This window comes from Phyllobates terribilis, unplaced genomic scaffold (assembly GCF_046119375.1).
Source record: "Phyllobates terribilis strain yellow unplaced genomic scaffold, ASM4611937v1 Scaffold_1__5_contigs__length_1240528914, whole genome shotgun sequence".
Classification (NCBI taxonomy): Eukaryota; Metazoa; Chordata; class Amphibia; order Anura; family Dendrobatidae; genus Phyllobates; species Phyllobates terribilis.
In genome coordinates, this window is record NW_027362761.1 from 1,191,877,759 (window position 1) to 1,192,166,116 (window position 288,358).

The 288,358-nt window shown below is 47.8% G+C and overlaps 2 protein-coding genes across 7 annotated transcripts; both read right to left on the reverse strand.

Annotated features, from left to right (window-relative positions):
* Nucleotides 1-17,606: 17,606 nt before the first annotated feature.
* Nucleotides 17,607-232,705, reverse strand: LZTS3 (leucine zipper tumor suppressor family member 3). 6 transcript variants are annotated; one of them, XM_073649259.1, is made up of 5 exons: nt 48,736-48,861; nt 41,192-41,437; nt 33,082-33,423; nt 23,488-24,318; nt 17,607-20,114 (listed from the first exon to the last, which is right to left on the reverse strand). In XM_073649259.1, the coding sequence occupies exons 3-5, from the start codon at nt 33,382-33,384 to the stop codon at nt 19,410-19,412; spliced, it is 1,839 nt and encodes a 612-aa protein (XP_073505360.1). In that variant the 5' UTR covers nt 33,385-33,423; nt 41,192-41,437; nt 48,736-48,861; the 3' UTR covers nt 17,607-19,409. The 6 variants fall into 6 exon arrangements, with proteins under 6 accessions (XP_073505360.1, XP_073505366.1, XP_073505356.1 ...); XM_073649265.1 differs by lacking the exons at nt 41,192-41,437; nt 48,736-48,861 and adding an exon at nt 232,209-232,325; XM_073649255.1 differs by lacking the exons at nt 41,192-41,437; nt 48,736-48,861 and adding an exon at nt 169,876-170,138.
* Nucleotides 232,706-271,614: 38,909 nt separating this feature from the next.
* On the reverse strand, nt 271,615-287,488 carry LOC141164121 (uncharacterized). The gene is made up of 3 exons (XM_073649272.1): nt 287,186-287,488; nt 273,213-273,392; nt 271,615-272,703 (listed from the first exon to the last, which is right to left on the reverse strand). Exons 1-3 carry the CDS (start codon nt 287,406-287,408, stop codon nt 272,420-272,422), a joined length of 687 nt encoding a protein of 228 aa, XP_073505373.1. The 5' UTR covers nt 287,409-287,488; the 3' UTR covers nt 271,615-272,419.
* Between the last annotated feature and the right edge of the window lie 870 nt (nt 287,489-288,358).

The window sequence follows — 288,358 nt, forward strand, 5'->3', positions numbered from 1 at the left end:
CTGATCACTACACTTTTTCTATTTCACCCTTTGTTATTGCACTTGATACCTCTGTGCTGAAATACTGATCTATTGTCCTTAGTACATCAGTAAATTGTTAGCTCTTCAGGTGAGGACCCTCGGAGCGTTCTGAGTCCGTACACACTCTATGTGTATTGGTTAAAGGGACAGATGGGGTTTTTGGACCGTAATTTGGGCAAATACAGGAGCAAGGAAGACAAGGATATCGTGGTGAAGGTTGCTTGTATTTCCATTTAATATAACAATAAAGCAAAACAAGTTTCCCAAAAAGACTGAACTTTATTCTCAAATCCCGTCTTCACCTCCAGTCGCACACCTCGCTGTGAATCCTTATAGAAACCTCCGCCCCCTGTTAGTATCTCTAACATAATGTATATACAGAAATAGTTTCTATTTATATCAAAGTACACTTGTTTTATATAGAACGTAGCAGCATATCAAATATGGATCAAATCCTGTTCAACTCAACATCCAGGTCACTTAATTAAAATTGCCAGGAAATCTTCTTTCAAAGTTCTGCATTACTTAAAGTGCACCTGCTGTCTGCAAAAAAAGAAGAAATGGAGGGGAACATTTGGGGGAAATGATCCAAAATGATAAAGGATACATTTCCTATTACCAGTAGTCACCACTAGAGGGAGCTTACAAGTAATGTATGCAGTAAGCTTCTGAAGCTCCCTCTAGTGGTCACTCCAGGCTGTTATAATTTTATCATTTACCTCTAAGGATATGTAGGGGATTTGGAGCTCCAACAGCTATAGAGATAAATTAAAAAAAATAATCATGGCAGATTTTTGTATAGAAATTAGCTTTTTTTTTTTTTTTTTTTTTTTTAGAGGGATTTTGGACCAGTCCCCAATTTGTCCCCCACCAACACATGGAGACAACAGGTGCCCCATGGTGAAAAAGAACCAGCAATACATAAAATATACACGTGAAGGGTGTCCCGTAACGCACAGTATTGTGTTCAAAGTGGAACATTCAACAGTAAATTGGGTGATATCATAACACATCTCTTCACCAGTAAATCACTGACAACAGTTCGTACGGCATAAAACTACGAAATAAAATAACAGAAAATAGGTTTTTTTTTTGTCCACATATATTTTCTCTCATAGACACCCTGCGTTCTTACCGCAGTTTTTTTTTTTTTTCTTTTGTTCTTTATATAAAATTATATATATACAATTATTTGCCTATTTATATATCTCTCTTAGATCTGTGCATGCACACACAGGCGGCTAGTCACATGCACACGCGTGCACATTTACACGCACTCACGCAACGACGCACGCATACGCTTTATTGCAGACTCCCTCGTTGCTCTGTACCATGTGCAGGACACAGTCATGGGGGGCAGAGGTGGACAATAAAGTGGCATTGAGTAGGGTTAGGGCAGGATTGATGGGGTCATTGGATATCTCTAAGATGTGGTCATGTAAGAATGCATCTATTCTTTCATCACTGCCATCTAGCAAATATAATGGAGTCTTTAGGTACGCTTAGTTATTTAGATTTTTGATACCTTTGAGCTATTATGGTACCCAGGGTGGGCAGTCTGATGTTGGCCAGTAATTAGGAACCACCATCTGGACTGTAGAGGTCCTCAACATGTTGGAAGCAAACATAATTGAGAGCGCTAAAGTCTAATACTTCCTCAAGTAATGGAATGCTCCTGGGCTCCTGGGTGGAGTTAGTAAGAGATCTGCTCAGGGGTGGGGAAAGGAAAGGGTGTGGCTAGGGGGCTGAGCGGGCTTCAGCAGGGGATATTGGGTGGATTCACCAAGAGATCTACTTGGTAGTGAGGAAAAGAAAACCTGAGGGACTGACAGGGCTTTAGAACATAGTCTTGAATTGATTGACCAAAAGATCTACTCGGAGGAGGGGAATGGAAAGACAAGGGTGTGGTTAGGGGTCTGGCAGGGTTTTAGCATGGGATACTGGGTGGTGAGGAAAAGAAAGGCAAACGTGTGGCTAAAGGGCTGGCAGGGGTTTAGCTCTATGTATTGGGTTGACTGACCAAGAGATCTATTCAGGAGTGGGGAAAAGAAAGGCAAGGGTGTGGCTAGGAGGATGGCATGGCTTTAGCACGGGATATTCGTTAGATTGGCCAAGAGATCTACTTGGTTATGAGGAAAAGAAAGGCTAAGAGGCTGACAGGGCTTTAGCTCTGTGTATTGGGTTAACTGACCAAGAGATCTACTTGAGGGTGGAGAAAAGAAAGGCAAGGGTGTAGCTAGAGGCTGACAGGACTTCAGCACAGAGTCTTGAGTTGACTGACCAAGATATCTACTCGGGGGTAGGAAAAGGAAAGGCAAGGGTGTGGTTAGGAGGCTGGCATGGCTTTAACACGGGACATTGGGTAGATTGGCCAAGAGATCTACTTGGTGGTGAGGAAAAGAAAGGCATAAGGGGCTGGCAGGGCTTTAAGCCCTGGAAGACTGACCAAGGATGGGGAAAAGAAAGGCAAGGGTGTGGCTGGATGGGTTTTAGCATGGAATATTGGGTAGAGTGACAAAAGAGATTTACTTAGTGATGAGGAAAAGAAAGGCTAAAGGGCCAACTCAGTCTTGAGTTGACTGACCAAGATATTTACTTGGGGTAGGAAAAGGAAAGGCAAGGATGTGGCTAGGTGGCTGGCACGGCTCTAGCACTGGGTACTCTGTAGATTGACCAATATAACTGCTCAGGGAAGGGTTGAAAGGCAAGAGAGTGTCTAGGGTGCCGTCAGAGATTTAGCACAGCATATTGGGTGGACTGGCCAGAAGGTCCACTCAGGGGTGGGGAGAAGAAAGGCAAGGGTGTATATAAGAAGCTGGCAGGACTTTAGCAGAGGATATTTCATGGACTGGCCAAGAGATCTTTTTGCTGGTGAGGAAAAGAAGCGTAAGCTTGTGGCTAAGGGGCTTCACTGAGTATTGGGTTGATTGATCAAGAGATCTACTCGGAGGTGGACAAAAAAAAGGTTAGGTTGTCCTAAGGGAGTCGGCCAGGCTTTAACACTGTATAGCTTGACCAAGAGAACTGCCCAGGGTAGGGTGGTGTGTGAAGGGCAAGGGTGATGGTAGGGTGCCTAGCATATTGGGTGGATTGGCCAGGAGATCTACTCAGGGGTGGGGAGAAGAAAGGCGAGTGTGTGATTAGAGAGCTATCAGGGCTTTGGTAATGGATATTGGGTGGATTGGCTAAGAGATCTGCTCAGAGTGGAGAACATAAAGGCCAGGGGGCTGGGCAGGGCTCCAGGGTGGCTTGGCCAATTTTGAGCTGGCGGTGGTCCGCGAGAAGCCTCCACAAGCATCAGTGTAAACAAGTGAAGGTAAAGGAAATAAAGGGGCGCAAAATACTTAATGAGTAAAAAGATTACATTTAAGCTTAATAATACTGGCTTAATAAAACGAGAAACCAACTCAGCAAGCATTAATACATTTATGGCAGTGCGGCTGCTGATCATCACCAAATAAAGCCCTGCTCACATGAGGTCACATGAATGTTGGTGGGTTCCGTCTAAACAGCGCCCCTTGTGGTTGTCCATCTAACTACTATTACTCCCACTCTTCTGTCTTTTTCTTGTTCCTGCATTCACCTCCTCCCCCCATTTATGTCCTCATTTCATATTCCCATGCTCCCTTTTGCCTGAGACTTAAACAAGTCTATAGATCACATAGAGGCAGTCTCCTGTATAGCAGAAGAACCTTGCTGTTAGCAATCCAGTAGATTTAGGTCCTTCTACCTAAATGGAGGTCAGGGGTTCTCTAAGCAATCCGGAGTACCGGACCCCCACAAAATGAGGAGCAAGAAAAGAAATAAAGGTGGATTTTTATAAATGTATCACCATGAGAATGCAGCTGCTGTGGAGGGGCTTGGCTCGGATGTAAGCACCCTTGGTGGAGACTTCTCTAAGTGTTTGGCCTCTGAGGCCAAATTTGAAAACAATTACAATTTATATTTTTTTTGTAACAAAATATATTGAAAACTTCAGTATTGGCAACTTTTTAAGCCCTAAAATAGAGAACAAAATTACAATAATGAGACGTGTAATGGGTAGACACTAGTGCGAAAAACAGGAAACAAGTGGTGGCGGCTGAGAAATGACCCTCGAAGAAACCTGGGGTCAGACATAGAGGTTGGCTTCTAATTCTGGAAACAGCGCCACTATTGTGCACAGGCTGGATCTGGTATTGCAGCTCAACTCAAGCTTCGGTCAAGACGTAAGTCAATCCCGCCATACCTGATACGGCCTATGGACAAGAGTGGCGCTGTTTTTTTTCAACCTTACATTACCCCTTTAAGCTTGGTATTTTCTTTAGCCGAGACATAAAGCTGGTCACATATGGGGATTGGATTATTTTATACTGAAAATTGAAATGTATTAGACTAGGACCTACGATGAAATTCCGGATATTTTACCAGGAAGACACTATTTCATTTCATGACCCCCAACCCAATGCTTAGAGGACCTGACGCTACTTTGGGTTTGTCACCTTGTAAGTGACCAAATTCTATTTCTCCAATATCGAGATCTGACCAATGTCTTTTCTGTAGCAAGAAAAAGAAACCCGCGGCGCAGCTCCCCCTTCATCGCTTCATCGCTGCAAGTTGTTTTTTGCTTCCACTAAATCAATACAAGATGAGTTAGACCTTGATGGACTTAAAGGAGAACTCCAATCAAAAATGAAAAATCAGCCAACGCAGAGGCCCCGATTAATCAAGCGGGGTTCAAAAGTTTTCTACTGTAAATTTTTTTTTATTGTGGTCGCGCAAGGCAGACGAAAAAATGCGCCAAATTCATTAAGAGGAGCAAGTTTCCTACAGAATATGGAGCATCTTACCCCCCCCGCACTCTTCATCAACACTGGTGTATAGAACCCCCGTCTTGATGAATCGGGGCCATAGTGCGTCTAGGAGTTTATCATCAGAACTCACTGTACACTGTAGCACCCCTTTCCCTACCAATATTAGTTGGAAGTCATGTGACATCTAAGCTCCGCCCACAATAGATTTAGAACACGACAATTAGACATGACAATATGGTTCTTACCAGCTACATCATGTGTATCAGGCTCCACCCCTGCTTTATTGCCACACCTCTCCTGACGTTGGGTTACGCCCCTGCTTATGCCATTTTCTTTCCATGCTTAGTCTTTAGTTGGAAAGTGCATATAATCGTGATATATAAGCTCCACCCACAATAATAATGATTTACATATTAAAGTGATCCCCCTGACCACATTTAAATGATTGACCCCCCCAGCCCATAATTGATTGATCCCCCTTGTCCTATTTAATAGATTCCCCTTGTCCACTTTTACTCATCCCCAGTCCCTATCTATTTGCCTTATCCCCCACCATATTTAATTAACCCCTGTCCATAATTAATTGATTGATTCCCCAGACCACAATTAATTATTTCCCCAGTCCATATTTATTGATATTATTGATACTTATTGATCCCCAGTCCTTAGTTAATTGACCCACCGTCCATACCTATTTATTTGCTTTACCCCCCATCCTATTTAATTAAACCCCCTGTCCATAATTAATTGATTGAATCCCTAGTCCACAATTAATTATTTCCCCAGTCCATACTTATTGATCCCAGTCCATAGCTAATTGACACAACGTCCACACTTAATTAATCCACCTGACCCACTCAGCTGATCCCCCGTCCATACTTAATTGATACTTAATTGATCCCCCGTCCATACTTAACTGATCCCGCGCCGATATCTAATCGATACACTTGCACATCCCTAATTGATCCCCGTCCATACACCTATATATAAATAATTGTGTTTTGTACTTGTACATATATACTGACTGTATCCCCATATTTAGAATGACGTCCATGTTGGCCGGAGCCGTGCAGTGTACATCTTGCGCAATGTATGCATTCCCTGAGCTACCGCTCAGGGATCCATACTGCTGCGAGAGATGTGAGCATATCGTGCACTTGGAAGCCCAAATCCTGGATCTAAGTGCTCAGATAGCGGTACTGAGGAGCATCGACAACATGGAACGGAGTTTGCTGCTCACCGAGCAGACACTCAATGGGTCAACACTGGGAGTGGAGCTTAGTGGGGAAGCGCAGGCTGAACAGGCAGGGAGCTGGGTAACGGTTAGAAGGGATAGAGGGAAGAAGTATAGGAAGGCTGGTTCAGAACCGGCATTATTGGAGCACGACAGATCCTCTGACCGCCGGGGGAGTGTATGCTCCAGTAATGAGGGGGAGGGGGGAAGTGTAGGGCAGGCTAGACAGGTCCTGGTAGTGGGTGACTCTATTATTAGGGGGACAGACAGGGCAATCTGTCACAAAGACCGGGATCGCCGAACGGTGTGCTGCCTCCCTGGCGCTCGAGTCCGGCACATCGCGGATCGGGTTGACAGGTTACTGGGTGGGGCTGGCGAAGACCCAGCGGTCATGGTCCACATTGGCACCAATGACAAAGTGAGTGGTAGATGGAGGGTCCTTAAAAATGATTTCAGGGATCTAGGTAGGAAGCTTAGGGCAAGGACCTCCAAGGTAGTTTTCTCAGAAATACTACCAATCCCGCGAGCCACACAGGAGCGCCAACGGGAGGTTAGGGAGGTGAATAAGTGGCTAAAGAGTTGGTGCAAGGCAGAAGGGTTTGGGTTCATGGAGAACTGGGCCGACTTCGCTGTCGGCTACAGGCTCTACCGTAGGGACGGGCTGCACCTCAATGGGGAGGGTGCAGCGGTGCTGGGGAAGAAGATGGCTAATAGGTTGGAGGAGTTTTTAAACTAGAGACGGGGGGGGGGAAACCAAGGAAATAGGTGGGATGTGAGGCAAGCAAGGGGGAAGGGGAGAAGTGAATATAATGAGGGTGGAGAGGGGGGTGGGGATAGTACAGTTAGATCGTTAGAGAAGAATAGGATGCTAAATAACCCCAAAGTTTTATCTTGCATGCTGACCAACGCAAGAAGCCTGACCAATAAGGCGGATGAGCTGCGGGCGCTTATATCGGAGGAGAGGTATGACATCGTAGGTATAACAGAGACTTGGCTAGACGATAGCTACGACTGGGCGGTAAATTTAACAGATTATAGTTTATTTAGAAGGGACCGGAAACAGGGGAAGGGCGGAGGAGTCTGCTTATATGTAAAGTCACGTCTAAAGCCCAGACTAAGGGAAGATATAGGAGAGGGAGAAGAGGGGGTCGAGTCCATGTGGGTAGAGATAGAGGGGGCAAAAAATAATAATAAAATATTACTGGGGGTCTGCTATAAGCCACCCAATATAACAGAGGAGAATGAGAAACTGCTATTAGGACAAATAGACAAAGTAGCAAAACATAATGAGGTGATTGTAATGGGGGATTTCAACTACCCGGATATTGACTGGGAAACAGAAACCTGTAGATCTCAGAAAGGAAAAAGGTTCTTGACAAATATCAAGGATAATTATCTCTCCCAACTAGTGCAGGAACCAACGAGAGGGAAGGCCGTGTTGGACTTAATATTGACTAATAGGCCTGATAGAATAACTGAGGTACAGATAGGGGGGCACCTAGGTAATAGCGATCATAATATTATCGACTTCAAAATGCCCTTCAGTAGGGTTATCAATAAGGGAACAACTAAAACATTAAACTTTAGGAGGGCGAAGTTTGATCAGCTGATAGAAAACCTTCAACTTATTGACTGGGACAAAGTACTTAATCAATGGAATACGAATAGTAAATGGGAAACCTTCAAAAGAATTCTGAATACTCAGTGCGAGAGGTATATACCGTATGGGAATAAAAGGGCCAGAAATAAGAGGAAACCAATATGGTTGAATAAGAACGTAAAAGGGGCGTTAAATAGCAAAAAAGAGGCATTCAAGAGATTAAAACAGGAAAACAGCAAGGAGGCACTAATGTGTTACAAGGAAAAAACGAGAACCTGCAAAAAACAAATAAAAATAGCGAAGGAGGAAACAGAGAGACGTATTGCTAGGGAAAGTAGATCAAATCCCAAACTGTTCTTTACGTATATAAATAGTAAAAGGATTAAATCGAATAATATTGGACCGATAAAAAGTGATGAAGGCAAAATCATAGAGAAAGATGAGGATAAAGCTAATCTATTAAATAAATTTTTTTCGTCAACTTTCACAAAGGAAAAAGAACTAACAGGAGAAATGAGAAGTGACAAACTTAATCCTCCACTAAGTATGACAAATCTAACCCAAGCTGGGGTACAGAAACGCCTCAGTAACATTAAAATAAACAAATCACCAGGACCTGATGGCATACACCCACGGGTACTAAGGGAACTAAGTAATGTGATAGACAGACCCTTATATCTTATATTTAAGGACTCTGTTGAGACTGGGTCTGTACCACTTGATTGGCGACAGACGAATGTAGTGCCAATATTCAAAAAGGGAGCGAAAAGTGACGCCGGAAACTATCGGCCGGTGAGTCTGACGTCCGTTGTGGGCAAAATTTTTGAAGGCTTCATTAATGAGGCAATTACGGAGCATCTTGATGCTAATAATCTATTAACCCCGAACCAACATGGATTCATGAGGAATCGCTCCTGCCAAACAAACCTGATTGACTTCTACGAGGAGGTTAGCTCTCGAGTAGATCAGGGGGAACCAGTGGATGTCGTGTATCTCGACTTCTCAAAAGCGTTCGATAGCGTGCCACATAATAGGTTGGTATACAAAATGAGAATGATGGGGCTGGGGGAAAATGTCTGCAAGTGGGTAGCTAACTGGCTAAAGGATAGAAGGCAGAGGGTGGTTATAAATGGAATATTCTCAGATTGGGTAAGCGTCACTAGTGGGGTACCACAGGGGTCTGTACTAGGCCCAATGTTATTTAATATCTTTATTAACGACATAGTCAACGGGATAAATAGTAAAATATCAATATTTGCAGATGACACAAAGTTATGTAAAACAATTAATACAAAAGAGGACAGTGCAGATCTACAGAGGGATTTGGATAAGCTGGGTAGGTGGAGCATTAAATGGCAAATGAGGTTTAACGAGGAGAAATGTAAGGTCATACATATGGGAAGGAAAAATGGAAGTCACCAGTACTCACTGAATGGGAAACCATTGGGGAATTCAGAGATGGAGAAGGACTTGGGCATCTTGATTGATAGCAAACTAAATTGGAGTGCCCAAAGTCAGGCCGCTGCTGTAAGGGCAAACAGGGTAATGGGATGTATCAGAAGAGGTATAGCTGCAAAGGAGGAGAACATTGTTCTTCCACTGTACAAAGCACTGGTCAGACCACACTTGGAATACTGTGCTCAGTTATGGGCCCCAATATATAGAAAGGATATAAATGAGCTTGAAAAGGTACAAAGGAGGGCAACAAAATTAATAAAGGGAATGGAGGGACTGCAATACCCAGAGAGGTTGGTAAAACTAGGACTATTCAGCCTGGAAAAGAGAAGGTTGAGGGGGGACATAATAAATGTGTACAAATATGTTAGGGGACAGTATAGAGACCTTGCCCGGGATTTGTTCAAAAGTAGGGATATTACAGTAACAAGAGGGCACTCACTAAGACTGGAAGAGAAAAGGTTTCAGCACCAGCATAGGAAGGGGTTCTTTACGGTAAGAGCAGTGAGAATATGGAATTCACTGAGTGAGGAGACGGTAATGTCGGATTCACTAAACCAGTTCAAGCGGGGACTGGATGCTTTTCTAGATACCAGGCAGATTTCTGCATATACTTAAAAATAGAATAAAATAGTAGGTTGATACAGGGATTTATTCTGACTGCTGGTTTCAGAGTCGGGAGGGAATTTTTCCTCAGGTGAAGATTGGCCAAATCATTTGGGGTTTTTGCCCTCCTCTGGATCAACTTTAGCAATTACAGAACTAACAGGTCGAACTTGATGGACGCAAGTCTTTATTCGGCTTTACAAACTATGTAACTATGTAACCATACATCATGCATCAGACTCCACCCCTGCTTTATTGCCACACCCCCTAATGTTCTTGGGTTACGCCCCTGCTTATGTCATTCTCTTTTCTATACTTAGCCTTTAGTTGGTAAGTGCATATAATCATGTGACATCTAAGCTCCACCCACAACAGTAAATATTTAGATCATGTGTCAGACTCCACCCCTGCTGTATTGCCAGTCCCTCGCCCCACTATTGGGTTATACCCCTGCTGTACTGCCAGTCCCTCGCCCCACTATTGGGTTATACCCCTGCTGTACTGCCAGTCCCTCGCCCCACTATTGGGCTACACCCCTGCTGTACTGCCAGTCCCTCGCCCCACTATTGGGCTACACCCCTGCTGTACTGCCAGTCCATCGCCCCACTATTGGGTTACACCCCTGCTGTACTGCCAGTCCCTCGCCCCACTATTGGGCTACACCCCTGCTGTACTGCCAGTCCCTCGCCCCACTATTGGGCTACACCCCTGCTGTATTGCCAGTCCCTCGCCCCACTATTGGGTTACACCCCTGCTGTATTGCCAGTCCCTCGCCCCACTATTGGGTTACACCCCAGCTGTATTGCCAGTCCCTCGCCCCACTATTGGGTTACACCCCTGCTGTACTGCCAGTCCCTCGCCCCACTATTGGGTTACACCCCTGCTTAAGTTATTCTACGTTTCCATCCATGGACATCGATTCAGGTTGGCACAGAGAGACTTATGAGCCCATGAAGAATACACTGTGCCAACGCTGAGACCTGGAGGCCTTAAAGACAATGCTTGCCCTTGGGCTGAGAAGAAAATATGTCATGGACTTTTAAAGAACCCACCCCAGATTCTGAAGCCCCTATCCCTCATCCCAAAGTCTCTCTCTCTCAATTCATTTTTATGCCCTTCTTAATGTATATTTGGTCTTGTCAATAAAGCTATTTTAAAATTGAAAGTGCACATAATCATGTGACATCTAAGCTCCACCCCCCCCCGGAGTGATGATTCAGTAGATTATGTTTAGAAATCATGAGAATTAACTAAATGAAACAAAGTATTGAAGCAAGTGTCTTCTACCATTTTGAAGGTCAACCCTTACTGAATACATCAAGTGGGTCACTAGCGAAGAGTGGAGTTCCCCTTTAAGTCGTAGTGGTTGTCTGTTACGCCGAGGCCATGCAGGTGACCAGCTTTTGGATGCCTCATTGCTAAGTTATAAGACACAATATGGTTACGTAGCACATCTTCCCTGACCGTCCACCTGAAGAACTTGCTCCAAGCTTCGCCGGTTGTCCACTCTCCACCACTCAGACCACAAGGACACTCTTGATGCTGGATTAGTAAACAAGCACACTCACGATTCATTGCAGCATTTTGATGGAGTAAAATCTAGCGCGCTAAAATCTACCCACTGTGAACTGTGCATTATTACCAAGGTAACACTTGCTAGCCATGAGTCTGTAATGCCGCAGCTCGGCGGGAGGCTTTGAGAAGCTCTCGGCTCATCTGATATCCTGTAGTTTACTGTACGAGTGGTGCTGCCAGCAAATCCCCGAAGAAGAGGGAAGAGGCAATTTATTCCTGAAGTTGTACAGCAGTTTTCTTTGGTTTGATCCCTGGGATTGTGTCTCAGCATGTAGCAGGACTCTACGGTGGTGAGAAAGTCTCTCCGGTCAGTATGTTGTCTCGAAAGTTATACTGAGGGATACATGGGGTGGACATCTTTCACTAAACCCAAATATACCGTGTGGCTAGGAGTATTCACTTTGGGCTACGACTTTGTTGGGAAAAGTGACAACCCAATGTGGCCTAAAACAGAACCCATAGTAGTTGTCACTCACTTTGTTCCTTGAATGGTGACCTGGGGGTAAACTCTAGGCAAATAAGAGTATTTGAGTATTTTACCCTCCCAAAAATTTTGGATGCAAAGAGTAACCGTCATTTTATTTATTAATTTTTTTATTAATTAATTGTACACGTGAAAATAAAAAATGTTGTAATATATCTTATCTGAGAAATCCGATTCTTTCTCCTCCTGGACTGATCATTCATTCTCAAAATTCTCAATTCGTGGGTAAAATCTGTCTTCAGTGATTAGACTTTCCCATTACTGAGATAGGAGATGAAAGTTGGTGCTCGTAAAGTTCTATGGAGGAGGGGGGAGCTAGAGGCCGACACAGACATTCTGTGGAGGAGGGAGGAGCTAGAGGAACACAGACATTCTGTGGAGGAGGGAGGAGCTAGAGGAACGCACAGACATTCTGTGGAGGAGGGAGGAGCTAGAGGAACACACAGACATTCTGTGGAGGAGGGAGGAGCTAGAGGAACACACAGACATTCTGTGGAGGAGGGAGGAGCTTGAGGAACACACAGACATTCCGTGGAGGAGGGAGGAGCTAGAGGAACACAGACATTCTGTGGAGGAGGGAGGAGTTAGAGGAACACAGACATTCTGTGGAGGAGGGAGGAGCTAGAGGAACACAGACATTCTGTGGAGGAGGGAGGAGCTAGAGGAACACAGACATTCTGTGGAGGAGGGAGGAGCTAGAGGAACACAGACATTCTGTGGAGGAGGGACGAGCTAGAGGAACACAGACATTCTGTGGAGGAGGGAGCAGCTAGAGGAACACAGACATTCTGTGGAGGAGGGAGGAGCTAGAGGAACACACAGACATTCTGTGGAGGAGGGAGGAGCCAGAGAAACACACAGACATTCTGTGGAGGAGGGAGCAGCTAGAGGAACACAGACAGTCTGTGGAGGAGGGAGGAGCTAGTGGAACACACAGACATTCTGTGGAGGAGGGAGGAGCTAGAGGAACACACAGACATTCTGTGGAGGAGGGAGGAGCTAGTGGAACACACAGACATTCTGTGGAGGAGGGAGGAGCTTGAGGAACACACAGACATTCCGTGGAGGAGGGAGGAGCTAGAGGAACACAGACATTCTGTGGAGGAGGGAGGAGTTAGAGGAACACAGACATTCTGTGGAGGGAGGAGCTAGAGGAACACACAGACATTCTGTGGAGGAGGGAGGAGCTAGAAGAACACAGACATTCTGTGGAGGAGGGACGAGCTAGAGGAACACACAGACATTCTGTGGAGGAGGGAGCAGCTAGAGGAACACACAGACATTCTGTGGAGGAGGGAGGAGCTAGAGGAACACACAGACATTCTGTGGAGGAGGGAGGAGCTAGAGGAACACAGACATTCTGTGGAGGGAGGAGCTAGAGGAACACAGACATTCCGTGGAGGAGGGAGGAGCTAGAGGAACACACAGACATTCCGTGGAGGAGGGAGGAGCTAGTGGAACACACAGACATTCTGTGGAGGAGGGAGGAGCTAGAGGAACACACAGACATTCTGTGGAGGGAGGAGCTAGAGGAACACACAGACATTCTGTGGAGGAGGGAGGAGCTAGAGGAACACACAGACATTCTGTGGAGGAGGGAGGAGCTAGTGGAACACACAGACATTCTGTGGAGGAGGGAGGAGCTAGAGGAACACAGACATTCCGTGGAGGAGGGAGGAGCTAGTGGAACACACAGACATTCTGTGGAGGAGGGAGGAGCTAGAGGAACACACAGACATTCTGTGGAGGAGGGAGGAGCTAGAGGAACACACAGACATTCTGTGGAGGAGGGAGGAGCTAGAGGAACACACAGACATTCTGTGGAGGAGGGAGAAGCTAGAGGAACACAGACAGTCTGTGGAGGAGGGAGGAGCTAGAGGAACACACAGACATTCTGTGGAGGAGGGAGGAGCTAGAGGAACACACAGATATTCTGTGGAGGAGGGAGAAGCTAGAGGAACACAGACAGTCTGTGGAGGAGGGAGGAGCTAGAGGAACACACAGACATTCTGTGGAGGAGGGAGGAGCTAGAGAAACACAGACATTCTGTGGAGGAGGGAGGAGCTAGAGGAACACACAGACATTCTGTGGAGGAGGGAGGAGCTAGAGGAACACAGACATTCTGTGGAGGAGGGAGGAGCTAGAGGAACACAGACATTCTGTGGAGGAGGGAGGAGCTAGAGGAACACAGACATTCTGTGGAGGAGGGAGGAGCTAGAGGAACACACAGACATTCTGTGGAGGAGGGAGGAGCTAGAGAAACACAGACATTCTGTGGAGGAGGGAGGAGCTAGAGGAACACAGACATTCTGTGGAGGAGGGAGGAGCTAGAGGAACACACAGACATTCTGTGGAGGAGGGAGGAGCTAGAGGAACACACATTCTGTGGAGGAGGGAGGAGCTAGAGGAACACAGACATTCTGTGGAGGAGGGAGGAGCTAGTGGAACACACAGACATTCTGTGGAGGAGGGAGGAGCTAGAGGAACACACAGACATTCTGTGGAGGGAGGAGCTAGAGGAACACACAGACATTCTGTGGAGGAGGGAGGAGCTAGAGAAACACACAGACATTCTGTGGAGGGAGGAGCTAGAGGAACACACAGACATTCTGTGGAGGAGGGAGGAGCTAGAGAAACACACAGACATTCTGTGGAGGAGGGAGGAGCTAGAGGAACACACAGACATTCTGTGGAGGAGGGAGGAGCTAGAGGAACACACAGACATTCTGTGGAGGGAGGAGCTAGAGGAACACACAGACATTCTGTGGAGGAGGGAGGAGCTAGAGGAACACAGACATTCTGTGGAGGAGGGAGGAGCTAGAGGAACACACAGACATTCTGTGGAGGAGGGAGGAGCTAGAGGAACACACAGACATTCTGTGGAGGAGGGAGGAGCTAGAGAAACACACAGACATTCTGTGGAGGAGGGAGAAGCTAGAGGAACACACAGACATTCTGTGGAGGGAGGAGCTAGAGGAACACAGACATTCTGTGGAGGAGGGAGGAGCTAGAGGAACACACAGACATTCTGTGGAGGGAGGAGCTAGAGGAACACAGACATTCTGTGGAGGAGGGAGGAGCTAGAGGAACACACAGACATTCTGTGGAGGGAGGAGCTAGAAGAACACACAGACATTCTGTGGAGGAGGGAGGAGCTAGAGGAACACACAGACATTCTGTGGAGGAGGGAGGAGCTAGAGGAACACAGACATTCTGTGGAGGAGGGAGGAGCTAGAGGAACACAGACATTCTGTGGAGGGAGGAGCTAAAGGAACACACAGACATTCTGTGGAGGAGGGAGGAGCTAGAGGAACACACAGACATTCTGTGTAGGAGGGATGAGCTAGAGGAACACAGACATTCTGTGGAGGGGGGAAGAGCTAGAGGAACACAGACATTCCGTGGAGGAGGGAGGAGCTAGAGGAACACACAGACATTCTGTGGAGGAGGGAGGAGCCAGAGAAACACACAGACATTCTGTGGAGGGAGGAGCTAGAGGAACACACAGACATTCTGTGGAGGAGGGAGGAGCTAGAGGAACACACAGACATTCTGTGGAGGAGGGAGGAGCTAGAGGAACACACAGACATTCTGTGGAGGAGGGAGGAGCTAGAGGAACACACAGACATTCTGTGGAGGAGGGAGGAGCTAGAGGAACACACAGACATTCTGTGGAGGGAGGAGCTAGAGGAACACACAGACATTCTGTGGAGGAGGGAGGAGCTAGAGGAACACAGACATTCTGTGGAGGAGGGAGGAGCTAGTGGAACACACAGACATTCTGTGGAGGAGGGAGGAGCTAGAGGAACACACAGACATTCTGTGGAGGGAGGAGCTAGAGGAACACACAGACATTCTGTGGAGGAGGGAGGAGCTAGAGAAACACACAGACATTCTGTGGAGGAGGGAGGAGCTAGAGAAACACACAGACATTCTGTGGAGGAGGGAGGAGCTAGAGGAACACAGACATTCTGTGGAGGAGGGAGGAGCTAGAGGAACACACAGACATTCTGTGGAGGAGGGAGGAGCTAGAGGAACACACAGACATTCTGTGGAGGGAGGAGCTAGAGGAACACACAGACATTCTGTGGAGGAGGGAGGAGCTAGAGGAACACAGACATTCTGTGGAGGAGGGAGGAGCTAGAGGAACACACAGACATTCTGTGGAGGAGGGAGGAGCTAGAGGAACACACAGACATTCTGTGGAGGAGGGAGGAGCTAGAGAAACACACAGACATTCTGTGGAGGAGGGAGAAGCTAGAGGAACACACAGACATTCTGTGGAGGGAGGAGCTAGAGGAACACAGACATTTTGTGGAGGAAGGAGGAGCTAGAGGAACACACAGACATTCTGTGGAGGGAGGAGCTAGAAGAACACACAGACATTCTGTGGAGGAGGGAGGAGCTAGAGGAACACACAGACATTCTGTGGAGGAGGGAGGAGCTAGAGGAACACAGACATTCTGTGGAGGAGGGAGGAGCTAGAGGAACACAGACATTCTGTGGAGGAGGGAGGAGCTAGAGGAACACACAGACATTCTGTGGAGGAGGGAGGAGCTAGAGGAACACACAGACATTCTGTGTAGGAGGGATGAGCTAGAGGAACACAGACATTCTGTGGAGGGGGGAAGAGCTAGAGGAACACAGACATTCCGTGGAGGAGGGAGGAGCTAGAGGAACACACAGACATTCTGTGGAGGAGGGAGGAGCCAGAGAAACACACAGACATTCTGTGGAGGGAGGAGCTAGAGGAACACACAGACATTCTGTGGAGGAGGGAGGAGCTAGAGGAACACACAGACATTCTGTGGAGGAGGGAGGAGCTAGAGGAACACACAGACATTCTGTGGAGGAGGGAGGAGCTAGTGGAACACACAGACATTCTGTGGAGGAGGGAGGAGCTAGAGGAACACACAGATATTCTGTGGAGGAGGGAGGAGCTAGAGGAACACACAGACATTCTGTGGAGGAGGGAGGAGCTAGAGGAACACAGACATTCTGTGGAGGAGGGAGGAGCTAGAGGAACACACAGACATTCTGTGTAGGAGGGAGGAGCTAGAGGAACACACAGACATTCTGTGGAGGAGGGAGGAGCTAGAGGAACACAGACATTCTGTGGAGGGAGGAGCTAGAGGAACACAGACATTCTGTGGAGGAGGGAGGAGCTAGAGGAACACACAGACATTCTGTGGAGGAGGGAGGAGCCAGAGAAACACAGACATTCTGTGGAGGAAGGAGGAGCCAGAGAAACACACAGACATTCTGTGTAGGAGGGATGAGCTAGAGGAACACAGACATTCTGTGGAGGAGGGAAGAGCCAGAGAAACACAGACATTCTGTGGAGGAAGGAGGAGCCAGAGAAACACAAAGACATTCTGTGTAGGAGGGATGAGCTAGAGGAACACACAGACATTCTGTGGAGGAGGGAGGAGCTAGCGGAACACACAGACATTCTATGGAGGAGGGATGAGCTTGCGGATTACACAGACATTATGTGGAAGAGGGAGGAGCTAGCGGAACACAGACATTCTGTGGAGGGAGGAGCTAGAGGCCGACAGACATTCTGCGGAGGATGGATGAGCTTGCGGAATACACAGACATTCTGTGGAAGAGCTAGAGGAACACACAGACATTCTGTGGAGGGAGGAGCTAGAGGAACACACATTCTGTGGAGGAGGGAGGAGCTAGAGGAACACACAGACATTCTGTGGAGGGAGGAGCTAGAGGAACACACAGACATTCTGTGGAGGGAGGAGCTAGAGGAACACACATTCTGTGGAGGAGGGAGGAGCTAGAGGAACACAGACATTCTGTGGAGGAGGGAGGAGCTAGCGGAACACAGACATTCTGTGGAGGAGGGAGGAGCTAGAGGAACACACAGAAATTCTGTGGAGGAGGGAGGAGCTAAAGGAACACAGACATTCTGTGGAGGAGGGAGGAGCTAGAGGCCGACGCAGACATTCTGTGGAAGAGGGAGGAGCTAGAGGAACACAGACATTCTGCTGTAGGTTCTGTACAGTTCTCCACAGATCTTTACTGTCACTGTAATTTCAGCAGAACTTGCAGCAGAATGTCTGTGTCTGCCTCTAGCTCCTCCCTCCTCCATAGCCTTTTAAAAGCACCAACTGTCATCTCCTATCTCAGTAATGGAAAAATCTGACTTCACTGCATACAGATTTCATCCCTGAATTGAGAGTGAAAGATCAATCCTGGCTTAGATTTCTCTGATAAGATCTATTACAAAGTTTCTTATTTCCATGTGTACTATTCATTTATGAAATTAAAATTAAAATGACGATTACTCTTTAAAGTGGACTGGATGACATAATAAACTTTTAAATAGTCTTTAAGGTGGTTAGCAGTGGAAGGGGACGCCCTCTTTGGACCTTCTCTACCTGTAAAAGGGTCCCAAGACGATAAACTGGTCATAGATTGTTGCTATACCTATCGATCAGCTGTAATCTGTGGAGAAACCTGGCAGCAAGAGTTCAATTTTGCTGCAGCGCCACCACAAGAGAAAGGAAGGAGTACACGATGCCCATCCAAATCAGTAGGTTCAGGTCCTCCAGGCAGTCTGGTAGCCAAGAAATAATGATTCAGAACAGAGGATCTTCCCCCCTTCTAATTTTCCAAACTGGACAATAATATATATATACACTTTTTTCATTCCAAACAGCCATAGAAAAAATCTGAGAAGAATGTCTCATTTTCCCTGGAGGACCAGGCTTGTCCATGCACTACACAGACAGATCATTCATTTCAATGGGCACTGTGCAATGTTTTATTTCACCTGTGGTGGCGCTGACACAAATCAATCGGTGGATTGACGCTGATCACAGTGGGACTCAGTGTATGTCTTCCGGTTACATGGGACTGCACAAAGCAAGAATGCGATCGCTGGGTTACACATGGCTTTTCTGAACTTGGGTCTTGGGAGAAGTTGAGGACTTTCAATGACATAGGGCCAAATAAAGGAAAAAACTTTTTTTTTACAAAACCTCTCACCCTCGTAGTGACAACACACGGACGGGTACACGATCTCACAACCTGTCAGTGTAAGCTATCAGTAGTGCAGAATATCTAATATATTGTAATGTAATATTATAGGGAAAAAAAAAAAAAACTTATCGAAGAACATTTACTAAAGTCCCTCGACAGGTTTTGGGGATAATTCACAGTAAACAGTGCCTAGAAGTGTATGAGAGATTGCTAGATTTCACTGCACAGCAGAACTTCCGTTACTAGCCAATATGGCTAAATGAACTCATTATCCAAGTCACTTTGACCTTTTCTTTCCGTGAGTCCTAAAGGATTAAGGACTGGTAACAGTCACAACACTGCCCTTCCCCTTCGACTGCGCGGCGGTGCATTATAACAATATAATACACCTCTCGGAACCGGCAAGTCTGAGGGAGGTGAAGGCGTAAGGGAAAATAAAACAGACATGTAGTATCATTGGCGGCATAATAAACCGTACACCATAAATGTTTCATTACAGCAAGCACTTGAGACACCTTTTTCGAGTCCTTCAGGGCAGTTGTCGATGGAGTCAATGGTCCCCCTAGACTCTGCTCGGTCTTTTCCTGATATCATGGGCTGGAGTAGGTAGCACATGCACAGTGTACACTCAGTCAACCGTCCTCATATTTCGGTGGACTCTATCCTCTCCAGTCTTGACGGTGTCCAAGGCTTCTTGTCTTCTGCTGGCGGTGTGGTGGCCTTGGTGGTGATCTCGTTGATCTTTATCTCCAGCTGTTGGTTTTTTTGATACATCTCTACGTAGTTGAGCTGAAGTTGCTTCTGATATTTTATGACTTTTTCCTTCTCTTCTTGCCACGTGCGCCTCTCATCCTCGAAGTCCACCACCTGCTGGTCCCGCTGTTGCCTCTCCAAAGCCAACTCAAATTGGAGGTTCTCGATGTCCTTCTTGAGCGTGCCCACGCTGTCCTCGTTCTGGCGTTTCATCTTGGCCTCGTCACTCTCGCACGCCAGAGTGTCCCTCAGTTTCTCGGTCAGGTCCATGGTGTATGGGTTCTGACCCAGATCGGACAAGGTCTCCTTCAAACCCGCTATCTCCTGTTCGCACTGGCTGAGCTTCTCCTTCATTTGTTGAGCCTCGCTTTGCTTTCTCTGCATTTCGCTCTCGCAGATCTCCAGACTGACGGTTTTGGAGCTATAGGAATCTTTAATGGAGGCGATCTGCTCCTCTTTCTCACGTAGTAAAGCCTTGACTTCTTTTAACTGTGATCTAAGGCCGACTATTTCATTGAGTTTCTGGGTAATATCCGCCTGGGCATCTTTCAATTGTTGCTTCAAAAGTGATATCTCCCCAGCTTTTTGACAAACCTGCCAAGGAAAGCTCACATGGTTAATTGGTCACTTCAACAAACTTTGCATACGTCAATTGTACAAGCAAATCTAGGAAACTTTAATATATATCTTATCAGCGAAATAGGATGCTTTCTCCACTAATGAGGAAACTTCTAATCCCTCCCTGCCTGCTGAACTCACCACCTACTCTGAAAAACAAGATAGACCACCAGCTCACTGAAAGATCAGATTACAGCTACCTACTGAATTCGAAAAATAGGGGAGAAGCAGGGTGAAAAAAAATCATGCTGCAACTTTTTAGTAATTGTTTATCTCACCCTGGTGCTGGACTCACAGCTACACTGCTCATACTGCTGAATAATGTCCCCCATGCTGCTTCTTCTGAACAGGTGCTACATAAAGAAAGGAGAGCAGGAATCCCTCAAGTCTGTGTGTGATGTGTAAAGGAGACATGATAGCAGCTAATCTCCACCCACTAGCTCAGAGACAATTGAAAAACAGAGACAGAGGGGGAAACTGCATTCTGAAAAGTCACCTGAAACAACAGGTATGTTTTATTACATTTCTGAGATAAAACACCATCAAAAAAATCCAACTGTGTGAATATTCATCAGCGATGTCATATACAGCTCACATACCTACTACCTGTCAATTACAACCTTTTTGTCACATAAATGGTTGCAGACTATAACTGCAAAATCCTGTTGTTGTGAACAATTAAGCAAGTTGAAGATGAAATGATCTCTAAGGCTATGTGTCCACGATGCAGAAATGCTGCAGATTTTTTCCGCTTCTCCCTGGCAGGAAAAACACATGCGGATTTTACATGCGTTTTTCCTGCCAGGTAGAAGCGTTTGTCAAGCGTTTTTGCATGCGGGTTATCAAGCGCTTTTCCAAGCGATTTTAGCATCACTTGGAAAGTGCTTGACAACTTGGTCACACTATATAAATCCATGCAACCGGCATGGATTTATATAGTGTGACCAAGTAATAGTTAAAAAAAAAAGAATAAGAATGGTAAAAAATAACAAAATAAAGATTATACTTACCTTCTGATGGCCCCCGGTCTCCTTCTCCGATGAGTCTGGTCTCCCCGGTGTCTCGCGGTTGTGTAAAAGGTCCTGCCATGACGTCACTTAGTCATGTGACAGGTCACGCGACCGCTGACGTCGGCGGTCGCGTGACCTGTCACATGACTAAATTACGTCATGGAAGGTCTTTTCACACCACCGCGAGCTGCCCAACACACCGGAGGCATCGCTGAGGAGACCGGGGGCCATTGGAAGGTAAGTATAATCTTTATTTTTTATTTTAAATTCTTTTTTTAACAGGTTCTATGGGACCCGGGTCTGGATGAGAGTCTCCTCTTCTCCAGACCCGGGTACCATCCGCACATTGAATCACTTAATATCCACATGTGCACATGTAGTCATGCGGATATCAAGCATTTCAATGCAAGTTAATGGCGGCGATTACGCTGAGTGTCCTCAAAATTAATCGACATGCTGCGTATTTTACGCAATGATAATCCGCAGCGGATATTTCCGCAGCATGTTCACAGCACATGCGGATTATCAATGCGGACCACGGGGCACATATTACCAAGCGTTTTTTAAGGGTTTTCGCTGCGGAAATTCCGTGGCAAAAAAGCTTGAAAAACGCATAGTGGGCACGCAGCCTAAAAGGCCTAAAGTTTAAGATGACACATTTCCTTTGTATGTTAGGCAGTATACATATATGTACAGCATATATATTGTCATTTTTTACATTTTAAAAATTACAAAAAGGAAAATGGTCACATGCAAAAGTTTGGACACCCTTAAAGATTTGTGTGCTCAGATACCTTTGACCAAGGTTTCAGACCATTTATTAGCCTCTTGGGGTTATGGCTTGTTCACTATCATCGTTAGGAAAGGCCAGGTGATGCAAATTTCCCAGCTTTATAAAAACTCAGCCTCCTCTAACCTTGTGCCAAAAAACATCCGCCATGGGTTCTTCTAAGCAGCAGCCTGGCACTCTGAAAATGGTGGAGGCCCACAAAGCAGAAGAAGGCTGTAAGAAGATAGCAAAGCGTTTTCAAGTTTCCTTTTCATCAGTTTGAAATGTAATTAAGAAATGGCAGTTACCAGGAACAGTGGAGGTCAAGATAAGGTCTGGAAGACCAAGCAAATTTTCAGTGAGAGCTACTCGTAGGATTGTTAGAGAGGCAAATCAAGACCCCAGCTTGACTGCAAAAGACCTTCAGAAAGATTTAGCAGACTCTAGAGTTGTGGTACATGCACAAATATGGCCTTCATGGAAGAGTCATCAGAAGAAAACCTCTCCTGTGTCCTCACCATAAAATTCAGAGTCAGAAGTATGCAAAAGAACATCTAAATAAGCCTGATGCATTTTGGAAACAAGTCCTGTGGATCAATAAGGGTAAAATAGAACTCTTTGTCCACAATGATCAAAGGTATGTGTGAAGAAAAAAGGGAAAAGAATTTCAGGAAAAGAACATCTTTCCAACCATTAAGCATGGGGATGGATCAATCATGCTTTGCAGCCAATGGCACGGGGAACATTTCACGGGTAGAGGGAAGAATGCATTCAATGAAATTTCAACAAATTCTTGATGCAAACATAACACCATCTGTAAAAAAGCTGAAGATGAAAAGAGGATTCTACAAATGGATAATGATCCTAAAGACACGTCAAAATCTACAATAGACGACCTCAAAAGGCGCAAGCTGAAGGTTTTACAATGGCCCTCACAGTCCCCTGATCTGAACATCATTGAAAATGACCTCAAAATAGCAAAGCATGCAAGACGACCCAGGAATCTCACAGAACTGGAAGAATTTTCCAAAGAAGAATAGATGAAAATCCTTCAAACAAGGACTGAAAGACTCTTGTCTGGCTACAAAAAGTATTTACAAGCTGTGATACTTTCAAAAGTGTGTACTGACCATGCAGGGTGCCCAAACTTTTGCATCAGCCCATTTTCCTTTTGGTAATTTTTAAAATGTAAAAAATTACAACATATATTTTTTGCCTAAAATCTAAAGGAAATGAGTCATTTCACTTAAAGCCTTTTGGAGATCACTTCATCTTCAACTTGCTTAACTGTTCACAATAACAGTAATTTTGACCAGGGGTGCCCAGACTTTTATATGCCACTGTAGTTAGTTACTAGGAAGCTGATGAGTTAAAAGTAATCAATCTGCTGACAAGATCATAAGACGACGCTGGGAATTCTTCCTGGGAGAGGGGAGGAGAGAGCTGCTTTATTCAGACTGTGGGCAAAGAAGATCATATGGTCACAGTAAAGCGGATTCCTCTTCTTGTGTCTATACCCAAAGTATAAGAAGGCATGAAGCCTTCTGCTGATATCATCATAGCACCTTACCTCCCACTTGGTTTCCTCAATCTTCGGGAGGAACTCGGACTGCTCTTTCTTGAAGACCATACACTTCTTCTCCAGTTCCTCCCTCTCCTGCAGCAACTGTCCAACGTCATCCTGAAACTTCTTCTTTTCTTGCTGCAACTTGAATATCTGAAGCTGTAACGCCTGTTGGGCGCGCTGGGCTTTCTTGGACACTTGCTGAAGCTTGTTGGCATAATTCTGTCTCAGGTCTTCCATTTCCCGTTCCCAGATCTTCTGCTTCTCTTCAAAGACTTGAAAAATAGCAGCTTCGCTCTTGTCCAGGCTTCTCTTCATCTGGATCACCTCTTGCTCTTTTTCCCAAAGACGATCCTCTAGGTCTTGGATGATGTCGTCGCTCGAGGGTGAATGGAAAGGCAAGGCCTCGTTGAGATGGTTCAGTCTGCTAAAAGAAGAGGTGCTTTTGCTGGAAGATCGGCCACTATCTGAGGTAGAAATTCCATTGTATCCCACTATATTCTTTTCTACGTAGGTAGTCCCAATGCGATTTATATGGCTCGTTGACGCGCTCATCAGGCCAACATGCTGGCTGTAACCAGTCCCATACGTTGGTAGGCTGGTCAGTGAATTTCGACCAGAATCAGATAGACCTCCCACCTGGCTGGAAGACCTATTGTGGCTGGTCTTTTCCAAGCTGCTTTTCAGGGCAGCCGTGCTGTTGCTGTTCCCATGACCAGAGCCCTTTCGGTTCTCAGTGACGCCATTGTTCAAAGGTGGACATAAGTTTTGCATGGAATGGAAATTCTTGGGAACCACCGGCTTAAAGGCAGAAGGTCTCACCAAAGTCTCATTGCTCTGCAAAAACAGAAAGCAGCAAACATTTACCTTAACGTTTATTAATAGGTATCAAAATATTCTCCAAACTTACCTAAAATTACTAGGACCCACTAATAAGTGTCTTCATTATTTACCTAAGTACAGTGGGGCTGATCTGCACAAGAAGACCATCAGCGCAGAGCCTGGATACTGCAACGATCATATGCTGATGGCCTATAGTATATTACTGATCCTGTACTGATCCCGAGTTACATCCTGCATTATACTCCAGAGCTGCACTCACAATTCTGCTGGTGCAGTCACTGTGTACATACATTACATTACTGATCCTGAGTTACATCCTGTATTATACTCCAGAGCTGCACTCACTATTCTGCTGGTGCAGTCACTGTGTACATACATTACATTACTGATCCTGTACTGATCCTGAGTTACATCCTGTATTATAATCCAGAGCTGCACTCACTATTCTGCTGGTGCAGTCACTGTGTACATACATTACATTACTGATCCTGTACTGATCCTGAGTTACATCCTGTATTATACTCCAGAGCTGCACTCACTATTCTGCTGGTGCACTCACTGTGTACATACATTACATTACTGATCCTGTACTGATCCTGAGTTACATCCTGTATTATACTCCAGAGCTGCACTCACTATTCTGCTGATGGAGTCACTGTGTACATACATTACATTACTGATCCTGTACTGATCCTGAGTTACATCCTGTATTATACTCCAGAGCTGCACTCACTATTCTGCTGGTGCAGTCACTGTGTACATACATTACATTACTGATCCTGTATTGATCCTGAGTTACATCCTGTATTATACTCCAGAGCTGCACTCACTATTCTTCTGGTGCAGTCAATGTGTACATACATTATATTACTGATCCTGAGTTACATCCTGCATTATACTCCAGAGCTGCACTCACTATTCTGCTGGTGCAGTCACTGTGTACATACATTACATTACTGATCCTGAGTTACATCCTGTATTATACTCCAGAGCTGCACTCACTATTCTACTGGTGCAGTCACTGTGCACATACATTACATTACTGATCCTGTACTGATCCTGAGTTACATCCTGTATTATACTCCAGAGCTTCACTCACTATTCTGCTGGTGCAGTCACTGTGTACATACATTACATTACTGATCCTGTACTGACCCTGAGTTACATCCTGTATTATACCCCAGAGCTGCACTCACTATTCTGCTGGTGCAGTCACTGTGTACATACATTACATTACTGATCCTGTACTGACCCTGAGTTACATCCTGTATTATACTCCAGAGCTGCACTCACTATTCTGCTGGTGCACTCATTGTGTACATACATTACATTACTGATCCTGTACTGATCCTGAGTTACATCCTATATTATACTCCAGAGCTGCACTCACTATTCTGCTGGTGCAGTCACTGTGTACATACATTACATTACTGATCCTGTACTGATCCTGAGTTACATCCTGTATTATACTCCAGAGCTGCACTCACTATTCTGCTGGTGCAGTCACTGTGTACATACATTACATTACTGATCCTGAGTTGCATCCTGTATTATACCTCAGAGCTGCACTCACTATTCTGCTGGTGCAGTCACTGTGTACATACATTACATTACTGATCCTGTACTGATCCTGTGTTACATCCTGTATTATACTCCAGAGCTGCACTCACTATTCTGCAGGTGCAGTCACTGTGTACATACATTACATTACTGATCCTGTACTGATCCTGAGTTACATCCTGTATTATACTCCAGAGCTGCACTCACTATTCTGCTGGTGCACTCACTGTGTACATACATTACATTACTGACCCTGTACTGATCCTGAGTTACATCCTGTATTATACTCCAGAGCTGCACTCACTATTCTGCTGGTGCAGTCACTGTGTACATACATTACATTACTGATCCTGAGTTACATCCTGTATTATACTCCAGAGCTGCACTCACTATTGTGCTGGAGCAGTCACTGTGTACATACATTACATTACTGATCCTGAGATACATCCTGTACTATACCCCAGAGCTGCACTCACTATTCTGCTGGTGCAGTCACTGTGTACATACATTACATTACTGATCCTGTACTGATCCTGAGTTACCTCCTGTATTATACTCCAGAGCTGCACTCACTATTCTGCTGGTGCAGTCACTGTGTACATACATTACATTACTGATCCTGTACTGATCCTGAGTTACCTCCTGTATTATACTCCAGAGCTGCACTCACTATTCTGCTGGTGCAGTCACTGTGTACATACATTACATTACTGATCCTGTACTGATCCTGAGTTACCTCCTGTATTATACTCCAGAGCTGCACTCACTATTCTGCTGGTGCACTCACTGTGTACATACATTACATTACTGATCCTGTACTGATCCTGAGTTACATCCTGTATTATACTCCAGAGCTGCACTCACTATTCTGCTGATGGAGTCACTGTGTACATACATTACATTACTGATCCTGTACTGATCCTGAGTTACATCCTGTATTATACTCCAGAGCTGCACTCACTATTCTGCTGGTGCAGTCACTGTGTACATACATTACATTACTGATCCTGTATTGATCCTGAGTTACATCCTGTATTATACTCCAGAGCTGCACTCACTATTCTTCTGGTGCAGTCAATGTGTACATACATTATATTACTGATCCTGAGTTACATCCTGCATTATACTCCAGAGCTGCACTCACTATTCTGCTGGTGCAGTCACTGTGTACATACATTACATTACTGATCCTGAGTTACATCCTGTATTATACTCCAGAGCTGCACTCACTATTCTACTGGTGCAGTCACTGTGCACATACATTACATTACTGATCCTGTACTGATCCTGAGTTACATCCTGTATTATACTCCAGAGCTTCACTCACTATTCTGCTGGTGCAGTCACTGTGTACATACATTACATTACTAATCCTGTACTGATCCTGAGTTACATCCTGTATTATACCCCAGAGCTGCACTCACTATTCTGCTGGTGCAGTCACTGTGTACATACATTACATTACTGATCCTGTACTGACCCTGAGTTACATCCTGTATTATACTCCAGAGCTGCACTCACTATTCTGCTGGTGCACTCATTGTGTACATACATTACATTACTGATCCTGTACTGATCCTGAGTTACATCCTATATTATACTCCAGAGCTGCACTCACTATTCTGCTGGTGCAGTCACTGTGTACATACATTACATTACTGATCCTGAGTTACATCCTGTATTATACTCCAGAGCTGCACTCACTATTCTACTGGTGCAGTCACTGTGCACATACATTACATTACTGATCCTGTACTGATCCTGAGTTACATCCTGTATTATACTCCAGAGCTTCACTCACTATTCTGCTGGTGCAGTCACTGTGTACATACATTACATTACTAATCCTGTACTGATCCTGAGTTACATCCTGTATTATACCCCAGAGCTGCACTCACTATTCTGCTGGTGCAGTCACTGTGTACATACATTACATTACTGATCCTCTACTGACCCTGAGTTACATCTTGTATTATACTCCAGAGCTGCACTCACTATTCTGCTGGTGCACTCATTGTGTACATACATTACATTACTGATCCTGTACTGATCCTGAGTTACATCCTATATTATACTCCAGAGCTGCACTCACTATTCTGCTGGTGCAGTCACTGTGTACATACATTACATTACTGATCCTGTACTGATCCTGAGTTACATCCTGTATTATACTCCAGAGCTGCACTCACTATTCTGCTGGTGCAGTCACTGTGTACATACATTACATTACTGATCCTGAGTTGCATCCTGTATTATACCTCAGAGCTGCACTCACTATTCTGCTGGTGCAGTCACTGTGTACATATATTACATTACTGATCCTGTACTGATCCTGAGTTACATCCTGTATTGTACTCCAGAGCTGCACTCACTATTCTGTTGGTGCAGTCACTGTGTACATACATTACATTACTGATCCTGTACTGATCCTGTGTTACATCCTGTATTATACTCCAGAGCTGCACTCACTATTCTGCAGGTGCAGTCACTGTGTACATACATTACATTACTGATCCTGTACTGATCCTGAGTTACATCCTGTATTATACTCCAGAGCTGCACTCACTATTCTGCTGGTGCAGTCACTGTGTACATACATTACATTACTGATCCTGAGTTACATCCTGTATTATACTCCAGAGCTGCACTCACTATTGTGCTGGAGCAGTCACTGTGTACATACATTACATTACTGATCCTGAGATACATCCTGTACTATACCCCAGAGCAGCACTCACTATTCTGCTGGTGCAGTCACTGTGTACATACATTACATTACTGATCCTGTACTGATCCTGAGTTACCTCCTGTATTATACTCTAGAGCTGCACTCACTATTCTGCTGGTGCAGTCACTGTGTACATACATTACATTACTGATCCTGTACTGATCCTGAGTTACCTCCTGTATTATACTCCAGAGCTGCACTCACTATTCTGCTGGTGCAGTCACTGTGTACAAACATTACATTACTGATCCTGTACTGATCCTGAGTTACCTCTTGTATTATACTCCAGAGCTGCACTCACTATTCTGCTGGTGCACTCACTGTGTACATACATTACATTACTGATCCTGTACTGATCCTGAGTTACATCCTGTATTATACTCCAGAGCTGCACTCACTATTCTGCTGATGGAGTCACTGTGTACATACATTACATTACTGATCCTGTACTGATCCTGAGTTACATCCTGTATTATACTCCAGAGCTGCACTCACTATTCTGCTGATGGAGTCACTGTGTACATACATTACATTACTGATCCTGTACTGATCCTGAGTTACATCCTGTATTATACTCCAGAGCTGCACTCACTATTCTGCTGGTGCAGTCACTGTGTACATACATTACATTACTGATCCTGTATTGATCCTGAGTTACATCCTGTATTATACTCCAGAGCTGCACTTACTATTCTTCTGGTGCAGTCAATGTGTACATACATTATATTACTGATCCTGAGTTACATCCTGCATTTTACTCCAGAGCTGCACTCACTATTCTGCTGGTGCAGTCACTGTGTACATACATTACATTACTGATCCTGAGTTACATCCTGTATTATACTCCAGAGCTGCACTCACTATTCTACTGGTGCAGTCACTGTGCACATACATTACATTACTGATCCTGTACTGATCCTGAGTTACATCCTGTTTTATACTCCAGAGCTTCACTCACTATTCTGCTGGTGCAGTCACTGTGTACATACATTACATTACTAATCCTGTACTGATCCTGAGTTACATCCTGTATTATACCCCAGAGCTGCACTCACTATTCTGCTGGTGCAGTCACTGTGTACATACATTACATTACTGATCCTGTACTGACCCTGAGTTACATCCTGTATTATACTCCAGAGCTGCACTCACTATTCTGCTGGTGCAGTCACTGTGTACATACATTACATTACTGATCCTGTACTGATCCTGAGTTACATCCTGTATTATACTCCAGAGCTGCACTCACTATTCTGCTGGTGCAGTCACTGTGTACATACATTACATTACTGATCCTGAGTTGCATCCTGTATTATACCTCAGAGCTGCACTCACTATTCTGCTGGTGCAGTCACTGTGTACATACATTACATTACTGATCCTGTACTGATCCTGAGTTACATCCTGTATTGTACTCCAGAGCTGCACTCACTATTCTGCTGGTGCAGTCACTGTGTACATACATTACATTACTGATCCTGTACTGATCCTGTGTTACATCCTGTATTATACTCCAGAGCTGCACTCACTATTCTGCAGGTGCAGTCACTGTGTACATACATTACATTACTGATCCTGTACTGATCCTGAGTTACATCCTGTATTATACTCCAGAGCTGCACTCACTATTCTGCTGGTGCACTCACTGTGTACATACATTACATTACTGACCCTGTACTGATCCTGAGTTACATCCTGTATTATACTCCAGAGCTGCACTCACTATTCTGCTGGTGCAGTCACTGTGTACATACATTACATTACTGATCCTGAGTTACATCCTGTATTATACTCCAGAGCTGCACTCACTATTGTGCTGGAGCAGTCACTGTGTACATACATTACATTACTGATCCTGAGATACATCCTGTACTATACCCCAGAGCTGCACTCACTATTCTGCTGGTGCAGTCACTGTGTACATACATTACATTACTGATCCTGTACTGATCCTGAGTTACCTCCTGTATTATACTCCAGAGCTGCACTCACTATTCTGCTGGTGCAGTCACTGTGTACATACATTACATTACTGATCCTGTACTGATCCTGAGTTACCTCCTGTATTATACTCCAGAGCTGCACTCACTATTCTGCTGGTGCAGTCACTGTGTACATACATTACATTACTGATCCTGAGTTACATCCTGTATTATACTCCAGAGCTGCACTCACTATTCTACTGGTGTAGTCACTGTGTACAGACATTACATTACTGATCCTGTACTGATCCTGAGTTACATCCTGTATTATACTCCAGAGCTTCACTCACTATTCTGCTGGTGCAGTCATTGTGTACATACATTACATTACTGATCCTGTACTGATCCTGGGTTACATCCTGTATTATACTCCAGGGCTGCACTCACTATTCTGCTGGTGCAGTCACTGTGTACATACATTACATTACTGATCCTGAGTTGCATCCTGTATTATACCTCAGAGCTGCACTCACTATTCTGCTGGTGCAGTCACTGTGTACATATATTACATTACTGATCCTGTACTGATCCTGAGTTACATCCTGTATTGTACTCCAGAGCTGCACTCACTATTCTGCTGGTGCAGTCACTGTGTATATACATTACATTACTGATCCTGTACTGATCCTGTGTTACATCCTGTATTATACTCCAGAGCTGCACTCACTATTCTGCAGGTGCAGTCACTGTGTACATACATTACATTACTGATCCTGAGTTACATCCTGTATTATACTCCAGAGCTGCACTCACTATTCTGCTGGTGCAGTCACTGTGTACATACATTACATTACTGATCCTGAGATACATCCTGTACTATACCCCAGAGCTGCACTCACTATTCTGCTGGTGCAGTCACTGTGTACATACATTACATTACTGATCCTGTACTGATCCTGAGTTACATCCTGTATTATACTCCAGAGCTGCACTCACTATTCTGCTGGTGCAGTCACTGTGAACATACATTACATTACTGATCCTGTACTGATCCTGAGTTACATCCTGTATTATACTCCAGAGCTGCACTCACTATTCTGCTGGTGCAGTCACTGTGTACATACATTACATTACTGATCCTGTACTGATCCTGAGTTACATCCTGTATTATACTCCAGAGCTGCACTCACTATTCTGCTGGTAAAGTCACTGTGAACATACATTACATTACTGATCCTGTACTAATCCTGAGTTACATCCTGTATTATACTCCAGAGCTGCACTCACTATTCTGCTGGTACAGTCACTGTGTACATACATTACATTACTGATCCTGAGTTACATTCTGTATTATACTCCAGAGCTGCACTCACTATTCTGCTGGTGCAGTCACTGTGTACATACATTACATTACTGATCCTGAGTTACATCCTGTATTATACTCCAGAGCTGCACTCACTATTCTGCAGGTGCAGTCACTGTGTACATACATAAAAATTTCTGACCCTGTACTGATCCTGAGTTACATCCTGTATTATACTCCAGAGCTGCACTCACTATTGTGCTGGAGCAGTCACTGTGAACATACATTACATTACTGATCCTGTACTGATCCTGAGTTACATCCTGTATTATACTCCAGAGCTGCACTCACTATTCTGCAGGTGCAGTCACTGTGTACATACATTACATTACTGATCCTGTACTAATCCTGAGTTACATCCTGTATTATACTCCAGAGCTCCACTCACTATTCTGCTGGTACAGTCACTGTGTACATACATTACATTACTGATCCTGAGTTACATTCTGTATTATACTCCAGAGCTGCACTCACTATTCTGCTGTTGCAGTCACTGTGTACATACATTACATTACTGATCCTGAGTTACATCCTGTATTATACTCCAGAGCTGTACTCACTATTCTGCTGGTGCAGTGACTGTGTACATACATTACATTACTGATCCTGAGTTACCTCCTGTATTATACTCCAGAGCTGCACTCACTATTCTGCTGTTGCAGTCACTGTGTACATACATTACATTACTGATCCTGAGTTACATCCTGTATTATACTCCAGAGCTGCACTCACTATTCTGCTGTTGCAGTCACTGTGTACATACATTACATTACTGATCCTGAGTTACCTCCTGTATTATACTCCAGAGCTGCACTCACTATTCTGCAGGTGCAGTCACTGTGTACATCATAAAAATTTCTGACCCTGTACTGATCCTGAGTTACATCCTGTATTATACTCCAGAGCTGCACTCACTATTCTGCTGGTGGAGTCACTCTGTACATATATTACATTACTGATCGTGTACTGATCCTGAGTTACATCCTGTATTATCCTCCGGAGCTGCACTCACTATTTTAATCAGATGCAGCGCCGCTCTCCTCTGCTGGCTGTATCTGGCATTGCAGCATTCAAGTGAATGAGTGTGAGCTGTAATACCAGACACAGCCCTTTGTCTAGAGTGGCGCTGTACCTCACGTCAGGAGCACTTCCCCCATTTCTCCGCCATCATATGATGTTTTCACCTTTTCGCTCTTGCGTTGCTCATTGATGTACATGGAGTTCTTCTCCGTCTTGTAGCTCTTCTCTTCCCCCGAGTACCGGTTCGAGTACCCGTTTCTGAAGCTGTCGTTCTGCTTGAGGCTGTTCTGAGTCCTGGTGCCCACGCTCTTCATTGCAAACTCTTGATCATTGGCAACCCCGCTGCCCACACTGCCCATAGTGCCCTGAGAGGGGGAGTCAGAAGACCGGCTGGCGAACGAGTGGAAGGACTCCTGGCTCGGGTAGGTTGTGTCGCTCAGGACGGTTCTTGACTCTAGTTTTGCCATGGCGGCAGCGAGGAGGATGTGTGATGACACTTAACGGCACTGCAAGAGAAAGCACAGCACAGGGTTACCCAAACTGCAGGAATCATCATCCCTATCACTGCGGGTTTGGAGAAATACGTGAGGGAGGTCAGGTCATCTCAGACCAGCACCCTTCTGGGTACAGAGCTCCGCCATTGAAGGATAACGGCCTTTTTAATTTTTTTTTAATCCATAAATGAATAAAACAAATAAAAATAAGCAAATTTGTAATATCTATTATTAAAGAAATTGCTTTTTCATACTCCTGGTCTGACCGTTCATTCTCAAAATTCTCAATTCATTGAATACAGATTTTTCCATCACTGAGATAAGAGATGACAGTTGGTGCCCATAAAGTTCTATGGAGAACTGTAACTGTCATCTGAGGAGAATTTGCAGCAGAATGTCTCTGTCCGCCTTTAAATCCTCCCCTCCATAGCACTTTATGAGCACCAACTGTCATCTCCTATCTCACTAATGGGAAAATCTTTATTCCCTAAATACAGATCTGTTATTTATCTAAAAGAAAAAAGTTGAAGCAGCACTGGCCAAATAACTATGTGGGTGCCAAGCCTCCCAGCTACACAAAGACCTAGTAATAAAAATAAATGGAGGAAGCATTCCAAAACGGTAAAGTGAAAAATGTGGTTAAAGGGTAAATGCGCTTTCAAGTAACATTTAAGCTATCCTGTGTGTGTGCATGAGTATAAGCCAAGCCAGCGTAAGGAGACTTATTGGCCATGCAGTGCTACTCTGGCAAATATTCTCTTCAGAGAGGAGAAGAACTAGATCTGCAGTGCCACTTATTGCCTTGTCACTCTCCACAAGGAGAAACTTTACCCCTTAGAGCTCCTGTCAGAGACCTCTCACCCAGCAAAATCAGATCCCTGCTTTGCAGTGATGAAGGCAAACACCCCAAAACACCGCTCTGCAAATTGAGTGTCTGATTTAACTTTTTATCTTAAGTCATGTGACAAGGCTTGTCAAAGGGGCGATATTGACTTTTAGGATTGCCACTTCCAATAGGTGGCGCTAGAGTTCAAGTCCTCTTACTCACTGAAGAGGCTATTTGCATATTTAAATTAAGGAGCATTGCATGGCCTATAAGTCTCATTACACTGGCTTGGCACTTTCCACAAGGACAAACTTTTCCCCTTAGACACTATGTACATTGTCAACTTTTACACTTGACCTTTTTGGAGAGCTACCACCATTTATTTCCATGCCTCATTTCCTTTCTTCCTTCCATCCCTTCCTTACCCCTCTCTCCCTTCTTCCCTTCCATCACCTCTCCCTTTCTTCTTTTCTTCCTACCTCCCTCCCTCCCTTTCTTCCCTCCCTTCCTTTATGATATCTACTTTTTTCTTATCCATCTCTCTATTGATTTATCTCCTAGGTTTTGAGACTGCACTAGTCGATGAAATGAAGGGTCTTCTCTAGACCCGGACCCCCACCAATCATCACTAGTAAGCATTCACACAAGAGAAGCACTAGGTCGCAGGTACAATTTGGCAGTGGCACTTGACCTTTTTGGAGTGCTGCCACCATTTATTTCCTTCCCTCCCTTCCCCCTCTCTCCTTTCCTTCCTTCCCTCCCTTTCTACCTTGTTCCCTCCCTCCTTTCTCTGCCTTCCTTCCCTTCTCTTTCCCTTTCTCCCTTCCTTCTCTCCATCCCCCTCTCTCCTTTTCTTCCCCTCTCCATTCCTTCCCCCTCTTTCTTCCTTGTTCCCTCCCTTCCCTCTCTCCTTTCATTCCTTTCCCCCCTTCCCTCCATCCTCCCCCTCCCTTTCTTCCTTCCTTCATCCCTCCCTTTCTTCCTTCCTCCCCTTCACCTGCCCTCTCTCCCTCCTTTCCCCCTCCTCTCCCTTCCTTTATTCCCTCCCTTTCTTCCTTCCTCTCTTCCCTTCCATCCTTTATCCCTCCTTTTCTTCCTTCTTCTCTCCCTTCCTTCACCCCTTCTTTTCTTCCTTCCTTTCATTCCTTCATCCCTCCTTTTCTTCGTTCCTCTCTCCCTTCCTTCCTTCATCCCTCCTTTTCTTCCTTCCTCTCTACCTTCCTTCCTTCATCCCTCCTTCCTCTCCCTTCCTTCCTTCATCCTTTCTTTTCTTCCTTCCTCTTCCTTCCTTCATCCCTCCTTTTCTTCCTTTCTCTCTCCCTTCCTTCCTTCATCCCTCCTTTTCTTCCTTCCTTCATCCCTCCCTTTCTTCCTTCCTCCCCTTCACCTGCCCTCTCTCCCTCCTTTCCCCTCCTCTCCCTTCCTTTATTCCCTCCCTTTCTTGATCCTCTCTCTCTTCCTTTCTTCCCTTCCTTCCTTCCTCCTTTTCTTCCTTCTCTCCCTTCCTTCCTTCATCCCTCCTTTTGTTCCTTCCTTCCTTCATCCCTCCTTTTCTTCCTTCATCCCTCCTTTTCTTCCTTCCTCTCTCCCTTCCTTCATCCCTCCTTTTCTTCCTTCCTCCCTTCATCCCTCCTTTTCCTTCTTCCTCTCTCCCTTCCTTCCTTCATCCCTCCTTTTCTTCCTTCCTTTCTTCCCTTCCTTCCTTCATCCCTCCTTTTCTTCCTTCCTCTCTCCCTTCCTTCATCCCTCCTTTTCTTCCTTCCTTTCTTCATCCCTCCTTTTCTTCCTTCCTCTTCCTTCATCCCTCCTTTTCTTCCTTCCTTCATCCCTCCTTTTCTTCCTTCCTCACTCCCTCCCTTCCTTGATCCCTCCTTTTCTTCCTTCCTCTCTCCCTTCCTTTCTTCATCCCTCCTTTTCTTCCTTCCTTCATCCCTCCTTTTCTTCCTTCCTTCATCCCTCCTTTTCTTCCTTCCTCTCTCCCTTCCTTCCTTCATCCCTCCTTTTCTTCCTTCCTCTCTCCCTTCCTTTCTCCATCCCTCCTTTTCTTCCTTCCTCTCTCCCTTCCTTCATCCCTCCTTTTCTTCCTTCCTCTTCCTTCCTTCATCCCTCCTTTTCTTCCTTCCTTCATCCCTCCTTTTCTTCCTTCCTCTCTCCCTTCCTTCCTTGATCCCTCCTTTTCTTCCTTCCTCTTTCCCTTCCTTTCTTCATCCCTCCTTTTCTTCCTTCCTTCATCCCTCCTTTTCTTCCTTCCTTCATCCCTCCTTTTCTTCCTTTCTCTCTCCCTTCCTTCCTTGATCCCTCATTTTCTTCCTTCCTCTCTCCCTTCCTTTCTTCATCCCTCCTTTTCTTCCTTCCTCTTCCTTCCTTCATCCCTCCTTTTCTTCCTTCCTTCATCCCTCCTTTTCTTCCTTTCTCTCTCCCTTCCTTCCTTGATCCCTCCTTTTCTTCCTTCCTCTCTCCCTTCCTTTCTTCATCCCTCCTTTTCTTCCTTCCTCTTCCTTCCTTCATCCCTCCTTTTCTTCCTTCCTTCATCCCTCCTTTTCTTCCTTTCTCTCTCCCTTCCTTCCTTGATCCCTCCTTTTCTTCCTTCCTCTCTCCCTTCCTTTCTTCATCCCTCCTTTTCTTCCTTCCTCTTCCTTCCTTCATCCCTCCTTTTCTTCCTTCCTTCATCCCTCCTTTTCTTCCTTCCTCTCTCCCTTCCTTCCTTGATCCCTCCTTTTCTTCCTTCCTCTCTCCCTTCCTTTCTTCATCCCTCCTTTTCTTCCTTCCTTCATCCCTCCTTTTCTTCCTTCCTTCATCCCTCCTTTTCTTCCTTTCTCTCTCCCTTCCTTCCTTGACCCCTCCTTTTCTTCCTTCCTCTCTCCCTTCCTTTCTTCATCCCTCCTTTTCTTCCTTCCTCTCTCCCTTCCTTTCTTCATGCCTCCTTTTCTTCCTTCCTCTTCCTTCCTTCATCCCTCCTTTTCTTCCTTCCTCTCTCCCTTCCTTCCTTGACCCCTCCTTTTCTTCCTTCCTCTCTCCCTTCCTTCCTTGACCCCTCCTTTTCTTCCTTCCTCTCTCCCTTCCTTTCTTCATCCCTCCTTTTCTTCCTTCCTCTCTCCCTTCCTTTCTTCATCCCTCCTTTTCTTCCTTCCTCTTCCTTCCTTCATCCCTCCTTTTCTTCCTTTCTCTCTCCCTTCCTTCCTTGATCCCTCCTTTTCTTCCTTCCTCTCTCCCTTCCTTTCTTCATCCCTCCTTTTCTTCCTTCCTCTCTCCCTTCCTTTCTTCATCCCTCCTTTTCTTCCTTCCTCTTCCTTCCTTCATCCCTCCTTTTCTTCCTTTCTCTCTCCCTTCCTTCCTTGATCCCTCCTTTTCTTCCTTCCTCTCTCCCTTCCTTTCTTCATCCCTCCTTTTTTTCCTTCCTCTTCCTTCCTTCATCCCTCCTTTTCTTCCTTCCTCTTCCTTCCTTCATCCCCCCTTTTCTTCCTTCCTCTCTCCCTTCCTTCCTTGATCCCTCCTTTTCTTCCTTCCTCTCTCCCTTCCTTTCTTCATCCCTCCTTTTTTTCCTTCCTCTTCCTTCCTTCATCCCTCCTTTTCTTCCTTCCTCTTCCTTCCTTCATCCCTCCTTTTCTTCCTTTCTCTCTCCCTTCCTTCCTTGATCCCTCCTTTTCTTCCTTCCTCTCTCCCTTCCTTTCTTCATCCCTCCTTTTCTTCCTTCCTCTTCCTTCCTTCATCCCTCCTTTTCTTCCTTCCTCTTCCTTCCTTCATCCCTCCTTTTCTTCCTTCCTCTCTCCCTTCCTTCCTTGACCCCTCCTTTTCTTCCTTCCTCTCTCCCTTCCTTTCTTCATCCCTCCTTTTCTTCCTTCCTCTCTCCCTTCCTTTCTTCATCCCTCCTTTTCTTCCTTCCTCTTCCTTCCTTCATCCCTCCTTTTCTTCCTTTCTCTCTCCCTTCCTTCCTTGATCCCTCCTTTTCTTCCTTCCTCTCTCCCTTCCTTTCTTCATCCCTCCTTTTCTTCCTTCCTCTTCCTTCCTTCATCCCTCCTTTTCTTCCTTCCTCTTCCTTCCTTCATCCCTCCTTTTCTTCCTTCCTCTCTCCCTTCCTTCCTTGATCCCTCCTTTTCTTCCTTCCTCTCTCCCTTCCTTTCTTCATCCCTCCTTTTCTTCCCTCCCTCCCTTCCTCTATGATATCTACAGATTTTTTATCCATCTTTCTACTGATTTATCTCCTAGGTTTTGTGACTGCACCAATTTATGAAACAAAGGGTCTTCCCCGGACCCGGACCCCCACCAATAATCACTAGTGAGCATTCACTGTACTATGTAAATAACACGTACAAGTCTACTTTCCCTGTAGGACCCTCACACAAGAGCAGCCCTAGGACGCAGGTAAAGTTTGGCACTGGAGATGGACCATTATTTGGACACCTTGCTGTGTACGGTCAGGTCCATACTACGGTGATGGCCCGGCGCTCGCCTCCGTCAGATCAGACATTCATCATGTGGATCACGTCCTCCATCTCGTTAGCATCTCGTTGCCAGCCTATGAAGTTTGCGTCCCCCCCGAGTTTCTGGCCTCGGCTGTGAACTTTTGGCTCCCCTCCCTCTCCACATCCCTACGATGCTCCGGTCTCTGCGCTGTCAGAATCAATTTCTCAGTCGAGAGATTTCCCGTTAAGTGTTTTCAGCAATTGCGGCAGATGAAAGCGAGTTGAAGGAAAGGTTACGTGTAATGGTGGCTCCTGGAGAGGGAGCGCAGAGCCGCCTCTACGTGACACGTTTCCTGTGAACTTAAAGCGCGCGCAGTAACTTGATTACCAAAAACCAAATCTCTGCCAAAATGATTGCCATCCTGCGAGATCAGGCGGGTGCGAGACTCATCCGGAGCTCACGTCATTATGGCTTTTTATTTCAGATTTCGTAAAGAATATTGAATCCCTTCAGTTCTCTACAAAGAGGAGCTGAACATCTCCGGGGGACAGGACAGAAAATTACAGTGTGGAACAAACAACAGCACCAAAATCCACTTCACTAGTGAAAAGTTTACTGTTACCAAACCCTCCAACATGGGAATAGTTGGCCGGACTCTCCAGACCCTCAAACAATACCCGGGTAGTCAGAAATGAACAGCAGAGCATGGATGGTCCGAGTCCACTAAGCCATTGCCTCTTGTTAAAATTTTTACAATTTGGCATTTTTTTCCCCATATAACAATCTGGATTAATATTTTTGAATTAGAAATTCTGCAATTTTCACTCTGGCCACTGGGGCTTTTTTTTAGACGCTAACTTCCTGTTGTTTCAGGAAATACACATGAACATTAGCAGCATTCAATAGAATCTGACCCTATGGTTTGTACTGAAGCATCTAATGAGCGTGTGCAAAGGTCATTGTGAAGGAAGAGGAGGAGGTGAGCTGTGACTTCACCTTTTGTGAATGGTGGATCCTGTGTTATTCTGTATATAGAGGAGTTATCAGTCATTGTACAGGAGGAGGAGGTGAGCTGGGACATGGCCTATTGTGAATGGTGGATACTGTGTAATCTACTGCATATAGAGGAGTTATCAGTCATTGTACAGGAGGAGGAGGAGGTGAGCTGTGACATCACCTATTGTGAATGGTGGATCCTGAGTTTTCTGCTGTATATAGAGGTGTTATCAGTCATTGTACAGGAGGAGGAGGTGAGTTGTCACATCACCTATTGTGAATGGTGGATCCTGTGTTATCTACTATATATAGCGGTGTTATCAGTCATTGCACAGGAGGAGGAGGAGGTGAGCTGTGACATCACCTATTGTGAATGGTGGATCCTGTGTTATCAGCTGTGTATACAATAGAGGAGTTACCTATCATTATAATCCTATCTATGACGATAAGGAGTCTGCTGAAAACTCTTCCTGAAAAGACAGGCGGTAGGAGTCTAAAAATGCCCCAGTGGCCGGTGTAAAAATGGCAAGATTAGTAATTTTTTTTTTTTTTCATATCATCGTGAAGAAAACATTGCTAACTTTTTTTTTTAAAAAATATACATGTAACAAAAAAACCTGATAAGTCATTTTCTGAAGCTAGCTTCCATTTAAAGGATAGGTGAACAAAAAAAATTGTAAAAGTATATCAAAATGTTGTATATGGCACTATAAATTTGCCACATTAGGCATTTTCTTTTCTGGTGCCATCTCATCCTAGAAAAAATTAAACTTGTTAACCCCTTATTAATGGACTGCGGGAGATGAAAAACATTAAAAAAAAAACGATACTCACCTCTACGACCTGTACCGCTTCTCCGTGCTCAGCGCTGCGTCTTCTGGCATCAACATCCAGCTACAAGGTTCATATTTCATCTGAGCAGAAAAAAACTCTGTCGAGGAGGTGAGTACTGATTTATTTTTCCACCTCCCTGAGCCTCTTAATAAGGGGTTATCCATATTTAGCACAAATATCACCTGTCCACTAGGTAAGTGATAACTGTTAGATTCTAGGACCCCCCCGATGACCACCAAAGTGACGATCAATCCGAGGAGTGATGAATAATATGTTGTGGTTGCCTATTTTTGTCAGTGAAGCATCAGGACACTGCCGGCTGCTCCTCGTGGGCCTGGTCTTGATGCCAGTAAAGAACCAGAACTTTTGTCCTTCATTCTCTATTGATCACAACAAGAAGGAGATGAGTGGCGCAGCAGGTCACCCATGCGCCATTCAGCTCCGTTTAAAGTCTATGGCACCGTTGAAGATAGCCTGTTCCATTCCAACTCCGCCTAGTCTTGGTCCTGCAGTTCGGGGGCAGGGCGTTCCCATTCTGGTGAAGAGTTTCGGCCCCTGCGGAACTCTATTGTATTGAAAGTCGTCAGATGCCACCTCTTTATTAATGGAGGCTCCAAACAAGCTCTCCCGATGATGATGACAGGATAGCCCCGGACACTTTTACAATTTTTTTTTTTCCAGAATGTGCAAACAACCCATCACATTCTGGAATCTATCTACCTTGATGAGAAATGAAAGATGAAATCACTGTTGGCGAATGTCCTGACTTCACCTCACATCCTGAACTGAGGGTATTGATTTGTTCCTCTCCGCAATAGACAGTCATCGATTTACAGCCTTCAGGAGGCTCAGGAGGGGCAGGACGCAGATATACAGAGGGATATATTCTACATCCGTAGCCACAGGGCACTGGCGTCAGCGCATTCTCCACTCATCCCCGATACGCCACATTCTCAGTGCCATCACCTGGAAACCAAGGAAAGGCGAGAGAAAATACACCTGGAACTTTACAAACTTTATCTTGGTTGTACTTATCTTAAGGGTAGATCATCTTATACTCCAGTCACATCCAAAGGTACAACAAACCGCTCAGCTGAACTTCTGTAAAACACTCTGCACCGGTGAAGAGAATTGCCTGCGCCGATGCAGAGAATTGCCAGCGTCGGTGTGGAGAATTGCCAGCGTCGGTGTGGAGAATTGCCTGTGCCGGTGAAGATAATTGCCTGTGCCGGTGAAGAGAATTTCCTGCACTGGTGAAGAGAATTGCCTGCGCTGGTGTGGCAAATTGACTGCGCTGGTGAAGAGAATTGCCTGTGCCGGTGAAGAGAATTTCCTGCACTGGTGAAGAGAATTGCCTGCACCAGTGTGGCAAATTGACTGCGCTGGTGAAGAGAATTGCCTGCGCCGGTGTGGAGAATTGACTGCGCTGGTGAAGAGAATTGCCTGCGCCGGTGAAGAGAATTGCCTGCGCTGGTGAAGAGAATTGCCAGCGCCGGTGAAGAGAATTGCCTGCGCCGGTGAAAAGAATTGACTGCGCCGGAGAAGAGAATTGCCTACGCCGGAGAAGAGAATTGCCTGTGCCGGAGAAGAGAATTGCCTGCATCGGTGTGGAGAATTGCCTGCGCCGGTTTGGAGAATTGACTGCGCCGGTGAAGAGAATTGCCTGCAACTGTGTGGAGAATTGCCTGCGCCAGTGTGGAGAACTGCCTGCGCCAGTGTGGAGAATTGCCTGTGCTGGTGAAGAGAATTGCCTGTGCCAGAGAAGAGAATTGCCTGCGCCGGTGTGGAGAATTGCCTGCGCCGGTGTGGAGAATTGACTGCGCCGGTGAAGAGAATTGACTGTGCCGGTGAAGAGAATTGCCTGTGCCGGTGAAGAGAGTCGCCTGCGCCGGTGAAGAGAATTGCCTGCGCCGGTGTGGAGAATTGCCTGCACCGGTGTGGAGAATTGCCTGCGCCGGTGAAGAGAATTGACTGCGCTGGTGAAGAGAATTGTCGTGTGGCGGTGAAGAGAATTGCCTGCGCCGGTGAAGAGAATTGCCTGCGCCGGTGTGGAGAATTGACTGTGCCGGTGAAGAGAATTGCCTGCGCCGGTGTGGAGAATTGACTGCGCCGGTGCGGAGTGTCTGTACACATAGTCACTGAACAATAGGGAGGCTGGGTGAGAAGAGAACTTGAAATAAACAATTCTGAATGCAGCTTTGAATGTGAATGGAGTATTAGACATATAATATAACTTAACTCCTTAAAGACTGGACAATTTTTTTTTTCCTCTTCCCATTTCAAGCAGCCCAAATTTTTTTTTCCACTGACGTTTATGTAGGAAACTTGTTTTATTCCAGAGAAATTATACAATTTTTGGCGCTGTTTTGGCGTTTAAATTAAAAAGATGGTCCACTACTCGGACAACATCTTCTAAATCCCATTGTTTCCCCCAGTAAAATAACATTTATATTCACCTCCGGTGCCGGCGCTATTCCATCGATGTCCGCACTTGCTCTCCTGGACAGCACTGATTGGCAGCAGGGATCACTTGACACAAAAATGTCACACGATCCTCGGGAGAGCCAGTGCCGACATAGTGGGAACAGGAGTGACGCACCGGAGGTGAGTATAAATGTTATTATTTTACTGGGGGAGGAAACATAACGATTGAGAGGGGATTGTTCAAATAGTGGACAACCTGTTTAATTATCATTTTAATTTTTTGTGTTGCAAATCTAGAAAAAAAACGTATGCACACACACACACACATATATATATATTTTTACTGCTCACATTTCACAATAAGTAAGAAATCTTCAGGTTATTACGATAATATGGATGCCTAATATGTATATTTTTTTCTGTATCTTCTTAATCTTTTTTTTTTAAAGGTTTTTTTTTCTTTATTCTTTAGAGGGGTGCTTTTAACATTTTCATTTTTTTTCCCTAATGTTAAATATATATATATATTGTGTATGTATATATATATATATATATATATATATATATATATATATATATATATATATATATATTTATATAAATTTATATATAAAAATATCTATATAAATCTATATATATGAAAATATATATATATATATATAATTTGTCCCCCAAGTGACCATAAAAGATTTTTGGGGAACTTAATTTTTTTTTTTTTTGGACATTTTTGCACATCTTTTCCACTATAACTATTCCATGCATAGGATTAAAGCTTAGGACCAGGAAACTGTCACTTTATTGCTCTTGATCTTTATCAGGTCAAAAGCATTTTCTCGTTTCTCTGCAAATAAAACTTGTTTTTAAAAAAAGTTGTTCTAGACTTTTAAAAGTTTCATAATAGCGGCAAATGTGCTAAAAGAAAAAAAAATAATAATTCACCTTTTAAACCCCCCTAATGCTCCAGCCAAACCTCTCGGGTGGTCTCCACTGGTCTGTGATTTATGAAGGGGTTACTGTTTGCAGGTGATGGTCTCATTAGTTTGGAGAAGTGGAGAGCCAGGGCAGGTGTGTCCAGCAGATGTTCCCCAGCAGGTGGGTAGTGTCAGGCGCAATGGGTTAATACATATTTTGCCCCAAAAGGACTTTCTGGAGGAAATGCATATAAGTTGGGGAATTGGGGGTTCACTCCTAATAGTGTGCAGGAGGGGCAGTTCACTTTGGTCAGCCTGGCATATCAGGGGTTTTCCAGACTGTATTTTGTAGCGTGTAATCGGTAAATTCTTCATGTTGGTATGGAGTCACCTGAGCTTTGAACTTCAGGTTTCGTTGCTGTAGTTTCTGTTGTTCCAGCAGTGAAGAGGTAAACCTCAGCACCCGGGAATTCTTTCATGTGTGTTTGTCTGTGATGAGGATTGGCATGCGGTTAATAATTAGCCGCCTTGTACCATAGAGTTCACATGGAGATCAGACAATATTTCTACAGGTAAAAGTAACGCTGCAAAGAACATGAGGATTCACATGAAAGGCAAAAAGCTGCCAAAATCTGCACGACTCCGTCACCCTGGTCACTGCTGGTGCAGAGCGGCACGTGTGAATGCACAATAAAAGTTCAGCTCGGATGCATCTACTTACTAAACCTGAAAAATGGGCAAAATAAGCTCCAATACCAGCTAATAACAGAAGTACTGTACATACTTAAGGCTCAGACCATAACTTCACACATACAAGGTTCACGTTTTTGTCCCTTTAAGGTTGTGTTGGAGGCAATTTATTGAAAGGAAGAAGCATAACAAGTTCTGGTGGGGCCCTAAAAGCAATATTTTTTGCATCCCCACTGGCTACTGTGGAATATTTACAAACAGACATAGATTAATGTGTGCACACAAATATTTATTCTGTGATACATATTTATTAGACATGTACACAACATACACTGCTCAAAAAAATAATGGGAGCACTGAAATCCCCCCTCCTAGATCTGAATGAATGAAATCTTCTCATTGAATACTTTGTTCTGTACAAAGTTGAACGTGCTGACAACAAAATCACACAAAAATCATCAATGGAAATCACATTTATTAACCAATGGAGGCCTGGATTTGGAGTCACCCCCAAAATTAAAGTGGAAAAACACACTACAGGCTGATCCAACTTTGATGTAATGTCCTTAAAACAAGTCACAATGAGGCCCAGTATTGTGTGTGACCTCCACGTGCCTGTATGACCTCCCTACAACGCCTGGGCATGCTCCTGATGAGGCTGAGTATTGTGTGTGGCCTCCACGTGCCTGTATGACCTCCCTACAACGCCTGGGCATGCTCCTGATGAGGCTGAGTATTGTGTGTGGCCTCCACGTGCCTGTATGACCTCCCTACAACACCTGGGCATGCTCCTGATGAGGCTCAGTATTGTGTGTGGCCTCCATGTGCCTGTATGACCTCCCTACAACGCCTGGGCATGCTCCTGATGAGGCTCAGTATTGTGTGTGGCCTCCACGTGCGTGTATGACCTCCCTACAACGCCTGGGCATGCTCCTGATGAGGCTGAGTATTGTGTGTGGCCTCCACGTGCCTGTATGACCTCCCTACAACGCCTGGGCATGCTCCTGATGAGTCTGAGTATTGTGTGTGGCCTCCACGTGCCTGTATGACCTCCCTACAACGCCTGGGCATGCTCCTGATGAGGCTGAGTATTGTGTGTGGCCTCCATGTGCCTGTATGACCTCCCTACAACGCCTGGGCATGCTCCTGATGAGGCTGAGTATTGTGTGTGGCCTCCACGTGCCTGTATGACCTCCCTACAACGCCTGGGCATGCTCCTGATGAGGTTGCGGATGGTCTCCTGTGGGATCTCCTCCCAGACCTGGACTAAAGCATCCGCCAACTCCTGGACAGTCTGTGGTGCAACGTGACGTTGGTGGATGGAGCGAGACATGATGTCCCAGATGTGCTCAATCAGATTCAGGTCTGGGGAACGGGCGGGCCAGTCCATAGCTTCAATGCCTTCATCTTGCAGGAACTGCTGACACACTCCAGCCACATGAGGTCTGGAATTGTCCTGCATTAGGAGGAACCCAGGGCCAACCGCACCAGCATATGGTCTCACAAGGGGTCTGAGGATCTCATCTCGGTACCTAATGGCAGTCAGGCTACCTCTGGCGAGCACATGGAGGGCTGTGCGGCCCTCCAAAGAAATGCCACCCCACACCATACTGACGCACTGCCAAACCGGTCATGCTGAACGATGTTGCAGGTAGCAGATCGCTCTCCACGGCGTCTCCAGACTCTGTCACGTCTGTCACATGTGCTCAGTGTGAACCTGCTTTCATCTGTGAAGAGCACAGGGCGCCAGTGGTGACTTTGCCAATTCTGATGTTCTGTGGCAAATGCCAAGCGTCCTGTACGGTGTTGGGCTGTGAGCACAACCCCCATCTGTGGACGTCGGGCCCTCATGCCACCCTCATGGAGTCGGTTTCTAACCGTTTGTGCAGACACATGCACATTTGTGGCCTGCTGGAGGTCATTTTGCAGGGCTCTGGCAGTGCTCCTCCTGTTCCTCCTTGCACAAAGGAGGAGGTAGCGGTCCTGCTGCTGGGTTGTTGCCCTCCTACGGCCCCCTCCACGTCTCCTGGTGTACTGGCCTGTCTCCTGGTAGTGCCTCCAGCCTCTGGACACTACGCTGACAGACACAGCAAACCTTCTTGCCACAGCTCGCATTGATGTGCCATCCTGGATGAGCTGCACTACCTGAGCAACTTCTGTGGGTTGTAGAGTCCGTCTCATGCTACCACGAGGGTGAAAGCACAACCAACATTGAAAAGTGACCAAAACATCAGTCAGAAAGCATTGGTACTGAGATGTGGTCTGTGGTCCCCACCTGCAGAACCACTCCTTTATTGAGGGTGTCTTGATAATTGCCAATAATTTCCATCTATTGTCTATTCCATTTGCACAACAGCATGTGAAATTGTCAGTCTGTGTTGCTTCCTAAGTGGACAGTTTGATTTCACAGCAGTGTGATTTACTTGGAGTTATATTCTGTTGTTTAAGTGGTCCCTTTATTTTTTTGAGCAGTGTATATACAAAACTGTGTCAATTTTTAAGCGGAAGAAAATGTTGCAACGAAAGAAGCTTTGAAAACAATAGAAGGGTTAATAGTTTATTTTTAGCAAAATTAAAGAGAAAGGTAAATCCCATCAATATTTGTAGTGACCATCATTTATCTTCAAAACAACATCACTTCTTCTAGGTACATGTACACACAGTTTTTGAAGGAACTCGGCAGGGAGGATGTTCCAAACATTGAGGAGAACGAACCACAGATCTTCTGTGGATGTTACTCGGCAAATCCTTCTGTCTCTTCACGTGATCCCAGACATACTGGATGATGGGAGGTCAGGGCTCTGTGGGGCCGGATCATCACTTCCAGGACTCCTTGTTCTTCTTTATCCAGGAAATAGTTCAGACGTCTCCCTGATGGTCCTGCATGATGGATAAGTATCTGCCTACAGTTCTCTGCATTGAGCACGTCAAGAAATGGGCAACATTGAGGCTCGTAGACGCAGCGTTCAGGCGAAGAAAATTAGTGCAGCAGATGAAAGACACGTTGTGCTTGCTTCCCTTCAAAATCAGAAGATGTTCAGCAGTGCCATCAACTCAGAACTAACCGTGGGACCAGCTACATCCATCAACTGTTCAGAGAAGTCTGGCCAGACGTGAGCTTCATGAAAGAATTTCAGTCAAAAGCCCAGATCTTCCACATGGAAACAAGGCCAAGCAACTCTACTACACATGAAAACTTGGAGGCAGAAAAATGGCAGCATGTGTTCTGGACTGAGGAGTCACAATGTGAAATATCTGACTGAAACAGAAGCAATTTGTTCACTGAGGGTCTGCAAGAATAGTGAAGCGCGTTGAAGGGTCCTGCAAGTTTGGGGTAGAATTTCAGAAATAGAGTTGGGGATTTGGTCAGGCTTAATGGTGTCCTCAATGCTGAGAAATACAGGCAGATACTTATCCATAATGTAATACCATCAGGGAGGCCTCTGATTGGCTCCAAATTTATTTTGTAGCCAGACGACAGCCCCAAACATCCAGCCAATGTCAATAATTGTGTGAAGTCCTGGAAGTGATGATCCGACCCCACAGAGCCCTGATCTCACATCATCCAGTCTGTTCGGGATCACATCAAGGATCTGCATAAGCTTCATACACAGAAGATCTGGGGTCAGTTCTCCAAGATGTTTGGAACAACTTCCCCGCTGAGCTTCTACAAAATTGTGCAAGTGACCGAGCATTTTGTTAATTGCTAAAAATAAACTATTGACACTTCTACTTTTCAGAGTATTCATACTGATAGGAATTTTTCCACACTTATAGGGTATATAATTTTGTTACATAGTTACATTGCTACATAGTTTGAAAAAAATACCTAGGTCCATCTAGTGCAACCTTCCTATAACTTATATTATTGTTTTATGGTATATATTGCTCATTTTGTTTTTTTGTAGGATTTATTATTTTTTCTGCACTTGCCTAAAACCTTTGTACGGTACTGTATGTATATAGTATACACACATACACAACACATTGATATAGACGCACTTATGAGTATAGATTACACATATACACATACACATATAGATGACACACAGTACACATATAGACGACATACACAGACACACATACACATATAGATGACACACAGTACACATATAGATGATGTATACATAGTACACACATACACATATAGATACACACATACACATATATAATGAATAAAGTCCCAGTAAAATAATCTTCTATCTGGGGATAATGAAACAGGGGCTGCTCAGCCCTTACCTGCTGTACACATCTGCAGCTGCAGATCATTCCTCCCCCGCTATGTGTGCAGTCAGTCCTGTCTACTATTAGATCCCAACCTTCGCCCCTATGACAGATACTCCTGTGTACTCTGTGGCAGGTAACGTGGTATCAGCAGCAGGTGACACCCTACAACCTCCAGCCACATGTGACAACAATGGCCGTAATTCTCAGGGATCTGCCGATACCTCTACAAAATGATATACCGTAAATGTTCATACAAAGCTTAATAATGCTCCTATAAGGTGGTCATATAGGAGTATACATATAGTAATGTCATCCACTGCTCGAATATTACTGTGTATTCAAAATACTGATAAACACCTGCTAAATAATAGCATCTTACACCACCATACAAAGCAAAAATGATGCTATCATATGGTATCCAAATTATGATGGTACATAATGACCACAAATACAATATAATTGCCTAATAATACAACCATACAAAACAGAAATTCTACTGCAATATGAATCCGAATAATTATACAATAGAATGACCACATATTACTGCTATACAGTGCCCAAATAATAGTAAAATATAAAGGCCTGATAATCCAAAATAGTAATAATGCTACCATATGTGTTTTCTAAATGATTATTCTAAATAAATATTATAGTCCTACAGTGACAAAATCACAGTACTATATAATTGTCTAATAATACCACTGTATAAAAAATACATACTACTATCATATAGATACAAATAAATATGCTATAGCATGAGCACATAGAAAAATACAGATATGCAGTGACTAAGTAATAATACCATATAGTTGTCTAATAGTACTACCATACAAAACAGAAATAATAATACCATATGGTGTCCAAATTATTATGCTATAGAATGACCAAATATTATAGTCATACAATGCTTACATAACAGTACCAAAAAATTGTCTAATAATAATAATAATACCATATAAAACAGAAATATAACTACAATATGGATAAAAAAAAAAAGCTATAGAATGACCACATATTAAAGCTACACAGTGCCCAAATAATATCACCATATAATGGCTTAATAATACTGCCATCCAAAATAGAAGTGATGCTATTATATGCTTTCTAAAATTATTCTACCATAATGAAAACATATTATAGTCATACAGTGCTCAAATAATAGGAACATGTAATAATCTAATAATACCACCATATAAAACAGAAATACTACTGCAATATTGATACAAATAATGATGCTACATAATAACCACATATTGTAGTCATTTGGTGGCCAAATAGTAGTACCATATAATAGCATAATAATACTGCTATACAAAACAGAAATAATGCTACCGTACGGTGTCCAAATTATTTTGCTAAATTATGACATTTTATAGTCATACAGTGCCCAAATAATACTGCCTGATAATACCGCCATACAAAACAAAACTAATACTACCATATGCATCCTAATGATTGTGCTTTAGAATGATGACAGCCATACAGTGCCCAAATAATAGCACCATATGGAGGTCTAATAACACGGCCATACAGTACACAATAACACATAACATGAAAGTTCTGATTTTTGGGGGAACGAAGGTTGACCACAAGGCTAAGAAGAACCCACTGCAGATTTCTATGTGGTCTAGCATTATTAGGTGGTCTACGATTTTGTAGAGATGTAATAATAATAATCACAGCTGAGATTTTGCTACAGTTGGATACAGTGTAGCTATGTCTTGATGAGTTCCGCGATCTGATACATGTTACCTGCGCTGATACATTATTGCAAACTGTCAGGGTAGGAGAGAGATTTGTGCCTGCACCAGCCCCTTTACCTGTCAGTGAATGGCTCCCCTCTACCTCTGCAGCCTGTGGAGGGCTGTGCATCAGGACTGTGCTCAGGTTCTGGACTGTGGCGCCTTGTAAAGTGCAATCACTGGACCTGCACACATCCACATACCAAAAATTCCTGGTGTCTCTCCAGGGTCACGTGCCTGGCACAGCTCAGAGGAGTAGTGCCAGATAAGAGGGAGCTAACTGGGAATCATCAGTGTGCTGGGTGTACTGGAATAGGGGGGGGGGGGCGTGATGAAGCTCTTGGGAAACTTCATACAACTCACTTCTTAAAGGGGCGCCTTACTAATGCAAAACTCCCAGTCCTAGGTGAGAAACCAGTATGCCCCAGTATAGCCAAACCATCGCGGTCAACCAGGTTCTCTTGACTTGTGAATGATTTCTTCTTGCTAGGGAGGCAAGAACAGAGGAATTGAGGGGTTAAGCTGAAATGTGGGGCGAAAATAGCTGACGACGCGCCATGCGTGATGCAAAAGTCATCCTCTGCTGGATGTCAATTAGTAGATGTCAATTAGTAGAGCAAGTATAGACCATATGGGCTGGACTTCTTCCATCCCTGGGCTTATAGTCTACTTCAAATGGCCATCAAAATAACAAATCCTTTACCATGCCCATATATATATATAAACCACACCCCTATATATCAACCTCATTCCTTTTTAAGGAATACCTTTAAGAAAAGTGTCTCATGGGTAACCTAACTGGCGAAGGATTCTGGCCCCCAGACTCAGATGGTTTCAGACCCTACAAGGTTTCAGACCCCAGATTTAGACCCCAAAGTCCAAAGTGTTTCAGACCTCAGACTTAAACCTCAAAGTGTTTTGGAGCACATATCACAAAGGGTTTCAGGTCTAAAACTCAAAATTCCAATCAAAATCAGAATTGATGCTTCACCTCGGACTACATCTCTACAGTATTATAGTGTATTAGACACAAGACTCAGACCCTAAAAAGTTTCAGACTCTGAACTCGGATCCCAAAAACTCAGACTTCAAAATGTTTCAGAATCCCAGACTTAGACCCCAAAGTTTTTAGACCCCAAATTCAGACCAAAGCTCAGCCACTAAACTGTTTCGCACCCAAATCACCAAAGTGTTTCAGACAACTGACATACACCCTAAACTAAGTTTTAGTCCCAAGGGTTCGGACCCCAGATTAAGACTATAGACTCAAATCTCAAAGTGTTTCATACCCCAAATGTAGACTCAAGACCCACACCAAAGCCTAGCCTTTCAGACCTAAAACTCAAATCCCAAAGTTTTAAATGCCAAAACCAAATGTGTTTCACACTGGACTACAGCTCTATAATGTGTCCAAACCCAGATTCAGAACCCAAAGAGTTTCAAACTCCAAAATTAGGTCCTAAAAAGTTTGAGACCTCAAAATCAGATCGGAAAAATGTTTTAGACCAAAGATTCAAAGAGTCCAAAGTGCTTCAGACCCTAAAAAAGTTTTAAACCATAGACTCAGACTCTAAGATTTCACTTGAACCCTAGATTTAGACCCACGACTAAGACCAAAGTATCACAGATCTAAGACTCAAACCCCAAGGTTTTATATAATAATATCAGACCTAAAGGTGTTTCACAGATTTCTATGACTCTACATACCCAATGACTTCCACACCCCCGGCTCAGGTCCCAAAAAAATGTTTGAGACCCTAGAACGAGACCTTAAAGGTGTTTTAGACCAGAGACTCAGCTCCTAAAGGGCTTCAGACAAAAAAGGTTTTTAGACCCCAAAATCTTTCACACTTTAGACACTGGATTGTTTCAGACCCGCAACCCTAAAATTTCATTCTAGAGATTCAGATCCCATTTTGATCCAGACTCCAAAGTGACATACTTTGGAAGCAGATCCCAAAGGCTCTTCCAGGAGTCCATGTGGTCTCCTCACTTTGGATGGACATCCGGGAGATTCCAGGACAGCTGGTAAGCTTAACCATAGTATCTGCATGGGTTACCATAGACCTAGTCTATCAGGGCCATTTTTCCAATAATTCCATTCTACGGGGTACATTTTTGGGAAAACGGAATGACAACACTCCATGTGGTTCCCATGGTTACACCTTGTTGTTATGCAAACGGAATGTTCTAAGAATTGAATGAAAACAGAGATCCGGCCTATAAATCTTGGGCTGTCAGATCCTGCACCTGCTCCATGGCTGGACGAGTAATATCTGATGGATTTAGGGAGGACACGTTCCATCAGCAGAATTTGTGATGCGGAGAAGGGGGGTTTCGAAAATATGGAAGGATATTTTATGACTCACAGCAGATATATGGCTTCTCTGAAAATAGCATTAACCCCTTTTGTGACCAGAGTAATGCTCAATGGAGCGCTGAACACAGAGGACAGATAGGAGGAAAGCGACACACAAGTGCGGGATCAGACTCCGTAAAGGTTTATTTGTAGTCTGTAACTATAAAAAGATATTTTCCTTTTTTTATTTAAAGTCATTTTTTGTATGTATGATCTCCTGTATATGCAGTATGTCCGCCTGTAAATGCAGTATGTCCTCCTGTATATCCAGTATGTCCTCCTGTATATGCAGTATTATCTCCTGTATATGCAGCATGTCCTCCTGTATATGCAGTATGTCCTCCTGTATATTCAGTATGTCCTCCTGTATATGCAGTATGATATCCTGTATATGCAGTATGTCCTCCTGTATATGCAGTATGTTCTTCTGTATATGCAGTATGATATCCTGTATATACAGTATGTCCCTCCTGTATATGCAGTATGTCCGCCTGTATATGCAGTATGTCCTCCTGTATATGCAGTATGATATCCTGTATATGCAGTATGTCCTCCTGTATATGCAGTATGTCCGCCTGTATATGCAGTATGTCCTCCTGTATATGCAGTATGATATCCTGTATATACAGTATGTCCTCCTGTATATGCAGTATGTCCGCCTGTATATGCAGTATGTCCTCCTGTATATGCAGTATGATATCCTGTATATGCAGTATGTCCTCCTGTAAATGCAGTATGTCCGCCTGTATATGCAGTATGTCCTCCTGTATATGTAGTATGTCCGCCTGTATATGCAGTATGTCCTCCTGTATATGCAGTATGATCTCCTGTATATGCAGTATGTCCTCCTGTATATGCAGTATGTCCGCCTGTATATGCAGTATGATCTCCTGTATATGCGGTATGTCCTCCTGTATATGTGGTATGTCCTCCTGTATATGCAGTATGATCTCCTGTATATGCGGTATGTCCTCCTGTATATGTGGTATGTCCTCCTGTATATGCAATATGTGCAATATGTCCTCCTGTATATGCAGCATGATCTCTTGTATATGCAGTATGATCTCCTGTATATGCGGTATGTCCTCCTGTATATGCAGTATGATATCCTGTATATTCAGTATGTCCTCTTGTATATGCAGTATGTCCTCCTGTATATGCAATATGTCCTCCTGTATATGCGGTATGTCCTCCTGTATATGCAGTATGATCTCCTGTATATGCAGCATGTCCTCCTGTATATTCAGTATGTCCTCCTGTATATGCAGTATGATCTCCTGTATATGCAGTATGTCCTCCTGTATATGCAGTATGTCCTCCTGTATATGCAGCATGTCCTCCTGTATATTCAGTATGTTCTCCTGTATATTCAGTATGTTCTCCTGTATATGCAGCATGATCTCCTGTATATGCAGCATGTCCTCCTGTATATTCAGTATGTCCTTCAGTATATTCAGTATGTCCTCCTGTATATTCAGTATGTTCTCCTGTATATGCAGTATGTCCTCCTGTATATTCAGTATGTCCTCCTGTATATTCAGTATGTTCTGTATATGCAGTATGATCTCCTGTATATTCAGTATGTCCTCCTGTATATGCAGTATGTCTTCCTGTATATGCAATATGTGCAATATGTCCTCCTGCATATGCAGTATGATCTCCTGTATATGCAGTATGTTCTCCTGTATATGCGGTATGTCCTCCTGTATATGCAGTATGTCCTCCTGTATATGCAGTATGTCCTCCTGTATATGCAGTATGATCTCTTGTATATGCAGTATGTCCTCCTGTATATTCAGCATGTCCTCCTGTATATTCAGTATGTTCTCCTGTATATGCAGTATGTCCTCCTGTATATTCAGTATGTCCTCCTGTATATTCAGTATGTTCTGTATATGCAGTATGATCTCCTGTATATGCGGTATGTCCTTCTGTATATGCAGTATGTCCTCCTGTATATGCAGTATGTCCTCCTGTATATGCAGCATGATCTCTTGTATATACAGTATGTCCTCCTGTATATTCAGTATGTCCTCCTGTATATGCAGCATGATCTTCTGTATATGCGGTATGTCCTCCTGTATATGCAGTATGATATCCTGTATATTCAGTATGTCCTCCTGTATATGCAGTATGTCCTCCTGTATATGCAATATGTCCTCCTGTATATGCGGTATGTCCTCCTATATATGCGGTATGATCTCCTGTATATGCAGCATGTCCTCCTGTATATGCAGTATGATCTCCTGTATATGCAGTATGTCCTCCTGTATATTCAGTATGTCCTCCTGTATATGCAGTATGATCTCCTGTATATGCAGTATGTCCTCCTGTATATGCAGTATGATCTCCTGTATATGCAGTATGTCCTCCTGTATATGCAGTATGTCCTCCTGTATATGCAATATGTGCAATATGTCCTCCTGTATATGCAGTATGATCTCATGTATATTAAGTATGTTCTCCTGTATATGCGGTATGTCCTCCTGTATATGCATATGTCCTCCTGTATATACAGTATGATCTCCTGTATATGCAGTATGTCCTCCTGTATATGCAGTATGTCCTCCTGTATATGCAGCATGATCTCTTGTATATGCAGTATGATCTCCTGTATATGCGGTATGTCCTCCTGTATATGCAGTATGATATCCTGTATATTCAGTATGTCCTCCTGTATATGCAGTATGTCCTCCTGTATATGCAATATGTCCTCCTGTATATGCGGTATGTCCTCCTGTATATGCGGTATGATATCCTGTATATGCAGTATGATCTCCTGTACATGCAGTATGTCCTCCTGTATATGCAGTATTATCTCCTGTATATGCAGCATGTCCTCCTGTATATGCAGTATGATCTCCTGTATATGCAGTATGTCCTCCTGTATATTCAGTATGATCTCCTGTATATGCAGTATGTCCTCCTGTATATGCGGTATGATCTCCTGTATATGCAGTATGATCTCCTGTATATGCAGTATGTCCTCCTGTATATGCAGTATGATCTCCTGTATATGCAGTATGTCCTCCTGTATATTCAGTATGTTCTCCTGTATATGCAGTATGATCTCCTGTATATGCAGCATGTCCTCCTGTATATTCAGTATGTCCTTCTGTATATTCAGTATGTCCTCCTGTATATTCAGTATGTTCTCCTGTATATTCAGTATGTCCTCCTGTATATTCAGTATGTTCTCCTGTATATGCAGTATGATCTCCTGTATATGCAGTATGTCCTCCTGTATATTCAGTATGTCCTCCTGTATATGCAGTATGTCCTCCTGTATATGCAGTATGATCACCTGTATATGCGGTATGTCCTCCTGTATATGCAGTATGTCCTCCTGTATATGCAGCATGATCTCTTGTATATGCGGTATGTCCTCCTGTATATGCTGTATGATATCCTGTATATTCAGTATGTCCTCCTGTATATGCAGTATGTCCTCCTGTATATTCAGTATGTCCTCCTGTATATGCAGTATGATCACCTGTATATGTGGTATGTCCTCCTGTATATGCTGTATGATATCCTGTATATTCAGTATGTCCTCCTGTATATGCAGTATGTCCTCCTGTATATGCAGTATGTCCTCCTGTATATGCAGTATGATCTCCTGTATATGCGGTATGTCCTCCTGTATATGCAGTATGTCCTCCTGTATATGCAATATGTCCTCCTGTTTATGCGGTATGTCCTCCTGTATATGCGGTATGATCTCCTGTATATGCAGTATGTCCTCCTGTATATGCAGTATGATCTCCTGTATATGCAGTATGATCTCCTGTATATGCAGTGTGTCCTCCTGTATATTCAGTATGTCCTCCTGTATATGCAGTATGTCCTCCTGTTTATGCGGTATGTCCTCCTGTATATGCGGTATGATCTCCTTTATATGCAGTATGTCCTCCTGTATATGCAGTATGATCTCCTGTATATGCAGTATGTCCTCCTGTATATTCAGTATGTCCTCCTGTATATTCAGTATGTTCTCCTGTATATGCAGTATGTCCTCCTGTATATGCAGTATGTCCTCCTGTATATCCGGTATGTGTCTCCTGTATATGCGGTATGTCCTCCTGTATATGCAGTATGTCCTCCTGTATATGCAATATGTCCTCCTGTTTATGCGGTATGTCCTCCTGTATATGCGGTATGATCTCCTGTATATGCAGTATGTCCTCCTGTATATGCAGTATGATCTCCTGTATATGCAGTATGTCCTCCTGTATATTCAGTATGTTCTCCTGTATATGCAGTATGTCCTCCTGTATATGCAGTATGATCTCCTGTATATGCAGTATGATCTCCTGTATATGCAGTATGTCCTCCTGTATATTCAGTATGTCCTCCTGTATATTCAGTATGTCCTCCTGTACATGCAGTATGTTCTCCTGTATATTCAGTATGTCCTCCTGTATATGCAGTATGATCTCCTGTATATGCAGTATGTCCTCCTGTATATTCAGTATGTCCTCCTGTATATGCAGTATGTCCTCCTGTACATGCGGTATGTTCTCCTGTATATTCAGTATGTCCTCCTCTGCAGCGTTCAGGAGCCTTTGATTTCAGAGATGTTTACCAGTTCTGCTTGAAGAAGTGACATTTTTTGGGCAGGATCTTCTTCCCATCAGTTGCTGTGCGGGTGGCTTGATGAGGATAACATGGCATCCGCCCAGGAACTGAACGCCCTACTTTTCCTGCACGTTTTTTCCTTTTTCAGTTCTACCAAAGCTGCTCGTTGTTTTTTTCCATTTTCTCATCCTTCAATAACTTTATATTACACATTAAAAAAAAGTTATATAATTATTGTGAATACTTTGATTGCGTGCCATGATTGATTTAACCTCTAGGGGCAGTATTTCACAACTGTATGGAAAATGATAGTGTCCACTCAAATCAGGGGAAAAAAACTTTAGCTCTCATTTATTGACACAGTGAATATGGCTTTTAATTCTTTATGATTGAATAATAACCCATATAACAGTTGTTTTTAATTTACTTGATAGCATAATATCATGTTTTCTATTCTTGCTACATGTCTGGGAGTCAGTATGGAGCACTATGTGAGGTCCATAATACTGTATGGAGGACTATGTGAGGTCCATTATACTGTATGGAGGACTATGTGAGGTCCATAATACTGTATGAAGCACTATGTGAGGTCCATAATACTGTATGGAGGACTATGTGAGGTCCATAATACTGTATGGAGGACTATGTGGGGCCCATTGTTCTGTATGGAGGACTATGTGGGGCCCATTATTTTGTATGGAGGACTATGTGGGGGCCATTATTCTGTATGGAGGACTATGTGGGGGCCATTATTCTGTATGGAGGACTGTGTGGGGCCCATTATTCTGTATGGAGCACTATGTGAGGTCCATAATACTGTATGGAGGACTATGTGAGGTCCATAATACTGTATGGAAGACTATGTGAGGTCCATAATACTGTATGGAGGACTATGTGAGGACCATAATACTGTATGGAGGACTATGTGGTGCCCATAATACTGTATGGAGGACTATGTGGTACCTATAATACTGTATGGAGGACTATATGAGGCCCATAATACTGTATGAAGGACTATGTGAGGCCCACAATATTGTAAGGAGGACTATGTGAGGCCCATAATATTGTAAGGAAGACTATGTGGTGCCCATAATACTGTATGGAGGACTATGTAGTGCCCATAATACTGTATGGAGGACTATGTAGTGCCCATAATACTTCATGGAGGACTATGTGGTGCTCATAATACTGTATGGAGGACTATGTGGTGCCCATAATATTGTATGGAGGACTATGTGATGCCCATTATACTGTATGGAGGACCATGTGATGCCGATAATACTGTATGGAGGACTATGTGGTGCCCATAATATTGTATGGAGGACTATGTGATGCCCATTATACTGTATGGAGCACTATGTGATGCCCATAGTACTGTATGGAGGACTATGTGGTGCCCAAAAAACTTAAAGGGGCCACTGAGACTCTTTCGCCCGGGGCCCACGAAAACCTGAGACATCGGGAGACATCGGCAAACTGGTTGACCTCTCGATCTCCTTTGGGGTCTTAAAATGGTATTCCTGAATTAGTTACCCACTTTCCAGTCTTCCCTCTGCCCTCCCTCGTGCTATGCAGGGGAACTGCAGCACCGTATTGTACAGATGTCCATTATATGCAGCTGACAGAGGCATTTAACAGGCTTCAACATAGCGGCCATCACTTCTGACAAGGCAGCGATCACGGTGTGCCGATCAGCGACCATGGCAGGCCTTCTGACGGCCTCTATATCTGCCACGTGAGGTCTTGAATGAAGCCCAGCCGTATGCTGGGCTTCATAGGAGATCGTCAATTTCACATTACACTGCCATACTGTGGTATAGAAGTGTATTACAAAGGTGATTACTGTATGGTTCACATCTCTTAATGAGACCATTTAAAAATGGGAAAAAAATATTTTTTTTTTAGGAAATATGAAAACAACAGCACAAAAATAGAAAAGTTTAAATCACTCCCTTTTTCCTAACCCCCCCCCCCCGCAAAATGTAAAAAATAAAAAAATATATAACAAATTTGATATTTCTGCCTTGTGTTAATTGTCTGAATTAATGAGATCTAAGAATATTTATCCCATACGGTGAACGCTGAAATAGAACAAAAAAAAAAATGGAAACGATAAAATTGGTTTGTTCCACAGTAAAAAATCCCTCAAAGGAAGCAAGAAAAAGAAATCAAAACGTCATCCGTATACACCAAAAGGGTATCAATAAAATCGCCAGCTCGGCGCTCAAAAAACAAGCTCTCACGTATCGCCATCGACGGAAAATAAGAACCTTGCGGGTTGCAGAAAATGGCGCCAAAAAACAAATTTATTGTTTACAAAGTTCAGAATTTTTTTTTAACCACTAAAATGTATATTTAAAAAAAAAAAAAAAAAAGTTTAATGTCGACAAAATCGTACTGATCAGTATTATCATGTTACTTGGTCATTTTTGCCATGCGATGAACGCCGTGAATACAAAACAAATATAAAATAATGGCGGAGTGGAGGGTTTTTTAACATTTCATATCACTTGGATTATTTCCCGTGTATTATATGGTAAAATGAATGGCGTCATTCCAAACTTCAGCGCAAAAATTACAAAACCCTCATGGGGTTATGTCAAATGGAAAAATGAAAATAAAAAATTAAAATTGGCCATGGCAGGAAGGGGTTAAAACAAATTTGTGACCCTCCGTCTAGAGGAAGTAAAATAAGACACAGTCCACATGATGTCAATTAAATCGAGGCCGATGCTCATAAGAATAAACCCATCTAATAAAGATGTCAAAATGGCCGCCTCCATCTGCACCCGTGAAGGTCCCCATGGCAACAGCTCCTTACCGAGGAAACTTGTGGAAAGATGAAGATATGAGAAGATAATGTGAAGTGATCTGTACAGGGCCGTGGGGGGCGCTGTGTCCGCACATTGCACACATTACATGAAGGGGGAACAAACCGTGACGTGGCCATGATGACACCTGCACAATAACACCCACCATATCTACGTCCTCACTGCAACCCCCATTATGTAATGCACATGTGTAGTGTCATGTTGAACCAGTCTATCTAATCCTATGTGTGATACTGTATCTAAGCCTGTGTGTGATAAAGCGTGAATCTCCCAAGATTAGTGATGGGCGAGTATGTTCGGTTAACCCTTTCGGCGAGTATGCTCGGGCGAGTACCGAGTATCTTCAGCGCGCTCGGGTGTTATTTTTGAATCATTCCGTGTGCATGATTTGCGACTGTTTGACAGCTTTAATACATGTGAGAAATGCGAAAGAAACAGGCATTCCTCACTTGTATTAAAGCTGTCAAACAGTCGCAAATCATGCACATGGGAGCGATTCAACCATATCACCGAGTACGCTGAAGATACTCGGTACATGCCTGAACATACTCGCCGAAAGGGTTGACCAAATATACTCGCCCAGAAAAGACCATTTATCATGCTCTGAGGTCTCTCCAGACCCCCAAACAGCAGTGGCGTAACGACCACGGTTGCCACCACGACCGAGCCCGTGAAGGTGAGGGGCCCGCTGACGCAAGCCCCTCGGACACACATCCAGCTGAAGTGTATTGCAGAGCATGAAATCGCCGGATCTGTGCACAGCAATACACACTGCTGGCCAGTCAAGTAGCTGACGTCGGCGTGCACATGACTGGCAGTGACCTCATGCGCTCCCGTCACTTGTACGCTGAAGTCAGCTGCTGGCTTCAGAAGAGGACGCCGCGGAGGAGCGGAGGGACGGTGAGGAGGAGCATTTATTGTTTGTTTGTTTTTTTATATGCATTGAACAACAGCGGCGCCGGCAGAATGGGGGACATATATCAGGAAGGGTAACATATACCAGGAAGGGTAACATATACCAGGATAGGGGACATATACCAGGATGGGGGACATATACCAGGATAGGAAACATATACCAGGATGGGGGACATATACCAGGATGGGGGACATATACCAGGATGGGGAATATATACGGAGGGTGGAGGACATATACCAGGATAGGAAACATATACTAGGATAGGAAACTTATACCAGGATTGGGGACACATACCAGGATAGGAGACATATACCAGGATTGGGGACACATACCAGGATAGGAGACATATACTAGGATAGGGAACATATACCAGGATAGGAGACATATACTAGGATAGGGAACATATACCAGGATAGGAGACATATACTAGGATAGGGAACATATACCAGGATAGGTAACATATACCAGGATGGGGAGCATATACCAGGATGGGGAGCATATACCAGGATGGGGAGCATATACCAGGATGGGGAACATATTTCAGGATAGGGGACATATACCAGGATGGGGAACATATACCAGGATAGGGAACATATACCGGAATGGAGGACCTATACCAGGATAGGGGACATATACCAGGGTAGGTAACATATACCAGGATGGTGACACATACCAGGATAGAGGACATATACCAGGATAGGAAACATATACCAGGATGGGGAACATATACCAGGATGGGGGACATATACAAGGATGGGGGACATATACAAGGATGGGGGACATATACCAGGATGGGGAACATATATCAGGATAGGGGACATATACCAGGATGGGGAACATATACCAGGATAGGGGACATATACCAGGATAGGAAACATATACCAGGATGGGAAACATATACCAGGATGGGGAACATATATCAGGATAGGGGCATTTACAAGGATGGGGAATATATACCAGGATGGGGGACATATACCAGGATGGGGAACATATACCAGGATGGGGAACATATACCAGGATGGGGAACATATATCAGGATAGGAAACATATACCAGAATGGAGGACATATACCAGGATGGGGGACACATACCAGGATGGGAGACATATACCAGGCTTGGAAACATATACCAGGATAGGGCACATATACCAGGATAGGAAACATATACCAGGGTAGGGAACATATACCAGGATGGGGACACATACCAGGATAGGGGACATATACCAGGATAGGAAACATAAACCAGGATGGGGAACATATACCAGGATGGGGGACATATACCAGGATGGGGAACATATACCAGAATGGAGGACATATACCAGGATGGGGGACACATACCAGGATGGGAGACATATACCAGGATAGGGAACATATACCAGGATGGGGACACATACCAGGATGGGAGACATATACCAGGGTATGAAACATATACCAGGATGGGGACACATACCAGGATAGGGGACATATACCAGGATAGGAAACATATAGCAGGATGGGGAACATATACCAGGATGGGGGACATATACCAGGATGGGGGACATATACCAGAATGGAGGACATATACCAGGATGGGGGACACATACCAGGATGGGGGACACATACCAGGATAGGGAACATATACCAGGATGGGGACACATACCAGGATGGGAGACATATACCAGGGTATGAAACATATACCAGGATGGGGACACATACCAGGATAGGGGACATATACCAGGATAGGAAACATATAGCAGGATGGGGACATTTACCAGGATAGGAAACATATACCAGAATGGAGGACATATACCAGGATAGGGGACATATACTAGGATAGGGAACATATACCAGGATGGGGACACATACCAGGATGGGAGACATATACCAGGATAGGGAACATATACCAGGATGGGGACACATACCAGGATGGGAGACATATACCAGGATAGGAAACATATACCAGGATGGGGAACATATACCAGGATGAGGAACATATACCAGGATGGGGAACATATATCAGGATAGGGGACATTTACAAGGATGGGGAACATATACCAGGATGGGGAACATATACCAGGATGGGGAACATATACCAGGATGGGAGACATATACCAGGCTTGGGAACATATACCAGGATAGGGGACATATACCAGGATAGGAAACATATACCAGGATGGGGAACATATACCAGGATGGGGGACATATACCAGGATGGGGAACATATACCAGGATGGGGAACATATATCAGGATAGGGGACATTTACAAGGATGGGGAACATATATCAGGATAGGGGACATTTACAAGGATGGGGAACATATACCAGGATGGGGAACATATACCAGGATGGGGGACACATACCAGGATGGGAGACATATACCAGGCTTGGGAACATATACCAGGATAGGGGACATATACCAGGATAGGAAACATATACCAGGATGGGGAACATATACCAGGATGGGGGACATATACCAGGATGGGGAACATATACCAGGATGGGGAACATATATCAGGATAGGGGACATTTACAAGGATGGGGAACATTTACAAGGATGGGGAACATATACCAGGATGGGGGACACATACCAGGATGGGGGACACATACCAGGATAGGAAACTTATACCAGGATGGGGACACATACCAGGATGGGAGACATATACCAGGGTAGGGAACATATACCAGGATGGGGACACATACCAGGATAGGGGACATATACCAGGATAGGAAACATAAACCAGGATGGGGAACATATACCAGGATAGGAAACATATACCGGGATGGGGAACATATACCAGGATGGGGGACATATACCAGGATGGGGGACATATACTAGGATGGGAAACATATACCAGGATAGGAAACATATACCAGGATGGGGGACACATACCAGGATAGGAAACATATACTAGGATGGGGGACATATACCAGGATAGGAAACATATACCAGGATGGGGGACATGTATCAGGATAGGAAACATATAACAGGATGGGGGACACAAACCAGGATGGGAACATATACCAGGATGGGGAACATATACCAGGATAGGGGACATATACCAGGATGGGGCACATATACCAGGATGAAGGACATACACCAGGATAGGGAACATATACCAGGATGGGGGACACATAGAAGGATGGAAGACATATACCAGGATAGGGAACATATACCAGAATGGGGGACATATACCAGGATGGGGAACATATACCAGGATGGGGAACATATACCAGGATGGGGGACATATACCAGGATGGGGAACATATTCCAGGATGGGGGACATATACCAGGATAGGAAAAAATACCAGGAAGGGGGACACATACCAGGATGGGAGACATATACCAGGATAGGGAACATATACCAGGATGGGGGACATATACCAGGATAGGGAACATATTCCAGGATGGGGGATATATACCAGGATGAGGGACATATATACCAGGAAGGGGACCATGATGGGGGGGCATATGTACCTGGAAGGGGCCCAGGATGAGGGACATTACTGCATAATGGGGGAGAAGGAGCAATTCGTCCTTATAGGTATGAGAACACTACATCTGACCAACTTGGGTCCAAATTTTGCACCGGGGCCCATCTGTCATGCAAGGTGTAGGAAAGTGCAACACGAAGGGAAGGGGGAAAAGGGGGCCCAGACTTTAGGGAATGGGGGGTAGTGGAGACCTCCTAGGCTGACCTTATAGCACCCTGTCTCCCCTAACGTCCCTATATTGGTTCCGCATCAATCGCCGAACAGGAACCTTGTCCTGTCTTTCCCTGGCGTTTGGCCATGGCTAGGGAAGGGAGGGGATGAGCACTAGTCGATCCCCACTGACAACTAAAGACAACAAGCGGGAACAAACAAAGGAAGATGGCTTAGCTTTAGTCGACTTCAGAGAGATGAACACATGTCCTCATAGCTCCAGAGTGGAAGAAGTACTGCTCTTGTTAAAGCCTTCACAAGGGGTCATGTGAATATCGCCGGCACCTCCCTCTAGCAAACAGCAGGTATTTATACACCCAGGCCAAGGTGTTAATTAGCAAGAGGAAGGTAGCCGCTGGGTCCTACAGAGTAATGCCAAATGAAGAGATCTCCTGCAACCAACTGCAGGGCGACTGTCTGTCACTTCTGACACACCCATGACACCATCATCCTCTAGTTACGCCACTGCCCCCAAAGTTTTCATTTTTCGGTCGATGGAACTGAGTGACGGCTTATTTTTTGCGGGGTGAGACAACATTTTTATTGATACCATTTTGGGACAGATATGAAATATTGATCGCTTGTTAAAGCATTTTTTGTGGTATTGTAGCAACCCAAAAAATTTAATTTTGGCATTCTTGAATTTTTCCCGTTTACGGTGTTTACTGACCGGATTAATTGCTTTTATTTTTTGATAGATCGGATTTTTCTGAACACAATTAAACCAGGTCCAAGTACCAGCGCTCCAGTGATGTGTACTCAAGTCCCTGCCGCTGCCCTGATGAGCGACCACTGGTAATAACTGTGATCTGAGGGTAGCCGTGATGTCATTGCAGCTGCTGCAGATCACAGTAATAACCGGTCAGTGCTCATCAGCTCCGGCCATTTGTGCTGAAGCGGGGACTTTATCAAGCGGTGAGTACACATTGTTGGATGAAATCCCCACTACATCGCTTTTCCCCGGACCTGGCGAGCGAACACTGGTTATGACTGTGATCATGGCCGCCGTCAGGGCATTACTGCCGTTACTGGTGTATGGGGCCCGGTGAGCAGAGGTACAGAAGGGGGGCCCGGACAGTCAAGGCCCCCTTCCTGTGCTTCTACTCAGCGGGCCCCAGGGTGCAATAATGTGCTATGCGCCGGGGCACCACCTATGGCGGAGCACACCTCGGCGCTGGGAGCTTTCCCAGAGCTCAACGGCCGTCAAAGTACCTGAACGGCTGCGCAGCTTCAGCTCCCTCCGCCTCTTCCGGACTTCTGGTCAGGTGATGGCGCGTAGATCATGTATGAGCGCCACTGGCCCTTTACAGGACACCAGAAGTGGAGCTGAGCCTGCATGGAATCGTAAGTTTGAAAAACTTTTTTTTCTTCATAAAATGAATTGAATGAGTGAGGGGGGGCTGCAAATGATGAAGTGAGGGGGGGAGGGGACTGCAAATGATGAAGTGAGAGGGGAATTGCAAATGATGGAGTGAGAAGAGGGTACAGGGGACTGCAAATTATGAAGTGATGGGGAGGGGGACTGCAAATCATGAAGTGAGAGGGGGACTGCAAATCATGAAGTGAGAGGGGGAGGGGGACTGCAAATCATGAAGTGAGAGGGGGAGGGGGACTGCAAATCATGAAGTGAGAGGGGGACTGCAAATCATGAAGTGAGAGGGGGAGGGGGACTGAAAATCATGAAGTGAGAGGGGGAGGGGGACTGCAAATCATGAAGTGAGAAGGAGGGGATTGCAAATCATGAAGTGAGGGGGGATGGGGGACTGCAAATGATGAAGTGCGGGTGGGGGACAATAATTGACTTGAAGGTGGGGGGTGGGGAGAGCAAATGATGACTTGGGACTGGGGGAGAGCAAATAATGATGAATTTTGAGGGTAGGGGGATTAAATGATGATGTATTGAGGCTGGGGGATGGGAGACAGTAAATGATGATGAATCGGGGGTGGGGCAGCAAATAATGATAAATTGAGGGTGGGGGAGAGTAAGTTATGTATTGAATGTGGGGGAGAGCAGTTGATAATGAATAGAGGGTGGAGGTGGCAGAGACATGTCATAATTAATTGGGGTGGAGGGGGGCATGTAAATCTAATGAATCGGGGGAACGGGGGGTACAGAGTGGGGGGTGTTGAGGATGATGGCATGTGACTGGTAATGAATTGGGGGAAAGCGTACAGGTGCTAGTTTATATATTTATTGGGTGGGGAAAGTGGTTATTTATAGATAGTGGGGGCACAGTGGTGGATTACAATTTATATTTGGAATGATGAGTTGCATAATAACTAATTATATATTAATGGTGCATGCACGTCCGTATTCAGCTGTGTAGAAGAAGGGGAAAAAGTGGGGAATGTGCCCTAGATAACTGTGTGTGTGTTTATTGTATGCAGAGACGAGTCCTGGCTGGAAGAAGTGATGGCGGTCTGTCCTGGTGAAGAAAAGTGAAGATGAATATCTTCAACTAGAGACGTCACTGGTGATCACTGTATTACCTCTACACTGGCACTATATACAGAGCTCCTGTGTATAATGTCACTGGTGATCACTGTATTACCTCTACACTGGCACTATATACAGAGCTCCTGTGTATAATGTCACTGGTGATCACTGTATTACCTCTACACTGGCACTATATACAGAGCTCCTGTGTATAATGTCACTGGTGATCACTGTATTACCTGTACATTGACACTATATACAGAGCTCCTGTGCATAATGTCACTGGTGATCACTGTATTACCTGTACACTGACACTATATACAGAGCTCCTATGTATAATGTCACTGGTGATCACTGTATTACCCGTACACTGACACTATATACAGAGCTCCTATGTATAATGTCACTGATGATCCCTGTATTATCTGTACACTGACACTATATACAGAGCTCCTGTGCATAATGTCACTGGTGATCACTGTATTACCTGTACACTGACACTATATACAGGGCTCCTGTGTATAATGTCACTGGTGATCACTGTATTACCTGTACATTGACACTATATACAGAGCTCCTGTGTATAATGTCACTTGTGATCTTTGTATTACCTGCACACTGACATATGTGCGTGGACCCCCGACGACGTTGCTTCTTCCAAGGAACCTTTTTGCTGCGATTCCATGGTGGAAACGCACTAAAAAACGCATCTACGTTTTTTTGTTGCAGATTTTCCGCATCTAATGTAAGCCTATGGGGAAAAACTCAGTGTACCCGCAAGAGAAAATGACATGCTGAGGATTTGAAAATCGCACAGCAGGTCAATTTACGCAGTGTAAAAAAAGAAGCACAGAGGGCAGGAGATTTCTATAAACCCCATCCACTTTGCTAGAACTGTTTTTGACACAGCAAAAAAAATGCAGCTTCAGAAACTAACCAAAAGTGCATTGTGGGAACATAGCCTAATCCTATCATGTGTGATACAGTCAGCTGAGCAGTTTATCTAATACTATCATGTGTGATACAGTCAGCTGAGCAGTTTATCTAATACTATCATGTGTGATACTGACTGCTGAACTGACTGTGCAATTACTGTGATCTCAGCGTTGCAGCCGCAATGATATGACTGCTCCGCTCAGATCTCTGTAATGTGAGCAGCACAATTCTAACAGAATCGGCACTGCCAGAGGTCCTCAGTGATGCTGTGTCCTCACTTATCCTTTTGCAAATGCCCAGGAGTGGACGGGAGGAGTGATATCAGACACATGTGAGCAGATCTCACCCACTTTTACTGCATCCATAATGAGAAATAGAAGTACACTAGGTTTTCATGGCAAATTTCAGCAGCTGCCCCCCCAGAGTATAAAAGTTGTATAGTACTAATTCAGTGTATCTAAACCCATCACACAAGATTATACTGTCTGCTCGGTTAATGTATCTAAGCCCATCACATTACCTAATATATGTATCTAACATGTATCTGAATCCATTATGTGGGGCATAATCATATCATAGAATTCATCTGTGGAATTAAACATTAACGGGGATACTATAATCAGAAACTATTTTTTTTTCAGTTGCAGTTTTCATAATGACCAGTAGATGGCAGCATAACATGTTAAACACCAAAAAGACAACATTCTTTACAGTCTGCTGCAAAGTATATCTAAAATATCATCAAATCACCACAATTAGTTGCAGATTTAGAGAAAAAAACAACAACTTCTATTGGTAAATGGAAGAACCACATAAAAATGTGGGATTAATTCACCAGATACAGCGACGACAAATGATAATGTGACTGAGGCATGTGAGGGCGCTATGGTAGATGTAATCGCCGCAGCGGATTTCGGTGTGTGCTCGCTGTGACGTGTGGCCTATATTTGCTGCGGATGATTAGCATTTAGTTCGGGAGTTTCCATGTGAAGAATATGCTCGGCGGGATTGCAGACGCGAGGCCTAATGATAAGAGACAGGATGTTGTGCGAGCGGCAGGATTTGTACCAACGAGGCTGCATCTCAGCCCTGGGGATCATTAATCTACACAATCAGATTGGATGCAGCAGAAGACGCTCATTGTAGAAGGAAGAAATCTCCACCAAGAAATTCTGAAAAGGAGGCGGGGGAGGGGAATATTTCTAGAAAACCAGCAGACGCTAACACAACCCCTGATTGAGCAACTGCCCTACATACTGGGGATAAGCTCTGCCGCTCTACAATGGTCGAGACCTCGCGCTCGCGCGCTTAGTCCTGGATTGGGCCACAAGGACTCATTGTTGATGACCCCAGTGAAGTGAATGGAGCGAGCTGCAATACCACACACAGCCTATGGTCAAGGGTGGCACTGTTTCTGGAAAGGAAAACAGCTGTGTTTTTCTAATCCTGGACAACCCCTTTAAGCAGGGTCTTCTTATGAATTAAATAAATCCAATCAGAAAGATGTGTGTAACACTCTGAGGTCTCCTAGGACGGTATCAAACACTTTTCAAGCTCTTTAACGCAAGTAAAGTCTTAGTATGACAAAGTGACCACAACATATATAGTTATGGATAAAGGCTGGTAGCCGTTCTTCATTCTCTAATGTTTTACAATTATAGGCCGGTAAGCTTAACCTCTACTGTGGGTAAAATCCTGGAGGGTTTCCTAAGAGATGCTATACTAGAGTATCTGAAGAAGAATAACCTCATGACCCAATATCAACATGGGTTTACGAGGGACCGTTCCTGTCAAACTAATCTGATCAGTTTTTATGAGGAGGCAAGTTCTGGACTGGACCAAGGAAATGCAGTGGATGTTGTGTATATGGACTTTTCAAAAGCTTTTGATACGATTCCACACAAAAGGTTGATACATAAAATGAGAACAATGGGGATAGGGGAAAATATATGTATGTGGGTTAAGAATTGGCTCAGTGATAGGAAACAAAGGGTGGTCATTAATGGAAAACACTCAGACTGGGTGTCAGTTAACAGTGGGGTACCACAGGGGTCAGTATTGGGCCCTCTTCTTTTTAACATATTTATTAATGACCTTGTAGGCGGCATACAGAGTATTATTTCAATATTTGCAGATGACACTAAACTCTGCAGGGTAATCAATACAGAGGAGGACAATTTTATATTATAGGAGGATCTATGTAAACTAGAAGCTTGGGCTGATAAATGGCAAATGAGCTTTAATGGGGATAAATGTAAGGTAATGCACTTGGGCAGAGGAAATAAAATGTATAATTACAGTCATGGCCAAAAGTTTTGAGAATGACACCAAAATGATATTTTCACATGATCTGCTGGCCTCTGGTTTTTATTAGTGTTTGTCTGATGTTTATATCACATACAGAAATATAATTGCAATCATATTATGAGTACCAATAGGTTATATCAGGGCTCGACAAACCCAGGCGCCTGGTCGCCAGTGGCGCCTAGAAAATGTTGTCTGGCGCCTAGAAAATGTTGCCTGGTGCTTGAGGAGTTGAGAAGAAAAAAAAATACTCTCAATCCAATCCCACCTCCTGCACGGAGTCATCCAATCGGAGGAAGCAGGGACAGTATCGCTCAGGCCGCCTTCTCCACTTTGCTCCACCCCCCTTATGCTCCGGGACTGGACAGGGAGAGTTGGGTTACGGGGGAAGGATCGCTGTGGCCGGGGGCCCGTTCTCATCTCCCGCTACCTGTGTAAGTACATACAAAGGCCGTGCTCCCCGGGGAGACGCCGTGTGTGAGGGGGTCTATATGTACAGTTTGTCAACTGTGGACCAATGGTACTTCAGCTCTAAAATCACAAGGCATGTTCATGGCCACAAAAAGCAAAGTGAAAAACACTAGAATGTTGCCTAAAATCTAAAATATCAAAATATAATATTTATTATCTTTAAAAGTAAAATGTTGTTTATAACGTTTGTAATGTTTTTTTTGTTAAATTAAAAACCAAGTTTGCTTAAAAAAAATTCTGGCTCCTAAATTTTTTGGCTGGCTCCTAGATTCTGAACAACTTTGTCGACCCCTGGGTTATATTGACAGTTAGAATGAGTTAATGCAGCAAGTCAATATTTGCAGTGTTGCCCCTTCTTCTTCAAGACCTCTGTAATTCTCCCTGGCTGCTCTCAATCAACTTTTGGACCAAATCCTGACTGATAGCAGTCCATTCTTGCATAATCAATGCTTGCATTTTGCCAGAATTTGTTGGTTTTTGTTTGTCCACCCGTCTCTTGATGATTGACCACAAGTTCTCAATGGGATTAAGATCTGGGGAGTTTCCAGGCCATGGACCCAAAATCTCTATGTTTTGTTCCATGAGCCATTTAGTTATCACCTTTGCTTTATGGCAAGGTGCTCCATCATGCTGGAAAAGGCATTGTTGGGCGCCAAACTGCTCTTGGACGGTTGGGAGAAGTTGCTCTTGGAGGATATTCTGGTACCTTTCTTTATTCATGGCTGTGTTTTTAGGCAAGACTGTGAGTGAGCCGATTCCCTTGGCTGAGAAGCAACCCCACACATGAATGGTTTCAGGATGCTTTACAGTTGGCATGAGACAAGACTGGTGGTAGCGCTCACCTCTTCTTCTCCGAATAAGCTGTTTTCCAGATGTCCCAAACAATCGAACAGGGGATTCATCAGAGAAAATGACTTTGCCCCAGTCCTCAGCAGTCCACTCCCTGTACCTTTTGCAGAATATCAGTCGGTCCCTGATGTTTTTTCTGGAGAGAAGTGGCTTCTTTGCTGCCCTCCTTGAAACCAGCCCTTGCTCAAAGAGTCTCCGCCTCACAGTGCGTGCAGAAGCACTCACACCAGCCTGCTGCCATTCCTGAGCAAGCTCGGCACTGCTGGTAGTCCAATCCCGCAGCTGAAACAGTTTTAAGATACGGTCCTGGCGCTTGCTGGTCTTTCTTGGGCGCCCTGGAGCCTTTTTGACAACAATGGAAGCTCTCTCCTTGAAGTTCTTGATGATGCGATAGATTGTTGACTGAGGTGCAATCTTTGTAGCTGCGATACTCTTCCCTGTTAGGCCATTTTTGTGTAGTGCAATGATGGCTGCACGTGTTTCTTTAGAGATAACCATGGTTAACTGAAGAGAAACAATGATACCAAGAACCAGCCTCCTTTTAAAGTGTCCAGTGATGTCATTCTTACTTAATCATGACTGATTGATCGCCAGCCCTGTCCTCATCAACACCCACACCTGTGTTAATGGATCAATCACTAAAACGATGTTAGCTGCTCCTTTTAAGGCAGGACTGCAATGATGTTGAAATGTGTTTTGGGGGTTAAAGTTCATATTCTGGGCAAATATTGACTTTGCAAGTACAGTAATTGCTGTTAAGCTGATCACTCTTTGACATTCAGGAGTATATGTAAATTGCCATTACAAAAAATGAAGCAGTAAACTTTGGAAAAATTACTATTTGTCTCATTCTCAATACTTTTGGCCATGACTGTATATGCTTAATTGTAAAACAGTGGGCAAAACTGTCATTGAAAAAGACCTGGGTGTATTGGTGGATGACAAGCTCACGTTTGGTGGCCAGTGTCAGGCTGCTGCTGCAAAGGTAAATAAAATAATGGGATGCATTAAAAGAGGCATAGATGCTCATGAGGAGAAGATAATTTTACCTCTATACAATTCACTAGTGCGACCACACTTAGGCTGGGTGCCCACGTAGCGTTTTTCAAGCGTTTATGCTGCGGAATTTCCGCAGCGGAAAGGTTTGTAAAACGCTAGGTAATCTGCACCCCATGGTCCCCAAGGGGATTCCGCATGTTCTATGCACATGCTGCGGATGTTTCCGCAGCGTTTATGCTGCGTACAAAATTCCGCAGCATGTCATTTAATTTTGCGGAAGCGCCGCGGAACTCCCGCCATTGACTTGCATTGAAACGCATAGAAACCGCGACTGTACATTTGTACAAGCGGCTTCTATGCGTCTCTATGTGCGGATGGTACCCAGTTCTGGAGGAGAGGAGACTCTCATCCAGACCTGGGTACCATTGTACCTGTAAAAAAAGAATAAAATAACAAATAAAGTTTATACTCACCTGTCCGGCGGCTTCTCTCTGAATGCCGGCATCGCTTGAGGACCTGCGGTGACGTCACAGTCATGTGACCGCAGGCCCTTCACCGCTCTGTCTCGCGATATGCTGGCAGCCGGGAACCAGACAGGAACGAGCGCTGCAGCCACGCCGGGGCCTCGGGGGTGAGTATAGCTTTATTTGTTTTAATTTTTACGGTTCACACTGTATAAATCCATGCTGTTTGCATGGATTTATATAGTGTGACCTAGTTGTCAAGCACTTTCCAAGTGATGCTGTCGCCTGGAAAGCGCTTGTCAATCTGCATGCGGAAACGCATGTGAACCCGCATGTGGATCTGCATGTATTCCGCATGTATTCTGCAGGAAAAACGCATGCACAATCTGCATGCGTTTTTTCTGCCAGGGAGATGCAGAAATGCTGCAGAAATTGTCTGCTTCATTTCTGCATCGTGGGCACATAGCCTTAGAATACGGTGTACATTTCTGGTCTCCGGTGTATAAGACATAGCTGAACTAGACCGGGTGCAGAGAAGAGCGACCAAGGTTATTAGAGGACTGGGGGGTCTGCAATACCAAGACAGGTTATTACACTTGGGGTTATTTACTGTGGAAAAAAGAAGGCTTAGGGGTGATCTTATTACTATGTACAAGTATATGAGGGGACAGTACAAAGACCTTTCTACTGATCTTTTTACTCTGAGGCCTGAGACAGGGACAAGGGGGCATCTTCTACGTCTGGAGGAAAGAAGGTTTAATCATAATCACAGACGAGGATTCTTTACTGTAAGAGCAGTGAGACTATGGAGCTCTCTGCCGCATGATGGTGTAATGAGGGATTCACTACTAACATTTAAGAAGGGCATGGATGCCTTTCTTGAAAAGTATAATATTACAGGTTATAAATACTAGATTCCTTGATAGGGCGTTGATCCAGGGAACTAGTCTGATTGTCGTATGGAGTCGGGAAGGAATTTTTTCCCCAATGTGGAGCTTAGTGTATGCCACATGGGGTTTTTGCCTTCCTCTGGATCAACATGTTAGGCTATGGGCTGAACTAGATGGATTTAATCTTCCTTCAACCTTAAAAACTATGTTACAATGTTACTATTTTATTCAGTGTTTCATGGCTTTTGCTCCCTATCTCCATTTCTAAGCTCTGACGTCCTCTCACTAACCAGATTAATAATAATAATAATTTTTATTTATATAGCACCAACATATTATGCAGCGCTTTACAATTCAGAGGTTCATATACAACAGTCATAAGTAACATAGCTAAAGATTCTCCCCAAAGTGGCTGCTGCATTCCCTGCATCGGCTTTAATACAGGACATGATAGCCCCTCCTGATTGGCTGCTCTATACCATGTGATGTGATAGCAGGGAGGGATAATGGAGAAGCCAGCAGCCGTGTCCAAGGCCATGTGAGCTTTCTGTGACTGATGCAATCTTTTTTGCAATGTATAAATGTATAAAATGTTACATTAATTGGTTTCGCTCATCTCTAGTAATTTTTTAAAATCTTTTGATAATTTTTGTTGCATTTTTTATATCATTATCTATGTTAAAAAATAAATAAATAATCTTGCAATTTTCACACATTATGCCTGTTATTACACTCCAACTTCCTGTTTGGCACTTGGAAATTAGCAGCAATGGATTGACTGTGAAAGGAGGGGGTGAGCTGTGACATCACCTATTGTGAATGGTGGATCCTGTGTTATCTACTGTATATAGAGGTGTTATCAGTCATTGTACAGGAGGAGGGGGTGAGCTGTGACATCACCTATTGTGAATGGTGGATCCTGTTTTATCTACTGTATAGAGGTGTTATCAGTCATTGTACAGGAGGAGGTGAGCTGTGACATCACCTATTGTGAATGGTGGATCCTGTGTTATCTACTGTATATAGAGGTGTTATCAGTCATTGTACAGGAAGAGGAAGAGGTGAGCTGTGACATCACCTATTGTGAATGGTGGATCCTGTGTTATCTACTGTATATAGAGGTGTTATCAGTCATCGTACAGGAGGAGGAGGTGAGCTGTGACATATCCTATTGTGAATGGGGGATCCTATGTTATCTACTGTATATAGAGTTGTTATCAGTCATTGTACAAGAGGAGGAGGGGGTGTGCTGTGACATCACCTATTGTGAATGGTGGATCCTGTGTTATCTACTGTATATAGAGGTGTTATCAGTCATTGCACAGGAGGAGGAGGTGAGCTGTGACATGACCTATTGTGAATGGTGGATCCTGTGTTATCTACTGTATATAGAGGTGTTATCAGTCATTGTACAGGAGGATGAGGGGGGTGAGCTGTGACATCACCTATTGTGAATAGTGGATCCAGTGTTATCTACTGTATATAGAGGTGTTATCAGTCATTGTACAGGAGGAGGAGGTGAGCTGTGACATCACCTATTGTGAATGGTGGATCCTGTGTTATATACTGTATATAGAGGTGTTATCAGTCATTGTACAGGAGGAGGAGGTGAGCTGTGACATCACTTGTGTTATCTGCTGTTTATAGGAATGTCCGCTCCTTACCCGTCCCATATGATAACACCGCTCCTGTCACATGCAGCCCTGACCTCACTTACATCATTACATGAGAGTACAAGTCACTGCCCTCAACAAGAACAGCACAATTCTCTCCTAAAATACTCTGTGCTGCTGGGGTCTCAGCATCTTGTACTGTACGTGTGCCTCCTCCCTATTCCCATTCCTCTCTGATAGTAACCTGGTTGCATCCACTCCCATTAGTAGTCAATGCCTTTCACATGATCAACAGACTCTTCTCCTAAAATGCTCTGTGCTGCTGAGTGTCTGTATCACCGCAGCTCTGTGACCTTCCCTGTCCCTGTTCACCTCCTCATATGTTGTTCACTAACATCATTAAATGAGTGGACAGGTCACTGCCTCCCACAAGATCAACTCACTCTTCTCCCGCTGCCGACCTATTTCCCACAATCTAGTAAGATTGCCGGATAGAAGAAGCTCCTCTACCCTATAGATTATGTCAGATTTTGTATATTTCTCATACAGTGAAAGTGTCAAGGAAACAGCAGCGAGTTACCAGAATTATACAGAGGGATGCAAGTGTCTCGTCTCTGTCATCATGTGGGTTACTATGACAACCGCAGAGCGAGCGGCCGGGCATGGATAGCAGAATATAATTCAGCGTGTACAGTCAGCCGTCTCCTGGAGGGGGGACGCCTCCGCTGACCCTCAAAGCAGACAGAACCTCTCCCCTTTCTTCATTATGGTAGCGCTCCAACTACACCCATATGGCCCAGTCACCATTTGCAGGGTTTTTATGTCACTTTTCTTTGTTTGCCTTGTTATATAAGTTTTTCATTTTCTGTCCCAAACTCTTCACAATGGCACACAATAAATTTTGCGCAAAATCAAAACATTTTTTTTATCATTTTCTGTAATCATTTTAAGTACAAAATACGATAAAAAGTTGCATATTTTGCACAAAAACAAATTCAGGTGCACATAATAAAATCACTCCGGGGATGGAGGGGACTGGAGTACACGAGCACAGGAGTAAGACGCAATTGATGAATCAGCCGAAATGTACTAGAAACCCCTCCAAACTGGGCACAAAATACGGAACATAAAAACAGATAAATACATGTAAATGTCATAACAGGCACAAGGTAAATGAAGAAATAGGCGCAAATGAAAAACAGGTGAAAAATAGATAAAAAATAAAGGCGCATAATCTCCAATCCTGCGAGTGCCTGGGAGTTTATATCACATCCATATTGTCAGCACAGTGCCAGGCGGGTGCTGTACAGAGCACTGATAACACTATGTAACTATAGAGGGAGCCGTGGAGCAACCACACCGGAGCCTGGTGACCTGAGAAGACTCAAAAGTATATGGATAAGTTCATGTCTAAAATCCGGCCCTGTCACCCCCAGTGTATAACATCCAGCCCCCGGTGTATAACATCTGGCCCCCTCACCCCCAGTGTATAACATCCGGCCCCTTCCCCCCCTGGTGTATAACATCTGGCCCTGTCACCCCCAGTGTATAACATCCGGCCCCCTCACCCCCAGTGTATAACATCCAGCCCCCTCACCCCCAGTGTATAACATCCGGCCCCCTCATCCCCAGTGTATAACATCCGGCCCCCTCACCCCCAGTGTATAACATCTGGCCCCCTCAACCCCAGTGTATAACATCCGGCCCCCTCATCCCCAGTGTATAACATCCAGCCCCCGGTGTATAACATCTGGCCCCCTCACCCCCAGTGTATAACATCCGGCCCCTTCCCCCCCTGGTGTATAACATCTGGCCCCCTCACCCCCAGTGTATAACATCCAGCCCCCTCACCCCCAGTGTATAACATCTGGCCCCCTCACCCCCAGTGTATAACATCCAGCCCCCTCACCCCCAGTGTATAACATCTGGCCCCCTCAACCCCAGTGTATAACATCCGGCCCCCTCACCCCCAGTGTATAACATCCGGCCCCCTCACCCCCAGTGTATAACATCTGGCCCCCTCAACCCCAGTGTATAACATCCGGCCCCCTCACCCCCAGTGTATAACATCCGGCCCCCTCATCCCCAGTGTATAACATCCAGCCCCCTCGCCCCCGGTGTATAACATCTGGCCCCCTCACCCCCAGTGTATAACATCCGGCCCCTTCCCCCCCTGGTGTATAACATCTGGCCCCCTCACCCCCAGTGTATAACATCTGGCCCCCTCACCCCCAGTGTATAACATCTGGCCCCCTCAACCCCAGTGTATAACATCCGGCCCCCTCACCCCCAGTGTATAACATCCGGCCCCCTCATCCCCAGTGTATAACATCCAGCCCCCGGTGTATAACATCTGGCCCCCTCACCCCCAGTGTATAACATCCGGCCCCTTCCCCCCCTGGTGTATAACATCTGGCCCTGTCACCCCCAGTGTATAACATCCAGCCCCCTCACCCCCAGTGTATAACATCTGGCCCCCTCAACCCCAGTGTATAACATCCGGCTCCCTCACCCCCAGTGTATAACATCCGGCCCCCTCATCCTCAGTGTATAACATCTGGCCCCCTCAACCCCAGTGTATAACATCCGGCCCCCTCGCCCCCAGTGTATAACATCCGGCCCCCTCGCCCCCAGTGTATAACATCTGACCCCCTCGCCCCCAGTGTATAACATCTGGCCCCCTCAACCCCAGTGTATAACATCCAGCCCCCTCGCCCCCAGTGTATAACATCCGACCCCCTCGCCCCCAGTGTATAACATCTGGCCCCCTCGCCCCCCGGTGTATAACATCCGGGCCCCTCACGCCCAGTGTATAACATCCAGGCCCCTTACGCCCAGTGTATAACATCTGGCCCCTCGCCCCCAGTGTATAACATCTGGGCCCCTCGCCCCCAGTGTATAACATCTGGGCCCCTCGCCCCCAGTGTATAACATCTGGGCCCCTAGCCCCCAGTGTATAACATCTGGCCCCCAGTGTATAACATCTGGCCCCCAGTGTATAACATCCGGCCCCCGGTGTATAACATCCAGCCCCTCGCCCCCAGTGTATAACATCCGGGCCCCTAGCCCCCAGTGTATAACATCCAGCCCCCTCGCGCCCAGTGTATAACATAAGGCCCCTCCCGCCCAGTGTATAACATCCGGCCCCCTCAACCCCAGTGTATAACATCCGGCCCCTCGCCCCCGGTGTATAACATTCAGCCCCTCGTGCCCAGTGTATAACATAAGGCCCCTCGTGCCCAGTGTATAACATCCGGCCCCCTCAACCCCAGTGTATAACATAAGGCCCCTCCCCCCAGTGTATAACATTCAGCCCCTCCCCCCAGTGTATAACATAAGGCCCCTCCCCCCAGTGTATAACATCCGGCCCCCTCAACCCCAGTGTATAACATAACGCCCCTCCCCCCAGTGTATAACATTCAGCCCCTCCCCCCAGTGTATAACATAAGGCCCCTCCCCCCAGTGTATAACATCCGGCGCCCTCAACCCCAGTGTATAACATAAGGCCCCTCCCCCCAGTGTATAACATCTGGCCCCCTCAACCCCAGTGTATAACATAAGGCCCCTCCCCCCAGTGTATAACATCTGGCCCCCTCAACCCCAGTGTATAACATAAGGCCCCTCCCCCCAGTGTATAACATCCAGCCCCCTCACCCCCGGTGTATAACATCTGGCCCCCTCACCCCCAGTGTATAACATCTGGCCCCCTCACCCACAGTGTATAACATCCGGCCCCTTCACCCCCAGTGTATAACATCCGGCCCCCTCACCCCCAGTGTATAACATCCGGCCCCCTCGCCCCCAGTGTATAACATCCGGCCCCCTCACCCCCAGTGTATAACATCCGGCCCCCTCGCCCCCAGTGTAAAACATCTGGCCCCCTCACCCCCAGTGTATAACATCCGGCCCCCTCACTCCCAGTGTATAACATCCGGCCCCCTCACCCACAGTGTATAACATCTGGCCCCCTCACCCACAGTGTATAACATCTGGCCCCCTCACCCACAGTGTATAACATCCGGCCCCCTCACCCCCAGTGTATAACATCCGGCCCCTTCACCCCCAGTGTATAACATCTGGCCCCCTCACCCCCAGTGTATAACATCCGGCCCCCTCGCCCCCAGTGTATAACATCTGACCCCCTCGCCCCCAGTGTATAACATCTGGCCCCCTCACCCACAGTGTATAACATCCGGCCCCCTCACCCACAGTGTATAACATCCGGCCCCCTCACCCCCAGTGTATAACATCTGGCCCCTCGCGCCCAGTGTATAACATCCGGCCCCCTCAACCCCAGTGTATAACATAAGGCCCCTCCCCCCAGTATATAACATAAGGCCCCTCCCCCCAGTGTATAACATAAGGCCCCTCCCCCCAGTGTATAACATCTGGCCCCTCGCGCCCAGTGTATAACATCCGGCCCCCTCACCCCCGGTGTATAACATAAGGCCCCTCCCCCCAGTGTATAACATCCGGCCCCCTCAACCCCAGTGTATAACATAAGGCCCCTCCCCCCAGTGTATAACATCCGGCCCCCTCACCCCCAGTGTATAACATCCAGGCCCCTTACGCCCAGTGTATAACATCAGGCCCCCTCGCCCCCAGTGTATAACATCTGGCCCCTCGCCCCCGGTGTATAACATCCGGCCCCCTCGCCCCCAGTGTATAACATCTGGGCCCCTCGCCCCTGGTATATAACATCCGGGCCCCTCGCCCCTGGTATATAACATCCGGGCCCCTCGCCCCCAGCGTATAACATCTGGGCCCCTAGCCCCCAGTGTATAACATCTGGCCCCCAGTGCATAACATCTCGCCCCCAGTGTATAACATCCGGCCCCTAGCCCCCAGTGTATAACATCTGGCCCCCAGCGTATAACATCTCGCCCCCAGTGTATAACATCCAGCCCCCTCGCGCCCAGTGTATAACATAAGGCCCCTCGTGCCCAGTGTATAACATCCGGCCCCCTCAACCCCAGTGTATAACATAAGGCCCCTCCCCCCAGTGTATAACATTCAGCCCCTCCCCCCAGTGTATAACATAAGGCCCCTCCCCCCAGTGTATAACATCCGGCCCCCTCAACCCCAGTGTATAACATAAGGCCCCTCCCCCCAGTGTATAACATTCAGCCCCTCCCCCCAGTGTATAACATAAGGCCCCTCCCCGCAGTGTATAACATCCGGCCCCCTCATCCCAGTGTATAACATCTGGCCCCCTCACCCCCAGTCTATAACATCCGGCCCCCTCGCCCCCAGTGTATAACATCCGGCCCCCTCGCCCCCAGTGTATAAAATCTGGGCCCCTCACCCCAGTGTATAATATCCGGCCCCCGGTGTATAACTTCCGGCCCCCTCGCCCTGGGTGTATAACATCCAGGGCCCTCTCCCCCGGTGTATAACATCCGGGCCCCTTGCCCCCAGCGTATAACATCCGGCCCCCTTGCCCCCAGTGTATAACATCCGGACCCCTTGCCCCCAGTGTATAACATCTCGCGCCCAGTGTATAACATCCGGCCCCTGTGTATAACATCCGGCCCCCTCACCCCCGATGTATAACATCCGACCCCCTCGCCCCCAGTGTATAACATCCGGCCCCTCACTCCCCGATGTATAACATCCGGCCACCTCATCCCAGTGTATAACATCTGGCCCCTCGCCCACCGGTGTATAACATCCGGCCCCCTCACCCCCAGTGTATAACATCTAGGCCCCTTACGCCCAGTGTATAACATCTGGCCCCTCCCCCCAGTGTATAACATCTGGCCCCTCGCCCCCGGTGTATAACATCCGGCCCCCTCGCCCCCAGTGTATAACATCTGGGCCCCTCGCCCCTGGTATATAACATCCGGGCCCCTCGCCCCCAGTGTATAACATCTGGGCCCCTAGCCCCCAGTGTATAACATCTGGCCCCCAGTGTATAACATCTGGCCCCCAGTGTATAACATCTGGCCCCCAGTGTATAACATCTCGCCCCCAGTGTATAACATAAGGCCCCTCCCGCCCAGTGTATAACTTCCGGCCCCCTCAACCCCAGTGTATAACATCCGGCCCCTCGCCCCCGGTGTATAACATTCAGCCCCTCCCCCCAGTGTATAACATCTGGCCCCCTCAACCCCAGTGTACAACATAAGGCCCCTTGTGCCCAGTGTATAACATCCGGCCCCCTCAACCCCAGTGTATAACATCCGGCCCCCTCAACCCCAGTGTATAACATAAGGCCCCTCCCTCCAGTGTATAACATCTGGCCCCTCAACCCCAGTGTATAACATAAGGCCCCTTGTGCCCAGTGTATAACATCCGGCCCCCTCAACCCCAGTGTATAACATCCGGCCCCCTCAACCCCAGTGTATAACATAAGGCCCCTCCCCCCAGTGTATAACATCTGGCCCCCTCAACCCCAGTGTATAACATAAGGCCCCTCCCCCCAGTGTATAACATCCGGCCCCCTCAACCCCAGTGTATAACATAAGGCCCCTCCCCCCAGTGTATAACATCTGGCCCCTCGCGCCCAGTGTATAACATCCGGCCCCTCATCCCCAGTGTATAACATCCGGCCCCCTCGTCCCCAGTGTATAACATCCGGCCCCCCTCAACCCCAGTGTATAACATAAGGCCCCTCCCCCCAGTGTATAACATCTGGCCCCTCGCGCCCAGTGTATAACATCCGGCCCCCTCAACCCCAGTGTATAACATTCAGCCCCTCCCCCCAGTGTATAACATCTGGCCCCTCAACCCCAGTGTATAACATCTGGCCCCCTCAACCCCAGTGTATAACATCCAGCCCTCTCACGCCCAGTGTATAACATTCAGCCCCTCCCTCCAATGTATAACATCCGGCCCCCTCGCCCCCAGTGTATAACATCCGACCCCCTCGCCCCCAGTGTATAACATCTGGCCCCCTCATCTCAGTGTATAACATCCGGGCCCCTCGCCCTGGGTGTATAACATCCGGGCCCCTTGCCCCCGGTGTATAACATCCGGCCCCCTCGCCCCCAGTGTATAACATTCGGGCCCCTCGACTCTGGTATATAACATTCGGGCCCCTAGCCCCCAGTGTATAACATCTGGCCCCCAGTGTATAACATCCGGCCCCCCGGTGTATAACATCCAGTCCCCTCGCCCCCAGTGTATAACATCCAGCCCCTCCCTCCGTTGTATAACATCTGGCCCCCTCAACCCCAGTGTATAACATAAGGCCCCTCGCGCCCAGTGTGTAACATCCGGCCCCCTCAACCCCAGTGTATAACATCCAGCCCCCTCGCCCCCGGTGTATAACATCCAGCCCCCTAGCCCCCGGTGTATAACATCCAGCCCCCTAGCCCCCGGTGTATAACATCCGGCCCCTCCCTCCAGTGTATAACATCCAGCCCCCTCGCCCCCGTTGTATAACATCCGGCCCCTCGCCCCCGTTGTATAACATCCGGCCCCTCCCTCCAGTGTATAACATCCGGCCCCTCACCCCCCAGTGTATAACATCCGGCTCTCACCCCTCCGGTGTATAACATCCGGCCCCCTCACCCCCGGTGTATAACATCTGGCCCCCTCACCCCCGGTGTATAACATCCGGCGCCTCACCCCCGGTGTATAACATCTGGCCCCTCACCCCCGGTGTATAACATCCGGCCCCTCCCTCCAGTGTATAACATCCTGCCCCCTCACCCCCGGTGTATAACATCCGGCCCCCTCACCCCCGGTGTATAACATCCGGCCCCCTCACCCCCGGTGTATAACATCTGGCCCCCTCACCCCCGGTGTATAACATCCGGCCCCTCACCCCCGGTGTATAACATCCGGCCCCTCGCCCCCGGTGTATAACATCCGGCCCCCTCACCCCCGGTGTATAACATCTGGCGCCCTCGCCCCCTGTGTATAACATCCGGCCCCCTCACCCAAGGTGTATAACATCCGGCCCCCTCACCCCCGGTGTATAACATCCGGCCCCTCGCGCCCAGTGTATAACATCCGGCCCCCTCACCCCCAGTGTATAACATCTGGCCCCCAGTGTATAACATCCGGCCCCCTCAACCCCAGTGTATAACATAAGGCCCCTCCCCCCAGTGTATAACATCCGGCCCCCTCACCCCCAGTGTATAACATCCAGGCCCCTTACGCCCAGAGTATAACATCTGGCCCCCTCGCCCCCAGTGTATAACATCTGGCCCCTCGCCCCCGGTGTATAACATCCGGCCTCCTCGCCCCCAGTGTATAACATCTGGGCCCCTCGCCCCTGGTATATAACATCCGGGCCCCTCGCCCCTGGTATATAACATCCGGGCCCCTCGCCCCCAGCGTATAACATCTGGGCCCCTAGCCCCCAGTGTATAACATCTGGCCCCCAGTGCATAACATCTCGCCCCCAGTGTATAACATCCGGCCCCTAGCCCCCAGTGTATAACATCTGGCCCCCAGCGTATAACATCTCGCCCCCAGTGTATAACATCCAGCCCCCTCGCGCCCAGTGTATAACATAAGGCCCCTCGTGCCCAGTGTATAACATCCGGCCCCCTCAACCCCAGTGTATAACATAAGGCCCCTCCCCCCAGTGTATAACATTCAGCCCCTCCCCCCAGTGTATAACATAAGGCCCCTCCCCCCAGTGTATAACATCCGGCCCCCTCAACCCCAGTGTATAACATAAGGCCCCTCCCCCCAGTGTATAACATTCAGCCCCTCCCCCCAGTGTATAACATAAGGCCCCTCCCCGCAGTGTATAACATCCGGCCCCCTCATCCCAGTGTATAACATCTGGCCCCCTCACCCCCAGTGTATAACATCCGGCCCCCTCGCCCCCAGTGTATAACATCCGGCCCCCTCGCCCCCAGTGTATAAAATCTGGGCCCCTCACCCCAGTGTATAATATCCGGCCCCCGGTGTATAACTTCCGGCCCCCTCGCCCTGGGTGTATAACATCCAGGGCCCTCTCCCCCGGTGTATAACATCCGGGCCCCTTGCCCCCAGCGTATAACATCCGGCCCCCTTGCCCCCAGTGTATAACATCCGGACCCCTTGCCCCCAGTGTATAACATCTCGCGCCCAGTGTATAACATCCGGCCCCTGTGTATAACATCCGGCCCCCTCACCCCCGATGTATAACATCCGACCCCCTCGCCCCCAGTGTATAACATCCGGCCCCTCACTCCCCGATGTATAACATCCGGCCACCTCATCCCAGTGTATAACATCTGGCCCCTCGCCCACCGGTGTATAACATCCGGCCCCCTCACCCCCAGTGTATAACATCTAGGCCCCTTACGCCCAGTGTATAACATCTGGCCCCTCCCCCCAGTGTATAACATCTGGCCCCTCGCCCCCGGTGTATAACATCCGGCCCCCTCGCCCCCAGTGTATAACATCTGGGCCCCTCGCCCCTGGTATATAACATCCGGGCCCCTCGCCCCCAGTGTATAACATCTGGCCCCCAGTGTATAACATCTGGCCCCCAGTGTATAACATCTCGCCCCCAGTGTATAACATCTCGCCCCCAGTGTATAACATAAGGCCCCTCCCGCCCAGTGTATAACTTCCGGCCCCCTCAACCCCAGTGTATAACATCCGGCCCCTCGCCCCCGGTGTATAACATTCAGCCCCTCCCCCCAGTGTATAACATCTGGCCCCCTCAACCCCAGTGTATAACATAAGGCCCCTTGTGCCCAGTGTATAACATCCGGCCCCCTCAACCCCAGTGTATAACATCCGGCCCCCTCAACCCCAGTGTATAACATCCGGCCCCCTCAACCCCAGTGTATAACATAAGGCCCCTCCCCCCAGTGTATAACATCTGGCCCCTCAACCCCAGTGTATAACATAAGGCCCCTTGTGCCCAGTGTATAACATCCGGCCCCCTCAACCCCAGTGTATAACATCCGGCCCCCTCAACCCCAGTGTATAACATAAGGCCCCTCCCCCCAGTGTATAACATCTGGCCCCCTCAACCCCAGTGTATAACATAAGGCCCCTCCCCCCAGTGTATAACATCCGGCCCCCTCAACCCCAGTGTATAACATAAGGCCCCTCCCCCCAGTGTATAACATCTGGCCCCTCGCGCCCAGTGTATAACATCCGGCCCCTCATCCCCAGTGTATAACATCCGGCCCCCTCGCCCCCAGTGTATAACATCCGGCCCCCCTCAACCCCAGTGTATAACATAAGGCCCCTCCCCCCAGTGTATAACATCTGGCCCCTCGCGCCCAGTGTATAACATCCGGCCCCCTCAACCCCAGTGTATAACATTCAGCCCCTCCCCCCAGTGTATAACATCTGGCCCCTCAACCCCAGTGTATAACATCTGGCCCCCTCAACCCCAGTGTATAACATTCAGCCCCTCCCTCCAATGTATAACATCCGGCCCCCTCGCCCCCAGTGTATAACATCTGGCCCCCTCATCTCAGTGTATAACATCCGGGCCCCTCGCCCTGGGTGTATAACATCCGGGCCCCTTGCCCCCGGTGTATAACATCCGGCCCCCTCGCCCCCAGTGTATAACATTCGGGCCCCTCGACTCTGGTATATAACATTCGGGCCCCTAGCCCCCAGTGTATAACATCTGGCCCCCAGTGTATAACATCCGGCCCCCCGGTGTATAACATCCAGTCCCCTCGCCCCCAGTGTATAACATCCAGCCCCTCCCTCCGTTGTATAACATCTGGCCCCCTCAACCCCAGTGTATAACATAAGGCCCCTCGCGCCCAGTGTGTAACATCCGGCCCCCTCAACCCCAGTGTATAACATCCAGCCCCCTCGCCCCCGGTGTATAACATCCAGCCCCCTAGCCCCCGGTGTATAACATCCAGCCCCCTAGCCCCCGGTGTATAACATCCGGCCCCTCCCTCCAGTGTATAACATCCAGCCCCCTCGCCCCCGTTGTATAACATCCGGCCCCTCGCCCCCGTTGTATAACATCCGGCCCCTCCCTCCAGTGTATAACATCCGGCCCCTCACCCCCCAGTGTATAACATCCGGCTCTCACCCCTCCGGTGTATAACATCCGGCCCCCTCACTCCCGGTGTATAACATCTGGCCCCCTCACCCCCGGTGTATAACATCCGGCGCCTCACCCCCGGTGTATAACATCTGGCCCCTCACCCCCGGTGTATAACATCCGGCCCCTCCCTCCAGTGTATAACATCCTGCCCCCTCACCCCCGGTGTATAACATCCGGCCCCCTCACCCCCGGTGTATAACATCCGGCCCCCTCACCCCCGGTGTATAACATCTGGCCCCCTCACCCCCGGTGTATAACATCCGGCCCCTCACCCCCGGTGTATAACATCCGGCCCCTCGCCCCCGGTGTATAACATCCGGCCCCCTCACCCCCGGTGTATAACATCTGGCGCCCTCGCCCCCTGTGTATAACATCCGGCCCCCTCACCCAAGGTGTATAACATCCGGCCCCCTCACCCAAGGTGTATAACATCCGGCCCCCTCACCCCCGGTGTATAACATCCGGCCCCTCGCGCCCAGTGTATAACATCCGGCCCCCTCACCCCCAGTGTATAACATCTGGCCCCCAGTGTATAACATCCGGCCCCCTCAACCCCAGTGTATAACATGCAGCCCCTCGCGCCCAGTGTAAAACATCCGGCTCTCACCCCTCCGGTGTATAACATCCGGCCCCCTCACCCCCGGTGTATAACATCTGGCGCCCTCACCCCCAGTCTATAACATCCGGCCCCCTCACCCCCGGTGTATAACATCCGGCCCCCTCGCCCCCGGTGTATAACATCCGACCCCCTCACGCCCAGTGTATAACATTCAGCCCCTCCCTCCAATGTATAACATCCGGCCCCCTCGCCCCCAGTGTATAACATCCGACCCCCTCGCCCCCAGTGTATAACATCCGGCCCCCTCGCCCCCAGTGTATAACATCCGACCCCCTCGCCCCCAGTGTATAACATCTGGCCCCCTCATCTCAGTGTATAACATCCGGGCCCCTCGCCCTGGGTGTATAACATCCGGGCCCCTTGCCCCCGGTGTATAACATCCGGCCCCCTCGCCCCCAGTGTATAACATTCGGGCCCCTCGACTCTGGTATATAACATCCGGGCCCCTAGCCCCCAGTGTATAACATCTGGCCCCCAGTGTATTACATCCGGCCCCCGGTGTATAACATCCAGTCCCCTCGCCCCCGGTGTATAACATCCGGCCCCTCCCTCCAGTGTATAACATCCGGCCCCTCACCCCCCAGTGTATAACATCCGGCTCTCACCCCTCCGGTGTATAACATCCGGCCCCCTCACTCCCGGTGTATAACATCTGGCCCCCTCACCCCCGGTGTATAACATCCGGCGCCTCACCCCCGGTGTATAACATCTGGCCCCTCACCCCCGGTGTATAACATCCGGCCCCTCCCTCCAGTGTATAACATCCTGCCCCCTCACCCCCGGTGTATAACATCCGGCCCCCTCACCCCCGGTGTATAACATCCGGCCCCCTCACCCCCGGTGTATAACATCTGGCCCCCTCACCCCCGGTGTATAACATCCGGCCCCTCACCCCCGGTGTATAACATCCGGCCCCTCGCCCCCGGTGTATAACATCCGGCCCCCTCACCCCCGGTGTATAACATCTGGCGCCCTCGCCCCCTGTGTATAACATCCGGCCCCCTCACCCAAGGTGTATAACATCCGGCCCCCTCACCCAAGGTGTATAACATCCGGCCCCCTCACCCCCGGTGTATAACATCCGGCCCCTCGCGCCCAGTGTATAACATCCGGCCCCCTCACCCCCAGTGTATAACATCTGGCCCCCAGTGTATAACATCCGGCCCCCTCAACCCCAGTGTATAACATGCAGCCCCTCGCGCCCAGTGTAAAACATCCGGCTCTCACCCCTCCGGTGTATAACATCCGGCCCCCTCACCCCCGGTGTATAACATCTGGCGCCCTCACCCCCAGTCTATAACATCCGGCCCCCTCACCCCCGGTGTATAACATCCGGCCCCCTCGCCCCCGGTGTATAACATCCGACCCCCTCACGCCCAGTGTATAACATTCAGCCCCTCCCTCCAATGTATAACATCCGGCCCCCTCGCCCCCAGTGTATAACATCCGACCCCCTCGCCCCCAGTGTATAACATCCGGCCCCCTCGCCCCCAGTGTATAACATCCGACCCCCTCGCCCCCAGTGTATAACATCTGGCCCCCTCATCTCAGTGTATAACATCCGGGCCCCTCGCCCTGGGTGTATAACATCCGGGCCCCTTGCCCCCGGTGTATAACATCCGGCCCCCTCGCCCCCAGTGTATAACATTCGGGCCCCTCGACTCTGGTATATAACATCCGGGCCCCTAGCCCCCAGTGTATAACATCTGGCCCCCAGTGTATTACATCCGGCCCCCGGTGTATAACATCCAGTCCCCTCGCCCCCGGTGTATAACATCCAGCCCCTCCCTCCGGTGTATAACATCTGGCCCCCTCACCCCCGGTGTATAACATCTGGCCCCTCGCGCCCAGTGTGTAACATCTGGCCCCCAGTGTATAACATCCGGCCCCCGGTGTATAACATCCAGCCCCTCCCTCCGGTGTATAACATCCAGCCCCTCCCTCCGGTGTATAACATCCAGCCCCTCCCTCCGGTGTATAACATCTGGCCCCCTCAACCCCAGTGTATAACATAAGGCCCCTCGCACCCAGTGTGTAACATCCGGCCCCCTCAACCCCAGTGTATAACATCCAGCCCCCTCGCCCCCGGTGTATAACATCCGGCCCCCGGTGTATAACATCCAGCCCCCTAGCCCCCGGTGTATAACATCCAGCCCCCTAGCCCCCGGTGTATAACATCCGGCCCCTCCCTCCAGTGTATAACATCCAGCCCCCTCGCCCTCGTTGTATAACATCCGGCCCCTCGCCCCCAGTGTATAACATCCAGCCCCCTCGCCCTCGTTGTATAACATCCGGCCCCTCACCCCTCCGGTGTATAACATCCGGCCCCCTCACCCCCGGTGTATAACATCCGGCCCCTCACCCCCGGTGTATAACATCCGACCCCTCGCCCCCGGTGTATAACATCCGGCCCCCTCACCCCCGGTGTATAACATCCGGCCCCCTCACCCCCGGTGTATAACATCCGGCCCCTCGCCCCCGGTGTATAACATCCGGCCCCTCGCCCCCGGTGTATAACATCTGGCGCCCTCGCCCCCTGTGTATAACATCCGGCCCCCTCACCCCCAGTGTATAACATCTGGCCCCCAGTGTATAACATCCGGCCCCCTCAACCCCAGTGTATAACATGCAGCCCCTCGCGCCCAGTGTAAAACATCCGGCTCTCACCCCTCCGGTGTATAACATCCGGCCCCCTCACCCCCGGTGTATAACATCTGGCGCCCTCACCCCCAGTGTATAACATCCGGCCCCCTCACCCCCGGTGTATAACATCCGGCCCCTCGCGCCCAGTGTATAACATCCGGCCCCCTCACCCCCAGTGTATAACATCTGGCCCCCAGTGTATAACATCCGGCCCCCTCAACCCCAGTGTATAACATGCAGCCCCTCGCGTCCAGTGTAAAACATCCGGCTCTCACCCCTCCGGTGTATAACATCCGGCCCCCTCACCCCCGGTGTAAAACATCCGGCTCTCACCCCTCCGGTGTATAACATCCGGCCCCCTCACCCCCGGTGTATAACATCCGGCCCCTCGCCCCCGGTGTATAACATCCGGCTCTCACCCCTCCGGTGTATAACATCCGGCCCCCTCACCCCCAGTGTATAACATCCGGCCCCCTCACCCAAGGTGTATAACATCCGGCCCCCTCACCCCCGGTGTATAACATCCGGCCCCTCGCGCCCAGTGTATAACATCCGGCCCCCTCACCCCCAGTGTATAACATCCGGCCCCCTCAACCCCAGTGTATAACATGCAGCCCCTCGCGCCCAGTGTAAAACATCCGGCTCTCACCCCTCCGGTGTATAACATCCGGCCCCTCACCCCCAGTGTATAACATCCGGCCCCCTCACCCCCGGTGTATAACATCTGGCCCCCTCACCCCCGGTGTATAACATCCGGCCCCCTCACCCCCGGTGTATAACATCCGGCCCCCTCACCCCCGGTGTATAACATCTGGCGCCCTCACCCCCAGTGTATAACATCCGGCCCCCTCACCCCCAGTGTATAACATCCGGCCCCCTCACCCACGGTGTATAACATCTGGCGCCCTCACCCCCAGTGTATAACATCCGGTCCCCTCACCCCCGGTGTATAACATCCGGCCCCCTCACCCCCGGTGTATAACATCCGGCCCCTCACCCCCAGTGTATAACATCTGGCCCCCTCAACCCCAGTGTATAACATCCGGCCCCTCACCCCCAGTGTATAACATCCGGCCCCCTCACCCCCGGTGTATAACATCTGGCGCCCTCACCCCCGGTGTATAACATCTGGCCCCTCGCCCCCGGTGTATAACATCCGGCCCCCTAGCCCCCGGTGTATAACATCCGGCCCCTCACCTCTCCGATGCATAACATCTGGCCCCCTCGCCCCCAATGTACAACATTTGGCCCCCTCACTCCCTGGTGTATAACCTCCAGCGCCCCCTCTCCCCCGCCATGCCGTCTCCCATTACTACCATGCTATGTGACACAACAGCCGGTGGTGCGGAGCTGACTGATACCAGCGCGGTCCGGTAATAGGGGATACCAGGGTAACAAGTCCGTCCATGACATTTCTACCTCCTGAATCTTCCCCTTCACCTGTGAGTGATATTATTGAGAAGTGGAAGTAACCGCAGAATCTCAGCCATGAAGTGGAGACCCCGTAACGGTACAGAGCGGGGGGCCGAGTGCTGAGAAGCAGAGGGCAGAAAAGTCACCGCCGCTCTGCTCACCCCATAACTGCAGAGTCCAGACCTCCTCTGGTATCAGCACAAACACTGCGCCCCCGCTGGGAGCAGCTGCATGCAGCCGTACATCACCAAGCACAATGCCGAGCGTCGGATGGAGTGGTGTGAAGCCGCCACCACTGGACGCTGGAGGAGACGTGTTCTGTGCAGTGACGGATCACACTCCTCTGATGGAGGAGTCTGGGTTTGGGGATTCCAGGAGGACATTACCCCCTGACTGCATTGTGCCCCCTGTATATTTTGCTGTAGAGCGCCCCATCAGAGGCACCCACAGAATTTCAGCGCCATCCCACAACAGTACCCCCATAGCGGCAGTGCGCCCCCTCATCACCAGGCTATGGAGGCACACACAGGCTGGCCTTATGTCAGCCCCGTCCTAATTAAGGTTTGTCTTGGAGGAATAAGCTATATAAAGCGGCGTTTTATCCGCCGTCCTGATCCGTGCGGTGGGATCTGCTGCTATGGTTACAGACTTCCCCGCGCGGCTCGGCAGCGTGCACACTACAATTAATCTCGGAGACTTGGGGAAGCTTTACCCCTCATTTGCAATGTGTAATGATGGCAGAGCTCACTGACACATGTGTCAGGAACGATCAGTGTCTGGCCGGAGGATGGCACCTGCAGGACACAGCACCGCGAGGACGGCACACACAGGCGTAGCAGAGCCCAAAGTGTCATGTAGCGCTCACATGCATCATTAGAAGCTCAGCTCTGCTACATCTGCATGTATTGCATAAAAAAAGTCCCTCGACTTCATCCTAAGTATTTTCCTCCGATGGGAACGAATTTATTTTTACTTAAATGCATGTATTTTTGGCTAAAAATCATGCTTACTATTAGGTTACATTACAAATTTTGCAATGTTTATTGCTGGTTGCAGAATGAGTTAACTGAGAATCTGTCAGTGAATTGATATCTCTTATTTCCCTTCTTCTGAACTTCCCTCAGATGATTTATGACCAGCCCAACTTTCAAGTGGTCTTAAATCAGCAGAAGAATCAAGACAGAAGTAATAAACTCACACACTAGAATCAGCTCGCTGACAGATCCTCAGATAAAGGGGTTGTCCACCTTTCAGGACTTTTTTGTTTTAACTTAAATGCATATATTCTGGGCTAAAAATCATTTTTGCAACTGGATGTCATTAAACATTTTGCACTGTTTGCCTTCTACAGCCTCTATTGCTGGCTACTGAGAGAGTTAACTGAGAATCTGTCAGTGAGATAGTAACTTTTTTTCGTCTTTCTCTGAGCTCTTCAGTTGATTTATGACCACAGACCACATCAAAGTTGAATGTTCTTGGAAAGAAAGAGCCTGGAAAAATCAAAGAGTGCAAACATTTTAACAAAACCCAATTAAAAAATATATATTTTAGCTCCAAATTTATGCAATTAAGGAAAAGAAAACTGGTTTGTCCTCAAATGTGGATTTCAGGTAGAATTAAATGTTGTTCTAGTCTTAAAAGGGGGCTTTTTTATATACCCCCCCCCCCCTAAAACTGGACTCTCCCTAGGGGTATTGAGCCTTAAATGTTCCTAAACTACAAACTCAAATTATGAGGGGGCTCCTGAATAGGACACAATGGAGACGGAGAACAGTGGGGTCTATGAGATTTTACAGCCATGGCGGAGAACAATGTGGTCTATGAGATTTTACAGCCATGGCGGAGAACAGTGGGGTCTATGAGATTATAAATCCATGGCAGAGAACAGTGGGGTCTATGAGATTTTAAGGCCATGGCGGAGAACAGTGGGGTCTATGAGATTTTAAGGCCATGTCGGAGAACAGTGGGGTCTATGAGATTATAAGGCCATGGCGGAGAACAGTGGGGTCTATGAGATTTTAAGGCCATGACGGAGAACAGTGGGGTCTATGAGATTATAAGGCCATGGCGGAGAACAGTGGTGTCTATGAGATTTTAAGGCCATGGCGGAGAACAGTGGGGTCTATGAGATTATAAGGCCATGGTGGAAAGCAGTGGGGTCTATGAGATTATAAGGCCATGGCGGAGAACAGTGGGGTCTATGAGATTATAAAGCCATGGCGGAGAACAGTGGGGTCTATGAGATTATAAGGCCATGGTGGAAAGCAGTGGGGTCTATGAGATTATAAGGCCATGGCGGAGAACAGTGGGGTCTATGAGATTATAAGGCCATGGTGGAAAGCAGTGGGGTCTATGAGATTATAAGGCCATGGCGGAGAACAGTGGGGTCTATGAGATGTTAAGGCCATGGCGGAGAACAGTGGGGTCTATGAGATTTTAAGGCCATGGCGGAGAACAGTGGGGTCTATGAGATTATAAGGCCATGGCGGAGAACAGTGGTGTCTATGAGATTATAAGGCCATGGTGGAAAGCAGTGGGGTCTATGAGATTATAAGGCCATGGCGGAGAACAGTGGGGTCTATGAGATTATAAGGCCATGGCGGAGAACAGTGGGGTCTATGAGATTATAAGGCCATGGTGGAAAGCAGTGGGGTCTATGAGATTTTAAGGCCATGGCGGAGAACAGTGGGGTCTATGAGATTTTAAGACCATGGCGGAGAACAGTGGGGTCTATGAGATTATAAGGCCATGGCGGAGAACAGTGGGGTCTATGAGATTTTAAGGCCATGGCGGAGAACAGTGGGGTCTATGAGATTTTAAGGCCATGGCGGAGAACAGTGGGGTCTATGAGATTATAAGGACATGGCGGAGAACAGTGGGACTTATGAGATTTTAAGGCCATGGCAGAGAGCAGTGGGGTCTATGAGATTTTAAGGCCATGGCGGAGAACAGTGGGACTTATGAGATTTTAAGGCCATGGCAGAGAACAGTGGGGTCTATGAGATTTTAAGGCCATGGCGGAGAACAGTGGGGTCTATGAGATTATAAGGCCATGGCGGAGAACAGTGGGGTCTATGAGATTTTAAGGCCATGGCGGAGAACAGTGGGGTCTATGAGATTATAAGGCCATGGCGGAGAACAGTGGGGTCTATGACATTATAAGGCCATGACGGAGAACAATGGGGTCTATGAGATGTTAAGGCCATGGAGGAGAACAGTGGTGTCTATGAGATTATAAGGCCATGGTGGAAAGCAGTGGGGTCTATGAGATTATAAGGCCATGGCAGAGAACAGTGGTGTCTATGAGATTATAAGGCCATGGTGGAAAGCAGTGGGGTCTATGAGATTATAAGGCCATGGCGGAGAACAATGGGGTCTATGAGATGTTAAGGCCATGGTGGAAAGCAGTGGGGTCTATGAGATTTTAAGGCCATGGCGGAGAACAGTGGGGTCTATGAGATTTTAAGGCCATGGCAGAGAACAGTGGGGTCTTTGATATTATAAGGCCATGGCGGAGAACAGTGGGACCTATGAGATTTTAAGGCCATGGTGCAGAACAGTGGGACTTATGAGATTTTAAGGCCATGGCGGAGATCAGTGGGACCTATGAAATTTTAAGGCCATGGCGGAGAACAGTGGTGTGAAGACACGGGGTCTTCCGTGGGCATAATACCACTCACACAACACAGGGTGAGGGTAAAACAGTGTGGAAATACTTTATTAAACTACCAAACGGACAATAAACACATAGAACAGTCCCAGCAAATACCCAAGATGGTACAACATTACACAGTCTCACCCTTCTGCTGGTCCGCCTGGGATAGAACAGCTGTGACTTTGGGACTTCTAGGGCCAACTATCTCAACCAGTGGCCCCCCGCTTCTGGGGTGCCCCCACAGAGAGGAGGTAGCGGCAAGCTTAGGAAGCCGACAGTCCATCGAGGTACAAGGACAGGAGACCCGAGGTTCCAACCCTGGCCTCTCCAAGAGTTTCCATGGGTTTCAGGTGACTGAAGGGTCGCGCCCGGCAACCCCAAACAACATATTTATGGTGCCAGGTGACTTCATCGCCCCAACCTGGTCTCCCCAAATATATCTATGGGCTCTCTGATGGTCTGAGAGAGTCTGATCTTTTATTCTCCTTGTAAAGTCTGCCTGCTACAGAGGCACATGTCCTTTTTAAGTACACATCCACAGGTCAAGGGTTCGGGGTGATATTATTCCACAGGGCTCAGGTCTCATTGTTTGTGCATTTAATCTATTTAAATTGTTGGTATAGCAGGGGGCTCTTGTAAATAAACTAGCTAGCTTAGTATAATATGCAATTAGCATAGTAACAAACATCATCGTTCACAGACCAATAGAAGACAACATTCAGGGTTATACAAATACTGGTCTGTCCTTCTTGACCATCCACAGAAATACACATACATTTACAAGTCAGCACAAACACAATAGTGTATTTCTCTTGGATTAGCAAGTCTAATTGTCTGCCTGACTAAGATTATAAACTGTGTCATCACAAATGGGTTCTATGAGATTTTAAGGCCATAACGAAGAACAGTGGGGTCTTTGAGATTTGAAGGCCATAACGAAGAACAGTGGGGTCTTTGAGATTTGAAGGCCATGGCAGAGAACAGTGGGGTCTTTGAGATTTGAAGGCCATGATGAAGAACGGTGGGGTCTTTCAGATTTGAAGGCCATGACGAAGAATAGCGGGTTCTATGAGATTTTAAGGCCATGGTGCAGAACAGTGGGGTCTATGATATTTGAAGGCCATGGCGGAGAACAGTGGGGTCTATGAGATTTTAAGGCCATGCCGGAGAACAATGGGACCTATGAGATTTTAAGGCCATGGCGGAGAACAATGGGGTGTAGGAGATTTTAAGGCCATGGCAGAGAACAGTGGGGTCTAAGAGATTCTAAGTCCATGGCGGAGAACAACGGGGTGTATGAGATTTTAAGGCCATGGTGTAGACCAATGGGGTCTATGAGATTCTAAGGCCATGGTGGAGAACAGTGGGGTCTATGAGATTCTAAGTCCATGGCGGAGAACAATGGGGTGCATGAGATTTTAAGGCCATGGTGGAGACCAATGGGGTCTATGAGATTCTAAGGCCATGGTGGAGAACAGTGGGGTCTATGAGATTCTAAGGCCATGGTGGAGAACAATGGGGTCTATGAGATTTTAAGGCCATGGAGGAGAACTATGGGGTCTATGAGATTTTAAGGACATGGCAGAGAACAGTGAGGTTTATGAGATTTTAAGGCCATGGCAGAGAACAGTGGGTCTATGAGATTTTAAGGCCATGGCAGAGAACAGTGGGGTCTATGAGATTTTAAGGCCATGGTGGAGAACAGTGGGGTCTATGAGATTCTAAGTCCATGGCGGAGAACAATGGGCTCTATGAAATTCTAAGGCCATGGCGGAGAACAATGGGGTCTATGAGATTTTAAGGCCATAGAGGAGAACTATGGGGTCTATGAGATTTTAAGGACATAGCAGAGAACTGTGGGGTCTATGAGATTTTAAGGCCATGGGAGAGAACAGTGGGGTCTATGAGATTATAAGGCCATGGTGGAGAACAGTGGGGTCTATGAGATTCTAAGTCCATGGCGGAGAACAGTGGGTCTATGAGATTATAAGGCCATGACGGAGAACAATGGGTTCTATGAGATTTTAAGGACATGGAGGAGAACAGTGGGTCTATGAGATTATAAGGCCATGACGGAGAACAATGGGTCTATGAGATTATAAGGCCATGACGGAGAACAATGGGTTCTATGAGATTTTAAGGACATGGAGGAGAACAGTGGGTCTATGAGATTATAAGGCCATGGCGGAGAACAGTGGGGTCTATGAGATTCTAAGTCCATGGCGGAGAACAGTGGGTCTATGAGATTATAAGGCCATGGCAGAGAATAGTGGGGTCTATGAGATTATAAGGCCATGGCGGAGAACAATGGGTTCTATGAGATTTTAAGGACATGGCAGAGAACAGTGGGGTCTATGAGATTCTAAGTCCATGGCAGAGAACAGTGGGGTCTATGAGATTTTAAGGCCATGGCGGAGAACAGTGGGGTCTATGAGATTTTAAGGCCATGGCAGAGAACAGTGGGGTCTAAAAGATTTTAAGGCCATGGTGGAAAACAGTGGGGTCTATGAGATTCTATGTCCATGGCGGAGAACAATGGGCTCTATGAAATTCTAAGGCCATAGCAGAGAACAGTGGGGTCTATGAGATTTTAAGGCCATGGTGGAGAACAGTGGGGTCTATGAGATTTTAAGGCCATGGCGGAGAACAATGGGCTCTATGAAATTCTAAGGCCATGGCGGAGAACAATGGGCTCTATGAGATTTTAATTCCATGGCGGAGAACAATGGGCTCTATGAGATTTTAATTCCATGGCGGAGAACAATGGGCTCTATGAGATTTTAAGGCCATGGCGGAGAACAATGGGCTCTATGACATTTTAATTCCATGGCGGAGAACAATGGGCTCTATGAGATTTTAAGGCCATGGCGGAGAACAATGGGCTCTATGACATTTTAAGGCCATGGCGGAGAACAATGGGCTCTATGAGATTTTAAGGCCATGGTTACTTTTTTTCTGAATGGTTACATTTGTACCTGAGATACTTTCTCCTACTATACATTATGGATGATGTAAAGCTTTCAGGCTCAGGATGATGATGGGCTGTTGTGACACATTTTCTGCATGATGCTTTTAGCTGTTACCTGGATTGAGCAATACGTGTGGAGAACAGAATGTGATGAGATAATTAAAGTTTCTTTTTCTCAATCTCCATCTGCTTAAAGGGGAACTGCCAGCCCATTTTTACATATGGAAGTAGTAGTATGTCTGTGTAGGCGCTCGTCCTCCAATAAGAATGCTACCTTTCTTGCATGGATCCGATGTGTGACTCATGAGAAATCTAGAGTAGACGTTATATGCAAATCAGGCTGGAAGTGCACTAGGAAGAAGCAGGCCAAGTGCAGTGACACGCCCTCAGTGCACTTCCAGCCTGATTTGCATATAGCTTCTACCCTACATTTCTCCTGACTGGCACATCGGATCTGCACAAAAAAGGTATCATTTTTATCGGATAACAAGCACCTATCCAGCCATGCCACTACTTCCATATGTAAAACATGCTTGTAGGTTTCCTTTAAAGGGGCATTTCCATGACAGAATATTGGTAGGACATGCCGTTACTTAAAGCTGTTGGCCACTACTTTTTTATTGATGGCCGATCAGCTATTTCCGGAGCCGGATCTGTAGTATGTATCAGTAGTGTTTCGAGGACTTCGGTCCGCCGCCGGTAACAGCTGATTGGTGAGGGTGCCGAGTGTTGCACCTCCATCAATCAGATATCGATGGCCTGTCATCTTATGGATGGGCCATCAATAAAAAAAGTAGTTGCTAACCTTTTTAATGATCACTGGGTGTCGGCCCATTTGGAGATCCACTGATCTTGGAAATGTGAGGGGTAAAAGTCTTGTGCCCCATTTAAAGTTTCCCCTTTGCGTATGGACGTTCCGAATGAATTTGGCCGGTGCCTATCTCCTCCTGCCTCCCAGAAAAGTCGACAACTCTCCCGAGTCCAGCGATTATGGAGGGTCCCAGGGTGTAATTGCAGAGTCAGGGAGGTGGTATACAGGACACGGAGGGGTGGAGAATAGGAATGACTTCTAAAAGGGTCCTGGCTTGAAGAATAGGAATGACTTCTAAAAGGGTCCTGGCTTGGAGGATAGGAATGACTTCTAAAAGGGGTCCTGGCTTGGAGGATAGGAATGACTTCCAAAAGGGGTCCTGGCTTAGATAATAGGAATGACTTCTAAAAGGGTCCTGGCTTGGAGAATAGGAATGACTTCTAAAAGGGTCCTGGCTTGGAGAATAGGAATGACTTCTAAAAGGGTCCTGGCTTGGAGGATAGGAATGACTTCCAAAAGGGGTCCTGGCTTGGAGAATAGGAATGACTTCCAAAAGGGGTCCTGGCTTGGAGAATAGGAATGACTTTTAAAAGGGTCCTGGTTTAGAGAATAGGAATGACTTCTAAAAGGGGTCCTAGCTTTGAGAATAGGAATGACTTCTAAAAGGGGTCCTGTCTTGGAGAATAGAAATGACTTCTAAAAGGGTCCTGGCTTGGAGGATAGGAATGACTTCTAAAAAGGGTCCTGGCTTAGAGAATAGGAATGACTTCTAAAAGGGTCCTGGCTTGCAGAATAGGAATGACTTCTAAAAGGGGTCCTGGCTTGGAGAATAGGAATGACTTCTAAAAGGGGTCCTGTCTTGGAGAATAGGAATGACTTCTAAAAGGGGTCCTGGCTTGGAGATTAGGAATGAATTCTAAAAGAGTCCTGGCTTGGAGGATAGGAATGACTTCTAAAAGGGGTCCTGGCTTAGATAATAGGAATGACTTTTAAAAAGGGTCCTGGCTTAGATAATAGGAATGACTTTTAAAAAGGGTCCTGGCTTAGATAATAGGAATGACTTCTAAAAGGGGTCCTGGCTTGGAGAATAGGAATGACTTCTAAAAGGGGTCCTGTCTTTGAGAATAGAAATTACTTCTAAAAGGGGTCCTGGCTTGGAGAATAGGAATGACTTTTAAAAGGGGTCCTGGCTTTGAGACTAGAAACGACTTCTAAAAGGGGTCCTTCAAAAAACATGCTGGAAAAGCTAGCAGCAGTTTAGCAATGAGGGGCCCTATTGGAGTGTCGACCATGGGCCCACAGAGCCCAGGAGCCAGCCCCGTGCATGGCACCAATGTAAATGAACAGGTGGCTGCAGTGTCCATGGTCTTGTCGGGCCCATTCTCCTTTAAGGACAGCCTTGAAAAAATATCTGCACTTAAACCCTATTTTCTATGGATAAAAATATTATTCAGCACATCACATTCTGCCTCCCCTGGAGCGAAGCAATGAAGGTTTAATCTATAAGAATCAGATGTTAATCTCTGAAGGCTGCTGGTAACGGAAATTACCAGGCGAGCTGTGCGGAGCTGCAGGCTAATTACAGGGGGGAGGATGATGCATTCTGCGCCCCCCACAAAAACTTATCACAACTGCAACTTGCAAGGAGTTTTTGAAATGTGTTCACTCCCTGCAGGGGGAAGCGGGACGAAGCATCTGAAGAGAAGAGGCCTTTATAGGAAATGCCTGCAAGATAAAAATGTGCCTGAGCCGATCCTGTCGGAGGGCGACGCTGACAGCCTGGGGGGACGGGGTACAGATAAGGCAGGTGGCAAGGTGACATTGGACGCCGCGCTCACAGCATCTATTTGTTCTACCGACGAATTTTGCTAAATATTGAAACATTTAAGGTCTCGGAACATCAAAAATGAGCTAAAAAAAAGTTATAAAAATAGTATTTCTCGCACTATTAGAAAGTAAGAAAAACAATGTTTCATTTTTAGTAAAAACTTTCTTGGCAATCTAAGGTACAGGAGGGGTTAATGCATAATTGCCAAATTGGTCTGGACTGTCCCCACAATCCCAGCACATTTTCGGCGTAGCAGGACAAATAGGCTTTGAGAAGGGTTGAAAATATATAATGTTCCTATCTTGTCCTACAGTAGCTCCCTCCTTCCTAGGTAATCTAAGGTAAAAAAAAAAAGCTCATATGTTATTTCCTGGTGGTCTAGGGTATTTTTAGTAATTAATATTTATTCCATGATGGTCTAGGGCACACAAAGGGTTAATATTGTATACCCAGGCATACTACGGGAAAAGTGATAATACCTGGTGGCCTAGAGAAAAATATTAATATTTTGTTCCCTGTAAGGTATAGTATGGACTTTTCCCTGGTAGTCTATTGTATAGTATGGATTAATATTTTGTTCCCTGGTGGCTTAGGGTATAGTTTGGATTAATATTTTGTTCCCTGGTGGCTTAGGGCATAGTATGGATTAATATTTTGCTCCCTGGTGGCTTAGGGCATAGTATGGATTAATATTTTGCTCCCTGGTGGCTTAGGGTATAGTTTGGATTAATATTTTGTTCCCTAGTGGTTTAGGGTATAGTATGGATTAATATTTTGTTTCCTGGTGGCTTAGGGCATAGTATGGATTAATATTTTGTTCCCTGGTGGCTTAGGGTATAGTATGGATTAATATTTTGTTTCCTGGTGGCTTAGGGCATAGTATGGATTAATATTTTGTTCCCTGGTGGCTTAGGGCATAGTATGGATTAATATTTTGTTCCCTGGTGGCTTAGGGTATAGTTTGGATTAATATTTTGTTCCCTGGTGGCTTAGGGCATAGTATGGATTAATATTTTGCTCACTGGTGGCTTAGGGTATAGTTTGGATTAATATTTTGTTCCCTGGTGGCTTAGGGTATAGTATGGATTAATATTTTGTTCCCTGGTGGCTTAGGGCATAGTATGGATTAATATTTTGTTCCCTGGTGGCTTAGGGTATAGTATGGATTAATATTTTGTTCCCTGGTGGCTTAGGGCATAGTATGGATTAATATTTTGTTCCCTGGTGGCTTAGGGTATAGTATGGATTAATATTTTGTTTCCTGGTGGCTTAGGGCATAGTATGGATTAATATTTTGTTCCCTGGTGGCTTAGGGCATAGTATGGATTAATATTTTGTTCCCTGGTGGCTTAGGGTATAGTATGGATTAATATTTTGCTCCCTGGTGGCTTAGGGCATAGTATGGATTAATATTTTGTTCCCTGGTGGCTTAGGGCATAGTATGGATTAATATTTTGTTCCCTGGTGGCTTAGGGTATAGTATGGATTAATATTTTGTTCCCTGGTGGCTTAGGGCATAGTATGGATTAATATTTTGCTCCCTGGTGGCTTAGGGTATAGTTTGGATTAATATTTTGTTCCCTGGTGGCTTAGGGTATAGTATGGATTAATATTTTGTTCCCTGGTGGCTTAGGGCATAGTATGGATTAATATTTTGTTCCCTGGTGGCTTAGGGTATAGTATGGATTAATATTTTGTTCCCTGGTGGCTTAGGGCATAGTATGGATTAATATTTTGTTCCCTGGTGGCTTAGGGTATAGTATGGATTAATATTTTGTTCCCTAGTGGTTTAGGGCATAGTATGGATTAATATTTTGTTCCCTGGTGGCTTAGGGCATAGTATGGATTAATATTTTGTTCCCTGGTGGCTTAGGGCATGGTATGGATTAATATTTTGTTCCCTGGTGGTTTAGGGTATAGTATGGATTAATATTTTGTTTCCTGGTGGCTTAGGGCATAGTATGGATTAATATTTTGTTCCCTGGTGGCTTAGGGCATAGTATGGATTAATATTTTGTTCCCTGGTGGCTTAGGGTATAGTTTGGATTAATATTTTGTTCCCTGGTGGCTTAGGGCATAGTATGGATTAATATTTTGCTCCCTGGTGGCTTAGGGTATAGTTTGGATTAATATTTTGTTCCCTGGTGGCTTAGGGTATAGTATGGATTAATATTTTGTTCCCTGGTGGCTTAGGGCATAGTATGGATTAATATTTTGTTCCCTGGTGGCTTAGGGTATAGTATGGATTAATATTTTGTTCCCTAGTGGTTTAGGGCATAGTATGGATTAATATTTTGTTCCCTGGTGGCTTAGGGTATAGTATGGATTCATATTTTGTTCCCTGGTGGTTTAGGGCATAGTATGGATTAATATTTTGTTCCCTGGTGGCTTAGGGTATAGTATGGATTAATATTTTGCTCCCTGGTGGTTTAGGGTATAGTATGGATTAATATTTTGTTTCCTGGTGGCTTAGGGCATAGTATGGATTAATATTTTGTTCCCTGGTGGCTTAGGGTATAGTATGGATTAATATTTTGTTCCCTGGTGGCTTAGGGTATAGTATGGATTAATATTTTGTTCCCTGGTGGCTTAGGGCATAGTACGGATTAATATTTTGTTCCCTGGTGGCTTAGGGCATAGTATGGATTAATATTTTGTTCCCTGGTGGCTTAGGGTATAGTATGGATTAATATTTTGTTCCCTGGTGGCTTAGGGTATAGTTTGGATTAATATTTTGTTCCCTGGTGGCTTAGGGCATAGTATGGATTAATATTTTGTTCCCTAGTGGTTTAGGGTATAGTATGGATTAATATTTTGCTCCCTGGTGGCTTAGGGCATAGTATGGATTAAGATTTTGCTCCCTGGTGGCTTAGGGTATAGTATGGATTAATATTTTGTTCCCTGGTGGCTTAGGGTATAGTTTGGATTAATATTTTGTTCCCTGGTGGCTTAGGGCATAGTATGGATTAATATTTTGTTCCCTAGTGGTTTAGGGTATAGTATGGATTAATATTTTGCTCCCTGGTGGCTTAGGGCATAGTATGGATTAATATTTTGCTCCCTGGTGGTTTAGGGTATAGTATGGATTAATATTTTGTTCCCTGGTGGCTTAGGGCATAGTATGGATTAATATTTTGTTCCCTGGTGGCTTAGGGTATAGTATGGATTAATATTTTGTTCCCTGGTGGCTTAGGGTATAGTATGGATTAATATTTTGTTTCCTGGTGGCTTAGGGTATAGTATGGATTAATATTTTGCTCCCTGGTGGCTTAGGGTATAGTATGGATTAATATTTTGTTCCCTGGTGGTTTAGGGTATAGTATGGATTAATATTTTGCTCCCTGGTGGCTTAGGGCATAGTATGGATTAATATTTTGTTCCCTGGTGGCTTAGGGTATAGTATGGATTAATATTTTGCTCCCTGGTGGCTTAGGGTATAGTATGGATTAATATTTTGTTTCCTGGTGGCTTAGGGTATAGTATGGATTAATATTTTGCTCCCTGGTGGATTAGGGTATAGTATGGATTAATATTTTGTTCCCTGGTGGCTTAGGGTATAGTATGGATTAATATTTTGCTCCCTGGTGGTTTAGGGTATAGTTTGGATTAATATTTTGTTTCCTGGTGGCTTAGGGCATAGTATGGATTAATATTTTGTTTCCTGGTGGCTTAGGGCATAGTATGGATTAATATTTTGTTCCCTGGTGGCTTAGGGTATAGTATGGATTAATATTTTGCTCCCTGGTGGCTTAGGGTATAGTATGGATTAATATTTTGTTTCCTGGTGACTTAGGGTATAGTATGGATTAATATTTTGCTCCCTGGTGGCTTAGGGTATAGTTTGGATTAATATTTTGTTCCCTGGTGGCTTAGGGTATAGTATGGATTAATATTTTGCTCCCTGGTGGCTTAGGGCATAGTATGGATTAATATTTTGCTCCCTGGTGGCTTAGGGTATAGTATGGATTAATATTTTGTTCCCTGGTGGCTTAGGGTATAGTATGGATTAATATTTTGTTTCCTGGTGGCTTAGGGTATAGTATGGATTAATATTTTGCTCCCTGGTGGCTTAGGGTATAGTATGGATTAATATTTTGTTTCCTGGTGGCTTAGGGTATAGTATGGATTAATATTTTGCTCCCTGGTGGTTTAGGGCATAGTATGGATTAATATTTTGTTCCCTGGTGGCTTAGGGTATAGTATGGATTAATATTTTGCTCCCTGGTGGCTTAGGGTATAGTATGGATTAATATTTTGTTTCCTGGTGGCTTAGGGTACAGTATGGATTAATATTTTGCTCCCTGGTGGTTTAGGGTATAGTATGGATTCATATTTTGTTCCCTGGTGGCTTAGGGTATAGTATGGATTAATATTTTGCTCCCTGGTGGTTTAGGGTATAGTTTGGATTAATATTTTGTTTCCTGGTGGCTTAGGGCATAGTATGGATTAATATTTTGTTTCCTGGTGGTTTAGGGTATAGTATGGATTAATATTTTGCTCCCTGGTGGCTTAGGGCATAGTATGGATTAATATTTTGTTCCCTGGTGGCTTAGGGTATAGTATGGATTAATATTTTGCTCCCTGGTGGCTTAGGGTATAGTATGAATTAATATTTTGTTTCCTGGTGGCTTAGGGTATAGTATGGATTAATATTTTGCTCCCTGGTGGCTTAGGGTATAGTATGAATTAATATTTTGTTTCCTGGTGGCTTAGGGTATAGTTTGGATTAATATTTTGTTCCCTGGTGGCTTAGGGTATAGTATGGATTAATATTTTGCTCCCTGGTGGCTTAGGGCATAGTATGGATTAATATTTTGCTCCCTGGTGGCTTAGGGTATAGTATGGATTAATATTTTGTTCCCTGGTGGCTTAGGGTATAGTATGGATTAATATTTTGTTTCCTGGTGGCTTAGGGTATAGTATGGATTAATATTTTGCTCCCTGGTGGCTTAGGGTATAGTTTGGATTAATATTTTGTTTCCTGGTGGCTTAGGGTATAGTATGGATTAATATTTTGTTCCCTGGTGGCTTAGGGCATAGTATGGATTAATATTTTGTTCCCTGGTGGCTTAGGGTATAGTATGGATTAATATTTTGTTCCCTGGTGGCTTAGGGTATAGTATGGATTAATATTTTGTTCCCTGGTGGCTTAGGGTATAGTATGGATTAATATTTTGTTCCCTGGTGGCTTAGGGTATAGTATGGATTAATATTTTGTTTCCTGGTGGCTTAGGGTATAGTATGGATTAATATTTTGCTCCCTGGTGGCTTAGGGTATAGTATGGATTAATATTTTGTTTCCTGGTGGCTTAGGGTATAGTATGGATTAATATTTTGCTCCCTGGTGGCTTAGGGCATAGTATGGATTAATATTTTGTTCCCTGGTGGCTTAGGGTATAGTATGGATTAATATTTTGCTCCCTGGTGGCTTAGGGTATAGTATGGATTAATATTTTGTTTCCTGGTGGCTTAGGGTATAGTATGGATTAATATTTTGCTCCCTGGTGGCTTAGGGTATAGTATGGATTAATATTTTGTTTCCTGGTGGCTTAGGGTATAGTATGGATTAATATTTTGCTCCCTGGTGGCTTAGGGCATAGTATGGATTAATATTTTGTTCCCTGGTGGCTTAGGGTATAGTATGGATTAATATTTTGCTCCCTGGTGGCTTAGGGTATAGTATGGATTAATATTTTGTTTCCTGGTGGCTTAGGGTATAGTATGGATTAATATTTTGCTCCCTGGTGGCTTAGGGCATAGTATGGATTAATATTTTGTTCCCTGGTGGCTTAGGGTATAGTATGGATTAATATTTTGCTCCCTGGTGGCTTAGGGTATAGTATGGATTAATATTTTGTTTCCTGGTGGCTTAGGGTATAGTATGGATTAATATTTTGCTCCCTGGTGGCGTAGGGTATAGTATGGATTCATATTTTGTTCCCTGGTGGCTTAGGGTATAGTATGGATTAATATTTTGCTCCCTGGTGGTTTAGGGTATAGTTTGGATTAATATTTTGTTTCCTGGTGGTTTAGGGCATAGTATGGATTAATATTTTGTTTCCTAGTGGTTTAGGGTATAGTATGGATTAATATTTTGCTCCCTGGTGGCTTAGGGCATAGTATGGATTAATATTTTGTTCCCTGGTGGCTTAGGGTATAGTATGGATTAATATTTTGTTCCCTGGTGGCTTAGGGTATAGTATGGATTAATATTTTGTTTCCTGGTGGCTTAGGGTATAGTATGGATTAATATTTTGCTCCCTGGTGGCTTAGGGTATAGTTTGGATTAATATTTTGTTCCCTGGTGGCTTAGGGTATAGTATGGATTAATATTTTGCTCCCTGGTGGCTTAGGGCATAGTATGGATTAATATTTTGCTCCCTGGTGGCTTAGGGTATAGTATGGATTAATATTTTGTTCCCTGGTGGCTTAGGGTATAGTATGGATTAATATTTTGTTTCCTGGTGGTTTAGGGTATAGTATGGATTAATATTTTGCTCCCTGATGGCTTAGGGTATAGTTTGGATTAATATTTTGTTTCCTGGTGGTTTAGGGCATAGTTTGGATTAATATTTTGTTCCCTGGTGGCTTAGGATATAGTATGGATTAATATTTTGTTTCCTGGTGGCTTAGGGTATAGTTTGGATTAATATTTTGTTTCCTGGTGGCTTAGGGCATAGTTTGGATTAATATTTTGTTCCCTGGTGGCTTAGGATATAGTATGGATTAATATTTTGTTCCCTGGTGGCTTAGGGTATAGTATGGATTAATATTTTGTTTCCTGGTGGCTTAGGGCATAGTTTGGATTAATATTTTGTTCCCTGGTGGCTTAGGGTATAGTATGGATTAATATTTTGTTTCCTGGTGGTTTAGGGTATAGTATGGATTAATATTTTGCTCCCTGGTGGCTTAGGGTATAGTATGGATTAATATTTTGCTACCTGGTGGCTTAGGGTATAGTTTGGATTAATATTTTGTTTCCTGGTGGCTTAGGGCATAGTTTGGATTAATATTTTGTTCCCTGGTGGCTTAGGATATAGTATGGATTAATATTTTGCTCCCTGGTGGCTTAGGGTATAGTATGGATTAATATTTTGTTCCCTGGTGGCTTAGGGTATAGTATGGATTAATATTTTGTTCCCTGGTGGCTTAGGGCATAGTATGGATTAATATTTTGTTCCCTGGTGGCTTAGGGTATAGTATGGATTAATATTTTGTTCCCTGGTGGCTTAGGGCATAGTATGGATTAATATTTTGTTCCCTGGTGGCTTAGGGTATAGTATGGATTAATATTTTGTTCCCTGGTGGCTTAGGGCATAGTATGGATTAATATTTTGTTCCCTGGTGGCTTAGGGTATAGTATGGATTAATATTTTGCTCCCTGGTGGCTTAGGATATAGTATGGATTAATATTTTGTTCCCTGGTGGCTTAGGGCATAGTATGGATTAATATTTTGTTCCCTGGTGGCTTAGGGTATAGTATGGATTAATATTTTGCTCCCTGGTGGCTTAGGATATAGTATGGATTAATATTTTGTTCCCTGGTGGCTTAGGGCATAGTATGGATTAATATTTTGTTCCCTGGTGGCTTAGGGTATAGTATGGATTAATATTTTGTTCCCTGGTGGCTTAGGGCATAGTATGGATTAATATTTTGTTCCCTGGTGGCTTAGGATATAGTATGGATTAATATTTTGCTCCCTGGTGGCTTAGGATATAGTATGGATTAATATTTTGTTCCCTGGTGGCTTAGGATATAGTATGGATTAATATTTTGCTCCCTGGTGGCTTAGGGCATAGTATGGATTAATATTTTGTTCCCTGGTGGCTTAGGGTATAGTATGGATTAATATTTTGTTCCCTGGTGGCTTAGGGCATAGTATGGATTAATATTTTGTTCCCTGGTGGCTTAGGGTATAGTATGGATTAATATTTTGTTCCCTAGTGGTTTAGGGTATAGTATGGATTAATATTTTGTTCCCTGGTGGCTTAGGGTATAGTATGGATTAATATTTTGTTCCCTGGTGGCTTAGGGCATAGTATGGATTAATATTTTGTTCCCTGGTGGCTTAGGATATAGTATGGATTAATATTTTGTTCCCTGGTGGTTTAGGGTATAGTATGGATTAATATTTTGTTCACTGGTGGCTTAGGATATAGTATGGATTAATATTTTGTTCCCTGGTGGTTTAGGGTATAGTATGGATTAATATTTTGTTCCCTGGTGGTTTAGGGTATAGTATGGATTAATATTTTGTTCCCTGGTGGCTTAGGATATAGTATGGATTAATATTTTGTTCCCTGGTGGTTTAGGGTATAGTATGGATTAATATTTTGTTCCCTGGTGGCTTAGGATATAGTATGGATTAATATTTTGTTCCCTGGTGGTTTAGGGTATAGTATGGATTAATATTTTGTTCACTGGTGGCTTAGGGCATAGTATGGATTAATATTTTGTTCCCTGGTGGCTTAGGGCATAGTATGGATTAATATTTTGCTCCCTGGTGGCTTAGGGTATAGTATGGATTAATATTTTGTTCCCTGGTGGCTTAGGGTATAGTATGGATTAATATTTTGTTCCCTGGTGGCTTAGGGCATAGTATGGATTAATATTTTGTTCCCTGGTGGCTTAGGGTATAGTTTGGATTAATATTTTGTTCCCTGGTGGCTTAGGGCATAGTATGGATTAATATTTTGCTCCCTGGTGGCTTAGGGTATAGTATGGATTAATATTTTGTTCCCTGGTGGCTTAGGGCATAGTATGGATTCATATTTTGTTCCCTGGTGGCTTAGGGTATAGTATGGATTAATATTTTGTTCACTGGTGGCTTAGGATATAGTATGGATTAATATTTTGTTCCCTGGTGGCTTAGGATATAGTATGGATTAATATTTTGTTCCCTGGTGGTTTAGGGTATAGTATGGATTAATATTTTGTTCCCTGGTGGCTTAGGATATAGTATGGATTAATATTTTGTTCCCTGGTGGTTTAGGGTATAGTATGGATTAATATTTTGTTCCCTGGTGGCTTAGGATATAGTATGGATTAATATTTTGTTCCCTGGTGGTTTAGGGTATAGTATGGATTAATATTTTGTTCACTGGTGGCTTAGGGCATAGTATGGATTAATATTTTGTTCCCTGGTGGCTTAGGGCATAGTATGGATTAATATTTTGCTCCCTGGTGGCTTAGGGTATAGTATGGATTAATATTTTGTTCCCTGGTGGCTTAGGGTATAGTATGGATTAATATTTTGTTCCCTGGTGGCTTAGGGCATAGTATGGATTAATATTTTGTTCCCTGGTGGCTTAGGGTATAGTTTGGATTAATATTTTGTTCCCTGGTGGCTTAGGGCATAGTATGGATTAATATTTTGCTCCCTGGTGGCTTAGGGTATAGTATGGATTAATATTTTGTTCCCTGGTGGCTTAGGGCATAGTATGGATTCATATTTTGTTCCCTGGTGGCTTAGGGTATAGTATGGATTAATATTTTGTTCCCTAGTGGTTTAGGGTATAGTATGGATTAATATTTTGTTCCCTGGTGGCTTAGGGCATAGTATGGATTAATATTTTGCTCCCTGGTGGCTTAGGGTATAGTATGGATTAATATTTTGTTCCCTGGTGGCTTAGGGCATAGTATGGATTAATATTTTGTTCCCTGGTGGCTTAGGGTATAGTATGGATTAATATTTTGTTCCCTGGTGGCTTAGGGTATAGTATGGATTAATATTTTGTTCCCTAGTGGCTTAGGGTATAGTATGGATTAATATTTTGCTCCCTGGTGGTTTAGGGTATAGTATGGATTAATATTTTGTTCCCTGGTGGCTTAGGGTATAGTATGGATTAATATTTTGTTCCCTGGTGGCTTAGGGTATAGTATGGATTAATATTTTGTTCCCTGGTGGCTTAGGGCATAGTATGGATTAATATTTTGTTCCCTGGTGGCTTAGGGTATAGTATGGATTAATATTTTGTTCCCTGGTGGTTTAGGGTATAGTATGGATTAATATTTTGTTCCCTGGTGGCTTAGGGCATAGTATAGATTAATATTTTGTTCCCTGGTGGCTTAGGGCATAGTATGGATTAATATTTTGTTCCCTGGTGGCTTAGGGTATAGTATGGATTAATATTTTGTTCCCTAGTGGTTTAGGGCATAGTATGGATTCATATTTTGTTCCCTGGTGGCTTAGGGCATAGTATGGATTAATATTTTGTTCCCTGGTGGCTTAGGGTATAGTATGGATTAATATTTTGTTCCCTAGTGGTTTAGGGCATAGTATGGATTCATATTTTGTTCCCTGGTGGCTTAGGGCATAGTATGGATTAATATTTTGTTCCCTGGTGGCTTAGGGCATAGTATGGATTAATATTTTGTTCCCTAGTGGTTTAGGGCATAGTATGGATTCATATTTTGTTCCCTGGTGGCTTAGGGTATAGTATGGATTAATATTTTGTTCCCTGGTGGCTTAGGGCATAGTATGGATTAATATTTTGTTCCCTGGTGGCTTAGGGCATAGTATGGATTAATATTTTGTTCCCTAGTGGTTTAGGGCATAGTATGGATTCATATTTTGTTCCCTGGTGGCTTAGGGTATAGTATGGATTAATATTTTGTTCCCTGGTGGTTTAGGGCATAGTACGGATTAATATTTTGTTCCCTGGTGGCTTAGGGCATAGTATGGATTAATATTTTGTTCCCTGGTGGCTTAGGGTATAGTATGGATTAATATTTTGTTCCCTGGTGGTTTAGGGTATAGTATGGATTAATATTTTGTTCTCTGGTGGCTTAGGGTATAGTATGGATTAATATTTTGTTCCCTGGTGGCTTAGGGCATAGTATGGATTAATATTTTGTTCCCTGGTGGCTTAGGGTATAGTATGGATTAATATTTTGTTCCCTGGTGGCTTAGGGTATAGTATGGATTAATATTTTGTTCCCTGGTGGCTTAGGGTATAGTATGGATTAATATTTTGTTCCCTGGTGGCTTAGGGTATAGTATGGATTAATATTTTGTTCCCTGGTGGCTTAGGGTATAGTATGGATTAATATTTTGTTCCCTGGTGGCTTAGGGTATAGTATGGATTAATATTTTGTTCCCTGGTGGCTTAGGGTATAGTATGGATTAATATTTTGTTCCCTGGTGGCTTAGGATATAGTATGGATTAATATTTTGTTCCCTGGTGGCTTACGGCATAGTATGGATTAATATTTTGTTCCCTGGTGGCTTAGGGTATAGTATGGATTAATATTTTGTTCCCTGGTGGCTTAGGGTATAGTATGGATTAATATTTTGTTCCCTGGTGGCTTAGGGTATAGTATGGATTAATATTTTGTTCCCTGGTGGCTTAGGGTATAGTATGGATTAATATTTTGTTCCCTGGTGGCTTAGGGCATAGTATGGATTAATATTTTGTTCCCTAGTGGTTTAGGGCATAGTATGGATTCATATTTTGCTCCCTGGTGGTTTAGGGTATAGTATGGATTAATATTTTGTTCCCTGGTGGCTTAGGGCATAGTATGGATTAATATTTTGTTCCCTGGTGGCTTAGGGTATAGTATGGATTAATATTTTGTTCCCTGGTGGCTTAGGGCATAGTATGGATTAATATTTTGTTCCCTGGTGGCTTAGGGCATAGTATGGATTAATATTTTGTTCCCTGGTGGCTTAGGGTATAGTATGGATTAATATTTTGTTTCCTGGTGGTTTAGGGCATAGTATGGATTCATATTTTTTTCCCTGGTGGCTTAGGGTATAGTATGGATTAATATTTTGTTCCCTGGTGGCTTAGGGTATAGTATGGATTAATATTTTGTTCCCTGGTGGTTTAGGGCATAGTATGGATTCATATTTTGTTCCCTGGTGGCTTAGGGTATAGTATGGATTAATATTTTGTTCCCTGGTGGTCTATGGTAGAAGACTGGCTAAGGTGGCATCTATTATACATATCAGTGTGCTGTCCGTAAAGTTTCACTTATCCATATACACATTGGCCCATATTATGCAGCGGACTCGGTAGCATGGGTCCTGCTTTACACCCTTATACCTTTTCGAAAATTTGGCTAATGACTCCAATTTCTCACAATACAACCTCAATATATTATGGCTACAAGCCAACAAAGCCTCGACAGGCTGAAATTCACATCTCAGACACATGTAGCATAAACATCTCCCAGCAGAGTAGCACAAAACCTCGGTTTCTTTAAAAGTTGGTCATGTTGCACTAATCAACTCAGGATATGTCGAGCCAAGAGGAAAAGCAAGTAAGGACAGATCTGTGCAAAAGAATGATCATGACGTTTTCTCTGTGCTTATACCATTAACTATCTGACCTTCCAGGATGTAGAACGTCTCTTCTCATCATGGAGACATGGATCAATGCATGTCTAACATGAATGCTTCGTGTCAAGTGGGACTCACGGGAGATAGGAGAAGAAATCTCAGTAGATTGTTCTGAAACAGTTCAGTGATTTGCTTCTTCAACCATATAGAAAAATCCATAGATGTATAATGTATGGAGTTTAATGCGTAACTGTCCTTTCACACAAAACCTAAACAATTGCATGGTCTTGCTGCCTTCATCTCACAAGGTAAAAGTGCTTTTGGTGCACATACCTGTCTACTTGTCCATGTACTCTCCTATCCTTCCATCTACTTTTTTTTAGGTGGGCTTTTTTTTGCATCAGCATTCTACCAGCACTATAGGTGCTGGAATGTCGTTTCCCTAATCTTTGGGCATACTTTGCTCCTGCCATTGTTCAGTGGCTTGTCTGTCCTGAAGTGTAAGCCTATCTCTCTGTTAGGACAGTTTGCATTGTAACTAACAGGAGTGCAGGAGCTGAGAAACAAAGACCTACCCCTACTTCCTGTGTAGAGATAAAGACCCACCCCCATTTCCTATAGAGAGACAACGGACAATACCCACTTCCTCTATAGAGACAAAGTTCTGCCCTTGCTTCCTGCAGAGACCAAGTCCCCCCCACTTCCTGTAGAGAGAAAAAGCACCGCCCCCAATTCCTGTAGACAAAATCCCGCCCTTCCTTACTGTAGAGACAAAATCCCGCCCTCACTTCCTCTAGAGACAAAGTCACACTCCACTTCCTCTAGAGAAGCAAAACCCCATCCCCACTTTATGCAGAGACAAAGTCCCGCCCCCACTTCCTGTAAAGACAAAGTTTCGCCCCCACTTCCTGTAGAGAAAATTTCCTGCTCCCACTTTTGGTGGAGACAGCCCCACGCTCACTTCCTGTAGAGACAAAGTCGCGCCCCCACTTCCTGTAGATGCAAAGTCCCACCCCCACTTCCTGTAGAGACAAAGTCGTGCCCCCACTTCCTGTAGAGACAAAGTCGTGCCCCCACTTCCTGTAGAGACAAAGTCGTGCCCCCACTTCCTGTAGAGACAAAGTCGTGCCCCCACTTCCTGTAGAGACAAAGTCGTGCCCCCACTTCCTGTAGAGACAAAGTCGTGCCCCCACGTCCTGTAGAGACAAAGTCGTGCCCCCACTTCCTGTAGAGACAAAGTCGTGCCCCCACTTCCTGTAGAGATAAAGTCGTGCCCCCACGTCCTGTAGAGACAAAGTCGTGCCCCCACGTCCTGTAGAGACAAGGTCGTGCCCCCACGTCCTGTAGAGACAAGGTCGTGCCCCCACGTCCTGTAGAGACAAGGTCGTGCCCCCACGTCCTGTAGAGACAAGGTCGTGCCCCCACGTCCTGTAGAGACAAGGTCGTGCCCCCACGTCCTGTAGAGACAAGGTCGTGCCCCCACGTCCTGTAGAGACAAGGTCGTGCCCCCACGTCCTGTAGAGACAAGGTCGTGCCCCCACGTCCTGTAGAGACAAGGTCGTGCCCCCACGTCCTGTAGAGACACAAAGTCGTGCCCCCACGTCCTGTAGAGTTACAAAGTCGTGCCCCCACGTCCTGTAGAGTTACAAAGTCGTGCCCCCACGTCCTGTAGAGTTACAAAGTCGTGCCCCCACGTCCTGTAGAGTTACAAAGTCGTGCCCCCACGTCCTGTAGAGTTACAAAGTCCTGCCCCCACGTCCTGTAGAGTTACAAAGTCCTGCCCCCACGTCCTGTAGAGTTACAAAGTCCTGCCCCCACGTCCTGTAGAGTTACAAAGTCCTGCCCCCACGTCCTGTAGAGTTACAAAGTCCTGCCCCCACATCCTGTAGAGTTACAAAGTCCTGCCCCCACGTCCTGTAGATACAAAGTCCTGCCCCCACGTCCTGTAGAGTTACAAAGTCCTGCCCCCACATCCTGTAGATACAAAGTCCTGCCCCCACGTCCTGTAGAGTTACAAAGTCCTGCCCCCACGTCCTGTAATCTATCTTGGCTTCTCTGCTGCTAGAGACTGAATAGACTTGACCACAGGTAGAGGATGGGGAGCTTCACAAAAAGGAGATGACTAGTGACCCTGCGTTATACAGAGATTTTTTTTACTTAAAAATGCCATTATGGGTAAACAAAGCAGCACCTTGCAGTTTTGCTCATTATTACAGTGGCCAAATACTTCTATCTCTATGGGATCGATCAACTGAAAAAAACAACACTGGGCATCATCAGTGGTTGAATGCGATGCCAAAAATAAAACCTATTGCCCAAGTGATGTTTAGTTTGTCCTTAGAACACAATCAGATATTAAAACAGACACTACCTGACCATGGAGGCCCAGCTCGGTTATGTAAGCAGCGCTATAGGGGATAAGACCACCCATAAATTGTCCGCGAGTGACAGACGCATCGCCACAGCATCACTGCACATTCACTTCCACATGAAGGCGCATCGGTGCACATGCGTCTGCAACACACATGCAGTATGTGCTTGCTTGACGAAGACCCATCCTGGCCAAAACGTTGCTGAAGAATGCTTCACGTGTCAGAAAAGACAAGAATTACCAATAGAGGTTGTCAGGAAGATATTGAGAAATATTGAACATATTCTTTCTTGCTTCCCCTGAAGCCCCCCTCATCCCTCCTTTATCCATCTTTTGTAACAAGACAAGAGCTAACAGTACACGCAGCTGTCTGTATGCAAGTGCAAGAAGCTCAGTAGCCTACTCTACTTAACATATGAATGCATTTCCTCTTAACACAGATCTGGGATAGATTGACAGCTTCCAGCATAGGGGCAGAGATGGAAGGAAGGAGGAAATGGCTAGTTTAGTCTCAAAGAGAGTTTAAACAAAGACTGCAGGATTTTCGGAGCCGATACAAAATATGGAATAACTAAAGTACCATACATCCAGTAATGATGGGATCCATTTATTTAGAGGCAGGGTCAGCTAGGGAACGATAGGGATATTTTTCTGTCCCTGAAAAACCCTCCGTAGAGCTGTAGTGCAAAACACCAGAATAGCAGACTGCAACTATGCGATGTGTGGTCTCTAAATGAAGGTAAAATCATAATAGAAATAATGGTACCACTTTTGGGCTTCTGGAATCAACCAGCGATAAGTTATCCCAAAAAAACAGATTTTTAATATAAACATGAAGGGTGGAGCCGAGCCCACATGATGCCGGCATGGGGGGGGTTTGGGTAGATCTCTCCCTTCAGCATAAGATAGTTTGCTGATGTTGGAGATTCATTCATTGCCAGAGGGGTATAAGGATTATAAGCAACGGATCCTGTTCGATAACAGTCTAATCAAATCGGGGAGCCCCTCCTCCACCTATATTGAATCGTCTCAGCGATCGTATAGTAAGTTTCTTCCTTAATCCTTATTATTTTGTTTAACTGCTTATGTATTTTAATGTCTCCTTTGTAAAAGCCTTGTATATATTTTTCCTAAACACTGCCTCCCTTTCTCCCTTTTGGATTAAATATAAACTGTAATAGTTCTGTTTTTTTTTGTCCCGAAGCCATATACACTACCAGAACGCAGGAGTCCTCCCAGGCCTGTATTATATTTCATATCTGGACGGTGGTGGCAGCGAATAATAATATTAATTGGGCTATTGTGAAGCTGACAGTGACCGTACAGAGGACGTAAACACATATTCCATGCGTTGGAATCCCGAGGTGTGACGCCATACGCTCACTGGTCGCTTGCCGATACCTAAGAAGTGAGTAGTTGCGATTCCGGACGAAATCTGTGACACAGTGACGCAATGGTGAGATATTGTGTGATCTCCCTGGTGTAGTCTCTGTGGAAAACCTGGCAGAGGTGATAAATACCATGGACGCATGATTTCACCCTACTGTCTGGATTTTTCACAGCAGGGAAACATTCATAAGAACATATTGGTGAGGTGTTTTTTCCAGTAGTTATACTTTTTTGCTCCATAAAGTACTTTTCATCAGGCTCTTTGTCACTATTACCAGCCGGCTTCCAGCTTACACAGACATCTTATATGCTATGTTCCACTGACCACCAGGGACCCAATCGTGACTGCACCACTAACCATCTGGTAAAGCTCATGACTCTATCACTGCACCAGGATGTGTCACATGTTGGCCACCAGTAGTCACAAAGACGATTATATTACTAAAAAATAGGATGTGACATGTCCCACTGACCACCAGGATCTATTACTAACTGTACCACTGATAATCTGGTAAATGGTCACGACTCTATTCCTGATCCACAGAATGCGTAAGATATTGGACACCAGGACCCACAAGATTACCAGAGAACTGGCTGTTATGTGTTCCAGTGACCGATGCTCATTACTAACAGTACCAATGACCAGCTGGTAAGTGGCTGTGACTCCTCTGGAGCAGGACAAATTATACATCAGATGATAACTGAACCTCTGACCACCAGGTACCATATGATCACTGTATTACCAAGTACCAAAGAATAGCTATACCACTGTACCATGTTTTACTAAGTATATGATAGTGGCTATGACACCTGCCCACCAGGTATCATATCATCACTATACCATGCATTACCAAGTACCAGACAATGACTATACCACTGACCACCAGGTACAATTAATGACTCTAGCAGGTATAACAAGGTACAATATAATTAATGGCCAGACCACTGATTACCAGGTATCATATCATCACTGTACCATGTATTACCAAGTACTACATAATGGCTACACCACTGACCACCAGGTACCATATTATCACTGTACTATCTATTAACCACTACAGATAATGGCTATACAACTGATCATAAGGTACAATTAAATGACTCTACCAGGTATAACAAAGCACAATATAATTAATGACCAGACCACTGACCACCAGGAGTCATATCAGCACAGCACTGTACTATGTACAGATAATGGTTATACCACTGACCACCAGGTATTGTATTATAACTGAACCATGTATTACCAAGTATAACTAAACAGATATACCACTGACCACCAGGGACCATATTATCACTATAATAATAATCTTTATTTTTATATAGCGCCAACATATTCCGCAGCACTTTACATACATTATGGGCACTGTACCCAATGGGGCTCACAATCTACATTCCCTATCAGTATGTCTTTGGAGTGTGGGAGGAAACCGGAGAACCTGGAGGAAACCCACGCAAACACGTACTATGTATTACCCAGTATAGATCATAGCTATACCACTGACCACCAGGGAACATATCACACTACTATATATTACCCAGTACAGATCATGGCTATACCACTGACCACCAGGGACCATATTATCACTGTAGTACGTATTATGTGGTACAGATCATGGCTATACCACTGACCACCAGGGAACATATTATCACAGTACAGTACAGATAATGGCTATACCACTGACCACCAGAGAACATATTATCACAGTACAGTACAGATAATGGCTATACCACTGACCACCAGAGAACATATTATCACAGTACAGTACAGATCATGGCTATACCACTGACCACCAGGGACCATATTATCACTGTAGTACGTATTATGTGGTACAGATAATGGCTATACCACTGACCACCAAGGAACATATTATCACAGTACAGATAATGGCTATACCACTGACCACCAGGGAACATATTATCACTGTAAAGTACAGATAATGGCTATACCACTGACCACCAGGGAACATATTATCACTGTACAGATAATGGCTATACCACTGACCACCAGGGAACATATTATTACTGTACAGTACAGATAATGGCTATACCACTGACCACCAGGGAACATATTATCACTGTACAGATAATGGCTATACCACTGACCACCAGGGAACATATTATCACTGTACAGTACAGATAATGGCTATACCACTGACCACCAGGGAACATATTATCACTGTACAGATAATGGCTATACCACTGACCACCAGGGAACATATTATCACTGTAAAGTACAGATAATGGCTATACCACTGACCACCAGGGAACATATTATCACTGTACAGATAATGGCTATACCACTGACCACCAGGGAACATATTATTACTGTACAGTACAGATAATGGCTATACCACTGACCACCAGGGAACATATTATCACTGTACAGATAATGGCTATACCACTGACCACCAGGGAACATATTATCACTGTACAGATAATGGCTATACCACTGACCACCAGGGAACATATTATTACTGTACAGTACAGATAATGGCTATACCACTGACCACCAGGGAACATATTATCACTGTACAGATAATGGCTATACCACTGACCACCAGGGAACATATTATCACTGTACAGATAATGGCTATACCACTGACCACCAGGGAACATATTATCACTGTACAGTACAGATAATGGCTATACCACTGACCACCAGGTACCAGGTGTTGCACATCCGCTTGACCCCTGTCTATTCTGGGTTACTTGTTGCTCCTGGCACGATCGGTGCCCGTCTTGTCCTGATGTGGACCTCATCAGGAGGCTGCTGTGACAGCACTGGAGATGATGGCGTATGATGTCACACTGCAGTGATGTCAGGAGTGTACACATGGCGCTACATCACTGCACAGGCTTAGGGATGACATCCCATAATTATTACTCCACTTCATCTAGACTGGTGTCTTAGCCCAGAGGTCAAGCTGCAAATCCTCGCAGGTCTCCTGCTCTGCAGATTAAACCGCTCCAGAAAGACTCCGCGATGTTCTGCTCTAGTTAAGGCAGAAAAATAAAGAGATTTACATAAAATGAAGACAGAAAAGTGCAACTCAGCTTTCCCCATGAGTTAATCAGCGGAGGAAGCGTCGCTCTGGAGAGGAGCTTAATTGCCTCCCCAGCGTCCGCGCTCTTTCTGAACGCGCGTCTCGGGTCCCAGGGAGGAGTGCTCTTCCAGATCTGCCTTCTTTTCATCCATGTGTTGCCAATGTCTTCTCATCTACTATTATTTGCATGTGCTCTTCTACAATCTGGAAATGAAGACTAGGAATGGAATAAAAATGTATGTTTTGTAATGTATATTAATGGTGGTCTGCGCTCAGGCTCTTGTGAGGTCCTCCGTGTCGAAGAACCATTCAGAATCCACAATCATGGGGGCATCCTGCTCCGGGAGCAAGACGGTTACTTCTCCTATTAATCCTCAGATTAAAGGGTCTCATGGTAAAATGTCTGATAGATATTGGTCTGACCTCCGGGCCACGGACCTTTGCCTTGTTTAAGTCTCCATGTTTTCTCCACGTAGGTATAAAAGGTCACATCCATACTTGCCAACAGTCCCAGATTTGCCAGGACTGTCACAGTTTTTCGTTATCAGTCGGGGATGTCCCACATACAAATAGGGGGTCCTGATGAGATGCTAAAATGTCCCTAAATTGCCTACATCAATATCGGCATCTATGCACATCATCAGGTCAGTAGACGGCTGTGGGTATAAGTCCCAGTTCTTGTACAGGGACCCTGTGTCCGCCAGTGGTAGTCCCTAAGGTTGTGCAAAGCCACTGCTCCATCCGGGCAAGGCATTTCTGAGCCGTCATCTTGATACACTTATAAAGCCTGGACAGTACTGCAGTACACAGTACAAGCCAACAGAGGGGGCCAAAAAAAGAAATGAAATGTAATAAAAAAATTTAAAAAAATATAGAAAAATAATAATCCCTGTCCCGCTATTCCCTGCTGGTCTCTTCTTCCTTGTTCCGTCCTCGATCGATAGGAATTGGGCAGAAATTAATGTTAAGCCAATCACTGGATGGATGAGGTAGGTCAACAACGCCGCAGCCATTGATTGACTGACCGGACACTTCTGGTATGTGAAGGGTGGGGCACTGGGAGAGCACCGGTATGGCACCTGCAGAGGATTGAGATGGGTGAGCATAATTTATTTTTTACAAATATTTTAACTAGTAAAAAATAATAAATTTGTCAAAAAAATCTTTTATTCTTAGAAAGTTCTTGAATTTTCCATGTGTAGGTGCAGCAAGGGGTGGAAGTAAAATCAGGTCTCTGAAATGCAAGTTTTTACCTCCACAGGAAATAACAACTACTGCTGCATTTTACTTTACAGAGGAAGTTCTCTAAGAACAACTTCTCTGTGACATCACTACCTGCTCTGCAGCTATTGGCTGAAGCTGTTCCTCACTGATTTCCTGCTCTGCAGCTATTGGCTGAGACTCCTCCACTCTGACTTCCTGCTCTGCAGCTACTGGCTGAAGCTGCTCCTCTTTGACTTCCTTCTCTGCAGCTATTGGCTGAAGCTGCTCCTCACTGACTTTCTTCTCTACAGCTATTGGCTGAAGCTGCTCCTCACTGACTTTCTTCTCTACAGCTATTGGCTGAAGCTGCTCCTCACTGACTTCCTGCTGTGCAGCAGCTATTGGTTGTGTCTGATCCACACAGACTTCCTGCTCTACAGCTATTGGTTGAAGCTGCTCCTCACTGACTTCCTTCTCTGCAGCTATTGGCTGAAGCTGCTCCTCACTGACTTCCTTCTCTGCAGCTATTGGCTGAAGCTGCTCCTCTTTGCCTTCCTTCTCTGCAGCTATTGGCTGAAGCTGCTCCTCACTGACTTTCTTCTCTACAGCTATTGGCTGAAGCTGCTCCTCACTGACTTCCTGCTCTGCAGCTATTGGCTGAAGCTGCTCCTCACTGACTTCCTGCTCTGCAGCTATTGGCTGAAGCTGTTCCTCACTGACTTCCTGGGATTATGAGGTAACAGCCTCTCAAGTGGTCCCTGACACATTTCAGAACAGCACTTACTCATTCTAAAAAGCTTGAAAGCAATGCACAAGTTTGGCCACCACTGCTAGACAACAGCAGTGGTCGGACTCCTTGGTAACAAGCTGTAAAGTGTTAATATCTCAAGAACAGCTGCAGATTTTAATAAATTGCATGCATGAAGATGGGAATAACACTTTTGTAGATAGGAAGGTGCGATGCTGATGCTTTACAGCTGCACTGATACACTGTAACAAACATGCCAGGGGAGCGGTCTGTGCTGCTGGGGTATTTGGGTCACACTATAAGGAATACTTTTCTACTTTGTGCCATTATACCCACGGTATGTGCACGGTATGAAGACATTGCTTCATCTTTATATCTTGTACGGAGATGATTTATCGGCCGGATGCTCCTGAACAATTTCATGGATTCTCACAGATCAAAGTGAAATTTACAGGAATTTATAAACAACATGGAAGCCTTCCAGCCCTTTATCTGCATGGTCCTCCTCTCTGCTTATGGCCGCACTGGAATGTGGGGGATGGCACGATATAGGGATTATGTCATATACAGAGGAACGTGCTGGCACGATATAGGGATTATGTCATATACAGAGGAGCGTGCTGGCACGATATAGGGATTATGTCATATACAGAGGAGCGTGCTGGCACGATATAGGGATTATGTCATGTACAGAGGAGCGTGCTGGCACGATATAGGGATTATGTCATATACAGAGGAGCGTGCTGGCACGATATAGGGATTATGTCATATACAGAGGAGCGTGCTGGCACGATATAGGGATTATGTCATATACAGAGGAGCGTGCTGGCACGATATAGGGATTATGTCATATACAGAGGAGCGTGCTGGCACGATATAGGGATTATGTCATGTACAGAGGAGCGTGCTGGCACGATATAGGGATTATGTCATATACAGAGGAGCGTGCTGGCACGATATAGGGATTATGTCATATACAGAGGAGCGTGCTGGCACGATATAGGGATTATGTCATATACAGAGGAGCGTGCTGGCACGATATAGGGATTATGTCATATACAGAGGAGCGTGCTGGCACGATATAGGGATTATGTCATATACAGAGGAGCGTGCTGGCACGATATAGGGATTATGTCATATACAGAGGAGCGTGCTGGCACGATATAGGGATTATGTCATATACAGAGGAGCGTGCTGGCACGATATAGGGATTATGTCATATACAGAGGAGCGTGCTGGCACGATATAGGGATTATGTCATATACAGAGGAGCGTGCTGGCACGATATAGGGATTATGTCATATACAGAGGAGCGTGCTGGCACGATATAGGGATTATGTCATATACAGAGGAGAGTGCTGGCACGATATAGGGATTATGTCATATACAGAGGAGCGTGCTGGCACGATATAGGGATTATGTCATATACAGAGGAGCGTGCTGGCACGATATAGGGATTATGTCATATACAGAGGAGCGTGCTGGCACAATACAGGGATTATGTCATATACAGAGGAGCGTGCTGGCACTATATAGGGATTATGTCATATACAGAGGAGCGTGCTGGCACGATATAGGGATTATGTCATATACAGAGGAGCGTGCTGGCACAATACAGGGATTATGTCATATACAGAGGAGCGTGCTTGCACGATATAGGGATTATGTCATATACAGAGGAGTGTGCTGGCACGATATAGGGATCATGTAATATACAGAGGAGTGTGCTGGCACGATATAGGGATCATGTAATATACAGAGGAGTGTGCTGGCACAATATAGGGATCATGTCATATACAGAGGAGCGTGCTGGCACGATATAGGGATTATGTCATATACAGAGGAGCGTGCTGGCACGATATAGGGATTATGTCATATACAGAGGAGCGTGCTGGCACTATATAGGGATTATGTCATATACAGAGGAGCGTGCTGGCACGATATAGGGATTATGTCATATACAGAGGAGCGTGCTGGCACAATACAGGGATTATGTCATATACAGAGGAGCGTGCTTGCACGATATAGGGATTATGTCATATACAGAGGAGCGTGCTGGCATGATATAGAGATTATGTCATATAAAGAGGAACGTGCTGGCATGATATAGGGATTATGTCATATACAGAGGAGCGTGCTGGCGCGATATAGGGATTATGTCATATACAGAGGAACGTGCTGGCATGATATAGGGATTATGTCATATACAGAGGAGCGTGCTGGCGCGATATAGGGATTATGTCATATACAGAGGAGCGTGCTGGCGCGATATAGGGATTATGTCATATACAGAGGTGCTTGCTGACATGATAAAGGGATTATATCATATACAGAGGAGCGTGCTGGCACGATATAGGGATTATGTCATATACAGAGGAGCGTGCTGGCGCGATATAGGGATTATGTCATATACAGAGGTGCTTGCTGGCATGATAAAGGGATTATGTCATATACAGAGGAGAGTGCTGGCACGATATAGGGATTATGTCATATACAGAGGAGCGTGCTGGCACGATATAGGGATTATGTCATATACAGAGAAGCGTGCTGGCACGATATAGGGATTATGTCATACAGAGGAGCGTGCTGGCACGATATAGGGATCATGTCATATACAGAGGAGCGTGCTGGCACGATATAGGGATCATGTCATATACAGAGGAGCGTGCTGGCACGATATAGGGATTATGTCATATACAGAGGAGCGTGCTGGCACGATATAGGGATTATGTCATATACAGAGGAGCGTGCTGGCACAATATGGGGATTATGTCATATACAGAGGAGCGTGCTGGCACGATATAGGGATCATGTAATATACAGAGGAGTGTGCTGGCACGATATAGGGACCATGTCATATACAGAGGAGCGTGCTGGCACGATATAGGGATTATATCATATACAGAGGAGCGTGCTGGCACGATATAGGGATTATGTATATACAGAGGAGAGTGCTGGCACGATATAGGGATTATGTCATATACAGAGGAGCGTGCTGGCACGATATTGGGATCATGTCATATACAGAGGAGAGTGCTGGCACAATATAGGGATTATGTCATATACAGAGGAGCGTGCTGGCACAATATAGGGATTATGTCATATACAGAGGAACGTGTTGGCACGATATAGGGATTATGTCATATACAGAGGAGCGTACTGGCACGATATAGGGATTATGTCATATACAGAGGAGCGTGCTGGCACGATATAGGGATTATGTCATATACAGAGGAGCGTGCTGGCACGATATAGGGATTATGTCATATACAGAGGAGCGTGCTGGCACGATATAGGGATTATGTCATATACAGAGGAGCGTGCTGGCACAATACAGGGATTATGTCATATACAGAGGAGCGTGCTTGCACGATATAGGGATTATGTCATATACAGAGGAGCGTGCTGGCATGATATAGAGATTATGTCATATAAAGAGGAACGTGCTGGCATGATATAGGGATTATGTCATATACAGAGGAGCGTGCTGGCGCGATATAGGGATTATGTCATATACAGAGGAACGTGCTGGCATGATATAGGGATTATGTCATATACAGAGGAGCATGCTGGCGCGATATAGGGATTATGTCATATACAGAGGAGCGTGCTGGCGCGATATAGGGATTATGTCATATACAGAGGTGCTTGCTGACATGATAAAGGGATTATGTCATATACAGAGGAGCATGCTGGCACGATATAGGGATTATGTCATATACAGAGGAGCGTGCTGATGCGATATAGGGATTAAGTCATATACAGAGGTGCTTGCTGGCATGATAAAGGGATTATGTCATATACAGAGGAGCGTGCTGGCACAACATAGGGATTATGTCATATACAGAGGAGAGTGCTGGCACGATATAGAGATTATGTCATATACAGAGGAACGTGCTGGCACAATATAGGGATTATGTCATATACAGAGGAGCGTGCTGGCACGATATAGGGATTATGTCATATACAGAGGAGCGTGCTGGCACGATATAGAGATTATGTCATATACAGAGGAGCGTGCTGGCACGATATAGGGATTATGTCATATACAGAGGAGCGTGCTGGCACGATATAGGGATTATGTCATATACAGAGGAGCGTGCTGGCACGATAAAGGGATTATGTCATATACAGAGGAGCGTGCTGGCATGATAAAGGGATTATGTCATATACAGAGGAGCGTGCTGGCACGATAAAGGGATTATGTCATATACAGATGAGCTTGCTGGCACGATATAGGGATTATGTCATATACAGAGGAGCGGGCTGGCACGATATAGGGATTATGTCATATACAGAGGAGCGTGCTGGCATGATATAGGGATTACGTCATATACAGAGAAGCGTGCCGGCACGATATAGGGATTATGTCATATACAGAGGAGAGTGCTGGCACGATATAGGGATTATGTCATATACAGAGGAGCGTGCTGGCACAATATAGGGATTATGTCATATACAGAGGAGCGTGCTGGCACGATATAGGGATTATGTCATATACAGAGGAGCGTGCTGGCACGATATAGGGATTATGTCATATACAGAGGAGCGTGCTGGCACGATATAGAGATTATGTCATATACAGAGGAACATACTGGCACAATATAGGGATTATGTCATATACAGAGGAGCGTACTGGCACGATATAGGGATTATGTCATATACAGAGGAGCATGCTGGCGCGATATAGGGATTATGTCATATACAGAGGAGCGTGCTGGCACGATAAAGGGATTATGTCATATACAGAGGAGCGTGCTGGCACAATACAGGGATTATGTCATATACAGAGGAGCGTGCTTGCACGATATAGGGATTATGTCATATACAGAGGAGCGTGCTGGCATGATATAGAGATTATGTCATATAAAGAGGAACGTGCTGGCATGATATAGGGATTATGTCATATACAGAGGAGCGTGCTGGCGCGATATAGGGATTATGTCATATACAGAGGAACGTGCTGGCATGATATAGGGATTATGTCATATACAGAGGAGCATGCTGGCGCGATATAGGGATTATGTCATATACAGAGGAGCGTGCTGGCGCGATATAGGGATTATGTCATATACAGAGGTGCTTGCTGACATGATAAAGGGATTATGTCATATACAGAGGAGCATGCTGGCACGATATAGGGATTATGTCATATACAGAGGAGCGTGCTGATGCGATATAGGGATTAAGTCATATACAGAGGTGCTTGCTGGCATGATAAAGGGATTATGTCATATACAGAGGAGCGTGCTGGCACAATATAGGGATTATGTCATATACAGAGGAGAGTGCTGGCACGATATAGAGATTATGTCATATACAGAGGAACGTGCTGGCACAATATAGGGATTATGTCATATACAGAGGAGCGTGCTGGCACGATATAGGGATTATGTCATATACAGAGGAGCGTGCTGGCACGATATAGAGATTATGTCATATACAGAGGAGCGTGCTGGCACGATATAGGGATTATGTCATATACAGAGGAGCGTGCTGGCACGATATAGGGATTATGTCATATACAGAGGAGCGTGCTGGCACGATAAAGGGATTATGTCATATACAGAGGAGCGTGCTGGCATGATAAAGGGATTATGTCATATACAGAGGAGCGTGCTGGCACGATAAAGGGATTATGTCATATACAGATGAGCTTGCTGGCACGATATAGGGATTATGTCATATACAGAGGAGCGGGCTGGCACGATATAGGGATTATGTCATATACAGAGGAGCGTGCTGGCATGATATAGGGATTACGTCATATACAGAGAAGCGTGCCGGCACGATATAGGGATTATGTCATATACAGAGGAGAGTGCTGGCACGATATAGGGATTATGTCATATACAGAGGAGCGTGCTGGCACAATATAGGGATTATGTCATATACAGAGGAGCGTGCTGGCACGATATAGGGATTATGTCATATACAGAGGAGCGTGCTGGCACGATATAGGGATTATGTCATATACAGAGGAGCGTGCTGGCACGATATAGAGATTATGTCATATACAGAGGAACATACTGGCACAATATAGGGATTATGTCATATACAGAGGAGCGTACTGGCACGATATAGGGATTATGTCATATACAGAGGAGCATGCTGGCGCGATATAGGGATTATGTCATATACAGAGGAGCGTGCTGGCACGATAAAGGGATTATGTCATATACAGAAGTGTGAGCTGGCACAATATAGGGATTATGTCATATACAGAGGAGCGTGCTGGCACGATAATGATTATGTCATATACAGAGGAGCGTGCTGGCACGATATAGGGATTATGTCATATACAGAGGAGCGTGCTGGCACGATAAAGGGATTATGTCATATACAGAGGAGCGTGCTGGCACGATATAGGGATTATGTCATATACAGAGGAGCGTGCTGGCACGATATAGGGATTATGTCATGTACAGAGGAGCGTGCTGGCATGATATAGGGATTATGTCATATACAGAGGAGTGTGCTGGCACGATATAGGGATTATGTCATGTACAGAGGAGCGTGCTGGCACAATATAGGGATTATGTCATGTACAGAGGAGCGTGCTGGCACGATAATGATTATGTCATATACAGAGGAGCGTGCTGGCACAATATAGGGATTATGTCATGTACAGAGGAGCGTGCTGGCACGATATAGGGATTATGTCATATACAGAGGCGCGTGCTGGCACAATATAGGGATTATGTCATATACAGAGGAGCGTGCTGGCACGATATAGGGATTATGTCATATACAGAGGAGCGTGCTGGCACGATATAGGGATTATGTCATATACAGAGGAGCGTGCTGGCACGATATAGGGATTATGTCATATACAGAGGTGCGTGCTGGCACGATAAAGGGATTATGTCATATACAGAGGAGCGTGCTGGCACGATATAGGGATTATGCCATATACAGAGGAGCGTGCTGGCACGATATAGGGATTATGTCATATACAGAGGAGCGTGCTGGCACGATATAGGGATTATGTCATATACAGAGGAGCGTGCTGGCACGATATAGGGATTATGTCATGTACAGAGGAGCGTGCTGGCACGATATAGGGATTATGTCATATACAGAGGAGCGTGCTGGTACGATATAGGGATTATGTCATATACAGAGGCGCGTGCTGGCACGATATAGGGATTATGTCATATACAGAGGAGCGTGCTGTCAAGATATAGGGATTATGTCATATACAGAGGAGCGTGCTGGCACGATATAGGGATTATGTCATATACAGAGGAGAGTGCTGACACGATATAGGGATTATGTCATATACAGAGGAGCGTGCTGGCACGATATAGGGATTATGTCATGTACAGAGGAGCGTGCTGGCACGATATAGGGATTATGTCATATACAGAGGAGCGTGCTGGCACGATATAGGGATTATGTCATATACAGAGGAGAGTGCTGGCACGATATAGGGATTATGTCATACAGAGGAGCGTGCTGGCACGATATAGGGATTATGTCATATACAGAGGAACGTGCTGGCACAATATAGGGATTATGTCATATACAGAGGAGCGTGCTGGCACGATATAGGGATTATGTCATATACAGAGGTGCGTGCTGGCACGATATAGGGATTATGTCATATACAGAGGAGCGTGCTGGCACGATATAGGGATTATGTCATATACAGAGGAGCGTGCTGGCACGATATAGGGATTATGTCATATACAGAGGAGCGTGCTGGCACGATATAGGGATTATGTCATATACAGAGGAGAGTGCTGGCACGATATAGGGATTATGTCATATACAGAGGAGCGTGCTGGCACGATATAGGGATTATGTCATATACAGAGGAGCGTGCTGGCACGATATAGGGATTATGTCATATACAGAGGAGCGTGCTGGCACGATATAGGGATTATGTCATATACAGAGGAGCGTGTTGGCACGATATAGGGATTATGTCATATACAGAGGAGCGTGCTGGCACGATATAGGGATTATGTCATATACAGAGAAGCGTGCTGGCACGATATAGGGATTATGTCATATACAGAGGAGCGTGCTGGCACGATATAGGGATTATGTCATATACAGAGGAGCGTGCTGGCACGATATAGGGATTATGTCATATACAGAGGAGCGTGCTGGCACGATATAGGGATTATGTCATGTACAGGGGAGCGTGCTGGCACGATATAGGGATTATGTCATGTACAGAGGAGCGTGCTGGCACGATATAGGGATTATGTCATGTACAGGGGAGCGTGCTGGCACAATATAGGGATTATGTCATATACAGAGGAGCGTGCTGGCACGATATAGGGATTATGTCATATACAGAGGAGCGTGCTGGCACGATATAGGGATTATGTCATATACAGAGAAGCGTGCTGGCACGATATAGGGATTATGTCATACAGAGGAGCGTGCTGGCACGATATAGGGATCATGTCATATACAGAGGAGCGTGCTGGCACGATATAGGGATTATGTCATATACAGAGGAGCGTGCTGGCACGATATAGGGATTATGTCATATACAGAGGAGCGTGCTGGCACGATATAGGGATTATGTCATATACAGAGGAGCGTGCTGGCACGATATAGGGATTATGTCATATACAGAGGTGCGTGCTGGCACGATAAAGGGATTATGTCATATACAGAGGAGCGTGCTGGCACGATATAGGGATTATGCCATATACAGAGGAGCGTGCTGGAACGATATAGGGATTATGTCATATACAGAGGAGCGTGCTGGCACGATATAGGGATTATGTCATATACAGAGGAGCGTGCTGGCACGATATAGGGATTATGTCATGTACAGAGGAGCGTGCTGGCACGATATAGGGATTATGTCATATACAGAGGAGCGTGCTGGTACGATATAGGGATTATGTCATATACAGAGGCGCGTGCTGGCACGATATAGGGATTATGTCATATACAGAGGAGCGTGCTGTCAAGATATAGGGATTATGTCATATACAGAGGAGCGTGCTGGCACGATATAGGGATTATGTCATATACAGAGGAGAGTGCTGACACGATATAGGGATTATGTCATATACAGAGGAGCGTGCTGGCACGATATAGGGATTATGTCATGTACAGAGGAGCGTGCTGGCACGATATAGGGATTATGTCATATACAGAGGAGCGTGCTGGCACGATATAGGGATTATGTCATATACAGAGGAGCGTGCTGGCACGATATAGGGATTATGTCATATACAGAGGAGCGTGCTGGCACAATACAGGGATTATGTCATATACAGAGGAGCGTGCTGGCACTATATAGGGATTATGTCATATACAGAGGAGCGTGCTGGCACGATATAGGGATTATGTCATATACAGAGGAGCGTGCTGGCACAATACAGGGATTATGTCATATACAGAGGAGCGTGCTTGCACGATACAGGGATTATGTCATATACAGAGGAGTGTGCTGGCACGATATAGGGATCATGTAATATACAGAGGAGTGTGCTGGCACGATATAGGGATCATGTAATATACAGAGGAGTGTGCTGGCACAATATAGGGATCATGTCATATACAGAGGAGCGTGCTGGCACGATATAGGGATTATGTCATATACAGAGGAGCGTGCTGGCACGATATAGGGATTATGTCATATACAGAGGAGCGTGCTGGCACTATATAGGGATTATGTCATATACAGAGGAGCGTGCTGGCACGATATAGGGATTATGTCATATACAGAGGAGAGTGCTGGCACGATATAGGGATTATGTCATACAGAGGAGCGTGCTGGCACGATATAGGGATTATGTCATATACAGAGGAACGTGCTGGCACAATATAGGGATTATGTCATATACAGAGGAGCGTGCTGGCACGATATAGGGATTATGTCATATACAGAGGTGCGTGCTGGCACGATATAGGGATTATGTCATATACAGAGGAGCGTGCTGGCACGATATAGGGATTATGTCATATACAGAGGAGCGTGCTGGCACGATATAGGGATTATGTCATATACAGAGGAGCGTGCTGGCACGATATAGGGATTATGTCATATACAGAGGAGAGTGCTGGCACGATATAGGGATTATGTCATATACAGAGGAGCGTGCTGGCACGATATAGGGATTATGTCATATACAGAGGAGCGTGCTGGCACGATATAGGGATTATGTCATATACAGAGGAGCGTGCTGGCACGATATAGGGATTATGTCATATACAGAGGAGCGTGTTGGCACGATATAGGGATTATGTCATATACAGAGGAGCGTGCTGGCACGATATAGGGATTATGTCATATACAGAGAAGCGTGCTGGCACGATATAGGGATTATGTCATATACAGAGGAGCGTGCTGGCACGATATAGGGATTATGTCATATACAGAGGAGCGTGCTGGCACGATATAGGGATTATGTCATATACAGAGGAGCGTGCTGGCACGATATAGGGATTATGTCATGTACAGGGGAGCGTGCTGGCACGATATAGGGATTATGTCATGTACAGAGGAGCGTGCTGGCACGATATAGGGATTATGTCATGTACAGGGGAGCGTGCTGGCACAATATAGGGATTATGTCATATACAGAGGAGCGTGCTGGCACGATATAGGGATTATGTCATATACAGAGGAGCGTGCTGGCACGATATAGGGATTATGTCATATACAGAGAAGCCTGCTGGCACGATATAGGGATTATGTCATACAGAGGAGCGTGCTGGCACGATATAGGGATCATGTCATATACAGAGGAGCGTGCTGGCACGATATAGGGATTATGTCATATACAGAGGAGCGTGCTGGCACGATATAGGGATTATGTCATATACAGAGGAGCGTGCTGGCACGATATAGGGATTATGTCATATACAGAGGAGCGTGCTGGCACGATATAGGGATTATGTCATATACAGAGGTGCGTGCTGGCACGATAAAGGGATTATGTCATATACAGAGGAGCGTGCTGGCACGATATAGGGATTATGCCATATACAGAGGAGCGTGCTGGCACGATATAGGGATTATGTCATATACAGAGGAGCGTGCTGGCACGATATAGGGATTATGTCATATACAGAGGAGCGTGCTGGCACGATATAGGGATTATGTCATGTACAGAGGAGCGTGCTGGCACGATATAGGGATTATGTCATATACAGAGGAGCGTGCTGGTACGATATAGGGATTATGTCATATACAGAGGCGCGTGCTGGCACGATATAGGGATTATGTCATATACAGAGGAGCGTGCTGTCAAGATATAGGGATTATGTCATATACAGAGGAGCGTGCTGGCACGATATAGGGATTATGTCATATACAGAGGAGAGTGCTGACACGATATAGGGATTATGTCATATACAGAGGAGCGTGCTGGCACGATATAGGGATTATGTCATGTACAGAGGAGCGTGCTGGCACGATATAGGGATTATGTCATATACAGAGGAGCGTGCTGGCACGATATAGGGATTATGTCATATACAGAGGAGCGTGCTGGCACGATATAGGGATTATGTCATATACAGAGGAGCGTGCTGGCACAATACAGGGATTATGTCATATACAGAGGAGCGTGCTGGCACTATATAGGGATTATGTCATATACAGAGGAGCGTGCTGGCACGATATAGGGATTATGTCATATACAGAGGAGCGTGCTGGCACAATACAGGGATTATGTCATATACAGAGGAGCGTGCTTGCACGATATAGGGATTATGTCATATACAGAGGAGTGTGCTGGCACGATATAGGGATCATGTAATATACAGAGGAGTGTGCTGGCACGATATAGGGATCATGTAATATACAGAGGAGTGTGCTGGCACAATATAGGGATCATGTCATATACAGAGGAGCGTGCTGGCACGATATAGGGATTATGTCATATACAGAGGAGCGTGCTGGCACGATATAGGGATTATGTCATATACAGAGGAGCGTGCTGGCACTATATAGGGATTATGTCATATACAGAGGAGCGTGCTGGCACGATATAGGGATTATGTCATATACAGAGGAGCGTGCTGGCACAATACAGGGATTATGTCATATACAGAGGAGCGTGCTTGCACGATATAGGGATTATGTCATATACAGAGGAGCGTGCTGGCATGATATAGAGATTATGTCATATAAAGAGGAACGTGCTGGCATGATATAGGGATTATGTCATATACAGAGGAGCGTGCTGGCGCGATATAGGGATTATGTCATATACAGAGGAACGTGCTGGCATGATATAGGGATTATGTCATATACAGAGGAGCGTGCTGGCGCGATATAGGGATTATGTCATATACAGAGGAGCGTGCTGGCGCGATATAGGGATTATGTCATATACAGAGGTGCTTGCTGACATGATAAAGGGATTATATCATATACAGAGGAGCGTGCTGGCACGATATAGGGATTATGTCATATACAGAGGAGCGTGCTGGCGCGATATAGGGATTATGTCATATACAGAGGTGCTTGCTGGCATGATAAAGGGATTATGTCATATACAGAGGAGAGTGCTGGCACGATATAGGGATTATGTCATATACAGAGGAGCGTGCTGGCACGATATAGGGATTATGTCATATACAGAGAAGCGTGCTGGCACGATATAGGGATTATGTCATACAGAGGAGCGTGCTGGCACGATATAGGGATCATGTCATATACAGAGGAGCGTGCTGGCACGATATAGGGATCATGTCATATACAGAGGAGCGTGCTGGCACGATATAGGGATTATGTCATATACAGAGGAGCGTGCTGGCACGATATAGGGATTATGTCATATACAGAGGAGCGTGCTGGCACAATATGGGGATTATGTCATATACAGAGGAGCGTGCTGGCACGATATAGGGATCATGTAATATACAGAGGAGTGTGCTGGCACGATATAGGGACCATGTCATATACAGAGGAGCGTGCTGGCACGATATAGGGATTATATCATATACAGAGGAGCGTGCTGGCACGATATAGGGATTATGTATATACAGAGGAGAGTGCTGGCACGATATAGGGATTATGTCATATACAGAGGAGCGTGCTGGCACGATATTGGGATCATGTCATATACAGAGGAGAGTGCTGGCACAATATAGGGATTATGTCATATACAGAGGAGCGTGCTGGCACAATATAGGGATTATGTCATATACAGAGGAACGTGTTGGCACGATATAGGGATTATGTCATATACAGAGGAGCGTACTGGCACGATATAGGGATTATGTCATATACAGAGGAGCGTGCTGGCACGATATAGGGATTATGTCATATACAGAGGAGCGTGCTGGCACGATATAGGGATTATGTCATATACAGAGGAGCGTGCTGGCACGATATAGGGATTATGTCATATACAGAGGAGCGTGCTGGCACAATACAGGGATTATGTCATATACAGAGGAGCGTGCTTGCACGATATAGGGATTATGTCATATACAGAGGAGCGTGCTGGCATGATATAGAGATTATGTCATATAAAGAGGAACGTGCTGGCATGATATAGGGATTATGTCATATACAGAGGAGCGTGCTGGCGCGATATAGGGATTATGTCATATACAGAGGAACGTGCTGGCATGATATAGGGATTATGTCATATACAGAGGAGCATGCTGGCGCGATATAGGGATTATGTCATATACAGAGGAGCGTGCTGGCGCGATATAGGGATTATGTCATATACAGAGGTGCTTGCTGACATGATAAAGGGATTATGTCATATACAGAGGAGCATGCTGGCACGATATAGGGATTATGTCATATACAGAGGAGCGTGCTGATGCGATATAGGGATTAAGTCATATACAGAGGTGCTTGCTGGCATGATAAAGGGATTATGTCATATACAGAGGAGCGTGCTGGCACAATATAGGGATTATGTCATATACAGAGGAGAGTGCTGGCACGATATAGAGATTATGTCATATACAGAGGAACGTGCTGGCACAATATAGGGATTATGTCATATACAGAGGAGCGTGCTGGCACGATATAGGGATTATGTCATATACAGAGGAGCGTGCTGGCACGATATAGAGATTATGTCATATACAGAGGAGCGTGCTGGCACGATATAGGGATTATGTCATATACAGAGGAGCGTGCTGGCACGATATAGGGATTATGTCATATACAGAGGAGCGTGCTGGCACGATAAAGGGATTATGTCATATACAGAGGAGCGTGCTGGCATGATAAAGGGATTATGTCATATACAGAGGAGCGTGCTGGCACGATAAAGGGATTATGTCATATACAGATGAGCTTGCTGGCACGATATAGGGATTATGTCATATACAGAGGAGCGGGCTGGCACGATATAGGGATTATGTCATATACAGAGGAGCGTGCTGGCATGATATAGGGATTACGTCATATACAGAGAAGCGTGCCGGCACGATATAGGGATTATGTCATATACAGAGGAGAGTGCTGGCACGATATAGGGATTATGTCATATACAGAGGAGCGTGCTGGCACAATATAGGGATTATGTCATATACAGAGGAGCGTGCTGGCACGATATAGGGATTATGTCATATACAGAGGAGCGTGCTGGCACGATATAGGGATTATGTCATATACAGAGGAGCGTGCTGGCACGATATAGAGATTATGTCATATACAGAGGAACATACTGGCACAATATAGGGATTATGTCATATACAGAGGAGCGTACTGGCACGATATAGGGATTATGTCATATACAGAGGAGCATGCTGGCGCGATATAGGGATTATGTCATATACAGAGGAGCGTGCTGGCACGATAAAGGGATTATGTCATATACAGAGGAGCGTGCTGGCACAATACAGGGATTATGTCATATACAGAGGAGCGTGCTTGCACGATATAGGGATTATGTCATATACAGAGGAGCGTGCTGGCATGATATAGAGATTATGTCATATAAAGAGGAACGTGCTGGCATGATATAGGGATTATGTCATATACAGAGGAGCGTGCTGGCGCGATATAGGGATTATGTCATATACAGAGGAACGTGCTGGCATGATATAGGGATTATGTCATATACAGAGGAGCATGCTGGCGCGATATAGGGATTATGTCATATACAGAGGAGCGTGCTGGCGCGATATAGGGATTATGTCATATACAGAGGTGCTTGCTGACATGATAAAGGGATTATGTCATATACAGAGGAGCATGCTGGCACGATATAGGGATTATGTCATATACAGAGGAGCGTGCTGATGCGATATAGGGATTAAGTCATATACAGAGGTGCTTGCTGGCATGATAAAGGGATTATGTCATATACAGAGGAGCGTGCTGGCACAATATAGGGATTATGTCATATACAGAGGAGAGTGCTGGCACGATATAGAGATTATGTCATATACAGAGGAACGTGCTGGCACAATATAGGGATTATGTCATATACAGAGGAGCGTGCTGGCACGATATAGGGATTATGTCATATACAGAGGAGCGTGCTGGCACGATATAGAGATTATGTCATATACAGAGGAGCGTGCTGGCACGATATAGGGATTATGTCATATACAGAGGAGCGTGCTGGCACGATATAGGGATTATGTCATATACAGAGGAGCGTGCTGGCACGATAAAGGGATTATGTCATATACAGAGGAGCGTGCTGGCATGATAAAGGGATTATGTCATATACAGAGGAGCGTGCTGGCACGATAAAGGGATTATGTCATATACAGATGAGCTTGCTGGCACGATATAGGGATTATGTCATATACAGAGGAGCGGGCTGGCACGATATAGGGATTATGTCATATACAGAGGAGCGTGCTGGCATGATATAGGGATTACGTCATATACAGAGAAGCGTGCCGGCACGATATAGGGATTATGTCATATACAGAGGAGAGTGCTGGCACGATATAGGGATTATGTCATATACAGAGGAGCGTGCTGGCACAATATAGGGATTATGTCATATACAGAGGAGCGTGCTGGCACGATATAGGGATTATGTCATATACAGAGGAGCGTGCTGGCACGATATAGGGATTATGTCATATACAGAGGAGCGTGCTGGCACGATATAGAGATTATGTCATATACAGAGGAACATACTGGCACAATATAGGGATTATGTCATATACAGAGGAGCGTACTGGCACGATATAGGGATTATGTCATATACAGAGGAGCATGCTGGCGCGATATAGGGATTATGTCATATACAGAGGAGCGTGCTGGCACGATAAAGGGATTATGTCATATACAGAAGTGCGAGCTGGCACAATATAGGGATTATGTCATATACAGAGGAGCGTGCTGGCACGATAATGATTATGTCATATACAGAGGAGCGTGCTGGCACGATATAGGGATTATGTCATATACAGAGGAGCGTGCTGGCACGATAAAGGGATTATGTCATATACAGAGGAGCGTGCTGGCACGATATAGGGATTATGTCATATACAGAGGAGCGTGCTGGCACGATATAGGGATTATGTCATGTACAGAGGAGCGTGCTGGCATGATATAGGGATTATGTCATATACAGAGGAGTGTGCTGGCACGATATAGGGATTATGTCATGTACAGAGGAGCGTGCTGGCACAATATAGGGATTATGTCATGTACAGAGGAGCGTGCTGGCACGATAATGATTATGTCATATACAGAGGAGCGTGCTGGCACAATATAGGGATTATGTCATGTACAGAGGAGCGTGCTGGCACGATATAGGGATTATGTCATATACAGAGGCGCGTGCTGGCACAATATAGGGATTATGTCATATACAGAGGAGCGTGCTGGCACGATATAGGGATTATGTCATATACAGAGGAGCGTGCTGGCACGATATAGGGATTATGTCATATACAGAGGAGCGTGCTGGCACGATATAGGGATTATGTCATATACAGAGGTGCGTGCTGGCACGATAAAGGGATTATGTCATATACAGAGGAGCGTGCTGGCACGATATAGGGATTATGCCATATACAGAGGAGCGTGCTGGCACGATATAGGGATTATGTCATATACAGAGGAGCGTGCTGGCACGATATAGGGATTATGTCATATACAGAGGAGCGTGCTGGCACGATATAGGGATTATGTCATGTACAGAGGAGCGTGCTGGCACGATATAGGGATTATGTCATATACAGAGGAGCGTGCTGGTACGATATAGGGATTATGTCATATACAGAGGCGCGTGCTGGCACGATATAGGGATTATGTCATATACAGAGGAGCGTGCTGTCAAGATATAGGGATTATGTCATATACAGAGGAGCGTGCTGGCACGATATAGGGATTATGTCATATACAGAGGAGAGTGCTGACACGATATAGGGATTATGTCATATACAGAGGAGCGTGCTGGCACGATATAGGGATTATGTCATGTACAGAGGAGCGTGCTGGCACGATATAGGGATTATGTCATATACAGAGGAGCGTGCTGGCACGATATAGGGATTATGTCATATACAGAGGAGAGTGCTGGCACGATATAGGGATTATGTCATACAGAGGAGCGTGCTGGCACGATATAGGGATTATGTCATATACAGAGGAACGTGCTGGCACAATATAGGGATTATGTCATATACAGAGGAGCGTGCTGGCACGATATAGGGATTATGTCATATACAGAGGTGCGTGCTGGCACGATATAGGGATTATGTCATATACAGAGGAGCGTGCTGGCACGATATAGGGATTATGTCATATACAGAGGAGCGTGCTGGCACGATATAGGGATTATGTCATATACAGAGGAGCGTGCTGGCACGATATAGGGATTATGTCATATACAGAGGAGAGTGCTGGCACGATATAGGGATTATGTCATATACAGAGGAGCGTGCTGGCACGATATAGGGATTATGTCATATACAGAGGAGCGTGCTGGCACGATATAGGGATTATGTCATATACAGAGGAGCGTGCTGGCACGATATAGGGATTATGTCATATACAGAGGAGCGTGTTGGCACGATATAGGGATTATGTCATATACAGAGGAGCGTGCTGGCACGATATAGGGATTATGTCATATACAGAGAAGCGTGCTGGCACGATATAGGGATTATGTCATATACAGAGGAGCGTGCTGGCACGATATAGGGATTATGTCATATACAGAGGAGCGTGCTGGCACGATATAGGGATTATGTCATATACAGAGGAGCGTGCTGGCACGATATAGGGATTATGTCATGTACAGGGGAGCGTGCTGGCACGATATAGGGATTATGTCATGTACAGAGGAGCGTGCTGGCACGATATAGGGATTATGTCATGTACAGGGGAGCGTGCTGGCACAATATAGGGATTATGTCATATACAGAGGAGCGTGCTGGCACGATATAGGGATTATGTCATATACAGAGGAGCGTGCTGGCACGATATAGGGATTATGTCATATACAGAGAAGCGTGCTGGCACGATATAGGGATTATGTCATACAGAGGAGCGTGCTGGCACGATATAGGGATCATGTCATATACAGAGGAGCGTGCTGGCACGATATAGGGATTATGTCATATACAGAGGAGCGTGCTGGCACGATATAGGGATTATGTCATATACAGAGGAGCGTGCTGGCACGATATAGGGATTATGTCATATACAGAGGAGCGTGCTGGCACGATATAGGGATTATGTCATATACAGAGGTGCGTGCTGGCACGATAAAGGGATTATGTCATATACAGAGGAGCGTGCTGGCACGATATAGGGATTATGCCATATACAGAGGAGCGTGCTGGCACGATATAGGGATTATGTCATATACAGAGGAGCGTGCTGGCACGATATAGGGATTATGTCATATACAGAGGAGCGTGCTGGCACGATATAGGGATTATGTCATGTACAGAGGAGCGTGCTGGCACGATATAGGGATTATGTCATATACAGAGGAGCGTGCTGGTACGATATAGGGATTATGTCATATACAGAGGCGCGTGCTGGCACGATATAGGGATTATGTCATATACAGAGGAGCGTGCTGTCAAGATATAGGGATTATGTCATATACAGAGGAGCGTGCTGGCACGATATAGGGATTATGTCATATACAGAGGAGAGTGCTGACACGATATAGGGATTATGTCATATACAGAGGAGCGTGCTGGCACGATATAGGGATTATGTCATGTACAGAGGAGCGTGCTGGCACGATATAGGGATTATGTCATATACAGAGGAGCGTGCTGGCACGATATAGGGATTATGTCATATACAGAGGAGAGTGCTGGCACGATATAGGGATTATGTCATACAGAGGAGCGTGCTGGCACGATATAGGGATTATGTCATATACAGAGGAACGTGCTGGCACAATATAGGGATTATGTCATATACAGAGGAGCGTGCTGGCACGATATAGGGATTATGTCATATACAGAGGTGCGTGCTGGCACGATATAGGGATTATGTCATATACAGAGGAGCGTGCTGGCACGATATAGGGATTATGTCATATACAGAGGAGCGTGCTGGCACGATATAGGGATTATGTCATATACAGAGGAGCGTGCTGGCACGATATAGGGATTATGTCATATACAGAGGAGAGTGCTGGCACGATATAGGGATTATGTCATATACAGAGGAGCGTGCTGGCACGATATAGGGATTATGTCATATACAGAGGAGCGTGCTGGCACGATATAGGGATTATGTCATATACAGAGGAGCGTGCTGGCACGATATAGGGATTATGTCATATACAGAGGAGCGTGTTGGCACGATATAGGGATTATGTCATATACAGAGGAGCGTGCTGGCACGATATAGGGATTATGTCATATACAGAGAAGCGTGCTGGCACGATATAGGGATTATGTCATATACAGAGGAGCGTGCTGGCACGATATAGGGATTATGTCATATACAGAGGAGCGTGCTGGCACGATATAGGGATTATGTCATATACAGAGGAGCGTGCTGGCCCGATATAGGGATTATGTCATGTACAGGGGAGCGTGCTGGCACGATATAGGGATTATGTCATGTACAGAGGAGCGTGCTGGCTCGATATAGGGATTATGTCATGTACAGGGGAGCGTGCTGGCACAATATAGGGATTATGTCATATACAGAGGAGCGTGCTGGCACGATATAGGGATTATGTCATATACAGAGGAGCGTGCTGGCACGATATAGGGATTATGTCATATACAGAGAAGCGTGCTGGCACGATATAGGGATTATGTCATACAGAGGAGCGTGCTGGCACGATATAGGGATCATGTCATATACAGAGGAGCGTGCTGGCACGATATAGGGATCATGTCATATACAGAGGAGCGTGCTGGCACGATATAGGGATTATGTCATATACAGAGGAGCGTGCTGGCACGATATAGGGATTATGTCATATACAGAGGAGCATGCTGGCACGATATAGGGATTATGTCATAAACAGAGAAGCGTGCTGGCACGATATAGGGATTATGTCATATACAGAGGAGCGTGCTGGCACGATATAGGGATTATGTCATATACAGAGGAGCGTGCTGGCACGATATAGGGATCATGTAATATACAGAGGAGTGTGCTGGCACGATATAGGGACCATGTCATATACAGAGGAGCGTGCTGGCACGATATAGGGATTATATCATATACAGAGGAGCGTGCTGGCACGATATAGGGATTATGTATATACAGAGGAGAGTGCTGGCACAATACAGGGATTATGTCATATACAGAGGAGCGTGCTGGCACGATATAGGGATTATGTCATATACAGAGGAGCATGCTGGCACGATATAGGGATTATGTCATAAACAGAGAAGCGTGCTGGCACGATATAGGGATTATGTCATATACAGAGGAGCGTGCTGGCACGATATAGGGATTATGTCATATACAGAGGAGCGTGCTGGCATGATATAGGGATCATGTAATATACAGAGGAGTGTGCTGGCACGATATAGGGACCATGTCATATACAGAGGAGCGTGCTGGCATGATATAGGGATTATATCATATACAGAGGAGCGTGCTGGCACGATATAGGGATTATGTATATACAGAGGAGAGTGCTGGCACAATATAGGGATTATGTCATATACAGAGGAGCGTGCTGGCACGATATAGGGATTATGTCATATACAGAGGAGCGTGCTGGCACGATATAGGGATTATGTCATATACAGAGGAGCGTGCTGGCACGATAAAGGGATTATGTCATATACAGAAGTGCGAGCTGGCACAATATAGGGATTATGTCATATACAGAGGAGCGTGCTGGCACGATAATGATTATGTCATATACAGAGGAGCGTGCTGGCACGATATAGGGATTATGTCATATACAGAGGAGCGTGCTGGCACGATAAAGGGATTATGTCATGTACAGAGGAGCGTGCTGGCACGATATAGGGATTATGTCATATACAGAGGAGCGTGCTGGCACGATATAGGGATTATGTCATGTACAGAGGAGCGTGCTGGCATGATATAGGGATTATGTCATATACAGAGGAGTGTGCTGGCACGATATAGGGATTATGTCATGTACAGAGGAGCGTGCTGGCACAATATAGGGATTATGTCATGTACAGAGGAGCGTGCTGGCACGATAATGATTATGTCATATACAGAGGAGCGTGCTGGCACAATATAGGGATTATGTCATGTACAGAGGAGCGTGCTGGCACGATATAGGGATTATGTCATATACAGAGGCGCGTGCTGGCACAATATAGGGATTATGTCATATACAGAGGAGCGTGCTGGCACGATATAGGGATTATGTCATATACAGAGGAGCGTGCTGGCACGATATAGGGATTATGTCATATACAGAGGAGCGTGCTGGCACGATATAGGGATTATGTCATATACAGAGGTGCGTGCTGGCACGATAAAGGGATTATGTCATATACAGAGGAGCGTGCTGGCACGATATAGGGATTATGCCATATACAGAGGAGCGTGCTGGCACGATATAGGGATTATGTCATATACAGAGGAGCGTGCTGGCACGATATAGGGATTATGTCATATACAGAGGAGCGTGCTGGCACGATATAGGGATTATGTCATGTACAGAGGAGCGTGCTGGCACGATATAGGGATTATGTCATATACAGAGGAGCGTGCTGGTACGATATAGGGATTATGTCATATACAGAGGCGCGTGCTGGCACGATATAGGGATTATGTCATATACAGAGGAGCGTGCTGTCAAGATATAGGGATTATGTCATATACAGAGGAGCGTGCTGGCACGATATAGGGATTATGTCATATACAGAGGAGAGTGCTGACACGATATAGGGATTATGTCATATACAGAGGAGCGTGCTGGCACGATATAGGGATTATGTCATGTACAGAGGAGCGTGCTGGCACGATATAGGGATTATGTCATATACAGAGGAGCGTGCTGGCACGATATAGGGATTATGTCATATACAGAGGAGAGTGCTGGCACGATATAGGGATTATGTCATACAGAGGAGCGTGCTGGCACGATATAGGGATTATGTCATATACAGAGGAACGTGCTGGCACAATATAGGGATTATGTCATATACAGAGGAGCGTGCTGGCACGATATAGGGATTATGTCATATACAGAGGTGCGTGCTGGCACGATATAGGGATTATGTCATATACAGAGGAGCGTGCTGGCACGATATAGGGATTATGTCATATACAGAGGAGCGTGCTGGCACGATATAGGGATTATGTCATATACAGAGGAGCGTGCTGGCACGATATAGGGATTATGTCATATACAGAGGAGAGTGCTGGCACGATATAGGGATTATGGCATATACAGAGGAGCGTGCTGGCACGATATAGGGATTATGTCATATACAGAGGAGCGTGCTGGCACGATATAGGGATTATGTCATATACAGAGGAGCGTGCTGGCACGATATAGGGATTATGTCATATACAGAGGAGCGTGTTGGCACGATATAGGGATTATGTCATATACAGAGGAGCGTGCTGGCACGATATAGGGATTATGTCATATACAGAGAAGCGTGCTGGCACGATATAGGGATTATGTCATATACAGAGGAGCGTGCTGGCACGATATAGGGATTATGTCATATACAGAGGAGCGTGCTGGCACGATATAGGGATTATGTCATATACAGAGGAGCGTGCTGGCACGATATAGGGATTATGTCATGTACAGGGGAGCGTGCTGGCACGATATAGGGATTATGTCATGTACAGAGGAGCGTGCTGGCACGATATAGGGATTATGTCATGTACAGGGGAGCGTGCTGGCACAATATAGGGATTATGTCATATACAGAGGAGCGTGCTGGCACGATATAGGGATTATGTCATATACAGAGGAGCGTGCTGGCACGATATAGGGATTATGTCATATACAGAGAAGCGTGCTGGCACGATATAGGGATTATGTCATACAGAGGAGCGTGCTGGCACGATATAGGGATCATGTCATATACAGAGGAGCGTGCTGGCACGATATAGGGATCATGTCATATACAGAGGAGCGTGCTGGCACGATATAGGGATTATGTCATATACAGAGGAGCGTGCTGGCACGATATAGGGATTATGTCATATACAGAGGAGCATGCTGGCACGATATAGGGATTATGTCATAAACAGAGAAGCGTGCTGGCACGATATAGGGATTATGTCATATACAGAGGAGCGTGCTGGCACGATATAGGGATTATGTCATATACAGAGGAGCGTGCTGGCACGATATAGGGATTATGTATATACAGAGGAGAGTGCTGGCACAATACAGGGATTATGTCATATACAGAGGAGCGTGCTGGCACGATATAGGGATTATGTCATATACAGAGGAGCATGCTGGCACGATATAGGGATTATGTCATAAACAGAGAAGCGTGCTGGCACGATATAGGGATTATGTCATATACAGAGGAGCGTGCTGGCACGATATAGGGATTATGTCATATACAGAGGAGCGTGCTGGCACGATATAGGGATCATGTAATATACAGAGGAGTGTGCTGGCATGATATAGGGACCATGTCATATACAGAGGAGCGTGCTGGCACGATATAGGGATTATATCATATACAGAGGAGCGTGCTGGCACGATATAGGGATTATGTATATACAGAGGAGAGTGCTGGCACAATATAGGGATTATGTCATATACAGAGGAGCGTGCTGGCACGATATAGGGATTATGTCATATACAGAGGAGCGTGCTGGCACGATATAGGGATTATGTCATATACAGAGGAGCGTGGTGGCACAATACAGGGATTATGTCATATACAGAGGAGCGTGCTGGCACGATATAGGGATTATGTCATATAAAGAGGAACGTGCTGGCACGATATAGGGATTATGTCATATACAAAGGAGCGTGCTGGCACGATATAGAGATTATGTCATATAAAGAGGAACGTGCTGGCACGATATAGGGATTATGTCATATACAGAGGAGCGTGCTGGCACGATATAGGGATTATGTCATATACAGAGGAGCGTGCTGGCACGATATAGGGATTATGTCATATAAAGAGGAGCGTGCTGGCACGATATAGGGATTATGTCATATACAGAGGAGCGTGCTGGCACGATATAGGGATTATGTCATATACAGAGGAGCGTGCTGGCACGATATAGGGATTATGTCATATACAGAGGAGCGTGCTGGCACGATATAGGGATTATGTCATATACAGAGGAGCGTGCTGGCACGATATAGGGATTATGTCATATACAGAGGAGCGTGCTGGCACGATATAGGGATTATGTCATATACAGAGGAGCGTGCTGGCACGATATAGGGATTATGTCATATACAGAGGAGCGTGCTGGCACGATATAGGGATTATGTCATATACAGAGGAGCGTGCTGGCACGATATAGGGATTATGTCATATACAGAGGAGCGTGCTGGCACGATATAGGGATTATGTCATATACAGAGGAGCGTGCTGGCACGATATAGGGATTATGTCATATACAGAGGAGCGTGCTGGCACGATATAGGGATTATGTCATATACAGAGGAGCGTGCTGGCACGATATAGGGATTATGTCATATACAGAGGTGCGTGCTGGCACGATATAGGGATTATGTCATATACAGAGGAGCGTGCTGGCACGATATAGGGATTATGTCATATACAGAGGAGCGTGCTGGCACGATATAGGGATTATGTCATATACAGAGGAGCGTGCTGGCACGATATAGGGATTATGTCATATACAGAGGAGCGTGCTGGCACGATATAGGGATTATGTCATATACAGAGGAGCGTGCTGGCACGATATAGGGATTATGTCATATACAGAGGAGCGTGCTGGCACGATATAGGGATTATGTCATATACAGAGGAGCGTGCTGGCACGATATAGGGATTATGTCATATACAGAGGAGCGTGCTGGCACGATATAGGGATTATGTCATATACAGAGGAGCGTGCTGGCACGATATAGGGATTATGTCATATACAGAGGAGCGTGCTGGCACGATATAGGGATTATGTCATATACAGAGGAGCGTGCTGGCACGATATAGGGATTATGTCATATACAGAGGAGCGTGCTGGCACGATATAGGGATTATGTCATATACAGAGAAGCGTGCTGGCACGATATAGGGATTATGTCATATACAGAGCAGCGTGCTGGCACGATACAGGGATTATGTCATATACAGAGGAGCGTGCTGGCACGATATAGGGATTATGTCATGTACAGAGGAGCGTGCTGGCACGATATAGGGATCATGTCATATACAGAGGAGAGTGCTGGCACAATATAGGGATTATGTCATATACAGAGGAGCGTGCTGGCACAATATAGGGATTATGTCATATACAGAGGAACGTGTTGGCATGATATAGGGATTATGTCATATACAGAGGAGCGTACTGGCAATATATAGGGATTATGTCATATACAGAGGAGCGTGCTGGCACGATATAGGGATTATGTCATATACAGAGGAGCGTGCTGGCACGATATAGGGATTATGTCATATACAGAGGAGCGTGCTGGCACGATATAGGGATTATGTCATATACAGAGGAGCGTGCTGGCACAATACAGGGATTATGTCATATACAGAGGAGCGTGCTTGCACGATATAGGGATTATGTCATATACAGAGGAGCGTGCTGGCACGATAAAGGGATTATGTCATATACAGAGGAGCGTGCTGGCACGATATAGGGATTATGCCATATACAGAGGAGCGTGCTGGCACGATATAGGGATTATGTCATATACAGAGGAGCGTGCTGGCACGATATAGGGATTATGTCATATACAGAGGAGCGTGCTGGCACGATATAGGGATTATGTCATATACAGAGGTGCGTGCTGGCACGATATAGGGTTTATGTCATATACAGAGGTGCTTGCTGGCACGATATAAGGATTATGTCATATACAGAGGCGCGTGCTGACACGATATAGGGATTATGTCATATACAGAGCTGCGTGCTGGCACGATATAGGGATTATGTCATATACAGAGGTGCGTGCTGGCACGATATAGGGATTATGTCATATACAGAGGAGCGTGCTGGCACGATATAGGGATTATGTCATATACAGAGGCGCGTGCTGGCACGATATAGGGATTATGTCATATACAGAGGAGCGTGCTGGCACGATATAGGGATTATGTCATATACAGAGGAGCGTGCAGGCACGATATAGAGATTATGTCATATACAGAGGAGAGTGCTGGCACGATATAGGGATTATGTCATATACAGAGGAGCGTGCTGGCACGATATAGGGATTATGTCATGTACAGAGGAGCGTGCTGGCACGATATAGGGATTATGTCATACAGAGGAGCGTGCTGGCACGATATAGGGATTATGTCATATACAGAGGAGCGTGCTGGCACGATATAGGGATTATGTCATATACAGAGGAGCGTGCTGGCACGATATAGGGATTATGTCATATACAGAGGAGCGTGCTGGCACAATACAGGGATTATATCATATACAGAGGAGCGTGCTTGCACGATATAGGGATTATGTCATATACAGAGGAGCGTGCTGGCATGATATAGAGATTATGTCATATAAAGAGGAACGTGCTGGCATGATATAGGGATTATGTCATATACAGAGGAGCGTGCTGGCGCGATATAGGGATTATGTCATATACAGAGGAACGTGCTGGCATGATATAGGGATTATGTCATATACAGAGGAGCGTGCTGGCGCGATATAGGGATTATGTCATATACAGAGGAGCGTGCTGGCGCGATATAGGGATTATGTCATATACAGAGGTGCTTGCTGACATGATAAAGGGATTATGTCATATACAGAGGAGCGTGCTGGCACGATATAGGGATTATGTCATATACAGAGGAGCGTGCTGGCGCGATATAGGGATTATGTCATATACAGAGGTGCTTGCTGGCATGATAAAGGGATTATGTCATATACAGAGGAGCGTGCTGGCACAATATAGGGATTATGTCATATACAGAGGAGAGTGCTGGCACGATATAGAGATTATGTCATATACAGAGGAACGTGCTGGCACAATATAGGGATTATGTCATATACAGAGGAGCGTGCTGGCACGATATAGGGATTATGTCATATACAGAGGAGCGTGCTGGCACGATATAGAGATTATGTCATATACAGAGGAGCGTGCTGGCATGATATAGGGATTTTGTCATATACAGAGGAGCGTGCTGGCACGATATAGGGATTATGTCATATACAGAGGTGCGTGCTGGCACGATATAGGGTTTATGTCATATACAGAGGTGCTTGCTGGCACGATATAAGGATTATGTCATATACAGAGGCGCGTGCTGGCACGATATAGGGATTATGTCATATACAGAGGTGCGTGCTGGCACGATATAGGGATTATGTCATATACAGAGGTGCGTGCTGGCACGATATAGGGATTATGTCATATACAGAGGAGCGTGCTGGCACGATATAGGGATTATGTCATATACAGAGGCGCGTGCTGGCACGATATAGGGATTATGTCATATACAGAGGAGCGTGCTGGCACGATATAGGGATTATGTCATATACAGAGGAGCGTGCTGGCACGATATAGGGATTATGTCACATACAGAGGAACGTGCTGGCACGATATAGGGATTATGTCACATACAGAGGAGAGTGCTGGCACGATATAGGGATTATATCATATACAGAGGAGCGTGCTGGCACGATATAGGGATTATGTCATGTACAGAGGAGCGTGCTGGCACGATATAGGGATTATGTCATGTACAGAGGAGCGTGCTGGCACGATATAGGGATTATGTCATATACAGAGGAGCGTGCTGGCACGATATAGGGATTATGTCATATACAGAGGAGAGTGCTGGCACGATATAGGGATTATGTCATATACAGAGGAGCGTGCTGGCACGATATAGGGATTATGTCATATACAGAGGAACGTGCTGGCACGATATAGGGATTATGTCATATACAGAGGAGCGTGCTGGCACGATATAGGGATTATGTCATATACAGAGGTGCGTGCTGGCACGATATAGGGATTATGTCATATACAGAGGAGCGTGCTGGCACGATATAGGGATTATGTCATATACAGAGGAGCGTGCTGGCACGATATAGGGATTATGTCATATACAGAGGAGTGTGCTGGCACGATATAGGGATTATGTCATATACAGAGGAGCGTGCTGGCACGATATAGGGATTATGTCATATACAGAGGAGCGTGCTGGCACGATATAGGGATTATGTCATATACAGAGGAGCGTGCTGGCACGATATAGGGATTATGTCATATACAGAGGAGCGTGCTGGCACGATATAGGGATTATGTCATATACAGAGGAGCGTGCTGGCACGATATAGGGATTATGTCATATACAGAGGAGCGTGCTGGCACGATATAGGGATTATGTCATATACAGAGGAGCGTGCTGGCACGATATAGGGATTATGTCATATACAGAGGAGCGTGCTGGCACGATATAGGGATTATGTCATATACAGAGGAGCGTGCTGGCACGATATAGGGATTATGTCATATACAGAGGAGCGTGCTGGCACGATATAGGGATTATGTCATATACAGAGGAGCGTGCTGGCACGATATAGGGATTATGTCATATACAGAGGAGCGTGCTGGCACGATATAGGGATTATGTCATATACAGAGGAGCGTGCTGGCACGATATAGGGATTATGTCATATACAGAGGAGCATGCTGGCACGATATAGGGATTATGTCATATACAGAGGAGCGTGCTGGCACAATATAGGGATTATGTCATATACAGAGGAGCGTGCTGGCACGATATAGGGATTATGTCATATACAGAGGAGCGTGCTGGCACAATATAGGGATTATGTCAGATACAGAGGAGCGTGCTGGCACGATATAGGGATTATGTCATATACAGAGGAGCGTGCTGGCACGATATAGGGATTATGTCATATACAGAGGAGCGTGCTGGCACGATATAGGGATTATGTCATATACAGAGGAGCGTGCTGGCACGATATAGGGATTATGTCATATACAGAGGAGCGTGCTGGCACGATATAGGGATTATGTCATATACAGAGGAGCGTGCTGGCACGATATAGGGATCATGTCATATACAGAGGAGAGTGCTGGCACAATATAGGGATTATGTCATATACAGAGGAGCGTGCTGGCACAATATAGGGATTATGTCATATACAGAGGAACGTGTTGGCATGATATAGGGATTATGTCATATACAGAGGAGCGTACTGGCAATATATAGGGATTATGTCATATACAGAGGAGCGTGCTGGCACGATATAGGGATTATGTCATATACAGAGGAGCGTGCTGGCACGATATAGGGATTATGTCATATACAGAGGAGCGTCCTGGCACGATATAGGGATTATGTCATATACAGAGGAGCGTGCTGGCACAATACAGGGATTATGTCATATACAGTGGAGCGTGCTTGCACGATATAGGGATTATGTCATATACAGAGGAGCGTGCTGGCATGATATAGAGATTATGTCATATAAAGAGGAACGTGCTGGCATGATATAGGGATTATGTCATATACAGAGGAGCGTGCTGGCACGATATAGGGATTATGTCATATACAGAGGCGCGTGCTGGCACGATATAGGGATTATGTCATATACAGAGGAGCGTGCTGGCACGATATAGGGATTATGTCATATACAGAGGAGCGTGCTGGCACGATATAAGGATTATGTCATATACAGAGGAGCGTGCTGGCACGATATAGGGATTATGTCATATACAGAGGAGAGTGCTGGCACGATATAGGGATTATATCATATACAGAGGAGCGTGCTGGCACGATATAGGGATTATGTCATGTACAGAGGAGCGTGCTGGCACGATATAGGGATTATGTCATGTACAGAGGAGCGTGCTGGCACGATATAGGGATTATGTCATATACAGAGGAGCGTGCTGGCACGATATAGGGATTATGTCATATACAGAGGAGAGTGCTGGCACGATATAGGGATTATGTCATATACAGAGGAGCGTGCTGGCACGATATAGGGATTATGTCATATACAGAGGAACGTGCTGGCACGATATAGGGATTATGTCATATACAGAGGAGCGTGCTGGCACGATATAGGGATTATGTCATATACAGAGGTGCGTGCTGGCACGATATAGGGATTATGTCATATACAGAGGAGCGTGCTGGCACGATATAGGGATTATGTCATATACAGAGGAGCGTGCTGGCACGATATAGGGATTATGTCATATACAGAGGAGCGTGCTGGCACGATATAGGGATTATGTCATATACAGAGGAGCGTGCTGGCACGATATAGGGATTATGTCATATACAGAGGAGCGTGCTGGCACGATATAGGGATTATGTCATATACAGAGGAGCGTGCTGGCACAATATAGGGATTATGTCATATACAGAGGAGCGTGCTGGCACGATATAGGGATTATGTCATATACAGAGGAGCGTGCTGGCACGATATAGGGATTATGTCATATACAGAGGAGCGTGCTGGCACGATATAGGGATTATGTCATATACAGAGGAGCGTGCTGGCACGATATAGGGATTATGTCATATACAGAGGAGCGTGCTGGCACGATATAGGGATCATGTCATATACAGAGGAGAGTGCTGGCACAATATAGGGATTATGTCATATACAGAGGAGCGTGCTGGCACAATATAGGGATTATGTCATATACAGAGGAACGTGTTGGCATGATATAGGGATTATGTCATATACAGAGGAGCGTACTGGCAATATATAGGGATTATGTCATATACAGAGGAGCGTGCTGGCACGATATAGGGATTATGTCATATACAGAGGAGCGTGCTGGCACGATATAGGGATTATGTCATATACAGAGGAGCGTGCTGGCACGATATAGAGATTATGTCATATACAGAGGAGCGTGCTGGCACAATACAGGGATTATGTCATATACAGAGGAGCGTGCTTGCACGATATAGGGATTATGTCATATACAGAGGAGCGTGCTGGCATGATATAGAGATTATGTCATATAAAGAGGAACGTGCTGGCATGATATAGGGATTATGTCATATACAGAGGAGCGTGCTGGCGCGATATAGGGATTATGTCATATACAGAGGAACGTGCTGGCATGATATAGGGATTATGTCATATACAGAGGAGCGTGCTGGTGCGATATAGGGATTATGTCATATACAGAGGAGCGTGCTGGCGCGATATAGGGATTATGTCATATACAGAGGTGCTTGCTGGCATGATAAAGGGATTATGTCATATACAGAGGAGCGTGCTGGCACAATATAGGGATTATGTCATATACAGAGGAGAGTGCTGGCACGATATAGAGATTATGTCATATACAGAGGAACGTGCTGGCACAATATAGGGATTATGTCATATACAGAGGAGCGTGCTGGCACGATATAGGGATTATGTCATATACAGAGGAGCGTGCTGGCACGATATAGAGATTATGTCATATACAGAGGAGCGTGCTGGCATGATATAGGGATTATGTCATATACAGAGGAGCGTGCTGGCACGATATAGGGATTATGTCATATACAGAGGAGCGTGCTGGCACGATAAAGGGATTATGTCATATACAGAGGAGCGTGCTGGCATGATAAAGGGATTATGTCATATACAGAGGAGCGTGCTGGCACAATAAAGGGATTATGTCATATACAGATGAGCTTGCTGGCACGATATAGGGATTATGTCATATACAGAGGAGCGGGCTGGCACGATATAGGGATTATGTCATATACAGAGGAGCGTGCTGGCATGATATAGGGATTACGTCATATACAGAGAAGCGTGCCGGCACGATATAGGGATTATGTCATATACAGAGGAGAGTGCTGGCACGATATAGGGATTATGTCATATACAGAGGAGCGTGCTGGCCCAATATAGGGATTATGTCATGTACAGAGGAGCGTGCTGGCACGATATAGGGATTATGTCATATACAGAGGAGCGTGCTGGCACGATATAGGGATTATGTCATATACAGAGGAGCGTGCTGGCACGATATAGAGATTATGTCATATACAGAGGAACATACTGGCACAATATAGGGATTATGTCATATACAGAGGAGCGTACTGGCACGATATAGGGATTATGTCATATACAGAGAAGCGTGCTGGCACGATATAGGGATTATGTCATATACAGAGGAGCGTGCTGGCACGATATAGGGATTATGTCATATACAGAGGAGCGTGCTGGCACGATATAGGGATTATGTCATGTACAGAGGAGCGTGCTGGCACGATATAGGGATTATGTCATGTACAGGGGAGCGTGCTGGCACGATATAGGGATTATGTCATATACAGAGGAGCGTGCTGGCACGATATAGGGATTATGTCATATACAGAGGAGCGTGCTGGCACGATATAGGGATTATGTCATATACAGAGGAGCGTGCTGGCACGATATAGGGATTATGTCATGTACAGAGGAGCGTGCTGGCACGATATAGGGATTATGTCATGTACAGGGGAGCGTGCTGGCACGATATAGGGATTATGTCATATACAGAGGAGTGTGCTGGCACGATATAGGGATTATGTCATATACAGAGGAGCGTGCTGGCACGATATAGGGATTATGTCATATACAGAGGAGCGTGCTGGCACGATATAGGGATTATGTCATATACAGAGAAGCGTGCTGGCACGATATAGGGATTATGTCATACAGAGGAGCGTGCTGGCACGATATAGGGATCATGTCATATACAGAGGAGCGTGCTGGCACGATATAGGGATCATGTCATATACAGAGGAGCGTGCTGGCACGATATAGGGATTATGTCATATACAGAGGAGCGTGCTGGCACGATATAGGGATTATGTCAAATACAGAGGAGCGTGCTGGCACGATATAGGGATTATGTCATAAACAGAGAAGCGTGCTGGCACGATATAGGGATTATGTCATATACAGAGGAGCGTGCTGGCACGATATAGGGATTATGTCATATACAGAGGAGCGTGCTGGCACGATATAGGGATCATGTAATATACAGAGGAGTGTGCTGGCACGATATAGGGACCATGTCATATACAGAGGAGCGTGCTGGCACGATATAGGGATTATATCATATACAGAGGAGCGTGCTGGCACGATATAGGGATTATGTATATACAGAGGAGAGTGCTGGCACGATATAGGGATTATGTCATATACAGAGGAGCGTGCTGGCACGATATAGGGATCATGTCATATACAGAGGAGAGTGCTGGCACAATATAGGGAATATGTCATATACAGAGGAGCGTGCTGGCACAATATAGGGATTATGTCATATACAGAGGTGCGTGCTGGCACGATATAGGGATTATGTCATATACAGAGGAGCGTGCTGGCACGATATAGGGATTATGTCATATACAGAGGCGCGTGCTGGCACGATATAAGGATTATGTCATATACAGAGGAGCGTGCTGGCACGATATAGGGATTATGTCATATACAGAGGAGCGTGCTGGCACGATATAGGGATTATGTCATATACAGAGGAGCGTGCTGGCACGATATAGGGATTATGTCATATACAGAGGAGAGTGCTGGCACGATATAGGGATTATGTCATATACAGAGGAGCGTGCTGGCACGATATAGGGATTATGTCATGTACAGAGGAGCGTGCTGGCACGATATAGGGATTATGTCATGTACAGAGGAGCGTGCTGGCACGATATAGGGATTATGTCATATACAGAGGAGCGTGCTGGCACGATATAGGGATTATGTCATATACAGAGGAGAGTGCTGGCACGATATAGGGATTATGTCATATACAGAGGAGCGTGCTGGCACGATATAGGGATTATGTCATATACAGAGGAACGTGCTGGCACGATATAGGGATTATGTCATATACAGAGGAGCGTGCTGGCACGATATAGGGATTATGTCATATACAGAGGTGCGTGCTGGCACGATATAGGGATTATGTCATATACAGAGGAGCGTGCTGGCACGATATAGGGATTATGTCATATACAGAGGAGCGTGCTGGCACGATATAGGGATTATGTCATATACAGAGGAGCGTGCTGGCACGATATAGGGATTATGTCATATACAGAGGAGCGTGCTGGCACGATATAGGGATTATGTCATATACAGAGGAGCGTGCTGGCACGATATAGGGATTATGTCATATACAGAGGAGCGTGCTGGCACGATATAGGGATTATGTCATATACAGAGGAGCGTGCTGGCACGATATAGGGATTATGTCATATACAGAGGAGCGTGCTGGCACGATATAGGGATTATGTCATATACAGAGGAGCGTGCTGGCACGATATAGGGATTATGTCATATACAGAGGAGCGTGCTGGCACGATATAGGGATTATGTCATATACAGAGGAGCGTGCTGGCACGATATAGGGATTATGTCATATACAGAGGAGCGTGCTGGCACGATATAGGGATTATGTCATATACAGAGGAGCGTGCTGGCACGATATAGGGATTATGTCATATACAGAGGAGCGTGCTGGCACGATATAGGGATTATGTCATATACAGAGGAGCGTGCTGGCACGATATAGGGATTATGTCATATACAGAGGAGCGTGCTGGCACGATATAGGGATTATGTCATATACAGAGGAGCGTGCTGGCACGATATAGGGATCATGTCATATACAGAGGAGAGTGCTGGCACAATATAGGGATTATGTCATATACAGAGGAGCGTGCTGGCACAATATAGGGATTATGTCATATACAGAGGAACGTGTTGGCATGATATAGGGATTATGTCATATACAGAGGAGCGTACTGGCAATATATAGGGATTATGTCATATACAGAGGAGCGTGCTGGCACGATATAGGGATTATGTCATATACAGAGGAGCGTGCTGGCACGATATAGGGATTATGTCATATACAGAGGAGCGTGCTGGCACGATATAGGGATTATGTCATATACAGAGGAGCGTGCTGGCATAATACAGGGATTATGTCATATACAGAGGAGCGTGCTTGCACGATATAGGGATTATGTCATATACAGAGGAGCGTGCTGGCATGATATAGAGATTATGTCATATAAAGAGGAACGTGCTGGCATGATATAGGGATTATGTCATATACAGAGGAGCGTGCTGGCGCGATATAGGGATTATGTCATATACAGAGGAACGTGCTGGCATGATATAGGGATTATGTCATATACAGAGGAGCGTGCTGGCGCGATATAGGGATTATGTCATATACAGAGGAGCGTGCTGGCGCGATATAGGGATTATGTCATATACAGAGGTGCTTGCTGGCATGATAAAGGGATTATGTCATATACAGAGGAGCGTGCTGGCACAATATAGGGATTATGTCATATACAGAGGAGAGTGCTGGCACGATATAGAGATTATGTCATATACAGAGGAACGTGCTGGCACAATATAGGGATTATGTCATATACAGAGGAGCGTGCTGGCACGATATAGGGATTATGTCATATACAGAGGAGCGTGCTGGCACGATATAGAGATTATGTCATATACAGAGGAGCGTGCTGGCATGATATAGGGATTATGTCATATACAGAGGAGCGTGCTGGCACGATATAGGGATTATGTCATATACAGAGGAGCATGCTGGCACGATAAAGGGATTATGTCATATACAGAGGAGCGTGCTGGCATGATAAAGGGATTATGTCATATACAGAGGAGCGTGCTGGCACAATAAAGGGATTATGTCATATACAGATGAGCTTGCTGGCACGATATAGGGATTATGTCATATACAGAGGAGCGGGCTGGCACGATATAGGGATTATGTCATATACAGAGGAGCGTGCTGGCATGATATAGGGATTACGTCATATACAGAGAAGCGTGCCGGCACGATATAGGGATTATGTCATATACAGAGGAGAGTGCTGGCACGATATAGGGATTATGTCATATACAGAGGAGCGTGCTGGCACAATATAGGGATTATGTCATATACAGAGGAGCGTGCTGGCACGATATAGGGATTATGTCATATACAGAGGAGCGTGCTGGCACGATATAGGGATTATGTCATATACAGAGGAGCGTGCTGGCACGATATAGAGATTATGTCATATACAGAGGAACATACTGGCACAATATAGGGATTATGTCATATACAGAGGAGCGTACTGGCACGATATAGGGATTATGTCATATACAGAGAAGCGTGCTGGCACGATATAGGGATTATGTCATATACAGAGGAGCGTGCTGGCACGATATAGGGATTATGTCACATACAGAGGAGCGTGCTGGCACGATATAGGGATTATGTCATGTACAGAGGAGCGTGCTGGCACGATATAGGGATTATGTCATGTACAGGGGAGCGTGCTGGCACGATATAGGGATTATGTCATATACAGAGGAGCGTGCTGGCACGATATAGGGATTATGTCATATACAGAGGAGCGTGCTGGCACGATATAGGGATTATGTCACATACAGAGGAGAGTGCTGGCACGATATAGGGATTATGTCATATACAGAGGAGCGTGCTGGCACGATATAGGGATTATGTCATATACAGAGGAACGTGCTGGCACGATATAGGGATTATGTCATATACAGAGGAGCGTGCTGGCACGATATAGGGATTATGTCATATACAGAGGAGCGTGCTGGCACGATATAGGGATTATGTCATATACAGAGGAGAGTGCTGGCACGATATAGGGATTATGTCATATACAGAGGAGCGTGCTGGCACGATATAGGGATTATGTCATATACAGAGGAACGTGCTGGCACGATATAGGGATTATGTCATATACAGAGGAGCGTGCTGGCACGATATAGGGATTATGTCATATACAGAGGTGCGTGCTGGCACGATATAGGGATTATGTCATATACAGAGGAGCGTGCTGGCACGATATAGGGATTATGTCATATACAGAGGAGCGTGCTGGCACGATATAGGGATTATGTCATATACAGAGGAGCGTGCTGGCACGATATAGGGATTATGTCATATACAGAGGAGCGTGCTGGCACGATATAGGGATTATGTCATATACAGAGGAGCGTGCTGGCACGATATAGGGATTATGTCATATACAGAGGAGCGTGCTGGCACGATATAGGGATTATGTCATATACAGAGGAGCGTGCTGGCACGATATAGGGATTATGTCATATACAGAGGAGCGTGCTGGCACGATATAGGGATTATGTCATATACAGAGGAGCGTGCTGGCACGATATAGGGATTATGTCATATACAGAGGAGCGTGCTGGCACGATATAGGGATTATGTCATATACAGAGGAGCGTGCTGGCACGATATAGGGATTATGTCATATACAGAGGAGCGTGCTGGCACGATATAGGGATTATGTCATATACAGAGGAGCGTGCTGGCACGATATAGGGATTATGTCATATACAGAGGAGCGTGCTGGCACGATATAGGGATTATGTCATATACAGAGGAGCGTGCTGGCACGATATAGGGATTATGTCATATACAGAGGAGCGTGCTGGCACGATATAGGGATCATGTCATATACAGAGGAGAGTGCTGGCACAATATAGGGATTATGTCATATACAGAGGAGCGTGCTGGCACAATATAGGGATTATGTCATATACAGAGGAACGTGTTGGCATGATATAGGGATTATGTCATATACAGAGGAGCGTACTGGCAATATATAGGGATTATGTCATATACAGAGGAGCGTGCTGGCACGATATAGGGATTATGTCATATACAGAGGAGCGTGCTGGCACGATATAGGGATTATGTCATATACAGAGGAGCGTGCTGGCACGATATAGGGATTATGTCATATACAGAGGAGCGTGCTTGCACGATATAGGGATTATGTCATATACAGAGGAGCGTGCTGGCATGATATAGAGATTATGTCATATAAAGAGGAACGTGCTGGCATGATATAGGGATTATGTCATATACAGAGGAGCGTGCTGGCGCGATATAGGGATTATGTCATATACAGAAGAACGTGCTGGCATGATATAGGGATTATGTCATATACAGAGGAGCGTGCTGGCGCGATATAGGGATTATGTCATATACAGAGGAGCGTGCTGGCGCGATATAGGGATTATGTCATATACAGAGGTGCTTGCTGGCATGATAAAGGGATTATGTCATATACAGAGGAGCGTGCTGGCACAATATAGGGATTATGTCATATACAGAGGAGAGTGCTGGCACGATATAGAGATTATGTCATATACAGAGGAACGTGCTGGCACAATATAGGGATTATGTCATATACAGAGGAGCGTGCTGGCACGATATAGGGATTATGTCATATACAGAGGAGCGTGCTGGCACGATATAGAGATTATGTCATATACAGAGGAGCGTGCTGGCATGATATAGGGATTATGTCATATACAGAGGAGCGTGCTGGCACGATATAGGGATTATATCATATACAGAGGAGCATGCTGGCACGATAAAGGGATTATGTCATATACAGAGGAGCGTGCTGGCATGATAAAGGGATTATGTCATATACAGAGGAGCGTGCTGGCACAATAAAGGGATTATGTCATATACAGATGAGCTTGCTGGCACGATATAGGGATTATGTCATATACAGAGGAGCGGGCTGGCACGATATAGGGATTATGTCATATACAGAGGAGCGTGCTGGCATGATATAGGGATTACGTCATATACAGAGAAGCGTGCCGGCACGATATAGGGATTATGTCATATACAGAGGAGAGTGCTGGCACGATATAGGGATTATGTCATATACAGAGGAGCGTGCTGGCACAATATAGGGATTATGTCATATACAGAGGAGCGTGCTGGCACGATATAGGGATTATGTCATATACAGAGGAGCGTGCTGGCACGATATAGGGATTATGTCATATACAGAGGAGCGTGCTGGCACGATATAGAGATTATGTCATATACAGAGGAACATACTGGCACAATATAGGGATTATGTCATATACAGAGGAGCGTACTGGCACGATATAGGGATTATGTCATATACAGAGAAGCGTGCTGGCACGATATAGGGATTATGTCATATACAGAGGAGCGTGCTGGCACGATATAGGGATTATGTCACATACAGAGGAGCGTGCTGGCACGATATAGGGATTATGTCATGTACAGAGGAGCGTGCTGGCACGATATAGGGATTATGTCATGTACAGGGGAGCGTGCTGGCACGATATAGGGATTATGTCATATACAGAGGAGCGTGCTGGCACGATATAGGGATTATGTCATATACAGAGGAGCGTGCTGGCACGATATAGGGATTATGTCATATACAGAGGAGCGTGCTGGCACGATATAGGGATTATGTCATGTACAGAGGAGCGTGCTGGCACGATATAGGGATTATGTCATGTACAGGGGAGCGTGCTGGCACGATATAGGGATTATGTCATATACAGAGGAGCGTGCTGGCACAATATAGGGATTATGTCATATACAGAGGAGCGTGCTGGCACGATATAGGGATTATGTCATATACAGAGGAGCGTGCTGGCACGATATAGGGATTATGTCATATACAGAGAAGCGTGCTGGCACGATATAGGGATTATGTCATACAGAGGAGCGTGCTGGCACGATATAGGGATCATGTCATATACAGAGGAGCGTGCTGGCACGATATAGGGATCATGTCATATACAGAGGAGCGTGCTGGCACGATATAGGGATTATGTCATATACAGAGGAGCGTGCTGGCACGATATAGGGATTATGTCATATACAGAGGAGCGTGCTGGCACGATATAGGGATTATGTCATAAACAGAGAAGCGTGCTGGCACGATATAGGGATTATGTCATATACAGAGGAGCGTGCTGGCACGATATAGGGATTATGTCATATACAGAGGAGCGTGCTGGCACGATATAGGGATTATGTCATATACAGAGGAGCGTGCTGGCACGATATAGGGATCATGTAATATACAGAGGAGTGTGCTGGCACGATATAGGGACCATGTCATATACAGAGGAGCGTGCTGGCACGATATAGGGATTATATCATATACAGAGGAGCGTGCTGGCACGATATAGGGATTATGTATATACAGAGGAGAGTGCTGGCACGATATAGGGATTATGTCATATACAGAGGAGCGTGCTGGCACGATATAGGGATCATGTCATATACAGAGGAGAGTGCTGGCACAATATAGGGATTATGTCATATACAGAGGAGCATGCTGGCACAATATAGGGATTATGTCATATACAGAGGAGCGTGCTGGCACGATATAGGGATTATGTCATATACAGAGGAGCGTGCTGGCACGATATAGGGATTATGTCATATACAGAGGAGCGTGCTGGCACGATATAGGGATTATGTCATATACAGAGGAGCGTGCTGGCACGATATAGGGATTATGTCATATACAGAGGAGCGTGCTGGCACAATACAGGGATTATGTCATATACAGAGGAGCGTGCTTGCACGATATAGGGATTATGTCATATACAGAGGAGCGTGCTGGCGCGATATAGGGATTATGTCATATACAGAGGAACGTGCTGGCATGATATAGGGATTATGTCATATACAGAGGAGCGTGCTGGCACGATATAGGGATTATGTCATATACAGAGGAGCGTGCTGGCGCGATATAGGGATTATGTCATATACAGAGGTGCTTGCTGACATGATAAAGGGATTATGTCATATACAGAGGAGCGTGCTGGCACGATATAGGGATTATGTCATATACAGAGGAGCGTGCTGGCTCGATATAGGGATTATGTCATATACAGAGGTGCTTGCTGGCATGATAAAGGGATTATGTCATATACAGAGGAGCGGGAGCGTGCTGGCACAGTATAGGGATTATGTCATATACAGAGGAGAGTGCTGGCACGATATAGAGATTATGTCATATACAGAGGAACGTGCTGGCACAATATAGGGATTATGTCATATACAGAGGAGCGTGCTGGCACAATATAGGGATTATGTCATATACAGAGGAGCGTGCTGGCACGATATAGGGATTATGTCATATACAGAGGAGCGTGCTGGCACGATATAGGGATTATGTCATATACAGAGGAGCGTGCTGGCACGATATAGGGATTATGTCATATACAGAGGAGCGTGCTGGCACGATATAGGGATTATGTCATATACAGAGGAGCGTGCTGGCACAATACAGGGATTATGTCATATACAGAGGAGCGTGCTTGCACGATATAGGGATTATGTCATATACAGAGGAGCGTGCTGGCGCGATATAGGGATTATGTCATATACAGAGGAACGTGCTGGCATGATATAGGGATTATGTCATATACAGAGGAGCGTGCTGGCGCGATATAGGGATTATGTCATATACAGAGGAGCGTGCTGGCGCGATATAGGGATTATGTCATATACAGAGGTGCTTGCTGACATGATAAAGGGATTATGTCATATACAGAGGAGCGTGCTGGCACGATATAGGGATTATGTCATATACAGAGGAGCGTGCTGGCGCGATATAGGGATTATGTCATATACAGAGGTGCTTGCTGGCATGATAAAGGGATTATGTCATATACAGAGGAGCGGGAGCGTGCTGGCACAGTATAGGGATTATGTCATATACAGAGGAGAGTGCTGGCACGATATAGAGATTATGTCATATACAGAGGAACGTGCTGGCACAATATAGGGATTATGTCATATACAGAGGAGCGTGCTGGCACGATATAGGGATTATGTCATATACAGAGGAGCGTGCTGGCACGATATAGAGATTATGTCATATACAGAGGAGCGTGCTGGCATGATATAGGGATTATGTCATATACAGAGGAGAGTGCTGGCACGATATAGGGATTATGTCATATACAGAGGAGCGTGCTGGCACGATAAAGGGATTATGTCATATACAGAGGAGCGTGCTGGCATGATAAAGGGATTATGTCATATACAGAGGAGCGTGCTGGCACGATAAAGGGATTATGTCATATACAGATGAGCTTGCTGGCACGATATAGGGATTATGTCATATACAGAGGAGCGGGCTGGCACGATATAGGGATTATGTCATATACAGAGGAGCGTGCTGGCATGATATAGGGATTACGTCATATACAGAGAAGCGTGTCGGCACGATATAGGGATTATGTCATATACAGAGGAGAGTGCTGGCACGATATAGGGATTATGTCATATACAGAGGAGCGTGCTGGCACGATATAGGGATTATGTCATATACAGAGGAGCGTGCTGGCACGATATAGGGATTATGTCATATACAGAGGTGCGTGCTGGCACGATATAGGGTTTATGTCATATACAGAGGTGCGTGCTGGCACGATATAGGGATTATGTCATATACAGAGGTGCGTGCTGGCACGATATAGGGATTATGTCATATACAGAGGAGCGTGCTGGCACGATATAGGGATTATGTCATATACAGAGGAGCGTGCTGGCACAATATAGGAATTATGTCATATACAGAGGTGCGTGCTGGCATGATATAGGGTTTATGTCATATACAGAGGTGCGTGCTGACACGATATAGGGATTATGTGATATACAGAGGAGCGTGCTGGCACGATATAGGGATTATGTCATATACAGAGGAGCGTGCTGGCACGATATAGGGATTATGTCATATACAGAGGAGCGTGCTGGCACGATATAGGGATTATGTCATATACAGAGGTGCGTGCTGGCACGATATAGGGATTATGTCATATACAGAGGAGCGTGCTGGCACGATATAGGGATTATGTCATATACAGAGGAGCGTGCTGGCACGATATAGGGATTATGTCATATACAGAGGTGCGTGCTGACACGATATAGGGATTATGTCATATACAGAGGAGCGTGCTGGCACGATATAGGGATTATGTCATATACAGAGGAGCGTGCTGGCACGATATAGGGATTATGTCATATACAGAGGAGCGTGCTGGCACGATATAGGGATTATGTCATATACAGAGGTGCGTGCTGGCACGATATAGGGATTATGTCATATACAGAGGAGCGTGCTGGCACGATATAGGGATTATGTCATATACAGAGGAGCGTGCTGGCACGATATAGGGATTATGTCATATACAGAGGAGCGTGCTGGCACGATATAGGGATTATGTCATATACAGAGAAGCGTGCTGGCACGATATAGGGATTATGTCATATACAGAGGAGCGTGCTGGCACGATATAGGGATTATGTCATATACAGAGGAGCGTGCTGGCACGATATAGGGATTATGTCATATACAGAGGTGCGTGCTGGCACGATATAGGGATTATGTCATATACAGAGGAGCGTGCTGGCGTCACTCACGTCATACATCATTTATTGCTCTATCTGATGTACAGCGGCCATTGATCAGTCACACCCGGCTCCGCGGTAATGCACAGCTCCTGCCGCCTCCTCCCTTCTCTCTGTGGTTTTTCACCATAGCGTCTGATCTAAGATGAGACTAATCATCATCATGTACCTCCAGATTTGATGGACACCCTGTACGGAGGTCGATACAATCTCCAGATATAACACACGCATAGCACGGATATTTATTAATAAGCAACTACAACATCGAACATGAAAAACAAAAACAAAACACGAAAAACAGAACGATATTGATTTAGTCGTTGGGCTGCAGAAAATCATCCAAGCGAACGTCCTCCTACCTGTGGCATCCCGCATCTCTTCTTCTGATTAGTAGCAGTGCGTCATGCCATACCATGACGTTATGGGGTCTACTAATCGGGAGAGGCACTGGGGATGCCGCAGCCACGACTAACGACGTGGCCACTGGACCAGATCTTTTTGCTCCACTCTACCTACATCCAATCAACTTGACTGGACAAGGCCATCACCCAATTCTATTATCCTCTACAGAGCTGCTAAGGGGTCGATGAGTTGGGGGGTCTTTCCCACCCCTTCTGTAAGCCTGACTCACAGGTCCTGGCATCTCGTGTGGCCAGAAATGTCAGCAGATCCAGCTCAGAAGAAGCTTAGCCAAGTCTTTTGACATTTCCCTCTTCTCGCACCTCCCGACCATCCCAGATCCAGGAGGACTTTTGCGGATTGGGGATGCTGTTCCAGGAGGTTGATGGTATGTCACATTATCAAAAGTTTCTGTGCCCTCAGAACATAGATACTGTGGGATACAGCTCCCCACTCCACCTTCCAGCATGAGGGTCTCGTCGTATGATGTCCATGTGGAGCCACACATGAGCATAAAGCGGAGAAGCTCATCGTGGGTTCGGGGATAGGTGGGTGGCTTTTCTTTCTTTTAAGTTTTTGAAGCACCAGCCACAGCCCCAGACACTGCTCAGAGAGGGGACTGTTCTCCTTAACCGCAAAGCTCTCGTTTAAGAAGGGCCACAAGTTCTCAGTAGGGTTTAGGTCGGGTGAGGACAGGGCTGGGTCATTATTCTTATATCTATAAAGGCTTTCCTGGCAAAAAGCAGCAGAGACTTCGCTGCTGAAATGGAGCCTTGTCTTGCAGAAAAATCATGGATTTCTTGAAAGACGCAGACTTTTTCCTGTATTACTCATTGTAGAAATTGCCTTCTAAACACTGGCAGTAGGTTTGGGAGTTGATTTTGAGTCCATCTTCAACCCAAAAAAGGTCCAACTTGCTCATCTTTGGCTATAGCAGTACCCCACCTCCAAATGGCAGGCATCTTTTCGAAGAGGTCTATGCTCATTACTGATCCAGTCATGGCCCATCCATCTGGTCCGTCAAGAGTCGCTCTCATCTCATCAGTCCGTAAAACCTTTGATAAATCTGTCCACAGAATACTGCTACTCCCAACATTAACAATCAGCGGACACTACAACCACCAACATTAATCTGACCACCAGACATGACCATAATAAAAAATGACCTATGTGCAGCCACATGACGCTGGAGGCTCAGACATGATCTTGTACCGGTAGAGCGGGTTCGAGCAAAAATTCTGTTTTCTGATCCAACCTTGCCTCGTCAACACCAAATGAGCGACCTGAAACCCAGGACCTGCCCGACCAAAACCCACAGACCTTCTGGGAGACTGCAGCTAACAATCCACTACCACCCCCATCATCACTCATCTCATACATAGTCAAATACTAGTCATCCACATTCCTATCCTCTTCTTTCAGGCAAGAGAAGCCATGAGAGGGTTAACTTAACCACAGCAATGCCACATAGAAATCCCAGCGCGCGCAGCCGCAGCAGCGACAGGAGCGCTGCACATTTATATAACAGGATAGTGCGAAGATCTGCTGCACGGAGGAGAATATAGACATGGGGGGGGGATCTGCCATTTATACAGATATAACACATCAATTGTCAAGTCCTCATCATCCTCGTCAATATCATTAATCACTGGTAATGATAAGAATCTTCAGGATGATATCTGATCATCATTATTATCAAGAGTTCTTATGTCCATATCATCATCATCATCATCCTTTATGTCATCACCATCATTAATAAGAGTCTTCATATCCACATCATCATATCCATCATCATCATCAAGAGTCTTCAAGCTCATAACTTCATCATCATCTTCATCAATAAACACTGACAGGTCCATATAATTATTATCAACAGTCTTCAAGTTCAAATGATCATCATCATCAAGGGTCTTCAGGTCGACATTATCTCCAGAAAAAAAAAGTTCACCAGTAGACAATTTGAAGTATTCTTATTCCCTCATAATAACACATTTACCACACGACATTTTAGAGGAGACTTTTTCTAGTCCATATCATCAATATTAAGAGTCTATATGTCTTCATAATTATTAAGGATCCTCAGGTCCAGATCACCCTTATCATCATCTTCAAGGCCATGTGACTCCATATCATCATCTCCATCATCATCATTGAGCATCCACAAGTCCATATTCCTACAATTATCATCATCATGTGTCTACAAACCCCTATCATCATCATTAAACGTTTACAAGTCCATAAAATCATCAGGTTCTTCATTAAGCGTTTACAAGTCCATAAAATCATCAGGTTCTTCAGGTCCAGGTCACCTTTATCATCATCTTCTCTACAAGTCCATTTGACTCCATTTCATCAACCCCATCATCATCATTGAGCTTCTACAAGTCCATATTACTACTACCGTCACCATTATGTGTCTACAAACCCCTATCATCATCATTAAACCCAAAAAATCATCAAAGTTCTTCAGGGCTATATTACCTTTATCATCATCATCATCATCTTAAGGTGTCTACCAGTGCATATCAGCATCATTACCAAGCATCTACAAGCTCATATCATGGTCAAAAATGTTTAGGCCCATATTAAGTTACAGCAGCCAGCAGCCAACTAAAAGCATTCTCATTTATTCAAAAGAACACAATGTTCCACACAATGTTTACACCCACGTAGGGGCCTTCTTCAGGTTCATGTAATCTCCATCATCATCAAGTGTCTTCACGTCAATTTCATCATCACCATTAAGAGCTTTCAAGCCCATATTATCAACAAAGGTCTTCAGATCCATATCATATATATAATCATCATCATTATCATTACAACAACCTTCATCCCCATATCATTATCATCATCATTATTAAACTTTGAAAAGTCCTCATAATTATCAATAGTCCACAGGTCCATATCAGCATCATCAATTGACTTTATGCCCGTATCATCATCATTATCTTTGAATATCTACAATTCCATATAATTATCAAAAGTCTTCAAGTTTGCATTATCATTACCAGAGCCTTCATCCCCATATCAAAATGAAACTTTGACAAGTCCACATAATTATCAGTAGTTTTCAAGTCCATATCATCATCATGATTTTATGCCTGTATCATCATCATCATCTTTATTAAGCATCTACGATTCCATCTAATTTTTACACGTCTTCAAGTCATCATCATTACCATTACAAGAATCTTCATCCCCATATCATCATCATTATTATTATTATTATTATTATTATTATTATTATTATTAAACTTCAATAAGTCCATATAATTATCAATCATCTTCAGGTCCGTGCCATCATCATAATTAACATTAAACATCTACAAGACCATATCAACATCAAGGTTCTTCAGATCCACATCATCTCCAGAAAAAAACCTGATGTCGACCATTAGCCAACTTCAACTATTCTTATTTATTCATGACACATAATATATCATTTGTTTCATCATTATCATCTTTAAGTCTCTACGAATCCATATTATCATCATGAGGAACGTCTTATCATCATTAAATGTCAAGTCCATATCATCATCGGCTCTACATCACCATTAGGCATCCTGAAGTCCATATAGTCAAAAATCATCTGCATGTCCATACCACCACCACCACCACCTCCACCACCACCACCATCACCAACCAAGTCATGATTACAATGATCATCACTCTCATTGTCATTTTTTAATAGGTTTTGCCAATTTCATCATAACCAAATTCACCGCCATTATTATATTATCATCATGCATCAGAATTAAGTTCATCTTCATTATCAGCATAATCTCTAATATCATTATCGGTATTATTATTATGGGCTTTCAAAGTCATCATCGTCATTACTACTCTCACCATCGGCATTAAGCCTACCAGCGGCCATGACAATTGCACATTTGGGCTGATGGAGCGTGTGAAAGGCTGGAGCGCTGCTCCGGCTGTGATTAGCTGGAGCCTGGTGCGCCCCCCTCCTCTTACCTTTGCAGATTGTCTTCTCATATCATGTTGCAGGCCCTCTCGGTCCCCATGCTGTGTGATAGCTGCACAAGGCTCGTCCGTCCCCGGTACTGCAGCATAGCCGAGCCTTCCCCGGATCATACGGAGAGAGCATTGACTGCGGCTTCCCCACATCCACGCTTCATGTGTGTAGTGGCGTGTTCAGCTCACTGAGTCACGTCGTCGCTGTGTAGGACTGAATGTTCAGTTGGGCTGAATGCCCGAGTAGGCAGATAGGTGGGTGTAGAGGCTTCAGCGCAGAACGGTGCCAGCTCACCCGCCAACAAAGGGCTAATATTTTCACATACTGGAAAAAAAAAAGGATCATCTAATTACGAAGCCTGGGAATTAAAGAGCGAAGCTCCGGACTGACATTCTGTCTTATTTCTATGTATCCGAGAAAAAAAGAAGGCAGCACTCTATCCCCTTAAGTGAGGACGAAAACGGACTTTCCTTAATTCATCCTTCAAAACGACATGCTGCAAAAATAATACCGCCATACAGTGCACAGACAATACCAACAGAAAATGACCCAAAAAAAAAAACAACCGAACACATAAAGTCAGGTAATCACAGCGCTATACAATGTCTAACTAATACTGCCATATGATGTTCCAGGCGATCTTTTAGGAAAGACCATGATGGGGGCCGAGTACTAGTCCCATGGAGCATTCAGAGATAACAACTCAAAGATTATATGGGCTAAAAATAATGCTGAATGTAGGCAGCATGGACCGCGCATCAATTACTGTTATCACAAGACATTATAAGAAGTTAGGCCTGAGAGTGACCACCACAAAGACTAACAACCCCGCCATTATCACAGCGCAACAACCTATTTATACCAGAACATTATCTAACAAGAAGGTTACATCACGGACAGGATTCTTTTCTGCAACAGCAAGAAGGTTTTAATATTGTTGACAGTATTATTTACTGTAAGAGCAAGAAATTTTCACCATCGTCAAAATAAAGATTCTTTATTGTAAGATCAAGAAGGTTTCACCATCTTCATGGACAGGATTCTTTACTGTAATTTCGAGAAGGTTTCATCATCGTTATAGACAGGATTCTTTACTTTAATTTCGAGGTTTCGCCATCGTCATAGACAGGATTCTTTACTATAATCTTTGAGAAGGTTTCACCATCATCATAGACAGGATTCTTTACTGTAATTTCGAGAAGGTTTCACCATCGTTATAGACAGGATTCTTTACTATAATCTTCGAGAAGGTTTCACCATCGTCATAGATAGGATTCTTTACTGTAAGTTCAAGAAGGTTTCGCCATCATCATAGACAGGATTCTTTACAGTAACAGCAGGAAGTTTTCAGGGTAGCTCAGTCATTAGCACTGTCGCCTTGCAGCACTGGGGTTCTGGGTTAAAGTTCCAACGTCTGTAAGGAGTTTGCATGTTCTCCCCATGTTTGCGTGGGTTTCCTCTGAGTTCTCCGGTCTCCTCCCACACTCCAAAGACATATTGATAGGGAATGTAGATTGAGCCCCAATGGGGACAGTGATGATGTTTGTAAAGCGCTGTGCTAACTATTGGCGCTATATAAATACGTAAAATAGAAACAGAAGAATAGATCATAGAGAGGATTCTTTACTGTAAGAGCAAGAAGATTTCACCATCATCATTGACAGTGACTTTCTTTCAGTATAAGCTGTCATGGTGAATTTATCACAAAAATTCAAAATGGTCCTGGATGCCTTTCTTGTGCATATCTATGGTGGTGATGTTCCTCCTTGTGGAGACCACAAGCTGGGCAATAGTTGTGCAAAACAGCAAATCTGTCTCTTTTGTGCCACCTATTGGATGTTGCTACCCTACTAGTCAATATCAGACCCTTTAACTCAATTTTCATCATGACTGAGGATATAAGACAGAGACATCCTTCTACAGACAGATGTTTCAGGGTTTTTCTCCTTCATCAGTGCAGAGCAGGGTAATGGTTGGCGTGGTGGGAGGGAGACCGACCTTTAGTGAGGGTCATGTGGCAATACCCATTAAAGGGTCAGAGACTGACTGATAGGGTAACTACCTCCAATAGGCGGCACTAGTGAGGAAAATGTCTTTTTTTTTTTTTATAGAGAAGAACTGATTTTTAGAATTTTTTGTCCCAGAGTCTCCACAAGGAGAAACAGGACCCCTCTAGAGCTCCATCAAAAACCTCTTACTAGTTTTCTCCAGATGGATCGTTAATCCAGGGATTTTTTTTCGAGTCGAGAAACATTCAGAATAAGTGTCTTCTGACTCGTGAGGTTTTTAGCTTCTACTGGAGAAATCTGCCAATGGGCTCGCCACGTAACCGCCATAATAGATGCCGCACAACCTGGAACCGGCGCCTTAAAGTCATCCTTACTAAATAGGAAGATGTCTGTCCGCTGAAGCGTCACCGCTTTATGCACTGCCTGCAATAAACATCTGCTGGAGCTTATCTCAAAATAATGGGTTCTGCATCAGAAACTTCCGGAAATGAAACTATTAACACCTTGTCTGCCAGTGCCAGATGTGTCCCTAGTGTTCCTAAAGCTGGCCCTAAACATTAGATAGAAGCAAGGAGCTACCTGCCCTGGACAGGGGGCGCAAGCTCAGAAGCAGATGTTGTCGGAATGAGAAAAAAGGATTCAAAAAACAAAATGACTCCCTAAGAGATCCGAGAACAATCAAATGAGCTCACCCGGCTGTTTCAGTATCTCCTAGGAACCTTACCGCTGTAGATGAGGAACCTGACCGGACCCTCTGTGATCACCTTCTATCTACAGTGGGTACAGAAAGTATTCAGACCCCTTTAAATTTTTCACTCTTTGTTTCATTGCAGCCATTTGGTAAATTCTACAAAGTTAATTTTTTTTCTCATTAAAGTACACTCTGCACCCCATCTTGACCGAAAAAAAACAAAAATGTAGAAATGTTTGCAGATTTATTAAAAAAGAAAAACTGAACTATCACATGGTCATAAGTATTCAGACCCTTTGCTCAGAAACTCATATTTAAGTCACATGCTGTCCATTTCCTTGTTGATCCTCCTTGAGATGGTTCTACTCCTTCATTGGAGTCCAGCTGTGTTTAATTAGACTGATAGGACTTGATTTGGAAAGGCACACACCTGTCTATATAAGACCTCACAGCTCACAGTGCATGTCAGACCAAATGAGAATCATGAGCTCAAAGGAACTGCCCAAGGAGCTCAGAGACAGAATTGTGGCAAGGCACAGATCTGGCCAAGGCTACAAAAGAATTTCTGCATTACTCAAGGTTTCTAAGAGCACAGTGGCCTCCATAATCCTTAAATGGAAGAAGTTTGGGACCACCAGAAGTCTTCCTAGACCTCCCTAGACCTGGCCGTCCAGCCACCTGAGCAATCATGGGAGAAGAGCCTTGGTGAGAGAGGTAAAGAAGAACCCCAAGATCGCTGTGGCTGAGCTCCAGAGATGCAGTAGGGAAATGGGAGAAAGTTCCACAAAGTTAACTATCACTGCAGCCCTCCACCAGTCGGGCGTTTATGGCAGAGTGGCCCGAAGGAAGCCTCTCTTCAGTGCAAGATATATAAAAGCTTGCATAGAGTTTGCTCAAAAACACATGAAGGACTCCCAGACTATGAGAAATAAGATTCTCTGGTCTGATGAGACGAAGACAGAACTTTTTGGTGATAATTCTAAGCGGTATGTGTGGAGAAAACCAGGCACTGCTCATCACCTGACCAATACAATCCCAACAGTGAAACATGGTGGTGGCAGCATCAGGCTATGGGGGTGCTTTTCAGTTGCAGGGACAGGACGACTGGTTGCAATTGAAGGAAACATGAATGCGGCCAAGTACAGAGATATCCTGGATGAAAACCTCTTCCAGAGTGCTCTGGACTTGGCCGAAGGTTCACCTTCCAACAAGACAATGACCCTAAGCACACAGCTAAAATAACAAAAGGAGTGGCTTCAGAACAACTCTGTGACCATTCTTGACTGGCCCAGCCAGAGCCCTGACCTAAACCCAATTGAGCATCTCTGGAGAGACCTGAAAATGGCTGTCCACCAACGTTCACCATCCAACCTGACGGAACTGGAGAGGATCTGCAAGGAAGAATGGCAGAGGATCCCCAAATCCAGGTGTGAAAAACTTGTTGCATCATTCCCAACAAGACTCATGGCTGTACTAGCTCAAAAGGGGGCTTCTACTCAATACTGAGCAAGGGGTCTGAATACTTATGACCGTGTGATATTTCAGTTTTTCTTTTTTAATAAATATGCAAACATTTCTACATTTCTGTTTTTTTTCAGTCAAGATGGGGTGCAGAGTGTACTTTAATGAGAAAAAAATGAACTTATTAGAATTTACCAAATGGCTGCAATGAAACAAAGAGTGAAAAATGTAAAGGGGTCTGAATGCTTTCCTTACCCACTGTATGTGTGATTGTGACAGCTAGTGTTCATTTTCCCTGCAGCGCCCCCACAGGAGAAACAGAGTAGTACACAGTTGATTCCTCCAAGGCCTTCACAGCTCATATCAAATTGGAAACAGGAGACCCCTCCTCTACTAACCCGATATATAGCACATTTATGTATAAATATATATGCCCCCCAACAGAGGAATATGATTGGCTGCAGCATGACACCAGGGATGGAGTTATCTCCTGTATTAACCATAGTGTTCATCTATCACTGCTGTGCTTGGCTCCAGATCCATTTCTGTCAGGAATTGAGCAGCTACTATCTGCAGGGTTGCTATGGAGACTATTATACGTACCTGATTCGGGCCCGTACCCTACACAACTCCGGGATGAATCATCTCATGTTATATATATATATCCGGGAGAGAAGGATGGAACGAGGTTTTAATGCAGAGTACACCCGCGGAAAGCTACAGAAAGTGATGGCGCCACAAAGCTACTCCAACCTCTCCCATCTGAAAGGTACAGGTGACCCCCTCAACACACTCCAAAATGAATACAGACCACACACTACACCCTCTAGATGAAGATATAGACCCCCAAACCCTCTTCGAACAGACTCAAAGTCAGTGCTTACCAAACCTCCCTTTCCATAGACCCCAGACCAGAGCCCCCTTAATACGGACCCCACTGTATGCAGACCCCACTGTAAATAGACCTCATATTGCAGTGTATACAGACCCCAGACCAAGTCCCACTGTATACAGACCCCAGACACTGTATACAGACCCCAGACCAAGTCCCACTGTATACAGATCCCAGATCACACTGTATACAGACCACAGACCAAGTCCCACTGTATACAGATCCCAGATCACACTGTATAGAGACCCCTCTATATACAGACCAGACCCCACTATATACAGACCCCAAACCACACTGTATATAGAGTCCAGACCAGACCCCACTGTATACAACCCATCACTTAGTTGAGAAGCGGCGGCAGTGGGAGGGGGCTGCTGGGGCGGAGAGTTAAGTGTTATTCTGTGTTGGCGCCGCTGGTCAACAAAACCCTGGTGCTATAGATCAGCGGCGCCTCACAGCAGCTAAAGATCAGCGGCGCCTTATTCCAAATGTAAAGAAGCAGAAATTACCAACTCATGACACAGAGGGCACATGTAAGACTAGGGGTGAGGTTACCTCTGGTTCTATGAAGGTGGCTAAGTCCCTTATGCCTGATGATGCTGAGGGTAAAATGTCACCCACTGTTATTACTGGTCCAGCAGGAGTGAATGTGGTGGTGAGTGTGAATGAGGCCAATCCATTGTCTAGTGGTGTGGTTGCTGGTTTGGAGGCGGGTGAGATGGTGATGGAGGTGAGTGGTAATGATGTTGGGGCTGATGTAGTCACTGGTCCTGTTGCCCCCTCGGTGGTGGCAGCACCTGTCAGGAGTTATGCCAATGTCACCTCCGGGAGAAATAGGGCATCCTCCTCGTCTCTGGGCTCTGGGGATGGCATGTTGCAGTGACGCCTGCTAAAGGCTCTACAGAAAGGGGAGAGATCACTAATGGAAGAGGGTCGGGAGGTTGATCTATCCATCCAGATATAAAGCCATGGCCTTGGGGCCTTCCGAGAGCAAAAAGGTGGGATACAGTGTGGTCCCTCCCAACAGCCGGGCCGGGCAGTGTGCTTAGGAATGTGGTTAGTTTTTTTGTGGAGGGGCAGTGATGCACGTCCTCCAAGGTCTAAGGTTGTGGAGCTCCTGCTGAGGATGGACTTCAAGGTGATTGACATCTACGCCTTGATACATCCCTATTCCATGTCTGAGTTTGTTGCTAGCTTTGTTTGGCTGGAAGGGCTTGAGCTCTTCTGGTCGAAAGTTGGCAAAAAATTAGCCTGTGTGTCGAGACTTTGCCATTCAGATGGTGTCATGACAAAATCAAGTCAAGAAAGTGATCATGCTGACTTGTAATGAGTAGCTTTCTTGTTATGACATTATGACGTGGCTTGGTCGGAACGGAGTGGTGGTAGAGATGCCAAAGAAAAATTGCGACGAGTTTAGTATCTGGTCAAGGGCCTGGACGTTTATGGTAAAACTTCAGCGTTCAGGTGGTACGGTTGCCCACATTCCATCATCTGCTTTCCTGGGTAGGGATCGTATCCTGGTCTTTTACCAGGGGCAACCGAAGCTGTGTCACAAGTGTGGCGACCCCACACACTTCAGTGAAAACTGTACTATGCAGAAATAATCATTGTGTTCGATTGTCGGCCATCTTGTGTGGAGATTAGGTGCTACCTGGTGAGTTAGGTCACCCATTCAGCCATTGTCCTCGTTCCTTCACTAATGAGGTTGTGAGAAAGCCGTGAGGCTGATTCTGCTGGGAAAGGGACTAGCAGAAGTGAAGGAGCTGAGGGGCTAGGGAGGAAAAGCATGATAAAGTTGCCTGCCTTGCATCTACACAAGCACAGACAGTATGAGCTGGACGAGACCCAGGCTACTGGGGCAGCCACTGTCCTGGACGGCAGTTTTGCTGCTGAGGTCCTGGGGCATGATGAGTTGGGAGAGAAGATCGGGGAGATCCACTGGGAGTAAAGTGCCACTTCCTCAGAATCCTCCCATTATGAAAGTATGGATGAAGATAGTAAGCAGTGGCTAATGGACAAGTGTAAGTTCGGCATCAAAAAGAAGAGAAAGACCGGAGATAAAACATCTTCTCCCACTGTGAGCAAGGTACCTAAGGAAGGTAAAACTGACTCTGCCCTGTGGTCTTTCTAATCAGTTCCAAGCCCTTGAGAACATCTCTTCTTCTGAGGAAGCAGAGGGTGAGGTTCTGGCCAGGGCAGTGGAGATGGAGTCGAGGAGTCGGTGTCCATTTTGGTGGAGTTGGAATTGGTATAAAATGGACTCCTAAAATATAAAATTAATTTGGTTCAGTAGTTTAATGCAGTAAGTGCTGTAAATGTTTTCATAACAATTTGGGAAAGTTATGAAATGTCCAATAAATGTCTGTTCTATTCCTGATCAATGGATTTAGGCTTTTAGTTGAGATGAATCTGTGCTGCACTTTATGAGTCGGAGTTGTGGAGTCAAAGTTGGAGTCGGAATTGGCAGTCAGGGAAATTGAGTGTCACGACTCTGTTGTCAGGTATCCCGGGGCTAAGGGCTCCTTCCCTGTTCCTAATGCTAGGGGTGCCCTAGCTGTCCCTGTTCTCTGGATTACTTCTGAAGGTGAAGACCCTGGGGCCACGTACCTTGTCTGTGCTCCTCAATCCGCCCTCAGTCTGTTCCCTTCCCCCACCCCGGGAAGAGAGGAGTAGTAGTGTATGGCAGTACACCAACCAGGCTAAAAAGGTAATACAAACAGGGCTAAAGGAAAATACCAATCATACAAATATATGCACAAAAACAACGGGAAGTGGAGGATGGGGAAAAAATCAAAATAAGAAAAGAGGATTTCAAAAGTCTTAGCTTAAATCCTCCAAACGCCTTCTCAAACAACAACTCTCCACCACACTCCTAGCACCATGCAGCATAAGTTGGCTCTAGCAATGACTCCAAGCCAAAACCCAGGTTATATAGGAGCAGGGAGTGGCTAACAGTGAACAGCTGAGAGCCTTAATGCAGGTAAGCTTCCAGGAGCTCACAACAGAGCAGATTAACCCCTGCACTGCTGAAAGAAACCTGCACCATTTAATATGAAGGTGAAAGGCTTCTAGTGAGTGCAGGAGTGGGAGGAATCAGACGCTGCGGTCTTCTGGCTCCTCTCTGTTGCTGTAAACCCGTGACATTGAGGAGTCAGAGTCAGTGGTTTGGCTTACTGACTCCACAGCCCTAATTCTGGCCTCGGTGGGGCTTACAGGGGGTGCCAAGTCTCCTTCTTCTGGGGATGAAAGGTCCTTGTGGGTGGACTGGCCCAGAGTCTGGAGACGAGGATGATAGAGGAAAAAACCACATGGAAATGGAGAGCTCTGTGTCATTAAAGAGGGATCAGGATTCCTCCTTTGAGACGGAAAATAAGGGATAGAAAGCCGTCTAACTCAATCATTAGCATCATTCTGTTGACGCTGGTGTCCATTAATGTCACCAGAATTAAGTCAAATACGGCTAGATTTGCAGCCGTTGATTTTTTCAGTCAGGTTGAGGGTTTTCTTTTTGCAAGAGACCAGGCTGTCAAACATGGCAGATGTTTTCTGAAGCTGTGAGGGAGTGGAGGCTTGGGCCCTCCTATTGGTCTCTTAAGGCCGAGCCATATAGCGGAGTGGCAGTCCTTTTTACTACACCAGTAGAATGCTAACGGGTTATTGAGTTATAAATGGGGAGGTTCCTGATCTTAGATGTCCTCATGAGGGAACAAGAGCTTCGGCTCATTAACATCTATGGTCCCCAATCTAAGTGGGACTGTAAATGCCTCTTTATGAGGATCAAGCCCTACATTATTTCAAGTTGACAAGTCGACTTTGGAGGGGACTTCAAAACTGTCTCGAGGCCCCGAGATAGAGGAGGTTCCTGAGACAAGATGACTTATGTTAGCATCGCCCTTAATAGTATAGCTAGTGAGGCTCGCCTGGTGGATGTCCACATCCGGCACACCCCAGGCCACGAGGGGCTCACCTATCATGGAGGTAACTGTAGGTCCAGAATAGACAGGTTTTACTTATGGGAGGAAGCAGTCTTTTCAGCAGTGTGTTGTTGAGGTGGAGTTCTCTGACCACTGTTTAATTTTGTATTCTCTGAATGTAACAGAGACCCCCCGGATGGGAAGAGGTTTTTGGAGGCTCAAATCGTCTCTCTTGGAAGAAGCGGAGATAAGACAGTCCTTTGAGGATTTTCTTCAGAGCTGGGTACCCTTACTGGATCTTTGTAGTAGTAAGTCAGAGTGGTGGGAGATGTTTAAGAAAAGGGTGGCGAGATTCTTCCGCCAGCTCTCGAGCCTCAGGAGCCTGGACAGGTACCGCCTGTATCAGGGCCTGAGGAGGCTACTCAAGCATCTTGTCTCAACTGGAGGTAGCCGCGAGGAGACCTCCAGAGTGAAATCTTTGCTTATGAGGTGTCAGTATGATAGACACGCATCTTTGGTTTTTGAGAGGGATTACGGGAAGTACCGCTCGCCCAAATCTTACAGAAAAGGCAAGATGTCAGTGAATAGTAAAGTTCTTACAGGACTGGTCGACACTGCGGGGTCCCTGAAAAGATCCAGATCAGGGATCCTGGAGGTCGTCATATCCTTCTACTCGCATCTCTTGGAGAAGTGATCTGGATTGCGATGAGATGTCGGCTTTCCTGGCTAAAGCCATCCCCAAACCAAGGGTAGACCGCTCTCTTGACAGAGATGATCAGGGAAGAGGAAGTTAAGTTGGCGATTGAAGGGCTTGCCCTAAAGAAATCTCCCAGTCCAGATGGCTTAATATCTGAATTCTATAAGATCTTTAAGGATGCTTTGGTTCCCCTCTAGGTATTAAATGAGTGTCTTTCCTTGGGCACTCTGCCAAAGTCAATGAGGAGGTCTGCCCTGATCATCTTGTCAAAGTGCAAGGTCCCATCTTGCATTGAGAATTGGCGTCCCAAAGTGCTTCTCAATGCAGACAGGAAGGTTTTGGCAAAGGTGCTGTTTAATTGGCTAGTGAAATTTGCACCCCTACTTCTTTTGGGGGCCCAGCATTGCTCCGTTCCAGGCCAAAGTACAATTAGTGTGGTGCTCTGTGTCTGAGAGGCGGTGGAGCAGGGTAGAGTTGGCCATTGGAAGGGGTACATGATGCTGTCACTGGACCAGACAAAAGCGTTTGATCGGGTTAATCATGAGTACCTCTGGTCTGTCCTTCTGAGGTATGGCCTGCCAGGGGATTTTGTTGATTGGCTTAAGACTTTGTAAGCTGGGGCAGAGAGTTTCCCGCTTGTGAACAGTTGGATTGGCAGATCTTTTGAAATTGGGTCTGGTGTTCAACAGGGTTGTCCCTTGAGCCCACTGCGGTACATGTTTGCAATTGACCCACTTCTTAGGAGGGTGGAACGTGGACCGTTGGCCTGGATGGACTGTGTTGCACCAGAAGACACTCTGAGGTTGGTGGCGTATGCCGATGATGTCATTGTTTTTGTTTCCTCTGCTGGGGAGGCAGAGTGGCTGATGTCAGAGGTAGATCGCTACTTGGAGGCATCCGGGTCCAAGATAAACCGGGATAAGGGTGAGAGTCTCTGGATGGGAAGAGGAGATCCTGCTTTTGATCTCTTGGACACTCTTCCAGGACCCAAAGGCTCAGCAAAAGTACTTGCCATCAAATTTGGCCAGAGGGATTACCCCAAACAAAATTGGGATATCAGGCTAGACATCACAACTCAGAAGGTGAACCAATGGAAGGGTTGGTCTTTGACTCTAAGGTAAAGGGTAAACATGATCAAAACTTACCTGCTGCCTTCACTGATCTATTTATGCAGTGTGTGCATCTTGTCGGAGCCTCTCTAGACTAGGGTCTACAGTTTGTTCTTCTAACTGTTTTGGTGGAATAGACTGAAACTGGTCAAGAGGGAGGATATTTACCATACCAGGGAGACTAGGGGAATTTGGTATGGTCAGCCCTGTGGTATTCCTTGTGAATACCTTCATTAAGATCAATATTGCAAACCTCTGGAAAGAGAGGGCTCCTCCGTGGGTATTTTGATGTAGTGGATGGTTTCAGCCTTTCTTCCAGGAATGGGAGACAGGAGGGCAAGGGAAGGATCTTCACACACCGGATGGACATCTACCGGCTTATGTTACCCTGGTTCTGAAGGTAATTTGCCGGTGGGGTCTGGGAATGTGGGAAACCAGGACTCTGAAAGGAAGCTCCTTGACAAAAGGGTTCTGTTGACCAATTTTCAGAAGCCTAGACGCAACGGAAAATCCTTCCAGTGGACGATGTGTTTAGGACCATACTTAGTGACCTGGTGAAGGTGCGTTCTCTGGAGTATGAGAGACTGGGTACACGGAGGGCCGCTCTCCTCTAGAGGGGCTTTTCTTTTAGTGTGCCCTAGTCTGGTCATATCCTCTCCTGGTGGTGGGCTTTTTGTTTTGTTTTGATCAGTAGACAGTGACGTAGGGCTGCAGGCGCCAAACTTGGGCTTGGTCAGTTGTGGTTATTGCGGTGTTTGTTTCTGTATATATTGTATATAGATTGTATATAGGGATATAGATTTGCGTGTAGGTGTTAGGAAAAGGGAGAAGGTGTGTTCATTTTGTGGGACTTTGGGACACTGGGGTGTTTGGGTGAAAAACTGGTACTGTCTGATCTGGCCTATGGACGTTGGACATGGACTGAGGCATGAGACACAGGACCAGCTCTCAGGTCAGAGGGGGGGTTGGGAATGGTGGGCTTGAGTGTGGGGGTGGTTAGTTTAGTCTTGTATATAGTTGTATGTATAAATTATTGCCAGCTATTGTTTATTTTATTTATTGTTTGTGGTTATTATTTTCTTTGGTAACCGGACCAGAAGTCGGAGGTGTAACAAATTATTAGTTATTATTCTGTATATAAGTATAATATGTGTGTGAGGAGAGAGGGAGCGGCTGGACCAGTTCATTACATTGTTTATTTTGTGGTTGATAATTTTGTTATGTTTCAGTTATTATTATTGTTATGTTTTTCATTTTTATAATAGAAGATCTACAGGATGTAACTCAGGATCAGTAATGTAATGTATGTACATAGTGATTGCAACAGCAGAATAGTGAGTACAGCTCTGGAGTATAATACAGGATGTAACTCAGGATCAGTACAGGATCAGTAATGTAATGTATGTACACAGTGACTGCACCAGCTGAATAGTGAGTGCAGCTCTGGAGTATAATACAGGATGTAACTCAGGATCAGTACAGGATCAGTAATGTAATGTATGTACACAGTGACTGCACCAGCAGAATAGTGAGTGCAGCTCTGGAGTATAATACAGGATGTAACTCAGGGTCACTACAGGATCAGTAATGTAATGTATGTACACAGTGAATGCACCAGCAGAATAGTGAGTGCAGCTATGGAGTATAATACAGGATGTAACTCAGGATCAGTACAGGATCAGTAATGTAATGTATGTACACAGTGACTGCTCCAGCAGAATAGAGAGTGCAGCTCTGGAGTATAATACAGGATGTAACTCAGGATCAGTACAGGATCAGTAATGTAATGTATGTACACAGTGACTGCACCAGCAGAATAGTGAGTGCAGCTCTGGAGTATAATACAGGATGTAACTCAGGGTCAGTACAGGATCAGTAATGTAATGTATGTACCCAGTGACTGCACCAGCAGAATAGTGAGTGCAGCTCTGGAGTATAATACAGGATGTAACTCAGGATCAGTACAGGATCAGTAATGTAATGTATGTACACAGTGACTCCACCAGCAGAATAGTGAGTGCAGCTCTGGAGTATAATACAGGATGTAACTCAGGATCAGTACAGGATCAGTAATGTAATGTATGTACACAGTGACTGCACCAGCAGAATAGTGAGTGCAGCTCTGGAGTATAATACAGGATGTAACTCAGGGTCACTACAGGATCAGTAATGTAATGTATGTACACAGTGACTCCACCAGCAGAATAGAGAGTGCAGCTCTGGAGTATAATACTGGATATAACTCAGGATCAGTACAGGATCACTAATGTAATGTATGTACACAGTGACTGCACCAGCAAAATAGTGAGTGCAGCTCTGGAGTATAATACAGGATGTAACTCAGGATCAGTACAGGATCAGTAATGTAATGTATGTTCACAGTGACTGCACCAGCAGAATAGTGAGTGCAGCTCTGGTTTATAATACAGGATGTAACTCAGGATCAGTACAGGATCAGTAATGTAATGTATGTTCACAGTGACTGCACCAGCAGAATAGTGAGTGCAGCTCTGGAGTATAATACAGGATGTAACTCAGGATCAGTACAGGATCAGTAATGTAATGTATGTTCACAGTGACTGCACCAGCAGAATAGTGAGTGCAGCTCTGGTTTATAATACAGGATGTAACTCAGGATCAGTACAGGATCAGTAATGTAATGTATGTTCACAGTGACTGCACCAGCAGAATAGTGAGTGCAGCTCTGGAGTATAATACAGGATGTAACTCAGGATCAGTACAGGATCAGTAATGTAATGCAGGGGTCGACAAAGTTGTTCAGAATCTAGGAGCCAGCCAAAAAATTTAGGAGCCAGAATTTTTTTTGTTGACAAATTGTACATATAGACCCCCTCACACACGGCGTCTCCCCGGGGAGCACGGCCTTTGTATGTACTTACACAGGTAGTGGCCCCCCGGCCACAGCGATCCTTCCCCCCAGGGCCGGCTCCAGGTTTTTCTGGGCCCCGGGCGAAAGAGTCTCAGTGGGCCCTTTTAACACATACACGATTCATGATGCACAGATACAGCGGAGAAATAAATATATATATATATTTATTTATTTATTACACATGGCCCAGCCTGCCCCCTCATCCTTCACATACGCAGACATATGCGCGCGCACACACGGTACGCAGACATACGCACGCACACACGGTACGCAGACATATGCGTGCGCACACACGGTACGCAGACATATGCACGCACACACGGTACGCAGACATATGCGCGCACACACGGTACGCAGACATATGCACGCACACACGGTACGCAGACATATGCACGCACACACGGTACGCAGACATATGCGCGCACACACGGTACGCAGACATATGCGCGCACACACGGTACGCAGACATATGCGTGCGCACACACGGTACGCAGACATATGCGCGCACACACGGTACGCAGACATATGCACGCACACACGGTACGCAGACATATGTACACATACAGACATACACATAGATAAAACAGACAAATATATATAGACAGTCATATACACTGACATTCACATACATGCACTCACACAGACCCATTACTAATATTTTTAATATGGGGATTGGGGAAGCCTCACTCACCTGTCCCCGGTCCAGTGTCCTGTCCAGCAGCTCCTCGGGTATGGGGCAGTGCAGGGCCCCCGGCGTGTCACAGACTTCATGGCCCTGGAACATCAGAGGGGCCCACTTGCGGTCGGGTCCGGGCCCCTCCCGCCCATCTGTGCAGGACCTCCGCTCCGACGATGTTTGATTGCCGGCACTTCCCCCAGACATGGCTGCGCGCTGTGCGGCTGTGTCTGCTAGTAATGACGCGGCAGGAGCGACACACAAGCACAATTAAAGGTGCAGTGCCGTCGACCCTGCCGTATCATTACTAGCAGACACAGCCGGACAGCGCGCGGCCATGTCTGGGGGGAGTGCCGGCAATCAAGCAGCGCCTGCGTCCCTGAACAGGTGCCGAGGAAGCGGCCAGGGCCCCGACAGTGAGTGGGCGGGTGGGTGTGTGGGCCCGACCCCGACAGTGAGTGGGCGGGCGGGTGTGTGGGCCCGGGCCCCGACAGTGAGTGGGCGGGTGGGTGTGTGGGCTAGGCGCCAGACAACATTTTCTAGGCGCCACTGGCGACCAGGCGCCTGGGTTTGTCGAGCCCTGATGTAATGTATGTACACAGTGTCTGCACCAGCAGAATAGTGAGTGCAGCTCTGGAGTATAATACAGGATGTAACTCAGGATCAGTACAGGATCAGTAATGTAATGTATGTACACAGTGACTGCACCAGCAGAATAGTGAGTGCAGCTCTGGAGTATAATACAGGATGTAACTCAGGATCAGTAATGTAATGTATGTACCCAGTGAATGCATCAGCAGAATAGTGAGTTCAGCTCTGGAGTATAATACAGGATGTAACTCAGGGTCAGTACAGGATCAGTAATGTAATGTATGTACCCAGTGACTGCACCAGCAGAATAGTAAGTGCAGCTCTGGAGTATAATACAGGATGTAACTCAGGATCAGTACAGGATCAGTAATGTAATGTATGTACACAGTGACTCCACCAGCAGAATAGTGAGTGCAGCTCTGGAGTATAATGCAGGATGTAACTCAGGATCAGTACAGGATAAGTAATGTAATGTATGTATACAGTGACTCCACAAGCAGAATAGTGAGTGCAGCTCTGTGGTATAATACAGGATGTAACTCAGATTCAGTAATGTAATGTATGTACACAGTGACTGCACCAGCAGAATAGTGAGTGCAGCTCTGGAGTATAATACTGGATGTAACTCAGGATCAGTACAGGATCAGTAATGTAATGTATGTACACAGTGACTGCACCAGCAGAATAGTGAGTGCAGCTCTGGAGTATAATACAGGATGTAACTCAGGGTCAGTACAGGATCAGTAATGTAATGTATGTACACAGTGACTGCACCAGCAGAATAGTGAGTGCAGCTCTGGAGTATAATACAGGATGCAACTCAGGATCAGTACAGGATCAGTAATGTAATGTATGTACACAGTGACTGCACCAGCAGAATAGTGAGTGCAGCTCTGGAGTATAATACTGGATGTAACTCAGGATCAGTACAGGATCAGTAATTTAATGTATGTACACAGTGACTGCACCAGCAGAATAGTGAGTGCAGCTCTGGAGTATAATACTGGATGTAACCCAGGATCAGTACAGGATCAGTAATGTAATGTATGTACACAGTGACTGCACCAGCAGAATAGTGAGTGCAGCTCTGGAGTATAATACAGGATGTAACTCAGGGTCACTACAGGATCAGTAATGTAATGTATGTACACAGTGTCTGCACCAGCAGAATAGTGAGTGCAGCTCTGGAGTATAATACAGGATGTAACTCAGGATCAGTACAGGATCAGTAATGTAATGTATGTACACAATGATTGCACCAGCAGAATAGTGAGTGCAGCTCTGGCGTATAATACAGGATGTAACTCAGGATCAGTAAAGTAATGTATGTACACAGTGACTGCACCAGCAGAATAGTGAGTGCAGCTCTGGAGTATAATACTGGATGTAACTCAGGATCAGTACAGGATCAGTAATGTAATGTATGTACACAATGACTGCACCAGCAGAATAGTGAGTGCAGCTCTGGGGTATAATACAGGATGTAACTCAGGATCAGTACAGGATTAGTAATGTAATGTATGTACACAGTGACTGCACCAGCAGAATAGTGAGTGCAGCTCTGGAGTATAATACTGGATGTAACTGAGGATCAGTACAGGATCAGTAATGTAATGTATGTACACAGTGACTCCACCAGCAAAATAGTGAGTGCAGCTCTGGAGTATAATACAGGATGTAACTCAGGATCAGTAATGTAATGTATGTACACAGTGACTGCACCAGCAGAATAGTGAGTGCAGCTCTGGAGTATAATACAGCATGTAACTCAGGATCAGTAATGTAATGTATGTACACAGTGACTGCACCAGCAGAATAGTGAGTGCAGCTCTGGAGTATAATACAGCATGTAACTCAGGATCAGTACAGGATCAGTAATGTAATGTATGTACACAATGATTGCACCAGCAGAATAGTGAGTGCAGCTCTGGCGTATAATACAGCATGTAACTCAGGATCAGTAATGTAATGTATGTACACAGTGACTGCACCAGCAGAATAGTGAGTGCAGCTCTGGAGTATAATACAGCATGTAACTCAGGATCAGTAATGTACAGTATGTACACAGTGACTGCACCAGCAGAATAGTGAGTGCAGCTCTGGAGTATAATACAGGAGGTAACTCAGGATCGGGTACAGGATCAGTAATGTAATGGATGTACACAGTGACTGCACCAGCAGAATAGCGAGTGCAGCTCTGGAGTATAATACAGGAGGTAACTCAGGATCAGTACAGGATCAGTAATGTAATGGATGTACACAGTGACTGCACCAGCAGAATAGTGAGTGCAGCTCTGGAGTATAATACAGGAGGTAACTCAGGATCAGTACAGGATCAGTAATGTAATGGATGTACACAGTGACTGCACCAGCAGAATAGTGAGTGCAGCTCTGGAGTATAATACAGGAGGTAACTCAGGGTCAGGACAGGATCAGTAATGTACAGTATGTACACAGTGACTGTACCAGCAGATTAGTGAGTGCAGCTCTGGAGTATAATACAGGATGTAACTCAGGATCAGTACAGGATCAGTAATGTAATGGATGTACACAGTGACTGCACCAGCAGAATAGTGAGTGCAGCTCTGGAGTATAATACAGGATGTAACTCAGGATCAGTACAGGATCAGTAATGTAATGTATGTACACAGTGACTGCACCAGCAGAATAGTGAGAGCAGCTCTGGAGTATAATACAGGATGTAACTCAGGATCAGTACAGGATCAGTAATGTAATGTATGTACACAGTGACTGCACCAGCAGAATAGTGAGAGCAGCTCTGGAGTATAATACAGGATGTAACTCAGGATCAGTACAGGATCAGTAATGTAATGTATGTACACAGTGACTACACCAGCAGAATAGTGAGTGCAGCTCTGGAGTATAATACAGGATGTAACTCAGGATCAGTACAGGATCAGTAATGTACAGTATGTACACAGTGACTGCGCCAGCAGAATAGTGAGTGCAGCTCTGGAGTATAATACAGGATGTAACTCAGGATCAGTACAGGATCAGTAATGTACAGTATGTACACAGTGACTGCACCAGCAGAATAGTGAGTGCAGCTCTGGAGTATAATACAGGATGTAACTCAGGATCAGTACAGGATCAGTAATGTACAGTATGTACACAGTGACTGCACCAGCAGAATAGTGAGTGCAGCTCTGGAGTATAATACAGGATGTAACTCAGGATCAGTACAGGATCAGTAATGTACAGTATGTACACAGTGACTGCACCAGCAGAATAGTGAGTGCAGCTCTGGAGTATAATACAGGATGTAACTCAGGATCAGTACAGGATCAGTAATGTAATGTATGTACACAGTGACTGCGCCAGCAGAATAGTGAGTACAGCTCTGGAGTATAATACAGGATGTAACTCAGGATCAGTACAGGATCAGTAATGTAATGTATGTACACAGTGACTGCACCATCAGAATAGTGAGTGCAGCTCTGGAGTATAATACAGGATGTAACTCAGGATCAGTAGTGTAATGTATGTACACAGTGACTGCACCAGCAAAATAGTGAGTGCAGCTCTGGAGTATAATACAGGATGTAACTCAGGATCAGTAATGTAATGTATGTACACAGTGACTGCTCCAGCAGAATAGTGAGTGCAGCTCTGGGGTATAATACAGGAGGTAACTCAGGATCAGTACAGGATCAGTAATGTAATGGATGTACACAGTGACTTACAATGTTACTGAATGTTTTATGTAGAGTCCTTCTCTATGAACACACTGGTAGGTTTCGGTGTAGTTGGCTTGTGATACTGATCATAGGAGACATGATATTGTGTTTGATTGAGACAGACACTTTACACTTCAGTTCCTGTACACTGATTATCTTCTTACTTGGAAAAATAAAGCAAATAACAATAAAAAATATTACAAGAAAAGACACATGGGAGTGAAGCGGTTAAGACGCCAAAGACTTTTCATATTCCCCAGTACTTAATATAGCAAAACATTACACTATGTCAAAGAAAGCGCTGAAACAGGTCATCCAGGGCCCTTGGGAATACAACAGGCAAAGAAACATCATGGCAACATGCAAATCGTTTTATTGTGGTGGTGAGAGAGGCGCTGAATCCAGCGGTGCGCGGGGCATCTGCAGGGCCTCTGCGGGGCTCTGCGGGGCCTCTGCGGGGTCTCTGCGGGGTCTCTGCTGAGTCTCTGCGGGGTCTCTGCAGGGCCTCTGCGGGGTCTCTACGGAGTCTCTGCGGGGCTCTGCGGGGTCTCTGCGGGGTCTCTGCGGAGTCTCTGCGGGGCTCTGCGGGGCCTCTGCGGGGTCTCTGCTGAGTCTCTGCGGGGTCTCTGCGGGGCCTCTGCGGGGTCTCTGCGGAGTCTCTGCGGGGCTCTGCGGGGCCTCTGCGGGGTCTCTGCGGGGCCTCTGCGGGGTCTCTGCGGAGTCTCTGCGGGGCTCTGCGGGGCCTCTGCGGGGTCTCTGCTGAGTCTCTGCGGGGTCTCTGCGGGGCCTCTGCGGGGTCTCTGCGGAGTCTCTGCGGGGTCTCTGCGAGGCCTCTGCGGGGCCTCAACCATCCACACTGCTCACCTAGTCTGCGCGAGGGAGGGTAATTCTGAGAGACAAATTCAGGTCAGGATTGTCATCTTCTCCAGACACTTACCCTGGATATTGCTGAGCTAAGGGTCAGTCAGCAACAACAAGATCTATTCTAGCAGAGCCGAGTGTGTCATTAGCTCCATTGTGTGGCTTGATTTGTGCATATGCATGTGTCTCCCAACATTGACAGGCATTAAAGAGGGACACAAACTGTGGCACGCACAGCAATTCCAGTCTTACATCATGCCACGTCTCTAACCTTGCCCGGTTTATACAGTATGTGCCTACACAGAAATATTAGTCCTACTGAAGCCCAGTAATACCCCTACACAGTATAATGCCCCCTTAGAACCCCCCAACACACAGCATAATGCCCTCAAATTACATTCCCACACACACACAGTATGATACCCCCCACACACAATAGGATGCCCCCCATGGGCATTCCCCCACACACAGTATGATGTCCCCAAAACACCACCCCACACAGTATGATGTCCCCACAGTTCATTCCACCACACACAGTATGATGTCCCCACAGTACATTCCCCACACACAGTATAGTGTCTCCACAGTACATTCCCCCACACATAGTATAGTGTCTCCACAGTACATTCCCCCACACACAGTATGATGTCCCCATAGTACATTCCCCCACACACAGTATGATGCCCTCAAATTACATTCCCACACACACACACTATGATACCCCCCACACACAATAGGATGCCCCCCATGGGCATTCCACCACACACAGTAGGATGCTCACATAGTACATTCCCCCACACACAGTATGATGTCCCCAAAACACCACCCCACACAGTATCATGTCCCCATGGTACATTTCCCCCAAAACAGTATAGTGCCTCCCACAGTTAATTTTCCCACACAGTACACAGTATAATGCCCCCACAGTACATACCACTACACACAGTATTATGTCCACACAGAACATACCCCTACACACAGTATGATGTCCCCATAGTACATTCCTAACACATAGTGTGTTATTCCCACCGCACATTCCCCAACCCAATATGATGCCCCCACAATACATTCTACCACACACAGTATGATATTCACACACACAGTATGATGTCCCCACAGTACATTCCCCCACATAGTATGATGTCCCCAGAGTACATTCCCCACACACAGTATGATGTCCCCACAGTACATTCCCCCACACACAGTATGATGTCCTCACAGTACATTCCCCCACACTAAGTATGATGTCTCCACAGTACATTCCCTCCACACACAGTATGATGTCCCCACAGTACATTCCACCACACACAGTATGATGTCCTCACAGTACATTCCCACACACACAGTATGATGTCCTCACAGTACATTCCACCACACACAGTATGATGTCCCCAGAGTACATTCCCCACACACAGTATGATGTCCCCACAGTACACCCCCCCCCACACACAGTATGATGTCCCCAAAGTACATTCCCCCACACACAGTATGATGTCCCCACAGTACATTCCCCCACACAGTATGATGTCTCCATAGTAGATTCCCCCACACAGTATGATGTCTCCATAGTACATTCCCCCACACACAGTATGATGTCCCCACAGTACATTCCCCCACACAGTATGATGTCTCCATAGTACATTCCCCACACACAGTATGATGTCCCCACAGTACATCCCCCCCCCACACAGTATGATGTCCCCAAAGTACATTCCCCCACACACAGTATGATGTCCCCACAGTACATTCCCCCACACAGTATGATGTCCCCACAGTACATTCCCCAGCATACAGTATGATGTCCCCACAGTACATTCCCCACACACAGTATAATGTTCCCACAGTACATTCCTCACACACAGTATGATGTCTCCATAGTACATTCCCCACACACACAGTATGATGTCCCCACAGTACATCCCCCCCACACACAGTATGATGTCCCCAAAGTACATTCCCCCACACACAGTATGATGTCCCCACAGTACATTCCTCCACACACAGTATGATGTCCCCACAGTACATTCCCCCACACACAGTATGATGTCCCCACAGTACATTCCCCCCCACACAGTATGATGTCCCCACAGTACATTCCTCCACACACAGTATGATGTCCCCACAGTACATTCCCCCACACACAGTATGATGTCCCCACAGTACACTCCCCCACACACAGTATGATGTCCCCAAAGTACATTCCCCCACACACAGTATGATGTCCCCACAGTACATTCCCCCACACAGTATGATGTCCTCACAGTACATTCCCCCACACACAGTATGATGTCCCCACAGTACATTCCCCCACACACAGTATGATGTCCTCACAGTACATTCCCGCACACACAGTATGATGTCCCCACAGTACATTCCCCCACACACAGTATGATGTCCCCACAGTACATTCCCTCCACACACAGTATGATGTCCCCACAGTACATTCCCCCACACACAGTATGATGTCAACACAGTACATTCCCCCACACACAGTATGATGTCCCCATAGTACATTCCCCCACACACAGTATGATGTCCCCACAGTACATTCCCCCACACAGTATGATGTCCCCACAGTACATTCCCCAGCATACAGTATGATGTCCCCACAGTACATTCCCCACACACAGTATAATGTCCCCACAGTACATTCCTCCACACACAGTATGATGTCCTCACAGTACATTCCCCAGCATACAGTATGATGTCCTCACAGTACATTCCCCAGCATACAGTATGATGTCCCCACAATACATTCCCCAGCATACAGTATGATGTCCCCAAAGTACATCCCCCCCCCACAGTATGATGTCCTCACAGTACATTCCCCCACACACAGTATGATGTCCCCATAGTACATTCCCCAGCACACAGTATAATGCCCCCACAGTACATTCCCCAGCATACAGTATGATGTCCCCACAGTACATTCCCCAGCATACAGTATGATGTCCCCAAAGTACATTCCCCCCCACACAGTATGATGTCCCCACAGTACATTCCCCCACACACAGTATGATGTAGCCACAGTACATTCCCTGACACACACACAGTATGATGTCCTCACAGTACATTCCCCCCCACACAGTATGATGTCCCCATAGTACATTCCCCCCCACACAGTATGATGTACCCATAGTACATTCCCCCCCACACAGTATGATGTCCCCACAGTACATTCCCCCACACACAGTATGATGTCCCCATAGTACATTCCCTCCCCACACACAGTATGATGTCCTCACAGTACATTCCCCCCCACACAGTATGATGTCCTCACAGTACATTCCCCCACACACAGTATGATGTCCCCACAGTACATTCCCCCACACACAGTATGATGTTCCCACAGTACATTCCCCCACACACAGTATGATGTCCCCACAGTACATTCCCCCACACACAGTATGATGTCCCCACAGTACATTCCCCCACACACAGTATGATGTCCCCACAGTACATTCTCCCACACACAGTATGATGTCCCCAAAGTACATTCCCCCACACACAGTATGATGTCCCCACAGTACATTCCCCCACACAGTATGATGTCCCCACAGTACATTCCCCAGCATACAGTATGATGTCCCCACAGTACATTCCCCACACACAGTATAATGTCCCCACAGTACATTCCTCCACACACAGTATGATGTCCTCACAGTACATTCCCCAGCATACAGTATGATGTCCCCACAGTACATTCCCCAGCATACAGTATGATGTCCCCACAGTACATTCCCCAGCATACAGTATGATGTCCCAAAGGACATTCCCCCCACACAGTATGATGTCCCCATAGTACATTCCCTCCCCACACACAGTATGATGTCCTCACAGTACATTCCCCCCCACACAGTATGATGTTCTCACAGTACATTCCCCCACACACAGTATGATGTCTCCATAGTACATTCCCCCACACAGTATGATGTCCCCACAGTACATTCCCCCACACACAGTATGATGTCTCCATAGTACATTCCCCCACACAGTATGATGTCCCCACAGTACATTCCCGCACACACAGTATGATGTCTCCACAGTACATTCCCCCACACACAGTATGATGCCCCCAGAGTACATTCCTCTACACACAGTATGATGCACCCACAGTACATTCCCTCACACACAGTATGATGTCCCCACAGTACATTCCCCCACACAGTATGATGTCCTCACAGTACATTCCCCCACACACAGTATGATGTCTCCATAGTACATTCCCCCACACAGTATGATGTCTCCATAGTACATTCCCCCACACAGTATGATGTCCTCACAGTACATTCCCCCACACACAGTATGATGTCCTCACAGTACATTCCCCCACACACAGTATGATGTCTCCATAGTACATTCCCCCACACAGTATGATGTCCCCACAGTACATTCCCCCACACACAGTATGATGTCTCCATAGTACATTCCCCCACACAGTATGATGTCCCCACAGTACATTCCCCCACACACAGTATGATGTCTCCACAGTACATTCCCCCACACTCAGCATAATGTCCCCACAGTACATTCCCCCACACAGTATGATGTCCCCACAGTACATTCCCCCACCACAGTATGATGTCCTCACAGTACATTCCCCCACACACAGTATGATGTCTCCATAGTACATTCCCCCACACAGTATGATGTCCCCACAGTACATTCCCCCACACTCAGCATAATGTCCCCACAGTACATTCCCCCCCACACAGTATGATGTCCCCACAGTACATTCCCCCACACAGTTTGAAGTCCTCACAGTATATTCCCCCACACACAGTATGATGTCTCCATAGTACATTCCCCCACACAGTATGATGTCCCCATAGTACATTCCCCCACACACAGTATGATGTCTCCATAGTACATTCCCCCACACACAGTATGATGTCCCCACAGTACATTCCCCCCCACACATTATGATGTCCCCATAGTACATTCCCCCACACACAGTATGATGCCCTCAAATTACATTCCCACACACACACACTATGATACCCCCCACACACAATAGGATGACCCCATGGGCATTCCACCACACACAGTAGGATGCTCACATAGTACATTCCCCCACACACAGTATGATGTCCCCAAAACACCACCCCACACAGTATCATGTCCCCATGGTACATTTCCCCCAAAACAGTATAGTGCCTCCCACAGTTAATTTTCCCACACAGTACACAGTATAATGCCCCCACAGTACATACCACTACACAGAGTATTATGTCCACACAGAACATACCCCTACACACAGTATGATGTCCCCATAGTACATTCCTAACACATAGTGTGTTATTCCCACCGCACATTCCCCAACCCAATATGATGCCCCCACAATACATTCTACCACACACAGTATGATATTCACACATACAGTATGATGTCCCCACAGTACATTACCCCCCACACAGTATAATGTCTCCACAGTACATTCCCCCACAAACAGTATGAAGACTCTTGCAGTACATTCTCCCCACACACAGTATGATGTCCCCACAGTACATTCCCCCACACAGTATGATGTCCCCAGAGTACATTCCCCACACACAGTATGATGTCCCCACAGTACATTCCCCCACACACAGTATGATGTCCTCACAGTACATTCCCCCACACTCAGTATGATGTCTCCACAGTACATTCCCTCCACACACAGTATGATGTCCCCACAGTACATTCCACCACACACAGTATGATGTCCTCACAGTACATTCCCCCACACACAGTATGATGTCCTCACAGTACATTCCACCACACACAGTATGATGTCCCCAGAGTACATTCCCCACACACAGTATGATGTCCCCACAGTACATCCCCCCCCACACACAGTATGATGTCCCCAAAGTACATTCCCCCACACACAGTATGATGTCCCCACAGTACATTCCCCCACACAGTATGATGTCTCCATAGTACATTCCCCCACACAGTATGATGTCTCCATAGTACATTCCCCCACACACAGTATGATGTCCCCACAGTACATTCCGCCACACAGTATGATGTCTCCATAGTACATTCCCCACACACAGTATGATGTCCCCACAGTACATCCCCCCCCACACACAGTATGATGTCCCCAAAGTACATTCCCCCACACACAGTATGATGTCCCCACAGTACATTCCCCAACACAGTATGATGTCCCCACAGTACATTCCCCAGCATACAGTATGATGTCCCCACAGTACATTCCCCACACACAGTATAATGTTCCCACAGTACATTCCCCACACACAGTATGATGTCTCCATAGTACATTCCCCACACACAGTATGATGTCCCCACAGTACATCCCCCCCACACACAGTATGATGTCCCCAAAGTACATTCCCCCACACACAGTATGATGTCCCCACAGTACATTCCTCCACACACAGTATGATGTCCCCACAGTACATTCCCCCACACACAGTATGATGTCCCCACAGTACATTCCCCCACACACAGTATGATGTCCCCACAGTACATTCCTCCACACACAGTATGATGTCCCCACAGTACATTCCCCCACACACAGTATGATGTCCCCACAGTACACTCCCCCACACACAGTATGATGTCCCCAAAGTACATTCCCCCACACACAGTATGATGTCCCCACAGTACATTCCCCCACACAGTATGATGTCCTCACAGTACATTCCCCCACACACAGTATGATGTCCCCACAGTACATTCCCCCACACACAGTATGATGTCCTCACAGTACATTCCCGCACACACAGTATGATGTCCCCACAGTACATTCCCCCACACACAGTATGATGTCCCCACAGTACATTCCCAGAACACACAGTATGATGTCCCCACAGTACATTCCCCCACACACAGTATGATGTCCCCATAGTACATTCTCCCACACACAGTATGATGTCCCCACAGTACATTCCCCCACACAGTATGATGTCCCCACAGTACATTCCCCAGCATACAGTATGATGTCCCCACAGTACATTCCCCACACACAGTATAATGTCCCCACAGTACATTCCTCCACACACAGTATGATGTCCTCACAGTACATTCCCCAGCATACAGTATGATGTCCTCACAGTACATTCCCCAGCATACAGTATGATGTCCCCACAATACATTCCCCAGCATACAGTATGATGTCCCCAAAGTACATTCCCCCCACACAGTATGATGTCCTCACAGTACATTCCCCCACACACAGTATGATGTCCCCATAGTACATTCCCCAGCAGACAGTATAATGCCCCCACAGTACATTCCCCAGCATACAGTATGATGTCCCCACAGTACATTCCCCAGCATACAGTATGATGTCCCCAAAGTACATTCCCCCCACACAGTATGATGTCCTCACAGTACATTCCCCCACACACAGTATGATGTCCCCAAAGTACATTCCCCCACACAGTATGATGTCCCCACAGTACATTCCCCAGCATACAGTATGATGTCCCCACAGTACATTCCCCACACACAGTATAATGTCCCCACAGTACATTCCTCCACACACAGTATGATGTCCTCACAGTACATTCCCCAGCATACAGTATGATGTCCTCACAGTACATTCCCCAGCATACAGTATGATGTCCCCACAATACATTCCCCAGCATACAGTATGATGTCCCCAAAGTACATTCCCCCCACACAGTATGATGTCCTCACAGTACATTCCCCCACACACAGTATGATGTCCCCATAGTACATTCCCCAGCAGACAGTATAATGCCCCCACAGTACATTCCCCAGCATACAGTATGATGTCCCCACAGTACATTCCCCAGCATACAGTATGATGTCCCCAAAGTACATTCCCCCCACACAGTATGATGTCCTCACAGTACATTCCCCCACACACAGTATGATGTCCCCAAAGTACATTCCCCACACACAGTATGATGTCCCCATAGTACATTCTCCCCACACAGTATGATGTCCCCACAGTACATTCCCCCACACACAGTATGATGTCCCCACAGTACATTCCCTGACACACACACAGTATGATGTCCTCACAGTACATTCCCCCCCACACAGTATGATGTCCCCATAGTACATTCCCCCCCACACAGTATGATGTCCCCATAGTACATTCCCCCCCACACAGTATGATGTCCCCACAGTACATTCCCCCACACACAGTATGATGTCCCCATAGTACATTCCCTCCCCACACACAGTATGATGTCCTCACAGTACATTCCCCCCCACACAGTATGATGTCCTCACAGTACATTCCCCCACACACAGTATGATGTCCCCACAGTACATTCCCCCACACACAGTATGATGTCCCCATAGTACATTCCCCCACACACAGTATGATGTCCCCACAGTACATTCCCCCACACACAGTATGATGTCCCCACAGTACATTCCCCCACACACAGTATGATGTCCCCACAGTACATTCTCCCACACACAGTATGATGTCCCCAAAGTACATTCCCCCACACACAGTATGATGTCCCCACAGTACATTCCCCCACACAGTATGATGTCCCCACAGTACATTCCCCAGCATACAGTATGATGTCCCCACAGTACATTCCCCACACACAGTATAATGTCCCCACAGTACATTCCTCCACACACAGTATGATGTCCTCACAGTACATTCCCCAGCATACAGTATGATGTCCCCACAGTACATTCCCCAGCATACAGTATGATGTCCCCACAGTACATTCCCCAGCATACAGTATGATGTCCCAAAGGACATTCCCCCCACACAGTATGATGTCCCCATAGTACATTCCCTCCCCACACACAGTATGATGTCCTCACAGTACATTCCCCCCCACACAGTATGATGTTCTCACAGTACATTCCCCCACACACAGTATGATGTCTCCATAGTACATTCCCCCACACAGTATGATGTCCCCACAGTACATTCCCCCACACACAGTATGATGTCTCCATAGTACATTCCCCCACACAGTATGATGTCCCCACAGTACATTCCCCCACACACAGTATGATGTCTCCACAGTACATTCCCCCACACACAGTATGATGCCCCCAGAGTACATTCCTCCACACACAGTATGATGCCCCCACAGTACATTCCCTCACACACAGTATGATGTCCCCACAGTACATTCGCCACACAGTATGATGTCCTCACAGTACATTCCCCCACACACAGTATGATGTCTCCATAGTACATTCCCTCACACAGTATGATGTCTCCATACTACATTCCCCCACACAGTATGATGTCCTCACAGTACATTCCCCCACACAGAGTATGATGTCCTCACAGTACATTCCCCCACACACAGTATGATGTCTCCATAGTACATTCCCCCACACAGTATGATGTCCCCACAGTACATTCCCCCACACACAGTAAGATGTCTCCATAGTACATTCCCCCACACAGTATGATGTCCCCACAGTACATTCCCCCACACACAGTATGATGTCTCCACAGTACATTCCCCCACACTCAGCATAATGTCCCCACAGTACATTCCCCCACACAGTATGATGTCCCCACAGTACATTCCCCCACCACAGTATGATGTCCTCACAGTACATTCCCCCACACACAGTATGATGTCTCATTAGTACATTCCCCCACACAGTATGATGTCCCCACAGTACTTTCCCCCACACTCAGCATAATGTCCCCACAGTACATTCCCCCCCACACAGTATGATGTCCCCACAGTACATTCCCCCACACAGTTTGAAGTCCTCACAGTACATTCCCCCACACACAGTATGATGTCTCCATAGTACATTCCCCCACACAGTATGATGTCCCCACAGTACATTCCCCCACACACAGTATGATGTCTCCATAGTACATTCCCCCACACACAGTATGATGTCCCCACAGTACACCCCCCCCCACACAGTATGATGTCCCCATAGTACATTCCCCCACACACAGTATGATGCCCTCAAATTACATTCCCACACACACACACTATGATACCCCCCACACACAATAGGATGCCCCCCATGGGCATTCCACCACACACAGTAGGATGCTCACATAGTACATTCCCCCACACACAGTATGATGTCCCCAAAACACCACCCCACACAGTATCATGTCCCCATGGTACATTTCCCCCAAAACAGTATAGTGCCTCCCACAGTTAATTTTCCCACACAGTACACAGTATAATGCCCCAACAGTACATACCACTACACACAGTATTATGTCCACACAGAACATACCCCTACACACAGTATGATGTCCCCATAGTACATTCCTAACACATAGTGTGTTATTCCCACCGCACATTCCCCAACCCAATATGATGCCCCCACAATACATTCTACCACACACAGTATGATATTCACACATACAGTATGATGTCCCCACAGTACATTACCCCCACACAGTATAATGTCTCCACAGTACATTCCCCCACAAACAGTATGAAGACTCTTGCAGTACATTCTCCCCACACACAGTATGATGTCCCCACAGTACATTCCCCCACATAGTATGATGTCCCCAGAGTACATTCCCCACACACAGTATGATGTCCCCACAGTACATTCCCCCACACACAGTATGATGTCCTCACAGTACATTCCCCCACACTCAGTATGATGTCTCCACAGTACATTCCCTCCACACACAGTATGATGTCCCCACAGTACATTCCCCCACACAGTATGATGTCTCCATAGTACATTCCCCCACACAGTATGATGTCCCCACAGTACATTCCACCACACACAGTATGATGTCCTCACAGTACATTCCCCCACACACAGTATGATGTCCTCACAGTACATTCCACCACACACAGTATGATGTCCCCAGAGTACATTCCCCACACACAGTATGATGTCCCCACAGTACATCCCACCCCACACACAGTATGATGTCCCCAAAGTACATTCCCCCACACACAGTATGATGTCCCCACAGTACATTCCCCCACACAGTATGATGTCTCCATAGTACATTCCCCCACACAGTATGATGTCTCCATAGTACATTCCCCCACACACAGTATGATGTCCCCACAGTACATTCCCCCACACAGTATGATGTCTCCATAGTACATTCCCCACACACAGTATGATGTCCCCACAGTACATCCCCCCCACACACAGTATGATGTCACCAAAGTACATTCCCCCACACACAGTATGATGTCCCCACAGTACATTCCCCCACACAGTATGATGTCCCCACAGTACATTCCCCAGCATACAGTATGATGTCCCCACAGTACATTCCCCACACACAGTATAATGTTCCCACAGTACATTCCCCACACACAGTATGATGTCTCCATAGTACATTCCCCACACACAGTATGATGTCCCCACAGTACATCCCCCCCCACACACAGTATGATGTCCCCAAAGTACATTCCACCACACACAGTATGATGTCCCCACAGTACATTCCTCCACACACAGTATGATGTCCCCACAGTACATTCCCCCACACACAGTATGATGTCCCCACAGTACATTCCCCCACACACAGTATGATGTCCCCACAGTACATTCCTCCACACACAGTATGATGTCCCCACAGTACATTCCCCCACACACAGTATGATGTCCCCACAGTACACTCCCCCACACACAGTATGATGTCCCCAAAGTACATTCCCCCACACACAGTATGATGTCCCCACAGTACATTCCCCCACACAGTATGATGTCCTCACAGTACATTCCCCCACACACAGTATGATGTCCCCACAGTACATTCCCCCACACACAGTATGATGTCCTCACAGTACATTCCCGCACACACAGTATGATGTCCCCACAGTACATTCCCCCACACACAGTATGATGTCCCCACAGTACATTCCCCCACACACAGTATGATGTCCCCACAGTACATTCCCCCACACACAGTATGATGTCCCCATAGTACATTCCCCCACACACAGTATGATGTCCCTACAGTACATTCCCCCACACAGTATGATGTCCCCACAGTACATTCCCCAGCATACAGTATGATGTCCCCACAGTACATTCCCCACACACAGTATAATGTCCCCACAGAACATTCCTCCACACACAGTATGATGTCCTCACAGTACATTCCCCAGCATACAGTATGATGTCCTCACAGTACATTCCCCAGCATACAGTATGATGTCCCCACAATACATTCCCCAGCATACAGTATGATGTCCCCAAAGTACATTCCCCCCACACAGTATGATGTCCTCAGAGTACATTCCCCCACACACAGTATGATGTCCCCATAGTACATTCCCCAGCACACAGTATAATGCCCCCACAGTACATTCCCCAGCATACAGTACGATGTCCCCACAGTACATTCCCCAGCATACAGTATGATGTCCCCAAAGTACATTCCCCCCACACAGTATGATGTCCTCACAGTACATTCCCCCACACACAGTATGATGTCCCCAAAGTACATTCCCCACACACAGTATGATGTCCCCATAGTACATTCCCCCCCACACAGTATGATGTCCCCACAGTACATTCCCCCACACACAGTATGATGTCCCCACAGTACATTCCCTGACACACACACAGTATGATGTCCTCACAGTACATTCCCCCCCACACAGTATGATGTCCCCATAGTACATTCCCCCCCACACAGTATGATGTCCCCATAGTACATTCCCCCCCACACAGTATGATGTCCCCACAGTACATTCCCTCCCCACACACAGTATGATGTCCCCATAGTACATTCCCTCCCCACACACAGTATGATGTCCTCACAGTACATTCCCCCCCACACAGTATGATGTCCTCACAGTACATTCCCCCACACACAGTATGATGTCCCCACAGTACATTCCCCCACACACAGTATGATGTCCCCACAGTACATTCCCCCACACACAGTATGATGTCCCCACAGTACATTCCCCCACACACAGTATGATGTCCCCACAGTACATTCCCCCACACACAGTATGATGTCCCCACAGTACATTCTCCCACACACAGTATGATGTCCCCAAAGTACATTCCCCCACACACAGTATGATGTCCCCACAGTACATTCCCCCACACAGTATGATGTCCCCACAGTACATTCCCCAGCATACAGTATGATGTCCCCACAGTACATTCCCCACACACAGTATGATGTCCTCACAGTACATTCCCCAGCATACAGTATGATGTCCCCACAGTACATTCCCCAGCATACAGTATGATGTCCCCACAGTACATTCCCCAGCATACAGTATGATGTCCCAAAGGACATTCCCCCCACACAGTATGATGTCCCCATAGTACATTCCCTCCCCACACACAGTATGATGTCCTCACAGTACATTCCCCCCCACACAGTATGATGTTCTCACAGTACATTCCCCCACACACAGTATGATGTCTCCATAGTACATTCCCCCACACAGTATGATGTCCCCACAGTACATTCCCCCACACACAGTATGATGTCTCCATAGTACATTCCCCCACACAGTATGATGTCCCCACAGTACATTCCCCCACACACAGTATGATGTCTCCACAGTACATTCCCCCACACACAGTATGATGTCCCCAGAGTACATTCCTCCACACACAGTATGATGCCCCCACAGTACATTCCCTCACACACAGTATGATGTCCCCACAGTACATTCCCCCACACAGTATGATGTCCTCACAGTACATTCCCCCACACACAGTATGATGTCTCCATAGTACATTCCCCCACACAGTATGATGTCTCCATAGTACATTCCCCCACACAGTATGATGTCCTCACAGTACATTCCCCCACACACAGTATGATGTCCTCACAGTACATTCCCCCACACACAGTATGATGTCTCCATAGTACATTCCCCCACACAGTATGATGTCCCCACAGTACATTCCCCCACACACAGTATGATGTCTCCATAGTACATTCCCCCACACAGTATGATGTCCCCACAGTACATTCCCCCACACACAGTATGATGTCTCCACAGTACATTCCCCCACACTCAGCATAATGTCCCCACAGTACATTCCCCCACACAGTATGATGTCCCCACAGTACATTCCCCCACCACAGTATGATGTCCTCACAGTACATTCCCCCACACACAGTATGATGTCTCCATAGTACATTCCCCCACACAGTATGATGTCCCCACAGTACATTCCCCCACACACAGTATGATGTCTCCATAGTACATTCCCCCACACACAGTATGATGTCCCCACAGTACATTCCCCCCCACACAGTATGATGTCCCCACAGTACATTCCCCCACACAGTATGATGTCCTCACAGTACATTCCCCCACACACAGTATGATGACTCCATTGTACATTCCCCCACACAGTATGATGTCCCCACAGTACATTCCCCCACACACAGTATGATGTCTCCATAGTACATTCCTCCACACACAGTATGATGTCCCCATAGTACATTCCCCCACACACAGTATGATGTCTCCACAGTACATTCCCCCACACTTAGCATAATGTCCCCACAGTACATTCCCCCACACAGTATGATATCCCCACAGTACATTCCCCCACACAGTATGATGTCCTCACAGTACATTCCCCCACACACAGTATGATGTCTCCATAGTACATTCCCCCACACAGTATGATGTCCCCACAGTACATTCCCCCGCACACAGTATGATGTCCCCACAGTACATTCCCCCACACACAGTATGATGTCCCCACAGTACATTCCCCCACACACAGTATGATGTCCCCACAGTACATTCCCCCACACAGTATGATGTCCTCACAGTACATTCCCCCACACACAGTATGATGTCTCCACAGTACATTCCTCCACACACAGTATGATGTCCCCACAGTACATTCCTCCACACACAGTATGATGTCCCCACAGTACATTCCCCCACACACAGTATGATGTCTCCACAGTACATTCTCCCACACAGTATGATGCCCTCACAGTACATTCCCCCACACACAGTATGATGTCCCCACAGTACATTCCCCCACACACAGTATGATGTCCCCACAGTACATTCCCCCACACACAGTATGATGTCCCCACAGTACATTCCCCCACACACAGTATGATGTTCCCACAGTACATTCCCCCACACACAGTATGATGTCCCCACAGTACATTCCCCCACACACAGTATGATGTCCCCACAGTACATTCCCCCACACACAGTATGATGTCCCCACAGTACATTCTCCCACACACAGTATGATGTCCCCAAAGTACATTCCCCCACACACAGTATGATGTCCCCACAGTACATTCCCCCACACAGTATGATGTCCCCACAGTACATTCCCCAGCATACAGTATGATGTCCCCACAGTACATTCCCCACACACAGTATAATGTCCCCACAGTACATTCCTCCACACACAGTATGATGTCCTCACAGTACATTCCCCAGCATACAGTATGATGTCCCCACAGTACATTCCCCAGCATACAGTATGATGTCCCCACAGTACATTCCCCAGCATACAGTATGATGTCCCAAAGGACATTCCCCCCACACAGTATGATGTCCCCATAGTACATTCCCTCCCCACACACAGTATGATGTCCTCACAGTACATTCCCCCCCACACAGTATGATGTTCTCACAGTACATTCCCCCACACACAGTATGATGTCTCCATAGTACATTCCCCCACACAGTATGATGTCCCCACAGTACATTCCCCCACACACAGTATGATGTCTCCATAGTACATTCCCCCACACAGTATGATGTCCCCACAGTACATTCCCGCACACACAGTATGATGTCTCCACAGTACATTCCCCCACACACAGTATGATGCCCCCAGAGTACATTCCTCTACACACAGTATGATGCACCCACAGTACATTCCCTCACACACAGTATGATGTCCCCACAGTACATTCCCCCACACAGTATGATGTCCTCACAGTACATTCCCCCACACACAGTATGATGTCTCCATAGTACATTCCCCCACACAGTATGATGTCTCCATAGTACATTCCCCCACACAGTATGATGTCCTCACAGTACATTCCCCCACACACAGTATGATGTCCTCACAGTACATTCCCCCACACACAGTATGATGTCTCCATAGTACATTCCCCCACACAGTATGATGTCCCCACAGTACATTCCCCCACACACAGTATGATGTCTCCATAGTACATTCCCCCACACAGTATGATGTCCCCACAGTACATTCCCCCACACACAGTATGATGTCTCCACAGTACATTCCCCCACACTCAGCATAATGTCCCCACAGTACATTCCCCCACACAGTATGATGTCCCCACAGTACATTCCCCCACCACAGTATGATGTCCTCACAGTACATTCCCCCACACACAGTATGATGTCTCCATAGTACATTCCCCCACACAGTATGATGTCCCCACAGTACATTCCCCCACACTCAGCATAATGTCCCCACAGTACATTCCCCCCCACACAGTATGATGTCCCCACAGTACATTCCCCCACACAGTTTGAAGTCCTCACAGTATATTCCCCCACACACAGTATGATGTCTCCATAGTACATTCCCCCACACAGTATGATGTCCCCATAGTACATTCCCCCACACACAGTATGATGTCTCCATAGTACATTCCCCCACACACAGTATGATGTCCCCACAGTACATTCCCCCCCACACATTATGATGTCCCCATAGTACATTCCCCCACACACAGTATGATGCCCTCAAATTACATTCCCACACACACACACTATGATACCCCCCACACACAATAGGATGACCCCATGGGCATTCCACCACACACAGTAGGATGCTCACATAGTACATTCCCCCACACACAGTATGATGTCCCCAAAACACCACCCCACACAGTATCATGTCCCCATGGTACATTTCCCCCAAAACAGTATAGTGCCTCCCACAGTTAATTTTCCCACACAGTACACAGTATAATGCCCCCACAGTACATACCACTACACAGAGTATTATGTCCACACAGAACATACCCCTACACACAGTATGATGTCCCCATAGTACATTCCTAACACATAGTGTGTTATTCCCACCGCACATTCCCCAACCCAATATGATGCCCCCACAATACATTCTACCACACACAGTATGATATTCACACATACAGTATGATGTCCCCACAGTACATTACCCCCCACACAGTATAATGTCTCCACAGTACATTCCCCCACAAACAGTATGAAGACTCTTGCAGTACATTCTCCCCACACACAGTATGATGTCCCCACAGTACATTCCCCCACACAGTATGATGTCCCCAGAGTACATTCCCCACACACAGTATGATGTCCCCACAGTACATTCCCCCACACACAGTATGATGTCCTCACAGTACATTCCCCCACACTCAGTATGATGTCTCCACAGTACATTCCCTCCACACACAGTATGATGTCCCCACAGTACATTCCACCACACACAGTATGATGTCCTCACAGTACATTCCCCCACACACAGTATGATGTCCTCACAGTACATTCCACCACACACAGTATGATGTCCCCAGAGTACATTCCCCACACACAGTATGATGTCCCCACAGTACATCCCCCCCCCACACACAGTATGATGTCCCCAAAGTACATTCCCCCACACACAGTATGATGTCCCCACAGTACATTCCCCCACACAGTATGATGTCTCCATAGTACATTCCCCCACACAGTATGATGTCTCCATAGTACATTCCCCCACACACAGTATGATGTCCCCACAGTACATTCCGCCACACAGTATGATGTCTCCATAGTACATTCCCCACACACAGTATGATGTCCCCACAGTACATCCCCCCCCACACACAGTATGATGTCCCCAAAGTACATTCCCCCACACACAGTATGATGTCCCCACAGTACATTCCCCAACACAGTATGATGTCCCCACAGTACATTCCCCAGCATACAGTATGATGTCCCCACAGTACATTCCCCACACACAGTATAATGTTCCCACAGTACATTCCCCACACACAGTATGATGTCTCCATAGTACATTCCCCACACACAGTATGATGTCCCCACAGTACATCCCCCCCACACACAGTATGATGTCCCCAAAGTACATTCCCCCACACACAGTATGATGTCCCCACAGTACATTCCTCCACACACAGTATGATGTCCCCACAGTACATTCCCCCACACACAGTATGATGTCCCCACAGTACATTCCCCCACACACAGTATGATGTCCCCACAGTACATTCCTCCACACACAGTATGATGTCCCCACAGTACATTCCCCCACACACAGTATGATGTCCCCACAGTACACTCCCCCACACACAGTATGATGTCCCCAAAGTACATTCCCCCACACACAGTATGATGTCCCCACAGTACATTCCCCCACACAGTATGATGTCCTCACAGTACATTCCCCCACACACAGTATGATGTCCCCACAGTACATTCCCCCACACACAGTATGATGTCCTCACAGTACATTCCCGCACACACAGTATGATGTCCCCACAGTACATTCCCCCACACACAGTATGATGTCCCCACAGTACATTCCCAGAACACACAGTATGATGTCCCCACAGTACATTCCCCCACACACAGTATGATGTCCCCATAGTACATTCTCCCACACACAGTATGATGTCCCCACAGTACATTCCCCCACACAGTATGATGTCCCCACAGTACATTCCCCAGCATACAGTATGATGTCCCCACAGTACATTCCCCACACACAGTATAATGTCCCCACAGTACATTCCTCCACACACAGTATGATGTCCTCACAGTACATTCCCCAGCATACAGTATGATGTCCTCACAGTACATTCCCCAGCATACAGTATGATGTCCCCACAATACATTCCCCAGCATACAGTATGATGTCCCCAAAGTACATTCCCCCCACACAGTATGATGTCCTCACAGTACATTCCCCCACACACAGTATGATGTCCCCATAGTACATTCCCCAGCAGACAGTATAATGCCCCCACAGTACATTCCCCAGCATACAGTATGATGTCCCCACAGTACATTCCCCAGCATACAGTATGATGTCCCCAAAGTACATTCCCCCCACACAGTATGATGTCCTCACAGTACATTCCCCCACACACAGTATGATGTCCCCAAAGTACATTCCCCCACACAGTATGATGTCCCCACAGTACATTCCCCAGCATACAGTATGATGTCCCCACAGTACATTCCCCACACACAGTATAATGTCCCCACAGTACATTCCTCCACACACAGTATGATGTCCTCACAGTACATTCCCCAGCATACAGTATGATGTCCTCACAGTACATTCCCCAGCATACAGTATGATGTCCCCACAATACATTCCCCAGCATACAGTATGATGTCCCCAAAGTACATTCCCCCCACACAGTATGATGTCCTCACAGTACATTCCCCCACACACAGTATGATGTCCCCATAGTACATTCCCCAGCAGACAGTATAATGCCCCCACAGTACATTCCCCAGCATACAGTATGATGTCCCCACAGTACATTCCCCAGCATACAGTATGATGTCCCCAAAGTACATTCCCCCCACACAGTATGATGTCCTCACAGTACATTCCCCCACACACAGTATGATGTCCCCAAAGTACATTCCCCACACACAGTATGATGTCCCCATAGTACATTCTCCCCACACAGTATGATGTCCCCACAGTACATTCCCCCACACACAGTATGATGTCCCCACAGTACATTCCCTGACACACACACAGTATGATGTCCTCACAGTACATTCCCCCCCACACAGTATGATGTCCCCATAGTACATTCCCCCCCACACAGTATGATGTCCCCATAGTACATTCCCCCCCACACAGTATGATGTCCCCACAGTACATTCCCCCACACACAGTATGATGTCCCCATAGTACATTCCCTCCCCACACACAGTATGATGTCCTCACAGTACATTCCCCCCCACACAGTATGATGTCCTCACAGTACATTCCCCCACACACAGTATGATGTCCCCACAGTACATTCCCCCACACACAGTATGATGTCCCCATAGTACATTCCCCCACACACAGTATGATGTCCCCACAGTACATTCCCCCACACACAGTATGATGTCCCCACAGTACATTCCCCCACACACAGTATGATGTCCCCACAGTACATTCTCCCACACACAGTATGATGTCCCCAAAGTACATTCCCCCACACACAGTATGATGTCCCCACAGTACATTCCCCCACACAGTATGATGTCCCCACAGTACATTCCCCAGCATACAGTATGATGTCCCCACAGTACATTCCCCACACACAGTATAATGTCCCCACAGTACATTCCTCCACACACAGTATGATGTCCTCACAGTACATTCCCCAGCATACAGTATGATGTCCCCACAGTACATTCCCCAGCATACAGTATGATGTCCCCACAGTACATTCCCCAGCATACAGTATGATGTCCCAAAGGACATTCCCCCCACACAGTATGATGTCCCCATAGTACATTCCCTCCCCACACACAGTATGATGTCCTCACAGTACATTCCCCCCCACACAGTATGATGTTCTCACAGTACATTCCCCCACACACAGTATGATGTCTCCATAGTACATTCCCCCACACAGTATGATGTCCCCACAGTACATTCCCCCACACACAGTATGATGTCTCCATAGTACATTCCCCCACACAGTATGATGTCCCCACAGTACATTCCCCCACACACAGTATGATGTCTCCACAGTACATTCCCCCACACACAGTATGATGCCCCCAGAGTACATTCCTCCACACACAGTATGATGCCCCCACAGTACATTCCCTCACACACAGTATGATGTCCCCACAGTACATTCGCCACACAGTATGATGTCCTCACAGTACATTCCCCCACACACAGTATGATGTCTCCATAGTACATTCCCTCACACAGTATGATGTCTCCATACTACATTCCCCCACACAGTATGATGTCCTCACAGTACATTCCCCCACACAGAGTATGATGTCCTCACAGTACATTCCCCCACACACAGTATGATGTCTCCATAGTACATTCCCCCACACAGTATGATGTCCCCACAGTACATTCCCCCACACACAGTAAGATGTCTCCATAGTACATTCCCCCACACAGTATGATGTCCCCACAGTACATTCCCCCACACACAGTATGATGTCTCCACAGTACATTCCCCCACACTCAGCATAATGTCCCCACAGTACATTCCCCCACACAGTATGATGTCCCCACAGTACATTCCCCCACCACAGTATGATGTCCTCACAGTACATTCCCCCACACACAGTATGATGTCTCATTAGTACATTCCCCCACACAGTATGATGTCCCCACAGTACTTTCCCCCACACTCAGCATAATGTCCCCACAGTACATTCCCCCCCACACAGTATGATGTCCCCACAGTACATTCCCCCACACAGTTTGAAGTCCTCACAGTACATTCCCCCACACACAGTATGATGTCTCCATAGTACATTCCCCCACACAGTATGATGTCCCCACAGTACATTCCCCCACACACAGTATGATGTCTCCATAGTACATTCCCCCACACACAGTATGATGTCCCCACAGTACACCCCCCCCCACACAGTATGATGTCCCCATAGTACATTCCCCCACACACAGTATGATGCCCTCAAATTACATTCCCACACACACACACTATGATACCCCCCACACACAATAGGATGCCCCCCATGGGCATTCCACCACACACAGTAGGATGCTCACATAGTACATTCCCCCACACACAGTATGATGTCCCCAAAACACCACCCCACACAGTATCATGTCCCCATGGTACATTTCCCCCAAAACAGTATAGTGCCTCCCACAGTTAATTTTCCCACACAGTACACAGTATAATGCCCCAACAGTACATACCACTACACACAGTATTATGTCCACACAGAACATACCCCTACACACAGTATGATGTCCCCATAGTACATTCCTAACACATAGTGTGTTATTCCCACCGCACATTCCCCAACCCAATATGATGCCCCCACAATACATTCTACCACACACAGTATGATATTCACACATACAGTATGATGTCCCCACAGTACATTACCCCCACACAGTATAATGTCTCCACAGTACATTCCCCCACAAACAGTATGAAGACTCTTGCAGTACATTCTCCCCACACACAGTATGATGTCCCCACAGTACATTCCCCCACATAGTATGATGTCCCCAGAGTACATTCCCCACACACAGTATGATGTCCCCACAGTACATTCCCCCACACACAGTATGATGTCCTCACAGTACATTCCCCCACACTCAGTATGATGTCTCCACAGTACATTCCCTCCACACACAGTATGATGTCCCCACAGTACATTCCCCCACACAGTATGATGTCTCCATAGTACATTCCCCCACACAGTATGATGTCCCCACAGTACATTCCACCACACACAGTATGATGTCCTCACAGTACATTCCCCCACACACAGTATGATGTCCTCACAGTACATTCCACCACACACAGTATGATGTCCCCAGAGTACATTCCCCACACACAGTATGATGTCCCCACAGTACATCCCACCCCACACACAGTATGATGTCCCCAAAGTACATTCCCCCACACACAGTATGATGTCCCCACAGTACATTCCCCCACACAGTATGATGTCTCCATAGTACATTCCCCCACACAGTATGATGTCTCCATAGTACATTCCCCCACACACAGTATGATGTCCCCACAGTACATTCCCCCACACAGTATGATGTCTCCATAGTACATTCCCCACACACAGTATGATGTCCCCACAGTACATCCCCCCCACACACAGTATGATGTCACCAAAGTACATTCCCCCACACACAGTATGATGTCCCCACAGTACATTCCCCCACACAGTATGATGTCCCCACAGTACATTCCCCAGCATACAGTATGATGTCCCCACAGTACATTCCCCACACACAGTATAATGTTCCCACAGTACATTCCCCACACACAGTATGATGTCTCCATAGTACATTCCCCACACACAGTATGATGTCCCCACAGTACATCCCCCCCCACACACAGTATGATGTCCCCAAAGTACATTCCACCACACACAGTATGATGTCCCCACAGTACATTCCTCCACACACAGTATGATGTCCCCACAGTACATTCCCCCACACACAGTATGATGTCCCCACAGTACATTCCCCCACACACAGTATGATGTCCCCACAGTACATTCCTCCACACACAGTATGATGTCCCCACAGTACATTCCCCCACACACAGTATGATGTCCCCACAGTACACTCCCCCACACACAGTATGATGTCCCCAAAGTACATTCCCCCACACACAGTATGATGTCCCCACAGTACATTCCCCCACACAGTATGATGTCCTCACAGTACATTCCCCCACACACAGTATGATGTCCCCACAGTACATTCCCCCACACACAGTATGATGTCCTCACAGTACATTCCCGCACACACAGTATGATGTCCCCACAGTACATTCCCCCACACACAGTATGATGTCCCCACAGTACATTCCCCCACACACAGTATGATGTCCCCACAGTACATTCCCCCACACACAGTATGATGTCCCCATAGTACATTCCCCCACACACAGTATGATGTCCCTACAGTACATTCCCCCACACAGTATGATGTCCCCACAGTACATTCCCCAGCATACAGTATGATGTCCCCACAGTACATTCCCCACACACAGTATAATGTCCCCACAGAACATTCCTCCACACACAGTATGATGTCCTCACAGTACATTCCCCAGCATACAGTATGATGTCCTCACAGTACATTCCCCAGCATACAGTATGATGTCCCCACAATACATTCCCCAGCATACAGTATGATGTCCCCAAAGTACATTCCCCCCACACAGTATGATGTCCTCAGAGTACATTCCCCCACACACAGTATGATGTCCCCATAGTACATTCCCCAGCACACAGTATAATGCCCCCACAGTACATTCCCCAGCATACAGTACGATGTCCCCACAGTACATTCCCCAGCATACAGTATGATGTCCCCAAAGTACATTCCCCCCACACAGTATGATGTCCTCACAGTACATTCCCCCACACACAGTATGATGTCCCCAAAGTACATTCCCCACACACAGTATGATGTCCCCATAGTACATTCCCCCCCACACAGTATGATGTCCCCACAGTACATTCCCCCACACACAGTATGATGTCCCCACAGTACATTCCCTGACACACACACAGTATGATGTCCTCACAGTACATTCCCCCCCACACAGTATGATGTCCCCATAGTACATTCCCCCCCACACAGTATGATGTCCCCATAGTACATTCCCCCCCACACAGTATGATGTCCCCACAGTACATTCCCTCCCCACACACAGTATGATGTCCCCATAGTACATTCCCTCCCCACACACAGTATGATGTCCTCACAGTACATTCCCCCCCACACAGTATGATGTCCTCACAGTACATTCCCCCACACACAGTATGATGTCCCCACAGTACATTCCCCCACACACAGTATGATGTCCCCACAGTACATTCCCCCACACACAGTATGATGTCCCCACAGTACATTCCCCCACACACAGTATGATGTCCCCACAGTACATTCCCCCACACACAGTATGATGTCCCCACAGTACATTCTCCCACACACAGTATGATGTCCCCAAAGTACATTCCCCCACACACAGTATGATGTCCCCACAGTACATTCCCCCACACAGTATGATGTCCCCACAGTACATTCCCCAGCATACAGTATGATGTCCCCACAGTACATTCCCCACACACAGTATGATGTCCTCACAGTACATTCCCCAGCATACAGTATGATGTCCCCACAGTACATTCCCCAGCATACAGTATGATGTCCCCACAGTACATTCCCCAGCATACAGTATGATGTCCCAAAGGACATTCCCCCCACACAGTATGATGTCCCCATAGTACATTCCCTCCCCACACACAGTATGATGTCCTCACAGTACATTCCCCCCCACACAGTATGATGTTCTCACAGTACATTCCCCCACACACAGTATGATGTCTCCATAGTACATTCCCCCACACAGTATGATGTCCCCACAGTACATTCCCCCACACACAGTATGATGTCTCCATAGTACATTCCCCCACACAGTATGATGTCCCCACAGTACATTCCCCCACACACAGTATGATGTCTCCACAGTACATTCCCCCACACACAGTATGATGTCCCCAGAGTACATTCCTCCACACACAGTATGATGCCCCCACAGTACATTCCCTCACACACAGTATGATGTCCCCACAGTACATTCCCCCACACAGTATGATGTCCTCACAGTACATTCCCCCACACACAGTATGATGTCTCCATAGTACATTCCCCCACACAGTATGATGTCTCCATAGTACATTCCCCCACACAGTATGATGTCCTCACAGTACATTCCCCCACACACAGTATGATGTCCTCACAGTACATTCCCCCACACACAGTATGATGTCTCCATAGTACATTCCCCCACACAGTATGATGTCCCCACAGTACATTCCCCCACACACAGTATGATGTCTCCATAGTACATTCCCCCACACAGTATGATGTCCCCACAGTACATTCCCCCACACACAGTATGATGTCTCCACAGTACATTCCCCCACACTCAGCATAATGTCCCCACAGTACATTCCCCCACACAGTATGATGTCCCCACAGTACATTCCCCCACCACAGTATGATGTCCTCACAGTACATTCCCCCACACACAGTATGATGTCTCCATAGTACATTCCCCCACACAGTATGATGTCCCCACAGTACATTCCCCCACACACAGTATGATGTCTCCATAGTACATTCCCCCACACACAGTATGATGTCCCCACAGTACATTCCCCCCCACACAGTATGATGTCCCCACAGTACATTCCCCCACACAGTATGATGTCCTCACAGTACATTCCCCCACACACAGTATGATGACTCCATTGTACATTCCCCCACACAGTATGATGTCCCCACAGTACATTCCCCCACACACAGTATGATGTCTCCATAGTACATTCCTCCACACACAGTATGATGTCCCCATAGTACATTCCCCCACACACAGTATGATGTCTCCACAGTACATTCCCCCACACTTAGCATAATGTCCCCACAGTACATTCCCCCACACAGTATGATATCCCCACAGTACATTCCCCCACACAGTATGATGTCCTCACAGTACATTCCCCCACACACAGTATGATGTCTCCATAGTACATTCCCCCACACAGTATGATGTCCCCACAGTACATTCCCCCGCACACAGTATGATGTCCCCACAGTACATTCCCCCACACACAGTATGATGTCCCCACAGTACATTCCCCCACACACAGTATGATGTCCCCACAGTACATTCCCCCACACAGTATGATGTCCTCACAGTACATTCCCCCACACACAGTATGATGTCTCCACAGTACATTCCTCCACACACAGTATGATGTCCCCACAGTACATTCCTCCACACACAGTATGATGTCCCCACAGTACATTCCCCCACACACAGTATGATGTCTCCACAGTACATTCTCCCACACAGTATGATGCCCTCACAGTACATTCCCCCACACACAGTATGATGTCCCCACAGTACATTCCCCCACACACAGTATGATGTCCCCACAGTACATTCCTCCACACACAGTATGATGTCCCCACAGTACATTCCCCCACACACAGTATGATGTCCCCACAGTACATTCCTCCACACACAGTATGATGTCTCCACAGTACATTCCCCCACACACAGTATGATGTCTCCATAGTACATTCCCCCACACACAGTATGATGTCCCCACAGTACATTCCCCCACACACAGTATGATATCTCCACAGTACATTCCTCCACACACAGTATGATGTCCCCACAGTACATTCCTCCACACACAGTATGATGTCCCCACAGTACATTCCCCCACACACAGTATGATGTCTCCACAGTACATTCTCCCACACAGTATGATGCCCCCACAGTACATTCCCCCACACACAGTATGATGTCCCCACAGTACATTCCCCCACACACAGTATGATGTCCCCACAGTACATCCCCCCACACACAGTATGATGTCCCCACAGTACATTCCTCCACACACAGTATGATGTCTCCACAGTACATTCCCCCACACACAGTATGATGTCTCCATAGTACATTCCCACACACACAGTATGATGTCTCCACAGTACATCCCCCCCACACAGTATGATGTCCCCACAGTACATTCCCCCACACACAGTATGATGTCCCCACAGTACATTCCTCCACACACAGTATGATGTCTCCACAGTACATTCCCCCACACACAGTATGATGTCCCCACAGTACATTCCCCCACACACAGTCTGATGTCCCCACAGTACATTCCCCCACACACAGTATGATGTCCCCACAGTACATTCCTCCACACACAGTATGATGTCCCCACAGTACATTCCCCCACACACAGTATGATGTCCCCACAGTACATTCCTCCACACACAGTATGATGTCTCCACAGTACATTCCCCCACACACAGTATGATGTCCCCACAGTAAATTCCCCCACACACAGTATGATGTCCCCACAGTACATTCCCCCACACACAGTATGATGTCCCCACAGTACATTCCCCCACACAGTATGATGTCTCCACAGTACATTCCCCACACACAGTATGATGTCCCCACAGTACATTCCCCCACACACAGTATGATGTCCCCACAGTACATTCCCCCACACACAGTATGATGTCTCCACAGTACATTCCCCCACACACAGTATGATGTCCCCACAGTACATTCCCCACAGTACATTCCCCCACACAGTATGATGTCTCCACAGTACATTCCCCCACACACAGTATGATGTCCCCACAGTACATTCCCCCACACACAGTATGATGTCTCCACAGTACATTCCCCCACACACAGTATGATGTCCCCACAGTACATTCCCCACAGTACATTCCCCCACACAGTATGATGTCTCCACAGTACATTCCCCCACACACAGTATGATGTCCCCACAGTACATTCCTCCACACACAGTATGATGTCCCCACAGTACATTCCCCCACACACAGTATGATGTCCCCACAGTACATTCCTCCACACACAGTATGATGTCTCCACAGTACATTCCCCCACACACAGTATGATGTCCCCACAGTAAATTCCCCCACACACAGTATGATGTCCCCACAGTACATTCCCCCACACACAGTATGATGTCCCCACAGTACATTCCCCCACACAGTATGATGTCTCCACAGTACATTCCCCACACACAGTATGATGTCCCCACAGTACATTCCCCCACACACAGTATGATGTCCCCACAGTACATTCCCCCACACAGTATGATGTCTCCACAGTACATTCCCCACACACAGTATGATGTCCCCACAGTACATTCCCCCACACACAGTATGATGTCCCCACAGTACATTCCCCCACACACAGTATGATGTCTCCACAGTACATTCCCCCACACACAGTATGATGTCCCCACAGTACATTCCCCCACACAGTATGATGTCTCCACAGTACATTCCCCCACACAGTATGATGTCCCCACAGTACATTCCCCCACACACAGTATGATGTCCCCAAAGTACATTCCCCACACACAGTATGATGTCCCCACAGTACATTCCCCACAGTACATTCCCCCACACAGTATGATGTCTCCACAGTACATTCCCCCACACACAGTATGATGTCCCCACAGTACATTCCTCCACACACAGTATGATGTCCCCACAGTACATTCCCCCACACACAGTATGATGTCCCCACAGTACATTCCTCCACACACAGTATGATGTCTCCACAGTACATTCCCCCACACACAGTATGATGTCCCCACAGTAAATTCCCCCACACACAGTATGATGTCCCCACAGTACATTCCCCCACACACAGTATGATGTCCCCACAGTACATTCCCCCACACAGTATGATGTCTCCACAGTACATTCCCCACACACAGTATGATGTCCCCACAGTACATTCCCCCACACACAGTATGATGTCCCCACAGTACATTCCCCCACACAGTATGATGTCTCCACAGTACATTCCCCACACACAGTATGATGTCCCCACAGTACATTCCCCCACACACAGTATGATGTCCCCACAGTACATTCCCCCACACACAGTATGATGTCTCCACAGTACATTCCCCCACACACAGTATGATGTCCCCACAGTACATTCCCCACAGTACATTCCCCCACACAGTATGATGTCTCCACAGTACATTCCCCCACACAGTATGATGTCCCCACAGTACATTCCCCCACACACAGTATGATGTCCCCAAAGTACATTCCCCACACACAGTATGATGTCCCCACAGTACATTCCCCCACACACAGTATGATACCCCCAATGTCTTATACACAGTATAATACCTCCCACACAGCATGATGCCTCCAGAGTTCCAAAACATGGTATGAGGTCCCACTCACACAGTATGACGCCTACATAGCCCCGACGCTCTTAGAACACAGTATGATTCCCATACAGTCTCCCCAATACAGTATAATGCTCACACACACAATACAATGTCCCCACAGCCGCCCCAACACAGTATACCACCACAGACCCCTACACCCAGTATGATGACCCCACTCACACGGTACTATTCCCCCACAGTAGAGTAAGTGTGATGCCAGCACAGCTTCCCCCCCCCCTACAATCCACACAGAAAATTGCCCACATGGACAAAACAGTAACAGTTACACCCCCCTCCCCCCCAACCTGTAATATGTTATATCGCTCCAGAGCCTGTGTACAGTGTCACCCCCGCTGTATCAGCAAGGGGCCAATTTTCCTTGTATGAACACAGCGTTAGCCCTCTTTAATGAATTGTTTTAATAACTGTTGTTATTTTGTCTGTGTAGGTAATTTTCCTGTGGGCATTCATGCCCGTGGGCTTTTTACTGTGGGCAGTTTTCTGTGTGGGTAATTTTTCTGTGGGCATTTATGCCCGTGGGCTTTTTCCTGTGGGCACTTTTTATGGAACCTTAAAACATATTTAATTCAAAAGAGGAAAGACCTACAAAAGACAAAAGATTGTTGCACGTCCTAAATTTTAACAACATGAATCTTGATTACGAAACAAACCCAAAAATCTACATAAAACAAATAAAAACATTTACAAATGTGAACTTTGCCCATAATCTGGCACTGAGATACAACACGTGTGGCCAGCATGATAATCAATAGTGCCGAGTGATGTCAAGTCGTATCCAATAATGGAGAACGGTATAAGGCACATGAACAGATAATGAATAATCTACTATATAATTGTCTTATCCCGTCTGTCTGTCTGTCTGTCTGTCTGTCCAGGAAATCCCGCGTCGCTCATTGGTCCGGCAGCGGCCAATCAGCGCCGCAGGATTTCAGAAAAAAGATGGCGGCCGTTAGCGGCTCATCTGCGGGACGGCGCTCATCTCCCGGCCGGTACCAGCAGAAGGACCCCGACCGCCGGAACCATCTGCGGGACGGAGATGCAGCCGGGAGATGAGCGGCGCGAGGCGCTCATGTCCCGGCCGGTAGCAGCGGAAGGACTGCCGGCGTCGCTGACATCCATGCGGAAGGGAGGACCGGGGAGCGGCGCTGCGGGTCGGGATACTTCTGCTGCGAGCGCCCGCTCATGTCCCGGGTTCTCGCAGCGGAAGTAGCCGCACAGGCAGCGCCGCTCCCCGGTCCTCACCAAGACGATTCGATGATTGGTCGCGGTCTTCGGACCCGACCAATCACTGATCTTAGCGCAAAAGTTAAATACCACTGTGCTGATTGGTCGCGGACGCTGCCCGCGACCAATCACCGATTTGGGCGCCAAATTTAAATATCGGCCGCGACCAATCAGCACAGTAGTGGTTAACTTTAGCCGCAAGATCAGTGATTGGTGGCGGGCCAAGACCGAGACCAATCACCGATTTGTGCGGCACATTTAAATAGCGGCCGCGACCAATTGGATGTCAGCGCCGCTCCCCGGGCCTCCCTTCACACCCTTGCCGCATGGATGTCAGCGGCGCTGCCTGTGCGGATACTTCCGCTGCGAGAACCCGGGACATGAGCGGGCGCTCACAGCAGAAGTATACCAACCCGCAGCGCCGCTCCCGGGCGGCGGCCACGACCAATCTGCGAACCGTGTTACTGAGGACTGGAGAGCGTGTTTAAATTTGGCACCAAAATTGCTGATTAGTCGCGACCAATCAACAGAGTGGTGTTTAAATTTGGCGCCAATACTGCTGATTGGTCGAGGCCGGCGACCGCGACCAATCAGCAGAGCGATGCAGAGCGGGGTTTAAATTTGGCCCCAAAGTGGCTGATTATTCGCGTCTGACGGCCGCGACCAATCAGCAGAGCGTTGTTTAAATTTTGCGCCAAAATCGCTGATTGGTCGTGGCCGGCGGCCTCGACCAATTAGCGATTTTGGCACCAAATTTAAACACCGCTCTGTATCGCTCTGCTGATTGGTCGTGGTCGGCGGCCGCGCCCAATCAGCAGTATTGGCGCCAAATTTAAACACCGCTATGCTGATTGGTCGCGACTAATCAGCTATTTTGGTGCCAAATTTAAACACGCTCTCCAGTCCTCACTAACAAGGTTCGCAGATTGGTCGCGGCCGCCGCCCGCGACCAATCACCGACATTGCGGCCAAATTTAAACACCGCTTTGCTGATTGGTCGCGACTAATCAGCGATTTGGGTGCCAAATTTAAACGCCGCTCTGCTAATTGTGCCCCGTCGGCCGCATACCTATTCTAGAAAACCCGATGCGTTCGAATCGGGCCACCATCTAGTACATAAATAATACAGTATCAAAGGAATATAAAATAAGTGAGTGTAACACGGCGGCGCAATAAACTGCCCTGTGCACAGCCATGCGGGGGGAACTGGCTCAAGGGAATGAAGGACTTTCCGGCTCTATCTACATGGAACGGTGAAGCAAAGATCTGTCGGCTCCCTGCTCCACCATTGTGTTCACATGAAGTAGAAGTTAGGACATCCCCGACCTCACGGACAGCTCCCAAAATTCAGGACTGTCCAGATGGTTAGGCGGTCTACATATGGATTACACTCCCCAGGTCTTACATTCTCCCACACACTTACAAATCCACTATTTTAGGAAATAACTAGTTTCTTTAAAAAAAAACTTTTAAAGAAACATTCCAGCATAAAACTATACAGGAACAATTGGGCTTTGCAATGGTTTATATAACAGCAAGGTCACCATCATCTCTGGGCTTAGATATTACTGGAATATGGTGGTCACCTTCAATAAGGGATAATATAAATATATAGTTTTACCTCCAAAATTACTTTGGCACAGAGATTGCTCCCAGTATATACTTTAGTGCTGCGTCCCTGTTTCTCCCTGCAGAGAAAATGCTGCTACTGTCTTATAGTTTATCCCCCCTCCAACCCATATGTGCAGGTAACATTGGTCCCTTGCTGTAAATGATATAGACACAGATAGTACTGCCTCCCAGTCTCTCCATGTAAATTACGTAGGTACAGATAGTACTGCCTACAAGTCTCTCCCTGTAAATGATGTAGATACAGATAGTACTGCCTCTCGGACTCTCCCTTTAAATGATACAAGTAAAGATATTAGTGCCTCCCAGTCTCTCACTATAAGTCATGTAGGTACAGATAGTACTGCCTCCCAGTCTCTCCCTGTAAATGATATAGATACAGATAGTACTGCCTCCCAGTCTCTCCCTGTAAATGATGTAGATACAGATAGTACTGCCTCCCGGACACTCCCTTTAAATGATACAAGTAAAGATATTAGTGCCTCCCAGTCTCTCACTATAAGTCATGTAGGTACAGATAGTACTGCCTCCCAGTCTCTCCCTGTAAATGATATAGATACAGATAGTACTGCCTCCCAGTCTCTCCCTGTAAATGATGTAGATACAGATAGTACTGCCTCCCGGTCTCTCCCTTTAAATGATGCAAGTAAAGATATCAGTGCCTCCCAGTCTCTCACTATAAGTCAAGTAGGTACAGATAGTACTGCCTCCCAGTCTCTCCCTGTAAATGATGTAGATACAGATAGTACTGCCTCCCAGTCTCTCCCTGTAAATGATGTAGATACAGATAGTACTGCCTCGCAGTCTCTCCCTGTAAATGATGTAGATACAGATAGTACTACCTCCCGGTCTCTCCCTGTAAATGATGTAGATACAGATAGTACTGCCTCCCAGTCTCTCCCTGTAAATGATGTAGATACAGATAGTACTGCCTCCGAGTCTCTCCCTGTAAATGATGTAGATACAGATAGTACTGCCTCCCAGTCTCTCCCTGTAAATGATGTAGATACAGATAGTACTGCCTCCCAGTCTCTCCCTGTAAATGATGTAGATACAGATAGTACTGCCTCCCGGACACTCCCTTTAAATGATACAAGTAAAGATATTAGTGCCTCCCAGTCTCTCACTATAAGTCATGTAGGTACAGATAGTACTGCCTCCCAGTCTCTCCCTGTAAATGATATAGATACAGATAGTACTGCCTCCCAGTCTCTCCCTGTAAATGATGTAGATACAGATAGTACTGCCTCCCGGTCTCTCCCTTTAAATGATGCAAGTAAAGATATCAGTGCCTCCCAGTCTCTCACTATAAGTCATGTAGGTACAGATAGTACTGCCTCCCAGTCTCTCCCTGTAAATGATGTAGATACAGATAGTACTGCCTCCCAGTCTCTCCCTGTAAATGATGTAGATACAGATAGTACTGCCTCCCAGTCTCTCCCTGTAAATGATGTAGATACAGATAGTACTACCTCCCGGTCTCTCCCTGTAAATGATGTAGATACAGATAGTACTGCCTCCCAGTCTCTCCCTGTAAATGATGTAGATACAGATAGTACTGCCTCCGAGTCTCTCCCTGTAAATGATGTAGATACAGATAGTACTGCCTCCCAGTCTCTCCCTGTAAATGATGTAGATACAGATAGTACTGCCTCCCAGTCTCTCCCTGTAAATGATGTAGATACAGATAGTACTGCCTCCCAGTCTCTCCCTGTAAATGATGTAGATACAGATAGTACTACCTCCCGGTCTCTCCCTGTAAATGATGTAGATACAGATAGTACTGCCTCCCAGTTTCTCCCTGTAAATGATGTAGATACAGATAGTACTGCCTCCCAGTCTCTCCCTGTAAATGATGTAGATACAGATAGTACTGCCTCCCAGTCTCTCCCTGTAAATGATGTAGATACAGATAGTACTACCTCCCAGTCTCTCCCTGTAAATGATGCAAGTACAGATATTACTGTCTCAAAGTTTCTTTATAGTCTTTACACTATATAGTAATACAGTACTGCCCCCTTAATGTAGTAATTAATAGAGTAATGATGTGGAAACCCTTCTTCTTTTAGGGAGAGCTTTGGAATAGACAGCAATAATGAAGCCAGATATAAAATATTAACCATAACAGTAATAATACCCCTAGGATGACGTACTATCCAGTAAAAGGAGTCTGTAGGTCAAAATTAATAAATTCGATAATAACTATGTTGATTTGGAATTTTAACCCCAGGAGACCAAAGAACAGCGTTTTTCTTCGGTTTATCAGTTATTTGTACTAGAGAGTCGCAGCAACCACCACATAGTCCTGGTCTGACACCAGACCCCCGACCAATCGGCATGTATCAACTCAGCCATTGGCCCAAAGAAACAGTGATCAGAGGTGAACAGCAACCATCCCAAATGTTTGTAACCACCACACTGTACATGTGGCGGCTTCATCTCCGTTCATAATGGTGAGGTCCCATACACCAGACAGACGCTCATCTATCCGGCATTTATCACATATCCTGTGCATGGAACATAAATGCCCAAGAAGGAAATGACTCTCTAAGTTCTTAATTTTACAGTCAGAGCTCCTAGTCCTCTGTACAGATATGGATAAGCTAGATACCTGCAGCCACCACTAGAGGGAGCATGGGAGCCTACTGCATGCTGTCCTCTCATTGAGTTCCATATATATAACAGCGTACAAAGCACTCCCTCTAGTGGTGACAACGGGCTGACAGCATGTTTTTTATTTATACATTGAGAACTGAAGCTGTGTATAAAAAAAAAAAATGTAGGTCAACCAAAGATATTTTGAACTTACTAACATGAATGGTTTTCAGGCTGGACATTCACAAGCGGGACCACCATGACCCTTGTCTATAGCTGTTAAGGAGTAAAATGAAGGGGGATTAGAATGGGTCAGCCCCATTATGAGATTTGGTTCCTTTTAATAGATCTATAGTCCAGTGGCTCTATGTTAAAAAAAATCTATATTGATAATTCATGACTTGTGAGGTCCAGCAGAAACGTGACTACTGAAATGTTTAAAGGGAAGACGATTTTATCACTGAAACTGTTGGTATGGCTGTATAGGTCATAACGCAACAATAAAAACGATACCTGTCTTGTAGCAGTCCGATATGCCAGCACTGAGTAATCAAGCTTTGAAGCCTGTAAGTGCATGGGGGCGTGTCAATGCACTTCTAGGCTAATTTGCATGTGACTTTAAAGCTTGATTTCTCAGCGCTGACACATCGGATTACTACAAGACAGGTATCGTTTTTATTGTTGCGTTATGACCTATACAGACATTCAGCTAGGTTCAATAATAAAATTGTCCTTAAAAAATTCCCTTTAACAAATCGACGCACAGTTTTGGGGGCGGGTAGCTGGGGGTCAGATTAGGTTTCTATGAAGGTGAGGGGGATACGACCCAATGTGAATTCCTTAGCTATCACACATCATTAATCAAAGCTGTTCTCCTGAATGGGAGCCTGGGGCGGTTATGGTCATCCAGTTGAGAGCGCCACCGGAGAGGTAGATGATTAGTGGAGGTCTGGATACTACGAGGGAACTAGAATTGTAACCGATGACCATTTGTAGGTAAGATAACGCAGGCAAACATTAGGATTCAATAGGATCTGAGCCCATACTGGAGTGTACTGGGGAACGTTCAGGACACCAGCCATGGGATTACAATAGCGCGCCTTACGCTCCTCGTCTCACCTGTCCCTATGTCATGTTCTTGCCTTCTCTAGATCACAGATATCACCAGACTCATCAATTACATGACCGAGATGTGTCAGTGACACGTAGCCACTGTGTCAGCTCATTACTTAGCACCGTAAAGCCAATCAAGGACAAATCATTCAGCGCGCAGCAGTCAGTGACTAACGTCAGTTACTACACAGCAGTGCCAATGACTAAGCGTATTCAGAGCGGATACGGCCATTACTATACAGCACTGCCACGGAGACCTGGATCTGGCATGTGCCGCTTCCAGTGGCCATGCCCCTCTATGCCAGGGAATAAGCCTATGTTCTGCATAGACCACCAGTGGTTGTGACAATATGGTAAACAGTCAGTGGCTATTCCTATGTAGGACTGCCAGTCACGTCCTGGTACTGGCACAATCTCTGCCAGGGCACTGTAAGATAGGAAGCGTTCATACCAAGCAGCCTTGCCAGTGACAGACCCCTCAGCCAATAACGCCTATCCATGCCAGCGCCACCACCAGTGGGGGGAGGCAATCCTGCACACTGTGTCAAATTAGTAACCAAATCTGTCAAAAGTCTCTGCCCACTCAGAACATAGAGTGATTAATCAACAATCATAAGGCACTGCCACTAGTGCCCATCTATGCCCCACACTGCCAGTGACTAATCTTAACTACAGCAAAGCACAGCCAGTGGTAAGGCACCTACCCCAGCCATGCCCAGCCTGCACACACTGGCAGTGCCTCTGCCCACCTACCCCAGCCTGCACACACTAGCAGTGCCTCTGGCCACCTACCCCAGCCTGCACACACTGGCAGTGCCTCTGCCCACCTACCCCAGCCTGCACACACTGGCAGTGCCTCTGCCCACCTACCCCCAGCCTGCACACACTGGCAGTGCCCCAGCCCACCTACCCAGGCCTGCACACACTGGCAGTGCCTCTGCCCACCTACCCCAGCCTGCACACACTGGCAGTGCCCCAGCCCACCTACCCCAGCCTGCACACACTGGCAGTGCCTCTGCCCACCTACCCCAGCCTGCACACACTGGCAGTGCCTCTGCCCACCTACCCCAGCCTGCACACACTGGCAGTGCCTCTGCCCACCTACCCCAGCCTGCACACACTGGCAGTGCCTCTGGCCACCTACCCCAGCCTGCACACACTGGCAGTGCCTCTGCCCACCTACCCCAGCCTGCACACACTGGCAGTGCCTCTGCCCACCTACACCAGCCTGCACACACTGGTAGTGCCTCTGCCCACCTACCCCAGCCTGCACACACTGGCAGTGCCCCAGCCCACCTACCCCAGCCTGCACACACTGGCAGTGCCTCTGCCCACCTACCCCAGCCTGCACACACTGGCAGTGCCTCTGGCCACCTACCCCAGCCTGCACACACTGGCAGTGCCTCTGCCCACCTACCCCAGCCTGCACACACTGGCAGTGCCTCTGCCCACCTACACCAGCCTGCACACACTGGTAGTGCCTCTGCCCACCTACCCCAGCCTGCACACACTGGCAGTGCCCCAGCCCACCTACCCCAGCCTGCAAACACTGGCAGTGCCTCTGCCCACCTACCCCAGCCTGCACACACTGGCAGTGCCTCTGCCCACCTACCCCAGCCTGCACACACTGGCAGTGCCTCTGCCCACCTACCCCAGCCTGCACACACTGGCAGTGCCTCTGCCCACCTACCCCAGCCTGCACACACTGGCAGTGCCCCAGCCCACCTACCCCAGCCTGCACACACTGGCAGTGCCTCTGCCCACCTACCCCAGCCTGCACACACTGGCAGTGCCCCAGCCCACCTACCCCAGCCTGCACACACTGGCAGTGCCTCTGCCCACCTACCCCAGCCTGCACACACTGGCAGTGCCTCTGCCCACCTACCCCAGCCTGCACACACTGGCAGTGCCCCAGCCCACCTACCCCAGCCTGCACACACTGGCAGTGCCTCTGCCCACCTACCCCAGCCTGCACACACTGGCAGTGCCTCTGGCCACCTACCCCAGCCTGCACACACTGGCTATGCCTCTGCCCACCTACCCCAGCCTGCACACACTGGCAGTGCCTCTGGCCACCTACCCCAGCCTGCACACACTGGCAGTGCCCCAGCCCACCTACCCCAGCCTGCACACACTGGCAGTGCCTCTGCCCACCTACCCCAGCCTGCACACACTGGCAGTGCCCCAGCCCACCTACCCCAGCCTGCACACACTGGCAGTGCCTCTGGCCACCTACCCCAGCCTGCACACACTGGCAGTGCCTCTGCCCACCTACCCCAGCCTGCACACACTGGCAGTGCCTCTGGCCACCTACCCCAGCCTGCACACACTGGCTATGCCTCTGCCCACCTACCCCAGCCTGCACACACTGGCAGTGCCTCTGGCCACCTACCCCAGCCTGCACACACTGGCAGTGCCTCTGGCCACCTACCCCAGCCTGCACACACTGGCAGTGCCCCAGCCCACCTACCCCAGCCTGCACACACTGGCAGTGCCTCTGCCCACCTACCCCAGCCTGCACACACTGGCAGTGCCTCTGCCCACCTACCCCAGCCTGCACACACTGGCAGTGCCCCAGCCCACCTACCCCAGCCTGCACACACTGGCAGTGCCTCTGGCCACCTACCCCAGCCTGCACACACTGGCAGTGCCTCTGCCCACCTACCCCAGCCTGCACACACTGGCAGTGCCTCTGCCCACCTACCCCAGCCTGCACACACTGGCTATGCCTCTGCCCACCTACCCCAGCCTGCACACACTGGCAGTGCCCCAGCCCACCTACCCCAGCCTGCACACACTGGCAGTGCCCCAGCCCACCTACCCCAGCCTGCACACACTGGCAGTGCCTCTGCCCACCTACCCCAGCCTGCACACACTGGCAGTGCCTCTGCCCACCTACCCCAGCCTGCACACACTGGCAGTGCCTCTGCCCACCTGCCCCAGCCTGCACACACTGGCAGTGCCCCAGCCCACCTACCCCAGCCTGCACACACTGGCAGTGCCTCTGGCCACCTACCCCAGCCTGCACACACTGGCAGTGCCCCAGCCCACCTACCCCAGCCTGCACACACTGGCAGTGCCTCTGCCCACCTACCCCAGCCTGCACACACTGGCAGTGCCCCAGCCCACCTACCCCAGCCTGCACACACTGGCAGTGCCTCTGCCCACCTACCCCAGCCTGCACACACTGGCAGTGCCTCTGGCCACCTACCCCAGCCTGCACACACTGGCAGTGCCTCTGCCCACCTACCCCAGCCTGCACACACTGGCAGTGCCTCTGCCCACCTACCCCAGCCTGCACACACTGGCTATGCCTCTGCCCACCTACCCCAGCCTGCACACACTGGCAGTGCCTCTGCCCACCTACCCCAGCCTGCACACACTGGCTATGCCTCTGCCCACATACCCCAGCCTGCACACACTGGCAGTGCCTCTGCCCACCTACCCCAGCCTGCACACACTGGCAGTGCCCCAGCCCACCTACCCCAGCCTGCACACACTGGCAGTGCCTCTGGCCACCTACCCCAGCCTGCACACACTGGCAGTGCCCCAGCCCACCTACCCCAGCCTGCACACACTGGCAGTGCCTCTGCCCACCTACCCCAGCCTGCACACACTGGCAGTGCCCCAGCCCACCTACCCCAGCCTGCACACACTGGCAGTGCCTCTGCCCACCTACCCCAGCCTGCACACACTGGCAGTGCCTCTGGCCACCTACCCCAGCCTGCACACACTGGCAGTGCCTCTGGCCACCTACCCCAGCCTGCACACACTGGCAGTGCCTCTGCCCACCTACCCCAGCCTGCACACACTGGCAGTGCCTCTGCCCACCTACCCCAGCCTGCACACACTGGCTATGCCTCTGCCCACCTACCCCAGCCTGCACACACTGGCAGTGCCTCTGCCCACCTACCCCAGCCTGCACACACTGGCTATGCCTCTGCCCACATACCCCAGCCTGCACACACTGGCAGTGCCTCTGCCCACCTACCCCAGCCTGCACACACTGGCAGTGCCTCTGCCCACCTACCCCAGCCTGCACACACTGGCAGTGCCTCTGCCCACCTACCCCAGCCTGCACACACTGGCAGTGCCTCTGCCCACCTACCCCAGCCTGCACACACTGGCAGTGCCTCTGCCCACCTACCCCAGCCTGCACACACTGGCAGTGCCTCTGGCCACCTACCCCAGCCTGCACACACTGGCAGTGCCTCTGCCCACCTACCCCAGCCTGCACACACTGGCAGTGCCTCTGCCCACCTACACCAGCCTGCACACACTGGTAGTGCCTCTGCCCACCTACCCCAGCCTGCACACACTGGCAGTGCCCCAGCCCACCTACCCCAGCCTGCACACACTGGCAGTGCCTCTGCCCACCTACCCCAGCCTGCACACACTGGCAGTGCCTCTGGCCACCTACCCCAGCCTGCACACACTGGCAGTGCCTCTGCCCACCTACCCCAGCCTGCACACACTGGCAGTGCCTCTGCCCACCTACACCAGCCTGCACACACTGGTAGTGCCTCTGCCCACCTACCCCAGCCTGCACACACTGGCAGTGCCCCAGCCCACCTACCCCAGCCTGCACACACTGGCAGTGCCTCTGCCCACCTACCCCAGCCTGCACACACTGGCAGTGCCTCTGCCCACCTACCCCAGCCTGCACACACTGGCAGTGCCTCTGCCCACCTACCCCAGCCTGCACACACTGGCAGTGCCTCTGCCCACCTACCCCAGCCTGCACACACTGGCAGTGCCCCAGCCCACCTACCCCAGCCTGCACACACTGGCAGTGCCTCTGCCCACCTACCCCAGCCTGCACACACTGGCAGTGCCCCAGCCCACCTACCCCAGCCTGCACACACTGGCAGTGCCTCTGCCCACCTACCCCAGCCTGCACACACTGGCAGTGCCTCTGCCCACCTACCCCAGCCTGCACACACTGGCAGTGCCCCAGCCCACCTACCCCAGCCTGCACACACTGGCAGTGCCTCTGCCCACCTACCCCAGCCTGCACACACTGGCAGTGCCTCTGGCCACCTACCCCAGCCTGCACACACTGGCTATGCCTCTGCCCACCTACCCCAGCCTGCACACACTGGCAGTGCCTCTGGCCACCTACCCCAGCCTGCACACACTGGCAGTGCCCCAGCCCACCTACCCCAGCCTGCACACACTGGCAGTGCCTCTGCCCACCTACCCCAGCCTGCACACACTGGCAGTGCCCCAGCCCACCTACCCCAGCCTGCACACACTGGCAGTGCCTCTGGCCACCTACCCCAGCCTGCACACACTGGCAGTGCCTCTGCCCACCTACCCCAGCCTGCACACACTGGCAGTGCCTCTGGCCACCTACCCCAGCCTGCACACACTGGCTATGCCTCTGCCCACCTACCCCAGCCTGCACACACTGGCAGTGCCTCTGGCCACCTACCCCAGCCTGCACACACTGGCAGTGCCTCTGGCCACCTACCCCAGCCTGCACACACTGGCAGTGCCCCAGCCCACCTACCCCAGCCTGCACACACTGGCAGTGCCTCTGCCCACCTACCCCAGCCTGCACACACTGGCAGTGCCTCTGCCCACCTACCCCAGCCTGCACACACTGGCAGTGCCCCAGCCCACCTACCCCAGCCTGCACACACTGGCAGTGCCTCTGGCCACCTACCCCAGCCTGCACACACTGGCAGTGCCTCTGCCCACCTACCCCAGCCTGCACACACTGGCAGTGCCTCTGCCCACCTACCCCAGCCTGCACACACTGGCTATGCCTCTGCCCACCTACCCCAGCCTGCACACACTGGCAGTGCCTCTGCCCACCTACCCCAGCCTGCACACACTAGCAGTGCCTCTGCCCACCTACCCCAGCCTGCACACACTGGCAGTGCCTCTGCCCACCTGCCCCAGCCTGCACACACTGGCAGTGCCCCAGCCCACCTACCCCAGCCTGCACACACTGGCAGTGCCTCTGGCCACCTACCCCAGCCTGCACACACTGGCAGTGCCCCAGCCCACCTACCCCAGCCTGCACACACTGGCAGTGCCTCTGCCCACCTACCCCAGCCTGCACACACTGGCAGTGCCCCAGCCCACCTACCCCAGCCTGCACACACTGGCAGTGCCTCTGCCCACCTACCCCAGCCTGCACACACTGGCAGTGCCTCTGGCCACCTACCCCAGCCTGCACACACTGGCAGTGCCTCTGGCCACCTACCCCAGCCTGCACACACTGGCAGTGCCTCTGCCCACCTACCCCAGCCTGCACACACTGGCAGTGCCTCTGCCCACCTACCCCAGCCTGCACACACTGGCTATGCCTCTGCCCACCTACCCCAGCCTGCACACACTGGCAGTGCCTCTGCCCACCTACCCCAGCCTGCACACACTGGCTATGCCTCTGCCCACATACCCCAGCCTGCACACACTGGCAGTGCCTCTGCCCACCTACCCCAGCCTGCACACACTGGCAGTGCCCCAGCCCACCTACCCCAGCCTGCACACACTGGCAGTGCCTCTGGCCACCTACCCCAGCCTGCACACACTGGCAGTGCCCCAGCCCACCTACCCCAGCCTGCACACACTGGCAGTGCCTCTGCCCACCTACCCCAGCCTGCACACACTGGCAGTGCCCCAGCCCACCTACCCCAGCCTGCACACACTGGCAGTGCCTCTGCCCACCTACCCCAGCCTGCACACACTGGCAGTGCCTCTGGCCACCTACCCCAGCCTGCACACACTGGCAGTGCCTCTGGCCACCTACCCCAGCCTGCACACACTGGCAGTGCCTCTGCCCACCTACCCCAGCCTGCACACACTGGCAGTGCCTCTGCCCACCTACCCCAGCCTGCACACACTGGCAGTGCCTCCGCTCCTCTGCCGCTCTGTGCTCGGGATGACATCATCTGCTCACAGCTGCAGTGCACCACCACGGCCCCGCGTCCCGCACTCACCTCTCTGTCCGGGGGCTTCTAGCTGGCATCTTCACGGCTGCAGTCCCGGGTGCACATCGGGGAATGTCCGGGCTCTACATGTCCTGCACCGGCAGCAGCCGCTCACCTGGCCGCCCCCTCCATGCCGGGATGTGTCAGTCAGAGAGGATCCAGCAGCAGCAGCAGCAGAGGAGGAGGAGGGGATGCAGCGCCGCTGCTGGCGCTATCAGTGTGCACACATCTCCCAGACGTGCCCCACAGGGCAGCAGTCACTCAGCATGACTGACACTGCTCTCCTCCCAAATCCCTGCCCACAGTGCTGCTGGCACCCAGCCCCGGACACTGCATCCTCCCAGCAGGAGCCACCGACTATCTGTGTGCAGCTGCTGCAATGTATCCTGTCTGCTGACGTCACAGCTGCCATATATCAGTACAGAGCGAAGATGGCCACACTAAGGGCTACAACTCCCAGCATGGTCTGATGGCGACTCCATAGATTACTGATAGAGACTGATAGATAGATGATAGTTAGATAATAGACACTCAGTCCTTTGGATTGTCCCCATGTCACTTTGCTGATCACTGAGGTTGTATGTACAGTCATGGCCAAAAGTGTTGGTACCTTTGAAATTGTTCAAGAAAATGAAGTATTTCTCCCAAAAAATTAATTAAATTAGACCTCTTTTGCTCTACACATGTTTATTTCCTTTTTGTGTATTGGAACGACACAAAAAAAAATGAGAAAAAAGGCAAACTGGACATAATTTCACACAAAACCCCAAAAATGGGCTGGACAAAATTGTTTGCATCTTTCCAAAATTGTGGGTAAACAACTTTGTTTCAAGCATGTGATGCTCGTTCACACTCACCTGTGGCAAGTAACAGGGGTGGGCAATATGAAAATCACACCTGAAACCAGATATAAAGGGGAGAAGTTGACTCAATCTTTGCATTGTGTGTCTGAGTGTGTCACACTAAGAATGGAGAACAGAAAGAGGAGAAGAGAACTATCCAAGGACTTGAGAACCAAAATTGTTGGAAAGTATAAACAAATCTCAAGGTCACAAGTTCATCTCCACAGATCTTGATGTTCCTTTGTCCACGGTTCACAACATCAAGACGTTTACAACCCATGGCACTGTAGCTAATCTCCCTGGACGTGTATGGCAGAGAAAAAATGATGAAATGTTGCTATACAGGATAGTCCAGATGGTGGATAAGCAGCCCCAATCAAGTTCCAAAGAAATTCAAGCTGTCCTGCAGGCTCAGGGTGCATCAGTGTCAGTGTGAACTATCCGTCCACATGTGAATGAAATTAAACGCTATGGCAGGAGACCCAGAAGGACCCCACTGCTGACACAGAGACATAAATAAAGCTAGACTGTAGTTTACCAAAATGTGGGCAAGTAAGCCAAAATCCTTCTGGGAAAGCATCTTGTGGACAGATGAGACCAAGATAGAGCTTTTTGGTAAAGCACATCATTCTATTGTTTACCGAAAATGGAATGAAGTCTACAAAGAAAAGAACACAGTACCTATAGTCAAATATGGTGGAGGTTCAAAGATGTTTTGCTGCCTGTGTCCAAGGCATCATCAAATCTGAAGATTACCTAAGGATTTTGGGTGGCAATGTAGTGCCCAGTGTCAGAAAGCTGGGTTTGTGTCCTAGGTCATGGGTCTTCCAGCAGAACAATGATCCCAAACATACTTCAAGAAGCCCCCAGAAATGGATGGAAAGAAATTGTTGTTGGGAGAAGGCACACTTCAAATATGAGAGACCTGGAGCAGTTTGCAAAAGCGTCGTCCAAAATTCCAGCTAAGAGGTGTAAGAAGCTTGTTGATGGTTATAGGAGGCGACTGATTGCAGTTATGTATTCCAGATAAGTTGAGGGTGCCAACAATTTTGTCCGGTCCATTTTTGGGGTTTTGTGTGAAATTATGTCCAATTTCTTGTTTTTCTGTGTTGTTTTTGTGTTGTTCCAATACACACAAAAGAAATAAACATGTGGATAACAAAAACATGTGGAATTGTGATAATTTTCTTGGAGAAATACTTCATTTTCTGGAACAGTTTCAAGAGTGCCAACACTTTTGGCCAATACTGTATAATATAATGACTGCTCCGTTATAATTCAGGCTATAGGGTATGATGGCATCTCTGGAGGGGGGTAATGTCATAATTGTGTCTTTCTTGGTTCATGTTCGGCCTGCGCGCATGTCACCTCTATGTCAGAATACCACTGGTGGCAGCACTTTGGCTAGATCTTGAGTGTGTGTCCTTCCTCATCTTTCCTTTTGTCTTCATATATCCTAGGATAATTAACTAGAGATTGGGAAAAAAAAAAACTGATTTTGTGATACTCTGTCGGGAGAGGTTTGTGCTTCATGTGTCTATATGTGGCCACCTAGTGGTTGTGATGTGTGTTGCATCCTGTCCAGGCGACAATGTATCGAATTTGTATTGTGAAAATTTGGAGTTCTCAATGAAATGGGAAGAGGTGGAAAACAGCTTGACAATGTAGAGTAGAAGTTTTTAGAAAGGGGTAGAAAAAAAGCAGCACTTTCGCCATAGTTTATGGGGTACAGTGATCACTATAAGGTAAGGATTAATAGATGCCTTTATTCTGCAGGTTGGAATTTCAGCGATGCCAATTATATATATACTAGCTATTGAACCCGTTCTACGCCCGGGTGGCAAGCATTTTTATTGGTATATGGTCTCCCATGCTGGTATGTACTGCCCCCCTCCTTGTATTTGTGCTGCCCCCATCCTGTCTCTACCATCCTATCATGGTATGCATGGCACCCCTCACTCCCAATCCTTGTATGCGTGGCACCCCTCACCCCCAGTCCTGATATGCGTGGCACCCCTCATCCCTATCCTGGTATGCGTGGTACCCCATCCCTCATCCCTGTCCTGGTATGTATGGTATCCCTCATCCTGGTATGCATGGTACCCCATCCCTCATCCCCAATCCCGGTATACGTGGCACCCCTCATCCCCAATCCTGGTATGGGTGGCACCCCTCGTCCCCAATCCCGGTATGCGTGGCACCCCTCGTCCCCAATCCCGGTATGCGTGGCACCCCTCATCCCCAATCTCAGTATGCGTGGCACCCCTCGTCCCCAATCCCAGTATGCGTGGCACCCCTCGTCCCCAATCCCGGTATGCGTGGCACCCCTCGTCCCCAATCCCGGTATGCGTGGCACCCCTCGTCCCCAATCCCGGTATGCATGGCACCACTCGTCCCCCATCCCGGTATGCGTGGCACCCCTCATGCCCAATCCCGGTATGCGTGGCACCCCTCATCCCAAATCCCGGTATGCGTGGCACCCCTCATCCCCAATTTCGGTATGCGTGGCACCCCTCATCCCCAATCCCGGTATGCGTGGCACCCCTCATCACCAATCCCGGTATGCGTGGCACCCCTCACCCCCCCCAATCCCGGTATGCGTGGCACCCCTCATCCCCAATCCCTGTATGCGTGGCACCCCTCATCCCCAATCCCGGTATGCGTGGCACCCCTCATCCCCAATCCCGGTATGTGTGGCACCCCTCATCCCCAATCCCGGTATGCGTGGCACCCCTCATCCCCAATCCCGGTATGCGTGGCACCCCTCATCCCCAATCCCGGTATACGTGGCACCCCTCACCCCCCCCAATCCCGGTATGCGTGGCACCCCTCATCCCCAATCCTGATATGCGTGGTACCCCTCACCCCCCAAACCTGGTATGTATGGTACCCCTCACCCCCCAATCCTGGTATGCGTGGTACCCCTCACCACCCAATCCTGGTATGCGTGGTACCCCTCACCCCTAAATCCTGGCATGCGTGGTACCCGTCACCCCCCAATCCTGGTATGCGTGGTACCCCTCACCCCCCAATCCTGGTATGCGTGGTACCCCTCACCCCACCATCCTGGTATATGTGGCCACCTCATCCCTTTCACACTGTACACACATACAAAAAAAATAAACACTTATACTCACCTTTCTTCCCTGTGCTCCAGCGCTGCTGCGTCCTGTTCTGCCGGAGGCCGGGGGAGGAGTGCGGCGCCGGAGCACCGTGCTGTCCGGCGCCATTATGCTGAAGACACACTGTAAATGTGTCTTCAGTAAAATGGAGCCGGATAGCGCTATGAGCACGCGCCGATCCGACGCCTCACTCCTGCCCCGGTCTCCTGCGAAGAGAGGCGCCGCGCCAACGCTCCTCCCGGTCAGGTAAGTATGCAAGTATGGCGCCGGAGATCGCGGTATGCGTTCAGTGTCTTCACATACCGCGATCTCCGGCGCCATACACCTCCTCTTACCTGTAACGGCTGGATGCCTGCTTCTGTCTGGAGCCAGTCTGCGCGTCACGCATGCGCAGTCTATCGAGGCTTCACACAGAGACACGCATCCCTGGTTATATTATAGATTTCTAGTGGCGGGATGACTAATGAACTGCGACTGCTGTCCCTTCAGCACCACATGGTCATGGACAGCTCCTCTTGTAGGACTACCAGACCTATAGGAGGAAGCGTCTCCGTATAGAGACATCCTGCACTGTTACCATCATGGGCGCCTTTTGCATCCGTGTAACATTTTTTTTAATATATAAAGAAAAGGAAATCATGTTTGTGGCTACTGTAGTCTAACTAGGCTTTTCCTCACAGTCTTCTCTGTGGGTGTGCGCTTTCACTCCGTCTTCCCAGACACTGCCACAAACAACTCGGCAGCTGATCTCAGATGCTGCCGAGCTGTGATTGGCAGAGTCTGGAAGGGGTGAAAGTGCACACCCACAGAGAAGACTGTGAGGAAATACCCGGTTGGATTGTAAGCAGAGGTTTCACATACTGTGCTCCAAAAGAAACAAATGTGAATATCTCTGCAATGGAGCAATTCTGTGCAAAATGTAAAAGTGCAGCTGAATCAGGGGAGCTCATGGATGTTAACAAGGTATTTAATTTCATTTTTTAGCAAATGATAGGTCATCTTAAAATGATGTGGACACCTTCAGGGGAATTTTCTCTTTTATTTTAGGGGGTATTCTCAAGTTGTCTCTTGAGCAGCAGAGAACTCTGCAGTCTCCTTACTTTCTGGTTGCTTGGGAGGCGGGTAATCCTCCTTGAGTAACAGTTCTGGTGAGCAGCTTCATTCAGCTACAACACATTAGTGTTCTGTTAGTGCTCATTTTGAGTCACAATATTTACATATAGAGATAACAGGGACTTTTAAATAACACCCTGCTCAGGAAAGTGAGAGCTGTGATTAGAACTGCTCTGGAAACTGCCGATGTGATCAGGGCCGCCATCAGGGCATTACTGCCCTTACTAGCGTATGGGGCCCGGTGAACAGAGGGGGCCACAGTTCTTCTGCTCACCTTGCCCCAGCGGCAGCATTCTGCCGGTTCAGTACTGTGAACGTGTGTTCTCGGACACACATTCACTTTAAATCTATTGCTGTGCGGGAAGCTTCCCACACGGTAATAAGTTCACAGCCACCAGCCAATCACAGGCCGGCAGCTGACGTCAGTGCGCCCGTCGCTGGCGTATGACATCAATGTCATGCACCAGTGACCGTGCTTTGGATGATGAGAGAACCCAGCACCGCTGGAGCCTTGCAAGGTAAAGAAAAACTTTTTTTTTTGTAAATCCGCACTATGGGGGCAAGATGGAGAGACATTGTGGGCAGGATGGAGACATTGGGGGCAGGATGGAAACATGGGGGCAGAATGGGAGACATTGGGGACAGGATGGAAACATGGAGGCAGAATGGAAACATGGGAACAGAATGGAAACATGGAGGCAGAATGGAAACATGGGGGACAGCATGGAAACATGGGGGCAGAATGAGAAACATTGGTCACAGGATGGAAACATGGGGGCAGAATGGGAGGCATTGGGGGCAGGATGGAGACATGGGGGCAGAATGGAAATGGGGGCAGGATGGAAACATGGGGGCAGAATGGAGAGACATGGGGTAGAATGGAAACATGGGGGCAGGATGGAGACATTGGGGCAGAATGGAAACATGGGGGCAGAATGTAAGACATTGGGGACAGGATGGAAACATGGGGGCAGAATGGGAGACATTGGGGGCAGAATGGGAGACATTGGGGGCAGGATGCAGAGACATTGGGGACAGAATGGAAACATGGGGCAGGATGGAAACATGGGGGCAGAATGGAAACATGAGGGCAGAATGGAAGCATGGGGCCAGAATGGAAACATGGGGGCAGAATGGAAACATGGGGCAGAATGAAGAGACATGGGGCAGAAAGGAGAGACATGGGGCAGAATGGAGACAGTGGGGGCAGAATGCAGACAAATGGAGACATGGAGGCAGAATAAAGACATGGAGATATTGGGGGCAGGATGGAGACACTGGGGGCAGAATGGAAACATGGGGGCAGAATGGAGATAAATGGGGGCAGAATGGAGACAATAGGGACAGAATGGAGACAATGGGGGCAGAATGGAGACATTGGGGACAGGATGGAGACATTGGGGCAGAATGGAAACATGGGGGGAGAATGGAGACAAATGGGGGCAGAATGGAGACACATGTGGGCAGAATGGAGACAATAGGTGCAGAATGGAGACAATAAGTGCAGAATGGAGACAATGGGGGCAGAATGGAGACAAATGTGGGCAGAATGGAGACATGGCGACAGGGTGAAGACATGGGGGGGCAGGATGGAAACATGGGGGCAGAATGGGAGACATTGGGGACAGGATGGAAACATGGAGGCAGAATGGAAACATGGGAACAGAATGGAAACATGGAGGCAGAATGGAAACATGGGGGACAGAATGGAAACATGGGGGCAGAATGAGAAACATTGGTCACAGGATGGAAACATGGGGGCAGAATGGGAGGCATTGGGGGCAGGATGGAGACATGGGGGCAGAATGGAAATGGGGGCAGGATGGAAACATGGGGGCAGAATGGAGAGACATGGGGTAGAATGGAAACATGGGGGCAGGATGGAGACATTGGGGCAGAATGGAAACATGGGGGCAGAATGTAAGACATTGGGGACAGGATGGAAACATGGGGGCAGAATGGGAGACATTGGGGGCAGAATGGGAGACATTGGGGGCAGGATGCAGAGACATTGGGGACAGAATGGAAACATGGGGCAGGATGGAAACATGGGGGCAGAATGGAAACATGAGGGCAGAATGGAAGCATGGGGCCAGAATGGAAACATGGGGGCAGAATGGAAACATGGGGCAGAATGAAGAGACATGGGGCAGAAAGGAGAGACATGGGGCAGAATGGAGACAGTGGGGGCAGAATGCAGACAAATGGAGACATGGAGGCAGAATAAAGACATGGAGATATTGGGGGCAGGATGGAGACACTGGGGGCAGAATGGAAACATGGGGGCAGAATGGAGATAAATGGGGGCAGAATGGAGACAATAGGGACAGAATGGAGACAATGGGGGCAGAATGGAGACATTGGGGACAGGATGGAGACATTGGGGCAGAATGGAAACATGGGGGGAGAATGGAGACAAATGGGGGCAGAATGGAGACACATGTGGGCAGAATGGAGACAATAGGTGCAGAATGGAGACAATAGGTGCAGAATGGAGACAATGGGGGCAGAATGGAGACAAATGTGGGCAGAATGGAGACATGGCGACAGGGTGAAGACATGGGGGGGCAGGATGGAAACATTGGGGGCAGGATGGAAACATGGGGGCAGAATGGGAGACATTGGGGACAGGATGGAAACATGGAGGCAGAATGGAAACATGGGAACAGAATGGAAACATGGAGGCAGAATGGAAACATGGGGGACAGAATGGAAACATGGGGGCAGAATGAGAAACATTGGTCACAGGATGGAAACATGGGGGCAGAATGGGAGGCATTGGGGGCAGGATGGAGACATGGGGGCAGAATGGAAATGGGGGCAGGATGGAAACATGGGGGCAGAATGGAGAGACATGGGGTAGAATGGAAACATGGGGGCAGGATGGAGACATTGGGGCAGAATGGAAACATGGGGGCAGAATGTAAGACATTGGGGACAGGATGGAAACATGGGGGCAGAATGGGAGACATTGGGGGCAGAATTGGAGACATTGGGGGCAGGATGCAGAGACATTGGGGACAGAATGGAAACATGGGGCAGGATGGAAACATGGGGGCAGAATGGAAACATGAGGGCAGAATGGAAGCATGGGGCCAGAATGGAAACATGGGGGCAGAATGGAAACATGGGGCAGAATGAAGAGACATGGGGCAGAAAGGAGAGACATGGGGCAGAATGGAGACAGTGGGGGCAGAATGCAGACAAATGGAGACATGGAGGCAGAATAAAGACATGGAGATATTGGGGGCAGGATGGAGACACTGGGGGCAGAATGGAAACATGGGGGCAGAATGGAGATAAATGGGGGCAGAATGGAGACAATAGGGACAGAATGGAGACAATGGGGGCAGAATGGAGACATTGGGGACAGGATGGAGACATTGGGGCAGAATGGAAACATGGGGGGAGAATGGAGACAAATGGGGGCAGAATGGAGACACATGTGGGCAGAATGGAGACAATAGGTGCAGAATGGAGACAATAGGTGCAGAATGGAGACAATGGGGGCAGAATGGAGACAAATGTGGGCAGAATGGAGACATGGCGACAGGGTGAAGACATGGGGGGGCAGGATGGAAACATTGGGGGCAGAATGGAAACATGGGGCAGAATAGAAACATGGGGGCAGAATGGAGAGACATTGGGGGCAGAATGGAGAGACATTGGGGCAGAATAGAGAGACATTGGGGCAGATTGGAGAGACATGGGGCAGGATGGAGACATTGGGGGCAGGATGGAGACATGGGGGCAAAATGGATACACTGAGGGCAGAATGGAAACATGGGGGCAGAATGGAGACAAATGGGGGCAGGATGGAGACAATGGGGCAGAATGGAGACAAATTGGGGCAGAATGGAATAGAGACAAATGGGAGCAGGATTGAGACAGTGGGGGCAGAATGGAGACAAATGGAGACATGGGGCAGGATGAAGACATGGGGCAGAATGGAGACATTGGGGTCAGGATGGAGACAAATGGGAGTAGGATGGAGACAATGAGGGCTCAATGGAGACATGGGGGCAAGATGAAGACATGGGGCAGAATGGAGAGACATTGGGGCAGAATGGAAACATGGGGGCAGAATGGAGACAAATGGGGGCAGAATGGAGACATGGGGGCAGAATGGAGACAAAGGAGACATGGGGGCAGGATGGAGACATTGGGGATAGGATGGAGACATTGGGGACATGATGGAGGCATTATTACTGTATGGGCTAACTATGGAGATAATGGGGGCAAAATGGAGACATTGGGGGCAGAATGGAGACATGGGGGGCAGAATGGAGACATGGAGGCAGGATGTGGGACATTATTACTGTAGGCGCTAATTATGAATATTATTACTGCTGTGATGTATTTTATTTTTGGGGATACTGTTTTCAGTGTGGGGGGGTCCTGTTACTGTGCAGGGCGGCACTATGTCACTTTTGTTTCTTCATCTGGTGTAGTGTAGAAGTTGGGGAAAAATTGGGGAATGTGCTGTGTAAGCTGCTCTAGATAACTGTGTTATTTTCTGCAGAGACGAGTCCGGGCTGGAAGAAGTGATGGCGGTCTGCGCTGGATGAAGAGGAAAAGCGAAGATGAAAGACTCAACTAGAGACGTCACTGGTGAGATGGTGTGTTACCTGTACACTGACACTATACACTGTATGATACAGTGGGTACGGAAAGTATTCAGACCCCTTTAAATTTTTCACTCTTTGTTTCATTGCAGCCATTTGGTAAATTCTAAAAAGTTCATTTTTTTTCTCATTAAAGTACACTCTGCACCCCATCTTGACTGAAAAACTGAAATATCACATGGTCATAAGTATTCAGACCCTTTGCTCAGAAACTCATATTAAGTCACATGCTGCCCATTTCCTTGTGATCCTCCTTGAGATGGTTCTACTCCTTCATTGGAGTCCAGCTGTGTTTAATTAAACTGATAGGACTTGATTTGGAAAGGCACACACCTGTCTATATAAGACCTCACAGCTCACAGTGCATGTCAGACCAAATGAGAATCATGAGCTCAAAGGAACTGCCCAAGGAGCTCAGAGACAGAATTGTGGAAAGGCACAGATCGGGCCAAGGTTTTAAAAGAATTTCTGCATTACTCAAGGTTCTTAAGAGCACAGTGGCCTCCATAATCCTTAAATGGAAGAAGTTTGGGACCACCAGAAGTCTTCCTAGACCTGGACATCCAGCCAAACTGAGCAATCATGGGAGAAGAGCCTCGGTTAGAGAGGTAAAGAAGAACCCCAAGATCACTGTGGCTGAGCTCCAGAGATGCAGTAGGGAGATGGGAGAAAGTTCCACAAAGTCAACTATCACTGCAGCCCTCCACCAGTCGGGTCTTCATGGCAGAGTGGCCCGACGGAAGCCTCTCCTCAGTGCAAGACATATGAAAGCCCGCATAGAGTTTGCTCAAAAACACATGAAGGACTCCCAGACTATGAGAAATAAGATTCTCTGATCTGATGAGACAAAGATAGAACTTTTTGGTGATAATTCTAAGCGTTATGTATGGAGAAAACCAGGCACTGCTCATCACCTGCCCAATACAATCCCAACAGTGAAACATGGTGGTGGCAGCATCATGCTATGGTTTTTTTTTTTCAGCTGCAAGGACAGGATGACTGGTTGCAATTGAAGGAAACATAAATTTGGCCATGTACAGAGATATCCTGGATGAAAACCTCTTCCAGAGTGCTCAGGACCTCAGACTTGGCCAAAGGTTCACGTTCCAACAAGACAATGAGCCTAAGCACACAGCTAAAATAACAAAGGAGTGGCTTCAGAACAACTCTGTGACCATTCTTGACTGGCCCAGCCAGAGCCCTGACCTAAACCCAATTGAGCATCTCTGGAGAGACCTGGAAATGGCTGTCCACCATCCAACCTGACAGAACTGGAGAGGATCTGCAAGGGAGAATGGCAGAGGATCCACAAATCCAGGTGTGAAAAACTTGTTGCATCATTCCCAACAAGACTCATGGCTGTACTAGCTCAAAAGGGTGTTTCTACTAAATACTGAGCAAAGGGTCTGAATACTTATGACCGTGTGATATTTCAGTTTTTCTTTTTTAATAAATTTGTAAAAATTTCTACATTTCTGTTTTTTTTTCAGTCAAGATGGGGTGCAGAGTGTACTTTAATGAGAAAAAAAATGAACTTTTTAGAATTTACCAAATGACTGCAATGAAACAAAGAGTGAAAAATGTAAAGGGGTCTGAATACTTTCTGTATCCTCTGTATGTACAGAGCTCCCGTGTATAATGGCAGTTATGATAATATTAGTATTGTGGTTTTTATTAATTATCAGTATTGTACTATTCAGTCACTATGTGATGGTAATATGTGGTTTGGTCATGGTGTGGTGGTATTTGTCCCTTATATGTGGTATTTTTTGGTCACTATGTGATGGTAATATGTGGTCTGGTCATGGTGTGGCGGTATTTGTTCCTTGTATGTGGTCTTATTCGGTCACTATGTGGTGGTAATATATGATCTGGTCATGGTGTGGCGGTATTTGTTCCTTGTATGTGGTATTATTCGGTCACTATGTAATGGTAATATGTGATCTGGTTATGGTGTGGTGGTATTCCTTGTATGTGGTATCATTCGGTCACTATGTTGTAGTAATATGTGATCAGGTCATAGTGTGACGATATTTGTCCCTTGTATGTGGTATTATTGGTCATTTTAAAAAATGCATGTGACACATTCCCTTAAATAAAAATAAATAAAAATATACCTAAAAAGAGTATTGGGTATTATAAGAAATGTTTAGTAGGTTAGAGTAGAATAGGGTCCGGCCAGAAGAGTCTCCTTGTCCTGGTGGCGGGCATAAAAAATCTTTTGGTCAAAACAAAAACTGCTGGCTATGTGTGTGATATGGTGTTCGATGGGAACTGTTAATGTGTGATTGGTGAGGACGTGCTGCAGAAGTGGAGTTTTTCCAAGAGTGGGCGGTGGGACTGTGGAAGATTCGAGGGGTGGAGGCGGAGCTGGGGTGGAGCCTGGGCAGAGGCTGGTATGTTAGGAGTTAACCCCACTCCAGGTAATTTTTACTGCAGAATAAACAGTGAAAAAAAAACAAATGGAATTGCTTTTTTTTGCAATTTTACTTAATCTGGATTTTTTTTACCCCATCTTCCAGTACATTGTATGACAAAATGGATGGTTTCATTCAAAAGTACGACTTGTGCCACAAATTAACAAGCTCTCATATGACTTAGTCAGTAGGAAAGTAACAAAACTCTTGGAACAAGGAGAGGGAAAAATGAAAGCGCAAAAAAAAAAAAAAAAAAAAATTGCTCAGTCCTTGTGGGATTATGTAAAAAATAAATGTCCCCATAAGTGTCCATATCTTTTAATAAAGCAGACATCCTCTCACATGAGCATTTATGCACTGTAACAAGCCCTACACACGCCATTGGCAGCAGTGTTGTTTTTTTTTGTCTTAGTTTATAAACAATAATGGTTTTCTTTCACTGACAGCAAACAGAAATTTTGAAAATATACAAAAATCAATATACAACAAAAAGTAAGTTGTGTGACATTTTAGTTCCTGTTGATCAACAGAATCAGAGGCACATTGCACCAGCGAGCGCTCCGTCCTCTGCAGCGAGCCCTCCGTCCCCTCCGAGCGCTCCGTCCACTGCAGAGAGCACTCCGTCCCCTGCAGAGAGCACTCCGTCCCCTGCAGAGAGCGCCCCGTCCCCTGCAGCGAGCGCCCCGTCCCCTGCAGAGAGCCATCCATCCCCTGCAGCGAGCGCCCCGTCCCCTGCAGAGAGCCATCCGTCCCCTGCAGAGAGCCCTCGGTCCCCTGCAGCAAGCGCCCCGTCCTCTGCAGCGAGCGCTCCGTCCCCTGCAGCGAGCGCTCGGTCCCCCGCAGCGAGCGCTCCGATCCCCGCAGCAAGCACTCCGTCCCCCACAGTGAGCGCTTCGTCCCCTGTAGCGAGCGCCCCGTCCCCTGCAGAAAGCCCTCCGTCCCCTGCAGTGAGCACTCCGTCCCCTGCAGCGAGCGCTCCGTCCCCTGCAGAAAGCCCTCCGTCCCCTGCAGCGAGCCCTCCGTCCCCCGCAACGAGCGCCCCATCCCCCGCAGCGAGCGCCACGTCCCATGCAGTGAGCGCCCCGTCCCCTGCAGCGAGCGTTCTCTCCCCTGCAGCGAGCGTTCTGTCCCCTGCAGCGAGCTCACCGTCCCCTGCAGCGAGCGCTCGGTCCCCTGCAGCGAGCACTCCGTCCCCTGCCGCGAGCGCTCCATCCCCTGCAGCGAGCGCCCCGTCCCATGCAGCGAGCGCTCCATCCCCTGCAGCGAGCGCCCCGTCCCATGCAGCAAGTGCCCCGTCCCCTGCAGCAAGCGTTCCGTCCCCTGCAGCGAGTGCCCCGTCCCCTGCAGTGAGTGTTCTGTCCCCTGCAGCGAGCGCACTGTCCCCTGCAGCGAGCACTCCGTCCCCTGCAGCGAGCGCCCCGTCCCATGCAGCGAGTGCCCCGTCCCCTGCAGCGAGCGTTCTGTCCCCTGCAGCGAGCGCACTGTCCCCTGCTGTGAGCGCTCCGTCCCCCCAGCGAGCGCTCCGTCCCCCCCAGCGAGCGCTCCGTCCCCCGCAGTGAGCGCTCCTTCCCCCGCAGCGAGAGCCCCGTCAACTGCGAGCGCTCCGTCCCCTGCAGAAGGCCCTCCGTCCCCTGCAGTGAGCACTCCGTCCCCTGCAGCGAGCGCTCCGTCCCCTGCAGAAAGCCCTCCGTCCCCTGCAGCGAGCCCTCCGTCCCCCGCAACGAGCGCCCCATCCCCCGCAGCGAGTGCTCCGTCCCCCGCAGCGAGCGCCACGTCCCATGCAGTGAGCGCCCCGTCCCCTGCAGCGAGCGTTCTCTCCCCTGCAGCGAGCGTTCTGTCCCCTGCAGCGAGCTCACCGTCCCCTGCAGCGAGCGCTCGGTCCCCTGCAGTGAGCACTCCGTCCCCTGCCGCGAGCGCTCCATCCCCTGCAGCGAGCGCCCCGTCCCATGCAGCGAGCGCTCCATCCCCTGCAGCGAGCGCCCCGTCCCATGCAGCGAGCCCTCCGTCCCCTGCAGCGAGCCCTCCGTCCCCCGCAACGAGCGCCCCATCCCCCGCAGCGAGTGCTCCGTCCCCCGCAGCGAGCGCCACGTCCCATGCAGTGAGCGCCCCGTCCCCTGCAGCGAGCGTTCTCTCCCCTGCAGCGAGCGTTCTGTCCCCTGCAGCGAGCTCACCGTCCCCTGCAGCGAGCGCTCGGTCCCCTGCAGCGAGCACTCCGTCCCCTGCCGCGAGCGCTCCATCCCCTGCAGCGAGCGCCCCGTCCCATGCAGCGAGCGCTCCATCCCCTGCAGCGAGCGCCCCGTCCCATGCAGCGAGTGCCCCGTCCCCTGCAGCAAGCGTTCCGTCCCCTGCAGCGAGTGCCCCGTCCCCTGCAGCGAGCGTTCTGTCCCCTGCAGCGAGCGCACTGTCCCCTGCAGCGAGCACTCCGTCCCCTGCAGCGAGCGCCCCGTCCCATGCAGCGAGTGCCCCGTCCCCTGCAGCGAGCGTTCCGTCCTCTGCAGCGAGCGTTCTGTCCCCTGCAGCGAGCACACTGTCCCCTGCTGTGAGCGCTCCATCCCCCCCAGCAAGCGCTCCGTCCCCCCCAGCGAGCGCTCCGTCCCCCCCAGCGAGCGCTCCATCCCCCACAGCGAGCGCTCCTTCCCCCGCAGCGAGCGCCCCGTCAACTGCGAGCGCTCCGTCCCCTGCAGAAGGCCCTCCGTCCCCTGCGAGCGCTCCGTCCCCTGCAGAAAGCCCTCCGTCCCCTGCAGCGAGCGCTCCGTCCTCTGCAGCGAGCGCTCTGTCCCCTGCAGCGAGTGCTCTGTCCCCTGCAGCGAGCGCTCTGTCCCCTGAGCGGAACACAGCTGTAATCCGGGCACATTGGCTTTTCTATATGGGTGTAAGCAATGTTCGGGATGTGGTTGATCAGGAAGTGCCCACTTGTCAAAAACTGAGGATCTATCCTAAATTAAGTCTGAGAAGACCAGAATTAATCCTGATTTTTAACTTATAATGTACGGGTACATGTCTATTACTAGGACATTATTAGAATTACTAGCAGATATTAATGCCCTAGCAAAAAAAAAGAAAATAAAGAAGTAAATCCTTCTGGTTTTGTGGCCACTCTATGAATGATATCTTCTAGCACTGGAGGTTCAGCGCACACTGTGGCCCCCGCAGGGGAGGCACAACTGTCAGACTTCCCATTTCTGGTAGTGGGTGGGAGGTAATAATGGCATTGCTGCACATCACACCCCCGCAGTGCACTATGACATGGCAGCAGAAGAGCAGGCGGTGGTAGACTACTCGCGGGAACAAGGCTTGGTATGTATTGACAATCCGCCAACATTATACAGAACGATCTGATATGGAGAACTTGGGTCATTTACACTTTCAACATTGAAGTTGTAGCACCAAGAAGGAAAAGTGGTGGCATTACAGAAGTCACAGGTTAGACAATGGAAACACAATTTTTAAAACATCTTGATTTATTCAGTCTGGAGTTTGAGCCACGTGCAGATATCCCCGACACTTCAGTGAGGTTATTAATGGTCGTCTGAGGAAGGTTCTGCCACTGAATGTACAAATCATCAAGATCCGCTGCTGGCAGCTTCCAATGGTGTCCCAGATGGAAGTCACGTCCATGGTAGCATGTTTAGGGCATGTAAACTGCTCACAGTAGTATGAGGAACATGTGGACTGACATTGTCGTGTTGGAAAACGACTCCTGGAGACTTCTGTACACTTTCGTGCAGATTTACCCCCATGGGTTTCCCAGCAGATAATTCTGGAATTGCTTTGGAAATTTTCATACCTAAGTGTGACAAGTGAATTACGATTTTTGACTCCCAAATTACACAGATTATGACCTATCCTTAAGATAGCCCACCGATGTGCGATCTGTGGAAGTCCAACCACCAAGACTTCTGCCGGACAGAAAAGCGAAGCAATGGTCTCGGACATCGGACCCCCAGTGATCAAACCGTCTAAGATTGAGAACCTAAATGCTAGAGCACCCCTTTAACTGTCTGTCGTCCACAATATAAGTCTAGCAGCAGCGACCGTTGCACTTTTGACTCTCGGTGGTGTATTACGGCTTATTGACTTGCTTGTCACATTATTTCTTTGTAAACCTGCTCCATCCATAAATAAACAGTCGAGCTCCGGCTGATCTTCCTTTTGCTCCGATTTAATGGGTGGAATTGCTTTTTAATGTGAGGATGAGCTGTCACTCATGGCGGTTCTATACTGCAATGTGAACTCTCCATGAACCTGCATTTATAATATTCCCTTTAAACCCGCTACTTCACATGTGATAACATTTGTAAAGCCTGCCAGCGAGCGTCCCAGGCAGGAGAGGCATCAAAGACATATTCAGAGGCTTTCATAACAGAGGGGGTGAGAGAGACACATTCTGGAAATTGCAATGCTCAGCAGACCCCCTCCACCATCATCAATGTTGGAACAGTTGAGGAAACTTTTCTCAATTATAATAGACTTGAGGTCAGAAAATGTATTTCTTTATGAAACAGTTTGCAGTCAAATCAAAAATGGCTTAAAGGGGTTGGCCGACGCCTTTAAAAAAAAAAGAAAAAAGACCTACCTGGTGAGACGTGGACCTACTGGGTTCATAAGTTTTGATGTAACCAAAACTGTAGAAAGTCATACTTGCTAACTGTCTCGTAACATTTGGGCCTTTTTCCCAGAATAAGTGAACACCCCATCGACTTCGGAAGAGTTGCCAACCACAGAAGCCGCCACAAAACCTCCCAGAACGAAACATTTCCAGAAAGTTTTGTTCTGTGCAGGGTGGAGGGATGCTCTCTAATCAGAAGCTGCTGCTGTCAAGAGAGGTGGAATATGGAGCGTGGAAGGGATTTTGCCTTTAAAAAAAAGAGAATGCAAAATATTTTCTCATAGTCACTCCAGAGGCTATCGCAGGACCTCTTTGAAAAGTTAGCAAGCATGCACATAGTAGTGTCGGTTAGCAATGGCTGACGTATAGAAGAATGGAAGGGTTCGATACACTGTACCAAAGCAGCAAGGAAAAGCATAGTCCAGCGTGGTGAAGGTCCGGGCAGGCGGGAATGTTCTCATCTGTAGACTGACCGAGACTTGGCCAGGCTGAGTACAGACACTAAGGTAGATGGGCAGAGGGTGAAGATAGGCATCAGATAAGCAAATAATAATTAACCAGGATGTGGGGCACAGAGGCCCCTAGTAGGAGAATGGCCAAGGGGAGAGTCTAGAGCTTGGCATGAAGGACCAGAGGTCAACAGATGAGAGCAAGAGCCCATGGGAGAGTGCCCGAGATGTAGTAGAGCAGGGAAGTCAAACTCAAACACACAGAGGGCCAAAATGAAAAACTTGGACAAAGTTGTGGGCCAGCCAGTATACAGTGTAATGGGCGCCACATAGTCCACTATACAGAATAATAGGCCCCACACAATCCTCCATACAGTATAATGGGCCCCACAGAGTCCTCTATACAAAATAATAGTCCCCACACAGTCCTCCATACAGAATAATGGCCCCACACAGTCCTCCATACAGAATAATGGCCCCACATAGTCCTCCATACAGTATAATGGGCCCCACATAGTCCTCCATACAGTACAACAGACCCACATAGTCCTCCATACAGAATAATGGGCCACACATAGTCCTCTATACAGAATAATAGGCTCCACACAATCCTCCATACAGTATAATGGGCCCCACATAGTCCTCTATACAGAATAATAGGCCCCACACAGTCCTCCATACAGTATAATGGGCCCCACACAGTCCTCCATACAGTATAATGGGCCCCACACAGTCCTCCATACAGTATAATGGGCCCCACACAGTCCTCCATACAGTATAATGGGCCCACACAGTCCTCCATACAGTATAATGGGCCCCACACAGTCCTCCATACAGTATAATGGGCCCACACAGTCCTCCATACAGTATAATGGGCCCCTCATAGTCCTCCATACAGTGTAATAGGCCCAATACAATCCTCCATACAGTATAATGGGCCCCACACAGTCCTCCATACAGTATAATGGGCCCCACACAGTCCTCCATACAGAATAATAGGCCCCACACAGTCCCCCATACAGTATAATAGGCCCCACACAGCCCCCCATACAGTATAATAGGCCCCACATAGCCCCCCATACAGTATAATAGGCCCCACATAGTTCTCCATACAGAATAATAGGCCCCACATAGTCCTCCATACAGAATAATGGCCCCACACAGTCCTCCATACAGAATAATGGCCACACATAGTGCTCCATACAGTATAATGGGTCCCATATATTGCTCCATACAGTATAATGGGCCCCACATAGTCCTCCATACAGTATAATGGGCCCCACATAGTCCTCCATACAGAATAATGGGCCCACATAGTCCTCCATACAGAATAATGTCCCCACATAGTCCTCCATACAGAATAATGGCCCCACATAGTCCTCTATACAGAATAATAGGCCCCACATAATCCTCCATACAGTATAATGGCCCCACATAGCCCTCCATACCGTATAATGGCTCTACATAGCCCTCCATACAGAATAACGGCCCCACATAGCCTTCCATACAGAATAATAGACCCCACAAAGTCTTCTATACAGAATAATAGGCCCCACACAGTCCTCCATACAGTATAATAGGCCCCACATAGTCCTCCGTACAGAATAATAGGTCCCACATTGTCCTCCATACAGTATAATGGGCCCCACATAGGGGTGATGGTTCTGGTGTCACAGACCAAATAAAACCACTCTGCGGGCCAGAGTTTGACATGTATGTAGCAGAGTTTGGCAGACAACAGCAAATGCTTTTCAATAGCTAAATAAAAACATAGACGAGACAACCAGATGTAAACCATTACTGGTGGCTTATCTAAGCAGGCAAGGGCCCGGTATTTGTATCAGGATTCTGTTCTCGTCTCTCTGCTTGGATTTGTCACCTTCAGTTTGTTTATCCAGTTTGACTTCTGGCCTGGACCTCTGCACCCTTCCCCTCCACTTGACATCCCTGCTGCTAACCCTTTGCTCTACTGTATCCATGCATTTGCTGCACCAGCTTTGCTGTTCTGACCATTGTTCCAGCACTGGTACAGTATATCAGCCACTTCTGCCACAACTCTGCTACATCAGTCATCACAGTTCCAACTCTGCTACAACACTTTGTCATAACTTCTCCAGGTCATTTCTTCTTCAATACCAATTTATCTCACGTCAACCATCATGCTACACCTGTCTGTGTGTCTCAAGAACTGCTCATCCAGACCAGGGGCTTTGAGGACCACGTAAAAAGGGGAGACATAACTGTTATACTCTGACTACACACCGGAAGAGGACACCAACTGCTTCGCCTTTTCCGGTGCTCCCACAAACCAGTGTGCTATTGGTTGCTCTCTCTCTGGTGGATTACAGAACCCCAAGAGGTCTGCTGCCCAAATATTCAAAGAGGTGGACCATTTTAGAGAGGTCTTGTACAACACGTTTACAATGGCGTTTGCATTATCTTATTGCTTTGGGATCATCATCAGTGATGTAAGTTGAAGAAGAGAAGGTGGTATCATCACTAGGACTTCTTCTCTACTGTCATTCCATACCTGGTGGCTTCATAGCACACAAATCAACTATGGAGAGACCTTTGGTGAAAGGACAAAAGAAGAAAAAACTTCGAAACTCATCCCACTTTAGAAGTAGTACAAAAATAGCTTTTTATTAGAAGAAATTCAAGAAAAAATGACAAGAAATGTATATGGATCACACATAGTTAGATAAAAATAGGAAGGAGCATGGAAACAGAGATGGAGTTCAGGTGGATAAAATTTGAGTATAGAAAAGGCTCATATATGGCGAAAAATGGCTGTCATTAATCAATAATCACATGCAGGGGCATCCATAAATATTATACCAATTAGCATTCAAATAAATCTACATTTACATTGTATATGTTCAAGGGTTAATATAGATGCTCTCTGCTTAAATATATGTACAGAGAAGTTCACTCATATGTGCCTATAAAAATACAAATACATCATTGTGACACCTAAGTCACATCATCACATTAATCAACTGATGAAGGCAGTTCTAGCCGAAACGCGCGTAGGGTGAGCAGGAACAGGTGGCGTGCTCCTCAGCTGCTGTAAGTGAGAGACTCTTATGGACTATTATGTCCATTAAATGCAATACAATGTTTTCATTCTCACTCCATGCAGTGATTGATTAATGTGATGATGTGACTTCTCTGTACATATATTTAAGCAGAGAGCATCTATATTAACCCTTGAACATATACAATGTAAATGTAGATTTATTTGAATGCTAATTGGTATAATATTTATGGATGCCCCTGCATGTGATTATTGATTAATGACAGCCATTTTTCGCCATATATGAGCCTTTTCTATACTCAAATTTTATCCACCTGAACTCCATCTCTGTTTCCATGCTCCTTCCTATTTTTATCTAACTATGTGTGATCCATATACATTTCTTGTCATTTTTTCTTGAATTTCTTCTAATAAAAAGCTATTTTTGTACTACTTCTAAAGTGGGATGAGTTTCAAAGTTTTTTCTTCTTTTGTCCTTTTGCTAGTATTGTTATACTTCGATTTCCCCAACAATTTAATAAAATAAGTGCCATGATATGGGGGGTTACCGATTTTCTATATTAGATTCCCCCACATGTTCCATATTATTAATCAGAGACCTTTGGTGGTAGACCCCACTGATGAGCACAACTTGTATAGACCTGGCATATAAGACTGGTGACCATGATAGAACCAAAATCTTAACCCGTCTTCTAAAGGTCCATCAGTTAGATAGCGTTATTTGAAATCTGACATGACCTAGTATTACGTCTGTGCTTCGCCCTTCGTATTCACCAATCTCAATGATATCTTCACACACAAGAGATGAAAGTGACTTTGGATTGCATTTTCTAAACAGCTTTGCTCACAATATACTTTTATAACCAGCGGGTTGTCGTTGAACATAACAAGTCCTTGTAATTTTGTGCTGCCTTTATAGGTGCACATTAGGCCGGTTGCTAAGCCCTTGATGCACATCACCAGCAGAGCGCTCACCACTAAGTATAGAATAGACTGGGATCTGAATGTCGTAATTTGTAATGATGATGTTCCTATACTGGAACCACGGACTCGCTTTAGGATTGAGACTCTCGAAGTGACCTTTACCAATTAACTTGAATGATCTTTTTATCCAGATGGGACATATTGACCATCTAAGACTATTGAGCTGCACTAAACCACCTGTGCCCATACCTTCATCCCATATTGGACCCTAGTGACAAGTGATTGACTCCGAACTCACCATCACGTGAGATCATCTCCCTGGGCCGATGGGAGAATCCTCTGGTGGGTAAGGTCTATCCCTGATGAAGAGGTTCACTAGTGAAGAATGATTGGCTGGAGAATACGGTTGCCGTGTAAGACTTTGGTCAATGTTATGGGGCTGAATGGAAAAGCTTAGGAACTGTCCTCTACTAATCCTTAGCCAAATGCTCAGTGTGACATCACAACAATACTGTGATGTCATGAATCACCCAAGAGTTTCCATAGGGAGCTTTTATACTCCAATTAACAACTAGCGGTGAGCTGAGATGTTGACTTCGGATGTTACGTCTCACTTGGTCATGCCGATACTTGAAGCCTCTTGTCGGGTTGAGAAGTTCTTGAGGAACATGGACAGGTTGCAAAGGTGCAGCATGATGACTAAGTCGGAATGAAGTGATGTTGAAGTAATGCGCCGTAGAGGCGATGACAAACTGGTGTAGCAGAGCTGGAAAAGTGATGATTGATGTAGCAGAACTGGAACAGTGATGTTGAGATAGACACAATAGGGAAATTACCCCCCCCCCCCAAGTACAAAGGTAACTTATTTCCATATTTCTCAACCTCAGGGTTGAGAGCAGAGATGAAAGATGCCCTGGTGGTCAACTTCATTATAAGAAGGGGATATCTGAGACCATCTCTTTAATTCTTGAAAGGAGCTGTTTACAGGAAGGCTAACAGTGGTTTTCCCACTAACTAACCTCTTAAGGACTGGATGTTGTTTCTTTTTTGCGCTTTCATTTTTTTCCTTCCCTTCTTCCAAGAGCCATAGCATTTTTTATTATACTGACATCATAGCTGTAGGAGGGCTTGATTTTTGCAGGACGAGTTGTAGTTTTGAATGACTCCATTCATTTCTATTCAGTTTTCTATTTTAGTAGTTAAAAGGAATCTCTCAAAAAGATTTTGCTATTTAATCTGAGAGCAGCATAACATAGAGGCAGATAGTCTGATTCCAGAGATGTGTCACTTGCTTAATTAGTAGCTTGCTGGTTTTTCAATATAATCAGTGTTTTATCAGCAGGAGATTATCACTGCAGGACTAGATGTCTGGTGCAAGACAGTCAGACTAAGCTGTATAACCACGCCCCCTCCCGTGGGTGGGGTTATACACAGCTCAGCATTCTGAGGACATCTACAGCAGAAAAAAACAGGGATTTTATCAAAACTGCACCAAGCAGCCCCATAGGTGATACATCGCTGGAATCAGGGTCTTTGTCCCTACATCATACTGCTCTCACATTCCATAGCGAAAACCTGCTGACAGATTTCCTTTAAAAATGAAAAAAAAAAAATTAATTTGTTTTGAGTCATCATGTTCTCAGATCCATGACATTTGTATTCTTTCATCGATGCAGCTGTGTTCTGTCTTGTTTCTTTGTGCTTCAAGCTCTAGTTGTTATCAGCACCACATAAATGGATACATACAACATTTTGATTGATTTTTGTAGCATTTTTTTAAGTGAAGCTATTCTATAGTTTTAAATTTCTTTTTTTTCATTTCGCAGTTCATTGTAAGGGATGAAGAATTTTGATATTTTACTAGCTAATGCAATTACACATGCAGAAATACAAAATGTCAGTGTTTATTTTTATTTTTTTACATTTCCATATGGAAATTATACTTCCGCAATTGCAAAAAAAAAGTTGGGACACTGTAGAAAATGTACAAAAACAAGAATGCAATGATGTGGAAATCTCTTATCGCCATATTTTTTTCACGGCACCACATAGGACACAGATCAGAAGGTGAATGTCGGATATTTTTTTCCTTTTCATTTGAAAAAATTAACTCATTTACAAATAGATGGCAGCGACACAGCTCATAAAAATGGGTCCCGGGCCGTGTCTGCCATTATGTAGTGTCCCCTCTTCCCTTTACTATAGTCTGTAAACATCGGGGAAGTGAGGAGACAATTGCTGAAGTTTCAGGAGAGGAACGGTGTCCCATCCTTGTCTGATGTTGAATTCCCGCTGCTCCTCAGTTCAGAGTCTTGTTTGCCAGATTTTTCATTTCACAATGCACAAAATGTTTTACTGGTGAGAGGTCCGGACTGCAGGCGGCCGGCTGATCACCTGAATTCTTCTTTTGAAGAGCCGTGCTGTTGGGATAGATGTAGTATGCAGTTATCCATTGTCTTCCTGATATAAACAAGTTCTTCCCTGATATAGACATTGTCTGGATAGAGCAGATGTTGTTCTAACACCTCAATATAAGGCTTAGCACTGATGGCGCCTTTCATGTGTGAGCAGCCCCTGCCATAGTCACTAATGCAGCCTCAGCCACCAGAGATGCAGAACGGTGCGCTGATAACAAGCTGGATGGTCCCTCTCCTCGATAACAAGCCGGAAGGTCCTTCTCCTCGATAACAAGCCGGATGGTCCTTCCCCTCGATAACAAGCCGGATGGTCCCTCTCCTCGATAACAAGCCGGATGGTCCCTCTCCTTGATAACAAGCTGGATGGTGCCTCTCCTCGATAACAAGCCAGATCGTCCTTGTCCTCGTTAACAAGCCGAATCGTCCTTCTCCTCGATAACAAGCTGGATGGTCCATCTCCTTGACAACAAACTGGATGGTTCCTCTCATTGATAACAAGTTGGATAGTCACTCTTCTCCTCCTGAGTTTGCAGGTCACGGCATCTGTGGTTTCAATAAAGAATTTCAGATTTCGATTCACCTGACCACAGAACAGTTTTCCATTTTGCCTCAGTCCATTATAAATGAGCTTTGACCCAGAGAAGACCACAGCGTTTCTGGATTGTGTTGATATTTGGCTTCTTCTTTACATGACAGCGCTTTATTTTGCATTTGTGGATTGCACAGCGACCTATGATCACAGATTTCTACATGAGCACATTTTTTTTCAAATAAAATGGAGAAATGTTCGACATTCAAATTCTGATCTGCTTTATGTTCTGTGATTAATAAAATATGACTATAAGAGATTTCCAAATCATTGCATTCTTGTTTTCTTTACGTTTTAAACAGTGTCCCAACTTTTTTGCAATTGGGTTTTCTGACGACATAGCGTTTATTCTTAATTAGGTCAGACGTATTTTCCAGTAGGTCAAGAAACATAGACCATTGTTCACATGAGTCTAAACGTTGACTCTTGTAGACTGAATTGATGTTTGTTGAATGGCTGCTGTTTACCTATTATATCAGCTCCTACAGTTTATTGTGCTGCTAGCCTTGGGAGACAGGGATGCAGGGTAACTGAAAAATTGACATTTGCTAAAATGTTGATTAATCATTTTATCAGTCCCTGAAGCTTGTTGACCTGCAAACATTGATGGACAAACTATGCAATTTGAATACTTGAACAATGAGAGTTAACCTCATCCCACCTTCCCCCTGATCTATGGATGATGGCCTGGAGGACCGCTGTGGGTATAAAAAGGGACCTCTATCCTTCTGCAGTGAGACTTTACAGAACAGCAGTCAGGACAAGCCAGGCTAGGACACTGAGGTCATCTGGCCACGTATTTCTATGGACTGTCAGCTTCCTAAGCTTGCCGTTACCTCTTCTCTGGGTGCCCGCCAAAAGTGTGGTGCTACAGGTGGGGGTAGTTGGCCCTGGAAGCCCCGAAGTCGCAGCTGCTCTAATCCCGGTGAGCCAGCAAAAGGGTGAGACTGTGTAATTTGCACCATCTTGTGCATTTGCTGGGACTGTTCTATATGTTTTTCTGCTTGGTTGTTTAATAAAGTATTGCCACACTGTTTTACCCTCAACCTGTGTTGTCTGAGTGGAGTTATGCCCACAGAAGACTCCGGGTCTTCACACCACTCTACACGAGGATGGGGGTCCCACAGTCATCATGTGAATGGGCAGCCATGGCTCCATTTGCTTCTCTGGGACTAGGACGAGAAATCCATCTGGTCAGTCCCATAGAAGTGATTGAAGCGGTGGCTGAGCATGTGCACCGCTTTCACACGGGGCTTTGATCAATCCTGTGGTTATGGGGTGAGGTCCCCAAAAATAGACATAAGTCATGTCCTGGATGCTTTGTGCTGGTTACACGTTACGTAAGGCCTCAGCTCATCTCCGCGCAGAGTTTCTGACATGTCTGAGTCACAAGACGAGGCTCGGTAAGACTTTACCAGGAGAGTGCTGTCAGCCATGGTGATGTGGTTGTCATGACAACAGGAAATGGGCACGAGCGCCGGATAAAGCACAGTCAATGGGGATAGATACAGAGCGTCGCTGGGAGGGCAGGAAGGTAAAATCTCTGCTCATCAGGAATATTACACAATGCACCTGGCGCAGATCTGGAGATCACGGCACGGGGGGCAGCAGAGCGGAGGATGCCATGTGGCGCCATTCATTGGAGGACAGCAGGTTATCAAACCTTAGCCCTTCTACAATGAAAACTTCTGCAACTTTCTAACCCTTGTCAAAATGAAGAATTTGGTCAGCACAGGCATCTACCCCCAAAACTAAACTCAGGCCCCCAAATGGGTTGAGATCACTTGAACTAATACAGACCCTCAAAAATTAATGCAGACCCTCAAAAAGTATTACAAACCCCAAAATTAACTCAGACTGTAAAAATCATTCAAAATTAAGACAGCAGAACCCCTAAACTAATATACACCTCTGCTCCAAAACCCCAAATTAATTCAGATTTCAGAGCAGACTCCAACAATAATTCAGAGCCTAGATCCCCAGATTAATACAGGCCCCAAACCAGCACCCTCTCCCCCAAAACTAACCTACACTCTAAAACAAGATCTCAAAATTAATTCACACCCCATATTTAAAACAAACCCCACAATTCAGTCTCCGAACCACACTACCTAAAACTACCATAGATCAGATGCCAAAATTAATTCAGACCATAAACCTCAAAATTTCGATGCCAGACCAGGCCCCCAAAGTAATTAAGACCCCTAAACTGATTCAGATGTCAGATCAGAACCCTTAAACCGATACGCTCCCGATTCCAAATTTGCAATAATTCAGACAACAGACCTCAGACCAGACCCCTAAAACTAATATCGACCCCTTAAACCATACCCATCAAAATCATATAACCTGAAATCTGGACCCAAAATTAATTGAAGTATTAGATAAGACTGAAATATGTTTATAGACCCCCACACCTAAAATCCTTACAAACATCAGATCAGACCACCCCTAAGAATTCAGACCTCAGACCAGACACAACAACCAATATAGATTGGGACTGGACCCCCCACCCCTCCTTCCGTCAATTATGGGTCACTGGTTATGGTCGATATCACAGATGACATAAATCAGTAGCCACGTTTTTGCATTACTACACTGCTCAAAAAAATAAAGGAAACACTTAAAAGACAGAATATAACTCCAAGTGAATCAAACTTCTGTGAAATCAAACTGTCCACTTAGGAAGCAACACTGATTGACAATCAATTTCACATGCTGTTGTGCAAATGGAATAGACAATAGATGGAAATTATTGGCAATTATCAAGACACCCTCAATAAAGGAGTGGTTCTGCAGGTGGGGACCACAGACCACATCTCAGTACCAATGCTTTCTGGCTGATGTTTTGGTCACTTTTGAATGTTGGTTGTGCTTTCACACTCGTGGTAGCATGAGACGGACTCTACAACCCACAGAAGTTGCTCAGGTAGTGCAGCTCATCCAGGTTGGCACATCAATGCGAGCTGTGGCAAGAAGGTTTGCTGTGTCAGTCAGCGTAGTGTCCAGAGGCTGGAGGCACTACCAGGAGACAGGCCAGTACACCAGGAGACGTGGAGGGGGCCGTAGGAGGGCAACAACCCAGCAGCAGGACCGCTACCTCTGCCTTTGTGCAAGGAGGAGCACTGCCAGAGCCCTGCAAAATGACCTCCAGCAGGCCACAAATGTGCATGTGTCTGCACAAACGGTTAGAAACCGACTCCATGAGGGTGGTATGAGGGCCCGACGTCCACAGATGGGGATTGTGCTCACAGCCCAACACCGTGCAGGATGCTTGGCATTTGCCACAGAACACCAGGATTGGCAAAGTGGCCACTGGCGCCCTGTGCTCTTCACAGATGAAAGCAGGGTCACACTGAGCACATGTGACAGACGTGACAGTCTGGAGATGCCGTGGAGAGCGATCTGCAGCCTGCAACATCCTTCAGCATGACCGGTTTGGCAGTGGGTCAGTAATGGTGTGGGGTGGCATTTCTTTGGAGGGCCGCAAAGCCCTCCATGTGCTCGCCAGAGATAGCCTGACTGCCATTAGGTACCGAGATGAGATCCTCAGACCCCTTGTGAGACCATATGCTGGTGCGGTTGGCCCTGGGTTCCTCCTAATGCAGGACAATGCCAGACCTCATGTGGCTGGAGTGTGTCAGCAGTTCCTGCAAGATGAAGGCATTGAAGCTATGGACTGGCCGCCCGTTCCCCAGAGCTGAATCCAACTGAGCACATCTGGGACATCATGTCTCGCTCCATCCACCAACGTCACGTTGCACCACAGACTGTCTAGGAGTTGGCGGATGCTTTAGTCCAGGTCTGGGAGGAGATCCCACAGGAGACCATCCGCAACCTCATCAGGAGCATGCCGAGGCGTAGGGAGGTCATACAGGCACGTGGAGGCCACACACAATACTGAGCCTCATCAGGAGCATGGCCAGGCGTTGTAGGGAGGTCATACAGGCACGTGGAGGCCACACACAATACTCAGCCTCATCAGGAGCATGCCCAGGCGTTGTAGGGAGGTCATACAGGCACGTGGAGGCCACACACAATACTCAGCCTCATCAGGAGCATGCCCAGGCATTGTAGGGAGGTCATACAGGCACATGGAGGCCACACACAATACTGAGCCTCATCAGGAGCATGTCCAGGCGTTGTAGGGAGGTCATACAGGCACGTGGAGGCCACACACAATACTCAGCCTCATCAGGAGCATGCCCAGGCGTTGTAGGGAGGTCATACAGGCACGTGGAGGCCACACACAATACTGAGCCTCATCAGGAGCATGTCCAGGCGTTGTAGGGAGGTCATACAGGCACGTGGAGGCCACACACAATACTGAGCCTCATCAGGAGCATGCCCAGGCGTTGTAGGGAGGCCATACAGGCACGTGGAGGCCACACACAATACTGAGCCTCATCAGGAGCATGCCCAGGCGTTGTAGGGAGGTCATTCAGGCACGTGGAGGCCACACACAATACTCAGCCTCATCAGGAGCATGCCCAGGCGTTGTAGGGAGGTCATACAGGCACGTGGAGGCCACACACAATACTGAGCCTCATCAGGAGCATGTCCAGGCGTTGTAGGGAGGTCATACAGGCACGTGGAGGCCACACACAATACTCAGCCTCATCAGGAGCATGCCCAGGCGTTGTAGGGAGGTCATACAGGCACGTGGAGGCCACACACAATACTCAGCCTCATCAGGAGCATGCCCAGGTGTTGTAGGGAGGTCATACAGGCACGTGGAGGCCACACACAATACTCAGCCTCATCAGGAGCATGCCCAGGCGTTGTAGGGAGGTCATACAGGCACGTGGAGGCCACACACAATACTCAGCCTCATCAGGAGCATGCCCAGGCGTTGTAGGGAGGTCATACAGGCACGTGGAGGCCACACACAATACTCAGCCTCATTTTGACTTGTTTTAAGGACATTACATCACAGTTGGATCAGCCTGTAGTGTGTTTTTCCACTTTAATTTTGTGGGTGACTCCAAATCCAGGCCTCCATTGGTTAATAAATGTGATTTCCATTGATGATTTTTGTGTGATTTTGTTGTCAGCACGTTCAACTTTGTACAGAACAAAGTATTCAATGAGAAGATTTCATTCATTCAGATCCAGGATGTGTTATTTGAGTGTTCCCTTTATTCTTTTGAGCAGTGTATATAGTTTATCTGCAGATTTGGCAATACCATTTCGTACTGGATAGGGTTACATTTAAAGGGAGTCTGCCCCGTCCATTTTATGTCTGTCCAACTCCCAGTAACTTTTGGGTATATGTCCTAGTCATTAAAATAAAAAATGGGCATGATACTTGCTGGGCGCTGGACGGCTGCAGCATCTCTCAATCCTCAAAGTCGAGGCATTTTCTGCCTGCCACTCCCACACCGGTAGGAGCAAGAATAATAGATCTAAATCAAAAAGTTAAGATTTTTTATCATTTTTTTCTACCCCTGATGATTCGGGCAGATACAGGCCCCACCGGTTCTGCCGACAGATGAGATGCGGCCACCATGCCCCAGGTAGATGAACACGTTAGTAGTAGGCGGCTGCACAAATGTAGAATTCATGCGTGGTTTATTTTGGAAATTTTTGGATTATTTAACCTACGATGTGGAAGTAAGAGATATTCTCTGAAGACACAGATAAAAGTTCCCTTCACTTAGCATCAAGCTCTGCGCTCCTGTAGGCTGAAAGTAAGTGTTGGTGAAGGAAGGGCAGATAGCGGAGAGCGCGGCGGTGCCCCAGAAATGTCATCTTACCTGCTGTACGTCTGACCTCTCCGTCCTTCACAACTTTCTTTGTTCAAGAGATTTTGGAATTGCAGAAGGAAGAGATTTAGGTATCAAACTAATTCTGTAGTGATATATATATATATATATATATATACAGTCATATGAAAAAGTTTGGGCACCCCTATTAATCTTAAGCTTAATGTTTTATAAAAATTGGTGTTTTTGCAACAGCTATTTCAGTTTGATATATGTAATAACTGTTGGATACAGTAATGTTTCTGCCTTGAAATGAGGTTTATTGTACTAACAGAAAATGTGCAATCTGCATTCAAACTAAATTTGACAGGTGCATAAGTATGGGCACCTCACCAGAAAAGTGACATTAATATTTAGTAGATCCTCCTTTTGCAAAAATAACAGCCTCTAGTCGCTTCCTGTAGCTTTTAATGATTTCCTGGATCCTGGATGAAGGTATTTTTGACCATTCCTCTTTACAAAACAATTCCAGTTCAGTTAAGTTTGATGGTCGCCGAGCATGGACAGCCCTCTTCAAATGATCCCACAGATGTTCAATGATATTCAGGTCTGGGGACTGGGATGGCCATTCCAGAACATTGTAATTGTTCCTCTGCATGAATGCCTGAGTAGATTTGGAGCGGTGTTTTGGATCATTGTCTTGCTGAAAGATCCATCCACTGCGTAACTTCAACTTTGTCACTGATTCTTGAACATTATTGCCAAGAATCTGCTGATACTGAGTGGAATCCATGCGTCCCTCAACTTTAACAAGATTCCCAGTGCCGGCATTGACCACACAGCCCCAAAGCATGATGGAACCTCCACCAAATTTTACTGTGGGTAGCAAGTGTTTTTCTTGGAATGCTGTGTTTTTTTGCCACCATGCATAACGCCTTTTTGTATGACCAAACAACTCAATCTTGGTTTCATCAGTCCACAGGACCTTCTTCCAAAAAGAAATAGGCTTCTTCAAATGTGCTTTTGCATACCTCAGCCGACTCTGTTTGTGCGTACTTGCAGAAACGGCTTCTTTCGCATCACTCTCCCATACAGCTTCTCCTTGTGCAAAGTGCATTGTATAGTTGACCAATGCACAGTGACACCATCTGCAGCAAGTTGATGCTGCAGCTCTCTGGAGGTGGTCTGAGGATTGTCCTTGACTGATCTCACCATTCTTCTTCTCTGCCTTTCTGATGTTTTTCTTGTCCTGACACTTCTGGCCTTAACAAGAACTGTCCCTATGTTCTTCCATTTCCTTACTATGTTCCTCACAGTGGAAACTGACAGGTTAAATCTCTGAGACAGCTTTTTGTATCCTTCCCCTGAACAACTATGTTGAATAATCTTTGTTTTCAGATCATTTGACAGTTGTTTTGAGGAGCCCATGATGCCACTCTTCAGAGGAGATTCAAACAGGAGAACAACTTGCAAGTGGCCACTTTAAGTAGCTTTTCTCATGATTGCATACGCCTGGCTATAAAGTTCAAAGCTCAATGAGGTTACAAAACCAAAAAAAGTGCTTTAGTAAGTCAGTAAAAAGTAGGCAGGAGTATTTAAAACAAGAAAATGATAAGGGTGCCCATACTTATGCACCGGTCAAATTTTGTTTGAATGCAGATTGCACATTTTCTGTTAGCACAATAAACCTCATTTCAAGGCAGAAACATTACTGTGTCCAACAGTTATTACATATATCAAACTGAAATAGCTGTTGCAAAAACACCAATTTTTATAAAACATTAAGCTTAAGATTAATAGGGGTGCCCAAACTTTTTCATATGACTGTATATATATATATATAGTGGTGGCCAAAAGTATTGGTACTCCTGCAATTCTGTCAGATAATACTCAGTTTCTTCCTGAAAATGATTGCAATCACAAATTCTTTGGTCTTATTATCTTCATTTAATTTGCTTGCAAGGAAAAAACACAAAAGAGAATGAAGCAAAAATCAAATCATTGATCATTTCACACAAAACTCCAAAAAAGGGCCGGACAAAAGTATTGGCACCCTCAGCCTAATACTTGGTTGCACAACCTTTAGCCAAAATAACTGCGAACAACCGCTTCCGGTAACCATCAATGAGTTTCTTACAATGCTCTGCTGGAATTGTAGACCATTCTTCTTTGGCAAACTGCTCCAGGTCCCTCATATTTGAAGGGTGCCTTCTCCAAACTGCCATTTTGAGATCTCTCCACAGGTGTTCTATGGGATTCAGGTCTGGACTCATTGCTGGCCACCTTAGAAGTCTCCAGTGCTTTCTCTCAAACCATTTTATAGTGCTTTTGGAAGTGTGTTTTGGGTCATTGTCCGGCTGGAAGACCCATGACCTCTGAGGGAGACCCAGCTTTCTCACACTGGGCCCTATATTATGCTGTAAAATTTGTTGGTAGTCTTCAGACTTCATAATGCCATGCACACGGTCAAGCAGTCCAGTGCCAGAGACAGCAAAGCAACCCCAAAACATGAGGGAACTTCCGCCATGTTTGACTGTAGGGACCGTGTTCTTTTCTTTGAATGGCTCTTTTTTTTTCCTGTACACTCTATGTTGATGCTTTTTCCCAAAAAGCTCTACTTTTGTCTCATCTGCCCAGAGAACATTCTTCCAAAACATTTTAGGCTTTCTCAGGTAAGTTTTGGCAAACTCCAGCCTGTCTCGGGGTAAGAAGTGGGGTCTTCCTGGGTATCCTACCATACAGTCCCTTTTCATTCAGACGCCGACGGATAGTACGGGTTGACACTGTTGCACCCTCGGACTGCAGGGCAGCTTGAACTTGTTTGGATGTTAGTCGAGGTTCTTTATCCTCCATCCGCACAATCTTGCGTTGAAATCTCTCGTCAATTTTTCTTTTCCGTCCACATCTAGGGAGGTTAGCCACAGTGCCATGGGCTTTAAACTTCTTGATGACACTGCGCACGGAAGACACAGGAACATTCAGGTCTTTGGAGATGGACTTGTAGCCTTGAGATTGCTCATGCTTCCTCACAATTTGGTTTCTCAAGTCCTCAGACAGTTCTTTGGTCTTCTTTCTTTTCTCCGTGCTCAATGTGGTACACACAAGGACACAGGACAGAGGTTGAGTCAACTTTAATCCATGTTAACTGGCTGCAAGTGTGATTTAGTTATTGCCAACACCTGTTAGGTGCCACAGGTAAGTTACAGGTGCTGTTAATTACACGAATTAGAGAAGTATCACATGATTTTTCAAAGGGTGCCAATACTTTTGTCCACCCCCTTTTTTTAGGTTTGGTGTGGAATTATATCCAATTTGGCTTTAGGACAATTCTTTTTGTGTTTTTTCATTGAAGACAAATTAAATGAAGAGAATAATACCAAAGAATTTGTGATTGCAATCATTTTCAGGAAGAAACTGAGTATTATCTGACAGAATTGCAGGGGTGCCAATACTTTTGGCCACCACTGTATATATGGTGTTAATGGACAGACACAAGAGATAGAAAAGCTAAATATTTTTTGGGGAGTCACACGAGCAAATTCACAGGATGGTTATTAGTTTCTTAGCCCATTCAGTAAGTATATTGTTCTTCAAAATATACTATAATAAGAATACATAAAATATATAACTAGTATAATACTGCCCCTTCTTAAAAACTTGTCTTTATTAAATGCGTTGCAAAAAATACCATGGTGCGCAATGACTAAGGTCGAGAGACCGAACACGTCTGCCTGGCATTTTAACGGGAATGTGATTTTTTTATGGAATAAAGACAAGTTTTTAAGAAGGATGTCTGGACGCTGGCTTTATCTGTTTTCCTGCTTACCCCTTGGCGCACCTTCATGCTTCCGGGCGTAGAACTCCTCCAAGGGTGAGCTGACCCTTTTCTACGGTTTTACTCTACTATAATACAGCCCCTATGTCCAAGAATATAACTACTGTAATACTGCCCCCCTATGTGCAAGAATATAACTACTATAATACTGCCCCTATGTACAAGAATATAACTACTATAATACTGCCCCTATGTACTAGAATATAACTACTGTAATACTGCTCCTATGTACAAGAATATAACTACTATAATACTGCCCCTATGTACAAGAATATAACTACTATAATACTGCCCCTATGTACTAGAATATAACTACTGTAATACTGCTCCTATGTACAAGAATATAACTACTATAATACTGCCCCCTATGTACAAGAATATAACTACTATAATACTGCCCCTATGTACAAGAATATAACTACTATAATACTGCCCCCCTATGTGCAAGAATATAACTACTATAATACTGCTCCCTATGTACAAGAATATAACTACTATAATACTGCCCCCTATGTACAAGAATATAACTACTATAATACTGCCCCTATGTACAAGAATATAACTACTATAATACTGCTCCTATGTACAAGAATATAACTACTATAATACTGCCCCTATGTACAAGAATATAACTACTATAATACTGCCCCCTATGTACAAGAATATAACTACTATAATACTGCCCTCTATGTACAAGAATATAACTACTATAATTCTGCTCCTATGTACAAGAATATAACTACTATAATACTGCTCCTATGTACAAGAATATAACTACTATAATACTGCTCCCTATGTACAAGAATATAACTACTATAATACTGCCCACTATGTACAGGAATATAACCACTATAATACTGCTCCTATGTACAAGAATATAACTACTATAATTCTGCCCCTATGTACAAGAATATAACTACTATAATACTGCTCCTATGTACAAGAATATAACTACTATAATACTGCTCCTATGTACAAGAATATAACTACTATAATACTGCCCCTATGTACAAGAATATAACTACTATAATACTGCCCCCTATGTACAAGAATATAACTACTATAATACTGCCCCTATGTACAAGAATATAACTACTATAATTCTGCTCCTATGTACAAGAATATAACTACTATAATTCTGCTCCTTATGTACAAGAATATAACTACTATAATACTGCCCACTATGTACAGGAATATAACCACTATAATACTGCTCCTATGTACAAGAATATAACTACTATAATTCTGCCCCTATGTACAAGAATATAACTACTATAATACTGCTCCTATGTACAAGAATATAACTACTATAATACTGCTCCTATGTACAAGAATATAACTACTATAATACTGCCCTCTATGTACAAGAATATAACTACTATAATTCTGCTCCTATGTACAAGAATATAACTACTATAATTCTGCTCCTTATGTACAAGAATATAACTACTATAATACTGCCCCTATGTACAAGAATATAACTACTATAATTCTGCTCCTATGTACAAGAATATAACTACTATAATTCTGCTCCTATGTACAAGAATATAACTACTATAATACTGCCCCTTATGTACAAGAATGTAACTGCTATAATACTGCCCCTTATGTACAAGAATGTAACTGCTATAATACTGCCCCCTATGTACAAGAATATAACTACTATAATACTGCCCCCAATGTACAAGAATATAACTACTATAATACTGCCCCTATGTACAAGAATATAACTACTATAATACTGCCCCCTATGTACAAGAATATAACTACTATAATACTGCCCCCTATGTACAAGAATATAACTACTATAATACTGCCCCTACGTACAAGAATATAACTACTATAATACTGCCCCCTATGTACAAGAATATAACTACTATAATACTGCCCCCTATGTACAAGAATATAACTACTATAATACTGCCCCCTATGTACAAGAATATAACTACTATAATACTGCCCCCTATGTACAAGAATATAACTACCATAATACTGCCCCCTATGTACTAGAATATAACTACTATAATACTGCCCCCTATGTACAAGAATATAACTACTATAATACTGCCCCCTATGTACAAGAATATAACTACTATAATACTGCTCCTATGTATAGGAATACTCCTATTATATTAGTGAAGTATTCCCCATTATATTCAGCACTCTCGGGGGAGGAGAGGACGGTTACTCCTGGTAGTAATTTCAGTGCCCTTTAGTGTCCATCCTGACTCTTCGGTTCTGAGATGTGTTTGTTGTGTCAGAGCTGAAAATAAAATGTGTCATCTGCAGCGCCGTCCCCCCGGCCCCCTCTGCGCTGGATGCACGCACTGCTGATGAGCATTACTATGGTGACCGGCGTCCGCAGCTCACATGCACACAGCCGGCGCTGACAACTCTCCGCTTTGAAGCTCAGCCCGGTGCCCCCCGCTGTGGGCAGGATGACAGCAGAGTGCCAGCGAGTGGCGGAGAGCGCCCAATTAACTCCTTCCTTTTCGGATGTTCATGCACGAATACACAGGAGCTGCATAAGATCCGCCAACAAATACCTATAAATACACTCGGCTTTCCCAGACTCCTGAATGGCACATCACCCTGTATACGTAGTGTGCCCCCTGGTACGTGGGTAGTTCTGTCACCCAGGACCACTAAACAGGTAGAAAGAACTGTGGGAACGGGAAATGTAGTTTATATTGGCCCCTCTGCCCTCGTATCATCAGGCGCTCCAGTTCAGCAGTACTCCCATCGGAGCTCGGCAGAGCCGCCCGATCCATCCTCCGCGTCTCCGTCAGGCGATCTTAATCTAATCACTTTCTCTAATTACACCATTAGTTCTGCGCGTTCAGCGCCATGTAGGACGACTCTCATCGTGTCAGGAATAGACGCCGATCTCACGCTTATTAGTTCACGCAGATTCGCTGTCTCTGCTCTCAAAAAAGGAGAAAGCCCACCGACAGCACCAGATGAGCGCAGCTCCGGAGGGATCTCCGCACCGAAGGGATCTCCGCAGACCACGACACCGGCTGCTGATTTGTCCGCTGGATAGCAGCATTTATCGGAGAGGCTTCTCAACGGTTACTGCTTGCGGTCAGTGAATGGCACCATGCAGATTTATAGTCAGAGGCTGAAAAACTGAGGGTTGTTAGAAAGGAGAAAAAGAAAATAAAAACTCATGCAATAATGCTGCCCGTCCTGCTCTCCAAACAGAAAGGGAGAGGAGATTCCATGTGGCCAATGTGTGCCCGGCTCCTGACATGGCTGGTGGGCTCCTGACATGGGCGGTGGGAACCCAGCCCTTGACATGGTCGGTACTTGCTCGGCTCCTGACATGGTTGGTGGGCACCCAGCTCCTGACATGGCCGGTGGGCACCCAGCTCCAGACATGGCAGGTGAGCTCCTGACATGGTCGGTGGGAACCCAGCCCCTGACATGACCGGTGGGCTCCTGACATGGTCGGTGCTTGCTCGGCTCCTGACATGGCCGGTGGGCACCCAGCTCCTGACATGGCATGTGAGCTCCTGCCACGGTTGGTGCTCGCCTGGCTCCTGCCATGTGCAGTCCTGTGACTGTTGTTGATGAGAATAATCATCGCATATTCACCTCTAACCCTATGAAAACACTTCCTGTCAAGGCTGTGGCCAGGAAGATAATAATCCTTTCTCCAATCAGGCTTGTTTAATATTGAATTTTCAAGTTTTTCTTTCTTTACATTATCTTTTTCTACATTTTTTTTCTTCCAGTGATGTAGGGATTTTTGAGGGGAGGTAATATAAAAAAAAACAAAAACCTATCATTATACTGACCTTTTTTTCTGCCACTTTACTGTGCAGTAAAAATATCCAGTTTCTTTTATTGACAGGTCGGTATGAATGGAGCGATACCAAACATGCACAAATGTGTTTTTTTTTTTGCACATTTACAGCTGTTTTATGGGCGGAAAAGGGGATTTTCTCTCGCTGCTTCCCGCGGAGACATCACTTTTGTTATTTCTCCTCTGACATCGCTTGATGCGGCCTTGTTATTACTAGTTGGTGCCATTTTAGGACACATTTAATTTAACATTTTTTTTTCTGTTATAAAAATAAATAAAACCCTGAATCAGATTTTTTTTTCTAATTTACTTTCTAAAGAGACGCGCGCTGCGGTATTTTTGAGCGACAGATTGTCTTAACGATAACAGCAGAACCAAATAGGTTCACTCTTTTTTTTTTTTGGGTGGACTAATAAAAAAAAAAAAAAAATTATTTCATAAACTTTAGAATTTTTTAAAACTTTTTTTTGCCCCTCTGAGGATTTGAACCAGCGATCGCTTGTATAATACTTTGGAATATGTTGTATCCCACAGCATTATTATACCGATAAGAAACCTATTCGGCCCGGCTTCTGGTATGGCCAAATGGACATGGGACTGATCTGGGGGCCGAGGACCCCCATCACCACCCTATGATGACGACGCCCGGAGCCGACAGACAGCCGCCTCCTCTACCTCTATATGCCATAGCTGCTGTTCACTACAGCATTTTAAGGGTTAAGCCACGGGTAAGAGGCAACTCTGGTGCCTGTATATATCGGCCGTATTATGGGGGAACATCAGGTGTTATCATGGGTCGGTCCTTAAGGGGTTAAAAGCCCTATTGTATGTGGTCCCCCCAGTTTCACCATTGAAATACTAGAGGCCATTTTGCACATCTCCTCTTCCTGTCAGTGAATGGATAAATTTGCTGATTTCTACAGCCACGATACTCCTCACAGCTGAGGGTTTGTTACAATTGCGTCCGGTCTTGCAGCAGATCTGGATCCAAGCTTCTAGATGTAAATACGGGGGCACGTGACCCCCAGAATGGAAACACACAAGGTTTGCTTGGAGTCCGTCCTAAAGGAAACACATTGTTCCGCACAGGAGCTGTATACACAAAAACGTCTTACATTTTATATATGACTTCATCGTGTACAGAACAGCAGAAGCGGGGAGGGGGTCCCGTGATCACATTCCCAGGTCCCACAATGCACAGGCTCGTATGTAGCACTACAGGCATTAATGGGAGCTCGTCAGCAAGAACATAGGACAGTGTGTACAGATCCGAAGATGCTGAGCGAATGGATGCAGACACTTAGAGGGGGCTTTACACGACTAAAAAAAAAAAAAATCAGATCAACTGGGGTCTGACACCCGGCAGCCCCCCTGATCAGGGTCCGGCTATAGTCAGTGGATGGAGCAGATACAGCACAGCTCCACCGTGGGCTAGTGGCCACTTTCAGTACTGCAGTTCAGCTGTGCTGATCCGGCTCCGCACACTGATTATGTCCGGCTGCTGCGGGTAACATGTAGGGGCTGGTGATGGACCCCCACCGATCTGATACGTATAGTAGAGGAAACCTTCTTTAATGAACATCTTTCCTGTGTATCTGTCTGTACCCTTTTCAACAAGAGGCGGGCAACGTGAGCGCTGCTGCCAGTCAGTCAGTAGTCCTAACAGTCACGGGCAATACTGAGCGGTCAGGGCAGTATATATGGAACGTGACTGCTGTCAGTACTGATTGGCTGCAGTGGTCACGACAGTACAGCTTTTGTTTTGCAGCCCCTGTGCATCCCTGGTACCTGCAGGGAATAGGAGAGCTGCCCCTGTCTGGGTCAGACAGATCTCCTATAGAACTAGGAAGCACCCACACAACGCGCGCTGCCCCCTCAGACGTCCAGTCCGGTCCTTTGTGGCAGCCGGTCTCCACCTCCGGCCCCCTGGTCTTCTCGGTGCAGCTTTCTGGGAGCCTCTTGATGTCACGCGGTCTATCGAGTGCAGGATGCCGGCTGCCTTGGAGGATCGGACTGGATGTCGGAGCGAAGCAGCCCAAGCATCAGTCACAGCCAGGGGGCAGCGTAATCAGCAACTCATGAATACATCGGCCTCCTGTTCATGAGGCCGGAAATCCTAAATCCATTAGACGGACCGGTCTCTGCACCCGGCGTCAGGCACCGTCCTCCTGCAGACAGTCTCCCTCTAAATCCTCTGATATTTGGCGTATAAAACATAAAAAAGAACAAAGTGACCTATAATGGGGGGCTACAACAACACTAGGTAGTATATAATAATGGCTGCCCACCATAGGAGCAGGGTCTGCCCCCAATCACTGGAGAGAAGGGTCCAGTGAGGAGACTCCTCTCATGCGATCAATGACAGGGACCGATGTCAGATCCTGTGTGACGCCCCCTGCTGCCAATATCAGGAAGCTGCTCATAGTGCAATCCCCTAATATAATCCCATTTACATCTGTGGTGTATGATGCAGAAGTGTGAGGGGGCTTCAGTGGTCCAGTCCATATAATCCTATAACAAGACAGTCCACATACACATAATACTGTACTGTAAATAGTCACACCGGTGCAGATTAATGCAACCATTTGGTCCTTGGTTGGGCAGGCACACAGCGGGCTACCCGTACTCTCCCGGGGGGTCCGTCTCTTGCAGTAGTGGGGCGGTTTCTTCTATTTGTGAGGAGGCAGTGGAGGTCCCGCTTACTCGCCGGTATTTTCTGGCATAACAGAAGCTGAGAACAGAAGCAGCCATGGAAGCCAAGGAGGCCGAAATGGCAAAATAGTAACTCTCGCCCAGAGTCAAGGTGTTTGCGGGAGACGTAATGAGCTGGAAGTGCACTTCACGGTACAGGGCCACGTAGAGGTAGGTGCAGAGGGCCACGGCCGCCGCTGAAGACAGCACTGCAAGGGAAGGGGACGGAGAATTAGGAAAAAAACACGTGACCGAGTACAGGCCCATACAACAGGGGCAGATGTGTGAGCAGCAGTGACACCAGGTGGACACATCGTGAATTGCAAGTGTCTCTAAGAATTAACCTCAGGGGAAAGGAATTCCCCACACTAAATCAGGGACTGCAGGGCTCCTTCTGTGCTGGTACACGTAGTGACAAATTGTGCAACTTTTAACCCCTTCCTACCATGGCCAATTTTTTTACGCTTTTGTTTCTTCCTCTCCATTTCCCAAGAGACAATTTTTTTTTACTCTTTCGTGCAGACAGCCATACGAGGACTAAATACCGCTGTCAAGATACGGACTGCTGCAACAAAGTGGTTAAACGGCAGTGATGGGGACTGGTGGAGACAGACGCTGGCTGTATAACACCTCCTGCGCCTGCTGTGTTTCCCGATCCTGAGCCCGCTCCATACCCTGCAGCACTATTACACCCTATGCCAGGAGGGGTGTTTGTTACCTGTGGTCAGGTGCAGGGTGGGCGGCAGCAGAATCCCCACCAGACTCCGTATTCCCATGTACCTCGTCCCCAGAAAGTCCAGAAGGAAGGCGGCCAGACCGAGGAGGACGCTGACATAGCAGCAGGTGGTCAGCAGGACCAGGAGGTACAGGCCGCTCTTATGGAGGAGCTGGTGTACACCTAATAACCACGAAACACAGGAGGAAAGGTCAGATATGGGGGAAACTGTGCACAGACCTCACAGATACACCACCCCTCCAGCCTGCCCCTACAGAGGGACGACATCCCCCCCCAGCCTGCCCCTACAGAGGGACGACATCCCCCCCCAGCCTGCCCCTACAGAGGGACGACATCCCCCCCCAGCCTGCCCCTACAGAGGGACGACATCCCCCCCCAGCCTGCCCCTACAGAGGGACGACATCCCCCACCAGCCTGCCCCTACAGAGGGACGACATCCCCCCCCAGCCTGCCCCTACAGAGGGACGACATCCCCCCCCAGCCTGCCCCTACAGAGGGACGACATCCCCCCCCAGCCTGCCCCTACAGAGGGACGACATCCCCCACCAGCCTGCCCCTACAGAGGGGCGACATCCCCCCCCAGCCTGCCCCTACAGAGGGGCGACATCCCCCCCCAGCCTGCCCCTACAGAGGGGCGACATCCCCCCCCAGCCTGCCCCTACAGAGGGGCGACATCCCCAGCCTGCCCCTACAGAGGGGCGACATCCCCAGCCTGCCCCTACAGAGGGGCGACATCCCCAGCCTGCCCCTACAGAGGGGCGACATCCCCAGCCTGCCCCTACAGAGGGATGACATCCCCCCTCCCCCTACAGAGGGATGACATCCCCCCTCCCCCTACAGAGGGATGACATCCCCCCTCCCCCTACAGAGGGATGACATCCCCCCTCCCCCTACAGAGGGAAAACATCCCCCCCTTACCCAGCCTGCCCCTACAGAGGGTTGACATCCCCCCCCCCCAGTCTGCCCCTACAGAGGGTTGACATCCCCCCTCCCCCAGTCTGACCCTACAGAGGGATGACATCCCCCCTCCCCCAGCCTGCCCCTACAGAGGGATGACATCCCCCCCCCCCCCCAGTCTGACCCTACAGAGGGATGACATCCCCCCCTCCCCCAGCCTGCCCCTACAGAGGGAGGACGTCCCCCCCTCCCCCAGCCTGCCCCTACAGAGGGAGGACGTCTCCCCCTCCCCCAGCCTGCCCCTACAGAGGGAGGACGTCCCCCCCTCCCCCAGCCTGCCCCTACAGAGGGAGGACGTCCCCCCCTCCCCCTACAGAGGGATGACGCCCCCCCCTCCCCCAGCCTGCCCCTACAGAGGGATGACGTCCCAGCCTGCCCCTACAGAGGGATGACGTCCCCCCCTCCCCCAGCCTGCCCCTACAGAGGGATGACGTCCCCCCCTCCCCCAGCCTGCCCCAACAGAGGGATGACGTCCCCCCCTCCCCCAACAGAGGGATGACGTCCCCCCCTCCCCCAGCCTGCCCCTACAGAGGGATGACGTCCCCCCCTCCCCCTACAGAGGGATGACGTCCCCCCCCTCCCCCTACAGAGGGATGACGTCCCCCCCTCCCCCAGCCTGACCCTACAGAGGGATGACGACCCCCCTCCCCCAGCCTGACCCTACAGAGGGATGACGTCCCCCCCCCCCTCCCCCAGCCTGCCCCTACAGAGGGATGACGTCCCCACCTCCCCCAGCCTGCCCCTACAGAGGGATGACGTCCCCCCCCTCCCCCAGCCTGCCCCTACAGAGGGATGACGTCCCCCCCCTCCCCCAGCCTGCCCCTACAGAGGGATGACGTCCCCCCCCTCCCCCAGCCTGCCCCTACAGAGGGATGACGTCCCCCCCTCCCCCAGCCTGCCCCTACAGAGGGATGACGTCCCCCCCTCCCCCAGCCTGCCCCTACAGAGGGATGACGTCCCCCCCTCCCCCAGCCTGACCCTACAGAGGGATGATGTCCCCCCCTCCCCCAGCCTGACCCTACAGAGGGATGATGTCCCCCCCTCCCCCAGCCTGACCCTACAGAGGAATGACGTCATCCCCCTCCTCCAGCCTGACCCTACAGAGGAATGACGTCCCCCCCCTCCCCCAGCCTGACCCTACAGAGGGATGACGTCCCCCCCCCTCCCCCAGCCTGACCCTACAGAGAGATGACGTCCCCCCCCCTCCCCCAGCCTGACCCTACAGAGGGATGACGTCCCCCCCCCCTCCCCCAAGCCTGACCCTACAGAGGGATGACGTCCCCCCCCCCTCCCCCAAGCCTGACCCTACAGAGGGATGACGTCCCCCCCTCCCCCAGCCTGACCCTACAGAGGGATGACGTCCCCCCCCTCCCCCAGCCTGACCCTACAGAGGGATGACGTCCCCCCCCTCCCCCTTCAGAGGGATGACGTCCCCCCCTTCCCCCAGCCTGACCCTACAGAGGGATGACGCCCCCCCCCCTCCCCCAGCCTGCCCCTACAGAGGGAGGACGCCCCCCCCTCCCCCAGCCTGCCCCTACAGAGGGAGGACGCCCCCCCCTCCCCCGGCCTGCCCCTACAGAGGGAGGACGTCCCCCCTCCCCCAGCCTGCCCCTACAGAGGGATGACGTCCCCCCCTCCCCCAGCCTGCCCCTACAGAGGGATGACGTCCCCCCTCCCCCAGCCTGCCCCTACAGAGGGATGACGTCCCCCCCTCCCCCAGCCTGCCCCTACAGAGGGATGACGTCCCCCCCTCCCCCAGCCTGCCCCTACAGAGGGATGACGTCCCCCCCTCCCCCAGCCTGCCCCTACAGAGGGATGACGTCCCCCCCTCCCCCTACAGAGGGATGACGTCCCCCCCCTCCCCCTACAGAGGGATGACGTCCCCCCCTCCCCCTACAGAGGGATGACGTCCCCCCCTCCCCCTACAGAGGGATGACGTCCCCCCCCTCCCCCAGCCTGCCCCTACAGAGGGATGACGTCCCCCCCTCCCCCAGCCTGCCCCTACAGAGGGATGACGTCCCCCCTCCCCCAGCCTGCCCCTACAGAGGGATGACGTCCCCCCCTCCCCCAGCCTGCCCCTACAGAGGGATGACGTCCCCCCCTCCCCCAGCCTGCCCCTACAGAGGGATGACGTCCCCCCCTCCCCCAGCCTGCCCCTACAGAGGGATGACGTCCCCCCCTCCCCCAGCCTGCCCCTACAGAGGGATGACGTCCCCCCCTCCCACTACAGAGGGATGACGTCCCCCCTCCCCCTACAGAGGGATGACGTCCCCCCCTCCCCCTACAGAGGGATGACGTCCCCCCCTCCCCCTACAGAGGGATGACGTCCCCCCCTCCCCCTACAGAGGGATGACGTCCCCCCCTCCCCCTACAGAGGGATGACGTCCCCCCCTCCCCCTACAGAGGGATGACGTCCCCCCCTCCCCCAGCCTGACCCTACAGAGGGATGACGCCCCCCCTCCCCAGGCCTGACCCTACAGAGGGATGACGTCCCCCCCCTCCCCCAGCCTGCCCCTACAGAGGGATGACGTCCCACCCCTCCCCCAGCCTGCCCCTACAGAGGGATGACGTCCCACCCCTCCCCCAGCCTGCCCCTACAGAGGGATGACGTCCCCCCCTCCCCCAGCCTGCCCCTACAGAGGGATGACGTCCCCCCCCTCCCCCAGCCTGCCCCTACAGAGGGATGACGTCCCCCCCCTCCCCCAGCCTGCCCCTACAGAGGGATGACGTCCCCCCCTCCCCCAGCCTGACCCTACAGAGGGATGACGTCCCCCCCCTCCTCCAGCCTGACCCTACAGAGGGATGAAGTCCCCCCCCTCCCCCAGCCTGACCCTACAGAGGGATGACGTCCTCCCCCCTCCCCCAGCCTGACCCTACAGAGAGATGACGTCCCCCCCCTCCCCCAGCCTGACCCTACAGAGGGATGACGTCCCCCCCCTACCCCAAGCCTGACCCTACAAAGGGATGACGCCCCCCCCCCCTAGCCCAAGCCTGACCCTACAGAGGGATGACGTCCCCCCCCCCCTAGCCCAAGCCTGACCCTACAGAGGGATGACGTCCCCCCCCCCTAGCCCAAGCCTGACCCTACAGAGGGATGACGTCCCCCCCCTCCCCCAGCCTGACCCTACAGAGGGATGACGTCCCCCCCCTCCCCCAGCCGGACCCTACAGAGGGATGACATCCCCCCTCCCCCAGCCTGCCCCTACAGAGGGATGACACCCCCCCCCCTCCCCCAGTCTGACCCTACAGAGGGATGACATCCCCCCCTCCCCCAGCCTGCCCCTACAGAGGGAGGACGTCCCCCCCTCCCCCAGCCTGCCCCTACAGAGGGAGGACGTCCCCCCCTCCCCCAGCCTGCCCCTACAGAGGGAGGACGTCCCCCCCTCCCCCAGCCTGCCCCTACAGAGGGAGGATGTCCCCCCCTCCCCCTACAGAGGGAGGACGTCCCCCCCTCCCCCAGCCTGCCCCTACAGAGGGATGACGTCCCAGCCAGCCCCTACAGAGGGATGACGTCCCCCCCTCCCCCAGCCTGCCCCTACAGAGGGATGACGTCCCCCCCTCCCCCAGCCTGCCCCAACAGAGGGATGACGTCCCCCCCTCCCCCAACAGAGGGATGACGTCCCCCCCTCCCCCAGCCTGCCCCTACAGAGGGATGACGTCCCCCCCTCCCCCTACAGAGGGATGACGTCCCCCCCTCCCCCTACAGAGGGATGACGTCCCCCCCTCCCCCTACAGAGGGATGACGTCCCCCCCTCCCCCTACAGAGGGATGACGTCCCCCCCTCCCCCAGCCTGACCCTACAGAGGGATGACGCCCCCCCTCCCTCAGCCTGACCCTACAGAGGGATGACGTCCCCCCCCCCTCCCCCAGCCTGCCCCTACAGAGGGATGACGTCCCCCCCCTCCCCCAGCCTGCCCCTACAGAGGGATGACGTCCCCCCCCTCCCCCAGCCTGCCCCTACAGAGGGATGACGTCCCCCCCCTCCCCCAGCCTGCCCCTACAGAGGGATGACGTCCCCCCCTCCCCCAGCCTGCCCCTACAGAGGGATGACGTCCCCCCCTCCCCCAGCCTGACCCTACAGAGGGATGATGTCCCCCCCTCCCCCAGCCTGACCCTACAGAGGAATGACGTCCCCCCCCTCCTCCAGCCTGACCCTACAGAGGAATGATGTCCCCCCCCTCCCCCAGCCTGACCCTACAGAGGGATGACGTCCCCCCCCTCCCCCAGCCTGACCCTACAGAGGGATGACGTCCCCCCCCCCTCCCCCAGCCTGACCCTACAGAGAGATGACGCCCCCCCCTCCCCCAGCCTGACCCTACAGAGGGATGACGTCCCCCCCCTCCCCCAAGCCTGACCCTACAGAGGGATGACGTCCCCCCCCCCCTCCCCCAGGCCTGACCCTACAGAGGGATGACGTCCCCCCCCCCTCCCCCAGCCTGACCCTACAGAGGGATGACGTCCCCCCCACCCCCAGCCTGACCCTACAGAGGGATGATGTCCCCCCCTCCCCCAGCCTGACCCTACAGAGGAATGACGTCCCCCCCCTCCTCCAGCCTGACCCTACAGAGGAATGACGTCCCCCCCCTCCCCCAGCCTGACCCTACAGAGGGATGACGTCCCCCCCCCCTCCCCCAGCCTGACCCTACAGAGAGATGACGCCCCCCCCTCCCCCAGCCTGACCCTACAGAGAGATGACGCCCCCCCTCCCCCAGCCTGACCCTACAGAGGGATGACGTCCCCCCCCTCCCCCAAGCCTGACCCTACAGAGGGATGACGTCCCCCCCCCTCCCCCAGCCTGACCCTACAGAGGGATGACGTCCCCCCCCTCCCCCAGCCTGACCCTACAGAGGGATGACGTCCCCCCCCTCCCCCAGCCTGACCCTACAGAGGGATGACGTCCCCCCCCTCCCCCTACAGAGGGATGACGTCCCCCCCCTTCCCCCAGCCTGACCCTACAGAGGGATGACGCCCCCCCCTCCCCAGCCTGACCCTACAGAGGGATGACGCCCCCCCCCTCCCCCAGCCTGCCCCTACAGAGGGATGACGCCCCCCCCTCCCCCAGCCTGCCCCTACAGAGGGATGACGCCCCCCCCCTCCCCCAGCCTGCCCCTACAGAGGGATGACGCCCCCCCCTCCCCCAGCCTGCCCCTACAGAGGGAGGACGCCCCCCCCTCCCCCAGCCTGCCCCTACAGAGGGAGGACGCCCCCCCTCCCCCAGCCTGCCCCTACAGAGGGAGGACGCCCCCCCTCCCCCAGCCTGCCCCTACAGAGGGAGGACGCCCCCCCCTCCCCCGGCCTGCCCCTACAGAGGGAGGACGTCCCCCATCCCCCAGCCTGCCCCTACAGAGGGATGACGTCCCCCCCTCCCCCAGCCTGCCCCTACAGAGGGATGACGTCCCCCCCTCCCCCAGCCTGCGCCTACAGAGGGATGACGTCCCCCCCTCCCCCAGCCTGCCCCTACAGAGGGATGACGTCCCCCCCTCCCCCAGCCTGCCCCTACAGAGGGATGACGTCCCCCCCTCCCCCAGCCTGCCCCTACAGAGGGATGACGTCCCCCCGTCCCCCAGCCTGCCCCTACAGAGGGATGACGTCCCCCCCTCCCCCAGCCTGCCCCTACAGAGGGATGACGTCCCCCCCTCCCCCAGCCTGCCCCTACAGAGGGATGACGTCCCCCCCTCCCCCTACAGAGGGATGACGTCCCCCCCTCCCCCTACAGAGGGATGACGTCCCCCCCTCCCCCTACAGAGGGATGACGTCCCCCCCTCCCCCAGGATGACGTCCCCCCTCCCCCAGCCTGCCCCTACAGAGGGATGACGTCCCCCCCTCCCCCAGCCTGCCCCTACAGAGGGATGACGTCCCCCCCTCCCCCAGCCTGCCCCTACAGAGGGATGACGTCCCCCCCTCCCCCAGCCTGCCCCTACAGAGGGATGACGTCCCCCCCTCCCCCAGCCTGCCCCTACAGAGGGATGACGTCCCCCCCTCCCCCAGCCTGCCCCTACAGAGGGATGACGTCCCCCCCTCCCCCAGCCTGCCCCTACAGAGGGATGACGTCCCCCCCTCCCCCAGCCTGCCCCTACAGAGGGATGACGTCCCCCCCTCCCCCAGCCTGCCCCTACAGAGGGATGACGTCCCCCCCTCCCCCTACAGAGGGATGACGTCCCCCCCTCCCCCTACAGAGGGATGACGTCCCCCCCTCCCCCTACAGAGGGATGACGTCCCCCCCTCCCCCTACAGAGGGATGACGTCCCCCCCTCCCCCTACAGAGGGATGACGTCCCCCCCTCCCCCTACAGAGGGATGACGTCCCCCCCTCCCCCTACAGAGGGATGACGTCCCCCCCCCCCCTACAGAGGGATGACGTCCCCCCCTCCCCCTACAGAGGGATGACGTCCCCCCCTCCCCCTACAGAGGGATGACGTCCCCCCCTCCCCCAGCCTGACCCTACAGAGGGATGACGCCCCCCCTCCCCCAGCCTGACCCTACAGAGGGATGACGTCCCCCCCCCTCCCCCAGCCTGCCCCTACAGAGGGATGACGTCCCACCCCTCCCCCAGCCTGCCCCTACAGAGGGATGACGTCCCCCCCTCCCGCAGCCTGCCCCTACAGAGGGATGACGTCCCCCCCTCCCCCAGCCTGCCCCTACAGAGGGATGACGTCCCCCCCTCCCCCAGCCTGCCCCTACAGAGGGATGACGTCCCCCCCTCCCCCAGCCTGCCCCTACAGAGGGATGACGTCCCCCCCTCCCCCAGCCTGACCCTACAGAGGGATGACGTCCCCCCCTCCCCCAGCCTGACCCTACAGAGGGATGACGTCCCCCCCTCCTCCAGCCTGACCCTACAGAGGGATGACGTCCCCCCCTCCCCCAGCCTGACCCTACAGAGGGATGACGTCCTCCCCCTCCCCCAGCCTGACCCTACAGAGAGATGACGTCCCCCCCCTCCCCCAGCCTGACCCTACAGAGGGATGACGCCCCCCCCCTCCCCCAAGCCTGACCCTACAGAGGGATGACGTCCCCCCCCCCCTAGCCCAAGCCTGACCCTACAGAGGGATGACGTCCCCCCCTCCCCCAGCCTGACCCTACAGAGGGATGACGTCCCCCCCTCCCCCAGCCGGACCCTACAGAGGGATGACGTCCCCCCCCTCCCCCAGCCGGACCCTACAGAGGGATGACGTCCCCCCCCTCCCCCAGCCGGACCCTACAGAGGGATGACGTCCTCCCCCAGCCGACCCTACAGAGGGATGACGTCCCCCCCCCCTCCCCCAGCTGACCCTACAGAGGGATGACGTCACCCCCCCCCTCCCCAGCCTGACCCTACAGAGGGATGACATCCCCCCCCCCTCCCCCCAGCCTGACCCTACAGAGGATGACATCCCCCCCCCTCCCCCAGCCTGACCCTACAGAGGGATGACGTCCCCCCCCCTCCCCCAGCCTGACCCTACAGAGGGATGACGTCCCCCAGCCTGACCCTACAGAGGGATGACGTCCCCCCTCTCCCCCAGCCTGACCCTACAGAGGGATGACGTCGTCCCCCCCTCCCCAGCCTGACCCTACAGAGGGATGACGTCCCCCCCCTCCCCCTACAGAGGGATGACGTCCCCCCCCCCCTCCCCAGCCTGACCCTACAGAGGGATGACGTCCCCCCCTCTCCCCCAGCCTGACCCTACAGAGGGATGACGTCCCCCCCCCTCCCCCAGCCTGACCCTACAGAGGGATGACGTCCCCCCCCTCCCCCTACAGAGGGATGACGTCCCCCCTTCCCCCAGCCTGACCCTACAGAGGGATGACGCCCCCCCCTCCCCAGCCTGCCCCTACAGAGGGATGACGCCCCCCCTCCCCCAGCCTGCCCCTACAGAGGGATGACGCCCCCCCTCCCCCAGCCTGCCCCTACAGAGGGAGACGCCCCCCCTCCCCAGGCTGCCCCTACAGAGGGAGGACGCCCCCCCCTCCCCCGGCCTGCCCCTACAGAGGGAGGACGCCCCCCCCTCCCCGGCCTGCCCCTACAGAGGGAGGACGCCCCCCCCTCCCCCGGCCTGCCCCTACAGAGGGAGGACGCCCCCCTCCCCCGGCCTGCCCCTACAGAGGGAGGACGTCCCCCCCTCCCCCGGCCTGCCCCTACAGAGGGATGACGTCCCCCCCCTCCCCCGGCCTGCCCCTACAGAGGGATGACGTCCCCCCCTCCCCCGGCCTGCCCCTACAGAGGGATGACGTCCCCCCCTCCCCCGGCCTGCCCCTACAGAGGGATGACGTCCCCCCTCCCCCGGCCTGCCCCTACAGAGGGATGACGTCCCCCCCTCCCCCGGCCTGCCCTACAGAGGGATGACGTCCCCCCCCTCCCCCGGCCTGCCCCTACAGAGGGATGACGTCCCCCCCCCCCAGCCTGCCCCTACAGAGGGATGACGTCCCCCCTCCCCAGCCTGCCCCTACAGAGGGATGACGTCCCCCCCTCCCCCAGCCTGCCCCTACAGAGGGATGACGTCCCCCCCCCCCCAGCCTGCCCCTACAGAGGATGACGTCCCCCCCTCCCCAGCCTGCCCCTACAGAGGGATGACGTCCCCCCCTCCCCCAGCCTGCCCCCTACAGAGGGATGACGTCCCCCCTCCCCCAGCCTGCCCCTACAGAGGGATGACGTCCCCCCCTCCCCCAGCCTGCCCCTACAGAGGGATGACGTCCCCCCCTCCCCCAGCCTGCCCCTACAGAGGGATGACGTCCCCCCCCTCCCCCAGCCTGCCCCTACAGAGGGATGACGTCCCCCCCTCCCCCAGCCTGCCCCTACAGAGGGATGACGTCCCCCCCTCCCCCAGCCTGCCCCTACAGAGGGATGACGCCCCCCCTCCCCCAGCCTGCCCCTACAGAGGGATGACGTCCCCCTCCCCTCCCCCAGCCTGCCCCTACAGAGGGATGACGTCCCCCCCTCCGCTCCCAACAGAGGGATGACGTCCCCCCTCCCCCAAGCCTGCCCCAACAGAGGGATGACGTCCCCCCTCCCCCAGCCTGCCCCTACAGAGGGATGACGTCCCCCCCTCCCCCAGCCTGCCCCTACAGAGGGATGATGTCCCTCCCCCCTCCCCCAACAGAGGGATGACGTCCCCCCCCTCCCCCAGCCTGCCCCTACAGAGGGATGACGTCCCCCCCTCCCCCAGCCTGCCCCTACAGAGGGATGACGTCCCCCCCTCCCCCAGCCTGCCCCTACAGAGGGATGACGTCCCCCCCTCCCCCAGCCTGCCCCTACAGAGGGATGACGTCCCTCCCTCCCCCAGCCTGCCCCTACAGAGGGATGACGTCCCACCCTCCCCCAGCCTGCCCCTACAGAGGGATGACGTCCCCCCCTCCCCCTACAGAGGGATGACGTCCCCCCCCTCCCCAGCCTGACCCTACAGAGGGATGACGTCCCCCCCTCCCCCAGCCTGACCCTACAGAGGGATGACGTCCCCCCCCTCCCCCAGCCTGACCCTACAGAGGGATGACGTCCCCCCCGCCTCCCCCAGCCTGCCCCTACAGAGGGATGATGTCCCCCCCCTCCCCCAGCCTGCCCCTACAGAGGGATGACGTCCCCCCCTCCCCCAGCCTGCCCCTACAGAGGGATGACGTCCCCCCCCTCCCTAAGCCTGCCCCTACAGAGGGATGACGTCCCCCCCTCCCCCAGCCTGCCCCTACAGAGGGAAGACGTCCCCCCCTCCCCCAGCCTGACCCTAGAGGGATGACGTCCCCCCCTCCCCCAGCCTGACCCTACAGAGGGATGACGTCCCCCCCCCTCCCCCAGCCTGACCCTACAGAGGGATGACGTCCCCCCCCCCTCCCCCAGCCTGACCCTACAGAGGGATGACGTCCCCCCCCCCTCCCCCAGCCTGACCCTACAGAGGGATGACGTCCCCCCCCTCCCCCAGCCTGACCCTACAGAGGGATGACGCCCCCCCCCTCCCCCAGCCTGACCCTACAGAGGGATGACGTCCCCCCTCCCCCAGCCTGACCCTACAGAGGGATGACGTCCCCCCCTCCCCCAGCCTGACCCTACAGAGGGATGACGTCCCCCTCCCCCAGCCTGACCCTACAGAGGGATGACGTCCCCCCCCAGCCTGACCCTACAGAGGGATGACGTCCCCCCCCCTCCCCCAGCCTGACCCTACAGAGGGATGACGTCCCCCCCTCCCCCAGCCTGACCCTACAGAGGGATGACGCCCCCCCCCTCCCCCAACCTGACCCTACAGAGGGATGACGTCCCCCCCCCTCCCCCAGCCTGACCCTACAGAGGGATGACGTCCCCCCCCTCCCCCAGCCTGACCCTACAGAGGGATGACGTCCCCCCCCTCCCCCAGCCTGACCCTACAGAGGGATGACGTCCCCCCCCTCCCCCAGCCTGCCCCTACAGAGGGATGACGTCCCCCCCCCTCCCCCAGCCTGCCCCTACAGAGGGATGACGTCCCCCCCTCCCCCAGCCTGACCCTACAGAGGGATGACGCCCCCCCCTCCCCCAGCCTGCCCCTACAGAGGGATGACGCCCCCCCCCCAGCCTGCTCCTACAGAGGGATGACGTCCCCACCCCTCCCCAGCCTGACCCTACAGAGGGATGACGCCCCCCCCCTCCCCCAGCCTGCCCCTACAGAGGGATGACGCCCCCCCCTCCCCCAGCCTGCCCCTACAGAGGGATGACGTCCCCCCCTCCCCCAGCCTGCCCCTACAGAGGGATGACGTCCCCCCCTCCCCCAGCCTGCCCCTACAGAGGGATGACGTCCCCCCTCCCCCAGCCTGCCCCTACAGAGGGATGACGTCCCCTCCTCCCCCTACAGAGGGATGACGTCCCCCCCCTCCCCCAGCCTGACCCTACAGAGGGATGACGTCCCCCCCTCCCCCAGCCTGACCCTACAGAGGGATGACGTCCCCCCCTCCCTCAGCCTGCCCCTACAGAGGGATGACGTCCCCACCCCTCCCCCAGCCTGACCCTACAGAGGGATGACGTCCCCCCCCTCCCCCAGCCTGCCCCTACAGAGGGATGACGTCCCCACCCCTCCCCCAGCCTGACCCTACAGAGGGATGACGTCCCCCCCCCTCCCCTACAGAGGGATGACGTCCCCCCCCCTCCCCAAGCCTGCACCTACAGAGGGATGACGTCCCCCCCCTCCCCCAGCCTGCCCCTACAGAGGGATGACGCCCCCCCCCTCCCCCAGCCTGCCCCTACAGAGGGGTGACGCCCCCCCCCCTCCCCCAGCCTGCCCCTACAGAGGGATGATGCCCCCCCTCCCCCAGCCTGCCCCTACAGAGGGATGACGCCCCCCCCCCTCCCCCAGCCTGCCCCTACAGAGGGATGACGCCCCCCCCTCCCAGCCTGCCCCTACAGAGGGATGACGTCCCCCCCTCCCCCAGACTGCCCCTACAGAGGGATGACGTCCCCCCCCTCCCCCAGCCTGACCCTACAGAGGGATGACGCCCCCCCCTCCCCAGCCTGGCCCTACAGAGGGATGACGCCCCCCCCCCTCCCCCAGCCTGCCCCTACAGAGGGATGACGCCCCCCCCCCCTCCCCCAGCCTGCCCCTACAGAGGGATGACGTCCCCCCCCTCCCCCAGCCTGCCCCTACAGAGGGATGACGTCCCCCCCCTCCCCCAGCCTGCCCCTACAGAGGTATGACGTCCCCCCCCTCCCCCAGCCTGCCCCTACAGAGGGATGACGCCCCCCCCCCCTCCCCCAGCCTGCCCCTACAGAGGGATGACGCCCCCCCCCCTCCCCCAGCCTGCCCCTACAGAGGGATGACGTCCCCCCCCTCCCCCAGCCTGCCCCTACAGAGGGATGACGTCCCCCCCCTCCCCCAGCCTGCCCCTACAGAGGTATGACGTCCCCCCCCTCCCCCAGCCTGCCCCTACAGAGGGATGACGCCCCCCCCTCCCCCAGCCTGACCCTACAGAGGGATGACGCCCCCCCCTTCCCCAGCCTGACCCTACAGAGGGATGACGCCCCCCCCTTCCCCAGCCTGACCCTACAGAGGGATGACGCCCCCCCCTCCCCCAGCCTGACCCTACAGAGGGATGACGCCCCCCCCTCCCCCAGCCTGACCCTACAGAGGGATGACGCCCCCCCCTCCCCCAGCCTGACCCTACAGAGGGATGACGTCCCCCCCCCCAGCCTGCCCCTACAGAGGGATGACGCCCCCCCCTCCCCCAGCCTGCCCCTACAGAGGGATGACGCCCCCCCCCTCCCCCAGCCTGCCCCTACAGAGGGATGACGCCAGCCCCCCTCCCCCAGCCTGACCCTACAGAGGGATGACGCCAGCCCCCCTCCCCCAGCCTGACCCTACAGAGGGATGACGCCCCCCCCTCCCCCAGCCTGACCCTACAGAGGGATGACGCCCCCCCCCTCCCCCAGCCTGACCCTACAGAGGGATGACGCCCCCCCCCTCCCCCAGCCTGACCCTACAGAGGGATGACGTCCCCCCCCTCCCCCAGCCTGACTCTACAGAGGGATGACGCCCCCCCCCTCCCCCAGCCTGACCCTACAGAGGGATGACGCCCCCCCCTCCCCCAGCCTGACCCTACAGAGGGATGACGCCCCCCCCCTCCCCCAGCCTGACCCTACAGAGGGATGACGCCCCCCCCTCCCCCAGCCTGACCCTACAGAGGGATGACGCCCCCCCCCTCCCCCAGCCTGACCCTACAGAGGGATGACGCCCCCCCCCTCCCCCAGCCTGACCCTACAGAGGGATGACGCCCCCCCCCTCCCCCAGCCTGACTCTACAGAGGGATGACGCCCCCCCCCCTCCCCCAGCCTGACCCTACAGAGGGATGACGCCCCCCCCCCTCCCCCAGCCTGACCCTACAGAGGGATGACGCCCCCCCCTCCCCCAGCCTGCCCCTACAGAGGGATGACACTGCGGACGCTGCTCCCGTCCAGCACTAAGCCCCCTGACCACTCTCTGCCTTCAGGACCGGGTGATGGTGGGAGATGCGCAGCTTTTCCAGGTGACACGTGACTCCCGGCGTTGCTACGGTGATTCCTGCCCTGTTCTCTCTTACCGGGCTCCGTCAGGTTGAAGCCGAGGTGCAGGATGTAGGCGGCCCCGTACACGTAGCTCCGCTGCTCCACCTGCACCAGCAGCCACCCGGGGTCCGACAGCGCAGTGCAGGCGCACACCAGGCCCAGGCCCTGCAGGAAGGCGGCGGCCAGACAGCGCTCAGGGAGCGGGGACACCGGAGACTGCCCGGCCGCATCCTCCTCCCGGCGGCCCCGCAGCGACATCCTCCTCCGCCGCTCACATCTCCACAAACACTTCCGGGTACGTCATCTCTCTGCGACCTGGCGTCATTGTCATGTGATCTGTCACGTGTAGAGTCATGCTCCACATTATACCCATACATCCTTGCGCCTTAGAGGGTGAGACTATTGTAGAGCTCCTCCTGGTGGTGGTTCTGTATATATCAGTCTGTGATATAATACAAGTAATTATTGTAGAACTCCCCCTGGTGGTGGTTCTGTATATATCAGTCTGTGATATAATACAAGTAATTATTGTAGAGCTCCTCCTGGTGGTGGTTCTGTATACATCAGTCTGTGATATAATACATGTAATTATTGTAGAGCTCCCCCTGGTGGTGGTTCTGTATATATCAGTCTGTGGTATAATACATGTAATTATTGTAGAGCTCCCCCTGGTGGTTGTTCTGTATATATCAGTGTGTGATATAATACATGTAATTATTATAGAGCTCCCCCTGGTGGTGGTTCTGTATATATCAGTCTGTGGTATAATACATGTAATTATTGTAGCGCTCCCCCTGGTGGTGGTTCTGTATATATCAGTGTGTGATATAATACATGTAATTATTATAGAGCTCCCCCTGGTGGTGGTTCTGTATATATCAGTCTGTGGTATAATACATGTAATTATTGTAGAGCTCCTCCTGGTGGTGGTTCTGTATATATCAGTCTGTGTTATAATACATGTAATTATTGTAGAGCTCCCCCTGGTGGTGGTTCTGTATAAATCAGTCTGTGTTATAATACATGTAATTATTGTAGAGCTCCCCCTGGTGGTGATTCTGTATATACCAGTCTGTGATATAATACATGTAATTATTGTACAGCTCCTCCTGGTGGTGGTTCTGTATATACCAGTCTGTGTTATAATACATGTAATTATTGTAGAGCTCCCCCTGGTGGTGGTTCTGTATATATCAGTCTGTGGTATA

Bases quoted from the DNA above. Each gene is read 5' to 3' on its own strand.
- LZTS3 (XM_073649265.1), bottom strand. From the start codon at position 33,384: ATGGCAAAACTAGAGTCAAGAACCGTCCTGAGCGACACAACCTACCCG. The intron at 24,319-33,081 runs GTGAAAACATCA...CTGTTTTTGCAG, and splicing joins AGCAACGCAAGAGCGAAAAG to AGCAATGAGACTTTGGTGAG. The intron at 20,115-23,487 runs GTAAGGTGCTAT...TTTCCTTGGCAG, and splicing joins TTGAGGAAACCAAGTGGGAG to GTTTGTCAAAAAGCTGGGGA.
- LOC141164121 (XM_073649272.1), bottom strand. From the start codon at position 287,408: ATGTCGCTGCGGGGCCGCCGGGAGGAGGATGCGGCCGGGCAGTCTCCG. The intron at 273,393-287,185 runs GTAAGAGAGAAC...CGTGGTTATTAG, and splicing joins CTTCAACCTGACGGAGCCCG to GTGTACACCAGCTCCTCCAT. The intron at 272,704-273,212 runs GTAACAAACACC...CTTCCCTTGCAG, and splicing joins CACCCTGCACCTGACCACAG to TGCTGTCTTCAGCGGCGGCC.